This window comes from Cucurbita pepo, chromosome LG09 (assembly GCF_002806865.2).
Source record: "Cucurbita pepo subsp. pepo cultivar mu-cu-16 chromosome LG09, ASM280686v2, whole genome shotgun sequence".
NCBI classification, from domain to species: Eukaryota; Viridiplantae; Streptophyta; class Magnoliopsida; order Cucurbitales; family Cucurbitaceae; genus Cucurbita; species Cucurbita pepo.
This window is the reverse complement of record NC_036646.1, coordinates 9,149,696-9,406,510: the sequence shown is the minus strand read 5'-3', so window position 1 is coordinate 9,406,510 and position 256,815 is coordinate 9,149,696. Positions and strand designations below refer to the sequence as shown.

At 37.9% G+C, this 256,815-nt stretch overlaps 41 protein-coding genes, 2 long non-coding RNA genes and 1 pseudogene across 81 annotated transcripts; 18 read left to right on the top strand and 26 right to left on the bottom strand.

Annotated features, from left to right (window-relative positions):
* Positions 1–1,186: 1,186 nt before the first annotated feature.
* Positions 1,187–5,937, bottom strand: LOC111801487 (CDT1-like protein a, chloroplastic). Its single transcript, XM_023685497.1, has 7 exons — positions 5,827–5,937; positions 5,095–5,296; positions 4,715–4,834; positions 4,210–4,435; positions 2,763–3,534; positions 2,605–2,695; positions 1,187–1,420 (listed from the first exon to the last, which is right to left on the bottom strand). Exons 2-7 carry the CDS (start codon positions 5,271–5,273, stop codon positions 1,366–1,368), a joined length of 1,443 nt encoding a protein of 480 aa, XP_023541265.1. The 5' UTR covers positions 5,274–5,296; positions 5,827–5,937; the 3' UTR covers positions 1,187–1,365.
* Positions 5,938–13,398: 7,461 nt separating this feature from the next.
* LOC111802201 lies at positions 13,399–20,984 on the top strand. The gene is made up of 13 exons (XM_023686471.1): positions 13,399–13,646; positions 14,331–14,442; positions 15,005–15,276; positions 15,371–15,445; positions 15,530–15,588; positions 15,739–15,874; positions 16,534–16,630; positions 16,944–17,010; positions 17,354–17,452; positions 18,408–18,497; positions 19,168–19,322; positions 20,415–20,516; positions 20,629–20,984. Exons 3-13 carry the CDS (start codon positions 15,024–15,026, stop codon positions 20,777–20,779), a joined length of 1,284 nt encoding a protein of 427 aa, XP_023542239.1. The 5' UTR covers positions 13,399–13,646; positions 14,331–14,442; positions 15,005–15,023; the 3' UTR covers positions 20,780–20,984.
* Positions 20,609–25,476, bottom strand: LOC111802202 (coiled-coil domain-containing protein 12-like). 5 transcript variants are annotated; one of them, XR_002816231.1, is made up of 7 exons: positions 25,308–25,476; positions 24,673–24,851; positions 23,123–23,249; positions 22,902–23,016; positions 22,020–22,156; positions 21,699–21,787; positions 20,609–20,696 (listed from the first exon to the last, which is right to left on the bottom strand). XR_002816231.1 is itself a non-coding variant. In XM_023686474.1 (5 exons), exons 2-5 carry the CDS (start codon positions 24,828–24,830, stop codon positions 22,092–22,094), a joined length of 465 nt encoding a protein of 154 aa, XP_023542242.1. In that variant the 5' UTR covers positions 24,831–24,833; positions 25,308–25,467; the 3' UTR covers positions 21,833–22,091. The 5 variants fall into 5 exon arrangements, 4 of the variants coding, with proteins under 4 accessions (XP_023542242.1, XP_023542241.1, XP_023542243.1 ...); XM_023686474.1 differs by lacking the exons at positions 20,609–20,696; positions 21,699–21,787 and having other exon boundaries at positions 21,833–22,156; positions 24,673–24,833; positions 25,308–25,467; XM_023686473.1 differs by lacking the exons at positions 20,609–20,696; positions 21,699–21,787; positions 25,308–25,476 and adding an exon at positions 25,113–25,138 and having other exon boundaries at positions 21,833–22,156.
* Positions 25,477–26,844: 1,368 nt separating this feature from the next.
* LOC111801466 (sm-like protein LSM8) lies at positions 26,845–30,895 on the bottom strand. 4 transcript variants are annotated; one of them, XM_023685474.1, is made up of 7 exons: positions 30,680–30,895; positions 30,331–30,455; positions 30,001–30,094; positions 28,433–28,473; positions 28,279–28,353; positions 27,634–27,686; positions 26,845–27,132 (listed from the first exon to the last, which is right to left on the bottom strand). In XM_023685474.1, the coding sequence occupies exons 3-7, from the start codon at positions 30,035–30,037 to the stop codon at positions 27,042–27,044; spliced, it is 297 nt and encodes a 98-aa protein (XP_023541242.1). In that variant the 5' UTR covers positions 30,038–30,094; positions 30,331–30,455; positions 30,680–30,895; the 3' UTR covers positions 26,845–27,041. The 4 variants fall into 4 exon arrangements, with proteins under 4 accessions (XP_023541242.1, XP_023541244.1, XP_023541245.1 ...); XM_023685476.1 differs by having other exon boundaries at positions 30,331–30,462; positions 30,680–30,886; XM_023685477.1 differs by having other exon boundaries at positions 30,331–30,435; positions 30,680–30,886.
* A 1,474-nt stretch (positions 30,896–32,369) lies between these two features.
* Positions 32,370–37,104, bottom strand: LOC111802387 (serine/threonine-protein kinase RIO1-like). 2 transcript variants are annotated; one of them, XM_023686731.1, is made up of 13 exons: positions 36,845–37,095; positions 36,399–36,724; positions 36,184–36,312; positions 35,994–36,086; positions 35,826–35,905; positions 35,467–35,580; positions 35,149–35,222; positions 34,053–34,129; positions 33,659–33,742; positions 33,489–33,581; positions 33,287–33,394; positions 33,141–33,212; positions 32,370–32,981 (listed from the first exon to the last, which is right to left on the bottom strand). In XM_023686731.1, the coding sequence occupies exons 1-13, from the start codon at positions 36,876–36,878 to the stop codon at positions 32,538–32,540; spliced, it is 1,728 nt and encodes a 575-aa protein (XP_023542499.1). In that variant the 5' UTR covers positions 36,879–37,095; the 3' UTR covers positions 32,370–32,537. The 2 variants fall into 2 exon arrangements, with proteins under 2 accessions (XP_023542499.1, XP_023542500.1); XM_023686732.1 differs by having other exon boundaries at positions 32,373–32,981; positions 36,955–37,104.
* Positions 37,105–38,277: 1,173 nt separating this feature from the next.
* Positions 38,278–39,637, top strand: LOC111802386 (probable aquaporin TIP3-2). The gene is made up of 3 exons (XM_023686730.1): positions 38,278–38,535; positions 38,782–39,107; positions 39,197–39,637. The coding sequence occupies exons 1-3, from the start codon at positions 38,403–38,405 to the stop codon at positions 39,584–39,586; spliced, it is 849 nt and encodes a 282-aa protein (XP_023542498.1). The 5' UTR covers positions 38,278–38,402; the 3' UTR covers positions 39,587–39,637.
* On the bottom strand, positions 38,533–44,389 carry LOC111802384. Of its 2 annotated transcripts, XM_023686729.1 has the most exons (7): positions 43,891–44,389; positions 42,921–43,040; positions 42,773–42,826; positions 42,037–42,200; positions 41,023–41,202; positions 40,837–40,932; positions 38,533–38,593 (listed from the first exon to the last, which is right to left on the bottom strand). In XM_023686729.1, exons 1-7 carry the CDS (start codon positions 44,293–44,295, stop codon positions 38,578–38,580), a joined length of 1,035 nt encoding a protein of 344 aa, XP_023542497.1. In that variant the 5' UTR covers positions 44,296–44,389; the 3' UTR covers positions 38,533–38,577. The 2 variants fall into 2 exon arrangements, with proteins under 2 accessions (XP_023542497.1, XP_023542496.1); XM_023686728.1 differs by lacking the exon at positions 38,533–38,593 and having other exon boundaries at positions 39,651–40,932.
* A 934-nt stretch (positions 44,390–45,323) lies between these two features.
* LOC111802383 lies at positions 45,324–51,060 on the bottom strand. Its single transcript, XM_023686727.1, has 7 exons — positions 50,342–51,060; positions 49,256–49,485; positions 48,195–48,900; positions 47,488–47,818; positions 47,317–47,411; positions 46,926–47,120; positions 45,324–46,000 (listed from the first exon to the last, which is right to left on the bottom strand). The coding sequence occupies exons 1-7, from the start codon at positions 50,543–50,545 to the stop codon at positions 45,461–45,463; spliced, it is 2,301 nt and encodes a 766-aa protein (XP_023542495.1). The 5' UTR covers positions 50,546–51,060; the 3' UTR covers positions 45,324–45,460.
* A 1,386-nt stretch (positions 51,061–52,446) lies between these two features.
* LOC111802382 lies at positions 52,447–57,330 on the bottom strand. Its single transcript, XM_023686726.1, has 7 exons — positions 57,020–57,330; positions 56,669–56,895; positions 54,071–54,288; positions 53,612–53,852; positions 53,324–53,409; positions 53,147–53,238; positions 52,447–53,074 (listed from the first exon to the last, which is right to left on the bottom strand). Exons 2-7 carry the CDS (start codon positions 56,774–56,776, stop codon positions 52,785–52,787), a joined length of 1,035 nt encoding a protein of 344 aa, XP_023542494.1. The 5' UTR covers positions 56,777–56,895; positions 57,020–57,330; the 3' UTR covers positions 52,447–52,784.
* A 6,027-nt stretch (positions 57,331–63,357) lies between these two features.
* LOC111802178 (protein DETOXIFICATION 35-like) lies at positions 63,358–67,469 on the bottom strand. The gene is made up of 7 exons (XM_023686444.1): positions 67,196–67,469; positions 65,641–66,266; positions 65,500–65,556; positions 65,190–65,428; positions 63,812–63,930; positions 63,633–63,719; positions 63,358–63,561 (listed from the first exon to the last, which is right to left on the bottom strand). The coding sequence occupies exons 1-7, from the start codon at positions 67,451–67,453 to the stop codon at positions 63,487–63,489; spliced, it is 1,461 nt and encodes a 486-aa protein (XP_023542212.1). The 5' UTR covers positions 67,454–67,469; the 3' UTR covers positions 63,358–63,486.
* A 1,286-nt stretch (positions 67,470–68,755) lies between these two features.
* LOC111802346 (zerumbone synthase-like) lies at positions 68,756–69,835 on the top strand. The gene is made up of 3 exons (XM_023686677.1): positions 68,756–68,838; positions 68,914–69,294; positions 69,362–69,835. The coding sequence occupies exons 1-3, from the start codon at positions 68,801–68,803 to the stop codon at positions 69,789–69,791; spliced, it is 849 nt and encodes a 282-aa protein (XP_023542445.1). The 5' UTR covers positions 68,756–68,800; the 3' UTR covers positions 69,792–69,835.
* Positions 69,836–73,868: 4,033 nt separating this feature from the next.
* LOC111802347 (cytochrome P450 87A3-like) lies at positions 73,869–77,186 on the top strand. Its single transcript, XM_023686678.1, has 9 exons — positions 73,869–74,082; positions 74,840–75,167; positions 75,364–75,516; positions 75,622–75,870; positions 76,005–76,094; positions 76,296–76,374; positions 76,577–76,683; positions 76,769–76,896; positions 76,985–77,186. Exons 1-9 carry the CDS (start codon positions 73,883–73,885, stop codon positions 77,073–77,075), a joined length of 1,425 nt encoding a protein of 474 aa, XP_023542446.1. The 5' UTR covers positions 73,869–73,882; the 3' UTR covers positions 77,076–77,186.
* Positions 77,187–78,223: 1,037 nt separating this feature from the next.
* Positions 78,224–80,425, bottom strand: LOC111802651 (BAHD acyltransferase At5g47980-like). The gene is made up of 2 exons (XM_023687084.1): positions 80,015–80,425; positions 78,224–79,203 (listed from the first exon to the last, which is right to left on the bottom strand). The coding sequence occupies exons 1-2, from the start codon at positions 80,423–80,425 to the stop codon at positions 78,304–78,306; spliced, it is 1,311 nt and encodes a 436-aa protein (XP_023542852.1). The 3' UTR covers positions 78,224–78,303.
* A 1,084-nt stretch (positions 80,426–81,509) lies between these two features.
* On the top strand, positions 81,510–84,804 carry LOC111801509. 2 transcript variants are annotated; one of them, XM_023685523.1, is made up of 6 exons: positions 81,510–81,713; positions 81,838–81,939; positions 82,080–82,308; positions 83,095–83,186; positions 83,354–83,461; positions 84,550–84,804. In XM_023685523.1, exons 1-6 carry the CDS (start codon positions 81,618–81,620, stop codon positions 84,709–84,711), a joined length of 789 nt encoding a protein of 262 aa, XP_023541291.1. In that variant the 5' UTR covers positions 81,510–81,617; the 3' UTR covers positions 84,712–84,804. The 2 variants fall into 2 exon arrangements, with proteins under 2 accessions (XP_023541291.1, XP_023541292.1); XM_023685524.1 differs by lacking the exon at positions 83,354–83,461.
* Positions 84,805–85,532: 728 nt separating this feature from the next.
* LOC111802616 lies at positions 85,533–86,694 on the top strand. The gene is made up of 2 exons (XM_023687047.1): positions 85,533–85,732; positions 86,016–86,694. Exons 1-2 carry the CDS (start codon positions 85,565–85,567, stop codon positions 86,526–86,528), a joined length of 681 nt encoding a protein of 226 aa, XP_023542815.1. The 5' UTR covers positions 85,533–85,564; the 3' UTR covers positions 86,529–86,694.
* A 912-nt stretch (positions 86,695–87,606) lies between these two features.
* LOC111802166 (glucuronoxylan 4-O-methyltransferase 1-like) lies at positions 87,607–88,701 on the bottom strand. The gene has a single exon (XM_023686430.1). The coding sequence runs from the start codon at positions 88,672–88,674 to the stop codon at positions 87,811–87,813; it is 864 nt and encodes a 287-aa protein (XP_023542198.1). The 5' UTR covers positions 88,675–88,701; the 3' UTR covers positions 87,607–87,810.
* Positions 88,702–93,844: 5,143 nt separating this feature from the next.
* On the top strand, positions 93,845–94,504 carry LOC111802650 (transcription factor PRE3-like). Its single transcript, XM_023687083.1, has 2 exons — positions 93,845–94,128; positions 94,208–94,504. Exons 1-2 carry the CDS (start codon positions 94,006–94,008, stop codon positions 94,355–94,357), a joined length of 273 nt encoding a protein of 90 aa, XP_023542851.1. The 5' UTR covers positions 93,845–94,005; the 3' UTR covers positions 94,358–94,504.
* Positions 94,505–96,845: 2,341 nt separating this feature from the next.
* LOC111801601 (probable serine/threonine-protein kinase PBL3) lies at positions 96,846–100,685 on the top strand. The gene is made up of 6 exons (XM_023685640.1): positions 96,846–97,088; positions 98,093–98,427; positions 98,512–98,647; positions 98,722–98,858; positions 99,040–99,163; positions 99,726–100,685. Exons 1-6 carry the CDS (start codon positions 97,025–97,027, stop codon positions 100,145–100,147), a joined length of 1,218 nt encoding a protein of 405 aa, XP_023541408.1. The 5' UTR covers positions 96,846–97,024; the 3' UTR covers positions 100,148–100,685.
* Positions 100,686–100,788: 103 nt separating this feature from the next.
* LOC111801600 (protein IQ-DOMAIN 31-like) lies at positions 100,789–104,907 on the bottom strand. Of its 7 annotated transcripts, none has more exons than XM_023685633.1 (8): positions 104,781–104,907; positions 104,560–104,605; positions 103,875–103,976; positions 103,101–103,397; positions 102,724–102,927; positions 102,547–102,627; positions 101,345–102,437; positions 100,789–101,151 (listed from the first exon to the last, which is right to left on the bottom strand). In XM_023685633.1, the coding sequence occupies exons 3-8, from the start codon at positions 103,956–103,958 to the stop codon at positions 101,120–101,122; spliced, it is 1,791 nt and encodes a 596-aa protein (XP_023541401.1). In that variant the 5' UTR covers positions 103,959–103,976; positions 104,560–104,605; positions 104,781–104,907; the 3' UTR covers positions 100,789–101,119. The 7 variants fall into 7 exon arrangements, with proteins under 7 accessions (XP_023541401.1, XP_023541400.1, XP_023541407.1 ...); XM_023685632.1 differs by having other exon boundaries at positions 104,564–104,605; XM_023685639.1 differs by having other exon boundaries at positions 102,547–102,621; positions 104,564–104,605.
* Positions 104,908–108,472: 3,565 nt separating this feature from the next.
* On the top strand, positions 108,473–115,196 carry LOC111801581. The gene is made up of 13 exons (XM_023685609.1): positions 108,473–109,909; positions 110,018–110,192; positions 110,523–110,635; positions 110,767–110,865; positions 111,109–111,178; positions 111,672–111,727; positions 112,862–112,912; positions 113,373–113,477; positions 113,796–113,840; positions 113,935–114,040; positions 114,220–114,416; positions 114,662–114,748; positions 114,818–115,196. Exons 1-13 carry the CDS (start codon positions 108,584–108,586, stop codon positions 114,989–114,991), a joined length of 2,604 nt encoding a protein of 867 aa, XP_023541377.1. The 5' UTR covers positions 108,473–108,583; the 3' UTR covers positions 114,992–115,196.
* An 895-nt stretch (positions 115,197–116,091) lies between these two features.
* Positions 116,092–119,979, bottom strand: LOC111802171 (pectate lyase-like). Its single transcript, XM_023686436.1, has 4 exons — positions 119,771–119,979; positions 117,952–118,603; positions 117,630–117,872; positions 116,092–116,407 (listed from the first exon to the last, which is right to left on the bottom strand). Exons 1-4 carry the CDS (start codon positions 119,977–119,979, stop codon positions 116,189–116,191), a joined length of 1,323 nt encoding a protein of 440 aa, XP_023542204.1. The 3' UTR covers positions 116,092–116,188.
* Positions 119,980–121,427: 1,448 nt separating this feature from the next.
* LOC111801611 (protein QUIRKY-like) lies at positions 121,428–126,867 on the top strand. Of its 3 annotated transcripts, none has more exons than XM_023685657.1 (3): positions 121,428–125,092; positions 125,188–125,388; positions 126,349–126,867. In XM_023685657.1, exon 1 carries the CDS (start codon positions 121,506–121,508, stop codon positions 124,692–124,694), a length of 3,189 nt encoding a protein of 1,062 aa, XP_023541425.1. In that variant the 5' UTR covers positions 121,428–121,505; the 3' UTR covers positions 124,695–125,092; positions 125,188–125,388; positions 126,349–126,867. The 3 variants fall into 3 exon arrangements, with proteins under 3 accessions (XP_023541425.1, XP_023541424.1, XP_023541423.1); XM_023685656.1 differs by having other exon boundaries at positions 125,181–125,388; XM_023685655.1 differs by having other exon boundaries at positions 121,428–125,388; positions 126,349–126,864.
* A 1,939-nt stretch (positions 126,868–128,806) lies between these two features.
* LOC111801963 (homeobox-leucine zipper protein HAT5-like) lies at positions 128,807–131,418 on the top strand. Its single transcript, XM_023686213.1, has 3 exons — positions 128,807–129,129; positions 130,403–130,797; positions 130,867–131,418. The coding sequence occupies exons 1-3, from the start codon at positions 128,961–128,963 to the stop codon at positions 131,176–131,178; spliced, it is 876 nt and encodes a 291-aa protein (XP_023541981.1). The 5' UTR covers positions 128,807–128,960; the 3' UTR covers positions 131,179–131,418.
* A 1,097-nt stretch (positions 131,419–132,515) lies between these two features.
* Positions 132,516–134,926, bottom strand: LOC111801962. The gene is made up of 5 exons (XM_023686212.1): positions 134,254–134,926; positions 134,027–134,160; positions 133,796–133,943; positions 133,603–133,709; positions 132,516–132,777 (listed from the first exon to the last, which is right to left on the bottom strand). Exons 1-5 carry the CDS (start codon positions 134,561–134,563, stop codon positions 132,736–132,738), a joined length of 741 nt encoding a protein of 246 aa, XP_023541980.1. The 5' UTR covers positions 134,564–134,926; the 3' UTR covers positions 132,516–132,735.
* A 938-nt stretch (positions 134,927–135,864) lies between these two features.
* Positions 135,865–141,953, bottom strand: LOC111801460 (LRR receptor-like serine/threonine-protein kinase FEI 2). Its single transcript, XM_023685466.1, has 13 exons — positions 141,618–141,953; positions 140,705–140,840; positions 140,538–140,609; positions 140,343–140,414; positions 139,614–139,685; positions 139,406–139,477; positions 139,242–139,313; positions 138,334–138,440; positions 138,075–138,248; positions 137,666–137,998; positions 137,291–137,545; positions 137,050–137,183; positions 135,865–136,262 (listed from the first exon to the last, which is right to left on the bottom strand). Exons 1-13 carry the CDS (start codon positions 141,763–141,765, stop codon positions 136,038–136,040), a joined length of 1,872 nt encoding a protein of 623 aa, XP_023541234.1. The 5' UTR covers positions 141,766–141,953; the 3' UTR covers positions 135,865–136,037.
* Positions 141,954–143,022: 1,069 nt separating this feature from the next.
* LOC111801635 (ATPase 11, plasma membrane-type) lies at positions 143,023–151,367 on the bottom strand. The gene is made up of 21 exons (XM_023685692.1): positions 151,314–151,367; positions 151,111–151,230; positions 150,934–151,032; positions 150,717–150,854; positions 150,502–150,636; positions 150,243–150,422; positions 149,108–149,314; positions 148,898–149,017; positions 148,677–148,796; positions 148,468–148,590; positions 148,282–148,386; positions 146,913–147,057; positions 146,667–146,831; positions 146,352–146,590; positions 146,241–146,273; positions 146,064–146,145; positions 145,817–145,977; positions 144,744–144,929; positions 144,492–144,674; positions 144,225–144,403; positions 143,023–143,481 (listed from the first exon to the last, which is right to left on the bottom strand). The coding sequence occupies exons 1-21, from the start codon at positions 151,365–151,367 to the stop codon at positions 143,385–143,387; spliced, it is 2,871 nt and encodes a 956-aa protein (XP_023541460.1). The 3' UTR covers positions 143,023–143,384.
* A 7,462-nt stretch (positions 151,368–158,829) lies between these two features.
* On the bottom strand, positions 158,830–162,163 carry LOC111802691 (dnaJ homolog subfamily B member 4-like). 3 transcript variants are annotated; one of them, XM_023687150.1, is made up of 3 exons: positions 161,383–162,163; positions 159,819–160,036; positions 158,830–159,761 (listed from the first exon to the last, which is right to left on the bottom strand). In XM_023687150.1, exons 1-3 carry the CDS (start codon positions 161,973–161,975, stop codon positions 159,592–159,594), a joined length of 981 nt encoding a protein of 326 aa, XP_023542918.1. In that variant the 5' UTR covers positions 161,976–162,163; the 3' UTR covers positions 158,830–159,591. The 3 variants fall into 3 exon arrangements, with proteins under 3 accessions (XP_023542918.1, XP_023542919.1, XP_023542917.1); XM_023687151.1 differs by having other exon boundaries at positions 158,830–159,719; XM_023687149.1 differs by having other exon boundaries at positions 158,830–160,036.
* A 1,095-nt stretch (positions 162,164–163,258) lies between these two features.
* LOC111802405 (calcium-dependent protein kinase 10-like) lies at positions 163,259–169,080 on the bottom strand. Of its 3 annotated transcripts, none has more exons than XM_023686755.1 (8): positions 168,242–168,899; positions 167,962–168,105; positions 167,693–167,845; positions 165,880–165,995; positions 165,518–165,685; positions 164,757–164,987; positions 163,666–163,944; positions 163,259–163,563 (listed from the first exon to the last, which is right to left on the bottom strand). In XM_023686755.1, exons 1-7 carry the CDS (start codon positions 168,897–168,899, stop codon positions 163,771–163,773), a joined length of 1,644 nt encoding a protein of 547 aa, XP_023542523.1. In that variant the 3' UTR covers positions 163,259–163,563; positions 163,666–163,770. The 3 variants fall into 3 exon arrangements, with proteins under 3 accessions (XP_023542523.1, XP_023542522.1, XP_023542524.1); XM_023686754.1 differs by having other exon boundaries at positions 163,259–163,560; XM_023686756.1 differs by having other exon boundaries at positions 163,277–163,944; positions 168,242–169,080.
* A 3,136-nt stretch (positions 169,081–172,216) lies between these two features.
* On the top strand, positions 172,217–178,082 carry LOC111801681 (WW domain-binding protein 11-like). The gene is made up of 9 exons (XM_023685780.1): positions 172,217–172,506; positions 174,218–174,311; positions 174,440–174,525; positions 175,086–175,135; positions 175,241–175,310; positions 175,407–175,488; positions 175,576–175,985; positions 176,219–176,740; positions 177,465–178,082. Exons 1-9 carry the CDS (start codon positions 172,426–172,428, stop codon positions 177,681–177,683), a joined length of 1,614 nt encoding a protein of 537 aa, XP_023541548.1. The 5' UTR covers positions 172,217–172,425; the 3' UTR covers positions 177,684–178,082.
* Positions 178,042–188,041, bottom strand: LOC111801682 (AAA-ATPase At3g28580-like). Of its 3 annotated transcripts, XM_023685782.1 has the most exons (3): positions 186,327–188,041; positions 178,639–178,725; positions 178,042–178,125 (listed from the first exon to the last, which is right to left on the bottom strand). In XM_023685782.1, exon 1 carries the CDS (start codon positions 187,986–187,988, stop codon positions 186,393–186,395), a length of 1,596 nt encoding a protein of 531 aa, XP_023541550.1. In that variant the 5' UTR covers positions 187,989–188,041; the 3' UTR covers positions 178,042–178,125; positions 178,639–178,725; positions 186,327–186,392. The 3 variants fall into 3 exon arrangements, with proteins under 3 accessions (XP_023541550.1, XP_023541551.1, XP_023541549.1); XM_023685783.1 differs by lacking the exon at positions 178,639–178,725 and having other exon boundaries at positions 178,052–178,125; XM_023685781.1 differs by lacking the exon at positions 178,042–178,125 and having other exon boundaries at positions 178,201–178,725.
* LOC111801680 (HIPL1 protein-like) lies at positions 179,202–185,162 on the top strand. Its single transcript, XM_023685778.1, has 7 exons — positions 179,202–179,844; positions 179,917–180,074; positions 181,516–182,310; positions 182,400–182,616; positions 183,882–184,060; positions 184,148–184,389; positions 184,482–185,162. The coding sequence occupies exons 1-7, from the start codon at positions 179,754–179,756 to the stop codon at positions 184,873–184,875; spliced, it is 2,076 nt and encodes a 691-aa protein (XP_023541546.1). The 5' UTR covers positions 179,202–179,753; the 3' UTR covers positions 184,876–185,162.
* A 1,239-nt stretch (positions 188,042–189,280) lies between the features above and the next one.
* LOC111802253 (hydroxyproline O-galactosyltransferase GALT6-like) lies at positions 189,281–193,642 on the bottom strand. Its single transcript, XM_023686553.1, has 7 exons — positions 192,296–193,642; positions 191,455–191,687; positions 191,091–191,381; positions 190,867–190,995; positions 190,611–190,784; positions 189,794–189,901; positions 189,281–189,705 (listed from the first exon to the last, which is right to left on the bottom strand). Exons 1-7 carry the CDS (start codon positions 193,143–193,145, stop codon positions 189,496–189,498), a joined length of 1,995 nt encoding a protein of 664 aa, XP_023542321.1. The 5' UTR covers positions 193,146–193,642; the 3' UTR covers positions 189,281–189,495.
* A 3,000-nt stretch (positions 193,643–196,642) lies between these two features.
* Positions 196,643–212,188, top strand: LOC111801755. 4 transcript variants are annotated; one of them, XR_002816182.1, is made up of 4 exons: positions 196,643–197,318; positions 197,405–197,574; positions 203,329–203,386; positions 204,813–204,899. XR_002816182.1 is itself a non-coding variant. In XM_023685898.1 (3 exons), exons 1-2 carry the CDS (start codon positions 196,860–196,862, stop codon positions 197,558–197,560), a joined length of 615 nt encoding a protein of 204 aa, XP_023541666.1. In that variant the 5' UTR covers positions 196,643–196,859; the 3' UTR covers positions 197,561–197,574; positions 212,165–212,188. The 4 variants fall into 4 exon arrangements, 3 of the variants coding, with proteins under 3 accessions (XP_023541666.1, XP_023541665.1, XP_023541664.1); XM_023685898.1 differs by lacking the exons at positions 203,329–203,386; positions 204,813–204,899 and adding an exon at positions 212,165–212,188; XM_023685897.1 differs by lacking the exon at positions 203,329–203,386.
* LOC111801753 (probable myosin-binding protein 5) lies at positions 199,980–203,097 on the bottom strand. Of its 3 annotated transcripts, none has more exons than XR_002816181.1 (4): positions 201,950–203,097; positions 200,757–201,647; positions 200,363–200,685; positions 199,980–200,284 (listed from the first exon to the last, which is right to left on the bottom strand). XR_002816181.1 is itself a non-coding variant. In XM_023685894.1 (4 exons), exons 1-3 carry the CDS (start codon positions 202,683–202,685, stop codon positions 200,561–200,563), a joined length of 1,752 nt encoding a protein of 583 aa, XP_023541662.1. In that variant the 5' UTR covers positions 202,686–203,097; the 3' UTR covers positions 199,980–200,464; positions 200,542–200,560. The 3 variants fall into 3 exon arrangements, 2 of the variants coding, with proteins under 2 accessions (XP_023541662.1, XP_023541661.1); XM_023685894.1 differs by having other exon boundaries at positions 199,980–200,464; positions 200,542–200,685; XM_023685893.1 differs by having other exon boundaries at positions 199,980–200,685.
* On the bottom strand, positions 203,900–207,436 carry LOC111801754 (polynucleotide 5'-hydroxyl-kinase NOL9). Its single transcript, XM_023685895.1, has 10 exons — positions 207,236–207,436; positions 206,580–206,802; positions 206,346–206,443; positions 206,186–206,219; positions 205,741–205,910; positions 205,428–205,614; positions 205,094–205,274; positions 204,827–204,926; positions 204,485–204,612; positions 203,900–204,193 (listed from the first exon to the last, which is right to left on the bottom strand). Exons 2-10 carry the CDS (start codon positions 206,762–206,764, stop codon positions 204,140–204,142), a joined length of 1,137 nt encoding a protein of 378 aa, XP_023541663.1. The 5' UTR covers positions 206,765–206,802; positions 207,236–207,436; the 3' UTR covers positions 203,900–204,139.
* Positions 208,941–210,135, top strand: LOC111801757. Its single transcript, XM_023685899.1, has 2 exons — positions 208,941–209,212; positions 209,501–210,135. Exon 2 carries the CDS (start codon positions 209,503–209,505, stop codon positions 209,986–209,988), a length of 486 nt encoding a protein of 161 aa, XP_023541667.1. The 5' UTR covers positions 208,941–209,212; positions 209,501–209,502; the 3' UTR covers positions 209,989–210,135.
* LOC111801758 lies at positions 210,325–212,153 on the bottom strand. 2 transcript variants are annotated; one of them, XR_002816184.1, is made up of 3 exons: positions 211,698–212,153; positions 211,437–211,520; positions 210,325–211,363 (listed from the first exon to the last, which is right to left on the bottom strand). It is a non-coding gene; the product is annotated as an uncharacterized LOC111801758 (long non-coding RNA). The 2 variants fall into 2 exon arrangements; XR_002816183.1 differs by having other exon boundaries at positions 210,325–211,520.
* A 396-nt stretch (positions 212,189–212,584) lies between the features above and the next one.
* LOC111801752 (transcription factor MYB1R1-like) lies at positions 212,585–214,503 on the bottom strand. Its single transcript, XM_023685892.1, has 3 exons — positions 214,141–214,503; positions 213,616–213,824; positions 212,585–213,240 (listed from the first exon to the last, which is right to left on the bottom strand). Exons 1-3 carry the CDS (start codon positions 214,415–214,417, stop codon positions 212,839–212,841), a joined length of 888 nt encoding a protein of 295 aa, XP_023541660.1. The 5' UTR covers positions 214,418–214,503; the 3' UTR covers positions 212,585–212,838.
* A 3,803-nt stretch (positions 214,504–218,306) lies between these two features.
* LOC111801751 lies at positions 218,307–223,772 on the bottom strand (annotated as a pseudogene).
* Positions 223,773–225,508: 1,736 nt separating this feature from the next.
* LOC111801750 lies at positions 225,509–229,330 on the top strand. Of its 2 annotated transcripts, none has more exons than XM_023685889.1 (4): positions 225,509–225,646; positions 225,889–226,065; positions 226,552–227,850; positions 228,970–229,330. In XM_023685889.1, exons 1-4 carry the CDS (start codon positions 225,632–225,634, stop codon positions 229,000–229,002), a joined length of 1,524 nt encoding a protein of 507 aa, XP_023541657.1. In that variant the 5' UTR covers positions 225,509–225,631; the 3' UTR covers positions 229,003–229,330. The 2 variants fall into 2 exon arrangements, with proteins under 2 accessions (XP_023541657.1, XP_023541658.1); XM_023685890.1 differs by lacking the exon at positions 225,509–225,646 and adding an exon at positions 225,695–225,792.
* A 1,051-nt stretch (positions 229,331–230,381) lies between these two features.
* LOC111801748 (anaphase-promoting complex subunit 8-like) lies at positions 230,382–234,819 on the bottom strand. 4 transcript variants are annotated; one of them, XR_002816179.1, is made up of 5 exons: positions 234,603–234,819; positions 233,961–234,267; positions 231,938–233,188; positions 231,615–231,846; positions 230,382–230,525 (listed from the first exon to the last, which is right to left on the bottom strand). XR_002816179.1 is itself a non-coding variant. In XM_023685887.1 (4 exons), the coding sequence occupies exons 1-4, from the start codon at positions 234,791–234,793 to the stop codon at positions 231,757–231,759; spliced, it is 1,839 nt and encodes a 612-aa protein (XP_023541655.1). In that variant the 5' UTR covers positions 234,794–234,819; the 3' UTR covers positions 231,377–231,756. The 4 variants fall into 4 exon arrangements, 2 of the variants coding, with proteins under 2 accessions (XP_023541655.1, XP_023541656.1); XR_002816180.1 differs by lacking the exon at positions 230,382–230,525 and adding an exon at positions 231,185–231,203; XM_023685887.1 differs by lacking the exon at positions 230,382–230,525 and having other exon boundaries at positions 231,377–231,846.
* A 2,561-nt stretch (positions 234,820–237,380) lies between these two features.
* On the top strand, positions 237,381–240,873 carry LOC111801747 (E2F transcription factor-like E2FE). 4 transcript variants are annotated; one of them, XR_002816177.1, is made up of 12 exons: positions 237,381–237,638; positions 237,723–237,790; positions 237,885–237,937; positions 238,079–238,156; positions 238,245–238,298; positions 238,397–238,496; positions 238,740–238,816; positions 238,910–238,982; positions 239,066–239,127; positions 239,240–239,639; positions 240,406–240,489; positions 240,569–240,873. XR_002816177.1 is itself a non-coding variant. In XM_023685885.1 (11 exons), the coding sequence occupies exons 1-11, from the start codon at positions 237,538–237,540 to the stop codon at positions 240,008–240,010; spliced, it is 1,152 nt and encodes a 383-aa protein (XP_023541653.1). In that variant the 5' UTR covers positions 237,382–237,537; the 3' UTR covers positions 240,011–240,325. The 4 variants fall into 4 exon arrangements, 2 of the variants coding, with proteins under 2 accessions (XP_023541653.1, XP_023541654.1); XR_002816178.1 differs by having other exon boundaries at positions 240,399–240,489; XM_023685885.1 differs by lacking the exons at positions 240,406–240,489; positions 240,569–240,873 and adding an exon at positions 239,925–240,325 and having other exon boundaries at positions 237,382–237,638.
* Positions 240,874–242,276: 1,403 nt separating this feature from the next.
* On the top strand, positions 242,277–249,133 carry LOC111801566 (protein JINGUBANG-like). The gene is made up of 3 exons (XM_023685593.1): positions 242,277–242,395; positions 242,547–242,695; positions 247,522–249,133. The coding sequence occupies exon 3, from the start codon at positions 247,902–247,904 to the stop codon at positions 249,039–249,041; it is 1,140 nt and encodes a 379-aa protein (XP_023541361.1). The 5' UTR covers positions 242,277–242,395; positions 242,547–242,695; positions 247,522–247,901; the 3' UTR covers positions 249,042–249,133.
* Positions 249,134–250,266: 1,133 nt separating this feature from the next.
* Positions 250,267–255,170, bottom strand: LOC111801568. Of its 2 annotated transcripts, none has more exons than XR_002816157.1 (4): positions 254,953–255,170; positions 252,500–254,265; positions 251,655–251,715; positions 250,267–251,542 (listed from the first exon to the last, which is right to left on the bottom strand). It is a non-coding gene; the product is annotated as an uncharacterized LOC111801568 (long non-coding RNA). The 2 variants fall into 2 exon arrangements; XR_002816158.1 differs by having other exon boundaries at positions 251,659–251,715.
* Positions 255,171–256,815: the final 1,645 nt, after the last annotated feature.

The following is a 256,815-nucleotide window of genomic DNA, read 5'->3' as shown; positions in this document are numbered from 1 at the left end:
AGTATGCTTGTACGGACCCGAAAGATGGTCAACTATGCTTGAGCGGAGCGAAGCCAGAAGAAACTCAAGTGTAGATCCGCAACGGTAGTGACATGTAAATCGTTTGTCTGACTTAGGTATAGGGGCAAACCATTTAGTTATGCTTGAGCGGGGCGAAGCCAGAAGAAACTCAGGTATTGACATGTAAATCGTCCTGTCTGATCGTCCTGTCTGACTTAGGTATAGGGGCAGAAGACTAATCAAACCATCTAGTTATGCTTGAGCCGCTCAACCAGAAAAAATTCAAGTGGAGACCCACAACGATATTGACATGTAAATCGTTTGTTTCACTTGGGTTGCTTGAGCGGGGCGAAGCCAGAAAAAAGTTAGATGGAGACCCACAACGATATTGACATGTAAATCGTTTGTTTGACTTGGGTATAGCGACAAAAGAGTAATCAAACCATCTAGTTATGCTTGAGCGGGGCGAAGCCAGAAGAAATTCAGGTGGAGACCCACACAACGATATTGACATGTAAATCGTTTGTTTGACTTGGGCATAGGGACAAAAGACAACCATCTAGTTCTGCTTAAAAAATATAAATATATCAAAATTAATACTCAAAATATTCTTGAGCCTATCATGTTCTAAGACCGACACGTTAGATTCTTGGGTAGATATAAGTTTTAAATAGTTAGTCAAACTTTTTGCCCTCTCGTGTGGTCGTAACATGACCAGCCTAATCCCACCGCTAATAGATTAAGGAGAAAGTTTACAAGATCACAGTTTTAAAACGCATCTATTAAGGAGAGGGTTACACACCCAGGAATGCTTCGTTTCCCTCTTCAACTGATGTAGGACATCACAATCCACCTTCCTTGGGGCCAACATCTTGCTGGCATACCGTCCAGTGTCGGTTCTGACATCATTTATAATAGCCCAAACTTACTCCTAGCAGTATTTTCCACTTTAGCTCGTTACATATCACCATCACCTTACCATTTTAAAACAAGTCTACAAGGGAGAGGTTTCCACATCTTGAAGAATGTTTAGTTTCTCTCTTTAATCGATGTAAAATCTCACCATTCACAACCCAAGCCACATAAGAGTTGTCTCACATGTGTTGGGTTGGGTCGTCTAACTTGGGTTAAGTAGTCCGAGAAGTTTGGATCATCAGGTCATTCGAACACCCCTTCAACGGTCCCAAAAACGGAATTAAAAATAACTCTTCCATTATGGGGCTGTTTTGATTTGAATGTATTTTCTAAGGTAAGATGTGTAGAACATAGGTGCCTTTAATAACATCTAAAGAACAATGGCTGAAAATAGCATCACAGACAAAACATAACAACACAATGTGGTGACCCTTTTTTGTTGGGAGCTTCTCAAACTGGAGCAGTCTTTGCCACCACTGATTCTAAGTCTTCTTTGGCGCTAATGCTGCAGAGAGTGACACTGTTATTAGAAGCTACACAAATGCATTCATAATTGGTTCGATTACGAAATCGAAAAAAATAGTTCGTGGGGTTCGGTTCGAGTAAAGCTATACATCTTTTGTCGATTCGGCTGCCCTCGGGTTGGTTCAATGTAGGTTTGGAAACCGGTTTTTTACTTTCCGAAAGCACAGCTGCCCTCGGGTTGGTTCAATAGGTTTGGATACCGGTTTTTTATTTCCTGAAAACTCGGCTGCCCTCATGTTGGTCCAATGTAGGTTTGGAAACCGGTTTTATTTCCCAAAAACTCGGTTGCCCTCGGGTTGGTTCAATGTAGGATTGGAAACTGGTTTTTTACTTTCCGAAAGCACGGCTGCCCTCGGGTTGGTTCAATGTAGGTTTGGAAACCGGTTTTTTACTTCCCAAAAGCACGGCTGACCTCGGGTTGGTCCAATGTAGGATTGGAAACCGGTTTTATTTCCCAAAAATTCGACTGCCCTCGGGTTGGTTCAATGTAGGATTGGAAACTGGTTTTTTACTTTCCGAAAGCACGGCTGCCCTCGGGTTGGTTCAATGTAGGTTTGGAAACCGGTTTTTTACTTCCCAAAAGCACGGCTGACCTCGGGTTGGTCCAATGTAGGATTGGAAACCGGTTTTATTTCCCAAAAACTCGGCTGCCCTCGGGTTGGTTCAATGTAGGATTGGAAACCGGTTTTTTACTTTCCGAAAGCACGGCTGCCCTCGGGTTGGTTCACAATGTAGGTTTGGAAACCGGTTTTTTACTTCCCAAAAGCACGGCTGACCTCGGGTTGGTCCAATGTAGGATTGGAAACCGGTTTTATTTCCCAAAAACTCGGCTGCCCTCGGGCTGGTTCAATGTAGGATTGGAAACTGGTTTTTTACTTTCCGAAAGTACGACTGCCCTCGGGTTGGTTCAATGTAGGTTTGGAAACTGGTTTTTCACTTTCCGAAAGCACGGCTGCCCTCGGGTTGGTTCAATGTAGGTTTCGACTCAAAAAACCGATCCGATCCACTTACACTCCTCTTAGTACCCATGTACAGCAAAATAGAAACCTATATGAAGCATTTTTCCTATATATGCACAAATCCTAATCAAGCAAATCTTGTATCAAAGAAGACCATTTAGGAATCATATATATATAGGTCACAAAAGTTATTTGAATGATTCACCTGAAAGTAACATCGCCACTCGGTGTCAATTTCTTGGAGATCCAACTCGGGACCGACTTTTCGAGCTGCTCAATCCGCTCTTCCACCTCTCCTACAAGAAAACACGTAAAAGTCGAGCAAAAGTTCAAACCAAATTCACGTACAAAAACCATACATACTTCGCTCTGTAATATCAAGACTATTCATTATAATCTTGTGCACCAGCTCCTCCTTGGTAATCGAAGCGCAATTTACAGACTTGAAAACGTTGTAGATAACACGAACAAGTTCGGGCAAGCAAGACGATTCTTCACAAGTTACACGTCCACTCGAAGAATCCTTTCGGTAAGGCTCGTGATGGAAATCTCTCTTTTCCGGGATATCATAGCATTGCAAATCATCTACACTGAAACTCAATGGACCATTATCACCTTCCATGCCAGAAAAGTTGAGAAACCTTTTTGCAGGTTTACATAAACTTCCTACACTTGCAGTTTTCCTCATTTTCACATCAGAACTCGGTAGCATCGATCTTTTCGGTGTCGACTGTACCGGGGTTTGTGTCATTATATTGCTAGAAGCAGACGTTGCAGGCTTGACGACAGGACTCTCAGAAGAATTAGCAGTGGCTCGAGACGAGATTGACTGCACGGGAAGATCTTCGAGCAAATTATCGTTATTATCTTCCTCCTCTTTCACACAAGCTGGAGCAGATGGCAGACCAACAACAGAAGATGTAATAGGTTCTGATAGCTCTGTTTTAGGAACAGCTTTCTTAGAGAAATGTCTCTTGAAGGTTGACTGTGGATAAAGGTCTTCAAAGGACAACTCGGTTTGTACGGATATTGGCTCAGATTTTTCTGAAGAATTATCGGTCGATTGCTCGAGAGAGAACGTAATGTTTCTCCGGTTGAAGGGCTCCGGTAGCGCCGCCTCTGGAACTTCACTTTTCTGGTTGCCAAACCAAATGAGAAAAATAGTTAAATTACGAGAGGCTTACTAGTAAAACGGTCACAAATGTAACAAAATAATGATTCCCATCTCCGCAAAATTCTCCAAAACGGAGATTCTCCGTAGAGAATTAACGAGGATCGGGATCCCACAAGGAATTTTTCAAAAGAAAAAACATTTCGAAGAATTTTTTAATGGATAATTTCCATATTCCAATCTAATATTTAAGGAGAAAAAATATAATATAAATATATAATATACGTTATTTTTATACCTTAGATATAAAAAATGAGCGGGGTAGGGATTTGGTGGGGATCGAGGTTGGGAGCAGGGTCAGAGAATATAATTCCCACCTCATTTAGCTAATAGAGATAAATCTCTCTCCACTCTCCCTCATTTCTCGAACGGGGTCAGGGCTCCGGGAGTTAAATAGGCATCTCTATGCAGCCCATTCCTAGAATGACTCATAGTTCATCCGTGCTGCTTCTCGAGAGGTTTTTCCGACCCCAAAGCGAAGAGGCAAAGGTTTAGGCTATGAAATTTTCATGACCATGGAAGACATATCTAAACCGTCTAATCTCTAGGTCGCTAGAAAAACGTCTCTAAACTCGAACAATTTATTTGAGTGTTGAATGCTGCTACACAGACAACAATTTATTATAATGTAGAAAGTACCTCTGGATGCATGACAAAGAATTTTGCTACCCTTGAAGCGAAAACTTTGTGTAATGCCAGAAAATCGGAATGCTCGGAGTGACCTTTTACGGTATCTAATCGAAGACTGATTATCATTTCCGACTTCATGCATGACGTTTTCTTGTCATGAATCGTCACTTTATCAATAGTCACAACTTCTGGAATGATATACACTATTTGTGCTAGATGTCTGTGTAAAAACTTTCTGCAAAAGAAAGTAAACGAATCAACTTAGATCAACCAAGAACGAACAAAACTAATCAAATTGAACCAATTCGGTCCATTTCCTCGATCGATCCGATTTTGATTTGCATCGTAATCTAGTAAAAGTTTTTACACATTTTCGAGTTATTTTGTTTCACCTACCCAATGAAACTATTAGTTCAGACACAACATTAATAAATTGATCGTCGTTGATCGGTTAAATGCGACGAGATAGCAGTAAAAAAGCTCAGTAGATTCATTAGCGAACGCTACGATATACCTTTTACTCATAACCGACACCTGACCGGATACATTGTGAAATGTAGATGGCTTCTTACGCATTCCAAGCAGCCTTAGTGAGGAAATCAAGCAAGTAAAGAACTCTACAATGCTTTGATATCTGCATAGAATCAAATCGAGTTTAAGTCAAATTTATAGCAACAAAATGATCGTTTTAAATCTTCTATATCGTTTAGAATCATTCAAGTTTGACATGATCGATCATACTATAATAGTTTTTAATATAAAATTTTAAGAACTATAACAAAACATTCAAAAGTTTAGGAAGAAAAACGAAGTAGGCCTAACAAAGCTCGGGAATCGAAACAAGATCTAAACATCGAATGTTTTAGGTGTTGCATCTAGTAAAAGTATACGCACTTTTCTTGATGTTTGATCCCTCCTTCCTTCGACTTTCCTTTCGAGTACTCGTCTCCCTTCTCCGGTGTCATACATACGACGTTACCAGAAACTCCTTCCTTATGTGGCGGAAATGGAACACGTTTAGCTTCAATGGCTGAAACATCATGGCTACCATCTTCACATGTTTTTTCACCCATTCTTCAACCGATCGAATCGAAAACTGGCATAGCCGAAACCGATAAAAGATCAGAATTCTCTCCGAGAATCAATCAAAGCTATCGAATACAGACACGGATTCGAGAATTAACGAAAATCCTAAAAGGAAAACTAAAATTATAAAGGATTAATCGAGGAATTCACCAAGATTAATATGAATTTACCCCAACTTATCCTAATCCTAACACATAACTAAAATCACTTCAGGACCATCAGACATTTAATCAAATAAGTCTTCAGCACAAGGGAGAATCTATCAGAAATTAAACTAACAGTTCGATAGCAATGAAGAAATGAGTAAATTAATAGAGTAATTTCTTTCCACAATTACCCGTTACGTGGCCTGAAATGGAGAATCTTCCAGAAATTACAGCAGATGGTCGTGAAGAACATTAGTGAAAACAAAAAAAATTACTACAGAATTTAACCCTTCCATACGACAGTTGGTCTACAGCCAAAAACCTTACTGGGCATAACTGACGGTAAAATCAAGAATTAAAGGGGTAAAAAATTGAAGAAAAAGGGGAGAAATACCTTGAGCTAACAATGGCGGATCAATGCTTGTAGCAGTAGTAAGAGGAACTGGTAAGGAAAGGGGGCGGAGGAGCTGATTACTGGAACGGAGGGAAAATCCTCCAATTGAAATTTGCCTTCGGTTCGACTGCCGCGGCCCTCTATTTATATATAATTTCTTCTTTCCTTGCTTTTGACCGTTGGAGGCCCAAAAGAAAACCTTCTTCGGAAAAATGGGATATCTGGGCCAGGCCCATTTACACTTTTGATGTGAATTATTGTTAGCATTTCCCTTGTCCGTACTACTTTTGAGTTGGTTGTTCAACGTTGGGAGAAGGCCCATATAGGAACCGTTCCCAGTACGTCCCCCGACCGTACGTCCCCCGACCGACACGCAGTGACCCCCTCTCACCGCAGAAGCAGCTCGAGCAGTCCACCAACATCTAACAAGGTTCAAGTCTGGGACTCATGTCCATCCCTTAGAGCCAATCCTTTTTCCGATGTTACAGATCTATTTTACCGACTTTCCTTGCCTACGTTGTTCCATTGACAAGAGGCTATTCACCTTAGAGACCTGATACAGTTATGAGTACGACCAGACGTGGGAGGCACTCAGTCCTCCAAATTTTCAAGGGTAGTCAAAGATGCATCTGACACCATGCAACTAGCCATTTCCAACCTGACACTAATCATTGTTTTTTTATTATTATTATTTTAAGGAAATTATGGTTTTTTTTTTTTTTTATATTTATGGTATTTTTTAAACATGACACTAACAATTATGTCCGTGAAAAAAAAATATTTTTAAAAATTAATGATATTTTAAAGTTTTTAAAAAAAAATTAAGGGTATTAGTATATATATATATATATATATATATATTTTTAGTTTAAATATAATTTTAAAATTTCAAGAATATATTACCTCCAAATTAATGCAATGACATTTTTAAAAAAGGTATAAATTAATATTTTTATTAATTCAAACTACATTTTATTTTACAACTTTTTCCACCGCCCATGGACGCTCGAATTTCAACGCTTAGGAGGTGCGTTCGATTAGTCGTTTGAATTTCGACTGCGTGTCATGATTCTACGCTGCCACGTGGACATTGTAAAAGGTTTGGACGGTGTCGTTTTGGTGCAGCTTTTGTTTTCGGAGGTCCGACGACGTGGACGGCTTAGAGACAGAAGAAAGTGTTTTGGGATTTTACGGACTTTTATGTTCAGTCAATTTCAGTCTTTCATCTGTCCATTGAAAGTAAAGTAACATACGACAATTGAAAAGCTTTTGAGTTTTTTTTTTTTTTTTTTTTTTTTTTTTTTTTTTTTTTTTTTNTTTTTTTTTTTTTTTTTTTTTTTTTTTTTTTAATAATATTTTTCTTTTTAAGTTTATATGTATTTATATAATAAATAGGAGTGTTCATATGACCCGATAACCCGACCAATTCAAACTACCTAACTCACAAACTAAAAAGGATGATTAGGTTAGATTTTTTTTTCCGACACTTGTGTTGAATTTCTGAAGAATAAAAAATTCGGCTTGATTTTAATTTGAAATTTTTTAGATGGGTCAACCCGATCCACTCGAAAATAGAATTAGAACCCACGTCAACTTGTTCTTAGTTTTAGTTTAAATATTAATATAAATATTAATTTAATCTTAAAATTTAAATTATGTTAGGATAAAAATTATATATAATACAGAGACCCAATGAATATAAAAGGATTAGTTAATTAATTGTTTTATTGTAATTAAATAAACACAAATTTTAATTGTTTTTTATTTATTTATTTATTTTTTAGAAAATGGGTTTGTTTTATTATCAATTTTTTTATCACCATATTTCTTCTTTTATGAAGAAAATATTTTAATATTCATTCAAATTTCCAATAATAAAAAATAAAATTTGAAAGCATATTTAAAGAACAGATAACGCCAAGCTAAAAATAAAGTATATTAATATGCTAAATAATGAAATTATATAAAGTACGTTCAATTATTACATTTATATTTTATTACTAATATAAATAATGAAATTATATTACTAATATATATATATTAGATAAAGAAATCCTCGTATCGTACAAATGCAATTTAATTAATATTTATTATTATTATTATTTTGCGTTCACTTATTTTAATTAATTTATTTCAACACTATGGTTTTGTTGTCTTTCAATGTAACCAATGGTTTGGAACATTCTTTCGCCAGCTTTTTCCACATATAAAATGCATTATTTATTTATTTATTTTAATTAATCTTTAAGGCTACTGGACCAAAATTCTAGAACATTCTCATTGGTCCGTGTTTAATATCAAACAAAAAAGGACACTTCCGATGTTTTGTCCTTTAGTTATTTTATTAAAGTAAATAAATGGTTTTGGTCTTTATTTATTTATTTATTTATTATTATTATTAATCCGTGTTTATATTTAGATTCTATCAATTTTAGTCTTCTTTTTATTCCCTTTTTTAACAAAAAGCAAAGTTTCTAATAAATAGTTTTAAGATTTATGCTTTTAATTGGTAATTTTTAATATAATAAATACGAATATTAAAATTTGAACTTTAGAGAATAAACTTATTTAAGTTACTTTTTATTTATTATTTAGTTTTAATTTTACCGTACAAAATTGTCTAAAAATGATTATTCATTTTAAATTAAATTAATAAAAATACACTAAAACTTTGCATTTTATTGAAAAATATTTTTAAAAAAATTCAAAATTTTTAATAATATCCTTAAAACATTAAAAAAAATTAAAAATATCTTTAAAATTAAAAAAATTCAAGAAATATCCTTTTTTTTTTTTTAATATTTCAAAAATACTTTTGAATTTTAAAAAGTTTAACCCTACCCTCTAAACTTGTTTGAAAAAGTAAAGGAAAAAGAAATATTGTTAATATTATATTTCAAAAATACTCGTGAACTTTAAAAAATAATATTAAAAGTTTAGAGATAATTTATGAAATGTAGATTGACGATTTTCGTTCATATATCATTAATATAATTTTATTATTATTATTATTATTTTTATAAAAGCGAGTATTAATAACACTTTTAAAACTTCATAAATATTTTTTTAAAACACCATCAATACGGTTTTTTTTTCATTTAAATTTCATTTAAATTTATGAGTATATTTTAAACTAAAGAATAATAGTATTTTTGGGATTTTTTTAGTTTAAAAATATTATTAATTTTTTTTAAATTTTAGAGATATTTTTTTAAATAAAATATAAAACTATTTACTTTTTAAACAAAAAAGATTTATTATATAATTTAAAATAAAATGAAGTATTATGTAGTTCTTTTTATACGGAGTAAATATCATAACATGATTTTCTATCTTTTTCGTTTTACGTAAATAAATTTATAAAATAAAATACCAATAAATAAACGATAAACAAAAATTAAAAATCAATTGCTAAATGGGTTTGGTGGGATACGCACCAAAGGTATAGTGCGATTACGTTGCATTCCAGTGCTAGCAGCCTCTCCCACTTGAATTATATTCAATACCTTTTTTCTTTTTATTTATTTATTTAATTATTATTATTTTGCATATTAACAATTAATCAATTTTCAAAACATTCTAATCAATAGTATCTCAATGCTAAACATTTTTTTTTTAATTTTTATAATTACAACAAATACGAATTATAATAAGATATTGATAGACGATTTTTCTCTATATACGGACAAATATATATATATTTTTAAATTTTTTTTTAAATAAAAATAAAATATTGTAAAATTTTATCGGAAAATATATTTTGAAGTCGAAGGCTATTAATATATATTTTTTTCTATAATTTCCTTTCAAAATGAAGGTAAGAGTATTTTTTAGATTTTTTTATTTTTTTAATTTAAGAGTATTATTCAAAATTTAAAAAATTTAGGAATATATATATATATATATATATATATATATATATATATATATATATATATATATATATATATATATATATNTTCGTGAGGGGCCTGTCGTGCTCCAGACGTGCCTCCATACAGGGGCCCACGTTTAATAAAAATAGGGTTAAAAATACTTTTTTGGTTGCTTCTTTTATTTTAAATTTTTTTAAAAATATATCATTTTTAGGACTTATTTCTGTTTTATTAAACACTCCAATCTCTAAATTTAGTTAGGATATTTTCTATAAGTTTATTTGAAATATTCTTTAACTTTTACATAAATAATTATTCTCCATCAATTTTTCCATAAATATTTTGAAATTTAAAATATTATTATTATTATTTATTCAATTTTGATAGGACTAATTTTAAAGTTAATAATTAAATTTAATACGAGTATACGTGAATTGAGGTGAATTTTTTTTTTTTTAACCAATGTAATTTTCTTTTGTTAATTGAATCGGTGATCCAAACAACTAAACTTAACCCAATATTCAGTTTATATATATATATATATATTAATAATTTAGCCAAATATTTTTCACTTTCACTTCAATTAAAATTTTATTTTACTTAATATTTTTTCAGTTCAACACTAAATTGAATTAAATGAACAAATTGACGATCAAATTTCAAAGAGTAAGATATAAAACTGTAATTAAAGTCATTAATTATTGATTTAATTTAATTAAATCTTTAATTAAAATTGATTACACAATTAGATTAAAAGGAAATTTTAAATAATTAAATTTGATATCGTTGGACCCTTTATGAATCCAAAAAGTCATTGCTACACCCACGTCGGCTCTTGTTTTACAAACGTGTGCGCGTAACGAGAAAAATAAATAAATAAATAAATAAAATAATAATAATATTATAATATTATAATATAATAAAATACATAAAATAAATAAAAATAACATCAAAGGAGGGAAGAACAAAGAGCATGTGAATATAATTTTATATTTTAATATTGGAGTCAAGATTTATGAATAAAATATAATGACTCAGGTCAATCATTGTTTGTAAGATAAAATGCAAAATTTTATTAAAATTATAAATTTTTTTTCTAATAAATGCATATTTCATGTCATAAATTCACTGTTAATAAAGATATTATAAAATAATAATCATGCAAAATTTGCAACATAAAACATGTTCATAAATAAATTAATAATAATGTATATTTATCTAAATTTTTCTACTCATTAGGATGACGGATCATATGACACGTACACGATTGACTTTGGATGCTTCATCCTTTGACTTGCCATGTTGATGATTAGTTGACACTAACGACAACGATCTTTATTTAAAATTTGTTGTTTTTAGATCACTAACAAATACACCCTCGATCATATGTGAGATTTGAATCGATGAACTAGAGATGTTTGTTAAACTCGTAAGGCTAGTGTCTTGCAGGGATCCGCCTCGTACGAAACGAGAAATCTCCGTTTAGATGAAGAACGAAGGAGGGAGTCAGGAGAAATTTCTTACAGTTAGATAAATGAGGCCGAGACTCGGACATCGATTATATTCCCTATTCTCGTTCATTAAACTCGTAGGGTTGGTGTCTTGTAGGGATCCGCTTCGTACAAGACGAGAAATCTCTGTTTAAATAAAGAAATGAGGAAGGAGTGGGGAGTGATTTCTTCCCATTAGATAAATGAGACTGAGACTGGGAAAATGAATTATATTCCCGTTCTCGTTCATTAAACTCGTAGGGCCAATGTCTTGTAGAGATTTGCCCCTTACAAGACGAGAAATCTGCGGTTAGATGAAGAATGAGGGGGGAGTGAGGAGAGATTTCTTATAGTTAGATAAATGAGGCCGAGGCTGGGGACATCGATTATATTTCCCGTTCTCGTTCATTAAACTCATAGGGTCGGTGTCTTGTAGGGATTTTCTTAGTACGAGACGAGAAATCTCCGTTTAGATAAAGAAATGAGGAANAATAAAATACATAAAATAAATAAAAATAACATCAAAGGAGGGAAGAACAAAGAGCATGTGAATATAATTTTATATTTTAATATTGGAGTCAAGATTTATGAATAAAATATAATGACTCAGGTCAATCATTGTTTGTAAGATAAAATGCAAAATTTTATTAAAATTATAAATTTTTTTTCTAATAAATGCATATTTCATGTCATAAATTCACTGTTAATAAAGATATTATAAAATAATAATCATGCAAAATTTGCAACATAAAACATGTTCATAAATAAATTAATAATAATGTATATTTATCTAAATTTTTCTACTCATTAGGATGACGGATCATATGACACGTACACGATTGACTTTGGATGCTTCATCCTTTGACTTGCCATGTTGATGATTAGTTGACACTAACGACAACGATCTTTATTTAAAATTTGTTGTTTTTAGATCACTAACAAATACACCCTCGATCATATGTGAGATTTGAATCGATGAACTAGAGATGTTTGTTAAACTCGTAAGGCTAGTGTCTTGCAGGGATCCGCCTCGTACGAAACGAGAAATCTCCGTTTAGATGAAGAACGAAGGAGGGAGTCAGGAGAAATTTCTTACAGTTAGATAAATGAGGCCGAGACTCGGACATCGATTATATTCCCTATTCTCGTTCATTAAACTCGTAGGGTTGGTGTCTTGTAGGGATCCGCTTCGTACAAGACGAGAAATCTCTGTTTAAATAAAGAAATGAGGAAGGAGTGGGGAGTGATTTCTTCCCATTAGATAAATGAGACTGAGACTGGGAAAATGAATTATATTCCCGTTCTCGTTCATTAAACTCGTAGGGCCAATGTCTTGTAGAGATTTGCCCCTTACAAGACGAGAAATCTGCGGTTAGATGAAGAATGAGGGGGGAGTGAGGAGAGATTTCTTATAGTTAGATAAATGAGGCCGAGGCTGGGGACATCGATTATATTTCCCGTTCTCGTTCATTAAACTCATAGGGTCGGTGTCTTGTAGGGATTTTCTTAGTACGAGACGAGAAATCTCCGTTTAGATAAAGAAATGAGGAAGGAGTGGGGAGAGATTTCTTCCAGTTAGATAAATGTGACTGAGGCTGAGGAAATGGATTATATTTCCTGTTCCAGTTCATTAAACCTGTAGGCCCGGTGTCTTGTAGGGATCTGCTTCGTACGAGACGAGAAATCTCCGTTTAGATAAAGAAATGAGGAAAGAGTAGGGAGAGATTTCTTTCGGCTAGATAAATGAGACTGAGACTGCGGACATGAATTATATTCCCCGTTCTCGTTCGTTAAACCCGTAGGCCAGTGTCTTGTAGAGATCCGCCCTGTACAAGAACGAGAAATCTGTGGATGAAGAAAGAGGAGGGAGTGAGGAGCGGTTTCTTCTAGTTAGGTAAATGAGACCGAGGCTAGGGACATGGATTATATTCCTCATTCTCGTCTCCGTCCCGACCTAATTCTCTGCCTGATAGACATCTCTACGAGAAATAATTAATCGAAGCATAATTAAAATATTTAATAAATTAAAGTGATTAACCTAATATGGATTAAATAGTTAATATTTATTATAAACTCAGCTATGAGTAGAAAGGATTGAAGAGGAACAAGAACGGTGGAGGCGAGAGAGAGTTGGGCGCCATATAAATAGACGCTATAATTATTTAAGGGAAGCTGGCTTGTCTTGTAGTTGAACAACTATTTAAGGCGTAGTTTTAAAATGCTTCAAATTCAGTCTTCAAGGGACCCGAAATACAGCGAAGTACAAAGAAGCAAAAGCAATCTTTCTCTCTCCATTTCTTTCTTCGATTGCCTTTGTGAACAGTAATTGCTTGAGGTTGAAACTTTTGGAGGTTTGTTCTGCTGAAGAATGCTTGGATTCTTAGGGTTTCACTTTCTCTGTTTTGAAGATTGACTTCATTTGAATTGAGAATTGCCGGAGCTTCGGTGTTTAATGGTGAGATTTTTTTTATCTGTTTGCATATTTTCATTTCCTTGCGCGTGATTTTCATTTGTGATGTTTTTGGAAGCTGCTTCGAGAACTGTGTGAAACGGAGGCGAGTTCTTCGATTTTGGATACTGGATGTTTTCTTGGAATTCAAAGCTTCATCTCTTCTCATTTTAATGTATTCTGCATAGATTTTTGGCGGAACTTTTGCTTCATTCTTTTTGAAAATTTTGTCTGCGGTTCCTTTCTAATTTGAGTTCGAGTTCGAGTTCGTGCTTTGCATTTCCATGTTTTGATGAATTTGTTCATATCTGAACCTCTCGATACTTGATTTTCGGCAGTTTTCTGGTTTTTCTTCTTTCACGCTCTCTGTTCTATTTCCGTCTCTCCTACTTTCTCGTCTGTTTCTTCTTTTCACTTTTAATTCTCTATTACGGTATGTCTCATCAATACAATAAACGTCTCGATAGCGAATGGACGAAGATTATACGTATACGTGTTTGCTTAACTTTGATTTCTTCAGCTGTTGCTTGAGCTTGCCTGAGTTTCCTTTGATCGCAGTTTTTTTAGAAGATTTTGCTCCTACTCTTTGAAGTTTCTTTGATTTTGTTACTTTCTCTGTAGGTTTCCAAATTTTGTGAAACTAATATTCTGTGATTTTCACATTTTCGTTTATAAACTATGTATTTGCAGAATCGGTGCAAGAGGAGGAATCCGCCTTTCTGACCAAATCAATTGTGCCATTGCCGGATCCGCGTCTTGATTATATATTCTTCTCGTTGTTAAAGAAACAAACGACAAAAATGTAGGTATCAGAAAAAAAGCTGCAAAAGGCAACTGTTGCGTCTCATGCTTTTCATGTGACTCTTGTATTCGTTTTGATTTAAGCTCTTAAATATTTCTTCATTTTAAATCCTTTGAACCGATTTTGTTAAGAATCTGCCAGAAGTTTGACTAATTGAGCACGGATTTATATTTTAAGGAGTTCTTGCAATAAATAATTTGATTTTCAGTCAAAAAGTAAAGACGAATGAGGACGAAGAACTATTGTTAGTATTAGAAAGGAAAGGACTCGCACTAAAATTTGTGGACAGTTTTAAGAGTGGCTTGTATTACTCGTGAATAACCTACTACTTGTGCTTTGTTAGTTGGCATTTATTAATTTAATTTCTGGCTTTCTTGCTGCCAACTGGCAACCACTCTTGTGAAATTTAGTTCTTTGCTTCACCGATTTCTCATCACCAGCTCATTTGTCTCGTTTGATCTATACCTGGACTAATTTGATGAATTGGTTACTTATTCCATATGAATGTATAAAATGCGTAAAAGTTCAGACTAATGAATAATCTTTGATATTGTGTGGGCAGAAATTTCATATCTGGAGATATGGGATGCCTAGTATCAAAGCCGGCAGATTCTGGTGGAAACAGGCGGAGGCCGGGAAACATTGGGGAACTTTCTGTCTATGTTCCTGGTCTGCGCATTCCTAAACCAGTAGATTTCTCTCTAACACTTGGTGATCATCTATCCAAAAATCTGGTTGAACGTTTATCAGCTCTGAGAACTCGTATAGTTGTAATGGCTGGCCAGGAAGGTCCAACAATTACTAGAACGCGGAGAAAAACTGCTACTCAACATGGTTAGTAATAAAAATAATTTATCCTCTTTACAACTGTGTATTTTCTCTTCTTTTATTTTCCTTTTGATTCACCAGATGGTACTGTTATCTTTAGGTGGTTCAACATTAGCTGATCTTCAGCAGGCTCTTGAAGATTATTTGCCCGTTCTTTTGGGATTAGTTAAAGATGGTAAGCCAAATTTTAGTTGATTATGACTGATGTATATGTCTCATACGACAATGCCTAAGAATAGTGTTTGTGTGCTCCATATAGGAAACCAGCTTCAACACAAAGTACAATTTGCATGGATTAATCAGGAGGATGATTTGGAGGTTGTCGTAACAGAGGAATTACTTGATAAATTTTGTTGCCTTCTCGTTAAAATAATTTCGTCTTTGAAATTTATATAGTTTCCTAAGGATTTCTGAAAAACAAGCCTAGAGGAGATTCTACTATTCTAATAATACTTAATGTTTTTGCAGGAAACTGCCATGTCCAACGCTTGGTATGAGGTGCTATCAGTTTTGCACTTGATGGCAATGCTATCTTTGTCGCAGGCCAACCTATTACTTCTTCCTAGAACATCTCCTGATGGTTATCAGCCAAAAGTATCAGAAGGTAATTTTCTGCAGAATGTTGTGAGATTGTATGATATGCTTAGGCCTATAGTTTTCTTTTTCTTAAAAAAAATTTCTATGACCTTTAATGCACAATGCATATATCAAATGGCCTGTACATTCAAGCATTGATAACTAATGCATAATGCATATTTTTTAATTTACCAAGATTTTGTTTTGATTAACCTATATCATGCTATATTGCAGACAAGAAGTACTTTTATAACTAATGCATAATCATATGGCATATTAGTTGCATTCATTTCCTATAAATCTCTCACATACATGCAAGGATTTCTTACTAGAAAGTTAATTCAGACGACCATGGAATAATAATGTTGTGTGATTTTATTTTCTTAAATGAAAGAATTTTTCGTTTTCAGTAAAAGATGTAATTCGAGCTGAAAAGATGTAGAAAGGAACCGTGTAGTTCACTATCTCTCATGCCTGCCAATGAGTGGTCTAAGTCTGCATTTAGTTGTATGTGAATTGATGTATGGTCACTACTGTCAAAATGTGGGAATATTTCTGTGTATTAGGACATGGAATTTCTATTTAATGCAGACTGCTATTTCCAAGATAACAGGCTTTCTTCCTACTTCATTTAACCTTACACTTTTAATTCCTTATTACTAAAAGGCAGTTTTTGTTCGCCCGCAGAGAGTAGGCGAGCTTCAATCGACATATTTGTAAAGGCTGCAGGATATTTGGATTGTGCGGTTAGACATGTGCTTCCTCAGTTGCCTGCTGAATTCAGGTCTGTAGATTAATAGTTTTTGATAATCTTAACATTGTTACCGTCCCTATTTATCTTTGATTTGATACACAAACATATCTTATTAATAAGCATATCGCGCAAGATTTAGTTGGTTAAGTATCCTCTAAACCGAAAAAGAAGCAGCTATTTCCTAACTGAGAGCCACCTTCACTAGCAAAATAACTCCATCTTCAACTCTATTCTCAAAAGAACCTCTTGTTTCTTTCCAACTGAGAACCGATTGACCTTCAGTTTTCTTAGATGTTTGCATCTCCAGTTTTATTCTTGCAATTGATCACGTCTGCTACTGTAGGAGAAATCTACCGGTGGACCTTGCTGAAGGAGTTCTTCGAGGACTTTGCCTGCATGCACTTGGACAGGTACTATGTTTAGAATGTCGTAACAATGGGCTGCCACATGATTAGATGAATGTCGTAACAATGGGCTGCCACATGATTAGATGCACTTTTCCTTTTTTTTTTTTTTTTTTTTTTTTTTTTTTTTTTNTGAACCTTTTATCAAAATATATCCATTGTTCACTAAGAGAACTAGCTCGATCAACTTTGTTTCAATCTTTACCAAACAATTTAGTGTTCAAGAACCAAGCTGGATCGTGCTCAGTTTTTTCATCTATGTATAATATTAACTTATAAGTTATGCACTTTCCATTACTTCAACCTTTTCATCTGCTCATTACATTCCATTCCATGAACTCGGCCATAGGGAGTTGATATTCAGCTAGGAATGGCTATTGATAGCACCAAAGCAACTCTTGCTGTGAAGCGAAGGCTTGCATGTGAGATGGTAAAATATTGGCAGCAAGTAAGTTTGTTCTTTAATTTATTACACTATTTGGTTATAGATTACTATACAAATAACTATGGAACGTTGATTTCTATTGACCGAGTTAAATGTCATTGATCTGTGTTTCATCTTTTTAACTATAACGATCAAATGATGATTACTGTAGCTGCATATATTCTGGTACAAATCCCAGCATTGGTAATTTTCTGATTCAACAATGACACATTAAACATTAAATCCTATCACATTCATAGAGTTCATTTTAGTTTGTACATTGCGTCTTACTATGTACATGTAACATAGAGATTTGCATTGAAACATTGAAACAAACAATGATAGAAAATTGAAATGATAGGATTTGTATTCAATAGTTTTCGGATACTTCGTGTCCACATAGTATTCCATTTCCAAGCATCTTAATTCCATGTAAACATTGAAACAAACAACCCCATAGGAACTTCACACATGCCACAGCCAAGTATGTTCGGATTTCGGTCGCCTACCATGGAAAGTAGTGTGTGTCTATCATTGATAGGGTCTGTTAATTTTCTTCCCTATAACTAAATGACTAGCTCCTTCATGCTACTATAACACCGACGTGAGCTACCAAGCGTTCTATCGGTCAGAAATGAAGAAAATACACAGGACTAGGCTCGATTTCTATCCTACATAAAATAGAAGCAGATTCTAGAATGCTGAAACCTTTTGACCTATCAGATCATTTGCAAATGCGTTCATTGGATCAGATCCAATAAGCTGCCCCAGTTCCAAGTAGTTAAATTTTACTAGAATTAATTTCCCAATTCATGTGGAAGCCATCTGGATGTTAATTACTCAACTAGGTTTGTTCATGTATTGACCAATTTTATTTTCCTAAAATACTGATTCAGAATCGGTTGTGATGTGTTTGAAACTTTGTTCTCTATCTATTTGTTCAAATAGCAGCAGCTCATATACTCTGATTGTTTTACAGGCCCAAGATAACATCATGAACCAACCCTTGTCAAATGGTTGGGGAGAGAAGCACCGCCTCTTTGTTAAATGGAAATACATCGAAGCAAAGGTATGCTTTGATATTTATATCCCAACTACACTTCGTTTTTTCTTTTTTAATATTAAAACATAAACAACATTGATTAATTAAAAATATAAAGATTACTTGTAGCTAAATATGACATTCCAAAAGTTATTGAGATATAAAAGTCCACTTATAACAAAGTATACCTGGGAGTATCAATTAATTAAATATTTCTGTTGAATCTTTTGCCCATTTCTTGCTCTCTGCTGATTAAGAAACCTGGGACCGCATTTTACTTGAAAATTTGATCTTGGTTCAAGCCCACCGCTAACCGATATTGTTCTTTCTTTAGTTTTCCTTTTTGAGCTTTCCGTCAATGTTTTTAAAACACGTTTGCTAGGGAGAGGGGAATGAAGCATTCTTTATAAGGGTTTTCAACCGATGTGGGATCTCACAATCCACCCCCTTCGGGGCGAGCGTCCTTGCTGGCATTCGTTCTCCTCTCTAATCGATGTGGGATCTCACAAGATATTTGCATCTTTGGTGCTTATCTCGATTTCCAAGTCTACAACTTTGTTATGTCATCTATAACTATAATTGATACCGTTAATTTAGGACAGTCGGCTAAGTTAGTACCGTCAGTTTTCATAACCTAGCAAACAGCTATCCAGAACTAAGTTACTAGTTATCTTTGGTTTTCTTCAATCATAAACAGGCTGTAGCATATTATTATCATGGATTGATACTTGACGAGGGAAACACAGAGAAAGCCCATGGGATGGCGGTAGCCGCATTGCAAGCGGCCGATGAATTCTTTAAAGAAAGTAAAAAGGCATGTGACGCATTTAACTCCGCTTCTCCATTATCAAGGTACTTCGGTTCTGTTTTTTCGCTGTTCTCTGTTAGCACTTTCGTGACATGATTCTAACTTTTCTATCATTTTTAAAGTTCATATTGTTTTGAAAAGTCAAAAGAATTTCCAACCAATGTCATTTATAAGGTTTGCGTTAATATATTTACACTCGTTTTATTTTGATTTTCATACCATCAAATCTTTTGTTTAAATTTGGCTTAAAAACTTTATCTTTCCGTTGAAATTTTTTATTTATGCTGTACAAAAATTTTAATCCTACTTAAAATTTTAAATCAGATTTGATATCATGGCAAATACACTTTCGATCTTTGAAATTTGAGATTAATTTTTATTTGGTCTCTAAATATTTAATATTTAAAATTTGGTCTCTAAATATTTAAAATAAATTTGATATTAGTTTCTATTTGGTCTCTAAATATTTAAAATTATTGCCTTTGGTTCTGGAGAGTTGAATTTAGTTTCATTTGATCCTAAGTATTAAATTTAGGAGTTAGTTTTGATTTGGCCCTTGAGATTTCTATCTAAAGTGACATGTTTGGTTTTTGTTTTCAAAGTTTCAAATTGATTTCTAATTAGTCAAATTGATTTTTAATTATCCTTGAAGATTGAAATTACTTTCTAATTAAATCCCAAGTATAAAAAATAAAATATATGTAGGTCAGTTAATGCCAACTTTACCATGGACCTTATGGACCTTTTAGAAACCAATTATGGACCTTTTAGAAACCACTTTTGAATTTGAGGGAACAATTAGAAATTAAATTCAAATTTTGGGTACCAACATAAATAGAACCCAAATTTAGACCTTTTAGAAACCAATTTTGAATTTGAGGGAGTAAATAGAAATTAAATTCAAATTTTGACCCAACATGTCACTTTTAAAACCTCAAGAATCAAATAGAAACCAAATTTAAATCTAATGGACCAAAAATGTTAGTTTTAAGAAGACAATGTTTTACCCAACCAATTTTTATCCAATGCAATGCATAATTTTGTAGCACTCAAAAATCATTTACTTATTTTGCACATGAGAGAGCCTAAATGTAATAATGAAAATTGTTGTTATAACGATTGCATTTCCCATGCAGAAATCCGCCACTTTTTGGAACCATGAAGTATCTATCAGAAAAGATTCCAAAAGATGCTTCAAGTAAAGTGCGGATAAACCGCGACTTGTACTCTTTCCAAAAGTAAGTTTCTGTTGAACAGAAAAACTTCATTTTACCTCTTTTTTAGTTAAGACAAACCAAGCCAATCATTTTGCATTGTAAATTAACCAATTAACCAATTAACCAATTACAGAATCGTTGAAACTGCACCAACGTTGCCCGATTTTGCCCTTGCCCTGAAGCCAGATGAATTCCAGCTTCCTGCAGTGGATCCCTCATTCCATGAGGAGAATATAAACAGAGGACAAATTGCCTCTAAACAATTAAAGGGAGATCAAAGATAAGTTATTGTGCACATAATTACTACGTTTATACAGGACTGAACCGACGTGATGCTCAAAACGGTGTGTAATTCCAAGGGAAGGCTCGTCATTCTTCAATTGTGTGTATCCATAAGTCCTGTCTTTTACTTCCCCTTTTCCATTTTTTACTTAATAAATTCATGTTTTGTGTCTAATAAATTTTTAATATATTTAAAAAATTTAAACATTTTCTGGTCTATTACACATAAGAGCCTAAATTTTGAATAAGATCAAGAAAAGCTAAAAAAAACTTGATACAAAACCCAATAGGACCTAAAATTGAAAGTTTTAAATGGCCAAGCAAACACCTTTTAAAATTAGAAACTCAAATCTCAAAATTCAACAAGTAATATGATCAAATAGATAAACATAAAAGTTTAGGACTAAACTAATAATTTAATCTTTGTTTTCTCTATATAAAAAAACCATAAAACATATTTGATAATGTTTTCTTTAGAAGCAATATATATATAAAGAAATTTTTAGTTGGAGAGGGAGAAAAAGTAAGAAATTTTATTAACAAAGAATAGTCAGAAAGTTTATAAAGAAGGAACACAAATTAACTAGCAAGAGTAGAAAAGTTTGATAAAAGTTCTAAATAGAAGAAAATTCTGTGAAGAAAATTTTTGAAGTGAGAAAAAGAGAAAAGTGAGGGGAAAAAGAAAAAGAAAAAAAAAAAAAAAACAAATTTTAGAAGGAAATATGTTAAGGAGGAAAACAGAGAATGTGTCCAGAAGAAAGTAATATTTTGATAGCATAAACCTAATTTTTTAACTCATCCTTTGGAAAGAAGGAAAAAATAAAATAAAACGTGCGTCCGATTTCAAAAACATGTTTCAAAATTAAAAATAAAACTGAAAATAGACAAACTTCATCAAACAGTCAATTATCATATAAGCACCTTGTATTTCCATCTGAAGTCATCTGGAAATTGGTTGCTGCCCCAACACAACGTATGCAACGAACCGTGAAACGTTTGCAAATGTCTGACTGAAATCATATGCGAAGTTAATGTGCAAAAAACAGCATATAATGTTGATAAATAATAAGTGAAACACAAAGTTATAACTTAAAAGGCAGTGTAGATAAGTTACAGATCAGTATCCAGTATGAGATACACCAAGGGGCGTAAATTAGTCAAATGGACACCACATAAGCAAACAATAGATAAACTAAAGATTTGCAGCCAAGAATGATAAAAAAAGGTCACAGAAAAACTGACCCTATGAGCCAAATAACGCCCAGTTTTCTTCAATGATATACTTTTCATAGCATATCGGACTTGTGTGGCATACTATCCCTCTGTATCATTTTGGTCATCATCTCCTTCAGCTGACTGCTTTTGCTTTTCCTGTTCCTCTACAAGACATTGAACAAGAAGAAAGTTCATAAAGCCAAGCAAGCACGGAGCTCAAACATTCTGTAACTTCAGAGTTCCACATAACTTTCTACCATTTTTATGATTCATTATGATAATTAGTCTTGTAATAAGGGTATCCTGCATCGATTTGAATATAATCAAGTGTATAAGACATGTCCATTAAAGATTTAGTTTCAAATCCTTTACCTTATATTTGTGATATAATGTTCTTTTGAAAATAATTAAATAGATAAGCTACCGGCCAACTAAAAGATGTCACAATCTTTGCTACAGCTTTCAATATCTTCATGAGTTAATCAGTATATATAATGTTCAAGATTAGAGGGTTATGGTTTAAACTGGCCCCATTCTACTCCAAGCACCACCACTTCCCTCGATACCTAGAAACCCCCCAACTTCAGGCCAAAACTGAGATTGAAGACTCTTAAATCATAAGACCCACAACTGATGACCAAATACAAAAAAGAAAATTACAAGAAGCGTCTGCAGATCAAATACTCTAAATTAACCTTACTGAATTAAAATAACTCCAACAATATATTTTATTTCATGCCAGAATTCTTTAATCTATATGCTAATTGACTGTAGATATCAGACAAACAAACAAATAAATTTCAATTTGTTAAGTCCAGTTACACTACCAAATGAAGCAAGTAAAAGAACGAGAATAGAAAAGTGACTTATCAAGTTCGTATAGACCTCAAATCCAATATATCTACTCACCCATAAGCTTATATAATGCTTTCTGAGTACGTCTTTCAAGCTTATCAAGCTTCTTCTGCACATCCCTTCTGAGGTCCCAGTTTGGTTTTTTTGGAGCAATATTCACAAATGGGTCCTGTAATTTAGCCGATGGAATTTAGTTAACAGATTAATATCCGAAAATAGTCCAGTTTTAAACACACACACACACACACACATATAAGTCAAACTGACAAAATTACCTCTTTTAATTGTGGAGGTTCAGTAGCAACAGGGTCCTCAAACTTAGGCAATACAGGCGGGGCAAGCTTACCCTCCTGGAGCTCCTTATCATGAGGAACATAGTTCCGGAATTTCATACCAAGATTACTGAGAAAGGATAATGTAATAGTGAATCAAGAAAAAAAAAAAAAACATCAATTTTTTAAATGAGTTGGCAATGACATCAAACTAAACAGATATTCAATGTACAAAAGAATGCCATTTATATAGTAACACATTTTCCCCTTGCAAGGGACAAATCATATTGAAGGTAACCACCAAATGTATCCTAAAAGATAAACTAAGCTTAGGTATGCCGTATGTCGCCATCATTCACATCACATTATCATCATCCTAAACTCTACAAGCACAAATGTTATGAAGAACTGGACACAAAACAAAAAAAAAAAAAAAAAAAAAAAAAAAAAAAAAAAAAAAAAAAAAAANCTCATTGATGGGCGGATACTTTTATGAACATGCTTCACATGCATCATGTTAACATGAACTTTGCAGCTTAGTTTCTAAAAGGACCTATTGTGGCAGTTTATGACTCTAGTCTGCAAACATAAAAACAAAACTTACTAAAGAAAGGAAGAAATCTTTGTCTTCACTGCCATAATAATGCAAATACTACTACTAAGGCTGTCAATTGTAATAAGTCCCAAATCAAGTTCTAGAGAGCTTGGCACACTGATCACACAGCATGCAAGTTGTCTGTGTAACATGTCCCAGGCCAGATTATAGAGGAACTTGGCTCACTATGCCAGCATGTAAATTCAGCATGGACTCCCACCATAAAATAAACGAAAAAAAAAAAAAAAAGAGATAGTCAAACTATGGACACAGATAAAAGGGGCGGCTAAAGAAAGAGGAAGAGAAAGGGAGTGATAGAGGTTAAAATAGGAGGTAAAAAGGTCAGGCAATAAGCATAAAGATTAATGAGGGTGGTTAAAGGCAGAGGAAGAAGGACATCGCCATTCCTATGAGGAGACAGAGATTCAGAGTGGGTAAGTATGATGAGATCTACTATTTTCTCCTCTTCATCTACTCCACAGTGTTATTTTCTATGGAATATTTGTTTTGTGGAGTCTCAGTCTCAAGGAGCTATGAGTAATAGAACTTTTTCTGTAGACTGATGTAGCCTAAATGGATTATTGTGCATGAACTTTCTCAATTCCATTCACGTTTCTGTATTCTTGAAGATTTTTATCTATAGATCGTAAAGGAGTAGAAACATAGTTTAGGAATCTATAATTTGAAGAGGATATCATAGATTGGATCTTTCAAAGCACAACAAAGGAGGATAGAGAGGATATTACAGTCAGAGAAATCAAATTGAAGCTACCTGTACTATACAAACCTGCTTACAAGTAAAGTGATCCACGAATAGAAGAAAAACATTTCAAAATTTCAGCAATATAATCATTACTAGTATTCGACTTACTCGAGAAATTGAAACAAAAAATTTCTAGAAAAAATAACTTCTAGTACAGCAGTTTATCTTTGGTGGAAGAAAACGATATACACTCACGTTTCTTCGGTATCTGCGGCAGCGCCATTCTCTTTATCCTCTCCTCCAGAAGTTTTCTCATCTGGAGCGTTTAACAATTCCTGAGCAGCTCTTAGAGCTCTCAATCTCTCTTGACGTGCTGCAGCAACTTGTTCGACGGAGTCTTCTTCAGTAGCCATTGCCTATTGTACGTAAAATATCTGATAAGAAAAGAACTAAAAATCACTCTAGATTGTTCTCGATAAAGAAAGTATGACTAAGAAATCGCAAAATGGAAATTGAAGAAAGACTAAGGTATTACAAGTCATTTGCAAAGTCATATTTCATCTATTTAACCTTCGAGATAGCCATAGCTTACGAAAAATCGTCACAAGGAAGCGAAAGAAAGAGTAGACAGCGGCAGGAGCACCACAAAGAAGGCGGAAAAGCAAGAGAAACAATTATACTCGCAAGATACTTGCAGAAAAACTCGAGAGGAATAACAGCTACAAGTCATTTGCAAAGTCAACACTCAATATTTCATCTAATTAACCTTCGAGATAGCCATAGATGACGAAAATTCATCACAAGGAAGCGAAGGAAGAGTAGACAGCGGCAGGAGCAACACAAAGAAGGCGGAAAAGCGAGAGAAACAATTATACTCGCAAGATACTTACAGAAAAACTCGAGAGGAATAACAGCTTTCTTCACAAAATTGCACTCGCAAGAGCTGCTTCAGAAGCTTCAAGCAATGGCAGACGAGAGAAAACGTAGAGTTTCTGGCGCAAAAGCCCTGGCAGTAGAGAGGAAACGGAGAGTTTCTGGCGCAAAAGCCCTCTGATACTGATCTGGCTTACTTGACATCAGCTATATATACCCGCCCCGGATCCATGAGGCCCACATTACAATCGGATCCGCTTATGAAAATTTATTAAGCTAAATTGTATAAAATTAATGATCAAATTTGCATTTTTATTATTATTATTTATTATTTTTATTTTTACCATTATTCTTTTAAAAGCTTTAATAACTTTTTTTTTTTCCAAACTCGTTTAATTTTTTCGTCCTTTGGTCGAAAGATTTCTATTTTAATGGTAATTTAGAAAAGATATTTTTAAACAATTGATAAATTTTTAAATAATTTAGCCATTGAAGTACATATTTAAATTTTATTTATAATTATCGAAGGAAATAATTGGCACTCAAACAAATAATTTATTTTCTTTGTATCGAATATAATTATTTTTATACATCTATTGTATACTAAATTGATAATTTGGTGTTTTATTAGAGAAAATAATAATAATAATTATATATCTAATAGATATGTAATGGCCAAAACTCACCGCTAGCAGATATTGTCCACTTTGACCTGTTACATATCGTCATCTACCCCACGATTTTCACTATTTCTGTCATCTACCTCACGATTTTCACTATTTCTGTCATCTACCTCACGATTTTCACTATTTCTGTTACATATCATCATCTACCTCACGATTTTTACTATTTCCACCCCATGTAGGATCTCATAATCCACCTCCTTGAGGACTCAACAGGATCTCATAATCCACCTCCTTGAGGACTCAACATGCTCGCTGGCACAGTATCCACCTCCTAAAGGACCCAACATGCTCGCTGGCACAATATCCACCTCCTTGAGGACCCAACATGCTCGCTGACACAGTATCCACCTCTTTGAGGACCCAACATGCTCGCTGACACAGTATCCACCTCTTTGAGGACCCAACATGCTCGCTAACACAGTATCCACCTCATTGAGGACCCAACATGGTCGCTGGTACAGTATCCCCCTCCCTTGAGGCCCAACATACTCAGTGACACACTATCCACCTCCCTTGAGGCCCAACATACTCAGTGACACACTATCCACCTCCCTTCAGGGCCCAACATGTTTGCTGGCACAATATCCACCTCCATTTAGAGCTTCCATTTAGAGCCCAAGGAGAGCTTCCATTTAGAGCCCAACATCCTCACTGGCAAACTACCCAATATTTGACTCTAATACCATTTGTAAAAGTCCAAGCTCACTGCCAGCAAATATTATCTATTTTGACTCGTTACATATCTACTAGGAAGAAGTTTTCTTCGTTCCCCTCTCCACCTGATGTAAAATCTCATACTAGACAGGCCGTACAAAATAACTCATTTTTATTTTTTTTAAAATATATATTCATGAGAGTTCAAGTGAGATGGTATGCAATTTGTCTATTCTCATAGGACAACATTAAATTCTCTTAGCAAATAAAATATCCGAAATATTTCAATTTCAAATATGTAAATATATTCATAACGAATATAATGCCCGCCATCGAAACAAAGCTGTAAAATGTGATGAAAGGTTAAAGCTAAAAACCGTTTGACAGCTTTTTCTTCTTGATGGTCCACAATTAATGAATCACAGGCTTTAGAGGATGGGCTCTCAACTTCGACAAGTCCAAATTTGAATCAAGTTCTTCATCTAGCTCCCCAACAATGCTTCTGCAGAAAATTAAGAGCAATATGAGTTTCAATACGATGAAGTTTCTAATGTAAAAACAAGGAATGAATGAATGAATAGCTCTCTACCATAATCACTATTCATGTTATAGAAGGAAGAAGAACAGTTCTAATGGTTAACCATTGATAAAATATTCAAATGAAAGTAAGAAAAACAAACAAGATTTTAAATATAGTTAGTTGAACATGTTTTCAAAGCACTCTTTGTTTCAGGAACTGATATCACATTTTGTTCGTTGCGCGCGTGCACAAAATCTTTTTTAGAGTTCAAACTTCTACCCTCTTGGTCGAAGATATACATAGTTCAGATCATTCGTTATGCGTGCGTGCATACTTTTGTTTAGACTTTAATAACATGTGAGGTAGACGTTCTTAACTTCTAACCTCTTGGTTGAAAGTATATACTTTAACCAATTGAGCTACGTTCAGATGTTCAGGTTAGCGTGTGTAGAGAGAGTAAACGAAAATGAGACGGTAACTTACATATTATCGCCTCTGATTATATATAGACCCAAAACAAGTTGCTGAACTCCTTCCTGCAGAACAAGAGAAGAATCAAGTTATAAAAACGGAATGCAAAGGAAAAATGCTCTACCATAAATCCCTTGAAATCCATCAAGTCGGAACTTGTGAGATTCGAAATTCAAGCAACCCGAAGGCCAAATCACATAAAAAGTTATCTGTTCACAAATTTAAATTAAAATCCATATGAAAATGCTAGTAGTTGTTTATTTGAACTATGGAACTGATAAACGAAAACAGAAATATAGTAGGTACGAAGACAAATAAGTGATGTAAAAATCTAAAAATCAAACTTCAGATGATTGGTATCTTCTTGTGCATTTTCCGAAACCCATATTCCGAACAAAAATTTAAACCGAGAATCATCCTAATATTAATCAAAAAATTGATATAAGCAAACAACTATGATGGGCCCTGAGATCAATTGGGGTAATAATAATTTCACAAAACAAAGGCCTATATGGTGAATAATTGAAAATGAATATGAAACAAAAATGAAAACTATATTTTTTATATTGTCCACTGCATAGAATAGAGACCAACAGTCGATGAAAGAGAAATAGAACGTAGAAAATTCCATCTAAGTTACATGGACACCATACAAACCTTGGTCGAGTAAACACGTTCATGAGATTCATCGAGGATAATATTTGTAGCCTGGTCAAATCCTTTCAACACTCCCTGAATAAAGTATCGTTAATATAGACACAAATTGGGTGGATGAAATACCAGTCAACTGGAAGATAGTTCATGAACATACCACTATATTGCGGCCATCATTAGTGATAACTGATATTGTTTCTAAAAAAATTAAAAGGTAAAGTCAGTCAACTGAAATTGAATTCAACATGAACTTCAAATACATTAGTTTCTCAGAACCACCCCATTTACATCTAAAATCGTACTATACCAAAATGTATGATATTCTAAATTTCCTTGTTTTTTTAATATATATCTACGAGTGTTTTGGCTAGCTAGCGCACTTCTCAAGTGCTCTCACAGGACGTCTAATCCTACTACATTTGGCTATCTAGATAACTTGTAGGATATTAAATTCTAGGTAGGTGGTCATCATGCTTGAACTCACCCCGTCAAAGCCTTTAGTTTTTACATGGACGTGTGTGTTAGATTGAACACGACTCTCCACAATGGTATGATATTTAGTTTTTACATGGACGTGTGTGTTAGATTGAACACGACTCTCCACAATGGTATGGTATTGTCCACTTTAAGCATAATCTCTCATGGCTTTGCTTTGGGCTTCCCCAAAAGGCCTCATACCAATGGAGAGAGTATTCTTTGATTATAAACCCATGATCATTCTCTAAATTAGCCGATGTGGGACTAGTGGGATTTTCATCATCCAACACATCCCCTCGAACAAAGTACGCCTCCCCTTAATCGAAGCTCGACTCCTTTTTCTTTTGGAGTCTTAGTCATTTTTTACTATGCCTTCGAGGAGGCTCGACTCCTTTTCTTTTTGGAGTCCTTTGTTCGACGTTTGAGGATTCTATTGGCATGACTATGTTTAGGGCATGGCTCTGATACCATGTTAGACGAACACGACTCTCCACAATGGTATGATATTGTCCACTTTGAGCATAAGCTCTCATGGCTTTGCTTTGGGCTTCCCCAAAAGGCCTCATACCAATGGAGAGAGTATTCTTTGATTATAAACCCATGATCATTCTCTAAATTAGCCGATGTGGGACTAGTGGGATTTTCATCATCCAACACATCCCCTCGAACAAAGTACGCCTCCCCTTAATCGAAGCTCGACTCCTTTTTCTTTTGGAGTCTTAGTCATTTTTTACTATGCCTTCGAGGAGGCTCGACTCCTTTTCTTTTTGGAGTCCTTTGTTCGACGTTTGAGGATTCTATTGGCATGACTATGTTTAGGGCATGGCTCTGATACCATGTTAGACGAACACGACTCTCCACAATGGTATGATATTGTCCACTTTGAGCATAAGCTCTCATGGCTTTGCTTTGGGCTTCCCCAAAAGGCCTCATACCAATGGAGAGAGTATTCTTTGATTATAAACCCATGATCATTTCCTAAATTAGCCGATGTGGGACTAGTGAGATTTTCATCATTCAACAGGTTTCATTTAATCAAACAGAAAATAGTACAACAAGGTGCTTTTGAATCACCCAGAACAGTTCATAACAGGCTCAAAAGAAGACATTCTATTCAATTTGTTTGCATTGCCTCAAAAGATCAATACTATCCTCAAGAGAAAAATAATTATCTCATTTTCATACTGTATGAACTACATATACGTATAAAAATAAACAGTTTGAGGGATTATTAATGAGATAACTTACGATCAACCAGTGATTCAAGTCCAGGTCCACTTGCCATTTTGAAGACCCTTACAATGAGCTACGAGTTATTCTCTATTATCCGATCAGCTAGATCCTATCCAAAACAACAAGGAAAATGAAAAACCATTACATTTCAGGCACAAATTAGGCATCACACTTATAATGCGCTACTTCAAGCTTAAATTCCACGCAAGTAGTCGAAGTTGCAGGATTGAAAGAGATGTATGGCGTAAAATATGAGGGGAAAAATGGCGGCACGGAGTAGGAAGAGAAGAAGAACGAAGAGAGAAGAATTGCAAAGAAAAAGTGAAGAATTAGGAATTTCCTTACCAGAAATCAACTAGCTTCAATCTTCCCTAATTTCACGCCAACGACTGCAAGTGAAATCTGCGTCTCCCTCCGAAATGTACAAATATATATCTGGTTGAGGTTGTTCTGTCAATCAAAAACAACTCCTACAAGCTAGGGATTCAAAAAGAGAATTGGATAATGCCATTGATTACTTCCACTCATGGCAGTTCGTGAAGTCCAAATTTACAGCAACGTTTTTTTTTTTTTTTTTTTTTTTTTTTTTTTTTTTTTTNAAAATAAAAATAAATCCTCATTTGTTTCATTACACGAGTCCTAATTTGAGTTTTTCAAGTGAGAAAAAAGACATAGATGGAGATTAGGAGAGTACCAGTAACAACTAGAAGATCAATACAACTCGCTAGGAGAGAGACTGCGACAGCACGAGCGGAAGAAAAATGACGACGGCGACGGCACTGAACGGGTGAGAGGCGGCGGAGGCGGTGACACTAAGCTGCTGAAATGGAGGAGGGGCCGGCGTGAAGAAGAAGAGGATGCAGCAGAGGACGAAAGGGTTTTAGGTCTCCCATTCTTTTATTTATTTCATAGTATTTATTTATTTATTTTTATTTACGCTTTTCTAATTTGTATTATTTAAACAAAATATTTTTAAATTTTTTGTTTTTATCTTTTATTACAGACATACTAAAATATAAAATTTAACGCGAAAAGGATATTTAATATATTATTTATAATTCTTTTAATTTTTATGTGTTGTCCTTCAAGTCATTTTTTATGAAATAAATCTTTATGGATTTTTTTTTTTTTGGAATAAATTTCATAATTAATGAGTAAAAATGAAACATTTCATAGTTAAATCCTTAATTTAATTTCATAAAATTTGATTAATGTGGCAAAAAAAGTAGATTAATTATAAATAATAATATTTAAAGATACTTGAAAAAATTAAATTAAATTAAATTAATTGAAAGGAATAATATTTAAGGAGCTTTTCATGTTGAAAGATCCAAAATAATTAAAAATAATAATTTCCCATTTTTCAATTTGAATTGACCATGGCCTTGCTTTAAGCCCGCACATTACCATCCTTAACATATCGAGATATTTGAAACCTACCTATCACCTACACTTTCTTTTTCTTTGAGATGAAAATTAGATCGAGATACTCCTTTTTGTTATTATTTATTTTTAAAGCCAAAACCAAAAGATATGGACAATATCTACTAGCAATGAGTTTAAATTGTTACAAATAGTATCAGAGTCAAACAAACATCAGATGTGTTACAAATAGTATCAGAGTGAGACAGACACCAGACACCAGACGATGTGTTTCAAATTGTATCAGAGTCAGACAGACACCAGACACCAGACGATGTGTTTCAAATTGTATCAGAGTCAGACAGACACCAGACGATGTGTTTCAAATAGTATCAGAGTCAGACAGACACCAGTCAATGTGTTTCTGTGTTTCAAATAGTATCAGAGTCAGACAGACACCAGACAATGTGTTTCAAATGATATCCGAGTCAGACAGACACCAGACGATGTGTTACAAATAGCATCAGAATCAGACAGACACTAGACAATGTGTTACAAATAGCATCAGAATCAGACAGACACTAGACAATGTGTTTCAAATAGTATCAGAGTCAGGCAGACACCAGACGATGTGTTTCAAATAGTATCAGAGTCAGATAAACACCAGACGATGTGTTACAAATAGTATCAGAGTCAAACAGACATCAAACGATGTGTACAAATAGTATCAAAGTCAGACAGGCACTAGACGATGTGTTTCAAATAGTATCAGAGTCAGACAGACACCAGACGATGTGTCAGGGAGGACGCTAGACCCCCAAAGGAGGTGACTCATGAAATCCAACGTCGGTTGAAGAGAGGGGAACGAATCCCTATTTCAAAATCTTGAGAAAAAATCCTTAAAAAGGAAGTCTGGAAAGGACAATAACTATCGACGCCGGACTTACCTAAATCATTAAAGCATAAATTTTACCATTCCCAAAAAGAAGAAAAAAAATTAAATTTTAAAACAATCACAAATGCACAAATTAGCCAATTGGAAGATAGATTCTTCTAAATTAGCTCCATTTTCATTTGCACTATTGTAAAATGAAGGTTTAAGATAAATAAACAATAAACTACATATCATATCATTGAATGTAAATCAAAATTCGAACAAAACCAAAGTAATTGTAAGGATCCAGTCAACCTTACTTGTGGGACTTAGCCAACTTCTTCTTCCTCTTCTTTACAGCCTTTGGAACCTTGTTTTTGCGGGACTCTCTCTTCTCTTCCTTCACCTTCTTTTTGTTCTCTTTTCTGGCAGCTTTCCTCTCAGCTGGTGTTTGAGTCGTCGTCTCAGTTGAAGAATTTGGTCCGTCTTCTTCTTCCGACTCATCCGAGCTCTCTTCATCTGCCTCTGACATTGATTCGGTTTCCTTCTCGCAAGAATTTGACAAACCGGTTAAATTTTCGGACTGTTCAATCGGGTCTGCGTCGTGTTCTAGCTCTGATGCAGGTTGAACTCTTGGAAGAGCCTGTTTTAACCCTGTAATGGTCTTGTAGTACATATCTTCAGTGTTCTGACCACTTGTTAAACGTATTACATCCTCCTCCGCATGTTTGACACTATCCAACGTCTTCGGAATATACGACTGGAATCGAGGCGAAAAAGATTAAAAATTATATTACAGTAAGTCAAGAACTGTAATCAAACTGCTCATCGACCAACAGATCGCAAGGACTCGGCCTTCAATTCTATCGTAAAATGAACCCCTATAAAACCATGGTTGATAACTACAAGTACAAATTACCTGCACAAATACAGAATCTGCAATCTCATCCTCCACTGATATATCACCTCTTGCCGAGATTTTTTCTTGCAGCTGCAATTTACAAGACATGGTAAATGACAGAACTTTTCTAAAATTAATCATAATAGTAACAATTAAAATCGAACCTCCTCTAGATAACTATCAATCGTCTCATCAGTGAGGCATGGATCGACTATAAAATCGAACAGTTCTCGTATTGTCATTACAGCAACACCATGTTTTTTGAAGAAATCCTGTTTGTCAGTACACCAAGTATCCTCTCAAAGTCACTCCATCAAAAGTTCAAAACATAGGAAGAAATTAAGGAAAAAACCGACGAAGACTTACAGAAACGTGAAGACAATCTTCACGAAGGAAATCGAGGGCATGAGGGTGGTCGAGATCAACAGATTGAGAAACATCTATAATATAAAGGTGACCCTGTGATGCAAGAAAGACACTGGCATTAGTTTTCCCATAATGCCATTGTCGAACCAACAACTATCGCAATTGCTAACCTCAAAATAAAGTATGTTATATTCACTAAGATCTCCATGCACTAGCTTGCATTTCTGGTAGAGGGTCCGCATTGTAATAATAACCTGAAAAATGCAAAGAAAAAGTACCAAATCGAAACGATGTAAGCAATTTTTTTTTTCCTTGACCGTCTTAATCAGCCTCTTGTTGCTGAAAAAGTTGATTAACTACTGATTTTCCTTTTTAACATTGATTATGTACATAGTATCACTATTTTATTTATCACTAAACAGTCAAAGCTCCAGCACTATCAGTCTCTATGATTAGCTTCTGGGTTCTTAAAAAATTATGGTTGAAGCAGGGAAATGGAGGTGCAGCAATAATTAAGCTATTTGCGGCTTGACTCGGTGACAACGTTCATAGATACAAACATACCTCCAAATAACTTTCACGTAACCTGTTCAACGACAAGGCAGCGTCCTTGAGACGAGGTGCAGCCCAACCTGTCTTACCTACAAAAAAGGAAAAAGAAAATCAATGGCGTCCTTTATTCAAGATGTGGCTCAAAAATAGATGTCAGTTATACAGCTCGTTGCTAGATGAATTAGTCGTTGCAAAATTAGACTCATTTAGACATGTTGGTCATGCTTTTTCTTCTAGAAACAAGTGCCAGTGATAAACTCATAATCAAACAAGAAAACCTCCCAGGCTACCCATCCAAGCTACTACTGTCTCTGTAGCTAGAATCAGCAAAAGAACATCAGCCTAATACGAAATAAGGTGTCTCAATCGTGCCACAAAGATTATGTTATACATATTTGGATTTAGGGAGGTTTCATTGAATTTTTCAATTATAGAGTATTCTTTTTAAAGTTTTAAGTTAAAATTAGTCAATGGTAATTATGGTATTGATGGCTATGAGAGTTACAACCTTTTAATTGACCACGGGTTACTTTAAGGTTTATTTTCAAGGCCTATAAATAGTCATTCATGTTGTTACTTTAGTATGAAGATTTTGGATAAAAAAAATGAAGTTGCATATTATGCTTCTTAAGCCATGAGTTTGTTTCTGTGTTTAGATTTGCATGCTAGAGTCATTCAAATAATCTGGATCAAATTATCTTGTGGAGTGATTCGAATCACTAGTTTAGAAACAAGTTATCTTTACTTTTGATCTTCATCATCAAGGTAATCCATTCCTAAACTTTCCCTTGGGTTGTTTCCTTATCGTTTTTGGTGTTCTTTGGATGTGGTGAAGATTGGGACAAATTTGAATTGGCATATGGCTAATGGCAAATGGCAAATGGCAAATGGTAAATGGCAGGTGAAAGAATTGGNGAGCCACTTGTTCTTCTTTTTCTCAATTTTCAATTTGATGGTAGAGGATGGTTTCTAATAATGTTGGTATTAGTTGTTGGTTCATGCCTCTCTCAATGCAAATCATTTTGTTTTTCTTGCATAAAACCTTTAGCAATTAAATATCAATTATTGATTATTATGGAACATAATTTTTGGGGAAGGGAATACATACCGATGAATTCCATGACCAAAACATGCAATCTCAAGAGGAGAGGAGTCGGGCATCTAATTCCTGCAGCTTTTAACCTGAAAATTCAAAGTAATAAATACTATGATAAAAAAAGATTGTAAAAGAAAATACATAAATAACACAAATACAATTAAAATTCAAAAACTCATACGATAATTTTATCTTAAACTGTTGGTCACCATGGGTTGTAGGTCAGATAATCTAAGCGTAAGTTGACACCGAACAAACCCGATCCATTCTGTACTAAATGTTATAGATAATGGAGGTTTCTTATGAACTACAAATAGTTGGTGTAGTTACCTCATCAAGTTCCTCATTTCCTTCTCGGCCCATGTCTTAACCATTTTCCTGGGATTATGCCTGCAATATCCGTGTCGGAAACGGTAGTCACCTTGGACATAGCGATCCCTATCCCTGAAATTGACGAGCATAATAAACTAAGCTCAGGACATCAATGCAAACGATCAACGAGTTCCAAAATGACAATGTGTACAATTAAAGTGGAAAGAAGATCACAAAATAAATTACGAAAATCATTCTCGTGCACAATTGAAACTATCAAAGAAACATTATCATCATTGCTGAACCTAATTAGTAAACTCTTTGAATATAGCCAAAACAATGATCTGCAAATCAAAATAAAGAGAGTCACAACATACTTAAACACCAAAACTGAAGTTTTGTAGATTTTGACAGCGAATTCTTGACCATCGGATTTTGTTGCATGATAAACATTAGCCTGTTGATTATACACAACAAGAAAAATGAATATTTACTACTGAGAATAGCCTATGCTTCATTTGCAAAATAAATTATATGATGCTTACTTCTTTACCAGTAGAAATGCAGCCATTAATGTCATGAAAAACGCCTCGATTGAGCATCTTGAATAAAACCATCCGAGTTCTAGGATCTATTGCCTGCAGCAGTCATGCATTTGATGATATAAATACTAATTGTGCACAAGGGGATTGGATTGTTTCAGGACAAAACCAAGACAATATTATCACCACCGACCTGTTCGACAGTTGCACGATCAGCTTTCTCTGTAGTTTTCGTTTTTCCTATCGCCATTTCCTTGACACTGTCACGAATGGCAGTGGTAACAGAGTTTGACATTCCTACATTAAACCTCCCTTCCCATTCCTACATTAACGAACAATTAAGATGTAATTTGAGCAAGGGATGACACAAGCAACAATAGAAAATCAGAAGAATTAAGTATAATATACCCCAAGAGGTGAAGCTCGAATATGATTGGTAAACTTCTGGTTTCGATTTGAGAGAGGTTGAAGAGTTGAGGAATTATGACGAGAATAAAGCCCACCATGAGCATTAGGACGCCTAGCATTGAGTGAAAAAGCCCCATCTGCCTCACGATCTTCCTTAGCATCCAACCAGTCCAATGCTTCTCCAATCTCAGAGTCTGATGACCACGAAAGGTCCTCCTCTTCATCATCTTCTTCCACTGGCTCCTCATTATTCCTTGTTGAAGGTTCGATTTCCTCTAGCTTCTCTTCCACTGCAGACATATCTGCTGCTCCCACCAGAGTTGATTCTGTATCATTGACAAGAACATTCAGAAACTTTTAATTTCGCAAACAATAGAAAAAGAACAAAAATAAGGACTCGGCTCAAGGTTATTATAAGGAAAAGTTTCGTATCTGGAGCTAACTACCGATTCTCGAGTTGGTGTCTACCATGTATTCCATTAACAAACCTTTTACAAGGTCTAATTTGAGTTTTTCAAGGAAGAAGGAAAAACATGGATGGAGATAGGGAGAATACCGGTAACTGAGTAAGTAACCGATTCAATATGGAGAGTACGGTGACGAAGGACGACGGCGGCGGTGGCGGCAACGACTCAGAGATGCTTAAAGAGGAGCCGGGAAAGACGAAGGGGAGCACAGCGAGGGAGATGGAAGGGGTTTAGGGTAGGGGTGTACATTCAACCCGGAAACCCGACAACCCGGACCAACCCAACCCGAACTATAAGGGTTGGGTTGGGTCATTTTCTAAATTTAAAATAATATATTGAAAAATAAAAATATTCCTGTATTAATAGGTTTGCCAGAGTGGTTATTCGGCCTGTCAAAGAATCCTCATGCCCGAGTTCGACTCCAGTCAAGTGCATATTTTCTTTTATTATTTTGTTTAGTTCCTCCTTTTATATATATATTTTAAAAATAACTTAATATACGGTGGCATGAAAAGACGAAGGACGACGGCGTCGGCGGCGGCAAAGACTCTGAGATGCTAACTGGAGGAGGAGCCGGCGGGAAAGACGAAGGGGTTTAGGGTTTCTTGTTTCTGTTTTCTTTTATTTCCTTTTTTATTTTGTTATTCCATACTAAATTAATAAAATTATTCTAAACTTTATACTTTCTAAAAAAAAAAAATATCAATTAACTTTTAAATATTTTGATAATCCTTCCACTTTTTAAAAAAAATAAATATAAAATATATAATTAAGTATGAAAATTGTTATTATTTATTTCAAAAATATTTTAAAGCTTTTAATTTTTTTTAAATTTCATTAGTACCCTTTTTTTTAATTTTTTTTTTGTACCACCGTCCAACCAACCGAACCATGTACACTCGTAATAAAAGTACCAATCCAACCCCAACCGAACCATGTACACTTGCAATAAAAGTATCAATCCAACCCCAACCGAACCATGTACACTCGCAATAAAAGTACCAATCCAACCAATTCAAAATATCCTATAAAAATTCAGCTTACTCATTCAACCAACCCAAACTTTTAGGTTAGGTAAAAAAAAATCTTTCAACTCAATCCACCCCTCTGATAAAAGGTATCAACTTACATCTTACGTGTTAAATATAACCCGGGGCGAAGGGGTATGGCTTGGACGGAAAGGAGATGGGCCTCAGCGATATCAAAACAAGGTCTGTCAGTATCTTCGTCCAAAACAGAACACCTCCAAAAACTCTCAAACAAATCCAAAGCTATGGAGACAAGACACTGCTTGGCGTCGAAATTGAAGAGCTTACACATATCATAACGTGTCGCCCCAAAGCCACGTCATCTCAACACGTGTCCCACCCTCTTTCTCAAACCCCATTTTCCCCATTTTAAATCCCTCGGTCCTCCACTTCTCAGCCACCGTTAAAAGCATCGAATTTCAAACGCTTCTGGTTGGATTCTCTGAGCAAAAGGAAGAGTTGGTGGTTCGTTTTGAGCTGTTTTTGCCATCGCCGCCGCCGCTGCCGCCATGCCGCCGAGACGATATGCCGTTGGACGGGCCGATGAGGCCACCCACCCTGACTCCGTTAGAGCCACCTTGGCTGAGTTCCTTTCCACTTTCATCTTCGTCTTTGCCGGAGAAGGCTCCGTCCTCGCTCTCGGTACGATCACCTTTTAAATTCTAAGTACATGCATGCATGCTTTCATGACCCATTGGATCTGTTAAGAATCACAACCCTCTACAATGTTATAATATTATCCACTTTGATCCTAAGCTCTCGTGGCTTTGTTTTGGTCTCATATCAATGAAGACAATATTCCTGATTTATAAACCCATAATCATTTTCTAAATTCACTCTCAACCATCCTCAACAGATGGATCATTAGATCTTGGTTTTGGTTTGCAGATAAAATTTTCAAGCCAGCAGACTATGGAAGCTACGGTCGTGGTGGTTATGGTTACAGTCATGACCACGGTTACGGTAGAAGGGGAGGCGACACGGGCCGTGGGGCGTCGGATTTAGTAGTAATAGCAATAGCGCATGCATTTGCGCTGTTCTCGGCCGTAGCGGCGAGTATCAACGTCTCCGGTGGGCATGTGAATCCTGCTGTTACATTTGGTGTACTTCTTGGAGGAAGGATATCTCTTATCCGTGCATTCTTCTATTGGGTAGCTCAGATTTTGGGCGCCATTGTGGCTTCCCTGATCTTGAGACTCGCAACGGGTGGCATGGTAAAAACACAGGCACATGCACACATTTTTTTACCATAATGTGAATTTTAGCTATAATTTACTGTTTTACTTTTGTGGGTAAATGGCAGAGGCCAATGGGGTTCTTCGTTTCATCGGGCATATCAGAACTGCACGGATTTGTACTAGAGATATTGCTTACATTTGCTTTGGTGTACGTAGTCTACGCAACAGCAATAGACCCGAAGAGGGGAAGTTTGGAAACAATAGCACCACTGGCAATCGGGTTAATAGTCGGGGCGAATATTCTAGTGGGTGGGGTATTTGATGGGGCCTGTATGAACCCGGCCCGGGCCTTTGGGCCGTCGTTAGTGGGCTGGAGATGGGACAACCATTGGATCTACTGGATTGGGCCATTGCTGGGAGGTGGGCTTGCTGCACTTGTCTATGAGTATTTGGTGATTCCAGTTGAACCTCCTGTACATACCCACCACCAGCCTTTAGCTCCGGAAGATTACTAAGTTTTTTATTATTATTTTTTTTTATTTTGTAGGGTTTTTTTTTTTTTTTTTTTTTTTNAGACTGGAAGCCTTTGTTGGCTGAGGGCTGTTTGGTCTTTTTATGTTCAGGAATGTAATAAAAGTACTCCAGCTTACATCTTTTTCATTTTAAATGTTAGGAATTTGTTAAGCTCTTAAGGTAGTTAGGAATTTGTTAAGCTCTAATGGCTTCTGGTTCCATAGAGATAAATTCCTCACTTATAAACTTGAGTTTAGACTCCCTCGCAACAATCCTCCCTCGAGGCCTATGGAGCCCTCGAACGAGCCTTGAACGCTTTTCCTTAAGCTTGACTCTTTCTCTAAGTTTGACTCTTTCTCTGGAGTCTTCGAACAAAGTACATCCTTTGTTCGACACTTTTGACTACCCTTTTGAGGCTCACCGTCTTTGTTCAACACTTGAGAATTCTATCGACATGACTAAATTAAGGGTATTACACTTTTGACTACATTTTCGAGGCTCGAGGATTCTATCGACATGGCTAAATTAAGAGTATTAGACACTTTTGACTACACTTTCGAGGCTCACAGTATTGGCTAAATTAAAGGTATTAGACACTTTTGACTACACTAAAGGTATTAGACACTTTTGACTACACTGGTTGTTCAACCCTTGAGGATTCTATCGACGTGGTTAAGAATTCTATCGACATGACTAAATTAAGGGTATGGTTTTAGGATCTCTACAAGGTATAATATTGTCTATTTTGAGCATAAGTTCGAGATGGGCTCACAGTCTTTGTTCAACACTTAAGATTCTATCGACATGGTTAAGGATTCTATCTACATGGCTAAATTAAGGGTATGGTTTTAATACTATGTTAGGAACTACGGATCTCCACAAAGTATAATATTGTCATAATATTGTTTATAATATTGTCTATTTTGAGCATAAGCTCGAGAGGATCAATCCCTTATTTATAAACTTATGATCAATCTCTTACCTATAAACTATAAACTTATGATCATACGATCCCCTACATCATAAGCTTTCCACCCACCCATCAATCATCAAAGTGTATTATTGCTTTCCACCCACCCATCAATCATCAAAGTGATAAATTAATAATACACTGTTGTTTCATTTTCTTCTGTTGTTTCATTTTCTTCTATAGAATTTGGAAACCCAAGGAGCAAGTTGAGTGTTATTGGGTGATCTTGCATTAGCAGCATAATAATCGGACCAGTAACAAGGGGTGAGTTTATGAGCGAACCTGCCGTTGCAATAAATGCAAAAAGGAAGCCAATCTTCACCACCATTCATCCTCCTCTTGCGTTCTCTGGGATAAGCCAATGGTGCCTGGACGTATCTGTGTATTTTCCATGAAAAAATTGTACAAACATCTCAGCAATCTATGATAAACAACAGAGAACTCATTGCTTCATTATCATTACATTACCTGATGCCATCAAGCGTATGATCCCAGCAAAAATGGGTATGGCCAAACACATGACATGCTGAAATTGCTTCTTTACTCCTCCCGTGTATAGATCTTATACGATGCTCGAGATAATCCGAGCCAATGATTTTAGGGAGCTTAGGATAGAATAGCATCCTCTTTTCTGGACATAGCTCTAACCTATGAACACAAGCAGGCATATCAGTTTATTATCATAGCAAAAATTGCATCCTCTTTTCTGGTCATAGCTCTAGCATATGAACACAAGCAGGTATTTCAGACTACAAATCATAGAAAAAGTAGCAAATAAAAAGATGCTTGACTTCATCCAAGGGATCGGTAGTCATGCTTTCCCGTGATTAAGAAGTGATACTGTAACAGCTCAAGCTCACCGTTAGTAGATATTATCCTCTTTGGACTTTTCTTTTCGGACTTCTCTTCAAGGTTTTAAAGCGTGTCTATTAGGGAGAGGTTTCCACACCCTTATAAAGAATGTTTCATTCCCCTCTTCAATCGATGTAGGATCTCACAATCTCCTCCCTTCGAGACCTAGCGTCCCCGCTGCCACACCGCCCTATGTCCTCCCCTTGGGGATCAACATTCTCACTGACACACCCGGTATCCACCCTCCTTTGGTGCTTAGTATCCTCGCTGGCACACCGTTCAATGTCTGGTTCTGATACCATTTGTAACAGCCTAAGCCCACCGCTAGCAGATATTGTCCTCTTTGAGTTTTCCCTTTCGGGCTTCTCCTCAAGGTTTTTAAAGAGCGTCTACTAGGGAGAGGTTTCCACATTCTTATAAAGAATGTTCCGCTCCCCTATCAAACATTTTTAAGACCCTTTTATCCCTGGAAGATAGTCTTCTCTTGGATTATCAAACTTTCTCCAAATACTTTAAGTGTGGCCATGAACATAATGTAAAGAGTGGGATCTTCCAATTTCCCTGATCTCTAATGGAAGTGCCAGATACCAAAATTTAGAAAAGAATGTGTGGGTGCTCCTTGAAACTGACCTTGGAACAAAGTGAGAAAATGTAATTATTTGACCGCAGGTCCTTTGGATCTCCTCGATCATTAAATGATTCCTTTCATTCATTGCATCAAAGAACAATGCTAGTGAAGTACCTTCATTTGAAAGATCTGCTGGCCATTTGCATGCATGGAAGTCTTTACATACCTGTAAAAGAATGAAGATAACAAAATATAGAACCAGAAAACAGCCCCCTAAACAAATATCGAGCTACTTGAATAGGTAACAAAGCCCTAAATATCAGTACACAGGCAAGAGAGAGAATGCACAAACGGTACATACGGTAAGAACAAACTGTCTAATTGGCTATTATCGAATCAAAAGTGCTGAAATCTCTCCTTGATTTGTCAGTCACTTTACTGACTAAAGAGTAATCCTTCAAACATCAAAAACATAAGAATCATAACATCGCTAGTAAATATTGTTCTCTTTAGATTTTTCCTCTTAAACTTCCTTCAAGATTTTTAAAACACGTCTGCTAAGAAGAGGTTTCCATGTTCTTATAAGGAATGTTTTGTAGGATTTCACGATAATATGTCGGAATGATGGCTTCAAAAACCGAAAGAATTTGAAAAACGGATCGAAAGGATTTAGAAATAGAAAGAAGGATTAATAATAATCCAGAGTCTTCCTCTAGCACATTTAAATTACCATACATGAATTATTCAATCAATAAAATTATCGTCAGACTCTTACTAGGGGAAAAGAAAGTGAATCACCATCTCCAGGGATGGAACGCGGATTCCTTCTATGTCCATTTCTGTGTCAAAGCTCTGAAAGTAATGAAAATCAAAGAACAGACAAGAACAAGCATCAATACCTCTAGAACTGAAAGGCACAAAAAGCAAGTAATACTCAATCACTCACCTCGTGATACCAAGAGAACAATGGAACAATTCCTAATCCATTCAAGATCGCCGGATTGGTATCAACTCCAAGACTACTACACGCGTCATAAAGATTGCTCATCTTCTCAAGAGAATCAAGCTGAAAAGAAGAAGACATAAGAATATAATTCTCCTAAAACTCACGATGTGTGTGGATGTTAGTATGTTAGTGTTAGAAACCACGACTCTCCACGGTAGTATGATATTGTTTACTTTGAGCATAAGGTCTCATTGGGTTTTGCAATGGGCTTCCCCGAAAGGCCTCATACCAATGGAGATAGTCTCCACGGTAGTATGATATTGTTCACTTTGAGCATAAGCTCTTATGGTTTTGCAATGGGCTTCTCTGAAAGGCCTCCTACCAATAGAGATAGTCTCCATGGTAGTATGATATTGTTCACTTTGAGCATAAGCTCTCGTGGTTTTGCAATGGGCTTCCCCGAAAGACCTCATACCAATGGAGATAGTCTCCACGGTAGTATGATATTGTTCACTTTGAGCATAAGCTCTCATGGTTTTGCAATGGGCTTCTCTAAAAGGCCTCATACCAATGGAGATAGTATTCCTGCTTATAATCCTATGATAATTAGTCAATGTGGGACTCACTCCCAACCATCCTCAACAATCCTCCCTTCGAACAAAGTACACCATAGAGCCTCCCCTGAGGTCTATATAGCCTTTCAACGGCCTCTCCTTAATCGAGGCTCGACTCCTTTCTCTGGAGCCCTCGAACAACACCATTTGTTCGACACCTGAGTTACTTTTGACTACACCTTCGAGGCTAGCAATTTCTTTGTTCGACATGGCTAAATTAGGTATGGCTCTAATATCATGTTAGGAATTACGGATCTATAATCGAACAAACTAGTAAAGGTACAAACCAGTAAAGGTACAAACCAAGAAATTAACAGAGACTTTGGAACAAGGAAACCTAACCTCCGACAACTTACATAATTGTCTCCCTCTCGACGGCACCACAAATCGTGATTCCCAGGCACAAAGAAGACGCGCTCAAATTTATCCTTCAACAGAGCCATTGTTGAAACAAAATTACTGTAGGTCTCCGCCACATCTCCGGCAACAAGAAGAACATCGTCTCTATATTTGACCGAAGACAAGCAGTTAATCCAATTCATATTTTCCTCGTAATCCGTGTGCAGATCGGACAGCACAAAGACTCGCAGGCCATCCTCTTCTCCGAATGCAGGCGACAGTATCTGAGGCCTTGCAACGCCAAAACTTTTCAACCTCGCGCCTCTGTGATTTTTACATACCGCTGCGTGGATCAAAGGACGATTGAAATGGCCAAGTTTTGGGGTAAAGTGCAAGCAACAAGGGATGAACGCCGCCACCATGTGCAGTGTGGCAATCGGCCGTCCTCCGGCCGCCTTAGTCGAATTTGCAGCGTCGGAAATTCTTGCCTCTTAGCGGAGTTGTCAATGGTGCGAAAACAAATGCTCGTTAAAAATATGGATAAAATGTCGCGCCTAAAATTAAATAAAGCTTCAAGAGAAGAAAAATAAAAAATACATTAAAATTTTATTTTCAAGGAAGTTTTAACAATAAAAATGTTATTTATTTATTTATTTCAAAGAGTTATCCAAAATATGAAATAAGTATTTAAGAAAATGTTAAATTACAAGCTTCCTCCTTTTATCCATTCATATATTTTCAAAAAAGTTCTTTATAAGTAGTTCATAAATCGTTTCGTGGCTGTGATTACAATCTACCGTCTCTCGACTTTTAAAATGGTTAGTGCTTATATCTCTCTAAGAATATCATGTTAAGTTATCTCAAACGAGATGAAAAATCCTCGTTTAAACCGAAAATAGAAAGGGAACGGAGAGAGATTTCTCCCTGTTAGCTGAACAGACCTCTACGTTTAAATTGAGAATGGAAAGAGACCGGAGAGAGATTTCTCCCTATTAGACCTCAAACAAAATGGAAAATCTCCGTTTAAACCGAAAATGAAAAGGAACTGAAGAGAGTTTTCTCCCTGTTAGCTAAACTAGACCTCTCCATTTTAAATCGGGAATAGAAAGAGTGGAGAGAGATTTCTCCCTCTTAGCTAAACTTGACCACCAAGGACGAGACTATATTCCCTGCCTCCGACCTTGGCAAATTCCCGCTCTAATCACTTTTATATATAAACATATATGTATAATAAAAACTAAAGGCACAAAAATAACTTTATATATATATGCACATATATATATATATAATTCCCACAAATTGTCGTGATGAATCCCCGTCTCCGAATGAGGGATGAAATAGGAAGCAGGGTCGTGGACGCAAAACAGAGACAGGAAGGTGTCCCTGTCCTCGTCCCCGTCCCCACCTAATGGACATCTCTACTTCCCGACTTTTGGTGTATACTTCAGAATTAGTTCGAACAATGTTCTTTTACAAGTATTACATAAAAAAATCTTTGTTGTGTAAGCTTCTTTTGTGTTGTTCATGAGTGAATAATAAGGTGTAATGTATGTATGTATCTATACAGAAAAGGGTTGAAAACAAAACTTATGGTCCTCGCATCTTCTCAACAATGTTCTTGCTCTTTTCTTCTATTTTCTCCCCCATCTTCTTCCCTATTTCACGCATTCTTGCTCTTCTTCCTATTCTCCTTGGCTTTGGCTCATCTTCTTCGCCCTCTTTTCTTTCCTGCCCCGAAAAGCTTACAGATCTCGAGGGCGATTCGTTCTCTTGGACGTACTCTCTATCTCGCTCTTTCTCATCGTATTCTAACAAAGGGATTTTCGTTTCGTTTCTGTACAGTGCCTTACTTGATGATGTCTTTGATGCTTGTGGCAAGTCGGAGTGTGGCTGAGACGATTCGATGTTCTTCGGTTTTCTTTGCTCGGTTCCGTGTTGATCGGTGGCGGTGGTTTTATTGGCTTCAGCTCTGTTTTTGGGTTCAACTGGATGGGATCTTTGATTTTCATGGTTAAGCCACATGAATGGTGCAGCATCCCGTGGAACCCAGTCGTCCTTTTCTGCCGTCATGAATGGGAAGTATATACTTTCATAGTTGGGGAGCACTAAAGTATCCCTGATCATTGCCTGCATAATTATAATTGATAACAATGGCAGTAATCAGCAGGAGTTTATGTAATAAAACGGTTTTAAAACATGTCTGCTTAGGAGAGGTTTCTACACGCTTATAAAGAATGTTTCGTTACTCTCTCTCTCCAACCGATGTGGGATCTCACAATCCACCCCCTTGGGAGCCCAACGCCCTCGCTGGCACACCAGCCGATGTCTGGCTTTGATATCATTTGTAACAGCCCAAGGCCACCGCTAGCAGATATTGTCCACTTTAGCTCGTTACGTATTGTTGTCAGCCTTATGGTTTTAAAATGTGTCTGCTAAAGAGAGGTTTCTACGCCTTTATAAGGAATGCTTCGTTCCCCTCTCCTACCGATGTGGAATCTCACAATCCACCTCCCTTGGGGGCAGAACGTCTTCGCTGACACACCGCTCTGGTGTCTGGTTTTAATACCATTTGTAACAGTCCGAGGCCACCGCTAGCAGATATTGTCCGCTTTAGCCCGTTACGTATCGTCATCAGCCTCACGATTTTTAAATGTGTTTGCTAGGGAGAGGGTTCTACACCCTTATAAGAAATGTTTCGTTCCCTCTTCAATCGATGTGGGATCTCACAATCCACCCTCTTTGGGGGCCCAATGTCCTCGCTGGCACACCGCTCTGGTGTCTGGCTCTAATACCATTTGTAACAGCCCAAGGCAACTGCTAGCTGATATATCCGTTTTAGCCCATTACGTATCACCATCAGCCTCACGGTTTTAAAACGTGTCTGCTAGGGAAAAGTTTCTACACCTTTATAAGAATCATTCGTTCCCCTCTCCAAGCGATAGTGAGATCTCACACTCAACACCAAAAGTTAACACGTTACCATATCCACCCCATAGTTCTTGTGCTACACTAATGCGTAAGGATCTCAAGTATGGGAAACAGATCTCCATACCTTAAGCCGATTGATCAAGAACTGAGAAACGTGCGTACTCGTTATCTTATGGTCCCCGAACGATGATTCCAAGCGCAACTCCAAATTAGGCATGGATGTAAAACCATACCATAGCTGATCAGAAGGAGGTGGCTTTATATGTAACCGAAGCGTCCCTCGAAGAGCTACAATCTTTACTACCACGGAAATAGGCACCTATAAATTCAAAAACAAAATGAGAAAAATACGATACCCTTAGGGGCGTTTTCCTCTAAGGCTTCTCTTGTTTATCGGTTACGCGTTATTCTTTTAGATTCGAGCCTCATTTTTTTACGTCTTTGTATGAAAGCTCGGTTTCTTACAAAAACGATACCCTTTTACTTAATTCTCAAAATGCAGAGATTTTACAAACCTGAGAAACCTGTTTAGCGATCGAATTCATAAGAGATTTCCACCTAGATCCGCTCGAGGATGAGGCCGTGGGATTCTTACCGTTCACTGACCTACCTGCACAACCGAACATCGTATGAAACTTTGAACTACTCGAATAAAAATAGATATTTTCTAATGATTAGTCAGTCACCTTCCTCATGCTGTTCTGTTCCTTCAGAAGTACTGAACTGCTTTCCAAGATAATCTTCTAGAATTAAAGAGACTTCCCCGACATCACTCGAATCGGGTTTCGAGTCTACTGCGTTTTTTTGAAGATCTAATTCATGAACTTCAATTCTCGTCTCGATATCTAAGCAAAAACCCCCGGAGTATTCGAAGTCAACCTCCAGTGCCCATACCTCATTCAGTTCAAAGGGAAGAACCCTGATAGCATTAATATTGGGCGGGAGGCTTCCCGGACGAACTTTGGTGCAAATAACTTCGCCAATGTAGCTCGGAGTCCTCATCTTAGACAACAACCTCTGCCATGACAAACAAAAGTAAACCAAAGAGTTTATTTATTATTTGGGCAAAGCCAAGGGAATTTCAATAGCTCCCTCATTAAACCAACCGAACGCAAAAAGATACCCTTTTCTTTCCTCGCAAACGGCCTAAAAACGTACAAAACATCTAACTAACCGAAGCGAATAGGTCTCATTTCTCACGCATTGTATCACTCGGTCCCCCAACCGTCCTTGTTCTCTTAAGATTGAATTCCAAATATTCATCGAACAGTAAAAGAAATTAATGAGAGGAGCATTATAAAAGTAATCGACGCAAAACATCGAGATGCTTCTAACAGTACTTCAACTGATTCAACACGTCAAAAAACAAAGCTCTCTTGGGGAAGAAACGAACCTGAACTCGATCATGTAAGGATTTCATTACCCTTTCATTGCTTGTGGCATCAAAAAAAAATCGTGACATGAACAAATTCCAACAAAGCGTTCCATCATCGGTCCAAAGCCTGTCATCGGGATCGGGATCAGAGACAACAGAGGCCTGACCTTGGCTTCCTGAATTTGTTAAGGTTGATGGTGATGCCATAACTTCCTCAGATAAACTTTTAGCACTCGCCACCTTCGGAATTCCTTTTCCTAACCCAGCCGATGATGAAATAAAATCCGGACTCGGATGAAACCTCTCACTAAACTTTTTCTCTTCACGCAAAGACGACGAAGAACAAGAAGAACAAGAAGAAGAATTTACTTTGTAGTCTATACCAGCCTTCGACGTCTTCTTCGTCAGCTTTTTGAAAAATAGGCGAACCTTCGAAGACGAAGCGTTAGGCTTGATGTCCTTATCTATTGCTTCAACATAGTACCCTGCAGAGGGCTTCATAAATGAAGGATACCCAGTATTTAATGAAGAGATATAACTATGGAACTCTTTCTGCAATTTAGCAAACCCGCGCAGTCTTTCTTTGTCGACACACGACGCTAAACGCAGGGCTTTACACCATGCTTCCTTCTCCCAGGAAGTCTCAAGAAAAATGAAAATTGTTTTACTTTCATTATAAATCACAGAGGTTCTATTTTCCAATTTTAAAGGGAACCTTTTCACCCTGAAATTCCAATAATCACATCAAAACAGATGATTTCTTCAATTCAGCATCTCAAAAAAAAAAAGCAATTAGTAACAACAAAACAGAAATGTCTTTAACCCAACAAAAAATTTGACCAAGAACATCATCACGTGCTAGAGACTTCACCGCTGTTATCAAAACACGAAGCTTATTCTCGAGTGTCCTAATCGAGCAATAAAACCTTGCATTTTCTCTACTCTAAATTTCCCAAATGTGTTCGTGAATATCGTGTGCTTTGTGTGGATTTATGGACATATTACAAGCACTCAACCGAATCAACTTTTTATATCGATTTCATAAGTATTGAAAACAAGTGAAATAAGAAGAAAATTACCATTTTCGTGAAGGAAGGGCCGACGCCGAAACAGCTTCAATGGTGCAGCCTTTTAATCGAATTGTTTTCTCCTTACCATCCGGTTCCAATATCGTTAACGAATGGTCCTTGATTCTTGCATACTTTTTGCTAGGAGTTACCTCCCAGAAATCCTTCCTTTTCTTTTGTTCTTTAGTCGCTTTCTCTTTGAAATCTTCGACGACGCTCGATTCTAGTATCCAAACAGAACCCTAAGGAATGAATATCACATTTATATTACCAGCCTACTTGATCATATATTTTCCTCTTAAGAATTAGCTAAATCACTGCCACGGATGATATAGTTTCCTCTTAAGAATTAGCTAAAATTGAAGCATTATGGCTATAACTTGGAAGCAATCTTCTCATATCAAAGTTATTCCCATATGTATATTTCAGAGAGCCCAAAACAGAATCTATGCAAGTAAAATAAGCACCAAAATCCAGAATTATAGTAAAATCAATCACCAAAACGAACATCAACAATCCTCCCCTCGAACAAAGTACACTATAGAGCTTTCCTTGAGGTCTATGGAACTCGACTCCTTCTCTGGAGTCCTCGAACAAAATACATCATTTATTCAACATTTAAGGATTCTATTAACATAGCTAAGTTAAGAGCATAACTCTGATACCCCCTTAATCCACTTAATTGAGGCTCGACTCCTTTTCTAAAGTCATTGAACAAAGTACACTTGTTCGACATTTGAGGATTCTATTGACATGACTCTGATATCATGTGAGGAATAACGACTCTCCACAATAGTATGATATTGTCCACTTTGGGCATAAACTCTCGTGGCTTTGAGCCCTTAGAAGGTCTCATACCAATGGAGATGTATTCCTTACTCATATAAGCACCAAAACAGAATCTATGCAAGTAAAATAAGCACCAAAATCCAGAATTATAGTAAAATCAATCACCAAAACGAACATTAATCAGTGGCGAAACTATGGAATTTCAATGAAATTTCCACAGGTATGAATTCTGGAGCGAAACAAGAACACAGAAAACCTGAATTTAGAACAACAAACGCTCATTTCCAAGATTAGGGCACCATAAAATACCTGTTTGTGGGAAAGATAATCGAGGGATTGATGGAGATCTGGCTTGGATTGCGCTAACTTGGCATTAACTTTAGCCAAATCCTTCTGAGACCTCTTGCTCAACTTGTTCAAAATGACGAACGCTCCATAAGCCTCCGCTGCAACGGTTGCCACAACCCCAAACACAAATCCAAACGCGAACGTCAGAATCAAGAGCGCCGCCATTTGAATTTGTTCGCAAATTACCAACTCTGAACCATCGAATTACACGAAATCGACACGAAGAACACAGAAGAATCGGTATCGGAATCGGAATCAGGCACTGGATCCGGTTGCGTGGAGCTTAATCCCCAATATATGGAAGTATAAGTAATCGAAACCAACAGATACGGAGTCTTGTAACGCATGAATCCCTTCTTTTTGTTTCATTACTATCCACAAACACACGAACTCAACAATTTTCCTGCAGTTTCATAGACGGTTTAAATGAAGAATTGATCCCAGCGAAGCAATGGCGACGGTTGCGATGGGTGCCTCTACGGCTCTCATTCTCAAAATCAATGAGAAATTTTGGGTTTACAATTTCCTTCCCAATTAAGGTATTTGTTCATCATTTTCTCAAGAACATTTCTGAGAATTTCTTAATCCAATTCTCAAATTCATTGGAGTTTTTGCAAATTCGAGGTGGCTTTTTGAAGAAATTGGTTCGAATTATTAGAAATTGTGTAATTATGGAATTACCTATTAAACGATTCACAGAAGTTTCTTAAATTACATGAACATGATTTATGGAATTATTAATTTACTATTTAAAGCCCAAACATATTTTTCTTACGGTTTTCATTTTGATTCTCATGGATAACTCAAATAAGATAAAATGATAAAATAAATAATAAATGAGTTTTATTATGATAATTAAAAAATGTTTAAAAAGCGGATAGTTATTATCTATATTAACAAACTATTCTTCCATCTCGAGAGTGTTTGTGTGTCGGGTTTGGATGTTTAGACTCAACCAATTTATCTACTCTGTAAATTTTTCAACTCACACCGTTCAACCACAAATTTTATGGATTGAGTTGGTTCGGGCCGTTTGGATGGTCTATTCAAATTTAAACTTAATTTGAATATATATTTTGAATAACATAATCGAGAAATTAAATAAAAATAAAAATAAATGTCGTTTATATAATTTTATTGCGAGTAAAAATATATATTTTTAAATTAATAATAAATTTAAATGAATTCCGTTCAACCCGATCCAGTTTCTTGAAAATTAACGAACCACTCAACCCATAATTTTTTTTTTTTTTTTGAATCTGTCCCACTGAAATAAGTTTATAATCCAACTCGAACCATACAGGTTCGGTTGATTGGATTTTTCTAGTCATCCAATATCTTGAACACCTCTACTTCCTTCTCGGAACTCCAAAGTTAAATATATTTACAATTTTTCGGTAAGTTTCTTAAAATCACGTGAGTAAGAACAAAACATACTAGAAGAATCTGCATTAGTTTGTGGTGATCGTCATCAACCATAGAAACAATTTAAAACAAGTCAAGTAGGTAATTCGATCCTATCGTAAGGGAGGTAGAAAAATCTCGTATCGAGACTATTAGGGCTCTGAATCCAGCTTTTAATTCTACCTCGAAAAATACATTTTTTTTCAAAAAGAACTAGAAATAGTTACACCCCTTAGTCCGGTGCTCATGTCACACGACTATCCTAATGGGCCCCCGGAACATCGGTTGTTTCGACCGATGTTCCGCTCCATGCAACCGCTTTTCCCAAACCAAACAAACTAGGGGAGCTGCGAGACATTACCCAACCCAACAAACCAGGCTGATACCATTGGTTTGGATGCGCTTTCTCAGTTATTGAATATTGTCTTTGAAGAGATTTTTTTGCCTCAATCCGCCCGGATTCCATCTTCCACTCCGATATATGGCAAACATACCCGGGAGGGCAAACTCTCCGTGTGGGGACATCCCTAGGCCAGAAGCGCTTTTCTTTCTTTTTCGTCACACTAGCAAACAAAATCGATCATATTTCGTATATCAGAAAAAGGAACGATCTAAGTACGTGTTTTGAGTCTATTAAAAGCTACGAGCCGAGAAGCTTCTCGAGAGCGTGTAACGTACAATAATAGAAACTTGCATTACAAAACAACTTCCAATCAGGCATGTTGTAAAAAGCAGCAGCCTCTAAATGTCAGGGAAGTCCACGACACAGCACAACAAAAGGTCCAAAGGAAAGCAGCAGCCTTGAACTTAAATACAAAACTCATCCTCAAAGCACAACAATTGTTTGTTCATCATTTTTTTTTCTGAGTTAAAAACTACAAAAGGATTGTTGTTCTTAATCAATCAAACTCAGTTTTCTAGCTAAACTGTCAAGTGAAGTGCTGTGGGAAGAGGCAAGGCATAGTATTCTCATGTTGGTTGCACAAAAGAAGCTCATTATCTACAAGGTTGAGTGAAGGGAAAAGAAGTTGAAGTCGTGGTGATGAACGTTGAGCTGTTTCAACCACGAATCGGCGGTATGATAGAGATCGACCATCCGTTCGTAATCCGATGTCTCTGGCTGCAGCCAGAGATCTCCCTGCATTCTGTAAGTGGCTAACCCAAATGGGAAAAGGCAAGAAGAAGAAGAAGAAGAAGAAGAAAAACCGCTCGTTTTGTCGTCGGTTTGGCCTGCGGTTGCGATATTCGAACAAGTACATCCATCTTGCCCTTCATGATCCATGGAGCAATCTGGAATTCATCAAACATTGGACAAAGAATTCTAACATATTCGGAAACGAGTATAGACAGACAATTACGCACCTTGGAAAGACGAAGACAATGTATGATACGTTAGAAAGCATGTCGAGAAGTCCTTGTCGTTTATTTGACTCGGGATATGATAAATAGGATACCTGATTCAAGCCGAACGCAGCAAACAAAATCAATAACCCGAAAGCTTGTGTCGATCGATAGATAGAGGAAGGCGGTGTTGTTTACCAAGAAACAGCCATCCAACTTGCTGGAGAAAGATCCACGCTCCTAAGTGTATTTAGAGCTGGATATGTTTGAGTTAGTTCCGTTATCTGAAATGAAAATTTTCGAACATAAGTAAAGAAAATGTTCATAATATCAACCACTATAGAACAGTTAAATTTGAAGTTCAATAGGTTTTGTTTTTCTTGTTCTTAACGACATCGAGTTTCCAACCTCGACGAGAAATGCTCGTCGGAACGTCGAGGTTGAGGATATACTTTTCTTTTATGCAAGCTCAAAAAATAGGCATACCTTGTCCAAAAGAGGCACTCTCCAATAAGGAGAAGACATCTCCATATATTGTAAAGAGAGGTAACCAAGTTTTTCCCTTAACGACCACGATCCGTCCTGGTCGAAGCTCGAATCTTCAGAAACCGCATCCCATGTCCTGCTAGAGTTGTTGCTCAAGGATCTTGACAGGTTATCACTCCAGCTATCGTCACTCCACGAATCACTTTCGCATTCTGCCATGTCGCTATCATATCTTCGGTTTCTATAAAGAGAAATCGAACAAAAATAGATTACATACTATAACAGCCAAGCCCACCACTAGCAGATATGTTCCGTTCAAGTTTTTTAAAACACGTCTATTAGGGAGAGGTTTCAACACCCTTATAAAAAATGTTCCGTTCTCCTCCCCAACCAACGTGACATCTCATAATACAGTGCAATACAACAGGAGCATATCAAACATTCCCTTTTTAAGTATACCTGGGAGGGGCAACAGGCTTGCTTGTGTAGATCTGAATTGCAGACAGATAAGGCACATAGAACTGCATGGCAGTCTCGGAACCGTTCAACTGTATCGGGATACCGGCGCCATATGCACTCCATTCGTTATAGCAATCCCATAGCTCGCCGAGCGTGAAGTACTGAACCGTATCTTTATCAGGTTGTTGCCAATGACTATTGAGATCATGAAGGCAGCTCTATATGAAAAAGAAAAGATGATAGTAAGTTTAGAGAAAGTAAGACAGAAACACTTACAAGCAAGTTCTACCCTACTGGCTGCACAAAAGATCTTCCATGAATTGCATACAACAAAATGAGGCTTAGACAGCACAGCAACCAATGGCTTCAAATTCCCACCCTCTTGATCACTCTTTCGAAACACACGACCTCCTACTCGACCTCCTACTCGACCTCTTACTCTAATGCGATAATAAATCATCGCTAAACCCGAAAAGCTTGAGTGAAGTTTTAAATCTCAAGCAAGTTAATAATAAAGTCTAACATTAACGTTTCAGTTAAAACGAAAAACACTAATATATGGACTAAAAATGATGTAATTACAACATTATTTAGCATAAGCGTGTTCATAGGTTGGGTCAAGTTGTTGAAGATTATTGGGAGTGAGTCCCACGTTGGTTAATTCAGTGGAAGATCATGGGTTTATAAGTGAGGAATACTAATCTCCATTGACATGAGGCCTTTTGGGGTAGCCCAACACAAAGCCACGAGCGCTTATGCTCAAAGTGGACAATATCATACCATTGTGGAGAGTCGTGATTCCTAACATGGTATTAGAACCATGCTCTAAACTTAGCCATGTCAATAGCATCCTCAAATATCGAACAAAGAATTGTGAGCCTCGAAGGTGTAGTCAAAAGTGACTAAAGTGTCAAACAAAGGGTGTACTTTGTTTGAGGGCTCCAGAGAAAGGAGTCGAGCCTCGATTAAGGGGAGGCTATTCGAGAGCTCCATAAGCCTCAGGGAGGATTGATGGGAGTGAGTCCCACATTAGTTAATTTAGTAGAAGACCATGGGTTATACTAACTAATCTCCATTGGTATGAGGCCTTTCGGGGTAGCCCAAAACAAAGCTACGAGAGCTTATAATACCCAAAGTGGACAATATCATACTATTGAAGTGGACAATATCATACTATTGTGGAGAGTCGTGATTCCTAACCCAAGTTAGGTAGGAACATCCTTTTATACCTAATTCAATTGTTCGATTATAAATTTTTTAAACTCAAACAAACAATCCTTACTATTAACAATCCAACCGAATGATTATTAATTTAAAATTTTTCGAGTTGGTGCCCAACCCATTCTTTTAACACCTCTAATTTAGCACTTCATGACGAAAAATGATGCCCCACAAGTTCTATCTTTTTGTGATGAATATCAATCAAATTTAATTTACAAAATATTTTTATTTATGGAAGGGAAAAAGTAGAGGAATATTTCTTTAAAAGCCAATCAATATGACACGTGGGCCCGTCTCTTTAAGCACGTTGCTTAATGGCCACCCTTGTAGGGTCGGCCTAAATATAATTTAAAAAAAATAATAATTTATTTTGTTTTCTAACCAAATGACAAAAATAGCTAATTTAAAAAATATTATGATAATGAGTTTATAATTACTACACCAGAAACATAATTCAATAAAAATAATTATATATTGATTAAAAATAATTATCATAAATTCACTAAATTATTAAAAAAAAAAAAAAAAACCCTACTTTATTTAAAAAAATACCCAAAAACTTTCAAAAGTTTCAATAATATCCTTAAACTTTCAAAAAAAAAAAAAAAAAATTACCGTTAATTTCGGACGGAAACCGTTTATACTTTATTTTAAAAATACGAATTTTCAAAAGTTTCATTAATACCATTTTTTTTATTAAAAAAATTTTAAAAAAATACGTTCAAACTTTAAAAGAAAAAAAATAAAAAATACCTATTATGAGATGCTAATAGATTCCGTTGATAATGTTGAAGCTACTTTTAAAATTTAAAATTTTTAAAATTCAAGAGTATTATTGAAAATTTTTAAGGTTTAAAAATTTTTTAAATTATTTTTTTTAGCAAAAATATTTTTATTAATTTGGCATTATTATAAATTAGTAGAAGAGGAGATTGGTGTATATATATGGTATATTCGGAGAATATTATAGCTATCTTAGTCTTAATGGGCCCAGAAGGACAACGACTCGGCCCATTACATAATTTACACAAAAAGACAAAAAGGAGAAAAGGTGACTCAGCGAGTTGAGGAAATTAGAAATCTATCCGCCACGTTTAGTATTATTCCCGCGGATTCACTCCGACTCTTTTTTTTTTTTTTTTTTTTTTTTTTTTTTNCAGAAAAAATATAATAAATATAATAAATGTAGTAAATATCTTTATCTATAAAAATGGCAAGAAAATTAATAATTATAACGGTGAATATGGAAAATAAATTATAATGGTGGCGGAAAATGGGAGAATTTTAAATTCTGTAATTAAAATTAAGGTATAATATAACAATAAATTAACAAAATAAACGGAAAAATAAAAAGATTAAGGGTTTTTTGCTTTTTACCTGAGGAAGAGTTCGCCAAGGAACGGAAGGAGTAACGCATTGAAGAAACCGCTCCAAATTCGAGGAACTTTTACGATTGGCGAAACTAAACGACGCCGTTTGAGTCATCGATTCACTCTGAATCTCGCTTCCGATCGGAATTCCGGCTAGGGCTTTTTTTTTCGAAGAATGTGAATTTCCGGTGGTTAAATACACGGAAGAACGAAGAACTTGATCGGCTAATCCGGCTGATGAAAACAGGAAAAGCGGATTCAGCGGCGGAGTAGAGGAATTGATTACAGAGAATGAGAAGTGGAAGTAAAAGGAAAAAGAAGAAATCAGAGAGAGAAGAAGAAGAAGAAGTAAACGTACTGTTCAGATTTTAATCAGCAATGAATGAATCCTTCGGCGATTTCTCCCGCAGCAGACTCGGAAATGATGGAGGAAGAGGAAGAGGAAGCCATTAATGGCGACAGAGAAGGACGGAGTGAAGCAAGAAGGCGGATCCGGAGATGAAGAAGACGAGGGATTGAGGATAGGAGAAGAGATTTTGACTGAGAAATTGGCATCTCAGAGGCACAGATTCATAGCATTATTTTAATCGATTTATTGGGAATTAATTGAAGTAATTGGGCGAAGGACACTGATTTTTGGCTCTCCAATAAATAAATTGCCCGGAGATAAAGACGAGAGAAATTAAATTAAATTAAAATTAAATAAAAAAAGGATATTCTTAAATGAAAATTATATATATATATATATATTTTTTTTTTAATTTAATAAACAAAAAAAAAGGATTTATATGGGGAATAATAAATTAAAATGTTTTTATTTTCGCCGCGTGTAGAGGGGACGCTGCGGCATGGTAATGGAACGCACTGCTGAGAATGCTACGGAGGGGTTAACCAAGCTACACGTTTGCTATCAAAGAGTTCTGTTCATAGGCCACCTTGACACCTCAATTTGTCCTTTATTTTCTTTTCATTTTCTTTTTTTCGCTTCCCTCACTTTTTGATTTATTATCCGGAAACGAAACATTTCTTATAAAAATATAAAAATTTATTCATAATAAATATATTTTACAAGTACGAGGTTAACGAAAATACGTAACGGATCAATGCGAATAATATTTGCTAGTCGTGGACTTAAACGGTTACAAATGGTATTAGAAAGTCAAGACTATGCGGTGTACTAGCGAATACGCTGACATCTAAGAGGTGGATTGTGAGATCCATATTGGTTGGAGAGGGGAACGAAAATTTTGTTGTAAAAGTGTGGAAATTTTCACTGTTAAAACGTTTTAAAATTATAAATTGCGCATGAGTGATGATACAGGTAAAAGCGTACAGTATCTTTTTTAATCCGTAAACTTTTTAATAATTGACTTTTATTAAATTTTAATTATTAATATAACTAGATCCGGCTCTATTTTCTTTATAAAAATTAAATAATTTGAGATCTAAATAAAATTATCTTGAAATAACTGAAATATATATTTATATGCCATATTATTTGCTCATTAATTAGAATAACGGTACTAACTGAAATATATTTTGTATCTAAAAATTGCTATAATATACATTTTCTATATTTAAAAAAAAAAATATATATATATACAATAATAGATCATTTCCAGATTCATAAAAGTCTCAATTATATTTTTTCTTAAATAATTTATCACTGATTGATTATTAAATTATTGTCTTTTTTAAAATATATATATATTCAGGTTCTAACACCGATGTCTAGGACTTGATGTTGATAGTCTCGACGCCCTTTTGTAATATAATCATGTTACCTACTTGTCGTTTCTGAAAGTGAAAACTACTTGATGACCTCGATATTCTACTGCAATGTGACCATGTTACCTACTTTTAAGAGCGAAGACTATTCCCACCCACCAATACATGTCATTTCAGCTTGTTTTGTCCAGCAAATTCTCAAACGGTAACCCAGCATAAAATTACTTTAAAATAAATACGTTTAATGTTGGAGTTTTTATGACAGTGTTATCGAAAAACATGTTTTGTCGTTACTCACATGTTCCACAGACACAACGTAAGATTGCTTCAAAGGAATTTTTATAATTGAGTAACCGAAAAGAAAAATATATATTATTGGTATAAGTAATAATTTTAAATATTTTAAATAATTTCGAACATTATTTATTCTCCAAGCACGCCGCATGTCAAATATATTTTAATATAACAAAATTTTAAAATATAAATGATTAATTTGAGAATTTGTTATAAAATGGAAACTAAAATATATTAAAACGTGATACGAGGGTAGAATTTAATATTTTGATTTTATCCAAAATCTCGAGGCTATAAAAAAAATAAAAAAATAAAAAAGTAAATTAGAAATTTCGAATTTGTTTGGTTCACAAAAATTATATATTATTAAAATAAAAAAGAATCTTTGATTATTCAACACGTTTGCAACGAAAGACTGACATCTTTCTTGTCTTCTTATGCTCATTCTTATTTTATCTCTTCAATTTAAATATTTATTTTTATTTTATACTTTCCTTTAAAAAAATATTTTTTTTGTCCCAATATTTTGACTGAAATAATAATTTATTTGTAACCAATTTAATATTCAAAATTTATCCTATCACAATATAATTTTTATTAAAATAAAATTTTAGAATTCTAGTAGATATAAATTTTATTTTTATATTTATTAAATTAATTAATTTCTAAAATTATATATAAAATTGATATCTTATATATTAAAAATTTATTAAATACAAAGTTTATGACTTTTAAATTTTAGAGACTAAATAAATTTAAATTTGAAAAAACCACAAATTAAATTTATAATTAATTTTTGTATAAAATTATATATTTTTGTAAATGTGAGTGGATACCACCGTATTTCCACGTGTGAAATTAGTTGGATTTAAAAAATTTCCTAATTATTTTTTATTATTTATTCTCCAATAACCATTAATTTTTTAAAAACTATTTATAATGTAATTTTTAAAAAATAACTCAACTGTTATAAAATCTTAATTAAATGAAAATAAATAAATAAATAAATATATATATATATATTTTAAAAAAATTATAAAGTAACGGGATAAGAGCATAGAAAATAGCATACGTACTTTAGAGGACGAAGCATTTATTCAAAAAATAAAAAATAAAAAGTACGGTTGAGAAAATACACGATCGAATGTATTTTTTATTTCTTTTTGAGATGCGTATCTTAAATAAAAATAAACATTTCGTTTTAATCTTTTTAGTAAACGCGTTTGACAGACTGTATATACATATATATACATATATATATATATATATATATATATATATATATATATATATAATATGTTTCAAACTTACGATTTAGTTTTTAAATTACAATTTAGTTTTTAATTTTTCTAATTTTTAAAAATTTAGAAAGGACATAAATTTAAAATTTTAAAGTTCTTTAACCACAACATTAAAGTTTATATCGAATAATTTTAAAATTTTTTGAGAGACTTAACTTGTACAAATTATAAGTTTATTCAATATCTGCATTCTTTTATGGTGTCCTATATTTCAGGATGTCATTGATCCTTGTTTCTCCCACAGACATACTTATTGAGAATCGACCCATGAATCAACTATACATCGGGACATCCCAACCATCCATCTAAATACTATTGAGCCATGAACTTTCGCACGTCCATGCTCAGTCATTTACAAATATCGTACAGGGGAGCGTTCCATACACTTTCGATTTAAAGGTATAAGTATAATGTTGGTACACTCGTGTCATCTAACACTATCCTTAAAAGCCCATTTTGAACACAGACGTGCAAAACTCTAATTTTGCAACAAATAAATAAATATATAAATACATAAATATTTTTTTATAACTAAATTATATATATTACAAAAACGCATTAAAATAGCGAATAATGCCAATTTTAGTCTCTCTTTAGCTAATATAGTAACGAAAAATTGAGTGGGTGTGTATTTTTAAAATTATTTCCTGAAATAAATAATTTGGCTTTAATTACATTTAAGATTTATTATTGTTATTTATTTTTAATTATTTCCCGTTAAATAAATAAATAAATAAATAAATAAAGGAGAAAATAAGGAAAATTGATTTAATTAGAATTTACGTAGAGAAGGGAGTTTTCAAAATTAGTAATTTATGGATGGAATTAAAGAATTTAAATTAAAAAACCCATTAATTTATTACGAATTTGATGCCAAATATTTTGTCTACATTTTATTTAGCCTAAGGTCTGACCGAGAAAGATATGTCTCTACTCTCATCTTTATGTCCATCATATTCCAAGACCGAATGTTATTTTTTTTTAAATTAAAAGTCGATTTTACCCTTGTACTTATCTATTTAATCGGTATTAATTTTGAATTTAATTTATTAATATGTAAATTTAAAACTTTTATACATATATATATATTTTAATAATTTTATTCATCCATAAAATATGTTTTTATTAATAACTAAAATATTACAAAGTTTGAATATTAAACATTTACGAGTCATAATACATCGCTATAGTTGGTTACAAACGTTAAATGTTTTAATATTTTAAGAGTACGGTAAGGTTGGCTCGTAACCCTATTTTTGATTGGTGGGTTGATCCCGCCAAAATCTCGGTTTTCAAATTGAAATGAATATAATATTTATATATATGTTTTGTTAAAAAAAAAATCAACAACATATATGAATATTTTCTAATTTTAAAAAGATAAAAGATAAAAATTTATATGTAAAAGTAAAAAGTAGAATAGTTTTATCTAATTGAGATTTAGATTCGCCTAATTTATTATTCTTATCATATTTAAAAGTTTAATTAACAAGTTTAGCGGTAAAAAAAGTATTAAAAATAATTGAGTTTCCGTAAAAAAAATATTATTATTATTATTATTATTATTGAAAAACATTAAAAAAAAAAAAAAAAAAAAACCCCAACTTCATAAAGTATGTCGGCCCAACCCATCCCGATTTTCTCCTAGGCCCATTTTCGTTATTTTTTTTAATTTTTATTATTATTATTTTTCATTTTAAATAATCACACGTTTTTTTTTTCTTCAAAATATTAAGAATAGCTTCTAAGAAAATATTTGTTTTGGATATTAACGTTATTTTTATTAAACAAAATAAAAAAAAAGGAGTTGAACATAAATCTTCCCTCGGTAGTCAAACATCGAGCATCGGTTAGGTTCTTTTTGTCAATTTTCTAATCTTTACTTAGCTTTTCGTTCAATAAATCGGTCGTTGGTTGATCTGATCAAATCCTGGACATGCAAGAAACGGGTCCCTTTCAACCCAGCAACTCGTGGAGTTGAACATAAAACCCTTCGTAGTCAAGCATCAGTTACATTCTTTTTGTCAATTTTCTAACCCTTGCTTAACTTCTCGTTTGATAAACAGGTCGTTAGTTGATCTGATCGAATTCTGGACATGCAAGAAACGGGTCCCTTTCAACCCAGCAACTCGTGGAGTTGAACATAAACCCTTCGTAGACAAGCATCGGTTACGTTCTTTTATCAATTTTTTAACCCTTGCTTAACTTCTCGGTCGTTGGTTGATCTGATCGAATCCTAGACATGTAAGAAATGGGTCCCTTTCAACCTAGCAACTCGTGGAGTTGAACATAAACCCTTCGTAGACAAGCATCGGTTACGTTCTTTTATCAATTTTCTAATCCTTCCTTAACTTCTCGTTCAATAAACTGATCGTTGGTTGTTTTGATCAAATTCTGGACGTGCAAGAAACAGACCCCTTTCAACCAAGCAACTCGTAAAGTTGAACACAAACCCTTCGTAGTCAAACATCAATTAGTTTCTTTTATCAATTTTCTCGCTCGTGCTTAACTTCTCGTTCAATAAATCGATAGTTAGTTGACCAATAAATCGAATCCTCGACATGCAAGAAACGGATCACTATAGAAAAACGCTACATTCTTTATTGAAAAACGGTGGGCTTAGTAGCAAGTACCAACGCCGCAGAACCAATAAAAATTGCATTTTCCTTTGTTTTCTTTAACCAATAAAAATATATTATTATTTCATATCTATAATAATACAATAAAATAAAGCCACCAATCAATAAAAGTGATTTTATCTGTCAATGATGTCATTAAAAATTATATAATAAATTAATATATACCGTTTAAATATATGGAAACATCATAAATTTTGTAAATATCACAAATTCATAAATTTATTTCATTAAATGAATATTTGAATCATTGTAAAAAAAAAATTCTATTATTATTATTTGTTTCAATTCTTATCCCCATAAAATTATATATATATACATATATATATATATATATATAATTATTCATTTCGAAAAATATTTTTAGTGAATAATTTTCATTTTTTAATATAATTTTTATTAAATTTAATAATACTTGAGAAGTCAAAATATACCAACATAATTTCAAATTTTCAATATTACAGTACGAGAAGGAAAACGTTTACGGGATTACAGTATTTTAGTTCTTTAAATACAGTATTTTCACTCTTGAACTGAAACGAACTTCCAGATCATTGATCACTATTTTGATTCGATTGGAGATTCCACACCGGTTCGAGAGAACGCTGAAACATTCCTCATAAGCATATGAAAACTTCTCCCTAATAGATACGTTGTGAGACTGACAACAATACGTAACAAGTTAAAACAGACAGTATAGCTCAATGACGAGTTAACCTAATTTGGACGAGTTAACCTAATTCTCAAATTAAAGTCAAAATGATGAAATTTCTCAAACACTTAGCTCAAAGTCAAAAGTCAAAATGAAATTAAGAAGGAAAGACATAGAAGATAATGAAAGAAAGTGATGAACAGCTGATCCTCTTCTAGCTTTCAGCTCTATTATCTCTTTGGATGTCTTGTCCGGTCCATTTCTGCATCCTTCCAGAAGTTTCTTCAACCTGCAACCATTATACTCAACATGTTAGCCATTGATATGCTTTGACTCATGAACTCATATGCTTTTGCTTACTTCTTTGTTCCAGTTGGTTTTGTATAGGACGAGTAGCAGCAGCAACGTTTGCATCGCGATCCCGGCGATCATTCCGCCCCACAGCCCCTATTTGAAACGAATCGAGGAAGTTCGAGGTTCAAAGATGTCAACGAAACATAACATGATAACACGATAACACGATACGAGTTTTGAGATACCTTGACTCCGAATTTCGCTACGTAACCTAAGACAATCCCAAGAGGGAGACCAAAAATGTAATAGCAGGCTAAGTTTATGTAAGCCACCAATGCTTGCCATCCTGCTCCTATGGCCACACCTGAAAACAAGGGAAGCCACACAATTTCAAAGGGTCGTTCAAAAGAATGCCACCGGTAAAAGATGTTGTTCCCTTTGGCCCGTTACGTATAACTGTTAGTCTCACGATTTTAAAACGCGTCTAATAGAAAGTGGTTTTCACTCATAATTCACCCCCTTTGGAGGCCCAACGTCCTTGCTGGCACACTGCCTGGTGCCTGACACTGATACCATTTGTAACAGCCCAAGCTCATCGCTAATAGATATTGGCCGCTTTGGCCGTTATGTATCACCGTCAGCCTCATGGGTTTAAAACGCGTCGATTAGGGAGAGGTTTCTACACCCTTATAAGAAATGTTTCGTTTCCCTCTCCAACTAACGTGGGATCTCACAATCCACCCCCCTTGAGGGTGCAATGTTCCTTCTAACACACCGCCTTAGTGCCTGGCTATGATACCATTTGTAACAGTTCAAACCCACCATTAACAGATATTGTCCGCTTTGGCCCGTTACGCATCACCGTCAGCCTCAAGGTTTTTAAAATGCGTTTACTAGAGAGAGGTTTCCACACCCTTATAAGAAATGCTTCGTTACCCTCTCCAACCGACGTGGGATCTCACAGTTCATCCCTCTTGGGGGTCCAATGTCCTTGTTGGAACACTGCCCGATGCTTGACTCTGATACCATTTGTGACAACTGAAGCCTACCGCTAACAGATATTCTCCGCTTTGGCCCGTTACGTATCACCATTAGCCTCGTGGTTTTAAAATGTGTCTATTCGGAGAGGTTTCAACATTCTTATAATAAATGCTTCGTTCCCCTCTCTAACTAATGTGGGATCTCACAATCTACCCTTCTTGGGGGTCTGACGTCCTAGCTGGCACACCACCCAGTGTTTGGCTCTGATACCATTTGTAACAGCTCAAGCCTACTGTTAACAGAGATTGTCCGCTTTGGCTCGTTATGTATTACCGTCAGCCTCAAGTTTTTAAAACGTGTCTACTAGGGAGAGATTTCTACGCTTTTATAAGAAATGCTTCGTTCTCCTCTTCAACTGATGTGGGATCTTACAATCCACCTCCCTTGGAGGCCCAACATTCTTGCTAGCACACCATCAAGTATCTGGCTCTAATACCATTTGTAACCGGCCAATCCCACTTGGTCTGTTACGTATCACGTTTTAAAACGCGTCTATTAGGAAGAAATTTCCACATGCTTATAAAAAATTCTTCGTTTTCCCTTTTCAACCAACGTAGAATTTCACGAGATTTGTAAGTTCACCTGATATGACTGGTTGGACACTATTGAGAACCATGGTTATACCAAGAAGATAAGCCAATTTAGCAACATATTTCTGCACAGCAACACTACTTGTGAAGATGACAGCAAAATGATCCTTGACAAAGAATATCAAGACCATAAAGAGGAGGCCAAGAACGAGAGACTCCGCTATCGTCACGTAAACGGAGTACATCGCTGCACGAGGCCGTCCCTTTCCAAGCTCATTGGAGACTCTAACACTATAAACCAACAGCACAAAAACATCAACACAAAGTGAATCTAAACCTTAAAAACTGCAAAATTTCATTACCTCATAGCAACATTAACTCCAATGAAAATGATATTTTCCCATCCATTCAAGTTCATACTGAAAAAAAACCACAAAAGAAGCTTCAAATCACCAAGAACACAGCCACAGATAGATGATATCAAAGAACTAAACCATACATACCAAATGGATAGCGAATCAACAGAAATGACAGCATTTGGAAGGTGACCAGCAAGAACAACAATGCTACTCATGTACCAAATCTCCAAGCAAAACATGATAGCAGATGAAAATGAGAGCTGAACAAAGCCCCACAAATCCTTGAAAGCCAACCAAGAGAAGCCCCTCCAAGCATCACTGCACCAACCAAACACATAAATGACTTGAGCAATGGCAATGCCCCAACCAGAGATGTTCAAGGCCATGCCAGCGCCGGTGGTGCCCCAACCGAGCTGGAAAATGAAGAGCCACAGCATCAAGACATGGACCATAAGGGCACCAAATCCAATCCAAGCCAAGGCCCACACTTTGCTTTGTGCTTGCAGGAACTTTTGGGTTGGGAAAGCCACCACAAAGGAGAAGAGCTGTGGGAGTATGAGCACTGAGAAGCTTCCAGCCAGCTCTGCTACATCGTCTTGTTGCCCCAAAAGCTTCAAAATGGGAGTAGCAAACACATAGACTGGTGTGATTAGCAGTGCACATATCAACATTATCACCCATGATCTCTGCATATATACTCCCAGCATGTGGATTTGTCCTGCCCCAAATGCTTGGCCGCATAGTGTTTCTGTTGCACTTCCCATTCCAAACTGTTCAACAATAATGAAACTTTTTATTCTTTTTATAGAGAGGGAGATGTTAGGAATAACGACTCTCTACAATGGTATGATATTGTCCACTTTGAGCATAAGCACTCGTGGCTTCGTGGCTTTGAGCCCCTAAAAGACCTCATACCAATAAACATGTATTCCTTACTTATAAACCTATGATCATTTCCTAAATTAGCCAATGTGGGACTCACTCTTAATAATCCTCCCCTCGTACACTACAGAGCCTTCCTTGAGGCCTCCCCTTAATCGAGGCTCGACTCCTTCTCTGGAGCCCTCGAACAAAGAACACCCTTTGTTCGACATTTGAGGATTCTATTGACATGGCTAAGTTAAGGGTATGACTCTGATAACATATTAGAAATAATCATCTCCCCTATGATATTATTCACTTTGAGTCCCCAAAAGGCCTCATACCAATGAATATGTATTCCTAAATTAGTCAACATGGACTCCCTCTCAATAATCCTCCTTTCCAATAAAGTACACTACAGAGCCTTCCCTGAAGTCTATGGAACCCTCAAATAGCCTCCCCTTAATCGAGGCTTGACTTCTTCTCTGGAGTCCTCGAACAAAGTATTGAGTATTCTATTGACATGGCTAAGTTAAGGGCATGACTTTGATATCCCCTTAATCGAGGCTCGACTCCTTCTCTGGAGTCTTCGAACAAAGTACACCATTTGTTCTTTGAGGATTCTATTGACATAGCTAAGTTAAGGGCACGACCCTGATATCATGTTAGGAATAAAGACTCTCCACAAGGATACGACATTGTCCATTTTGAGCATAAGCTCTCGTGACCTTGCTTTGAGTTTCCCCAAAAAGCCTCGTACCAATAGACATGTATTCGTGAAAGACCGTGAAACCGAAAGCAAAAGTGGCAATAACAGAGAGATAGAGAGAGTGCATACCATGAAACCGAAAGCGAAAGTGGCAATAACAGAGATGGCAATGGAAATTCCAGAGAGCTCAAGCTCCCCGAGCTGACCCACAAAAATATTAGTGACAGAGTTGGTTCCATATTGACAAACGATCTGGAAAATCACCGGACCGGAGATCAGCCAAGTCTTCACCGTCTCACTCCACACGATCTTCTTGAACTCCTTAAATGTCCTCGCCGGAGCATAGTCTCCGCCGCTTCCGTCGCCGAGAAGTGGCGCTGCATCCATCTCCGGCAAAACAGGGGCCAGATATCTTTTGTAAGCAAACCATACGCCGATAACCGAGGAATATATAAACTATAGATTTCGGGTGAAATGGGTTACTTTTTGAAGTGGAAAGTTACGATTTTAGGCCCATACTCTTGTCCACGAAAGTGGTACATAATTGTATTTGTATAACCACGTGATCCACGACCATTTCTCAAAACTATCATTAAAACATTATTCTATTACAAATTTGAATGTAATATTAAATGAAAGATAGATGGGAGGGCTATCTAGGACGACGTAACAATGACACTTTTTGAATGATCCCACGTCGGTTGGATTGGGGAACGAAACATTTCTTATAAGGATGTGAAAACATTTTTCTAATATACGTGTTTGATGATATGTAACGGACTAAAGCGAATAATATTTGCTAACGGTGGGCTTGGGGTGTTATAAATGGTATCAGAGCCAGACACTGGGCGGTGTGCCAGCGAGGACATTGGGCTCTCAAGAGGGTGGATTGTGACATCCCACATTGGTTGGAAAAAGGAATTAAACAATTGATATAAGGGTGTGGAAACATTTCCGTGACATACGTGTTTTAAAAATGTAAGACGGACAATGATACGTAATGGGCTAAAGAGAACAATATCTATTAATGGTGAGCTTGAGCTGTTACAAATGGTATTAGAGCCAGATACCGAGCGATGTGTCAATGAGGATGTTGGACCCCCGAGGGGCAGTGGATTGTGAGATCCCACATCAGTTGGAGGGAGAAACGAAACATTCTTTATAAGGGTGTGGAAACCTCTCTTTAACCGACGCGTTTTAAAATCGTGAGACTGACGACAATATGTAACAGGCTAAAGATAATAATATATACTAACAGTGAGTTTGAACTGTTTCAGATGGTATTAGAGCCAGATACCGGGCGGTGTGCCAATGAGGACGTTGGGCCCCCAAGGGGCGATGGATTGTGAGATCCCACATCAGTTGGAGAGAGAAATTTTAAAACTGTGAGATTGACGACGATACTTAATAGGCTAAAGAGAACAATATCTACTAACGGTGAGCTTAAGCTGTTACAAATGGTATCAGAGCCAGATACCGGGCGGTGTGCCAATGAGGACGTTGGGCCCCCAAGGGGCGGTGGATTGTGAGATCCCACATCAGTTGGAAAGAGAAACTAAACATTCTTTGTAAGGTGTGGAAACCTTTGTCTAATAGACGCGTTTTAAATAATATGTATATAATTAATTAAATAATAATAAAATTATCCATAATTAAACGAAATTTGGAACTGATGTCATCTATAAAAAGAGGCAAATATAAGCCTGCAGAAACCATCTCCAAAAGGTACACAAAATGAGCTCCAATGGCGTTTCTGCAACCATCTCCAAAAGGTACACAAAATTCCCATTAAAATTAAGCTAATATCAACTCATCTCTAATGGAATCATCTCTGTTTTTTGTTGCAGATTGGCCGGAAAAGTCGCTCTGATCACCGGCGGAGCGAGCGGGATCGGCGCGTCGACGGTGAGGCTTTTCGTGAAGAATGGAGCCAAAGTGGTGATCGCTGACGTTCAAGACGACCTCGCCGCTGCCCTCTGCAAGGAGCTCGATGATGCCACTGACCACGACGTTTCCTATTTCCATTGTGATGTCACTAATGAATCCGACATCTCGAACGCTGTCGACTTTGCTGTTGATAAGTACGGAAAGCTCGACATCATGTTCAACAATGCTGGCATCCGTGGCGATGTTACTGCCACGACGATGAACACCGACATGAATGACTTCAAGAAAGTCTTCGATGTCAATGTGTTCGGTACTTTCATGGGAGCCAAACACGCTGCTAGGTACTAAACTTATCACATAAGTTAATGAGTTATGATAAATTTAATCATTTATTTTTATCGACACTAGGGTCATGGTTCCTGCAAAGTCAGGGTGTATCCTGTTCACGTCGAGCATGGCGTCGGTGATTTGTAGTGGAAACACACCGGCATATTCCGCATCAAAACATGCCATTGTGGGATTGATGAAGACACTCGCGGTGGAACTCGGGCCTCATGGGATCAGAGTGAATGCAATGTCGCCGTTCGCGGCAGTGACGCCAATGTTGCTACCGTCGATGGACGTCGAGCAGAAGAAGGCAATGGAAACCCTAATTTACATGTCGGGAAACTTGAAAGGAGCAATGATGGATGTTGAAGATATAGCTAAAGCAGCTCTATACTTAGCTAGTGACGAGTCGAAATATGTTAGCGGACTAAATATGGTGATTGACGGTGGGTTTAGTCTTACTAACCCGAGTTTTGAATTAAGTGTTAAAGCTTATGCACAATCATCGTGATTAATCCTCGTTTAAGAGATTCAATAAATTTATGATTTTCTGTTTGAATTATGTTAAGAGTTTGATTAGATAATATTTGTTTGAGATTCGAATTACTCAAGATCGATCATGTCAAACTTGAATGATTCTAAAAATGTAACTTAAAAAAAAAAAAAATGCTACCGGGACTAAAAGAAAACACAAATGCTCTTTTTACTGCATTTCTTAAGTCTGGTTTACAAAAATAACCTAGTCACTTTATATAGTCTCAAAATGATAACCCTCCACTGTTCCCACACATTTTAAGAATTGTAATTTCTTATTTTAAGACAATAATTAATTTAAAAAAAAAAACACTGTGAAAAAATAAATGAAACTGGATTCTTTTCTAACATCTCGTGATAATTTGAACGATTTTTCATATATTCATTAAAGTTTATAGTATATGATTGATACCTCGGTTCGTATAAACTACGTTTAGAGATGTCCACGGGACGGGGGCGGGAAGTCAGTCCCCCTCCCTGCCCCTATTTCAATTCTCATCCCGTAAAATTCTTCAGTTATTTTTTCGAGATTAGAACAGCGATTCACCACAGGAAAATCGTCGGAATTGAGTTTCCCATACCGTTAAAATTATATTTTATAGATTGAATTACACAATTAAAAATGAAAATTAGCCAAAATATTAATATTATCAAATATTATTAGGTATTTTTTTAATATTAAGAAAGTGCATTTTAGGAAATTCAATTAAAAACATTTATTAATACCATTTCTAAGTCATCTCTTATTATTATTTATTTAATATAAAAAACATAATTTAATTTATTAAGTAAACCATACATTAAATATTAGTATATAATTAAATATGATTAATTATAACATGAAAATAATAATTTGTAAATGTTTTAATTTTACTATATGGTCTAACGGAAGGCCTTCCACGTGAATCCCGACATGGGGACAAGTTTTATTTTTATTTTATTTTCAATTTATATTATTGTCGTTTTGTTTAAATATTCACAATTATTTTTTTTTTAATTTTCTGGTTGGTTTTGTCGGTACGAGAATAATTTTATTCTTAAAATTATTATTTTATTTGTATTTTAATTGTCGTGAATCACGTTGATGGTATGGATAATGTTATTATATTATAAACTAAAAATATGTGTGAGATTTAAGTTTTATTAATAATTAAAATATTTTGATCCTACTTAATAATTAAATTATACTGTTTCTTTTATAAATAATTTTAAAAAATAACTCGACAATCCAATCCAACCTATCAACTTGAATTTTGAACTCTATTCTGTCTGTTCGAGTCATCCATCCAACTAACTTGAATTTCGAGTTAGTTCAAAATATTTCTTCAACCCTATTCGTGTACACTCGTAAAGAAAGACGTTTTTTTTTTAATATAGATTATAATTTGGAGGACGAGAGAGAGAAAAAAGCACGTGACGACAAGAATTTTGTTAATTTTTGTGTAAGTAAAAATTTAATAACGAAAATATATATTTTAAAATTTTGTAATTACCAAATGAGATTTAAAATTTAAAAGCCATTATTATTTCCAAATCGGTATGTTTTATTTATTTATTCTCCTGAAATTAGAAAAATCACGACCGTTAGATCCATCTCTTCAGGGTATTTAACATTTGTCGTGTAGTCTTGAAACACGTGAATCACGTTATAATCTGCAAAACGACAAATAAATTAATAAATTAATAAATTAATAAAAATATTCTTAAAATTTCAATAATACTCTTTAACAATTGCCTTAATATTTTATTTAATAAAATATCCAATTTTTAATATTGCTTTTAAAATACTTTTAAAACTTTAATTTTTATTTTATTAATATACTTAAATTTTAAACTTTTTTTTTTATTAATACTAATCCGTCTTGTTAAAAATATATTCATAAAATTTTAAAAATAGAATTAACATTCTTATTTTATAAATAATTTTTTTTACTATTTCTATCGGTCGTTATAATTTATTTTCAAACTTTTTAATATTATTTTTTAAAATTTATAAGTATTTTAAAATGTGATAACAATAAATGTATTTTTGAAATAAAAAAAAAAAATTAAAAAGTACTTTTGAAGTTTTTTTAATTTTTTTTTTTAATTTTAATACTACGTTTTTTAAAATTAAAAAATTTAAAAGTATTTTTGAAATAAAATATTAATCATTTTCATCGTATAAAATAAAGATAAGGGTATTAATTTTTTTTTCTAAAGTTTAAGATATTATTAATTTTTTTTTTAAAAATTTAAAAATATTTTTGAGAAAAATTTCAAAGTTTAAAGATATTATTAACGTTTTGCTCGTTAGAAGGTATTCTAGCTAATAGGTTTAAACTGTTAGCTATATTTATGCTTATCACAATTTTCGAACACGCATATAAGACTCGTTCTCAGTCAAATACGGTCGTTTACTAAACTTTCTAGCGGCCTGTCATAACATACAATTTGACGGGTATGAATACTTATTGTTACTAACTTAGCATACAACGTGTTCGTCAGAAATCGAACATTTTCAACCTTTAGAGTCATACGACTTATATTTCCATTATGAATTTGTAGCATCTTAACAATCTTATGCATGCTTCATAGATATATAAATTAAAACATGTCATTCACACTCATTTATTATATAAAGCTTCTGATCACATAATTAACGTGCTTTACGTATATTAAACAAGTTAAAAGCTCGTTTAAGAGCTCTAATACGCTACTTACTTGGATCACTAACTCCTTCCTTCTCATAATTTACTCTCAATCGGGTAGTTTATCACAATTTCTCCTACTAATCTTAACAGAACAGGTCAAAAGAAGTCGAACGGGACGAATCAGAGTTTGGTCCTAGGTCACGTGTGCCCTCATGCACCCATAGGCCTTGTCCCACATGCCTAAACACTTAGCCAGTCGCACCTCACTCGCAGCCACATGCGTGTGCGTCTCATGAGCCTATCATCTTCAACCTCACGCTCCTTGTGATTTTCCAAATCTTTTTCTGAAATTCCCTTTATGTCCTTTGCGTGTTAACTTAAGCTACAACCCGAATTTCATCAGGATTTCTCGTACAACATTATTTAAATTGATATGTATTAAAGTTTCTTTATTTTATAAGTCGTTTTGCTAGAAATGTTCACCTGAATTGAGAATCTGGCCAACTCGAACTACCCAATCCAAACTATAAAGGTTAAAAAATTGAAAATTTTAGGTTGATTCACGAGTTGACATTTTTGTGGTCGGGTCAACTTAACCATCCAAAAAATAGACTTACAACCCAATTCAACCCCACCCTATTCTTAAAATTATTATAAAAATTAAGAATATTTTTTGTTTACAACGGACATTGGTAATGCACGGTAACTTGTAAATATTTGATATTTGAAATTTATAAAATTTTAGTTATTAACCTAAAAAAACAACTCGACATGGATTTTGAATTCTATTCAGGTTATCGTGTCACAAACCCAACCAACCCGAGCTTTTGAGCTAGTTCAAAAGACTCCGGAACCCAACTCGTGTACTCCGATAATAACCCAAAAATAATAATAATAAACAAAAAGAATATTAAAAATAATACCAAAGAAGAATAATTTTAGTCACCAACGCATACATTTGGTAATAAAATATTACCATATTTCTCATTAAAATAATATTACAACGTTGGCTGCATGCCCAACATCTACCATCGTGAATCACGTTTTATTACGCCACACCATTTATTTTTATGAAAAATTAATTAATTAATTACTCGAAAAATTCAATTAATTCAATTTAGTCGAGTCGAGCTCACGAGTTCTATAATAACCTAAACCTGCCTGTCAATAGATATTGTCCGCTTTAATCCGTCATTTATAACCGTCGATCTCACAGTTCTAAAACACATCCGATAAAAAGAGGTTTTTACGCGTTTATAAGTTATAAATAAATAAAATAATATTTTATTATATACATTGTTTTTTTTTAACATCTTCAACACCATCTATATAAACTGTCACCCTTTCTCCTTCCTTACTCAGCTGCAGAACATCTGATCTCCTTTGGGTTCGGCGCGGTCGATCAGGGTCGTCGGAAAATTAGAAAGAAGATATAATGTGGGCGATCGTGGTCGGGTTGGCGACGTTGGCAGTTGCTTATTACATCCATTGGATCAACAAATGGAAGGATTCTAAATTCAACGGCGTTCTGCCGCCGGGCACCATGGGGTTGCCCCTCGTCGGAGAGACGCTTCAGTTGGCTCGACCCAGTGACTCTCTTGATGTTCACCCTTTCATCAAGAAGAAAGTTAAAAGGTATTTTTTGTTTTCGTGTTACGATAATTATAAATATAATAAATATAGATGTTTATGGGTCGGGATAAGAAACTCTTTCTCGTTCTTATCTAATATATATATATGAAATTCTTCATTTATTTTTTTGGGATCGGAATGAATTTATAGGAATTTTTCTGAGGGAAAAAACATGCCCTAGAAAGGTATAAAAACCTCTATCTAGCAGAAGCGTTTTAAAACTTTGAGAGGAAGCCCGTAAAGGTGTGAAAACCTCCCTCGTAGACACGTTTTAAAATTTTCTTAGCGGGGAAGCATAGAAATGTGTGAAAAATTCTCTCTAGCAGACACGTTTTAAAATCTTGAGGGGAAGTCCGGGAGGAAAAGCCAAAAAAGAATAATACCCCAAGTGTCGGGAAAGCCCAAAAAGAACAATATCTCGAATGTGGAAACCTCCTCTAAGTATATGCATTTTAAAACCTTGAAGGAAAACCCAGATAGAAAAACTCGAGGCAAGAGCTAGGATTTAGGTGGGGACCACGACGGAGAATATAATCTCGATTATATGTATGTATGTATGTATCTATATATATATACATAAAAGTTTTATATAGTCGGGATTGGAGATGGAGACGGAGACGGAGAGTATACTTTTCGTTCCCTCCTCCATTCTCCACCTGATTTGAGACGGGTTCCTATAAAGATCTAGACTCGGGTTAGACGAACGTTCGATAAATTTGAAAATTAAAAATCGAAAATTTTATGAGTTTTTTTTTTGAAGATATGGACCAATCTTCAAGACATGTTTGGCGGGAAGGCCGGTGGTGGTTTCAACTGACGCAGAGTTCAACAATTACATAATGCTTCAAGAAGGAAGAGCTGTAGAAATGTGGTATTTGGACACACTCTCCAAATTCTTCGGACTTGACACTGAATGGCTCAAAGCTCTTGGCTTCATCCACAAGTACATTAGAAGCATCACTCTCAACCACTTCGGTGCCGAGTCGCTCCGCGAGCGTTTCCTACCTCGGATCGAAGAATCCGCTAAGGAAACCCTTCGTTATTGGGCCACCCAACCCTCCGTCGAAGTCAAGGACTCCGCCGCCGTGGTACGTCGTACCTACCTAGCTTCAGTCACTATTCTCCCTTGATGCTACATATCGACTAATTTAGGGAATGATGATGAGTTTATAATCAAAGAATACTATCTCCATTGGTACGAGACCTTTTGGGGGAAGCCCAAATCAAAACCACGAAAGCTTATTCTCAAAATGGACAATAACCGTTCTTCGACTTATTTTGTAGATGGTTTTCCGAACTTCAATGGTTAAGATGGTGAGTGAAGATTCAAGTAAATTACTAACTGGGGGTCTCACAAAGAAGTTCACAGGACTCCTTGGAGGCTTTCTCACCTTGCCTATTAATGTTCCTGGCACCACCTACAACAAATGCATGAAGGTGATCATTACCTAATCAAATATCCGTTCTTCGTTCTTCGTTCGTCGTTCATCGTTCTTCGTAGTAAACCTTAAGCTAACGAGTTAACGTTTCGATAACTTTTAGGACATGAAGGAAATCCAAAAGAAGCTAAGAGAAATTCTAGAGGGCAGATTGGCTTCAGGAGGAGGAAGTGATGAGGATTTCTTGGGGCAAGCCATTAAAGATAAGGGATCACAACAGTTCATTTCAGATGATTTCATCATCCAATTATTGTTTTCTATAAGCTTTGCTAGCTTTGAGTCAATCTCCACCACTCTTACTTTGGTTCTCAACTACCTCGCCGATCATCCCGACGTTGTCAAAGAGTTAGAAGTAAGAATCGAAACGACGCTAAAATTATTTGTTAAGACTGACACAATGTGGGTTTTCGTTTAAATGGAATAATCACGTTGTAAACGTCGGATTAAAGCGTTTTTCTAACGATATTTTTGTTTGTTGTGATAAAGGCCGAGCATGAAGCCATTAGAAACGCTAGAGCTGACCCAGATGGGCCAATTACTTGGGAAGAATACAAATCCATGACTTTCACTCTTCATGTATGATTCGATTCTCTTATACTCTGATATTACACATTGGTTGGAGAGGAGAACGAAATATCCCTTATAAGGGTGTGGAAACCTTTCCCTAGCCGACACGTTTTAAAGCCTTGAGGGGAAGCCCAAAAAGGACAATATTTGATAGCTGTAAAGTTTTGTGTTCATTTCTTCTTATAATTGTTTATTTCTTTTGGTGTTTAGGTCATCTTTGAAACACTTAGGTTAGGGAGTGTAACACCGGCCTTGTTGAGGAAAACAACCAAAGAACTTCAAATAAACGGTAAATCTTCTCGTTATTGTTCTTGTTTATGTTATTACCCGAATCCCACGAAAAAAAATGAGGAATTTTACGAAATGGGGATTGAAATAAGCGACAGGGACAGGGATAGAAAAGACTTTCCCGTCCCATCCTTCTCCAGTGGACATCTCTTCATATTATATCAATATTAATAGTTTCACTGATTCACGTTGGATGAATGCAGGATACACAATCCCGGAAGGATGGACAGTAATGCTCGTTACGGCTTCTCGTCACAGGGACCCAGCTGTTTACAAGGATCCCCATACCTTCAACCCATGGCGTTGGAAGGTATACCGACAACGACGACAACTCAAAAGATGGTTTCTTTCATACATCTAACAGTTAATAATCTCGAGTTCGGGTTACATTGTAGGAGTTGGACTCGATTACGATTCAAAAGAACTTCATGCCATTTGGGGGAGGTTTAAGGCATTGTGCTGGTGCTGAGTACTCTAAAGTCTACTTGTGCACATTCCTCCATATCCTCTTCACTAAGTATAGGTACATAGTTTATAAATTAAGCTTTGATTAGTGCATAAGAGAGATTAATTAATCACACTAATCTAATTTTTAATATTAATTTTGATAGATGGACCAAGCTTAAGGGAGGAAAGGTTGCAAGAGCTCATATATTGAGCTTTGAAGATGGGCTACATGTCAAGTTCACTCCCAAGGAATGATTGAATATAATGGAAGGCTTAAACAAAAAATGCCATCGTTTATCGTCGTATTGCTAGTTGTACTACGTTTATCGTCCACGTTTCAATAAAGCTACGTCTTTTTTTTGTCAATTTTCTTGTATTAAAATAATTAAGATCAGCTAAACTACCGTACAGAACCAATTTGAACATAGCTCATTGGAGAAGGTGGTAAGACGAGGGTTAATCACTTGTCTATACAATTGTTGAATGAAAAAAGAAACTATAATTTAACTGATTAAGACGTTCTAGATCAATAGAATTTGTTAATACGAACTTAGGTCACTTTATTCGGTGAATAAAGATGTGTGTGCTACTACTAATCGATGCAGCAAAATTAGGTGGTGCTATCATGGGAGGGGAAGGGTATTGTAATGTAGTCGGAGAGACTGTGTGAGATCTCACATTAGTTCGAGAGTGAAACAAAATATTCTTTATAAGGGTGTGGAAACCTCTCCCTACTATACGCGTTTTAAAACCATGAGGGCTGAAACAGACAATATCTAATAACCGTGAAGTTATTATGAAAGTTTTAGTGTGGTTTTTATAAAGCTTTATTAATCTCGTGAACGTTTATCGTAAAAATTGATACATAGAGTTATAAGTTATTGTAACATCCGAGTAAACGAAAGGTACATGAATGAACCGAAACCACATCCGAATGAGAACAATCCTAAGAATAAGCTGACTAAAAAAGACTTACAAGAATTAGGGTAAGGAATTATCAGCCAGAAAATAGCTCCAAGTTTGGTCTGACATGAAGAGATCATAAAGCCATCAAAATGGGTCGAACCCTCACCACAGAGAAAATTCAATCTTCAATAAGCTACTTTACCACATACATGAATGTCGGGACCATCAACTGTCGAATTCAAACTCCAAATCCTGGGTATGGGATGTTACTGTTATTCTGAGGGCACCGACCAGTGATCATAAAACATATATATATATATATTACCGAGAAAAAAAGATCTCATAAAATTTATAGAATATTTCACGAAAAATTGAAATACATATTATTGATGCATAATTTTGATCATCATACAACTTCACAAGAGACAATTATATTGAACCGAACCAAACTAGGTCAACACAACGATGTTCGGGTTTGCTTCACAAGTAACAATTATATTGAACCGAACCAGTCTAGATCAACACAACGACGCTCGAGCTTGCTTCATAAGTGAGAATTATATTGAACCGAACAAGTTTAGGTCAACATAACGACGCTCGGGTTGACGGAAGCAAAATCAAGCAACTCCTCATCAAGCTCAAAAGAACCCATTTCATCTTCTTTCAAAGTAACCCAAGCCTCGATTCCTTCCCCATCTCTAGCATCCGTAAGCACCACAAAATTCAAGAACATGATGCTCCCAATACTGACCCAAACCGGTTTTCCCCACCCGAAATCCATCTCGTATAACCCGAACCGGGTCCAACTACTACTAATATAAAACGCCACGTCATCTCTCATAAACAGAGCTCCCAATTCTTGAAGCTTTTCAATTATCTTCAAAAACGCATCTTTCCCTTCGTATGTATTAATCCCATTTTTATTAAACTCTGTAATTCCATCTCTCAGAAGCTCCACCAGCTCCGGCAGGGTTTTCTCCGCCGGCGGGATTCTCTCCGACACGAAGTTCCCGAGGAGGTTTCCGATGGAATATTCCGGCGGCGGTGGGGTTAGTCTTTTGCGTAAATTTACCGTTTGGGACATGACGGATAGAGTTGGAGGATTTGACGACGTCGTTTTGGTGGCGGCTTTCATTGCGCATTTCCAAATGAGCGCCGTTATGGCTTCCACCCGAGTTGGGTTCGGTATGAGCTTACTCGCGGCGGCGGCTTTTAGAGCGGCGATTTTGGAGCCGTTGAAGACTAGTCTTCGGCTTGCTAATTTGTCCTTGGCTCCTAAGTCGGTCGGAGGGACACTGATTGGGATTCCTTCCGGCGGTGGAACCAGAGATGCTTGTAGAAACTCGGCCTCCGCCGTGTCGGAGCCGAGCGCCGCTAGGTACCAGGTTTTTAAGATGACGCTGATGGAGTATGCGTCGACTAGCTTGTGTGAGAAGCTTACACCTATTGCCATTCCGCCACATTCAAATAATGTCACCTACAGATACGCTTTCAAACCGTGAGGCTGATAATAATACGTAATAGGCCAAAGCAGATACTATCTGCTTGTAGTGAGCTTATGCTGTTACAAATGATATATGAGTGATACATCGAATGGTTTTAAAATCGTTAGAAGTGTGAGAATTACAAGAGTGTGAAAATTTCTCCCTAGCACATGGTTTTAATACCACGAGGTTGATAAGAACGATATCTAACAGGCCAAAGCGGATAGTATTTGCTAGCTGTGAGCTTGTGCTGTTACAAATAGTATAAGAGCGAAACACCAAATGGTGTGTCAGCAAGGAGGCTGAGCCCCGAAGGGAGGTGGACACCAAATGGTGTGCCAGCGAGGACGTTGGACCCTGACTGAGGGTGGATTGAGAGGTCCCACATCGATTGGAGACGAGAATGAGTGTCAACGAGGATGTTGGCCCTCAAAGGAGTAGATTGTGAGATCCCACATCAGTTGAAGAGGAAAACAAAACATGAATCTTCACCCCGGGATTGGCTTTAGGCCTTTCTTGTGCAGCTTAGGTGGAGGGCGAAGAAGGCCCCCTTCCGGGGAGGCCAAAGCCATTCGTGAGATACGACTCTGGAGGAGCTAGAATTCTAACCTTACATCATGACCTACAGGCCAAGGGATAGTCTCACGTAGACAGTTTTTATGGGGGTAAGCCTCCCAAAAGGTAACGGAGGCGTGCAAAGGTTTACTCGGGCCAAACAGAGATTGACCCATGTAAAACGTTTTGAAACCGTGACCTTAACTTGCTAAAGCAAACAATATGTGTTAGCAGTGAGCTTGAAAATACCTGAACTAAAAACATACGTCCGCCATCAGCCGCCTCAGGGGCTTCAGTCTTAATCGGAAGAAAACAAGCAAGCAGCTCCGGCGTCGGTTCCTTAAGAAAATCGGCGAGAACAGAGTTGGCTCGAGCTTCAACATACTCAGCGCCGTCGTCGTTACATTGGATGTAGCTATTCTCTCTAGCCCGACCGGCGAGTGGGTAAAACCGGGTCAAAGTCTCCGCCAGTGACTTCTTAAGACGGCGAGATCTCTCCTCGAAAGGCGGCGCTCCGCCGTGGTTGGCGAAGAAGAGAATGAGGGGGACGTAGCCGGCGGTGGCGAGCCGGTCGAGCAGAGAGAGGTTGAAACGGCGTAGCTCCGGAGGGGTGGGAGAAGAAGGTTTGATGATCTGTGTGGAGAGAATTTGGAGTTCCATTGTCGGGATTTTGAAGCTCTGTCTGTGAAAATGGAGCTGAATGGACGGAATATATATAGTGGTGGACGGCCATGGTGATGATGAAGTCTGTAACTATTTTAACGGATGAGATTTCGTTTGGCGTGAATCATGTGAACTCTAATTTTTGCTTACAAATTTATATATAATTATTACGTTTTTTTCGATAACCCAAACAAATAATTTTTTTTGAAATATATAATATTGAATTATAAATTTTAATTAAATATTTAAAAATAAATAAATAAATATTTTACTGTCTCAACCTAACCCAATTTAACTCACAAATACATTTTCTTTTCAATTTAGTCTTCATTTGTTTAAAAAAAAAAAAAATTAATTTTATTTACAAGGTATTTTTTTATTTATATATAGAAGACAAATAAAAATTAATAAAAAAATATTAAAAAAATTAATCTAAATATAACTCAACAAATTATATATATATATATATATATGTATATATATGTATATATATATATGTAATTGGTTGAATTATATTTAGATTAATTTTTTTTAATATACATACATATATATATATATATATATATATATATATATATATATATATATATATATATATATATATATANTATATATATATATATATAATTGGTTGAACTATATTTAGATTTTTTTTTTAATATTTTTTTTATTAATTTTTATTTGTCTTCTATATTTTTCATATATAGACAAAAAAAAAAAAATTAAATACTATTTTCTTAAAAATTTAATTAATTTTTTTAGGTAATATTGACCAATTTTAATGATATATTTAAAAATAAATAAATAAATTTTTTATAAACTAATATTTTACTTTTTTATAAATATAAAAATTTGAAGGAAAAAATTTAGGGTAATAAAGGTTGCTTTTAAGTTAAAAAGAATTATGATCCGAATGATTGAATTGGGTTTAAAAGATATTTCGACCCGACCCGGCCCATGGGAAGAAATTTCCACACATGCAAAAGCCTAGTGGGCCCATCCATAACGGGCCCAAATTCATTTTGAAAAGCCCAATTTGATAGCAGCTCCGTTTGGTTCGTTGTCCGCCGTCGATGCATAATTCGCGGCCGGAATTAAAATGTTGAAGGTCACCGCTTCCACATGAAGAGAGGACCGTTCATTAGTTGAGGGCAAATTTCTGTATCGTAGCGGAAAAGAAGCAGTGAAAATGGAGGAGAAGGATCCAGATTCCGTCACTCAAACGCATCGTTCTTCGATTAAGACTCATCCTCGTTACAACAATCATCAGTCATGGAAGGAGAAGGTGAATTTTCTCTTTTCTTGATGCCAATTGTTTTGTGTTTCTTGCGGGATATATGATCAATTAGAAGAAGAAGAATAATGTATTCGTTAATTTTATTCGAAATTGATAATTTTACTGTGATTAGCTGAGGGAGAACTGTTGCAAGAGGGTCAGAGAAGGAAGAAACCGCTTGCTCTGGAAGATGAGGTCGCCCGGTTATCTCCATTCTCTCGATGATCGGCAGCAGGTTAGGTTTTGTAAATATTTTTGTAATATTTACGATTTCAACAATTAGTTGTTGGATGTTGTGGAGAAGGACATTGATGTTATATGTTGCTCTTTGTTATGTAATTTGCATGTGTTTTTCTGGATTTTGGTTGGTTGTAGGATTTCATCAGATCTTCTTTTCAAGATATATTTTCTGATGAGCTGAAAAAGATTAAAGACGAAGCTGAGAATGAATGTTATAAGAATTTAACCTCTGCTCCCGAGTCTGATGATGTTCTTTGGGAATATGAGGGGCTTCATGATGCTTATGGAGGTGAAGGTGAAGAAATTTTGTTGGAAATGCAAAGGATTTTTTATGAGGATTTGAATGTTGATCTGAAACAAAAAGGTGATTTTTCTAACACCATTCTATATGTTGATGTTCATTGGCTTCATTGACTGTATCTGTAGCTACCGAAGCTCTCCGCTAGTTGATATTGCCTTTTTTAGATTTTTCCTTGCTTCCCCTCAAAGTTTTAAAACGCATCGGCTAGGGAGAAGTTTCCACATCCTTATAAAATATGTTTCGTTCCCCTCTCCAATCGACGTGGGATCTCACAATCCACTTCCTTCAGGGTCTAGTGTCCTCGCTAGCACTCGTTCCCCTCTCTAATTGATGTGGAACCCCCCAATCCATCCTCTTCGAGGCTCAACCTCCTCGCTGGCACATAACCCGGTGTCTAACTCTGATACTATTTGTAACAGCCCAAGCTCACCGCTAGCAGATATTGTCCTCTTTGGGCTTTCCCTTCCAGACTTCCCCTCAATGTTTTAAAACGCGTCTACTATAGAGAGGTTTCCACACCCTTATAAAGAATGTTTCATTCCTACAACCGATGTGGGATCTCACAGTATCAAAGCAGCAGTAAGCAGGCTTTGTCTTCCGGGGAATAAATGATTTGTAATGTTTTGAGGAAACTTTGTTCGGGTTGTCATTAATTGAGATTGATTTTTGTTTGTTAAGTTCATGCAACAAATAGTCAATGTGAAGTACTAATTGAACTAGTGCTATTGTTGTCATCTGTTCTTTTAGCAGGCTCTGTTATAATAGAGCCATGGTTATTGATCTTCTCTGGTAGTATTTAAGCTGTTAAAATCACTATTTTGAGTAGGATGTTTACTCAGCTCCTTGCAGAATCTGAAGGCCCTATTGTAACATGGGAAGACGAAGAAGACGAGTTCTTAGCCCGTGCAGTTTACGAACATATGCAACTTAACAGTGAGAAGGTTGGTTTTTATCTTGATTCTTGAGGGCTGTAATTAACTTGAAATTTTGGATGCCTTTAGGCATTCTTATTAACTAGATCTTACATTTACATTGCTAAAGCGTGGTTTATTCTTAAAACAATCCCAAATTTACATTTCCCTTTTATCTATTTTGAATGTCTTGTTAGGTTCTTGAGAAGTTATGGTGTCCTATTTGTAAACAAGGAGATCTGCAAGAGAACAAACACTTCATACATTGCACTCACTGTGGAGTTCAGCTTAACAAAGGCAATGAGGTTTTCCACTAATTTGATCTTAAGAGCTTATAGTCCACCATCCTCATCTTAATCCCATGTCCATATTAAGATATTTGATGGTTACTATGGTTAGAAACTACAGATCTTCACAATGGTATGATATCGCCCACGTTAAGCATAAGCTCTCATGAATTTGCTTTTGGTTTCCCCAAAATGCCTCATAACATTGGAGATGTATTCATTACTTATAAACCCATGATCATCCCCCTTAATTAGCCTACATGGGACTCCCTCTCAACAATCCATAACAATCCTCTCCTCGAACAAAGTACACTATAGAGCCTCCCTTGAGGTTTATGTAGCCCTCGACCAGTCTTTCCTTAATCGAAATTCGACTATTTTCTCTAGAGCCTTTGAACAAAGTACACCATTTGTTCGATACTTGAGTCACTTTTGACTACATCTTTGAGGCTAGCAACTTTGTTCAACCCTTGAGGATTCTATTGACATGACTAAGCTAAGGGCATGGTTTTGATACCATGTTAGAAATCACAAACCTCTACAATGGTATGACATTGTCCACTTTGAGCATAAGCTCTCATAGATTAGCTTTTGGTTCCCCTAAAAGACCTCGTTCTAGTGGAGACGTATTCATTACTTATAAACCAATGATCATCCCCTTAATTAGCCAATGTGGGACTCCCTCCCAACCATCCTCAACAACTACTACCATATAATATTTATTGTTTTAGAATTCAGCGACACAGTAGTACAATCTATAGAACAAATCCTGTTCAAGCAACGTCGTGACATTATTAGATAATACGTTGGCTGAGTATTTATATTTAGAAATTGTGGTTGCTATCTTTTTATAACTTGTCAGATCATTGCCTGTGACTTTGATATATGATCTCATGATGGGGCTTAATAAATCTGATTATCTTGAGCTGCTGTGGCCCCATTGGCCATGCCTGGAATTGAATAACTTGTCGAATAACAGGGTGATGTTTAGAAAGAAAAAGTAAAATTGATGTGAAAATTTCGACATGATTCGAATGCTTGATCGAAACGAAACAACCGTTGTTTATCTCTACAGTCTTTTAATTACTAGTTCTATGGCCTTTCAGGTTACTCTGGACCTCCTCCGTTCCCGGTTGGCCGATGTGCATGCTGAACATCTCGATCGAGGTTGCAGGTTGAAACCTATGTTTTGTATTGAGAGTAGATTTAACATAACTGCATTATATATCTCTTGTAAAGGCTGCAACACATTTGAGGTTGTCATATAGCATTGTTAAGAAACAGAGCCCTTCAGGTTCAGTTGTGTGATTAAAATTGGTTTTATTAGTTATGACAGAATGATGACCAACATTTTTTATGGGTAACATAGCATGTGTGAAGAATCAGGTGTCTCTAACGCCTGCCATCGTACCAGAACTAACAGTCTGTTGCTCGGGGCTGATTTGTTCGGTAGGTTGTACAACTATGTTCTCGAGTTCTAAAGAATCGGGTTTCCTAGGTTTTATGATTAAAATTACTTTTACTAGAAATGATAGAAGGATAAGTTATCCTAAGATTTTTTAGTCTCGGAACAGTCAATGAAGCATAAATTGATTTTCTCTCCATCTTTCATAGAAATTGTAACAATTCATGTCTAGTATTCCGTTTAGGATTTGTAATCCAGATTTGACACATGATAGTTTCAACATTCCTCTTGCATTCATCGCTTCTAAGAGTGAAAACTATCCTCACAAACCAACACGAACTCTTCTAGCATATTTTGTGCTTACTCATATGCATCTTAGAAAAATTTTCAAGATGTCTTCCAACATAGAATTGCTACTTAACTTTGGATTTCAAGCATGATCGGTCAATGGTTTGTTTTTCTTGCAATGCAAGTGCTCCATGACCTAGGTTTTGGACCTGACTGGCCCTAGACTTAATCGAGCTACTTCTACTCGAACTTCCTTCGTTACAAACCTATTTAAGGTGGTTTTATGGTAAATTTAAGAGAAAGTCAACTGAATATTAATGGTACTTGGCTTAGTTTTTCTAGACTAAAAGACTAATCAAAGGCTAAAGATGCATTATCCTCTTCAAATATCTAAGCCCAATCAACCAAAACCTCCAAATAAACTAACAATGGAGTGGAAGAATTATTATTTGGATGTTATATTGATTCCTCTTGGTCTTCTCTTAACCTTCACTTATCATGCTTGGTTATGGTACAAGGTTAAGACTCAGCCACTCGCCACCGTCATCGGAGTTAATGCCGCCGTCCGCCGCCCGTGGATCGCCGCCATGCTCGCGGTATTTTCCTTTTTTACCATCTCTAAGTCATATCACCATCATCTTTTCGGTCGTCGTCTAGTTGAACTCTTATTATTATATCCCATATAATTTTTGTATTCTTTTAGGATGGAGAATCGTAGATTTATCTATCTATATATATATAAAAATTGATCTCGATTTATGGGTTGGAACTTTTATGCTCGGGTCACCCGACCAACCCAAAAATACGATTCACAACCCACCCAATTCTACTATACTTTTAAGATTATTACGAATATTAAGAATGGTTGATATTCTCCAGGACATAGACAAGAAGAACATCATCGCAATTCAAACATTTAGAAACATGATCATGGGTTCAAGCCTCATGGCGACCACCTCAATCCTCCTCTGCGCGGGGCTCGCCGCCGTCCTCAGCAGCTCATACAGCATCAAAAAGCCACTAACCGACACCGTCTACGGCGCGCACGGGGAGTTCACATTGGTTCTAAAGTTCGTAACAATCCTAACCATCTTCATCTTCTCCTTCTTCTGCCATTCCTTGTCCATCAAGTTCATGAACCAAGCCAGCCTTCTGATCAGCGCCCCATTGCAGCCCTTGTCCGTGCTAACAGAGCACCATTTGGTGGACCTTTTGGACAAAGGCTGTGTTTTGAACACCGTTGGGAATAGACTCTTTTATTTGGCTCTGCCTTTGTTGCTTTGGACTTGTGGGCCGTTGCTTGTCTTCTTGAGCTCTGCAGTGATGGTTCCTGTCCTTTATAATCTTGACTTTGTTTCTAGAAAACCAAGTGATGGGAAAGACGGATCGTGATGTCGTTTAAATTCGTGTTGTCTCGATCACGGGACTTTAATAAGTAAGGACTACATCTTTATTACCACGAGAGGTAAAATAATGTAAACTTTACGAACTAAATTCAACAATATCGTTGAAGAATTTGAATAGATTATGGTTGTGGGTCGACATGACATGACTCGGAGATTAAAGTATTGCTACCTTTTCTAGTAGTGGTTCACTTTTTAAATTTTAAGTTCGGGAGATGAAGATTTAAACATATAATAGCTCAAGCCCACTGTTAGCAGATATTGTTAGCTTTTGCCCGTTTCGAATCATTGTCATCTTCATGATTTTAAAATGCGTCTACTAGCGAGAGGTTTCCACACCCCCTTTAACCAACGTGAAATCTCACAATCCACCCCCTTGGAAACCAGCGTACATGTTGGCTCTAATACCATTTGTAACCGTCCAAACCCACTTCTAGTAGATAGTGTCCGCTTTGGTCTATTATGTATTGTCGTAAGCCTCACGATTTTAAAATGCGTCTACTAGGGAAATGTTTCTACACCTCTCCAACCAAGGTGAGATCTCACAATCCACCCCCTTAGAGGCCAGTGATCGCACTAACACACTACCCCATGTCGGGCTCTCTAATACCATTTGTAATCGTCCAAGCCCACTTCTAGCATATATTGTCCGTTTTGGCCTACTACGTGTCAACCATCAGCCTCACGATTTTAAAATGTATTTACTAGATAGAGGTGTTCACGTCCTTATAAAAAAGGTCTCGTTCTCCTCTCCAATTTTATTTTATTATTATTATTATTATTATTATTTATTTATTTTTTACTTTTTTAGACAAAGATAAATTAATGGTTAAAAAGAATGTAATGAACTATAAACGTAGTTTTCTTTATTGCAATATTAATTACATTTTTAAATAAGGGTTTATTGCTATGATAGGTAGGGATTAAAGAAAAATTTAGATATTTTTAATTTTATTTTTTCTCATTAAAAAGTGATTTAGAAATGAAATATATTTACTAGAATTAGGGCAATGTTTATTTTTCTAAAAAAATATATTTCATTAAAAATTATTAAAACTCGTCATTTAACTTGAATCTCTTCCGAACGTTCATGATATATAAAATGACCAAAATGCCCTCACACCACTCCTTTGACTCTATTTCTTCTTTTTTTTGTTAGAACACAATCGTTACACATCTCATAAGAATCGCTCGTGACCTGACCCACATAACATTCTCGAGATTAAAATGGGCAAAACGCTCATAACCTGACTCACATAATATTCTCGAGATTAAAATGGACAGAAGGGTTTATCTAATTCATTTCTATGAGAAGGAATTCTAAAATGCCTCAATCTTCCTTCTTGTTTCACCATATAACCTTCGCACAAAAACTCCATTGAAAACTTATCTTCCACTTCCCTATTCACATCATGCACAAATACATCTGTAATTCCCCCTTCTTCCCTATTCCTCGCCATCATCCCCGCCGTATAGATCGCCGTCATCCTCCCCGGCGCATCGTCATAGTACCCAGTCGGTGCATCCACCATAATCAAATCCCACTTCACGTCATACACTTCTTCCGGGAGACCCTTTTGTGCTAGTTGACACACTGAGTATTTCGGGTCACCAACCACCCTACACTCCAATCCTTTTCCGACATCCATCAAACTATCAGCCTGTTGAACCTTGCTATCATAGCAAGCATGTCGAGATTCCAACATTGGAAAACGACGATGTATTTGTTGAATCCATGATTCGTCTTCTTCGAGGAATAACGTCCGGCCACCATGGTTTAACGTAGCCCACATGAGGCTATCGTGACCGAGACCAAAGACGAGGAAGTTGCACGGTGACCGAACGGCGAGGACCGAGGCTGCCACCATGATTTCTTTTAGGGTTTGTTGTGGGGTTATGGAGGAGGTGGCGTAATGGATTAGGGCATGGGATAAAGAGCGAGGGATTTTGTTGCAAAGGGTGCAATTTTTTGGAGCTTGTGATGAAAAAGATTGAAACTTTTGAGATGGGTTTTGTGTGGATGAATCAAAAATGGTAGATTTCATGAGGAAAATGAAGAACAATGAAAGAAATAGAGCTAAAATTAGGGTTTTGAGGTTGAAAAATTGGTGCATTGGATGTGTTTTAGGCCTCATTTTGAGTGAAGTAAAGGGGTTTGTGAATCAATAGAGTTTTATTTAGTGATTGGCATAGCTTAGAGTGGAAGAATGGGTGGAAATAGGTGAGATTTTGGTAGGGGATTGTGACAAGAAATCAGCTAATATTTTGAATGAAGCAACAATGGGTAATGTTGTTCATGGTTTGGTGTGGAGTTCCATCAAAACTTTGTTCTTTTTCGTTGTTTTGGTGAATTATATGGATAAATCGAGGTTCGTTGGAAGTATAAATCTTTCGAATATCGGTAATTTATAGGTTTGGTTGGTCTTATAAGTTATATTTACCTAGAAATCACGTTTTCGAGGCGTCAAGGGTCCAAATTAAGCTTATCTTTCTAACCCGAAATGGTAAATGGCTAGGAGGGGAAAAGTTCTTTTTTTTTTTTTAGGGTTTCTCGAGAATAGGTTCAGTGGAGACAAGGTAGGGTGTGTAGCTTAGAGGATTAGAGAATGTAGCTTTAAACGTCGGTGTCGAGGTTTGATTCTCTTCTTACCCACAATTGTCCATGTGATGTCCACATTGGTTGGGGAGGAGAACGAAACACTGTTTATAAGGGTGTGGAAACCTGTCCCTAGGAGACGCATTTTAAAAACCTTGAGGGGAAACCCAAAAGGGAAAAGTTCAAAGAGAACAATATCGGCTAGTGGTAGGCTTGGGCTGTTACAGTTCAAAAAGAAGACTTTTTCTTTCGGGGATACAAAAATCATGATCGAAACAGTGGACCCAAAACTAGGGAAGGACTAATGTGTGTTGATATGACTCTTCTAGAGTTTTCTTTGTTTGTTTTCGAATTAAGCTAAAAATGGAACGGATTGAGCTAAACTAAGATCACGAGAGCCAAGGGCACGAGCCTCTATGGTCGGCCTCGAGCCTCTCTTCTTCTTCGTTTTGTGACTTGTTCTTTCTATGCTAGTCCGATTTTATCTTACGTTGGAGTTTCCTTATCATTTTTATTTTATTTTATAAAATTAAGTCATATTAATAGTGGCGTTGGTCGTAGCTGTCGTGTTTACATGTTAACCTAGTATACACCTTATCATCATAATTGGACGGAACAAAACTTACGCCTTTATGGTTCGAGTCCTTCCTCTCCCTAAACTATTTTGAACATTATCCAATTGTACTTCTCTAATAATTGCTCGTCGTAGACGAGTAGTGCCTTACCAACTTCCTCACTTTATAGGATATCCTTCATTGATATCGTTTTCGTTTGTTTTCTTACTCAACTTGTCAGCTTAGTCATTAATTATTTTCTCGTTGCTTCGTTACCAAGCTGTGAGATCCTCTCGTCTTAATAATATATTATCTTCCCGAAAAAAAAATTAAAATATAAATAAAAACTTAAAATTTTTAAAAATAGTAAGAAAAAAAAATATTTTTTTTTAGTATAATAAATAAAAAAAATAAAAAAAAATAAAAATAATATACTTCAATTATTATTAAATTATATTTATTTTGGTAAAAATAAAAATAATATTTAGTAGCACATAATTTTTAAATTATTATTATTATTATTATTATTATTTAAGCTTTTCCCACGTGATTTTGAGTCAAAACATTTTCATAAATAATTTCTTCACGTTCCAAAGGATTAAATAATAAATAAAATAAATCCCAAATCAGTACTAATTTTTCATCTTAATTAATTAAAAAATGACAGTCTTTTTCTAAAATTAATTTAAAATTCATTTTTTTAATTAAAAAATTAAAAATTAAAAAAAGGGGTTTCTGGCTGTTAATGATTCATGTGCACGCTGCCTTTTCCATCCTTTTGTTTCCCTTTTTATTTTCTAATTACTTAATTTTATTCCGTATCATAATAAAATAATATTTATGTTTCAGATATTTTAAATAAAATATTAAGAGATTCCAACCAATTACCTTTAAATAAATTATAATATCTTAATTCCAGTATTACAAACCTTATTAATTTGTTTATTTATATTTTTTTTAGTAAAAATAAAAAAGCAAAATTAATTTTAAAAAATCATAATTTAATGGTTAAAAGAATTGAAGTTACTATCTATACTGCTTTCATTTTTGGATAACTCAATATTATATGATGTGATGTCCCATATTGGTTGGGGATTGGTTGGGAGGAGAACAAAATACCATTTATAAGGGGTGGAAACCTACTCCTAGCAGACGAGTTACATATGAACTTCAAAGTTAAGCAAGCCCGAAAAAATTTCTAATGAGTATGTGAGTGATGACAAAACATGTTAAAATGATTCGGGTTTGTTTGTGGGTATAGTTTTATAAGACCCACGTCGGTTAGAGAAGGAAACGAAACATTACTTATAAGGGTGTGGAAACCTCTCCCTAGTAGACGGGTCGGGTTTGTTTGTCGGTATAGTCTTATAAGACCCCACATCAGTTGGAGAGGGAAACGACTCGGGTTTGTTTGTGGGTATAGTCTTATAAGACCTCACATCAGTTGGAGAGGGAAACGACTCAGGTTTGTTTGTGGGTATAGTCTTATAAGACCCCACATCAGTTGGAGAGGGAAACGAAGCATTACTTATAAGGGCATGGAAACCTCTCTCTAGTAGACGCGTTTTAAAACTAGTATGTGAATGAAGACAAAACATGTTAAAATGACTCGGGTTTGTTTGTGGGTATAGTCTTATAAGACCCCAGATCAGGCAAAACATGTTAAAATGACTCGGGTTTGTTTGTGGGTTTAGTCTTATAAGACCCCACATCAGTTGAAGAGGGAAATGAAGCGTTACTTATAAGGGTGTGGAAACCTCTTCCTAGTGGACGCGTTTTAAAACTAGTATAGGAATGAAGACAAAACATGTTAAAATGACTCGGGTTTGTTTGTCGGTATAGTCTTATAAGACTCCACATCAATTGGAGAGGGAAACTAAACATTACTTATAAGGGAGTGAAAATCTCTCTCTAGTAGACTCGTTTTAAAACTAACGATACGTAACAGACCAAAGCGAACAATATCTACTAGCAGTGAGCTTGGACGGTTACAAATCTTCACTTTTATAAACGAACTGAAATAGGTAAATGGTCATGACGTATAAGATACAGAAGAATGTCGAGACCATCAAATACCAAACTCGACTTTTACCTTATCTTTTGCAGCGAATAAAATAATAGCATAACTACTACTTTGACTATTTTCAATAATGGAGTCTCGTGTTTTCCTATTCAATCATGTGGAAATTATTAATTATTACCAAAAAAAAAAAAAAAAAAAAAAAAATTCGATGATTATTTATGTGAACGTGACGTTACATTAAAAAAAAAATTATAGCTAAACGTCTATAGTGACAAAAGTATAGGTTCCTTCACCAGCTGGAAACAGGTAAAGTTGAAGCAGATACATCGACGTAAACACACACGATGTCGTGTTAGTAATGAGAACCTCAAGTAAATTCACGATCAAGCTTTTTGATTGGTTTGCTCAACTCGTAAAGGCAAACAAAAAAAAATCCGCTCAACTAGTATACTACACTCGTTATTCTGTCTGATATCATTAATACGCTCTTAGTCCAATCAACACAATTTTTGATACACCGAAATATATTATTATCAATTAAAATAAAATCTATAACATGAAATATTATATTAATTAAAAAAATTATTTTTTAATAAAATAATAAACATAAAAATATTATTTTTAATTGGATCATATAATATAAAAATAATTTCCTCAAATACATGTCGTCTTTTAATTATTAATAATTAAAAGGCAAAAATTGTTGTAAACAAACATTTAAAAATATTTAAAGTTAAAAAAAATAAAATTATTTATATTGGGATTGGGAAATGATGACGTGGAGCATAAGCACGTGACAATGAAGAATAATATTTCTCCAAATGCAAACCCAAAATCAGATCTCTCTGCCACGAGATTTCATTGTCATCTTAAATCTCCTTTTTTTTTCTTAATTATTTTTTTAATTACTTTTTTAATTTTAATTTTTTAATTTTTTTAATTTTAATTTAGCTGCAAATGTCCTGTCTTCCGTAGTCAACTTGCTCTCAACTTCCAAAATTTGTATATATATTATAATCATAATTTAAATAATAAATAATTTTTTTATTTTTATTTTTTAAAAAGTTTTGATTGGAATTTAGGATCCAACGGTGGGGATTTTTCTTGGAAAATAAAAATAAAAATAAAAATAAATAATTAAATGTGGGGAAAAAGTCGGTGCATGTAATGTATGGAGATGTTTGGCGTGACACGTTGTAAATCTCGCGAACATGGAAGCACTTATCAACTTTGACTAGTCAACCCATTTATTTATCCCTCGGGTTCCGATTCCTCCACGTAGGCCCATTTCCTTTTTTTTTAATTATTATTTTATTATATATAATGCTTTTTTTTATTATTTTTTTAGAATTTTATGTTAATATCAAAATTAGTATATACCGATATTTATTCCGTAAATTTTAAAATTATCGAGGATTAGGTAGCAAACCCTAAGTAGGATCGTAATGTCTCTTCTGGCCATAAGTGACATAGCCATTGACCACGTCATAGGCATTGAAGTAAAGCTTAGCCAGTAAACCCTATAACCCGTTTGAAGTCTGTTGGTAAACCCTATAACCCGTTTGGAGTCTGTTGGTAAACCCTATAACCCGTTTTGAAGTCTGTTGGTAAACCCCATAACCCGTTTGAAGTCTGTTGATGTCTGTTGGTAAACCCCATAACCCGTTTGAAGTCTGTTGATAAACCCTATAACCCGTTTGAAGTCTGTTGGTAAACTTTATAACCCGTTTGAAGTCTATTGGTAAACCCTATAACCCGTTTGAAGTCTGTTGGTATAGATTACTTTAGGATGGTTAGACCCTGATTTCTCCTATCATTAGCTTGGACCAGGTTCGTTTTAGTATACGAAAAAAACCCTCGAACTAAGTTAAGAACAGAAAAGGGAAGTCATGACAGCCACGAGACTGATTGCGACGTATATCAACTAAAAAGTTAGACGTTCGAATCGAGAGCTGATCGCACCAACGGAAAAAGATGCCTATTAAGGGTTATTTTATAATTGAAGGTACACATGGTTGTCATCAAAGTCCTCAGAGAGTCCACTAAGACCCACTTGTGGTTTGTATGCAAAGACAACAAAAATGGAGCATTCCCAAAACCCTATTTAAATAGAGCTCTTAGCCCACAGCTTTCTCCCATGCATTTCTTCTTTAGATCCCTTCCTTCTCTTTGTTCCTTTCCCATTTTTAACTCCTTTTTATAGCTTAAACAAACATTAGAAACAAACCCTTTACCTCTTTCCTCACTCACTCTTGTAAAGCTAGCTCCTTTTTTCGACATTATCTATAACAACATGTCGGGTAGATCTCGTTCGAGGCAATCGAGTGCAATAAGAATCAGCGACGAACAGATCACTGACCTCGTTCATAAGCTGCAACAGCTCTTGCCCGAGATTCGTAATCGCCATTCTGATAAGGTATGCACGAGCGTTAGTATGGTATTAGAAAGAGATTCGAGATAGACCCATTATGACTTTTTTTCTTCTTCTTTTGTAGGTTTCCGCTGCAAAGGTATTGCAAGAGACATGCAATTACATTCGAAGTTTACATAGAGAAGTAGACGATCTGAGTGAGAGACTGTCGGAGTTGTTAGCGACATCTGACACAGCTCAAGCAGCCATTATAAGAAGCTTGCTCACACAGTGAGATGTTTAATAACTATGATATGATATGATGTTGCTATAAGTAATTAAATGTTCGTCGGTTTAGGGTTTTTGGGTTTTGTAAAAGTTTCTCGTTAAAGGGTTTCAATAAGAAAAAAGAAAAAAAAACTCGGGTTTTTTGTTACGTTAAGCTAATCTAACAATACCGATGAGTTACAGTAAGTACAATCTTCTATCAATATTTCAGTACTTTCGTGACTTGTATCTTGACAATTTGCAATCTCTCTGTATTGAATCACTAATCTAATTAATTTAACTAGAAGAACACGACCCGAAAGAATCTATAACAGTTCAAGCTCACTACTAATAGATATTGTCTGTTTTGACCCGTTACGTATCGCCGTCCACCTCACGATTTTAAAACACGTCTATTAAGAAGAAGTTTCTACCTTCTTTTTAACTAGCGTGAGATCTTGATCGGGCACGGGAAGGAAATGGCACGTTGTTGTTGTGTGTGGCTATGAATTGGAAGGAAAGTATGGGGAAAAGGATAAGAAGATATATATATATATATATATATATATATATATAGATGTGGGCGATGCCCTAAAGAAAAGCAATGAATATGAAAACAAATTGGAAGTGTAGCTGCTGCTTCTTCTGAAAGCACGCGTGAAGAGCATTCAACCACACCAATAAATAAATAAATAAATAAATCTCAATATTTAATGCATCGATTTTAACACATTTAAAATTTATTATTTATTTGAAACAAATTATTTAAATTATTCAAAAAATTTAATTAATACGACTAACTTTAAATTGATATAATTATTAATTATGGTTTATATGAATATATTTCTCGACATTTAGGAATAATTATAATAAATAAATAAATATATATATATATATACCAGAGTTATTCTTTGATTAAATGATCACTATGAGTCAGACTTAATAGAATTTGATAAATCCTTTTTTCTGTGGTTAAGGTGAATAACTGAACCAAAAATTCTCTTTCTTTATCATCAATCCAATCACTGTTCCTATTTTTTATTTTTCTTATAAGTGAATATATCTCTTTACTTGTATGACTTAGATGTCTCGTATTTCTCGAAAAAGCGATTCGATTGATGGGATTGAGATTGATATTCCAATCTTTCTTCTTCGAACGTATTGATTTGACCTGATAAGCAGGACCGCCACCCCATAGCATGTTGCCACCAGAATCAGAACTCCATATATAAATAACGGAGGTCTATGCTATACCTAGTTCCTCGTGCTAATAAGGTAACCGAACTTAATTTTTATTGATCTTATCATATCTATCTGTAAATTATTAGATATCGATGTGATAAGGGGTAGATAAGGATAATAAAGAGAACGTAAATAATTTAATAATTTTTCTCTGATGAAAAAGATTGGGTAGCAATGTAGACTGGACCCTTGGATCAATTTTTTTTTTTTTTCCTAAGTTGTATAATTGAAAAATATCAATAATTATAATTACTTATTTTTTTATATAATTTTTTATTTTGATTTAAAAAAATAATTGATATTTTTAACGTCTTTTTTGTTACATGGTTATGTTGTCTGCTTGTCTTGACATGTTTCTGAGAGTGTGGATTATCCCGTGCGTACCATGTTTTTGCAAGAGGGGAGACCATCATCACAGACCAATATGGTCGGTAAAACATGTTTTGTTCTCACTCACATGTTTTTTTTAAGGAAATTCTTAAGAGATCGTCTTAGTGCTCGTAAGCTTATCTTAGCTGATCGTTCTTATTAACCAAAATTCAATTTCACTTACGATATTTCATTCTTCCAGAAAATCGCACCTATTTAAAGAGCCAACATAACCTAACTATCATAAAATTAGTCATAACGCTAAATTAGTAAATATATCATTTCTGTTTTTCATGACCTTATTGATCTGACCAGGAAAAAAAATGGATAATGCTATCAAATTATATATTATTTCTCAAATTTTCATTTTTTTTACATTATAATCTCAACAATTTTATCACGTTTCATAAATAAAAATAAAAACTTGATATTTGTATTAAAAATGTCTATTTAACTCGACAGAATAAAAATGATTAAAAAAATTTAATTTTTACTAATTCCCAGCAAAAATAAATGAAAAATTTTGGACGAGGACAGAAAAAGCTTCTACGTCTCGGTCCGAGACAAATCATTTTTAACTAAAATTTTAAGTTGAAAAAAAAAAGTATTTTCCTAAAAATGTCATTTTACATTTTCCTAAATTTCTCTTTTTTTTTTTTAATTTTTATTAATAACAATATGGTATAATTAATGTAATATAATAAAAGTTGGGGGCATTTTAGTAAAAGTGTATTTAACGGAGTTGCTTGTCGCCGGCGCAGTGTATTCCGGTACTTACACGTCAGCAATTGATCATTTTTTGACATTGACATTCTCATCCCTCTCCCTTTCCGTTCTTCCGGCGTCACTATATCTATTTTTTTTTAATTCTAAATCGAAATGAAATTAATCCCAAATTTATTTTNTGTTGCATTGGTTCAGATTTGATGTTAACCTCCATAACTGGGCGAGAAGAATCGCCCGATGCTCGAAGAGGAGCGAGAGAAGCGTCACTAGAACGATTCGAACTCTGCAATATTTTCAGAGTTCTTCGTACTTGTTCTTGTTGTTGCCTTCTTCTTGCTTTCGTTCTCGTTTTTTTCCAATGGGTAATTGCCTCCAAGCTCGCGCTAAGGTCAATATCTCTCTCAAATCGCTCCCTAATTCTGGTAATTTCTTTGCCCTAATTCCCTTTTTGTTGTTGATTCCATGGATTCTTCTCGTTTTTCGTCATTTTTTTAGTAGATGATCTTTGTTTTGTGTTCTGGAAATGGTAGCTTTCCGTGATTTCTTTGTTTAGGGTTTTTCATGGATGAGTGGATTGTAGCGCTTTTTTGGTTTTTCTTGTGATTTCTCTGCCATTGTTTTCCCCTTTATGCGATGTTTTTTGTAGCTTGGATTCAATTCCCATGTCGTAGTTTTAGCTTTGTAAGTTGTTAGCAAGGACACTGAGCCCCGTAGGGGTGGACACTGAGCGGTGTGCCAGCAAAGACGCTAGGTCTCGAAAGAGCATGGACTGTGAGATCCTATATTGATTGGAGAGAGAATTAAGTGCCAGAGGACATTGGATCTTGAAGGGGGTAGATTGTGAGATCACACATCGGTGGAGTTAAAAACCTTGAGGGAAAACTCGAAAGGGAAAGCCTGGTAGGATTGGACTATTAACTAACCTGTCTCGTGAAGAGATAGATGAAACAACTGGCGGGTCAGGATTTTATTTATTTATACGTTTGCTTTCGAATGAACTGCAGCTGGTTTGAAGATCATAATGTGTTTCCTAGGAGACCGTCTGGTTTGAAGATCATAATGTGTTTCCTAGGAGGCAGATAGACGGTGGCGGCAACAACCCAGGCCCACTGCTAGCATATGTTGTCCTCTTTAAGTTTGCTCTTTCGGACTATTCAGTAAGAGTTTGCTACGCTTCTCGGTTTATCTAGTGCATACTAAACCGAAGCTAAGTTATAGTAGGCTATGGAACATTGGAGAAATTTTCGCTTGGGGTTAATGCACGGGAGTTCGAGAGACAACGAGCACAAGATACGATATGTTGGAAACACTCGAACCGAGTGGGATCGGACTGTGCGAAGGAGGCTGTGTTCTTGTTAATGAACTTTAGCTCAAACATTGATCTTTGAGCTTCATATTAAGTCATTGTGATTGTTATCCCTTGCAGAAACACCAAATAATCAAGATAGGAAAGGTCATTCAACTGCTGCTTTGAGAGCTCCAGCACTTGGTGGGAATACTCCATCCAGAGGTCTTCAACCTAAAAGATCTGAAGGTGAAATATTGTTGTCTCCAAATCTGAAAGCCTTCACATACAGTGAGCTTAAGAATGCCACGAAAAGCTTCCGCCCCGACACTCTCATTGGAGAAGGAGGGTTCGGTCATGTTTACAAAGGATGGCTCGATGAACAAACGCTCGAATCAGTGAAGCCTGGAACTGGAATGGTTGTTGCTATCAAGAAGCTTAACTCTGAAGGCTATCAAGGCCACAAGGAATGGCTGGTAGTTTTCTCGTTCTTTTTATACGACCCGTTGATCTTTCGGGCTTATAGTTGGCTTTATAAATCAGGTTGCTATTGATTGCAGTCAGAAGTAACTCACCTCAGTCAGCTTCATCATCCAAATCTCGTTAAACTAATCGGATTCTGCCTCGATGGGGAGAGCCGACTTCTCGTCTATGAGTACATGTCCAAAGGCAGCCTCGAAAATCATCTATTCAGAAGTAAGTCGAAACGTTTTGGCTAACTGCAACCATTAACCTTTGTTCTTAACTATCTCTGTCATACAATAATGCAGTGGGTGCACGACCACTTTCTTGGGCAATAAGGATCAAAGTTGCCATCGGAGCTGCTCGAGGGCTTTCCTTTCTGCACAACTCCGCAGAGCCAGTTATCTATCGCGATTTCAAGGCTTCGAACATCCTCTTAGATTCTGTATGTCAATTCGAGTAAATGAAATGTTTGTTCTCCAAGCCTGCCAAGTAGCGTAATAGGAAGTAGAGCGAAGATTCGAACACTTCCTCCTCGTTCTCGTTCTAATCTATACAAGCTGTTGTGAATTTATAACTAAAGTTTAGCTGTCTGATCTGTAAGTATGAAATTATTATGCACACAGGAATTCAATGCAAAGCTTTCGGACTTTGGTTTGGCGAAAGCAGGCCCAACTGGTGATCGGAGTCATGTGTCCACTCGGGTCATTGGTACTCAAGGCTATGCTGCTCCAGAATACATTGCCACCGGTTTGTTTTCTGCCCCATTTTAAGAATCACCGGTTTATTGGGATGCCTTTTGAATTTGTATCCTTTGAGCATTGTTGGTTGGAGATGGGAACGACGCATTTCTTATAAAGGTGTGAAAACTTCTACCGAGTAGATGCGTTTTAAAATCGTAAGGCTAACGGCGATGCGTAATAGGCCAAAACGGACAATATTTGCTAGCAGTGAGCTTGGGCTATTATGAATGGTATCATAACTAAACACCAGACGGTGTGCCAGCGAGGACGTTGGGCCTCCAAGGGGGTAGATTGTGAGATCCTATATTGGTTGGAGAGGGTAACGAAGCATTCCTTATAAAGGTGTGGAAACCTCTCCCTAGTAGACACGTTTTAAAACCGTGAGGCTGATGAGCGAACAATATCTGTTAGTGATGAGCTTGCGTTGTTACAGCATTAGTCTCTTTTCGTTTACTGAATGGAAAGTTAAAGTTTTGTTGTAACTACGGGTTTCTAAATGTTTGATCTCAAACTACAGTGCCCCCAAGCCTAGGCAAAACATGTTCATATCACCTCTCTTTGCAATGCAGGTATGCTAACAGCCAAGTGTGATGTGTATAGCTTTGGGGTCGTGCTACTAGAGCTCCTCTCGGGAAGACGTGTTGTAGATAAAACTAAAGTCGGCGTCGAACAGCATCTTGTGGATTGGGCAAGACCTTATCTAGCCGATAAGCGCAAGTTATTTCGGATAATGGACACCAGGTTGGAGGGGAAATACCCACAAAAAGCTGCTTACATGACTACAATCCTTGCGTTGCAGTGCATTCGGGAGGCAAAATTCCGACCACTGATGTCGGAAGTTTTATATGCTCTGGAACAGCTCCTCCTGGTTAAGCCCACCGATAACCAAAGAGCAAGCAGTCCAGGACCGAAGTCCCCAGTAACACATAATTTACCTTCACCTGTAAATTCCACAACACAGAAAGGGAGCTCTCCATTACCATCCATATGAAACCCCAAAGGACATGTTGCAGAGATATTACCTTTACAAAGTAAGGATGGAAATAATGAGTAGCATCAGCCATTTAAGAGCGTTGCTTTAGTTGGCCGTTTATCCCGAGGGATTTGCATTGGGAGTTAGAGTCGTGATAAGGAAGAGGACATAAATGAATCAAATACGAAAGGACATGACAAGGATTTCAAGCTAAGATGTCACGATTTACGTCAACATTCCTTCTCGAACCCAATAATGGTCTATGCCGCACCATTCCCATGGTGGTCGAGCTCATGCTCATTTTGGGAAATCATCGGGTTGAGAGTCGACAAAACTGATGGGGTTATGAGTGATTTGTGTTATTTGTCTGTATGAGATATCACTTAGCTCCAAGTTTAATGCAGTTCGTATACCTTGTTTACATGTTCACCATCAAGAATGTACTCGGAAATGGCTCGAATTCAGCAACCTTTGCCTGTTGCATCGGTTTCAGATGCCGAGCAATTCATTTCCTTTTTCAGGAACAAAATATTGAACAAACATCTCAGTTTCTACATTTCTACTTTAAAGACAAACATCAAAGACAGTATCTGAATCAGAATAAGCGAAACCCAAGGAAGAATAGCAGCAATTTTGATTCTAGAAAAAGGATGCTCAAGTATAAACTAACAGGCTCCATAAACTTGGATGAATTCACACACAAATATCCATGAGAGCAGCAGCATAAGTAAGGTGTCATTGAACAAGATAATCACACAATCAGATACACAGTATAAACAATCTGTATTAGAACAGAGGTACCTTAAATAATGTGTAATGGAAGCACAAAAAACTTAGAGATGAAAAAGAACAGAAAACAATGAAGAAAAAAACATAAAACCTATGATGTACATGCACTCAAACAACCAAGATGAAAGGATAATCAGATAAGACCATACTGGCCTCAGCAGCCCCACTTGAAGATGGTCCCAGTCACTGAAAAGCCAATGTTTACCTTCTCCAGTCTGCTTGGATTACCTTTCCTGCAATAAATTTCAAAAGATATGGTGTTTCAGCAGGATGCAGAGACAAATAAACTCGGATTCTAAACGATATTCAAATGGATGCTGTGGATTAGTAAGAAGAATATAATCGTATTCCTGTTGGAACGGGATTCCGCATCGATATCAATGCTAAAGCTTTCATATGTAGCTTGTAAGATGATGAGTATTTTACCATTTCCATCTCTGGATCCCATGTGTGCCTTGTCATTTTTGTTTCCGCCTTTACCGCCTGCTTGAACAAGTCTTTGTGTTCGTGGAGACGGTGAGCTGAGTTTAGCATTGGTGGATGACGGTAAAGAATGTCGTCGATTGTTGTTATTTCTTTCACTCTCCTGTTCGAATCTTGGAGATCCTTGTGCTCTTAGTTTTGCCTTTGCAGATTCAGTTGCTACCATGTAGCTAGGTATGGTTGGACTGTGTTGCAACCCGTTCTCCACTCGTTCTTGCTTGGCTGGAGTAGAGCCTTTCCTACCAGATTTCGGGTTCTCGTTGTTCGCGTTATCTTCCTTATGGTTTGATTCCCCATTTGTTAATGATTGGTTGATAGTATCTTTAGGGTAGCTCTCTGTCAAAGGCTTAGTCTCCACAGCAGCCTCATTACCAGCAATGCTCTTATCTTTATCACTGCCCTCAATCAAAGGCTGTGATTCTGCAACTGGCTCACCATTAGTTACATTAAGTACCTCCTTTATCGGTATCGGCTCAGGAGTTGTTTCCAAATCAGGCTGGACGGGTATCGTTGAGATAGCCTCTTTTTTCATTTTCTCAGAAGAATTATTAGTACCTCTGGCCAAAATGTCACGGCCTAGACCATTAGAAACCTTATCCGAACTTTCCTTCGGCTTCTCCGCATCTGCTTCAATTGGGGTAGGATTCTCGAGAATGGGGTTATGGACCTTTCTTAGACTGCGCTTGACCTTTTCAAGCTCCATCTGAGGATTCTCCTGAGCCTGCTCTGCAGCTGAGTGACTTGAAGCTTTCCTAAATGTACGTTTAGGTTTCTCGACTTCTGCAGATGATTGGATAGTACTGTCATTGTTTACAGTGGGAACTCTCCTCGTGCGTTTTGACCTCACGGTATGTCCCTCTCCCGTTTGACCAGTGCTCAGCCTTCTTTGAGATTTAAACTCTGCAGCCTTTTTTACTGGGGGAATCGGTTTCCAGAATCGAGAATTTGACCAGCGCTCTAACCATTTCAAGGCTGAATTTTCATCTTCATTATCAAAATAGATTTGCAGAGGTTTGGCTGTTGTAGATGAAGCAAGCTACAAGAACGAATATATGAATGACAAAATTCATTGCTACTCGATGCAGATTTAACAGATGGAACATTAGTAGAATCATGTCCGGAGAACGACGTGATGATAAACTTACCTTGATAGTGAAAGCATTTGCTGAAAGCTTCGCCATACGTGTCGAGAGACTTACTCCAGCACGGGCCACTAATAGCTGCTCCTGATGTTGAAAAGATATTTTAAACAAAATGTAATCCCATAGAACTGTAAACAAAATGTATGTAGATAACAATAGCAGTGTGATTTTCTGCAGTACCTGTGGCTGCACTAATCTATATTTGTTTTGCGCTTCGAGACCGACATCAGAAAGCCTCACTCTCCTTCCCCGAGCAATAGCCTGAAACTTAACAATTCCAAGCATACAACATAGAGTAGCAACAGCTTGTCTCCTCACTAAGTGACCACGAATAAGCGCCTGCAACCTAATAATACCTTTGAGGGCCCGGAATGCTCGGCGAGCCTTCAATCAAAATTTGTGTCAGTAAAATATCTCAAGACAACACAGCATATTACGCAAGACAACGTGCAAGTATTATTTCATCAAGTCCAATAATCAAAATTTTGAAGACGACGGGTGTCCAACGTAAAAAACGGCATATACTTCAACCACGTTACAACGAGTACCATACTTACCAAATAACCCCTAAAAGCAGCTTGAGCCTTAGTTGCAGCCTCCTCTTTACGGATTCTCTCAGGATCAGATGGAGCATCTTGGCACGTAGAACCTTGAATTTCTGCATCTTGATTTCCTGTAATTGATATCGATCTTTCACACGACGCATTAGCTGCCTCATTGTGGGTAATTTTCGACACCACTTCGTTCGTCTCAATGGTATTTGGGGTTGGTTCCGAAGCTGCAGTATGCGTAATAACAGAAGTAGCCTCTGAAGCCTTGACAGAAACCAATACTTCCTTCTCGTTTCCACTTTTCTACACAGTATCAAAAGAGAGACGTATTAAACAATTGGTATTTCAGTTCAACCCAGTTTCCCAACGACACCATCAATATTGACAGTATGGAGGTTCAATCTGCAGCCATGAAACCGAACGTCATCGCTTCAAGTCAGCATGTGGGCAAACAAACATGACTTAACTTCTACTGTTCCAATGATCGTGAACGTCTGTGGCTCGTATTAGATATTTGCATAATGATTAAGAAGTTCAAAATATTTTACAACTGAGATGTATCATGACAACAAATATAATTGGAAGTCAAATTAGAACGAGCGCACTGCAGAAATAAACGAAGATACATCGGCATTGGATCATCGAAAAAAAGACGAACCAGATGGATCTATAGCTCGAGTGAATCATACGGAACCTTAAAACGAAAATTGGCAGCTAGATAAGACGCCTATGTTACACTCGGAAACATTCATACAACAACGGAACCGAAACCTCCATTACCTCTCTGTTCTTAGAAAGATTAGATTTGGAAGACTTCTTCCCAAACAAGATAGTTTTAATCCATTTCCCCGGCGACTTCCCCATTGCTGAAACGGTCAAGCTCTGCAAACATAAAATCTTACTGAACAATATAGCAATATCGAATTCTCGACAGTAAATACGAAACATCAAACACTTCAGATCGCTTATTCAACTTCAATAACTCACTCAAACTTCACAACATCACCACAATAAACATAATTTAGTACATAAACTAACATTTTCCCTTCCATGAGCTACCAAATCAAAAGCAGCACAAGTTCTTCAATCCTCTCACACTCATACTCAGTGCTGTCATTCACTTCACCGACCCAGAAAGAAACACCACAAGCAACAGATCAAATCATCCAAATCCAAACACTCAGAGGGTCCAAATGCTCAAAGACCAATCACAGAACAACATGAATCTCCACAAATCACAATCAGAAATGAGCATATCAAACAAACCCCAATTCATATAGATCACGACCAACGAAGAACAGCAACCCCAAAAGCAACATATTAAGAAACCCCACGAAGAAAACAAACTAAGCCCATGAATTAAACAAACCCCACCGACAAAATCACCACAAAACACCGAAATAAACACAACCCAAAAGACAAAACGAAGTTCAAGAACACCCACATCATCAGATCTGAAACTTACCCACCTCAATCAATGTGCCCACTTCAAAACCCCTAATCTACCATTCCTGAACAGAAAACAAAGCCTCAGAGAAACAACATGAACTTACCCAGCAAACCAAGCAGCTGGAAATACAGAGAGAGATCTACACAGTAGCCAAGAAAGTAAAAAAGGAAAAACAAAACAGAAGAACAGAGCAAGAAATGAAAGGAAGCGCGAGAGAATGAGAGAACAGAGCTTACAAACTGCGAAAAAAATGTGAAATTCAAAGCTCCATCGATTTTAATTTTTCATTTTGTTTTTCCCCTTTTTCTCGAGCAAGTCTGGATGGATTAGCTTCTTTACTCTGCTCTGCCAATTTGCGAATTCAAAATAAATAAATAAATAAATAAAAGAATAAATTTACCTCTCTGGAAAATCCACTGAAAAAAGAAAAATAATAAATCCACTAAAGTGCGGTGAAGTCCAGAGTAATCCGCTGAAGGGTTTCTTCCACGCCGTTGGATTAGAATACTTCGGGAGTTGTTTCAATCGGACGGTGGAGATAAATCGAAGAACAGTTGGATTAATTAAAGAAGGGGGGTTGTGAGTGGCCCCCATGGGCAGTTACTTCGGAACCAAGTGTTTGTTTGAGGGGGTTCTTTATTCGGAAGCATGGGTGGAATTACGGTTTTAGCCCTGGTAGTGGTAGTTTGAAGCTGACGCGCGGGAGAAGCGCTTGGAATTAGGAGAGTAGGTGAGAGTCACAGACACGACGCGCGGGAGAATGGCGAGAGGATGTCGTGTTGTGCACGTGGAAGTTGGAATGGCTTGCATGCGGGTCACCCTGGAAGGAACTCGCACGGTCACTCGAGCAATGCTCAATTTTCCCCTTTTTCATGAGTTTTAATTATTTTTAATTAATTTGTAATTAGAGTGGGGATCACATTCATCTAGAAAAAAGTATCTCTTTTTTTATTATATAAATATTATTTAATATTCTTTTAAGATTAAATATATTTGGATTTAATTTTAATACCATAAATTTCTAAATATTTATTATTTCAAAAATTACAATATTACCCTTAACGTTGAAATAGAAAAATTACAATATTACCCTTAAAGTTTTGAAGAGTTGTTGATGATGATGCACGTTCGTCGGTTGTTCGACTAAACAATGTTGTGTGTTTGTTGAATGAATATTGAGCCTAACATTTTTAAAATAGGTCTGCACCGGTTAGATTGGGTTGAATTTTTTTTTATTTTTTTTTATTTTTTTTTTTTTGTACCAACCTAAAATTTTGGACGGATTAGGTTGGTGACCCGAAAAACTCGTTAGAATTCACACATTAATTCAACTCGTTATCCTATTTTCGGATTGGGTTGTTGAGTTGTTCTTTGTTTTTATTGTTTAAAATAGTTATACTTGTTCACGATACATGTTACATTAATAACTAAAATCTCGTCAAGTTCAAATATTCTTAATCTTTGAAAAAATATGGTGGGGTCGGTTAGATTGTAATCTTATTTTTGGGTTACACTCGGCTGATCGATATGCAGCTGACTTCACAGGACATATGACCGGGCAGAACAACTTTTCTTAAGACCAAAATGTGACCCTCGCTCTTCTGTGGGGTGGGTTTGGTTCGGTCTGCGCCAACTTTCATTTAGTTAATAAGCCTATGGATATCGAGGCTCCACAAGCCGTACTTTCTAATACTGTTTTTGAACCAGTTGTTTGAACTCTTTATGTTATGCAACTGAAATAAGTTCTTACAAACGGATAGAACCGTTTGAAATTGCATTAGAGACCATTTGTGAAATTTAACCAAATCTCAAGGGCAAAATTGGAAATGTCTAAATTTAAACTCTAATTTTACCATTCATTTAATTTGGGAAAATAAAAAATAAATTAAATAAATAAAACGTGGATCGTCAGTTTGTGTGGGCCTCTATCTTATCGTCCACTGCTTTTGGCCCAAAATCCACAAGGCCCACTGTACGGGCCCAGAGTTTCAGCGCGTGTTACTCACGTGCTTTATTTATTTAAGAAAACATTAATTTCAAAATGAAAAAACAAATATAATTGGAAAAAAAAGACAAAGAAATTAAGTTGAGCTGTCGAAATGCAACGCCGACACTTGGAAAAACGACAAACAAGTAAAATTTTATTTTATGAATTAAATAAATAAGAAAATTAAAAGCTTTGTTGAAATATCATTGTCCTAAGTCTAAACTATATGGTAAATTCATATATATTATTTATATGAGACAAGACAGCCAAACCTCTTGGAGATCCCAACAATCCAAAACATTACTTTTGTGTTATTTCCTTGTTTGTTCTTTTAAAATGTCGGTTAAATTAATAAAAATATTCATAAATTTTGTATTTGTCTCAAAAATTGTGAGATCTCAGGTGAGTTGAAGAAGGGAACAAAACATTTCTTATAAAAGTGTGGAAACTCATCCATAATAGACACGTTTCAAAATCGTGAGGCTGACGATGATACGTAATGGGTCAAAGCGGATAATATCTGTTCGCGATGGGCTTGGACGATTACAAATGGTATCAAAGCCAGACACTGGGCGGTGTGTCAGTAAGAACGTTGGGCCCTCAAAGGGGTGGATTGTGAGATCCCAAATCGAGGAACGAAACATTCCTTAGAAATGTGTGAAAATCTCTAACGCCCAAGGGGGTGATTGTGAAATCCCAGATCAGGGAACGAAACATTCCTTAGAAATGTGTGAAAATCTCGAACGCTAGGCTCCCAAGGGGGGTGGATTGTGAGATCCTAGATCAGGGAACGAAACATTCATTAGAAATGTGTGAAAATCTCCCCCTAATAGACTCATTTAAAAACTGTGAGAACGACGATGATACGTAACGATATGGGATGTCACAATCCACCCCCTTAGGACCTAGTGTTCTGGCTAACACACCGCCTCGTGTCTAATAAGATAAACACATGAATAATAATATTAGTCGATTTGTTAGACACCGCCTCTAACAAACTCGAGATAGACATTTTTTAGACCTAACTCAATTATTCCGATTGTAAATTCTTTCAACACAAATAACCTATATTAAATAATGAACCCGACCCAATCCAACTATAAATTTTTTTAGTCAGATTAGTTTAAATTGTTTGAATAATTAATTAAGATTGAATCGAAAATTACCTTTCAAATAGTTAAAATTTATTTTTAAAAGTCTTGGGAATAAATAATTATAAAATTAATCAAAATAAATATATCATTCAAATCTTACGACTATAATAATACCAAATAAACCGACATAAAATAAATTTAAAATATATGAAAAACTTCATAACCATTAAAGAATAAATGACGTCGACTTTAATTGAGTTTACAAGCAAGAACAACGTGAGCTCCACGAAATCATTGACATATCCCCCTACCCAAGGTTATATACTGTGAGCTGTTGTTATTTATCTCTTGTTTGCTTATATAACGTCTCTTTAAAAAATCTCTCTTTCGAAAATCTCTATCTGACCTCGTTTTCTAAAACCTTCTCTTAAAATCGAGGCTAGAGGCTCGAGCATACGTGGCTTGGCAGTAGGTGACGCAAGAACGAATTGACTTAGCTCACTTGTTGTTCGGAAGTGAGTACTACACAATCGCAAGTCTGCTGCCTTCAAAAGTGCGATTGTGACAAGTGGTATCAGAGCATTACATTCCTGAGATAATTTATGAAATTATTTTAGTCGAATTGTGGTGATTGGAAAAGGTACTAAAATCGAGAGGCGTAACATTAAAATATCATATATTATAACTAATTAATATTAAATATTTAAATTTTACGAGATTTTAATTATTATTATAACGTTAGTAAAATATTTTTAAATAGTTAAAAAATATAGGAAATTAATTTGGGTTTAGAAAATAATATAAATGATTTATTTTTTCATCCCTATATTTTATGTTAATAATTCAATAGAGCGCTTATTTTGTTATTCTAAAATGTTGGTCCCTGGCTTCTTCATCTTCTTCAGTTGAGTCAAGAACCATAAAGAATGAGATTCTAAAACCCTAATTTTGTTTCAGAATGGATCAACATCTTCACTATCAGCAACAATGGAATTCTAGGCCAATTCAAGGAACTGTCTGCCCGATTTGCGCAATGCCTCACTTTCCCTTTTGTCCTCCCCATCCATCCTTCAACCAAAACCCTAGATATCCCTTCGGACCCGATCCCCCTTTTCAAAGACCTGGATTCGACCCTCATCGTTCACCCATGGGGATGCCGCGCCCGTCTATGGGGAATCTCGATGATGGTTTTGCAGATCAGAGGCCGTGGATTAGAAATTCTGCTAATTCATATGGGCATCTGCCGTTTCAGCCTCACAGAGAAGAAAGCTTTTTGCCGCCACCGTATGATTATGGCGGAAATGAGTTTGTTAACGATGCTGAGAGAAGCTACAAGAGGCCGAGGGTTGATGATGTAGGCTTGGATGGTGGTGTTCATGAGGTTAATCAGAATCAGAAGAGCGGTAGGAGTTCATTTGAGGATGAACGTAGGTTGAAGTTGATTCGGGATCATGGGGTTGTATCGAGTGGACCGTCTTACGAGAATTCAGTGGGATCTGGAGATCCGGAAGAGGTCGGCACCACGAGGAACTTGGAAATCAATCACTTCCAGGATTCGGGTAATGGCGATAATGATGGAAGAAGTCAAAATTTTCACGATGAAGGGAATTTGGCTCCTGCAAAACAATTCCAGAATGGTAGGGAAGGTTATTGGTCCGATTTAAAACATGCTCCGGCAGCGCCTGGTAACAGAATTGACCCATGGCGGCCTTCCCAAAACGAAGAATTGTCCCATTCTCGATATGATCAGGGTGGAGGCCATTGGCATGCTCAGCATATGCCACGCCCTGTTCCTCCTGAAGCCTCCGAAGATAGCTATCTTTCTCATAGAAATGAATTGCATTATTCTGACAACCCACAAGCGTTTTCCTGGATGGATGATAGAAATAACAGCAAAATGAACATTCTTGATCGTGATTATCGGCCACCCCCTCGCTCTGAGATGAACCCCACTCATATGAGACCGTTTTCATCTCACGGAAATGCTCATCACGGTACTCGAAACTTTAATTATGGCGCTGGATACGCTCCTCGACATTCTGGGGGTGTAAGGTTTTTCGAAAATGGAAGCTCAATTGAAGATTCTCGCTTCTTTGACGAGCAACCCCCTCTTCCTACTTCTCCACCGCCGCCTATGCCTTGGGAAGCAAAACCTTCATCCCTGTTTCCTGTTCCTGTTAGTGTCTCTCCAATAACATCCTCACAATATTCTTCAGTTCCTGAACACCGCTCCTTACACCACCTTAAACCAATGTTTCATGTTTCATCTAGTCCTATGACGGAGGTTCGAAGAGTTTGATATGTATTTTTATCATGGATTAAATTTTTGGTACATTTGTTACTTTTAGGGAGATGGCGCATGAAACTCTTTGTTCAATTTGTTTATCTGTAGGATTCTCTGGGAGTGCACCCGTATTCTAAGAAGTTTGCTGCAGACGGTAAACCTTATGGAGTAAATCAATTGCCTTTGCCGAAACCTAAAGTTATTGATGCTTCGCATTTATTCAAGCGACCTCATCGGTCTACTCGTCCCGATCATATTGTGGTCATCCTCCGAGGGCTTCCAGGTATCATTTTCTCGTTTGCACCTGATTATATAGAATTGAACAGAAAGCCAGGCATCTTACCTAAGTTGTGAAGAATAGAAAAAAATGGTCGTTGTATTTTCTTACACTTGTTGCTTCATGTTATCATTTGCTTCTGTTGCTTGAATACCCAAAACATTCATTCAAACTATTTTCCTTGGGAGGAACTTGATTGTGACGAGATGACTTATCTAAATTGAATTGTGCACTTCATGAGTCATTATATCTTTTGCTGATAATGATAAGAAAAGGTCTCTATGAACGTGAACGTGAGAACTGAAAATGGACCCTAAGAATTGCTATTGTTTTCAGGCAGTGGAAAAAGCTATTTGGCAAAGATGTTGCGTGATGTTGAAATTGAAAATGGTGGTGATGCTCCTCGTATACATTCTATGGATGATTACTTCATGACAGAAGTGGAAAAGGTAGGCTTCATTATTACCCTCCTTTAGTCTGTTACAGTGGTTATTATAAGGTTTGGTTTTAGACTTTCGGTTCTTTTTATCGATTTATATTATTATTTAACTTCACATGTACTATCTTCTTTTTCTGACAGGTTGAGGAAGGTGATACCAATTCATCAAATTCAGTTAAAGGCAAGAAGCCAATTGTGAAGAAGGTCATGGAATATTGTTACGAACCCGAAATGGAGGAGGTATATAAATACGCAACAGATCATATAGGGTGTGTCATTTTATAAAAATGGTCTTGTATGTTGTATACCGATATTTGCCTTTTTTTCCTAAGAAAAAAAAAAAAAATAGTATCTTATGGGGCATATGAAATGTATGATTTTTTATATTCATGAATAAAATGATGTTCAAGAGCTGCATAGCATTTTTTTAGATTTTTTCACATCTTTCTGAGACAGTATCTGGTAATGGTATATTTTTGTTAGGCTTATCGGTCGAGCATGTTGAAAGCATTCAGGAAGACCCTCGAGGAGGGGGTATTCACCTTTGTAATTGGTATGAACTCTGTTTCTACGAGAATCTCAGAATAGTTGTATAAAGTCCTAAATTTTCCCCGTCATTCTAACTTTCTTTCAGAACTATTTTTAAGCAAATTTTCAATGTTGAGGTTTTTCAAAGTGAAGCCTGTGGCCCTATGTTGTGAATTTTGTACTTAATGTGCTGACTTGACTTCTTTTATGAATTTCTGTTTCAAAATTGTTGGTGCATATAGTTTAGTATTCACCTTATCATTTCCCATGCCTTTGGTAGCATAAAGAGGTGGCATGGTTAGTAATAGTCTATAACTTAGGCATCTAAAAAGGTTAAAAAATGTCAACAACTCTCCCAGTCTCGATGGCTTGTTAAGACATGCTAGTTAAGTGATCTAAGTTTGATTTAGATTAAGCGGTGATGCAGTGCCAATGCCACTGCATTCCTTTGCACTAACTATAATGCAGTTTGTTCGGCAATTGATCCTTTTGTTGGTGGTATGTGTGCCTCGTCTTAGTGGATGACCGCAATCTGCGGGTAGCTGATTTTGCTCAGTTTTGGGCAATTGCAAAGGTATATTCTCAATTCTTTCTTTCTTACAACCCTAGCCGTCGTGTACTGAAGTGGTGACTTAAATGTGGGTGGCAGCATCATTTGTTTAAGTTTTGAGTTTTCCAATGGGTTTGTTCATGGTGACTTTAGTATGTAGTTTGGAATAGGTAGTGATCAGGTTGACAGCATAAAAAGGCAGATCATTTCTTCAGAACTGATGTTGATGTAGGCTGTACATTATTTCATCCACATTTGAGTCTTGGTCATGCCGTTGAGACAACTTGAAGTTGTTGGATTATTTTTGCTGCACATGAATTCACGCACCAGCCAATTCCTATGTGGATTTTTCTTTGGATTCTCAGCCCTAGGGCTTATGACCTTCATTTGAATTTTTGATGTCCATATGGTTAACAACAGTTTATGTGCTTATGTTGTTTCCTTTTGTCAGTGTTATTATGGATGCTCACATTTGATTTCATGCATCTTATTGGTTTACTTTGTCATTTTGTAATCATTCTCCATTTTTAACTGGATCCATTGAGGGAGCTTTTATGAAAATCCCATGGTTCATTTTCCAAAAAAGTTGTGATTTTATATTTTATTTTTCTTTGTGTTTTTACATAATTATTTCAATATACTTGGGATGCTTGTTGTTCTTGGCCTGCAGTGTTAATGGTAATTTCATGCTTCCTGTTGATAAACACAAATCTTGTCAATTGGTGTCATACTCAATGCCACAGCATTGCCTTTTATTCATTAGCAAGTCTTTAATTTCGGGGTTTGTTTTGGTAGTTTTCATATAGCGTCATGTTAGTCTGTTCATAAAAGTCGCAGGAGATCAAAGGAAGATCATAAAAACCTTTCTCTACGCTACTTTGCTGCTTCATACAAGGAGACTTGGCTATTTTCTGATAATAATTTGTGAATTATGCTTCTTTTTATTTATTCCAAGGAAAATCAACTATCACAATTATGATGATCTAATAACTAATTATCTGAGGTTCAATGAATATAGTTTTTATAGAGCAGATGTGTTACTTTTTACATAACCCATCATGAAAACTTAGTTATATATAGCAAACAGTCGAGAGAAGTAATCCGAGGCTTTGCTGTCTACTATTTTGTTTTCTTATATTTCTTTCTTTCTCTTGCTAGAGTTCGGGCTATGAAGTTTACATTTTGGAAGCTACGTATAGGGACCCGACAGTAAGTCTTTTTCTCCTATCTGTTGTTTCTTTACTGGTGTTCGTCACTGAGTTTCCTCCCTTCTATCCCCCTGGATTGAAGCTTTAGTTCAGTGGAGAGAGAGAGAGCGTACGAAGTAGTATTAGTGAACCATGGTCCGACAGAAGTGTGCTGATGTACAAAAACTATTACAATTAGTATAACAGCCTTTTTTAGATACATACAATGATTTTACCAAAATTGTATATCCTTTCCATTTTCTGTTCTGCATTATGTGCAGTTAGTCTCTAATGGGTGCCTCTGTTATTTAATAATCGATAAAACTCAATGTCGAAATGATTTAATTGACAGTCTCCCATCCTGGTAAAAATTAAAATTATATTTTTGTGACTCCCTTTTTTTTTCTACTGGAATTGAGGCCTTATCAATTGAAAACCATCGAAAATATTCCTTGTGATTTTTTCTTCTATGGGGAATGTAGGGCTGTGCAGCGAGGAATGTGCATGGATTTAATCTCGATGATATACAAAAGATGGCAAGACAATGGGAAGAAGCGCCGGCTTTGTACTTACAATTGGACATCAAGGTTCGTTGAAATCAAGCATGAGGTTTTGTTCATCTGTTTTAAAGTTCTTTTTTAATTCAATAATATTTCGAGATAGTTTGAATGATGGGGTTGCTAAGATTATGTCGAACTGTGATCGACGTATTTAGTGCATCAACTAATTATTGGCATGAATAATTTGTAAGAAAACAGGAAAACTTCAAATTTCATTCTGATGAGAATACATAAACTTTGGGGAAGGAAAGAAATTGCCAATTTGATTCTTTGATAGATAGAGGTGATAAAAGACAACTTTTTACCTGTAATGAACGTTTTTCTTTCAATGGTGATGACTTGCAGTCCTTGTGTCATGGGGATGACCTTAAAGAAAGTGGAATTAAGGAGGTAATGTTTTGTTTTGTTTGTTTGGGCAATGAAATTTTGAACTAATCTTATATATTATCTTGTATGATTTATCCATGTCATGTATGTCTGCCAGGTGGACATGGATATGGAAGATGAAGATGATGATACTCCATCTAGTTTTCAAGAAACGAAGTCGATAAAGACAGCATTACATCCACAAAGAGACGATGCTTCTGAAGGTATAGTCGGCATGAATGAAAAAAAACGTTCATATATGCATTTATCAGGAGTTGATATATTATGTTATTTTGAATCCTTTTCAATTAATGGTAGGCTAACAACACATCAGTACAGGTCTGACTCACAAGTAGCGTAGCCCGATTCAATTTTTGGTTTCTCACATCACATTTTACTGCAGATGACGGGAAGAGATGGGACGAAGAATCGGACCATCGGAGAGAGGAAGTAAAAGAGTTGGGTAGGAGTAAATGGTCAAATGATTTAGATGATGATGATACTGAAAGAACAGATGGCGCGAATGGTCATGCAAATGCTCTTTCTGGCTTGATTCAAGCATATGCCAAGGAAGGAAAGTCCGTGCGCTGGATCGACCAGGTTTGTGTTGAGTTTCATCTTATTCACCAATAGTGTCAATCGAATGGTCTCTCGATTTCATTTTCTCTGTGCTGTTTGGTATCTTTGCCTAAACAAATCTGGTTCGATCTGGAAAATTCTTGAACGTAGAGCACGTAACTGCCCTGAATGTATTTGTCAATGCCATATTTCCTTTCCATAATGTTCAGCAACTTCCTGTTTGTAAGTTTTTGGCTATTCTTTTAATCGAAACGCTCCTTTTCCAGGCTGGTTATACCGGTTTCTCGATCGGTGCTGCAAAAAAGGCAAACAGATTATCTTTAGTGATTGGTCCTGGTGCTGGATATAACCTGGTTAGTCATTAACTTAGTATGAGCTATGTTGTAAAATTGTTCGTATTCTCATTTGGTACATAATTGCAGAAGTCCAACCCATTGCCAGAAGAATACCAATACCGTGGCTCAAACCAAAACAGCAATGAGTCGAAGAAACACAGCAGATTCGAGGAGCGACTGCGTGCTGAAAGTGAGTCGTTTAAAGTCGTTTTCGATAAAAGGCGACAAAGGATAGGAGGACTAGATTGGGAAGAGGAGTAGGGATTGTTAGAAGAAGCATAAAATTTGCATATGAGATATATTCATTTTTTGACATCTTCTTGTCACCTTGAAACACGGTGGGTGTGTGGCTCAGTGTGTAGGGGTCAGAAAGGCAACGTTTTCCTGCTCCTGATGACCATTTTGGTGGTCAGATTTGTGTAATGAATAACAAAGTAAGTTCCTAAGTTTAGTATTTTCGATCTTACTGCCTCGGCTGTACAGTTTATTTGTTTGTTCTTAATATGAAATTGATATTCAGAAAACTTGAACTCGAGATATACTTGAACGACGAACAGTTTCTTTAAATTTGACTGACCGAGAGTGAAGGATCGACCCATTAACTTTTTAAATAATAATTAGTTTGTGATTGACTTTTTATCTTGCCTCGTAAGTTTACATATTGTTTTAAGGTCTCGTTTTGTAACAGCTCAAGTTCACCGCTAATTGGTATTGTCTTCTTTGGGCTTTTCCTTGTGAGTTTCTCCCCTAGATTTTAAAACACGTCTACTAGGGAGGTTTTCACATTGTTGTAAGAAATGCTTTGTTCCTCTCTCCAACTAATGTGAGATCTCACAATTCACCAACATCTCGCTAACACATGCTAACACATCACTTGGTATTTAGCTCTTATACTATTGTGAGATCTCACATTGGTTGGAGAAAGGAATGAAACATTCATGGTGTGGAAACCTCTCTCTATTTGACACGTTTTAAAACTGTTAAACTGACGACGATACGTAGCAAACCAAAACGGACATGTGAAATCTCACAATCCACCCTTTAGGGAGTCCAATATCTTCGCTCGCGCACTGTCCAGTGTCTGACTCTGATACCATTGTGAGATTCCACATTAGTTGGAGAGGGCAACGAAGCATTCCTAGTGTGAAACCTCTCCATAGTAGACACGTTTTAAAATCGTGAGACTGACGACGATACATAACGGACCAAAACAAACAATATATACTAGTGAAGAGCATGAGCTATTACACCCGCAGAAACATGAAGATTTTGAGTGCCAAAACATGAAGAAATAGCCAATAATAGTGAAGTACATACTGATTCACAAAACTTGATAAAGGCAACAACAGCTATTAGGTGGCATACATAGTTCAATCTACATATTTAGTGCTTAAACCTCTGTTCCATTACAGGGTTGGGTTGAAGTTTAGACATCAAAACTCTCCCAAAAAACTTGAGTTAACAGGGTTTGTTCCTTATGCATTTTAGAGGCCCTGCGAACCGTGTAAGCCTTGTCACGAATGTTCCTGGCTTTGCATGGATCACATCTTTCTTGGAGTATTTTCTTATGGGGTTCCCAGATTGTACAAAGAAAGCTCCATTCATCAGCAGATCTCCTTCTGATCTCCAATTCCATGTTTTCCATTCGCTTTCTGTTGCATATACCCTTTTCGTCACCTGCTTCGTTCCAAACAAGCGGGTCAACACTTTGTTGGTGTCCCGGGTACGTAAGTAAGGGACCCTATCTCAATGAGACCACCAAAGTCACGAGATTTAAGCCTGAGCCTACTGCTAGTAGATATTGTCCGCTTTGGCTCGTTACATATTGTCGTCAGCCTCGCGATTTTGAAACGCGTCTACTACCCTTATAAAGAATGCTTCATTTCCCTCTCCAACTAATGTGGGATGTCACAATCCACTCCCTTTGGGGTCCAATGTCCTCGCTAGCACACCGCCCAGTGTCTGGCTCTAATACCGTTTGTAACAATCCAAACCCATTGGCCCGTTATGTATCGCTGTCAGTCTCGTGGTTTTAAAACGCGTCTACTAGGGAGAGTTTTCACACCCTTATAAGGAATACTTCATTCCCCTCTCCAACCAATGTGGGATCTCACAATCCATCCCCCTCCGAGGCCCAACATCCTCGCTGACACACTACTCGGTGTCTGGCTCTAATACCATTTGTAACAGTTCGAACCCACCACTAACAGATACGGTCCGTTTTGGCCTGTTATGTATCGCGTTTTAAAACTGTGAGGCTAACGGCGATACATACCAAGCTAAAGCCGACACTATATGTTAACGGTGGGCTTGAACTGTTACATGTTGCTTTGATACCATTTGTAACAATCAAAACCCACCGCTAGCAGATATTGTCCACTTTGGCCCGTTACATATCACGTTTTAAAACCGTGAGGCTGATAACGATACATATCAAACTAAACCAGACTATATCTACTAGTGGTGGACTTAAACGGTTACATGTGGCTCTAATATCATTTGTAACAGTCCAAATCCACCGCTAACAGATATTGTCCACTTTGACCCATTACGTATCACGTTTTAAGACCGTGAGACTGATGACAATACATATAAAACTAAAGTAGACAATATCTGCTAATGGTGGGCTTGAACTGTTACACGTAGCTCTAATACCATTTGTAATAGTTCAAACTCACCGCTAATAGATATTGTCCACTTTAGCCCATACGTATCACGCTTAAACTATGAGGCTGACGACAATACACATCAAACTAAAGCGGACAATATCTGCTAACAGTAGGCTTAAACACGAAAGCTCATATTCAAAGTGAATAATATCATACCATTGTAGAGGTCGCTCGTCATCAACCTATCAACCTACCTATGTGGATGATAATCAAGTGAAACTTGTTGTTACCTCTTTGCAATTTGGGTCCGGTGGGGCAATGAAACGGTTCCCCTGGCTGATAATGGTGGGGTTGCGGCTGCCACCGATGGCATACATAAGCCAATGAGTGTAGTCATTATTGACCACATGGACGAACCCCCATCGGCATCTAGGCATCCTCTGCACCAACCCTTTACCAAAGTGATTAAATGCAAGCGTTACCTGCATAATCTGGTCATCCGAGTGGCTATCACTTGCCCCTAATAATATCACCTTCATGAACAACAACACCTCATATCAGTACAATCATCAGCAAATTTCATCGCGTTCGAGAAGGCGAGCTTAGAATTACATCGTTATGGTGAGCGAAATGGCAGTTCGAAATGGTAATAGCAGTCGACGCCATGACTGCATCGATTAGTCCGTCTTGACAATTAGACATGGAAACATGATCTATCCAAACATTCGAAGCTCCAAACATGGAGATCCCGTCACCATCGCTCCGTGTTCGAATCCCGTAATGGGTCACCGAGTCTCGAATAAGACCTCCATTGCCAGCTTTGATGTCATGAATATGCAAATTATGGATGATTATGTTCTTCACAAATTGCAAAGTAATTTGACCACCATTAGCTATATGGACATTGGCACCACGTCCATCTAATGTCTTGTTATCAGTCATTATAAGCTCTTCAGCTAGCCTGATCACCATGTCATGTGCAAATGTAATCCAAAGTGGTCTGTCTTGGATCACGGCATAGCGGAGAGTTCCGGGTTTAGGATGAAGCATGTCGTTATCGCTCGAATCTTGAACGACGTAAAATCTTCCATTTTTGCCTCCTGTTGTTCCTCGGCCGAACCCGAGCGCACAATCAGCTAGCTTCTTACGGTTTTTAGACCAGTTTTTGTCACATCTCCAGCATCTATCAATTGGATTTGTAGCTAAACATGGACCATTGTATTTCCTCAAATGTCTCCTTGTGTTATTTGCATCATCTAAGTCTCTGTCCACGATAAAGATACGGATTTCGTTAACATACAAGTTCAAGAACTAAATGGTTATTTTCACGAACACGAAGTGTAACGGTAAAATAAAAAAAATGTTCAGGGAAGTCACTAGTGACTCGCGAGAACTCCGGCGAGCGTTGGAATTCTCGCACCTGCCAATCCTTAGATCCATTTGCAAGGAAGAAAATAGAGAGGAAATCGATAGAGAGAGAACCCGAGACGTTTTCTGGTGGTGTTTTCAATGATGATGTTATGTTTATGTTGAAATTATGATTTGAAAGATGATGTTTTAAGAGTTAACTTCGCATAAGAGCTTCGGTTAAGATGACGGTAAAGATTTTAGGTAACAGAAATCTAGGGTCGTTATAGTTGATATCAAAGTTAGACACTAGGTGATATGCCAGCGAGGAGGCTAAACCCTGAATGGAGGTGGACACGAGGCAGTGTGCCAACAAGGACATTAGGTCTCCAAGGGGGTGAATTGTAGGGTCGTTATAGTTGATATCAAAGTTAGACACTAGGCGATGTGCCAGCGAGGAGGCTGAACCTTGAATAGAAGTGGACACGAGGCAGTGTGCCAACAAGGACGCTAGGCCCCAAAGGGGGTGAATTGAGGGATCTCACATTGATTGGAGAAGGGAACGAGTGCCGGTGAGGACACTAGGTCCGGAAGGGGGGTAGATTTGTGAGATCCCACATCAATTGGGAAGGAGAACGAAACATCCTTTATAAGGGTATAGAAACCTCTCCCCAGTAGACACGTTTTAAAATCCCCTCAAGGGAAAGCCCAAAAAAGACAATATCAGGCTTGGGCCGTTACACGAAGAACAACCTCTCCCTAGCATACGCGTTTTAAAATCCTCTCAAGGGAAAGCTCAAAAAAGACAATATCTGCTAGCAGTGGGCTTGGTCCATTACACGAAGAACACTATTAGATGAAGACGACTCTTCACAATGCTATGATATTGTCTACGTTGAGCATAAGCTAGGATGACTTTGCTTTTGGGCTTCCCCAAAAGACCTCATACCAATAGAGATAGTATTCATCGATCATAAACCCCATGATCATTCTCTAAATTAGCTGATGTGGAACTTTCATCCAACAAACACGAAGAACACGAAGAACACGAAGAACACGAAGAACAGGAAGAACAGGAAATTACCCGTTAACATGCTCATTGAAATTCTCAGTGACCTCTTCAGGATGGGGTTGGTAGGCTTCTAAGGCAGCCTTCTTGGCTTCTTGAGCTCTTTGCTGCCATACTTCATCAAAATCTGCAATACCAGCCTCAAGGGATGGAATAATGATAGCAAAAGCAAATATCAGCAGCAGCAGCTTAGCCCCAACAATGTTGCTATCTAGCTCTCTCATAACTCTTTACTTTGTCAAGCTTTTTGTTAATTCTCAATAACCCATTTGAATTTGGAGCTAAAATGTTTGGATTCATTATATAAGACAATGAGAAATGGAGAGCAAAAAATGGGGAGCCATCCCCCTGAATGGTCAACTTTTCATTTGCTTTCTTTATCCATTTTCAAGGATTTGTGCAAATATGTGGATCATATGATCTTGGGTTGTTTGAAATTACACTTAAATTAAGATAGATTTACGGCGTAGTCGAGTGGGACGGGTCCGTTTGAGAAGGAGTGACGATCGAGGAGATGTAAACTTAGTGTCACGACCTCGAGGCTTGAGTCTCGGATTGTGACTTGAAAGATGAAAGCGAAAAACTCGATATAATTTAATTTGGAGCACTTTTCATTAGTGTGAGATCTCACGTTGGTTGAAGAAGGGAACGAAAGATTGCTTATAAGAGTGTGAAAACCTCTCCCTAGTCGACGCGTTTTAAAGAAAGTCTGAAAGGGAAAGCCTAAAGAGGACAATATCTGCCAGTGGTGGGCTTGGACTGTTACAATAGGAGTGCACGAGTGTTATCTGGATGTTTCGAGAAGTTTCGTTTTCATTTTAGTCTTTTACCATACTAAGTGGAGATTATACCACGATTAAAGTTTGACCCAAAATGTGTATGTAGCCATGTGTACGGAACCTTATAACCTAAACTCGGGTGCAAAAACCCTATTCGGGACATGCAAACCCTATTTGCGAAGACCTAAACTCGGCAAACCTTACAACCCTAAAGGGGAAGCCAAAGACCAAAAGGGAAAGTCTAAAGAGGACAGTATCTGCTAGCGGTGGGCTTGAGCTGTTACAGTAGGAGTACCATGACTGACTTTTTTCGTTTCTCAAATGAGTGCCATCAGGATGTTCAAAAAAAAAATTCTCTCGTTTTGGTCTTTTACCATACTCGATAGAGATTATACTAAGATTAAAGTCGGGCCGAAAATATGTTTGTAGCCATGTTTACAAGACCTTACAACCTAAACTCGGGCGCAAAAACCCTATTCGGGACAGAAGCAAACCCTATTCACGAAAACCCTAAACTTGGGCACGAAAACCTAAACTTGACGAGACCTTACAACCTAAACTTAATTGTTTAATTAATTAAATTGTTGGTTTGATTAATGAAATCAAAGGTATTTTTCTTCAAATTTTTATTTTATTTTTTAGCTAATTCTTTAATTAAAATATATATTAACAATAATCCATTGATAATATAAAATCTTAATTAAAAAAAAAAAAATATTTAGGATGAAAATTAAAACTAAGCTCGAAAAATTAAATTAAAATTTTAAAATCACAAAATTAAATACAAATTAATTTAATTAAAACATATTAAAATAGTAATTAAATATTTTTATATATTATTTCTTAAAAGATAAAACAAAAAGAATTTAGAAAAAGAAAATAAAGGAAAAAGCAATGGGCACTATTTATTTTTTCCGCTATCAGCGCCTTTTCGTTTCCCCTCTATTTCTGTTTCATACCAAAATGAAGCCATGACGACGCCGGATCGGCCACCGCCGCCCAAGGCGGTCAGAAAGCTCATCGTCGAAATCGCCGACGCTCGGAACCTTCTTCCCAAAGATGGACAAGGAACCTCCAGTCCTTACGTCGTCGTCGCTTTTGGTGGCCAGAGGAAGCGGTCTGCAACTAAGATCCACGAGCTTAACCCTATCTGGAACGAGACGCTGGAATTCATCGTCTCCGATCCTGATGATATGAACTATGAGGAGCTCGAGATCGAGATTTTCAACGACAAGAGGTACGGGAATGGCTTTAGCCGGAAGGATAACTTCTTGGGGAGGGTGAAGCTGTACGGAAGCCAGTTTACGATGAGAGGAGAAGAGGGTTTGGTTTACTATCAATTGGAGAAGAAGAGCGTCTTCGGCTGGATTAGAGGCGAAATTGGCATTAGGATTTGTTACTTCGATGAGTTGGTTGAAGAAGATCCGTCGCCGCCTCTGCCGCAGGACGAGCAACCGCCTCTTCAGACTGTGACTGAGAAGCCGATAACTCCGGAACCTGTGATCGATGAATCGAGGACGTTCGAGGTTCCGCCGCTGGGGGAGGTCGGTCGCGACGATTCGAACTTGCCGCCGGTGGTTGTCATCGAGGAGTTTCCGCGGCAGGAGATGCCGGTACATACTGAGCCTCCACCGGCGAGGGTACTTGCTCCACCACCGGCGGAGGTATTTGCTCCACCACCGGCCAGGGTACTTGCTCCACCACCGGCCAGGGTACTTGCTCCACCACCGGCGGAGTTACATGCTCCACCACCGGCGGAGTTACATGTTCCTCCACCGGCGGAGTTACATGTTCCTCCACCCGCGGAGGGACAATTTGCTCCTGAAATGAGAAAGATGCAGAATAACAGAGCAGGATTTGGGGAAGGGGCTAGAGTTCTGAGAAGGCCAAATGGAGATTACGCTCCAAGAGTGATTAATAAGAAATTCATGGCCGAGACTGAGAGGATTCATCCATACGATCTTGTGGAGCCGATGCATTATCTCTTCATCCGCATTGAGAAAGCCAGAAATGTTGCCCCGAACGAGAGCCCCTACTTCAAGATTCGCACATCAGGCCATTTCAAGAAATCGAATCCAGCTAGTCATCGGCCTGGTGAACCGACTGATTCACCAGAGTGGAACCAGGTCTTTGCCCTCCGCCATAACAAATCTGATACGGCGAATAGGACATTGGAGATTTCAGTCTGGGATACGCCATCGGAGCAGTTCCTCGGCGGCGTTTGCTTCGATCTATCCGATGTACCTGTGCGAGATCCGCCCGATAGTCCTTTGGCCCCTCAATGGTACCGCCTCGAAGGCGGAGCCGGAGATCAACAACCCTCTAAAATTTCCGGCGACATTCAGCTTTCTGTTTGGATCGGAACTCAAGCCGACAACGCATTTCCAGAGGCTTGGTGCTCCGATGCTCCACACGTGGCTCATACGCGCTCGAAGGTATATCAATCTCCTAAGCTATGGTATTTGAGAGTTACAGTGATAGAAGCGCAGGACCTTCACATCGCTCCAAATCTGCCTCCATTAACGGCACCAGAGATACGAGTCAAAGCACAGTTAAGTTTTCAGTCGGCTCGGACCAAGCGAGGGTCCATGAACAGCCACGGCGCTTCATTTCTCTGGAACGAGGACCTCGTCTTCGTCGCCGGCGAGCCTTTCGAAGATTCCCTGATCTTACTTGTTGAAGACCGGACAAGCAAGGAGGTCGTACTCCTCGGCCACGTCATGATTCCGGTTGATAAAATTGAACAACGGTTTGACGAGCGATACGTGGCAGCAAAGTGGTTCTCATTAGGAGGCGGCAACGGCGGCAGAATCTATCTCCGACTCTGCTTAGAAGGCGGATATCACGTGCTGGACGAGGCTGCGCACGTATGTAGTGACTTCCGGCCGACGGCAAAGCAGTTGTGGAAGCCAGCCATTGGAATTTTGGAGCTCGGGATTCTCGGAGCTCGAGGGTTGCTTCCGATGAAGACTAAAGATCCGGGAAAGGGGTCCACCGACGCTTACTGCGTCGCGAAGTACGGGAAAAAATGGGTCCGAACCAGAACGATGACTGACAGCTCTGATCCATGTTGGAACGAACAGTACACGTGGCAAGTCTACGACCCCTGCACCGTCCTCACCATCGGCGTCTTCGACAATTGGCGAATGTACTCCAACGCGGCGGAGGACAAGCCCGATAACTATATCGGAAAAGTACGAATTCGTGTATCAACACTCGAGAGCAACAAAATCTATACAAACACGTACCCCTTGATGATCTTACAGAGAGCAGGGTTGAAGAAAATGGGAGAGATCGAGCTAGCTGTCCGGTTCGCTTGTCCAGCATTGTTGCCAGAGACGTGTGCGGTTTACGGCCAGCCATTACTTCCAAGAATGCACTATCTCCGCCCAATTGGGGTGGCTCAACAAGAGGCGTTACGCATAGCTGCCACGAAGATGGTGGCGACTTGGTTAGGCCGGTCGGAGCCACCGTTGGGCTCGGAGGTGGTTAGGTACATGTTGGATGCGGACTCACACACGTGGAGTATGAGAAAAAGCAAGGCGAATTGGTTTAGAATTGTAGATGTTTTGGCATGGGCAATTGGATTGGTCAAGTGGTTGGATGATATCCGGAGATGGAGGAACCCCATCACCACAATTCTTGTTCATACACTGTATTTAGTTCTTGTTTGGTACCCAGATTTGGTTGCCCCAACTGGGTTTCTGTATGTGTTCTTAATAGGAGTTTGGTACTATCGGTTCAGACCAAAGATACCTGCTGGAATGGACACACGACTGTCGCAAGCCGATGCGGTGGATCCAGATGAACTAGATGAGGAATTTGACACAATTCCGAGCTCAAAACCACCAGATGTAATCCGAGTTAGGTATGACCGACTAAGGATACTAGCTGCTAGAGTCCAAACAGTATTGGGAAATCTTGCAACTCAAGGGGAAAGGGTGCAAGCATTGGTCAGCTGGAGGGACCCTCGAGCTACAAAGTTGTTCATTGGGGTATGTTTCACTATCACATTGATCCTCTACGTTGTGCCACCGAAAATGGTGGCGGTGGCGCTTGGATTCTACTACTTGCGCCACCCCATGTTCCGGGACCCTACGCCGTCGGCTAGTTTGAACTTTTTCCGGCGATTACCGAGCCTATCAGATAGGTTAATGTAGAGTAGAGTAGTTGTTTAATTGTATTGAAAGTGCATTTTTTCCAACCTTTTTGTGGGGCTTTCCATAATTACACCCCAAATTGATGATGGGGGTTGAGCTGGCTACTTCGGTGGCGGGTGGGGATGGGAGTTGGCGATTGAAAAGGCAAAAAACAAAGAAGAAAAAAGTTCAACTGGTTTAGTTGAACAAGATATCCTGAAAACATCATGGTAAAGTGTGAAAGGGAGCAGAGAAAAAGTAACGAGCTGTAATCATATTGTTTTGTTCTTGGAGTTGGATTTCGATTGACTAACTATTTCAGATTTTTGAGAGAGAAAAATGGAGGGAAAATAGAGTATCTCATGGTGAACAGGGTCGATAGCTTGGGTCTTGAAAAGTTGGAACATCACAAGTTATTGGTAGCCATACATTTTTCATTGTTGAACTTGTAGTTCTTTTGAGTATTGATTGTTTTTGTTACACTTGACATTGGAAAATGTCTTCAAGAAATCAGGACCATCAGAAATAAGTTGAGACAAAGAAATTACCAAGTCGTGTGCCGGGATTCTCGGCAACCCACATCAATTTCTGGCCATTGGGTTGCCATATTTATGGAGATGAGTTGCAGAGCCAATAATTGCAGAACAAATCATCCAGTTTGCCTTCAATTTTGTCATAAAAGAGTAACTGCTGATCTACCTCTCTGCAATTTCAGGTTTTCTTTCTCTCCACCATTATTTTAATACTTGATTTGAATGGGTCCATTTTCATATTGGATCTGATTTATTATTATTTTTTTTCACGAATTAAATTGTTCGGTTAGGAATCATGAATCTCTACAATAGTATGATATTGTCCACTTTGAGCATAAGCTCTCATGGCTTTACTTTGGATTTCCCCAAAAAAATCTTGTACTAAAGTACACACTCCCCTTAATCGAGACTTGACTGCTCTGGAATCCTCGTACACCCTTTGTTCGACACTTGTAGTCATTTTTTACTACACTTTTTTTACTACACTTTCGAGGCTCACAACTTTTTTGTTCGATATTACTCAACAAGAAGCTTTTGGAGTCCTCGAACAACCTCCCCTTAATTGAGACTCGACTCTTCTCTAGAGTACCCTTTGTTCGATACAAGAGTCACTTTTGACTACACTCTCGACTCTTCTCTAGAGTACCCTTTGTTCGATACCAGAGTCATTTTTGACTACACTCTCGACTCTTCTCTAGAGTATCCTTTGTTCGATACCAGAGTCACTTTTGACTACACTCTCCACTCTTCTCTAGAGTACCCTTTGTTCGATACAAGGGCTCCCAACTTATTTGTCCTACATCTGACTGAGGAGGATTGTTGGGAGGAAGTTTCCCTAATTTAGGAATGATCATTGGTTAATAGATCTCCATTTGTATGAGGCCTTTTAGGTACCCATGAAGATCTGCTTCCTTACTTATGAATCCATGATCATTCCCTATATTAGAGAATATGGGACTCCCTCCCAACAATCCTCGAACACTTTTTTGTCAAGAACACTCGGTGAATTATACTGTCAATCTTTCATTATTCACGTTGAACAAAATAGTCATCATGAGAACTGAGGGTCATTTTTCTTTTCTTGTATATACCCAACAAGGGAGAAATCTTGAATAACACATTATAATTGTTGGAGTGTCCAGATTAAACATAATGGGAGGAAACTCAGAAGAGAAGCACGAGGATAAGGTTGAGAAGAAGGAGAAGAAACACGAGGAAGAAGGAGATGAAAAAAGGAAGGAAAAGAAGGGAAAAGATAAGGAAGGAAAAGATGGTGAAAAGAAAGAGAAGAAGCCAAAGGATCCTGCGGATAAGAAAGACCCAACTAAGCTCAGACAGAAACTGGAGAAGCTTGAAGTTAAGATGCAGGCTTTGGCGGTTAAGAAAGAAGAGATCTTGAAATTGCTCCATGAAGCTGAACAGAATGCTGCTGCTGCTCCTCCGCCTTGAATCCTTCTACGAGTACCTCTCTTTCACCTTCTCTTTTATTGAAAGCATATATGAATAAAAAGCTTTGAACTAGATCCTCCCATTTGAAGAGATCTGTTTAGCATAACTGTTAGTCTATAACTATGAATGAATGCTGGTAACAATTTCAATCTTTTATAGATATATGTTTATTATTTTCATTTGTTCTCAAATATATTGGTTCATGTTCATGATGTTTTGTTATGTTTAGTTATATTGGACACTTTGAAATTTGAATTCAAAGACTCTGATTATTTGTTGGGGATATGATGGGTGGAGATTTAGATTTAGATGCACATGAAAATTGAGATAGACTAATCGAGAGAGGTTTCAACACCCTTAGAAGGAATATTTTGTTCTCGTCTCCAGTCATATTTGACTCTAATACCATTTGTAATAGCTCAAGTCCCTCCCTCGTTACCATATTCCTCAGCTGTCCCACCTTCCAATCTCCTCCGATCCAACCACGTGCCCAATTCCAGATTTCACCAATTATCTAACCATGGTCATCCAATTCCATCCTCTAGTTTCAATTCCCTCACCATCATTGCCAGACGGTGTGTGATCGAATAAACTTGGATTTTGCACAAGTGATATTTGATTGGCGAAGACAAACAAGCTTGGACTTGTCTCTACACTAGCCCAAGTCATTCGGCTCAATCTTGTCTCTTGGGGGCTAGGTCTCTCACTTCCAACAGTATCTTGGTTTTCGATTTAACATTATCCATGTGTCTTGACGTCATCCCACGTCAGGGGTGTTATCAGCCATTCTTACCTCACTCATTCATGCCATCCATTCTTACCTCACTCATTCATGCCATCGAAAATGGACCCACTTGTCGTTTATAATCTTGAAACATCTCAAATATACATAAAAGGATGCAATGAACCCAAGTTGTCCGTTGTCCAATTGTGGCAGAATTTTAAATTCAAATTATTTTATTGCATGGATGTGGTCCTTCTCAGTTTTAAATTTTTTTTATTTTTTTTTTATTTTTACAATTTTGGATGCTTGTAATTAAAGTTTTTATTTATTGCAAATTTGATATAACTTTTAAAACGTGTTTTTTTTTTATGACTTAAACAGTGAAAATGACTCTAAAATTTGTCATGATGCTTTTTTTATCCAATCAAAATTGGTTTTGAAAATTCTATAAATTATAAGAATAAACACGAATTAAAATCATTTTCAATTTTCATTTATATTTATTTCATAAAAATTTCCATAATTTCACCATATAAATATAATGTAGTAATTTAAAATAACTCATATTAATTGAACCAGCACCAAAAATATAACCATCACAAGATTTTAAATTTTTTATTTTGTAATTTAGCATTTTGTTGATTATGATTGATGAAGTTTACACTTAAGAAAATGATCAAAGAAAATTGAGGTTCGTGGGGTTAGGGTAAATTCAATAAAAACGTCTAGGGTCTATGACAATATCTTCAGGTCTATGTGATCTCGGTCCTAGCTCTAAAAGGAATCAACAAAACCCTAATTGAAAGATATATAAACACGGAGAATGGAAGTTCAACTAAGTTTATAGCTCTTCATAATTCCTAAAATTCTCGAGACACTAATTCCTCTCAACTAACTTAAGCATTAAAGCTTACGTAAGGGCAAATATGTAATTTTACGTGGAACGTGCGCCATGTGTTGATACTAGAAGGCCCCATCAAGCCAATATGGAGAGATAGAAGGGATTGGTGGACCCATAAGCACATGATGGAAGCTACTTATTGGATAGGGTTCCTGGTTTTCTACCTCACATTTCCCTCGTTTGCCTTGTTGTCATCTCCATCTTCTCCCTCTCTCTCACCTTATTACCCCCATTTCCCATTTTACCCTTCTCCAACCAATCCCGATAATTTACTCGAAAATAAAGGGATTATAAACGTGTGAGATAACTTTCACTTTTAGAAGTAGATAACATGGTCTCGTAGGAGATGCAAGAGAATGTCAGAGCTAGTATACGAGCAAAACCTCCCTAGTGAGATGTAGATTGAGAACAAGCCAAGGCAAAAATGGTAGACATGTGACGCTCGAGTAAATTAGGTAACCCAACAAGGGTATTGTGGTAATTACAGTTTTATGAGAAGCTTTTTGCTGCTATCGTTATAAGCCCACCAAAATTCTTCCTCCTCCGAAGGGAGGGACGAGAAAAGCCATCTCTTAATCCTTCTTCTTCTGAGTGATGGGTGTGAGCTGCCGTTGTTCCGAAATCATAATCACCAGCTTCTTTCGCCATAGACCCACCGGATAATCTTATCCGTTTTGTCGATGGCGGTTCGGAGGGTCTACGGCGGCGGCGACGACGGTGGTAGTATAAGTGGTGTTTCTTCCAACCATACTGTTTTTCTTCAGAATCGTAAAGGGTCCTCTGTTTCTGAGCCTCTTAATGCTCTGTTCGTTTCTGGGTCGTCTTCTTCGACTTCCCCCTCTATGCTTGGTACTTCATTCTTCTTGATTTCTTCAGTTCTTTCTGTTCTTGGATGATTCTTTGTAGAAATTATGGTTTTGGTTACCCTTTGCGTTTATGTGTTGATTGTGAGTGAATTTTCAATGCTGGATCATTGATCTCTGATTTTGAAGTTGAATTTGGTTGCCTTTTGATGAGTTTGGTATCTGATTTTGTTTGTTTTCTGCTTGTTGGATGAATCTGATGTTCTAGCAGTTCAATTTTGAAGATGAATGTATGAGATTGATTGATTTCATTTGAGATATATCATTTGGGAGTAAAACTTTCCTAATGGTTTCGAGAAGACATATGCTAAGGGTGGGTTTGAGCTGTTACAAATGGTATTAGAGCTAGACAACGGACAATGTTCCAATGAGGAGGCTGAGCCTCGAAGCGGGTGGACATGAGGCGGTGTGCCAACAAGGACGCTGGGCCACAAAAGGGAGTGGATTGGAGGGTCCCACATCGAATTGGAGAAGGGAACGAGTGCTAGCGAGGACGTTGGACTCTTCAGGGGGTGGATTGTGAAATCCCACATCGATTGGAGAGGGGAACAAAATATTCTTTATAAGGGTGTGGAAATCTCTCCCTATGAAACGCGTACGCTGGGCCCTGAAGGAGGGTGGACTGTGAGATCCCATATCGGTTGGAGAGGGGAACAAAGCATTCTTTATAAGGGTGTGGAAATCTCTCCCTATCAAACGTGTACGCTGGGCCCTGAAGGAGGGTGGATTGTGAGATCCCACATCGGTTGGAGAGGGGAACGAAGCATTCTTTATAAGAGTGTGGAAATCTCTCCCTATCAGAGGCGTACGCTGGGCCCTGGAGGAGGGTGGATTGTGAGATCTCACATCGGTTGGAGAGGGGAACGAAACATTCTTTATAAGGGTGTGGAAATTTCTCCCTATCAGATGTGTACGCTGGGTTCTGGAGGAGGGTGAATTGTGAGAACCCACGTCGGTTGGAGAGGGGAACAAAACATTAGTGTGGAAATCTCTCTCTATCATACGCGTACGCTGGGCCCTGAAGGAGGGTGGATTGTGAGATCTCACATCGGTTGGAGAGGGGAATGAAGCATTATTTATAAGGGTGTGGAAATCTCTCCCTACCAGGCACGTTTTAAAAACCATGACGGAAAACTCAAAAGGGAAAGCCCAAAAAAGACAATATCTACTAACGATGAACTTGAGCTGTTATCAATAGTCCGTTGCGATTATATCCATGCCCAACTTGATCTTTTCATGAAAGATTTTTCTGGTTATAGGTTCAAAATCCACGATAAGTTTCAAAGATATCCATGGACGAAACGGATCAACTAGACCGTTCTTTTACTCATTCGATACCGAAGATAACGGAAACGAAGACTTAGATGATTACTTCCATCACCCTGAAAAGAAGAGGCGTTTAACTTCCGATCAAGTCCGATTCCTCGAGAAAAGTTTCGAGATCGATAACAAGCTCGAACTAGAAAGGAAAGTTCAATTAGCAAAGGATCTTGAGCTGAAGCCTCGTCAAGTTGCTATATGGTTTCAGAATCGTCGAGCTCGGTGGAAAACAAAGCAGCTCGAGAAGAACTACGAGGCTCTTCAATCCAGCTATGGAAGCCTCAAGGTTGAGTATGAGAAGCTACTCAAGGAGAAGGATTCACTAAAAGCTAAGGTAACATGTTCTTAAAATTCAGCTCCATTGCTGACTAAACTCTAAGAAACAATACATTGTATGTTACAGATTCTTGTCCTAACAGACAAGCTGCTACTCAAAGCAAAAGAAAAGGGTAGCTCTGTGGTGTCTGAAGTAGACAAATCAAGTGACATATTTAATACAGATAGCCCACTCGTAGAGCCTCGAGATTCTTCGTATATTTTCGATCCCGATCAGTCCGACTTATCACAAGACGAAGACGATAACATGGGAAAGAATCTATTGCCTACTTACGTCTTCCCGAAGCTTGAAGATGTCGATTGCTCGGACCCGCCTGCAAGTGCTTGTAGTTTTGTGTTCCCCATTGATGAAGACAGTGCTCTTTGGTCCTGGTCTTAGTGAGCCTTTTTCTGTGTTGTGCCTTTCCTGTACAGCCTTAAAGCCTGTTTTTCTGGTGTTTCCAAGCAATGGTAGCCCACGTCCACGCCGACATGTCAACCCGAACCGGGTTTAGTTTCTGTCGATTTGAAACCGTTCTGTTTATGTTCTTGGGTTTTGGTTGAGGGAGGTTTTAATTTGTGAAATAGTCCTTGTTTCCTTTGAATGTGATTAAATAATATCTTCTCTAAGTTTGGTTAAGGATGCTTTTCATTCCTTCTAGGATACTTTTGAAGAGATTAAGGTTGTTGTACGATCCGATGTGGGATATTACAATCCACCTCTTTAGGGGCCCAACTGCCTAGTGTCTAGCTTTGATACTATTTGCGTCTTCGTTGGCACAACGTTCAGTGTCTAGTTCTAATACTATTTGCGTCTTCATTAGCACACCGCTCGGTGTCTAGCTCTGATACTATTTGCGTCTTCGTTAGCACACCGCTCGCTGTCTAGCTCTGATACTATTTGTAACAATCCAAGTTCATTGCTAACAGATATTGTCCATTTGGCCCGTTGGTGTCCATCTTACCGTTTTAGAAAATAATTAATAAAAATAATAAAGAAGGGGGTACGTGGTGGGGATTATTTATTGGGTGTAGGAAAGGTTAGGGAGAGGTTTGAGTTACCTTATCCATTGACTGTAGAAAGAGTAAAATGCGAACGAATAAGAGAGCGACACGTGTAAGATAATACCGGAGATAGCCGGTTTAGATCGACCGACCATAAAAGCCCGGAACTGAGGGGCTTCCATAGATTAGAGTCACGTGTGCATAATCTTGTCAGATTAATGGCTGCAAAAATGAGGTTTTATTAAAACGACAGGACCGTCACCATCAATGTGGGGACAGTCACTGTACAATGGTAAAAATAAAAAAATAAAAAAATAAAAAGAAAATCCCAAAACCTCGACTTGGAATCTCCATTGTGATCGGGTCCACTGACGTGGACATGCTTGACCACCTGGCAACTGAACCGTGACTAGATCAGTCAAAAACACGGCCCAGGTCCTGCCACTTAATATAACGAAGCGGGAATTTGGACCGAAGGAAAATATAATCTCCATCACTAACCTTGTTTTCTATCCCCTCTTTCAATTTTTACACCCGCATCACCCTACCAGAGATTGTGTTTGAATTGAAAGTCTGTGCTTATCCTCAAACATATATGAAATGGTATAAAGATGGACCGAGCAACTTGTGAATGTACCAATAATTAACATCATTACGGTCGGGCTATTGAACACAAAACCAAAAGTGAATTACGAGTCATACCCTTTTGTGAATCGAGCAAGCTCCCTGATGTGGTCGATAAACCTCTCATTTTGATTCAGTGCTATTTGAACCGAACGGAAAAGTTTTCGAGAACATTATCAAGAGAAAAACACTTTATTTTCAAAAATTAAATGAGATAAACTTCAACTCGAAAATCACAGAGTTATTTAAATCAGACCATAAGAGTGTTCATGGAATCAAAGCCACAAAAAATGAGCTTTAATTTGGGAGACCTTCTCAGTAATGGCTGTTAAAATTTGATCTTCTCCTTCAACAACACCACTAACTCTTGCTGCAACCAACAAAAAACATACCCACTTCACAAAACGTACAAGGACGGAGACATTTCTGATACTAAGTTCAATAAAACATTAATTTAATCAAATAACTGTCTTTTGATGTAACGGGTCCAAGCGGACAATTGTTGTTAGTAGTGAGGTTAGACTTTTACAAATGGTATCAAAGCTAGATACTGGACGATGTGCTGGTGAATTGTGAAATCTCATATTTGTGGGAGAGGGGAATGAAGTATTCTTATAAAGGTGTGGTTCTCTCTAGTAGACGCATTTTTAAAACCGTGAGACTGACGACGATATGTAACCGGCCAAAGCAGACAATATCTGCTAGCGGTGAGCTTGGGTTGTTACAAATGGTATCAAAGCCAAATAACAGGTAGTGTGCCAGCGAGGATCCTAGTCCCCAAGGGAGGTGAATTGTGAGATCCCACATTTGTTGGATGGGAGAATGAAGTGTTCCTTACAAGGGTGTGGGTTTCCCTAGTAGACGTGTTTTAAAACCACGAGAGTGACGACGACACGTAACGGGCCAAAGCGGACAATATCTACTAGTGGTGAGCTTGAGCTGTTACAAATAGTATTAGAGTCAAATACCAGGTGGTGAGTATGCTGGCCCCCAAGGGGTGGATGGTAAGATCCCACGTTTGTTGGAGAGAGGAATGAAATATTTTTAGAAGTGTATGGTTCTTTCTAGTAGACTCGTTTTATAACTGTGTTTTATAACTGTGAGACTAACGTAACGGACCAAAAAATCAAACAGAGGATTATGCATCTAGCGGCGACACGTAACGGGGAGGGAGAGAGAGAGAGAGAGAACTTACTATCAAGCAGAGGATTATGCATCCAGCGGCGCCAGGAAACAGAGCATACCAGAAATTCAGATGATGCAGCTTAGCCCCATCGATGAACAGAATCGGCAAACTCGCAGCTGTTCATAATACAATCAAATCAAACCCAATACATATAAACAAACAAACAATGGATTCTCAAAGCTTGAGGTGCCATGATTTCAACCTGGTGGGTGCGTTGAACCCGTATAGATCATGAACGCCATGGATGCAGCAAGAGCAGAGCTTCGAGCCAACCATCCAGGCCCCAACAAAGTTAACGCCAAAACCCCAATTGCTGCACAACCAATCTGGGCCACAAAGATATTGTACTTCTGCATCACAAAACAAACAAACCCAATTCAGCAAAAGACTATAGTAACCAAAGCAACAGGCAAATTCGAGACAGGGTGAGTACTCGAGCGGCAGGGGCGGCGGGCGTCGCGAACAGGACGGCACAGACGGCGCCTAATGGTGCAATTGTCATAGAAAGCCCCTTCGGCGCTAGAATTTGATCCATCTTCCCCAGTATTGCCATCGCTGCAAATGCCCCTGTTTCATCGAATTTCAGTTTCACGGCATGGGTTTGATGAAGAAATTCTCACAGATTATGATTCAGAAGGGTTTTTTTGTTCATCAACTAACCTGCAGAAGGCCAAAGGATGTCACTGAGAGGAGGAGAAACAAAGCCTTTGTCTGGTTTCGACCCATCTGAAATCGGTACACCCCCAACGCTGGACACCACCACAACATTCCGGCGACTAATTCCGCCGCCACTTCGTCTTCTCAGCAGCCCAACGGACCCATTTGCTGAAATCCCTCGTTTTCCATTCAATAAATGGTAATTCGGCAGCAAAGAAATGAACGAACTGGGTTGAAACTGCTGCTGACAGTCGTAATCCCGGCGGCTACGGCGGCAGAAATGGTGGTGAATCGGCTTCAATTCCAGACTCATACTGGATTTTACCCTCGACCCACCTCCAAGCTACTGTTGCTCTAGCTCAACCAAACGTTATCTTGGATGTTTGGCCGACAAAAGACGCAAAAAGTGTCGGCGATATAGAAATGGAAAAGAAACAGAATATAATCAGAGTAATAATGGCATGCAATGTAAATTCAGACGTGAATCTGACAAAGGGGATTTGGGAAAGTTCTGAAGAACACAGAGGCCTGTAAAGAAAAAACTCGAAGCTGTGTTACAGATTGGCCTTTGAAGAGGTCAGAAAGCCATTAGCAGAAAGAGACAACTCCAGTTCTGTGTCGTTGCCACTTCTAAAACATTAAAAACCAAACAGCCGCTCCCTTTCTATCGTGCTTGTCCTTATAGCACAACAACTCACACATTCATATGAACATAAAAAAAACAAGAAATAAAAAGTTCATCTTCAATCAAGGAAGTCCCGTATAAATATAACTCTTTACTATATATAACTTTACCCCACTTTTTACTATAGATAGCTGTTTTATCCGATATAACTCTTTATACCTCTACCATTTACTAAAGATAGTTTTGTATATAACCGTTCACTCCACTGTAAATAAGTTCATAACCTAACAAAATAATCATTAGCATCCAATCATAACCTAACAAAATAATCATTAGCATCCAATCAGTGTAAAGGAATTACATTACATAGAATTCAACCGAGGGGGGCAGGAGTCTGATACAGATTCTCTTGCAGATGGGTTTGTCAGCCCCTGTTACAGATTTGACTTTAAAAAAACAGTCAACAGCCAAGAACAGAAGGATACAGCAGAAAGTCAGTGGCAGTAGGTGGCTTTATACCTTACTTTTGACATTTGGAGTTAAACTCAGAAACCCTTTTGCCACACTTTAAGTAAATGTGAGATACTACATCGATCGGAGATAAAAATGAAACATTGTTTATAAAAGTGTATAAACTTCTCCCTAAAAAACGCATTTTAAAAACCTTGAAGAAAAGCTTCAAGAGGACTATATTTGCTAGCGGTCGACTTGAGTTATTACCAATGGTATCAGAGCTAGACACCGAACGATGTGTCAACGAGGAAGTGAGTCCTGAAGGGAGTAGACATGAGGCGTTGTGCTAGCATGGATGCTAGGCCCCAAAGGGAGGTGGATTGGGGAGTCCTACATTGATTAGAGAAGGAAATGAGTGCCAACGAGGACACTAGGCCTCGAATTGGAAACCTCTCCCTAGCGACGCATTTTAAAAACCTTAAAAAAAAACCGAAGAAAGACAATATAGCAGTATTACAGTAAGAAATCAATCAATATCATACACAATTTTCTTTCTACAAGACCAAACATTATATATAACTTACCAGTCAAGTCAAGACAGAGCTAGGCTAACCATCAAACTCCATGATCTGCATATTTCATTGAGAGAGATGAAATATTCAAGGACTGCACTGATCTGGAGTTATATAAGCATTTCTGTTACAGAGTTTCAAGAATAATCAGAATGAGACTCATAGAAATCACTAGGACATGGTGACATGACTTCTTGCTCTAGAAACTGCAAAACTTGACTCATCGATGGCCGATTGTCTGGGTCAGCATCCGTGCATTTGGCTGCTATTTCAAGGATTGCTTCGACTGTATCGGCATCGACGTCCTTGCACCTTTTATCGACTATCTCATCCATTTTGTTTTCTCCCAATAATGTGTGCATCTGTAATGAATCATCATGTTCTAACAGTGAATATGTGTGTCTGTGCATACATTAGCAGTCTAGAACATTGAAAAAGCTAATTTTCTCAAACAAAAAGTGAGCTCAAAGTTCATTTGCTTCTATCCTTGACGGTACCATCGTAGAAAGTTTTTAGAACCATAAAGAGTATTGTTTTGTAAGGGTGTGGAAACCTCTCTTTAGCAGATGCGTTTTTAAAAACCTTGAGATCAAACTCAAAAGAGAAACCCCAAAGAGAACAATATATGCTAGTGGTGGACTTGGGTCGTTATAAATGGTATTAGAGCCGACATTGGAAGATGTGCCTACGAGGAGGTTGAATCCCGAAGGGGGTGGACACGAGGCGGTGTGCCAACAAGGACGCTGGACCCTAAAGGGAGGTGGATTTGAGGGTCCCACATCGATTGGAGAAGGGAATGAGTGCCAGCAAGGGCGCTGGGTCTTGAAGGGGGTGGATTGTGAGATCTCACATCGGTTGGGTAGGAGAACGAACACCCTTCAGAAGGGTGTGGAAACATATCCGTAGCAGACACATTTTAAAAACCGAGGGGAAGCCCAAGAGGGAAGGCCCAAAAAAGACAATATCTGCTAGCGGTGGACTTGGGTCATTACATTTGCTGTCTAGAACATTGAAAAAACTAATTTTCTCGAACGAAATTGAGCTCAAATTTCATTTGCTTCTATCGATCCTCGACGGAACCATCGTAGAAAGTTTATAGAACCATAAAGAGTAATGTTTTGGGCAGAAAGATGCGTTTTTAGAGCTTACCCAACCAACAACATTCAAGCCTCTCTTTACAAATGATGGATCAGTTGGTCTCTTCCCAGTCACCAGCTCGAGTAACAAGACTCCAAAGCTATAAACATCTGATTTTTCGGTCGCCCTCCCACTTTGTAGATACTCTACATAGACATAGCAAAGTCAGCCATCTAAGAGTAAGGAAATACTTCAAATCATTCTCGAACGATCGTATCGAAAAGAACATAAACAACGTATAACTAATGGGCACCTGGAGCCAAATAACCAAATGTTCCAGCAACAACAGTTGTGACATGAGAATCCTCATCAACCAAAAGCTTGGCTAGTCCAAAGTCAGATACATGAGGCTCCAAGTTCTCGTCAAGAAGAATGTTGCTCGATTTAATGTCACGATGCACGATCTTTGGACTACAATCATGATGCAAGTATGCAATCCCCCTAGCAGAGCCCAATGCTACCTTCAAACGAGCTCGCCAATCCAAAGGTCGTCTTTCTGATTCCTGTTCTGCATGAGATAAGAAAAAGGAAACGATAATGCTCTATACGTTATATTGAAAACGCTCGGCACTAAACGAGTGGAACGACTCGAAAAAGGATGGAAGATGGACCCCTGTTAATGTCATACCATGCAGAAAATCATCTAAGCTGCCCATTGCAAGGAAGTCATAGATAAGAAGCTTTGAAGTTGGAAGACTACAATAACCCCTCAAATTGACCAAGTTTATATGTTTGATGCAACCCAGAATCTCCAACTCTCTCTCAAACACTTGGTCAGAATCTTTTCTGCTTCCATCAATCTTTTTAACAGCAAATGTCCCACAATCGTTCATGACCATTCGGTACACGATCCCGAATCCTCCTGAACCAACAACGTCTTCTTCCTCTAGTGACTCCAGCTTTTCGATGATCTCGCATGACGGGTACGGTAGGTCGCCGTGAAAAGTAATAAGTTTTGTGTCTGTTGTACATTGAGGTTTAGCATCAGTTGCACAATACTAAAGAAAAACATATCTGCAACGAAAACCGAGGATTACTTGGTTCGTGAACCACTTGTTTTTTGACTTCTGTGTATCGTTTCGCAGCTCGTTCCTTCTTTGATAGCCAACGGATCCACAAGAATGGAACGAGTACTACAAATGCAACTCCCATGGTGGACACTGCACCAATTAATACTCCTTTGATGTAGTGTGAAGGCCTTTTCACAGGCACTACAGAAAATCAAGGAAGAACTATTAAGTTTTACAAGGAGAAAAAAGTGATTCAAGTTGAAATGTCGTTGTTCATCAAGCTAACCAGAAGCTTCATCACTTTCAGCATGGGGCAACACTGCCGGGAATCCCAACGAGGTTTGGCAGGCCTTGTTAACTTGATGACCACAGAGATCTAGATTGCCAACAAACCTGCAGTTACACACTTAACTATGAATACAACAATCTCAGATGACAAGACGTTGAATATTAGAAATCACGAATCTCTACAATGGTATGATATTGTCCACTTTGAGCATAAGCTCTCATGACTTTGCTTTAGATTTCCCCAAAAGGCCTCGTACTAGTGGAGATGTATTCCTTACTTATAAACTCATGATCATTCCCTTAATTAGCCAATGTGGACTCCCTCCCAACGATCCAAAGCAATCCTCCCCTTGAACAAAGTACACCGTAGAACCTCCCCTGAGGCCTATGGAGCCCTCGAACAGCCTCCCCTTAATTGAGACTCGACTCCTTTCTCTAGAGCCCTCAAACAAAGTACGCTCTTTGTTCGATACTTGAGTCACTTTTGGCTACACTTTTGAGGGTCCCAACTTGTTTGTTCAACATTTGAGGACTCTATTGACATGACTAACTTAAGGGCATGACTCTAATACCATGTTAGGAATCATAAATCTCCACAATAGTATGATATTGTCCACTTCGAGCATAAGCTCTCATGGCTTTGCTTTAGATTTCCCCGAAAGGCCTCGTACCAGTGAAGATGTATTCCTTACTTATAAACCCATGATCATTCCCTTAAGTAGCCAACGTAGTACTCCCTCCCACCTCAACACTGAATCCCATAATACAATGCCAACGAACTTTACACAATATTCAAGTTTTAACCCTTTATGAGGGATTTCCAGATGTATATCACAATTTCAAAGATGATTCAACAACTTGGTATGAATGTAAATTTTGGAGAATACATGTGACTGGATCACTCACGAATTGCTTCCAAATGTGCTTAGAACTCCAAAATCAGGTATCTCCCCAGAGAAAAAGTTTGTGGACAAATTCCTGCAAATGAAATGGAAACATTAATATAACCACAAGTAAAAGTAAAAGTGTTAAGTGAACTCTTGTTGTGCCATAGCTACTATTCAACTTACAGATGGCGTAGAAGCGAGAGACGACCAATGGATGATGGAATAGCACCCTTTAACGAATTGCCTGATAAATCCCTACATTTGAACCTCAATATTGAGAAGATAATAATGAAATAAAAAGAGAAGTTCCTGATCTTACTAATTTAGTGGAGATGAACAGTACCAAAAGAAGATCCAAGTAACATTTTTTCAAACATTCAGGAAAACTTACAGTATTGTAAGAGCAGAAAGGCTCCCAATATCTGATGGTATGCCACCTTGAAGATAATTAGACCTCAAATACCTATAAAAATGGTCAAAAGATAAATTCGGATGAATGTTTAGGTAACAACCCAAGCCCATTGCTAACATATATTGTCTGCTTTGGCTTGTTACGTATCGTCGTTAGCTTCACGATTTTAAAACGCGTTTGCTAGGTTGAGGTTTCTACACCCTTATAAGGAATGTTTCGTTCCCCTCTCCAACCGATGTGGGATCTCACAATCCACCCCCCTTGAGGGCCCAACGTCCTTGATAGCACACCGTCCGACGTCTGGCTATGATACCATTTGTAACAGCCTAAGCCCACCACTAACAGATATGGTCTGTTTTGGCCCGTTACGTATCGCCGTCAGTCTCACGATTCTAAAACGCATCTACTAGGGAGAGGTTTCCACCCCCTTATAAGAAATGTTTTGTTCCCCTCTCCAACAGATGTGGGATCTTCACAATCCACCCCCTTGGGAGCCCAATGAGGAGGCTGACACACTGCCCGATATCTGGCTCTAATACCGTTTGTAACCGTCTAAGCCCACCGCTAATAGATATTGTCCGCTTTGGCTCGTTACATAACGCTGCCAACCTCATGATTTTAAAACACGTCTACTGGGGAGAGATTTCCACACCCTTATAAGGAATGCTTCGTTCCCTGAAACTAGTCGTAGGAACACTCTATACTTACAGAGCTCTTAGCTGAATACATTTAGTGATTTCATTAGGAATATATCCATGTAAGCCATTTTGGTGAAGTGCCCTGTTTAACATTCAAAAGTGAAGAAGGAGAAGTAAGATGAAATAAGCTCTAAACTTCAGCATATTGCCAATCATATTACTTTGAGGAGGGAAAATATGAGGAAGAAATGGCCGCAGGACTTACAGTCTCTGTAATCTACTGAGTTTTCCAATGCTAGGAGAAATAATCCCTCCTAGTTGCATGTAAGGTAAGTTACTGAAACATCCAAAACCAAACATCAAAACATCAATTAGGAGACGAAAGAACACAACCCTGAAATAAAATGAAGGCAAATATGGAAAGTGACATACATTGAGCTGACCCGTTGGTCCTCAAGGTGACAAGATATACCAGTCCATTTGCAGGGCGACTCATCAGAAGCTTCCCAATCACCAAGGAGGTTTTTGCTATCATTAAAAGCGCTTCTAATTTCCAACAACGCTAGGCCTATGCCATGGAGGATTTGAAAATGAAAACAATGAGAATGAACTGTTGACGATTGTTGGGAGGGAGTCCCACGTTCGCTCATTTAGGGAACGATCATGGATAAGTAAGGAATATATCTTGATTAGTATGAGGCCTTTTGGGAGCCCAAACAAAGCCATGAGAGCTTATGCTCAAAGTGGACAATATCATACCATGGTGGAGAATCGTGATTCCTAACATGGTATCAGAGTCATGCCCTTTACTTAGTCATGCCAATAGAATTATCAAGTGTCGAACAAAGAAGTTGTGAGCCTTGAAAATGTAGTCAAAAGTGACTCAAGTGTCGGACAAAGGGTGTACTATGTTCAAGGACTCCAAAGAAAGGAGTCAAACCTCGATTAAGGGGAGGTTGTTCAAGGGCTCCATAGGCCTTAGGTGAGGCTCTATAGCATACTTTGTTCGAGGGAACGATAGTTGGGAGAGAGTCCCACATGGCTAATCCCCTGGAATGATCAAGCAAAGCCATGAAAGCTTATGCTCAAAGTGGACAATATCATACCATTGCGAAAAGTCGTGATTCCTAACCGAACATGGAGAAGGCGATGAAAACTAATATAATCATTCAAACGAAACAAAAAAACATGCCACAACAAAGCGTCAAGATACAGCTAGTGCTACTCATTCTATTCGATTGGTTCAAAATCATCAACACAACATCATTTTCCAGCATACCCACATTAGAAAAAGAAGAACAAGTTAAAGAAATCAAGCAGAGGAAGCCCCAAAACGGGGATTTACCATCTGGGGTAAGAGCGAGAGTGCAAGAACCGAAAAGGGTCCATAGCAAAATGGATGAGAAAGCCAAAACGAACATGCCCATTTGAATTTCCTTGCACATTGAGGAGGCCGCAGCTGAGTTAGACAAGAATGAAGAGGAGGGTTTCATTGTGATGATAAAAAGGGTAAAGGTTGGAGTAGGAAGGAAGCTTGGGGAAGTGGTAAACGGGGAAATGGGAGGAGGAAGACGCCATTATTAAACTGAATAATCATTCGAACAGGTGAGAGAGAGAGAGAGAGATAGGAGAAAGAGAGAGAAATTACTTTCCTGCAATTGATGAGCAGAGTGGCAGGCTTTTTTCAAAGTGGGCATTGAGAGTTGTGCAAATGAAACGCAACGAGAAATTCAAAAGTTAATTTTGAGAGGCTTTTCCCTCGATCATGACCTCGCTCCAAACAGGGGACACGCGTTTCATGGATATTGCTTACATTTTGTGCGTGCAGTGGAAACATCCACAGGATATCCTTGCCTTTTCTAGTTTTTTTTTTTTTTTCTTTCTTTTTTTAATTTTATCGTCTCAAACAAATCTTTATTTTTTTAATAATAAATATATTAAAAATTTTAAAATATTGTTACAGTTAGGTTGTTATGAGAACGGTTAGTATTTTATTTAACAAATACTCGGACAAATTAATATTAATATCTTTTATATTTGTAAAAAAAATTAAAAAAATATTTTACAATCAATATACGGACAGACGAAAAATTTAAATGTGTTTTTAATATTTTTTAAAAAAATTTAAATATATTTTAGAACAATTTTAAAAGTTCAAGAGTATTTTTTAAACAAACGATAATATTTCAATTTGACGTTTAATATTTTTGAAATTGATGGACTAAACAAAAATTATTCTAAGGGACAAAACAATAATTTCTCATTTTTTTATACGTTATTTTATTATTATTATTTAGAAAGAGCTTAAAGCTCGTTTATAAAAATCATAATTATAACTTTTTATATTTTTCCATTAAGTTATAGAGCATGCTGCTTATTTATAGCTTACTCAATGATTATACATACTATTAGATAGTTATATAATAAATTGAACCATAAGCAGTGGAGAAAGAAGGTACATGATGTAAATAGTAGAATCGTGTCAAGTTTTGACGCCTCACAATCACACTTGTTTAGTACTCACAAAACGATTGTGTGACACTGACTTTCACTCTTGAGTAAGTCAACGAACTCAAGCTTGGATCGTCGGTGGCACGAATAGTCTATTTTGTGGTATCTACCTCCGTCGTGGAAAACGATGCTAGAAAACGGGGTTAAGGAAAGTTTTGGAAAATATTGTTGAGACAACATCGATAGTATATAATCGAGATAGGAAGATTTAGCAACCAGTCGTATCCTCCACTAGTACATTACGAGACAAATAGCCTTTGTAGGCATAGATATCAAAAAGTGGCGAGTTATACAACGAAACAAGGTAAATGGTTCGGAACAAGCATACAGTCATGGACAATATGCTCCGAAAAAGCATAACTATGATACCGTGCATAAACAGATATTAAGTCCAGCAATAGAAAAAAGACCGATACGACACAGAAAACGTCAAAAATGACAAAGTCGTCTAACATGCTAATAAACAAAAAGCCAAGAACAGAAGTAAAATGCTGTTTCATCCTTCTTTACGTTGCAGATAGCATATGCCAATTGCTCATCTTAATACCAGCAGTCAGCATACAGCTACAAAACAGAGTATTTTACAGTGTTGGACATCCCGTCACACGGTGTATGATTGTTGAATCGTTTCGATATCGAGACCCTTCAATCGAACGACTGATTCGACGTGACCTTTTAGTGTATGGAGTTCCCTCAATCTGCAAAAATTCATGAAATGAAACTGAACTGGCAGCTGCAGATGATAACTTAAACTAGCTCATAGTTTCAGACGATGATGTTCGAGTTTCCAAGAAAACAATAAAAGTAACGAACGATTGAGGATTGTTGGGAGAGAAAAGTGGACAATATCATAACATTATGGAGGTTCGTGATTCCTAACAGGGTATCAAAGTCATGCTAGAATCCTCAAATGTCGAACAAAGAAGTTGTGAACTTTGAAAGTGTAGTAAAAAATGACTCAAGTGTCGGACAAATAGTGTACTTTGTTTGAGAGCTATAGAGAAGGAGTCGAGCCTCGATTAAGGAGAGGCTGCTCGAGGACTCCATAGGTCTCCGGGGAGGCTCTATGGTGCACTTTGGTCGAGGGGAGGATTTTTTAGGATAGTTGGGGGAGGAATCCTACCTTGGCTAATTAAGGGGTTGATCATGAATCTATAAGTAAGGAGTCCAGCCTCAATTAAGGAGAGGCTGTTCGAGGGCTCCATAGACCTCAGGGAGACTCTATGGTGCACTTTGTTCGAGGGGATGATTTTTTAGGATTGTTGGGGAGGAGTCCCTCATCAGGGTTTATAAGTAAGGAATACATCTCGTCTTTGGTATTCCTCGGGGAAACCAAAAGTAAAGCCACGAGAGCTTATGCTCAAAGTGGGCGATATCATACCATAGTGAAGGTTCGTAATTCCTAACACAAACTACCAACACACGAGCATTTGCAACATACCTAGCAATTTCCGCTCTTCTTTTGGCTTCTTCAGCCATATGATTGAGTTCAGTGAAGTGAGTTCGCTCAGTGAACATCTTCGTATCAGGCGGTTGCAAACCGTGCAACGTTCTTTGAGCGTGAGCCCATTGTAGCTCACGTTGTTCCTTACCGAAATCCTTTTGTCTCGTGAAAGCAACCTATAAACAATACAAACAAATAAACCAAATGATACATAACACACAAACATTCATAAGTTACTACAAGAAACAATGCAAATTTTAGTACCCTTTGCTCAAGCATGAGGTCCCAAGCCTTTCCACTCAAAGCATATCTAATAGCAAACTTTATAGGATCAAGAGGAACATAAAAGATAATGTTATAGAGCCAAATGACACCAGCCCAACCCCAACCAATGCCTTCAATGGCAGCAAAGCTCCAATTAGCATAGACAGCAATAAGAGTAGCAACCTGTTCATCAACACATCTAAACTTAGTGTGTTCTTACAAGTGAAACATTTCGAACAAATCTCTCCTTACCAGCTGAGCAATTATAAACGCCACGACAAGAAACAGCCCAGGACGCTCGACGTAGGACCAACTCCGTGATCGTGTAACGAAAATGAGTGCCTGACTGATAGTGCTCACTTGCAGATATATAGCTGAGGCTAGCTTCCTGAAGTCATCATGAGCTGTTTTTTCAAGGGTTGGTACACCAAAGACCCGCTGAAAGTTTCAAAAAATGCATAGAATCAGCATAAATTTGAAGAAGTTTAGTTCATAATGTAACGGCCAGACCCATTGCTAACAGATATTGTCTTCTTTAGGCTTTTCCTCGAGGTTTTTAAAACGCGTCTGCTAGGGAGAGGTTTCCACACCTTATAAAGGGTGTTTCGTTCTCCTCCCCAACCGATGTGGGATCTCATAATCCACCCCCTTCAGGGCCTAGCGTCCTCGCTGGCATTCGTTCCTTTCTCCAATCGATGTGGGACCCCCACTAAATCCACCCCCCTTCGGGGCCCAGCGTCCTTACTTGCACACCGCCTCGTGTCTACCCCTCTTCGGGGAACAGCCTCCTCGCTGGCATATCGCCCAGTGTCTGGCTCTGATACCATTTGGCCCAAACCCACCACTAGCAGATATTGTCCTCTTTGGTCTTTCCCTCAAGGTTTTTAAAATGCGTCTGCTTGGGAGAGGTTTCCACATCTTATAAAAGGGTGTTTCGTTCTCCTCCCTTACTGATGTGGGATCTCATAATCCACCCTCTTCAAGGCCTAGTGTCCTCGCTGACACTCGTTCCTTTCTCCAATCGATGTGGGACCCCCACCAAATCCACCCCCCCTTCGGGGCCCAACGTCCTTACTGGCACACCGCCTCGTATCTACCCCTCTTTGGGAAACAGTCTCCTCGTTGACACATCGCCCAATGTCTGACTCTAATACCATTTGTAACAGCCCAAACCCACTGCTAACAGATATTGTCCTCTTTAGGCTTTCTCTTTCAGGCTCGTCTGCTAGGGAGAGATTTCCACACCCTATAAAGGGTGTTTCGTTCTCCTCCCCAATCGACGTGAGATCTTACATATAATCTTCAAAAGATTAAGATATCTTTACCGGGAAAAAGTTGGTTTTATACGACACCCAGAAAAATATGACCGTCATCATCGCCAAGTAGCTGCCGAGTACCACGCCAGTAGTGAAAATTTCAGCCAGCTTCCAACTATCTGGTAGAGGAGATGGCTTAACCCTGTCCTTTGATATTGTCATGATTGTGCCTACACATTGGTTATGCTGATGAATCTCCATAAACAGTCAAAAAAGTGACATAAATTAGCTACAGCTCGAGGAACTTCGAACGAACCATCGTTAAGGATAGCTATGATAAGCACCATAAACGGTGGGAAATCGAATTTCCAAATGAGGGCCAGCAACATGAAACCAAGCTGCAACGAACAAAATCAAACGTAATACGTCGTTCAGTGCATGACAGGCAAGAACAAACATTGCAGATGTTCGAATATGCGTCCTAAGAGCTTACCACGATACGTATTGTGATGGAAACTGCATAAATCTGGCATGGACAAAGATCAAACATGAGTCAGAATCAGAACAAATAAGATCTCGTACCTAAACACAAAGAACACATTACCGTGTAATTCTTCATCCTTTGAAATATAGCTCGACTGGTTAAAACAGCGCTGATGATAACACTGAGACCAGGTTCAGTAAGAACAATATCGGAAGCACTTCGAGCAGCATCGGTTGCATCAGCTACAGCTATACCGATGTCTGCTTTTTTAAGTGCAGGAGCATCGTTCACTCCGTCGCCAGTCATCCCACATATATGTTTCATAGCTTGCAAGCGTTTTACGATCTCGTATTTGTGCTCTGAATCAACAAGATATCATGGTGATGCATATGGAAGGACAAACCAAGAATTTGAAGGCAATTAGTGAAGAAATACCAGGGAATACACCAGCAAAACCATCTGCTTTTTCGATAAGATCGTCGACAGGTAAAGCAGCAATGGACTCGTCTTTTTCTTGTCCTAGTAGAGCTGACGATGGATACATGTTCGTTCCCATCCCCAGCCGACGCCCCGTTTCCTTGCCTATAGCTAGTTGATCTCCTAATGAACGAAACGAGGTAAAGGAACCAACAAGTTAGACAAACCCAATGAGACTAATAGAAAGAAAATGTGGGAATGTACCTGTAATCATTTTCACATTTACGCCTAGATTTAAAGCTCTCCTTATTGTCTCTGCACTATCATGCCTTGGTGGGTCAAACAAAGGCAAGAGGCCCATGAATTGCCAAGGACCTCCAGCACTCTCTTTCCTTCCTTCAGGAACTTCCTGATATGAAACAAACAGAGGACATAACCAACGATGAGTTAACCGCTAGGCTAAAGGATGCATAGTGGTCCGCTTTGGCTCGTTACGTATCGCTAGCAAATATAGTCCGCTTTGGCTCGTTACGTATCGCTGTCAGCCTCACAGTTTAAAAACACATCTCCGGGGGAGAGGTTTCTATGCTCTTATAAGGAATGTTTTGTTCCCCTCTCCAACCAATGTGGGATCTCACAATCCACCTCCCTTGGTGGAGGCCAGCGTCCTTGCTGGCACACCGCCCGATGTTTGGCTCTGATACCATTTGTAACAGCGTAAGCCCACCGCTAGCAGATATTATCCGCTTTGGCCTGTTACGTATCGCCGTCAGCCTCACAGTTTTAAAACATATTTGCTAGGGAGAGGTTTCCAAACCCTTATAAGGAATGTTTTGTTCCCCTCTCCAACCGATGTGGATTGACGTATTTGTTAGGGAGAGGTTTCCAAACCCTTATACGAAATGTTTCGTTCCCCTCCCCAACCGATGTGGGATCTCACAATCCACCCCCCCTTGGAGGCCAATGTCCCCGTTGGCACACCGCTCGGTGTCTGGCTCTGATACCATTTGTAACAGCCCAAGCCAACCGCTAGCAGATATTATCCGCTTTCGCCTGTTACGTATCGCCGTCAGCCTCACGGTTTAAAACGTGTCTGTTAAGGAAAGGTTTCCACCCTTATAAGGAATGTTTCGTTCCTCTCTCCAATATGTGGGATATCACAATCCACCCCCCTTGGAGGCTAACATCCTCGTTGGCACACCGCTCGGTGTCTGGTTCTGATACCATTTGTAACAACCCAAACCCACCGCTAACATATATTGTCCGCTTTGGTCTGTTACGTATCGCTGTCAACCTCACAGTTTTAAAACATGTCTGCTAGGGAGAGGTTTCCACACCATTATAAGGAACGCTTCATTCCCCACTCCAACCGACGTGGGATCTCATAATCCACCCCCCTTAGGGACCAGCGTCCTCGCTGGCACACCGCCAAGTGTCTAGCTCTAATACCATTTGTAACAGCCCAAGCCCACCACTAACATGTCCACTTTGGCCCATTACATATCGCCATCAGCTTCACGATTTTAAAACGCATCTACTAGCGAAAGGTTTCCACACCCTTATACAGAACGCTTCGTTCCCCTCTCCAACCGATGTAGGATCTCACAAAATCTAACAGTAGTCATTCACTAACCTGATATGCTACAGCAAGTGAACGCAGTCCTCGTTCAGCAAATTTATCGATCACTGCATGAACTTTCCTCTCAATCTCCGACTTGTTGTATGCAAGATTCAGAATCTAGAACCGATTGACACAAACCAATAGTTAGTAATCTAGAGACAATATTTGCACAAGAACACAACAGAGCAGCCATTTCACCTGTTCTGGAGCACCTTTACTGACTCTATGCATCTTACCCTCATGATCAACATAAGTCAATGCTGTTCGCTTATCAGTAGGATTGAAAGGAAGGAAATGAACTTCCTGAATGCCAGCTCGTGCCTTTGGAAGCAAGGAAGATGCTATGAACACTTAAGCATTTCAATAGCCATTTTGAATGAGTACTCATTGGGATATTGATAACTTACCTCCTTTGGATCAGCTAGCATCCCAACAATAGCAGTATCTATAGCATCTTGATTTTCAGTTCTTGATGCTCTAGCAGCCATTAGAACCACAGTGTCTGCATCAATCCCTTTAGTGAAAACCTATAGTTATATTTAGACATAAAGTTAAAAAACAAACGATAAAAACGCTCCTCGGAGGAAGAGATGTCCAATTAACAAGCAAGAAGCAACTCCGGGCTAACCTCGACGAGGTTTTTGTCAACTGTTAGCTTGTTCAATGTCAGTGTTCCTGTCTTGTCACTGCAAAGGACATCCATGCCTGCCATTTCTTCAATGGCGGTCATCCTCTTGGTGATGGCGCCCTGAAATCGATATCAAATGATTCCGTTGCTATTACACAATTCATATTCTGTACTATGTTCAACTGGAAGGCTTTAAAGAACTAAGCCAACCTGTTGGGATAACCTATGAGAACCTATAGCCATTGTTACTGAGAGAACTGTAGGCATGGCTATGGGAATGCCCCCAATGAGTAGCACGAGGAGGTTGTCGATCCCGGGACGATACTCACGGTCCTGAATTGGGTACATGACGATGATCTCGATTACCATTCCCAAAGCAATGGAACATATGCAGAAGTTCCCTATGGAAGTCAAGACCTACAAAGAGAGCAACAGTAATGGAAATAAGACAGTTGAGAAAAGAAAATACATGAACTGAAGACCGAGTAATACAACGTTTAACAGCCCAAGCTCACTACTAGTAGACATTGTCCTCTTTAGGCTTTTCCTTTTGGACTTCCCCTCAAGGTTTTTACAACGCGTCTTCTAGAGAGAGGTTTCGACAACCTTATAAATGGTGTTTCGTTCTCCTCCTCAACCGATGTGGGATCTCACAATCCACCCCCTTTTGGGAACCCAGCGTTCTCGCTGGCACTCATTCCCTTCTCTAATCGATGTGGGACCCCCCCCCTCCTCCCCAATTCCACCCCCTTTGGAAGTCCTTTCTGGCACACCGCCTGCTCAGTCTCCTCACTAGCACATTGCCCAATGTCTGGCTCTGATACCATTTGTAACAATCCAAGTCCACCGCTAGCAGATATTGTCTCCTTTGGGCTTTCCCTTCTGGACTTCCCCTCAAGGTTTTAAAATGCGTTTGCTAGAGAGAGGTTTCCACACCCTTATAAATAGTATTTTGTTCTCCTCCCCCAACCAATGTGGGATCTCACAATCCACCCCCCTTCGGGACCCAGCGTCCTCGCTGACACTCATTCCCTTCTCCAATCGATGTGGGACCCCCCTATTCCACCCCCTTCGTGAGGCCTTGCTAGTACACCGTCTCGTGTCCACCCCCTTTCGAGGCTCAGCCTCCTCGCTGACACATCGCCCAGTGTCTGGCTCTGATACCATTTGTAACAGTCCAAGTCCACCACTAGCAGATATTGTCCTATTTGAGCTTTCCCTTCTAGGCTTCCCCTCAAGGTTTTAAAACGTGTTTGCTAGGGAGAGATTTTCACACCCTTATAAATGATGTTTCGCTCTCCTCCCCAACCGACGTGGAATCTCACACAACGACTCGTCTTCTTACCTTTTGGAAGTGTCCCACTTGGTTCGTGGTGTCAACAAGATGAGCAGCTTTACCAAAAAAGGTGTGCACACCAGTAGCAATGACCACAGCTTCAATCTCTCCTTGCTTACAAGTAGAACCAGAGTAAACACCATCACCAGGACCTTTCGTTACAGGGAGAGATTCACCTGTAAGAGCAGACTACAAAGCCCAAAGCCAAACTTAGTACATAGATAACACGGTTCGTTACAATCTCCCGGTATCACGGTTGGTTACCAACCTGGTCGATTTTTAATGGATCCCCATCAAGAAGACGAGCATCAGCTGGAATAATGTCCCCAAGTTTAACACTGATTACATCACCAGGAACTAAAATCGAAGCATCTTGCTCGCTCCACCGTCCATCTCGAAGAACCTTCCACAGAATTCAACTAAATATCACCACAAAAACAAAGATGAACTGAGCCAACAAGGTATAGTATCCATCTCTGATACCTTGGCTTTAGGAGCAAGACGAGCCATGAGCGCAGCTGCAGCGTTTCCAGCATTGTTTTCCTCGATAAAACTGATCGTCGAGTTGATGATAAGCAAGGTAATGATACCAACAAAATCTTGCCAGTCAGGGGGCTTTCCCTACAAACAAGAAAACAGCCCTCAGAACAATGAAACATCAAAGAAACATAAACAAAAAACCATGTAGCTAAGCATTTACTCCTCCATTTGCAAGTGCAATAGCCATAATAGCAGCAGCTTCCATAACCCATGATAGAGGATTCCACATGAACCCCAAGAACTTCAACACTTTGCTCTCCTAAAACCATACAAAACCAACAAATTCAAAGCAAATTACCCCAAAAAACACAGTGTTTTGAACAGATTGAAGCATTACCTTCTTTTCCTCAAGCTTGTTGTGCCCAAAAATCTTCAAACGTTCCTCAGCAGCCTCACTTGTAAGACCCTCTTTGCTACATCTCAGGTTTTCAAAAACCTCATCAATGGGAATGTTTTCCTGTAATCAAGAGAATGAGATGAAGGCAAGTTAAACAAACAGCTAAACCATCAAAAAGGCTTCAAAATATTCAGATCTGTTACCAAATCCACAGCTTCCTTCAACACAGCCTCCAACACTTCCGGCTTGTCCCCCATGTCTTACTCTTACTCCTTACCCTTCTATGTCACAAGAACACCAAGAACAGCAACAAGAACAAGCTCAAATGAACAAAAAACGTACACCCAGATGCTAAAATTTGATTTGGATTAGTGAAAAGCTGTTAGAATCGAAAATGAGGGCGACCCACCAACGTGAAGCTCCCAAGAAGCAGAGGAAATGAACAGAGATGAGTGTTTTGGTTGTGAGGCAGTGGGAGAGTCAGCTAGAGACCGACCCTTTCATTGTCTCTGCACCAAAAAGAGAACAAAAAAAGAAAAAACCCAAAAGGTTCATTTACTACTCAATAATACACAATTTGCTTTAAAGGGACGGCTTTTGGCGAACCCCATTTACCATGAACTTGGTTCAAGTTCAATGAATTCAAGAATTGGAAGAGATTTTGAACATTGAACTTGAACTTGTACGAGCTACAACAAAAAATGAACGGCGAATATGTGTAATCACCTAAGAGGAAGCAGCTTCCTTCAAGAGTTGGTTGAGGAAGAACAGGACATCCTTGGTACTCTCAGCTCACTGACATGTTTGTTTTGTTTTGTTTTGTTTCCATTTCAACAATCCTTGGACAACTTTCATTCTTAATTTTAGTATAATCTTAGTTTAATTTCTCTGTCTAAAAACATGTTTTAATGGTTAAATTATTAGTGATATTTTCCATAATTCCGTCGCGGTTGATTATGTTCGATAAACTAATAGTTTTGAATTCGATATACGTCTATACTTAAAAGAAATGTGAGTAAATGTGAGTAAAGATGTTCGAGTGGAGACGGAGAAACCTTCTTATTGGCCCGAATTTTTTTTTTCCATTTTTATATATAATTTTTTTGTTTAAAAAATACTTCTTTACTAATAATTCTTGTTTTTCAATTATTTTTATTAAAAAAGAAGGTAAAACCTCGGGTATCTCATAATTATAAATATAATTTCTAAAAACTCAAATCTCAATAATTTTTCGTCCTTAAAAATTATATATGTATTTATTTACTAAGTAAATAAAATAATAAAGAAATATAAACATACATATAAGTGAGGCGGGACAAAGATATAGTTGGGACAGGGACAGGGACTATATTTTTTATTCTCAGCCTCATTTAACGGAGAAAAATCTCTCAACTTCCTTCCCATTCATCGTTTAAATGGAGACTTTCAACTACGTTCGAGAACGAGTTAAATAGATATCTCTAAATATGAGAGTAATTTATATATATATATATATACATATACAAATATTATTTAATTATTTTATTTGATGAACTTTTTTAAAGCAAACCGAACTTCCGTTAACTAACCTAAAATATGACCAAAATATCATATATTCAAATATTTCACGTCACATTAAATTAAAAATTATATATTTATTGCCGTATTAATTGGCTATGGTAAGGCAACATGTAAGTCTATTTCAATTTTGTATTATAAATATCAGCTGAAATATCTCATTAATAAGTTTGGTGTCATAATTTTCTTTTAGAATTAATTTAGTCCACCATTCATATACATATATTTTGTTTGGACGTTGAAAAATCTCAGGATTCAATCATAATGGGGTCGAGAATTGATCACATGATCGTAACTATTACTAAGTCCACAGCTTTTGGCGTGACAGTAAAAAAATTTAATTTACTATATACACTTTTGAAGGGTCGTAGACAAAGACGTCCATTTAACCCATGACCCGCTCCTAGGTGAATCTCCGTTTAAATTAGAAACTAGAGAAGGGTGGAGAGCGATTTTACCCTATTAGCTAAACAGGGCTGAAGACCGAGATTATATTCCCGACCTTATCTTTACTTTATCTCGCTCTAACGGCTAGAAAGGAGTGGTGATATCAATTTGAGGGATGGGCATATCTTAAAATATTTGTCACCAATTGCATTTATATTATCATTTATGTCTTGTGGACCACATAATTTGACATTCTTATCAATCCTTTTAGATTTTTTTTTTTTTAGATTTTTTTTTAAAAAAAATATTGCATTACAATTTGCATATAAATACAAAAAGAAATTAAATTAAATTAAGAATTTTGTTAGTTTTATTTGATAGCGATTTTATGGCTCACGAGCGTTTGTTATCTTCTATCTATCTATAGTTGGTTCAAATAGGATTTCGGAGGAACGTTAATGTTGGCATTTTGAGTTCTTAAAATTTACTTAACAATGATGGGTGTGGGTCATTAGTCAGCTTTGACCCTAACCAACGGGAGTTGGTCGGTCTCAGCCAATAGGTATTGACCGACTCTGAGTTGATTCTCGACATCTATGTTTCTTTTTTAACCATTTTTATATACCGTATTATTTAAGCAAAACGTTTCTTTTCTATGAAGGACGTTAGCTGACGTTGTTAAAATTCTGGCAAGGCAAGGTAATACTCTTGACCTTCACGTGACAACAATGAGAAAATTTGTTTAACAGGAGAAAGAACGTGACTTTTGCACATCTGTGTGATACTTGCCACACGGGATTCAATACTTAAATTAGCCTCCCTACCCGATAGTTATATGCAGTAAGCTGTTGTTGTTGCCTTTTTGCTTACATTCTCATACTTAAATCTTGTTTTCAAAACTCTCTTGCAAAATCTCTTTGCCCCCGTTTTCTAAAATCTTCTTCTTGAACCGGGGCTAGAGGCTCGAGTATACGTCGCTTGGCCATAGGCGACACAATAACAAATAAGCTTAACTCACTTGTTGCTGGAAAGTGAATGTCGCACAATCGCAAGTCCGCTGCCATCAAAGTGCGATTGTGATTAGTGCTTTCAGAGGAAATTAGTACAAGTATTGGACTTGGTTGGACTTACCGTCCCCCAATGAAAGTATAGTAATGATATAACATTTCAATTAGGGTTTTATCGATTACGTTTTGGATCAGGACAAAAGAGGACCGTAGGCTAGACCAATATTACGAGAACCAGGGCTCGTCGGGTGTGTCTCGTACGACACTGTAGTTAGAAAAATGTTAAAATTTAGTTCCTATGGTTCGATAAAAAATTTCGAATAATGACAACCAAAAAATGCCAAAAAGTAGGCTAAGGTTTGTTTCTTCCACCAATCCCACATGTACAACACCCTATCACTTGTATGCCCACCATCTTTTATCATCCTTTCTTCTCTTATCATCTCATACTAAACAATCACCTCTTAATTATAAGCCATTTTTTATGTGGCCTCTTATTTTCGTATTCTTTTTTTATAAGATCATGATCCCGACATATTTGACGTTTTTTTTTTTAAATTTATAAACATGACTAGACACAAATGTGAAAGTTTAAGGTCTCGTTCTCGTCAACGTAAATTCAATTTTATGTATTATGAGATCCTACATTGGCTGGAGAGGAGAACGAAACATTCCTTAAAAGGGTGTGAAACCTCTGCCTAGTAGACGCGTTTTAAAAAACTTGAGTGAAACCTTAAAAAGGACAATATCTGCTAGCGGTGAGGGAAATCTCAAAAAGAACAATATTTGCTTGCAGTGGACTTAGGTTGTTACAAATAGTATAAGAGCCCGCACTCTTGAGGGAAACCTCAAAAATGACAATATCTGCTAGTGGTGGACTTGGACTGTTACAAATAGTAGCACTCTTGAGGGAAACCTCAAAACGGACAATATCTGCTAGCGGTGAGGGAAACCTAAAAAAAGGACAGTTTCTGCTAGCAGTGGACTTCGACTGTTACAAATAGTATAAGAGCCAGCACTCTTGAGGGAAACCTCAAAACAGGCAATATCTGCTAACGGTGGACATGGGAAAACCTCAAAAAGAACAATATTTGCTAACGGTGAACTTAGGAAAACCTCAAAAAAGGAAAATATCTGCTAACGGTGGACTTAGGCTATTACAAATAGTAAGAGCCGAGCACTCTTGGGGGAAATCTCAAAAAGAACAATATCTGCTAGCGGTGGATTTAGAAAAACCTTAAAAAGGACAATATTTGTTAATGGTGGACTTAGGCTGTTACAAATAGCATAAGAGACAGCACTCTTGAGGCAAACCTCGAAAAGGACAATATCGGCTAGCGGTGAGAGAAACCTCAAAAATGACAATATCTGCGAGAAGTGGACTTAGACTGTTACAAATAGTATAAAAGCCCACAAAGAAGTGAATGGTAAAATCTCACATTAGTTGAGACCCCACATGTATAATATAACAGTTAATTATTTAAAGTTTCGAGACAAAAGTTAAAATCTAACTAAAGTTCGTAACATCTACGTCGATGTTCTAGACCACATATCGTAACACTATAATTTAGGGATTTTACTTTAGACCTTGTCGCTCATATTTTATAAACAAATATGCATTTTTCACCGTCTCATATCATAAATATATGAAGAAAATGATGAACACACAAAACAAAACAAAAGCAAATTAAACAAGAACAAAAGAAAATGAAAACAGTTCAAAAACTGTGGATGAAAATGTTGTTATCTCATTATTGAGAGATGTCTTTCAAGGGCTGTAGGGGGAAGGGGGCAGCTCACATGTGCTGTTTTCATAGCAATGTCTCTGTTTTTTTCCTCTCAAATGCCCTGCACTCTGCCAACACCCTAACCCCTTCCATTTATGAAACAATATCAAACCCATGAGCGAGTGAGATAGAGATGGGTCCTCCAAAGAACTGCTTATTTCAAGGTGCTGAATTTAATGCTCAGTTCTTTTTGGCAGAAGCAGCTACACATGTGTGTAAGGCTCTTGTCATTGCAACTGCCCATGGTAAAACGGGTAAAACTAGAGACTATCTAGGAAGATTTTTGTAACCGCTACTGCACACACTGTTAGCATATATTGTCCTCTTTAGACTTTTCCTTTCGAGCTTCTCTTCAAAGCTTTTAAAACGCGACTACTAGGAAGAGGTTTCCACACCCATGTAAAAAATGTTTCGTTTCCTCTCCAACTAATGTGGGATCTCACAATCCACCCCCTCTTCGGAGGCCCAGTATCCTCACTGGTACTCGTTTTCCTCTCCAATCGATGTGGGATCTCGTAATCCACCCCCCTTCGGAATCCAGCGTCCTCGCTAGCACACCATCCAGTGTCTAGCTCTTATACCATTTGTTACCGCCTAAGCCCACTGCTAACAGACATTGTCCTCTTTGAGCTTTTCCTTTCGAACTTCCACTCAAGGTTGTTAAAACGCATCTGGTAGGAAAATGTTTCCACACCCTTATAAGAAATGATTCATTCCCCTCTCCAACCGATATGGGACCTCCCAGTTTTATTAAATTATAGAGGCTATTAATGAAGTTCTATCACATTCTAACATATTTTTCTACTCATCGTGCACACACTTTCACCAGTATAGAAGAAGGAAGGTTCAAACATTTGATCTTTTGTTCGATGATAGAACCAGCTATCTATCCTATGTTCTAGGCCATAACAGCAACCTTTGAAGAATAACTTAGGGCTGGTGAAGTAGAGTAATATATCAGTGAATGACTTGCTAAGTTGTGAGTGGAAAGCGTAGGTGGTGGTTTCAAATGCTAATTCTGACTTCTGATCACTGGTTCTGATATGGGAAAGCACTGATTGGGGTAGCAGCAAAGATGGGAGAGCACATGAGTTGTTCAGATGGATATGCCAAATCTCAATGAAGAAGAAGCATGACAGTTTTTTTTTTTGTAAAAGGAGACATATTATTAACTGTGTGAAGTGGTGCAGGTGTTCTTACAATAGCTGAAACTCTCACAGAAAAGCAACCAAACTCAGACTAGATTCTGTTTTTGGAGATGCTTTTGACCCACTCGTTTACGAGTCAACATGTCATTATGTGCATAAAACATAAACCAGACACTAACATGAGTTATGTAAAGGCACGAATTATCATTTCAAATGTTAGTAGTTCGATCATCATCCCTATAATTTAAATAAGAGATTCAAGAAGAAAGGTTTACCTCCCCTCCAATAAGGTCGGTTGATGAACTCCAACCCGTTATATTGTGTAGCTTGTTTCCTGATCCTCGTGGTTTTAATGTAGAAACTATACCCCAACTCGTACATTTATAGTTTACGACGTATCAAAAGATGGCAATGTTTTAAGACACTAATATGAGCTGTATAAAAGTACGGATCACCATTTCAAATGTTAGTAGTTCAATCATCATCCCTATAATGTAAGTAAGAGAATCAAGAAAAAAGATTCGGCTCCCCTCAAACAAGTTCATCGATGAACTCCAACCTGTTCTATCGTGTGGCTTGTTTTTTTGATCCTCATGGTTCTAATGTAGAAACTATACCCCAGCTCGTATATTTATAGTTTACGACATATCGAAAGCTGGCGATGTGTTAAGATTCCACCTCTCATTCTGATATAACATTTCAGAATAAGGGGTATTATACGTGGGACGTGGTCCTCCAATTGGGGGCCATTGTGAACTTGGGGACCAAAACATGCCATTCATGGATGTTTTTTGATCCTCCAAAACAACAAAGAAACTTATGGCCCTGACCTGACATAACAGTGTTAATTATAGTACCAATTCAATACTCCCCACAAAAGTAATGACCTTTTTCTTTCATACTTCTTCCATCACATAAGCCTGCCTCTAAATTACAAAACATTATACAAAATCAAAGATTTGCAGCAGAAAATAGAATTGGACCATAAGAAAATGATAAGAGAAAATGAAAACGAGAAACATCGGTATAACATTATACCACCATATCAGTAGCCAACCTCGACATACTAACCTAGTTTAAAGCATATACCCTCGATCAAGAGTTCATTTGAACAATAATTTAGATGAATCAAACAATAATGGAAGATATTAAATCATCATAACCAAAAAGTTGAGCTTAAATTCTTCATTGTTTTGGTAGTTAGTTCAGAAGTGAAAGGAGTTGTGGTCATCAAGTGTAACGACCCAGATTCACCGCTAGTAGATATTATCCTTTTTGGGCTTTCCCTTTCGAGCTTCCTCTCAAGGCTTTAAAACACGTCTACCAGGGAAAGGTTTCCCCACCCTTATAAATGGTGGTTTGTTCTCCTCCCCAACCAATGTGGGACATCACAATCCACTCCTCTTCGGGGCCTAGTGTCCTCGCTGGCACTCTTTCCTTCCTCCAATCGATGTGGGACCGCCCCCAAATCCACCCCCCATTTGGGCCCAACGTCCTTACTGGCACACCGCCTCGTGTCTATCCCCCTTCGGGAAACAGCGAGAAGGCTGGCACATCGTCCGGTGTCTGACTCTGATACCATTTGTAACGACCCAGATCCACCGCTAGTAGATATTGTCCTCTTTGGGCTTTCCCTCTCGAGCTTCCCATCAAGGCTTTAAAACGCGTCTACCAAGGGAAGGTTTCCACACCCTTATAAACGGTGGTTTCTTCTCCTCAACCAACGTGGGACATCACATCAAGCTCAGCTTGTCCTATTCTCATCATGGAGTTAGTAACCTAATTCATTAGAGAGAGAGAGGGCAGAATACTGGCAGAGACCTAATGATAATGACAAAGTGGAAATAATGATGGGATCATCATAATCATTCAGTATCAAGTATATAAACCATCCAATTGGATATAATTTACATTCCCCAAATCTAAAAACTCAAGGACAACTCCTGATGAAATAAATTTTAACAATCAAATCTCAATTTCATCTTATTGAACCTTAACATTGAATAAGTGGTGAAATCAACCTCTTTGAACCAAGACACAGAGCAATCAAACAATAAAACATCTAAATCAAGCTACAAAACACACAAATCCCACAAAAATACAGACTCAACCATGAACAGAACACCCAAACAATGCCCAGATCCAATATCAGAATAGCCAAATCCAAAAGAAAGAGGAAGAAGAAAGCCTATGATAACCAGAAAATCAACCCTCACAGAGACAGCATATGGCATTAATTTCACCACTTATTCACGCTTAGAGTTCAATTGAATGAGATTGAGAGTTTGAGGTTAAAAACAAATTTCCCCCAGATAAATTAACAGAGGGAAAGTGAAACACTACTCTGTCAAAAATCATAGCAGTCGACATGCCCCATAAATAGTATATACTGATCTAATGCTTCCTCTATGCCTGCCATTTACCAAAAATTTCATTCGCAAACAAATGAACACCGCCCACCCCCACACAAAAAAAAGACCCAAAGGAAAAGCTTACCAACATTTCACATTCTTCAAGATCATGCAGAGTATATTTACAGGGAATAATATGCTATCTATGTGTTTGAATGGCCAACCCTTTTACCCGAGTGTTATGCTACGAAACTACACCGAGAACTCTTATCAGATCAGACTTTTGTTCTGTTGTAAGCCTTGATGGGTACTTGACATCAAACTTGATTCTCAAATTTCCCTTCTTCCCAAGTTCCTTAGAGATTGGCATTCCTTCATTTGCCAGAACCATCTCATCACCAGGTTTGACAATATCTGTTATATGGATCATAAGATTCCTTCCATCCAGAGAAGTAAGTTCAAGAGTTTTACCTGTGAGTGATTCCAGCAACGTTAATTCATGGTTCACTAGTAGATCATTCCCATCCCTCCGGTATATAGCATGTGGTTTCTCATCCACTACGAATATAAGATCTGCAGGAATGATGCCTGGCTCCTGATTTCCCTTCTGAGGAAAAGTAATCTTTGTCCCCTTCTTCCACCCGGGTTTTATATCAATTGTCAATATCTCTTCAACTGTCCTGGACTTTCTGCAGAAGAGATTTGATCAACATCAGATCAGATATAAACCTCAAGGCAAATTCTTTCACAACAGGATAAAATATATCACACTTAAGCCTGACAAACATTGCTACAAAACCATTTAACTACATTAGTTGGATCTGAAGGCAAAAGGATGACATTTCTAAACTTAGCAGTCACAGAAGTGAGAAGTCAATTGATAGCCATCCCGAAGCATGCACGTGAGACAATTGCAACGCCACCAAGGCAGAAAGAATACACGATTGTTCAAGAACTTGTATCTATACTCTAGACTCGTTACCATGCCTGCATACGCCTTAGACTGAATATAGACACAGTAAAATAAATGGTTCATGCATTTGAAGAACTCATAACCGTTCAATATGTTAAAACTAGACAATTTATCTTCATAAGAACAGCTGATATCTTTTATACCCAAAATTGGCCTAGTTATTGAATCCACGAGTGTGGTAAGTTCAAAGTAACTATGGAAAACAGTGTAGGAGATGCGGAAACCAGTCATCTATGATATGTTATCTGATAATAACAAGGATTTAAACTTCGAACCTTGTAGAAAATGCACCTAACAGTAAAATGGTTGACTCTCACCCAATGTTTTCAATGGCCAAAGGCAGCTTCAAAGGATCATTCTTAATAGTATTGGTTTATGCTTAAAAAAATTGCCTTTAGCATACTTTTAATCCTTCTAGAAGGAGTAGACAATAAATTAATTTAACTCTTCTTATACCATTATACAAGGCCGAAGGACTCAAAACCTCCCTGCCTTTATGTGTCCATAAGGAGGCAGAAGCTTCTTCCACAATAGGCTATGATCCCAAGGAATAACTTCAAGGCTAAAAATTTGTCTTGCCCCAAAGAGAGGTATAAGCAAAAATAACTTGTTAAAAACTTTTGTTAACATATATAAGGCTCGAGAATTATTCGATGAATGTATAGAAACCCAATGTACAAGGTCAGTCAGCCTACCGAGAAGTCAACTACGATCAAATCACGTAATTCTAACAGAACGAAAAGGGGGCTAAAGGACAATCAGTAGTAGAAATTCTTACTGCCAGCATGAACAATTGACAGGTGACTCCATCTCAATAGACATACAAATTCTTAATCCTTCTTTGAGATAGAATTCCATTGAAAAAGCAAAGGGGTCACCGTCAAAACACAGGCTCTAATCCAAAGAATTCAGTAACCACATACAATCCACAAGAGAGGGTATGCAATGAAGAACAATCCAAATACCAAACTAAACATGCACACTTGATTTTGTTCTATAAGAATCATAAACAACACAACACTCAGTTGAAATTTGAAAGAGGCAAATCAAAAAGGCACATACCCAGAGGCATCATACACATTCCTCGAAATCCTCATCTTCTTCTTAGCGCCTTTGTAGAGCTCCTCCAAGCTACAAGGCAACGTATTCTCAACAGCAGCAGCCTTCCTCCCACGAGCACCACTTCCATTCTCCGTCCCATTCTGAAACCTAAAAAACGCATCCCTAGCCCCTCTGCCCTTCCCTCCCCCCTCGCTATTACTCCCTCCACCGCTCTCCGATCCAAAAAATTCGGCGTAAATATCATCCGCATTCCTAGGTTTAAACTTAAATGTCGAAGTATTAGGATGCTGGCGTTGAAAATGCTGGTAAACCGGAGTATACGTGGAGGAGGACGTCGCTTGAGGTGTAGGCGGTGGAATCTTACCGGACTTGAGGGTTTCTTCGCCGTAAAGGTCGTAGATCTGACGCTTCTGAGGATCGCTAAGAACATCATAAGCCTCTGAAATTTGCTTGAACTTGGCCTCAGCTTCTTGTTTGTTTGCTGGGTTCTTGTCTGGATGCCAAAACAACGCTAATCTCTTGTAAGCTCTCTTCAAATCTTCATCGCTAGCGCTTCGACTCACTTTCAGAATGTTATAGTAATCCTTCCCCATAGCTCTGTTTCTCTGTAAAGAAGAACAAAAATTCGTCCCTCTTTCTCTCTTCTTCTTCTTCGTCTTCGTTCTCTCTCTCTCTCTCTCTCTCTCTCTCTCTCTCTCTCTCTCTCTCTGCGGGTTTTGTGTTTCTCGCCGGAAATTGGGAAGAAGCAAAAGTGGCCGTCGGATGAGTAACACACACAGAATCCAGCTCCGAATCTGACGGTTATTTGGAAAGAATTAATGTAAGAAAAGAATATTGTGTCGTGGGACCCACGACAAGGTGAATTCGGGTTATTACCCGTTAAGATGGCGCGAAAACCCGACCCGGTTTAGGTTGCTTTTACTTTAATATTAAATTAATAAAAATATTCTTGAAAGATCTCTTAAACTTTCAATAAGAAGTTTGGTTTGAAATAGGATTTTTAAAACAAAATATTAAATATATTTTTTAATTTCTTTTCAATTTTTTTTTTTTTTTTTTTTTTTTTTTTTTTTTTTNTTTTTTTTTTTTTTTTTTTTTTTTTTTTTTTTTTTTGTAGATTCCCGACACAAAATTAAAATTTCAAAATTTTATTAAATTTTTTAAAATACAATATTCTATAAACATTTTTTTTAAGCCGAACTACTAATTATAAGATCAGATATACATGGATGTTTAATTTATGCATTAAATTTATAATCATAACAAAATAAGATTTACTCGTATGACTTAGATATCTCGTATTTTCTAAAATTTTAGTATGATACTTACGAGATCATGAAATTAGCATTTCAATAATATTTTCTTCTTCAAACGTATTGATTTGACTCGATAAGCAGGACCATTATCCCATAGCTTACCACCCGAAATTTAAAGTTTTGAGATGTATTAGACACTCTAAAAAATTACGATACTAAATAGATAATAACGTAAAAATTTATGGACGGATGGCAAAAATGAGACGAAATCTAATGATATACACATTAGAAAATTTTCAAATTTCCATCATGGTTCGAGATCTAATGAAATTGAACAAAAAGCACTGATTATTTGGGTCAGGAAAATTTATGGCTGAGAGTAAGGAGTGAGTAAAATCCACAAGTTTCAGTCGGTGGATAGCCCTATTGAAAGTGATAGAAATAACAAAACTTTGAATACAAACCATCATTAATGGGTTGATTTTACTCCACCTTAAGACACATTAACCTTGCAAATGTCGATCCAAATGTCGAGGATCGTTAGGAGAAAGCCCTACATCAATTTATAAGTAAGGAATATACCTCCATTGATACGAGGTCTTTTAAAAAAATTCAAAGTAAATCCACAAGAACTTATGATTTTCAAATGTCGAACAAAGTGTGTACGTTGTTCGATGACTCAAAGGACAATATCATATCATTGTAGAGATTCGTGATTTCTAACACGAAATATGAAATATGAGATGCATGAATCTAAGGCTGTCATCTAAAATCATTAAATTTGGAGTGTTTCCAATCTGTACAAACAGAAATCATTAAATTTTTTGCCCAAATCAGATCCCAACAAGCACTTCTACCATCTTCTTCTTCTACTTCATCTTCTTCTTCGTCTTTTTTTCTCTTTGGTGTTTATGTTTTTACCCTTCTTTCAAAGTTACGAAGGTTCAGTAAATCATCACAGGTAAATAATGTAAGAAAAATATACAGGTAAAAGGGATTTCAGGGGTAAAATGTCTATTTACTGTACCTCCATGAGATCCAGGAGAAGATTTGCTCCAATGGTGGAAGAAGCTCATCCTGGTACATATAAATCCTTGCCGTTTGATAACTAAGATCAGAAAATGAATTTACTTCACACCACAACAGCTTTTCCTGTGATCCCATCATGAAGTTGCAACGATCCGTCTTTCATTAGGTTCAGACTCAAACTCTTGAACCTTTCTCTTGAGTACTGCCTTGATGCCTTTCGCCAATCTGTTCCAGTTTTCATCATAGCTACGAACTCGTCGTAACTTATTCGTCCGTCCTGAAAATTAGTAAAGACTGATCATACACGTTGTTGGCAATAGCTCGATGAACAGGACTCTCGACTCTCCACAATAGTTTGTTTTGGGCTTCTCCAAAATGCCTCACAACAATGGAGAGAGTATTCTTTGATTATAAACCCATAAACATTCCCTAAATTAGCCGATGTGGGACTTTCATCATCCAACACTCCCATCCCCTCTTGAACTTTTCGACGAACAAGTTGTGCAGTAGTTGCAATAATTTTAATAGCTATTCTTTATTTCTAGCCCAAATTCACTACTAGCCGATATTGTCGGCTTTGACCCGTTATGTATTGCCGCACGCATCTATTAGGGAGAAGTTTCCACACTCTTATAAGGAATGTTTCGTTCTCCCCTCCAACCGATGTGGGATCTCACAATCCACCTCTTAGGGGTTCAATGTCCTCGCTGGCCCATCACTCAATATCTGGCTCTGATACCATTTGTAACTGTTTGTTTTTGCCCGTTACTTATCGTCGTCAGCCTCACAATTCTTAAATGCGTCTACTAGGGAGAGGTTTTCACACTAAGGAATGTTTCGTTCCCCTCTCCAACCGATGTGGGATCTCACAATCCACCCCCTTTGTACACATATGAGCTACTCTCATGAGACAACTATCTAACCGTTGGGATATTAAATTAGGTTGTTATTGGTCTTATTGGTGATGGTGATTTAATTTTGTCTCCAAATTGATATACCTAAAGTAGAACAAATACAAATTCTGTTTTTCTTTTGGTTTATGGGAGAATCGAGTCGAGAGATAGAAAATGAGTGGACTAGAAGTCTCACCTTATCTGTGTCAACCTCGCGCATGATCTCATTCAGCACATCACTATCCGTTTCACTTGCTTCATCCGCTAAGGCTTTCCGTAGCTCATCTAATTCAATGAACCCACTTTCATTTTTATCAAAAAACATAAATGCTCTGCGAAAATGCTCGTCATTTTCCATCCTCTGCAAGTGTATTGTAACTGCTACAAACTCTCCATAATCCAGTACACCATTACCATCAACATCAGCCTGTCAAGAACAGACGATCGGTCAACATAATTCACAATATGTAATATCTGTTAGATGAACACGACTCTCCACAATGGTATGTATATTGTCCACTTTATGCATAAGTTCTCATGGCTTTGCTTTGACTTCTCCAAAAGGTCTCATACCAATGGAGAGAGTACTCTTTGATTATAAACCCATGATCATTCCCTAAATTAGCCGAGGTGGGACTTTCACCATCCAACAATATCAACATAATTCTAACTTAATTCAAGCAGAAGAAAAGTTTGCATCTCTAGTTATCAGTCAGCATTTCACATCAAATGTTCGAAGAAAAAAATGGTTGAAATGAATTCCTATTCCAACAGTACATTAGGAAAGAACATGGGGAAGAACATTGCGATTTGGAAACACAAGATCAGGAAAAGTAATAATTGGAAAGCTCACGAATCATTCAAGTAAAAAGAGTAAGCATAGATTAAGCATACTCAGGGATAAACTTGAAACCATAAAACAAATTCCAGACTGCATTTTAGAACATAGAAATTTACCACTTCCATGAGCATTTTCATCTCGGGCTCACCCAATTGTGAGCCGACCTTTTTTAGCCCTGCCTTCAGTTCCTCAAAAGATACCTTCCCATCATTGTCGGTGTCCATCAAAGAAAACATATCTCTGATCACTTCAACTTCTTCAACAGATAAGTGCTCTGCTATCACCTAAACATTTTAGAAATTCAAGTATCTCCTAGTTAATATGAATTCCATTACTGTGATACCATTCAGTAATTTTTTGTAATAGTTCACCAACGACCCTTAATGTACGTGTATGATGTCTTAACGAGTTGATACTCAAGATGGCAATACCATTCAGTAAAATTCAAAGGACAATAATAGATCACTTTAAGGCTTACCCTTAGGGCTTTCTTTTTGAACCTATTCATAACAGAGAACTGCTTGAGCCTCATCCTTACAATATCCCCTAGTGGAACATTTGGAGCTTTCTTTGCATTTTGTAACCAAGGATGATCTGCAATTACGATGAGAAAGCAGTAAGAAGATAAAAATGGAATCCATGCTGCGGAAAAGATGGTGCTAAGTGACATTGTTTTGCTAAATGGCATGCTGTTATGGTTGGATAATTCAGCCAGGAACCGAACTTCCAACTTAGGGAAAATGATTATATATCTGTATTGAACATGATAATAAAGCAAGATTGGAGTACGGCAATCACAATCATGAAGGAAATCTTTATTGCCATGAAAAATACATAGAAACAGATTCTCTAATCTCCAAATAATAGAGATGTCTGACATGACATCAAAGGAAGCCAAATATATCATGTTAAAAAGAATACAGACTAGACAGGTGCCAGACTGATTCAAAGCTTGACCAATGAATCGATATTGCTTTCTAGTTTTTGCTCGTAAATTTCATTGGGGCACACGCACAATAAACCAACTTTCTATGTCTGCTGAATAAATCAAACAGTACCCAGAATTGACCAAGTCAGCCCTTAACAGCTCCCACCAATAACTAGTTGAAACAAGAGGCATTTCAGAAATAAAAAACTAACCCAAGAAAGGAACTTATCATTGAAAAGAGAAGCAGCAGTAAACTAGCAAATGCATTAGTTTGGCCAATAGAGTAAAGGAAAAATTCTAATACTTCGAAATTTCATATTTACATCACGTGATAGAGAACAATTATTAAAATGAAACAATGATATTTATTGGTATAAGAGAGATAATTTATCATGTTGTCTATATGTTGTTCCATGTCACTCGATGTACCAACAATATCTTCACTATGCCTATAACAACCTAAGCTCACCGCTAGCAGATATTGTCTGCTTTGGCCCTCGTCGTCAGCCTCACGATTTTAAAACACTTCTGTTAGGGAGAGGTTTCCACACCCTTGTAAAGAATGCTTTGTTCCCCTCTCCAACTGATTGGGATCTTACAAATGCCCTTTTCTAATAATTTGACTATGATGGTAAAATTGCAAAACTTAGCTGCTTCAAGTACTAATGGTACTGAAATCTAACTTGTAGTTGAAACCAATGATAAAAACCATGAGAAAAAGTAACCATAGGATTCACTCTACAGGAACCCACCCATGGGCATTTCGTACTTCAACCGATAGCTTCAATGCCCATGCAAATCAGTATGATATGCTTAAAAAACGACCTGAATGATAACTATGAGAGATGCAGTGAAATAGAACACAGTAAACAACGAATCATTTTTTGTTGGAAAAATGGTGAAAAATCATATATTTCACCATTTCATCTAGGGATCTAACTGATTGCAGCTACACTCAATCATAAGATGTAACCGTTCAAGTCCACCACTAGCCGATATTGTTTTATTTGGACTAAGGGATCTAGCTTATTGCAGCTAGACTGAAATGTAACAGCCAAAGCCCACCGCTAGCAGATACTTCGAGTTTTCCCCTCAAGATTTTAAAACACGTTTGATAGGGAGAGATTTCCACACCCTTACAAGGAATGTTTTATTCCACTCTCCAACTGACGAGGGATCTAACATAAGAACTGAACCAAAGATCTCTACATACGTCTCGTTTCAAATTATAAACATCCCCATATGAGAAAAATACACTAAACCCAGATTCAAGATTCAGAGGGAAAGAGATAGCAATAGTTGCAACTTCATAGCCATAACTCAACTAGCAAAATGTCTGAATAAAAAGAGCCGAGCTACTTACCAAGCACCTGCTGAGCAGTTAAGCGCTTTTTAGGATCTGGCTCCAACATCTGCTGGACAAGGCTTTTAGCACTCTCTGAAATATGTGGCCATGGCTCCCTCTTAAAATCAAGTACGCCCCTCAAAATTGCCAGAGCTACTCCTTGTTCAGTCTCTAAGAACAGATTCCCAAAATAGCAACCATCAAAAAACTTAACCAATTAACTGATCTTGTAATCAAATTAACTTAGATTTGGACAGGACTAAAAATAGCAAAGAACACCATGTTACCAGCCCAGAATGGAGGAACCCCGCACAACAAAATATACAATATCACACCAGCACTCCAAAGATCAACCTCTGGTCCATAGTTTCTTTTCAGTACTTCTGGCGCCATGTAGTATGGACTTCCCACTATCTCCGTAAACTTCTCCCCTAAATTCCCGTAACAATAAAAGCATTTAAGATTCAGCAACAAAATCAATGAAGAACCCCACGAAATTAATAGCCATAGATTCAGAGGAACTTAAGAGAAAATTGAAGTACCAAAATCAGAGGCCAACGAATTTACCAGGCTTGAAGAACACAGAGAGACCGAAATCAATCGCTTTAAGCGGTGAATGTTCCTTCTTGTTTGCATACAAAAAGTTCTCAGGCTTCAAGTCTCTGTGCATAACACCATTAGCGTGGCACATCCTTACCACTTCAGCGATTGTTCTCGCAACGTTTGCTGCAGCGCGCTCGGTGTAGTGTCCTTTAGCTACAATCCGATCGAAAAGCTCACCTCCGGCACAAAGCTCCATAACTAGATGAACGTTCTTGCTGTCCTCGTAGGTCGCTTTAAGCTTCACTATATTCGGATGCTCAGGCAAATTCGACATTATAGCAACCTCTCGTCTCACATCCTCTATATCCACCGCAGTCCTCAGCTTCCTCTTTGAAATCGATTTACAAGCCAAAGACTCCTTCGTCTCTTTATCGGTACACAGGTACGTGATCCCGAACTCTCCACGGCCAAGTTCAAGCCCCAGTATATACTTATCGCTGATTCGCGTCCGGTGACTGAGCGGCATCACATCTTTCAAAACCCTAAGCGGAGCCGGCGACCTAGCAACAGAATCCCGAGAGTATGGATTTGATGATTTCCGGTCTTCATCATTCTTCTTCCGATTCACCGACGAGTCGTCCTCTGTAGTCTCCGGCCTCACACACGCGTTACAATTTCCCATACTCCAACAAGAATCACAAGAACAAGTTCCTCGTCCTCGATCCCCGTTGAAAATTCGAGTCCCCTGCGGTCGTCGCCGTGGATACAGTCACCGCCGGCGAGTCAGGTAGTTATCGGCGAGGAGATAAATGTAGGAGAGAAAGAAAACGCGGGGTCGGTTGAGAAATAAATAAAGTATTTTGAAAAAAAAAAAGAAAAATCATGGTAATGATTTCTAATTATTAGAATATTCGTTGAAAAGGGCAAATTGGGAAGACGACGAATTATTATTTGGAGTAATTAATTAATTAATTAATTTAAATATTAGTTTTACTATTTCATATATATTTTTCTTCTTTTTTATTACGCGCTTTGATATTAATTTTTACAAATTTTGGGATTTTTTAAAATTAAATTAAACTTTTTCCCTCTCTCTCCTCCTCGCATAATTTTCTTATTCTCCCGGCTCTATGGCAGCGGGTCAATGATTGTGCAGCATTTGTTCTAACCTAACGAACAAGTCAACCGTGAGAAATTTGATCCTCACGGACAACATCAGCCTATGCTCGAGCCTCAAGTCACGTTTGCGAAAAATGTTTTAGAAAACATGAGCAAGAAAATACGTTCGAAAACAATTTGAAAAAAAAAAAAAAAAAACAATGTTACAAGCTAAAAGTGATTAGGCGGCAGCAGCAACAACGACTTTGATAGCATATAAACCGGGTAAGAAGAAGTGACAACTAATCATATCTGTTTATAGTACATTTTGGACATTTTAGCCCGACATGATTTGATATTGACACAATAATAATAGTAAAAAAAGGGGTTTGGAACTGGCATGCAGCCATGGACAACACATCTTAGATTAACATGATCGGGATATCCGTCATGCGGCCACAGGCAACATGCTCATGATCGTGACACTCTGCTCGTTCGTCTACGTACGAGTCTTGTAAGTAATGATAAAAAAAACTATATTTCCTTGTCGACACTAATACTTCAAATTCGATTGTTCGTCTTTTTATATAACGAGCTCTCGTGACAAAAGAAAAGTTATTTTTTTCTTGTTAAAAAAAAATTATCGGGGTCGATAATAATATTTGTCTTGTTTATTGTAAATAAAAAATTAATCATTTATTAATGTAGTTAGCAAAAGGAAACAACATAATTAATAATTAATTAATATTTATGACTTTTAATTAATAAATTAATTAATTATTTGAGCAATTGGTATTTTAATACTAGTTTGAATTACTTTATATTAAAATTTTATTATTCTCTCTGTTGGGGGTAAATCTCAGCCGTCCATCTTGCAAAATATTGTTGGTGAGATTGATGAAAGGTCAAGATTTACCGAGTAATTGTTGAAGTGGTTCACCAGCCAAGGGCTTTAAGGACATTGACCAATTCGATTTTTCCTAGTCCAAAAAAACATCTAAATTATTTTAAATTAATAATTATATTAATTAATAAAACTCCAATGTGTAGGTTGGTCCATTATATATTAATTAATTAATTAATTAAACTATTTTTATCTTAATTATATATAAGATAATTATTTGAAAATAAAAAATTATTTAATTTTATTTATAAAAATTTAATTAATTAATTTTTAAAAAATAAAATTATTATCAAACAGGTCACGATAGAAACAGTCTAAACTATCGAGCATATTAAGACAGGAGACCGAGAAGACTTTTATATTGGTCAATGGAACGAGAAAAAGATAATGAAGCTTCGTAATTTCTTGATCGTTAAGCCAATTTAGTTGAAATTTTTGTATGATTGCAAACTCAAAGTCAACAAATATAGCGAAGAATTTCTTTTTTTTTCAACCTCTTTAAAATAATGTTTTTTTTTTAATTTTTTATGCTATAATTTATATTTTAAAAAAATATAAATATTTATTATTATTATTATTATTTTGTTATAAAACTACTTTATTGTAAAAAAATAACATTTTTTTATATAATTTTTTAAATTAAAATTTGAGCTATATTTATATTAGTTTTTTAAAAAATAAAAAATATATTTGCATCTTGTTTTTATTTTATTTGTTTAAATTATTATTTTAAAAGATTAAGTGTGATGGAGAGATTTGAATATCTGATGTTTTAGTCCGTAATATATATGTCTTAACATTAAGTCGGTCAAGCTTATTTTTTAAAAAATAAAATAAAATAATTATTTTATTTAAAATATAGTGTTTTTAATAAATAAAAAATATATATATTAAATTTTGTTTATAAGGAAGACTGTGGTTGGAAGGAAAAAAAAAAAAAAAAAAAAAAAAAAAAAAAAAAAANCAGATGTAGAATCTCATAATCCTCCCCTGGACCTTGCTATCGCAGATGTGGGATCCCATAGTCCACTCCCTTGAGAACCTAGCATCCTTACTGCCACAACGCCCGAAGTTTGGCTTTGATGTTATTTATAACAGCCCAAGTCCACCGTTAGTAGAGATTGTTAGCTTTATAGCATGTTACGTATGGCATCTCACAGTCCACTCTCTTAAGAACCTAGCATCCTTACTGCCACAACGCCCGATGTTTGGCTTTCATACTATTTGTAACGGCCCAAGTCCACCATTAACAGAGATTGTTAGCTTTAGCATGTTACGTATCACCATCAGCCTCACTGTTTTAAACCACATCTGTTAGGGAGAAGCTTCCACATCCTTATAAGAAATGTTTTGTTCCTCCAACCGATGTGAGATTTCACAATCCACCCCTATTGGGTGCCCAACATCCTCGTTGACACACTGCCCCACATCTAGCTTTAACACCATTTGTAATAATCCAAGTCCACCGCTAGCAGATATTGTTCGTTTTACGTGTTATGTATCGTCATCTGCCTCATGATTTTAAAACGTGTCTATCAGGAAGATGCTCCCACAACCTTATAATAAATGTTTTGTTCCCTTCTCTAACCGATGTGTAGATTAAATTGGCCATTGTTGAGCCCAGAAAATCTAGAGGCCCAATAAGAGAAATGGCCCAGAAGGAAACCCATATAATGGGCTAATGGGCTATAGATAACTATACTATATATACATATATATATATATATATATATATATATATATATATTAATATTAATATTAGATTAAAAAAAAAGGTACTAGAATATAATATTTATTTAAATTCTTGAGTTTTTTTTTTAAATAATAATTTAATTTCGTGTAAATTCTTGATTTTTTTAATCTAATTAGTAAAATTAAGGCTTTTTTTTAATGCTAAAAATTGGATTTTCTCCATTCTTTATCCACACATATTAGAACGACATGTCGCGGACTTACATCTGAAGACGATGCGTCGTTCATGTCTAATAAGACGCATTTCGGGGTTCAGAGGAAAAAGAGAGCGAGCTTCCATTGTCGCCCTGTCTCAGCCTCTCTCTCTCTCTCTCTCTGCCGCCCAAATTTCCGGTTTCCGCCTCGAGATTTTTCGTCTCCGAAGAAGAAGAACGGTAGCTGCAACAATTTTAAGAAGAAGAAGAAGAAGAAGAATTGAAGGGATAAAGTTTGCGAGAGAAAGAGGAAGGGGAAGATGAAGACGACCAAAGGAGGTAAGGTGATGAACCCTACGGATGCTTATCGAAAGGAGCTTCGCAAGAAGGAATTGAAACGGGTAAATTGCTTCTCAGACCATTAATTTTGGAAGTTTTCGCTCCTCAGTGAACTCCTTAGTTCCACCAATTCATCTCATTGCTGCCTTCTTCCTTCAATCCTTGTTTGTGTTCATCTTTTTGTGTTGGTGCTGTGATTTCTGTTTATCGCCTTCTCTTTTTGCTAGCAATTGAAATTGATTGGATACAGTAGCTCGGTTGGATGTATTTAGGGATTTGCCAATCCATTTCTGAAGGATTGTGCCTGCATTTAGATTGAGGGTTTTAGATAAGTGAGATATCACAAGATTCTTCTGTTATTGTCCCAAAACTGTTGCATTTTGGAAGATTGGGACTGAATAGAGAATCTTCTTGTGTTGCAGAAAGTTTACTTTTAATGTAGCGAAACTGGATCAAAGTTGCTATCTCTGATGTTCTTACTCCATTTACATTTCCTTTGAGAAGGGATATTTCATTATTGATAATGAAATTGAGAAGTTTATTGGGGTTTTCTTGTGGTAAGGAGTATGTAAAGAAGGAGATTGCCTTCTCATTCATTGGAACATTGTCGGTATGTTCTTGGAGTTGCAGGGCCTAGATATTGTCACTGATTGATGGTTGACAACTAGAAATCAATTTTGAAGTAGTTTTTAACGGTCCAAGCCCATCCCACTCCACTAGTAGATATTGTCCGCTTTGCCCCGTTACGTATATGTTAGGGAGAGGTTTCTACACTCTTATAAAGAATGTTTCGTTCACCTCTCCAACCGATGTGGGATCTCACAATCCACCCCTTCGGGGCCCAGCATCCTCGTTGACACTCGTTCCCCTCTCCAATCGATGTGGGATCTCACAATCCATCCCCCTTCGGGGCTCAACGTCCTCTCTGGCACACCACTCGGTACCTAGCTCTAATACCATTTGTAACAACACAAGCCCACCTCTAGTAAATATTGTCCACTTTGACCCGTTACATATTGCAGTCAGCCTCACAGTTTTAAAACTTGTATGCTAGGGAGAGGTTTCCACACTCTTAGAAAGAAATGTTTCGTACCCCTCTCCAACCGATGTGGGATCTCACAATCCACCTCGTTTCGAGGCCTAGTGTTCTCGCTGACACTCGTTCTCCTCTCCAATCGATGTGGGATCTCACAATCCACCCCCCTTCGGGGCTCAGCGTCCTCTCTGGCACACCGCTCGGTACCTAACTCTAATACCATTTGTAACAACCCAAGCCCACCGCTAGTAAATATTGTCTACTTTGACCCGTTACATATCGCAGTCAGCCTCCCAGTTTTAAAACGTGTATGCTAGGGAGAGGTTTCCACACTCTTAGAAAGAATGTTTCGTTTCCTTCTCCAACTGATTTGGGATCTCACAATCCACCCTCTTCTAGACCTAGCATCCTCCAATGTGGGATCTCACATAGTTCCTCTTGGACTTATTTAACTTGGTATTAGACTCATATGGTAGTAAGTAATAGTAAGATCAGGTTTTGGAAAGATTCTTGGTATCATGACATTAAATTTAAGCTTTGTGCATTTATGGAATTTAAAACTTTGGAGGTTGAAGTTATTGGTGCATAAGAGCAAAAACTAAATCTTTTTATGAACCATGTAAATCCCCTTACAGTTTGCTTTTTTTTTTTGTTATTAGTGTTTTTGTGATGTGATTGTCCATGATTGGATTCAAATAAATAACCTCTAATAACAATTGTTAATGCATGCGTACCAGAATAAGAAAGAGAGGAAAAAGGTAAGGGAGGTGGGAATTTTGAAGAAAGATCCTGATACAATCAAGGAGCAAATTCAAAAGTTGGAAATAATGAGTAAGTTGCAATTTTTATGAACTCTATTAACTTTCTTCAGGTTTCTTTGTTGATTTGAGAGGCCTATTTTCTTATCTTGGTTCCTCGTGATCAACGTCAAGATGTTTATCTCTTTGGTTTTTATGCAGAGGCCGATGGTGCACTCGATAAAGCTAGAAAGCACAAGAAAAGGCAGTTGGAAGATACTCTTAATCTTGTATTAAAGAAGAGGAAGGTAATTTTGCATCTAATAACTTCTCGAGAGATTTTATCCATAAAAGTTATTTTGTGTAACAGCCCAAGCCTACCGCTAGCAGATATTGTTCTCTTTGGGCTTTCCCTTTCGAGATTCCCCTCAAGGTTTTTAAAACGTGTCTGCTAGAGAGAGGTTTCCACACTCTTATAAAGAATGCTTCGTTCCCCTCTCCAATCGATGTGGGATCTCACAATCCACCCCCTTTCAGGGCTCAGCGTCCTCACTAACACTCGTTCCTCTCTCCAATCGATGTGGGATCTCACATTTTGTTACTAAGATTTAAGACATAACTGTTATGGAGAGTGAGAACTGATCCCCTGTAATGATATGATTATTTATCGAAACACACACATTCATGTTAACTTTACGTAAGTTTTTTTCTGTTCCACCTATGGTCTTGTACTTGCGCTCTATGGGTATGTTACAACCACTATGCAAGCTAAGCATCCAATATATTCAACTTCGTGGTTTTCCTTTAGTTTGCACATTGACAGCAAGCTTTGATCCCAACAATCATCTTGCTATTCTCTCTTGGACAGGAATATGAAGAGAAGATGAAGGAAAAGGGTGAGGTCCCAGTTATGTTCAGGTATGAAAGGCTATCTTACACTTAAACTGCTTTTGCTCTTCATGCTGTTAAATCCGAAAAATACTATGGTTTATATTCAAGCACTGTTTTTTTTGTCTTGGTCAGTCATTTGGGACCTCCAAGAAGACGAACAGCTGAAGAGGAAGAAGAGAGAGCGAAACATCCGAATCCTGAAGTGAGCAAACTCTAATTGATTATCTGGACATTTATATCATTCCTTGCGTTGCGTTGCGTTCCTGGATTTCAATTTGATACTTTTCTGCCATTTCAGGACTCTGTTTACTACCACCCCACACTAAATCCCACTGGAGCTCCACCACCTGGGAAGCCTCCAATGTTTAAATCATCAATCGGTAAGTTAACTTCCACTTCGATCTTGCAGGAAAGCAGAAATTTACGGGGCGTTGATGTTTCACTGAATTTTTTGTCTGAATACATAGGACCAAGAGCTCCTCTGTCTGATGCTTCTACAAGTGGTGTTGCATCATCCTCAAACATGGAGCCAGAGGATGTTCCCTTGGCTGTACCTCCACCTCCCCCACCCCCTCCTTTGCCAGAATCTGCTAACATGGGCTCTGCTGATGGTTCAGCTCCACCTGATTCTTTACCTCTACCTCCTCCTCCTCCGTTGCCACCTAAGCCTGTAACATCAAACATAGGTTTACAATCGTTGCCTCCACCACCTCCTGGACCTCCACCAAGGGAACAAGTTTCTGGTCGCCCTCCCTTTATGCTGCCTCCATCTTTGCAGCAGTCGACTATGATGCACCCTCCTGGATCCAGCGAAGGTGAAAAGGATAGAAGTCGGCCTGCATTTTTGGACGATTCAACCTCCAAGGGGCCAGCACAGGTAATCTCTTTGTTTAACTTCTTCACATGGAATGGAACTGAAAGTGGCTGAGGTTCACTCACTACACCATGTGAGATAAGTTAACTAGCCTGGGTCCTGGTTCTTTACTTGACCTGTCTGTGCGTAGAAAAAAAGCTATATGCATGTTGTATATCTTTAGTTACATAAGCTGTAAGTACTTATCTATAATAACTGTTTGCAAGCTAACATTCTTATTGGTCTCCTTCATTTAGGTGCCGACTACTCTCCCGCCACCTCCTCCCCCACCTGGGATGCCACTAAAGTCTGCAAACGATCATTCTGAAGGCGTATCAGGTGATGAGGAGACAAATAATTCTTCAGTGGCTAAAGACGTTTCTAAACTGGTTCCTCCTCCTCCACCTCCAAGACCTCCTCCAGTACCTGGGCCTTCATTGATACCAACCTTGCATCCCGATGTATTACCCCCTGGAATTTCTCGATTTCCCCCACCTCCACCTCCGCCAGATATGCGGTCAACATTATCTCAACCTGGACTCCCGCTCCCGCCCGGAATGATGGTCCCGTTAATGGCAAGGCCTCCATTTGGGCCTCCCCTTGGACCTCCACCCATGATGAGACCACCTCTTCCTCCTGGCCCTCCTCCCACTTTTCATGAGGATGACCATAACCTACATATGCCACCTGTCCCTCAAAAGCCCTCGTATGTTAAATCTGCTGCGTCGACTGTTGTTAAGCGTCCACTAGCTCAGCATACTCCAGAACTTACAGCAATGGTAAGATGTCTTAATATGCTTGTCTGGTGCAATTTGACTCTAAAAATGTGCTGTCATTGATACTAGGAATGCTAGGGTACACCATTGCCATCGCTTAGTTCCACAAACTTTCCCTTCATTAGCGAGTTTAATATAAAATATTCCAAGCTGGCAGCTGTTGTATATGGCTGCTGGCAAGCTCTCAGGGAATGGATACTATTTGCTAAAGATGACAAGGAAATATATTACAAGAAGATAACTATAACTTATAATTAGCCACCTACTTAAACTAAACTGATTAGATTTATAATTTGGTTGTCTGCTTTCGTAGCTTGAATCTTTGATTTCAACCCAACTCAAGTAAAATTTCTTTAATAACTTCATTATTAGCGAAGAGCATTTAGAAGAAGGTACATGTTTTGAAATGTATCACAAAAAGGGAGTGAATTGGGGGCTGGTCAAGGGCAATTCATGCTTTCACGCCCGAAAAAGGAATTTTCGGGCAGTTCCGCCCTCGACAAGTGTTCAAGCTACCTGAATATGGAGGTAAGGATAAATTTATGATGTTGTTACTATACATGAAATTTATACGTTGAGATGTGTTTGTCTAAGCAGTTCTACCTAAACCAACATGTAGCTTTGGTCCATAGCATTTGGGAATTAGAAAGCTTCACTATACAATTTATCTTAATCTGCTCTAACCTCAGGAGTATCTTGCAAACTTAATACCATGTCACTTATTCAGGTTCCGGCATCAGTGAGAGTAAGAAGAGAGATCGCAGCACCGAAAGCGAAACCGAAGCCTTCTCCATCAACTGCAGCAGCACCATCCATTCCCACAGCTTCTATTGTAGGGAAACCGGAGTTGGTCAGCTCCTCATCAGCCCCTAAGAAACAGAGTATTGACGACTCATATATGGCATTTTTGGAGGACATGAAAGCCCTCGGCGCTCTTGATGGATGAGACGTTGAATCAGTTTATATTGGAAGAAAGGAGGAGAAACAAATGGCTTGTACGAACTTACTTGAATCGGTTCACTCTAAAGATGGTCGAACTGTCCTCGAGCTCTAAAGAAACCGAACTGGGGGCAGATTTGGGGATCATCATTGCCTCTGTCTCTTCAAGGTTTGCTTTGCCGCATCATATGAGGGTAACATATACCTGCATTAGTGGTACTGCTGCATTTCTTGATAGGGGCATTAACTTAGGCCTTGTATTGTGTCATGTAGACAGTCTTATACTTTGGAAAAATTGGAAATTGTTCATCAGATTCTATTTCGAATAGATGCCAACCTAATCTTACCCTTACTTTCTGGGGCTTGCTACTGATCGTTGTCAAGGAAGCTTAGCCTCGTTATTTCATTGAAGCAATTGAAGCAGCTCTGGATTTCTCTCTTAAATCTATCTGTTAAGATAAACAATTCAGTTCAGATAAAAATTAGAGAATTTATTTTCCAGATTTGATACATGTGAGTGAATTCTTTTCGAATCAATATTTTTTTTTCGGATTCTTTTCTTCGATCACTCAAAGAAAAATGAAAAACTCACACGTTCCACACAAGTCGACAGTCGAGGTGTTGAACTAACGTGCAAGGAGCATACTTGGTGTGGTGTTTTTGTCATCAACATGTTTTTACTCTCGAGTCTATGACTAGACCAGGTGGACCCAAGTCTTATATCACTTTTTATGTCCAACATGTTTAACACGTACGTCAGTGTTTAGATCGAGGGGTGTCAAGCTAATAGACTTTACAACATGTTCATTAATGTGACTTGGCTAGATAATCCTACCCCTAATATAATTGGCTAGAATTAACTTACCCTTTCAACTTGCCTACAGCATGAACGAATCATCATTAGCTCATCATCACGATCTTACTTGGACTTTCACCAAAAGAAAAAAGTAAAGACCACTAACCTTAGTGATGAATAAAAAATTGTTGGGTCACCTCTCAAACCTTCCAAATGGCATAGAATATATAAATTTTGGATTCTTTTGTTTAACCTGAAACAAGTGCATGTGGACAAATTATGAATAACAATCACAATAATTCTACTAAAACGTGCTGTATAAATGAGAAACACAAACTAGAATTGGTGTTAGCGAAACCAATGAAGAAAACGATCCTAGAGGGATTATGACCGCTTAGACCAAGGAAGTTTGAGGTAATAACACGCTGTGATACCCTTAGATGTTATGGGTCATACACGCGCTGCACTGATGTATTCAACGAGTCTATAGCTTTGGCCGACAGGCCCGAGTAATCTTTAAAATTTCATCCTGATGAGAATAGATCATTGCAATTGTTGGTCTTCAACAAGAAATTCTTAATAAGTGCGAGTCATCAGCTCGCGTTGACTACGTCCCTGTCCTTTGTACACATCGTGGGTCGCTCATGCTCCTACCCATTTTGATTTCAACTTTTCCCTTTCGCCACTTCCAACCCATCATTACAATTCTTGTTTTCCCATTAATAAATCCAAGTGGGTTCCTCTAAAATTTGAAACTTTTGTCCTTTCGGTTCACTTTTTGGTGGAGTTAGGTTCGGAAACCATTGATTGGAGCTATGGCGACGAATTCCATTCAACGGGTAGCCTTATCCGACTTGAATTTCTTTCTCAGAACCAGTGGGTTTCTCAACAACCGTATTCAATCCGACAGCAAATGCAAGTAAAGTCAACGAAACAGGTTTTCAATATCCATTAATAAAAGAAGCTCTGATATATTTGACCTATAATATTCATATGATTCGAAGGAAACATGTCGAGATCTTGAAGGGGATCCAAAGACACAGACAGTGGGTTTTCAAAATGGGACTAAACAAAGTCTAAGGGTATGAGATTTTGAAGTCAGTCATGGCCACCATGTTGTCTTTTCTTTTAGCTTGAAATGCTGACTGACAGCCCTTTTAGACTATTTACAATCTCTCTACCGTATGCCCTGGTTTTCCTGAGCTTATCCCAAGGGATGGACTGAAGAACATCTCTTTCCTCTCTCTCTCTAGCTCTCTCTGTTCTTCATCTATTTGGGCTATGGGGCGTTTCATTGGGTTCATCCTCTTCCTCTGTGGGCATCTGCTGCTTGTTCATCCTACAGTTTCACTTCCCTTGTGCTCTGATTCAAGTAGGTTCTTGTTCTTCTCTTTTACTTGGTTTAATGTTTACTTATTCTACTGAAAACCCTTTTTCTCTGTAGCGGCGCCCTCTACTTTGAACTCTACATTGGAGTTTTGTCCTTATAAGGGGAGTGTTTGCTGCAACTCTACACAAGATGGCAATATACAGAGACAATTTCAAGGGATGAACATTTCTGATCCTGCTTGTTCTTCCCTTGTTAAATCCATTGTCTGTGCGGTAAGCCTTGTTGATCCCTAAAGCAATATATATTAATGCTTAGTGTGTAGCCTGTTTGCCTTATGCTTTTGTGGAGGTTCTGTAGGAACTATGTCATGATGTGATAGTAACTAGATGATTTCTAAAGAGAAGTTGGTTTCTGCTATCTTTTACTGTGTCCTTGCTGGCACACCGCCCAGTGACTGGCTCTGATACCACTTGTAACAACCCAAACCCACCGCTAGTAGATATTGTCCACTTTGACTCGTTACGTATCATTGTCAGCCTCACTGTTTTAAAACGTGTCTGCTAGGGAGAGGCTTTCACATCTTTATAAGGAATGCTTCGTTTCCTTATCCAACCGATGTGGGATCTCATAGTCCACCTCCCTTAGGGAACCAACGTCCTCGATGGCACACCTCCTAGTGACTGGCTTTGATACCATTTGTAACAACTCAAGCCCACCGGTAGTAGATATTGTCCGCTTTGGCTCGTTACGTATCACCGTTAGCCTCACTGTTTTAAAACGTGTCTCTAGAGAGAGGCTTTCACATCCTTATAAGGAATACTTCGTTCCCTTATCCAACCGGTGTAGGATCTCACAATCCACCCTTCTTGGGGACTCAGCGTCCTTGCTAGGATATCGCCCGGTGACTGGCTCTGATACTATTTGTAACAGTCCAAGCCCACCACTAGTAGATATTGTCCGCTTTGGTTCGTTACGTATCGCCGTCAGCCTCACGATTTTAAAATGCATCTAATTAGGGAGAGGTTTCCACACCCTTATAAAGAATGCTTTGTTCCCTTATCCAACCGATGTGGGATCTCACAATCCACCCTCCTTGGGGAACCAGCGTCCTCGCTAGCACACCGCCTAGTGACTGGCTCTGATACCATTTGTAACAGCTCAAGCCCACCACTAGTAGATATTGTCCACTTTGGCTCGTTACATAACGCCGTTAGCCTCACGGTTTTAAAACGCGTCTACTAGGAAGATGTTTCCACACTCTTATATGGAATGCTTCATTCTCCTCTTCAATCGATATGGGATCTCACAATCCACCCCTCTTGGGGACCCAGTGTCCTCGCTGGCACATCACTTGGGACCGGCTCTAATACCATTTGTAATAGCTCAAGTGCACTACTAGTAGATATTGTCTGTTTTGGCTCGTTACGTGTCGCCGTTAGCCTCATTGTTTTAAAACGCATCTGTTAGAGAGAGGTTTCCCCAGCCTTATAAGGAATGCTTCGTTCCCCTCTCCAACCGACGTAGGATCACACATTCTAGTATTTCTACGTTTGTTTACAGTAAGGATTCACCTTAGCGTAATAACCTGATATGGACATTAGTTTATATGATAGACTGATTGGACTTGTTTGATGATCATCTTGGATACTTATTACTTGTGGTATCTGTATCTCTAACCTTAATCCAAATTTGTCTTCCTTATCATATCTACAGAGGTGTGATCCATTTTCTGGAGATCTATATATAGTCAATTCCACGCCTAGATCAGTTCCTCTTCTTTGCAACTCAACTTCAGAAAATTCACCACAATCCAACCAAGCAGCCACTGACTTCTGCTCTACAGTATGGGATACATGCCAAAATATCACCATTGTCAACTCCCCCTTTGCCCCTTCTTTACAGGGTCGAGCAGGAGTACCGACTAACTCGAGTACTAGCAAGCTCTCGGATCTCTGGCTGTCGAAAACCGACTTTTGCAATGCATTTGGAGGAGCATCCACTGAAGAATCAGTCTGCTTTGTTGGTGAACCTGTTTCCCTTAACAATACCAAACTTCCTAGCCCTCCACATGGCCTATGTCTTGAGAAAATTGGAAATGGATCTTACCTGAACATGGTGGCTCATCCTGATGGATCTAATCGTGCATTCTTCTCTAACCAAGCAGGCAAGGTTTGGTTAGCAACTATTCCCAAGATGGGGTCAGGAGGAGTGTTGGGGCTCGACGAATCGAAACCGTTCGTAGATTTAACCGATGTAGTTAACTTAGATACTCAATTTGGCATGATGGGGCTTGCATTTCATCCAAATTTTGCACAAAATGGAAGGTTTTTTGCTTCTTTCAATTGTGACAAAGTTAAGTGGCCAGGGTGTTCTGGAAGATGTTCTTGTAATTCTGACGTTAATTGTGATCCTTCTAAACTACCATCTGATAGCGGATCCCAACCGTGTCAGCATCAAAGTGTTGTTGCAGAGTACACTGTAAATGGCAGTGCATCCCAGCCTTCATTGGTATAAATCTCTAAACACTTAGCTTATTTTTGAATGCTTTCTGGGTTTAAGCTTGTGGGATCAAATGGAATATCAATTCTTATTTTCAGGCAACAACTGCAAAACCAACAGAAGTGAGAAGAATAATCACAATTGGTCTTCCTTTTACCTCTCGTCATGCAGGACAGATACTCTTTGGGGAAGATGGGTACCTTTACTTCATGATGGGCGATGGCGGCGGTCAAGGTGGTGATCCTTACAACTTTTCCCAGAACAAGAAGTCGTTGCTTGGAAAGATTATGAGGCTTGATATCAATAACATTCCAAGTAAGTCATAATATATCATTGTGGAGGTCCGTGATTCATAACATGGTATCAGAGTCATGCCTTTTAATTTAGTCATGTAGTGTCGAACAAAGGAATTGCTAGCCAAAGGGTGTCCTTTGTTTGAAGTCTCCAAAGAAAAGAGTCGAGCCTCGATTAAGGGGAGACTCTTTGAGGGCTACATAGGCCTCAGGGGTGGCTCTATAGTGTACTTTATTCGAGGGGAGGATTGTTGAGGGTTGTTGGGAGAGTGTCTCACATTGGCTAATTAAGGGGATGGTCATGAGTTTATAAGTATGAAATACATCTTCATTGGTACGAGGTCTTTTTGGAGAATCCTAAAGCAAATCCATAAGAGCTTATGCTCAAAGTGGACAATATCATACTATTGTGGAGGTCCGTGATTCTTAACATGGTATCAGAGCCATGTCCTTTAACTTAGCCATGTCAATAGAATTCTCAAGTGTCGAACAAAGAAATTGCTAACCTCGAAGTGGAGTGAAAAGTGACTTAAGTGTCGAACAAAGGGTGTACTTCGTTCAAGGGCTCCAAAGAAAGGAGTTGAGCCTCGATTAAAGGGAGACTGTTTGAGAGCTACATAGGCCTCAGGGGTGGCTCTATAGTGTACTTTATTCGAGGGGAGGATTGTTAAGGGTTGTTGGGAGAGTGTCTCACATTGGCTAACTAAGGGGATGGTCATGAGTTTATAAGTATGAAATACATCTCCATTGGTACGAGGTCTTTTTGGAGAATCCTAAAGCAAATCCATGAGAGCTTATACTCAAAGTGGACAATATCATACTATTGTGGAGGTCCGTGATTCTTAACATGGTATCAGAGTCATGCCCTTTAACTTAGCCATGTCAATAGAATCCTCAAGTGTCGAACAAAGAAATTGCTAGCCTCGAAGTAAGTGTCGAACAAAGGGTGTACTTTGTTCGAGGCTTCCAAAGAAAGGAGTCGAGCCTCGAGTAAGGGGAGGCTGGTCGAGGGCTACATAGGCCTTAGAGAGGCTCTATGGTGTACTTTGTTCGAGGGGAGGATTGTTGAATATTGTTGGGAGGGAGTTCCACATTGGCTAATTAATGGGATGATCATGGGTTTACAAGTAAGGAATACATCTCTATTGGTACGAGGCCTTTTGAGGAAACCAAAAGCAAAGCCACGGGAGCTTATACTCAAAGTGGACAATATCATATCATTGACGGTTCTCCGATACATTCAAACACGTGATTCCCCTCACACTGTTCTCATTTTTGTATGTACAGGTTCAGAAGACATTAATAAACTTGATCTATGGGGAAACTATTCTATTCCTAAAGACAACCCATTTGTAGAAGATCAAGGTGCACTGCCAGAGATATGGGCTTACGGATTGAGAAATCCCTGGCGCTGCAGTTTCGATTCAGAAAGACCTTCCTACTTCATGTGTGCAGATGTTGGGCAGGTTTGAACATCCCACTTACATTAGAATGTTCATAATGCTACTCATTTTGAACAACACTTCAAATAATTGCTATACCTGTTCTTACAGGATCGATTCGAAGAGGTGAACATCATCTCAAAGGGTGGAAACTATGGCTGGAGTGTTTATGAGGGTCCTCTTTTGTTTGTTCCAAATTCATCCCCTAAAGAATCCACACCTATAGATGCCATAAATCCAATCTTTCCTGTGATGGGCTACAACCATTCTTCCATAAACAAGAACACAGGTTCGGCATCGATAACAGGGGGTTATTTCTATCGGTCTAACACCGATCCGTGTTTGTACGGAAGGTATGTATGTTTATATGCATTCATAGTCTCTGAAATGACATTGTTCAGGACAATGCAAGTATTCATAGGCTCAATGTGTTCTTATTGAGCAGGTACTTGTATGCAGATTTGTATGCTTCTGCTATTTGGACAGGAACTGAAACCCCAAAGAACAGTGGGAACTTTACCACAAATGATATTCCTTTCAGTTGTGCTCCTGATTCTCCCATACCTTGTAGTTCAACTCCAGGAAGCCCTCTTCCAGCTTTGGGCTATGTCTTTTCATTTGGTGAGGACAATGACAAGGACATTTACATTCTAACCAGCAGCGGAGTCTACAGGTTTGTCCCGCCAAGTCGTTGTAAATACACTTGCTCGTTGGAAAACGTAACAACAACAGTTGGAAGCTCAAGTCCAACGCCGTCGCCTCCGTCTCAAGCAAGTCGGTCAACGAACTCATGGAGCTGCCTGGTGCTCCTACTGCTGCTGCTTTTCACTTGTGGCTGACTACATGGTTGATATGGAAGGGCACTGGTATGTACTAATGGGAAGAAATCTGCTCTTTTTCTTCTTCTTTCTTTGGTTTCTTCCACTGATTTGAGTTTATCATAACTTAGTTGTTGTGTGAGATAGTTTTCTGGTTGAGATTTTGGGACAGGATTTGTTTTTGGTGAAGCTGTTAATTGTTGTTGTGGAACCTATAGAATGTATAATGTATAAGGCATCCATATCATAAGAGAATCACCCTCAAGATTTGCTCCAATAAGAAGTACTTTGTGCATTGTTATGGTTTACAACTTGTTTTTAGTCCATAGAGGTTTAAAATTTTCAATATTACCATATCTTTGCCACTTCTTTGTTCTCCCATATCATATATAAGTTGGGATCTACGCGTAAGAATGAACGGTGTGAAGCATAGTTGTAAGATCCCACATCGGTGAGAGAGGGGAACAAAACATTTCTTATCTGAGTGTGGTATCCTTTCCCTGGTGAACTCATTTTAAAATCTTGAGAGGAAGTCTAAAGAGGACAATGACTGCTAGTTGCGGTGGCTTGGGCAAGGATGTGAAAGCCTCTCGGAAGCCTAAAGAGAACAATATCTGCTGGCAGTGATGACTTGGGCGAGGATGTGGAAACCTCTCGGAAGCCCATAGAGTACAATATTTGCTAGCTACGGTGGCTTGGCTTGGGCGAGAATGTGGAAACCTCTTGGAAGTCTAAAGATGAGAATATCTGCTAGCTGCGGTGGCTTGGGCGAGAATGTGGAGATCTCTTGGAAGTCTAAAGATGAGAATATCTGCTAGCTGCGGTGGCTTGGGCGAGAATGTGGAAACCTCTCGGAAGCCCAATGAGGACAATATTTGCTAGCTACGATGGCTTGGGCGAGAATGTGGAAACCTCTTGGAAGTTCAAAGATGAGAATATTTGCTAGCTGCGGTGGCTTGGGTGAGGATGTGGAAAGCTCCCGGAAGCCCAAAGATTACAATTGATGAAGTTTTTGGAAGAAAATGAAACTACTTTTTTCCAAGGCTATTATGAACGGTTTGACAAGCAAGTACAAGGTGGTTAAATAAAGTTCGATGAAACTTTATTAGACACTATGATAGTTAAATATGAGATACTCATTCAAATCTAATTGAGACAATGCCAATGGGTTGGTTTGATCCATTGTTCAAATAAAGTTCTGTCATTTTTGTACGATGCTCGAAGTTCTCTCCACGTCAATTTCAGGTCAATCAGTTCATGTTACTAAACCTTCTAAATTGATAATCTTAGATTAACGTATACTAACATGTCGGTATTGAGCAAGGCACGTTGACAATCATGTATATAATCTCACAAGCAAGTGACTAAATGCATCTCGAAGCTATATTTCTTAACATATTTATATCATAAGACACTAAATCCCAAACTTAACCAAATAAACATATAGATAGATTGAAGAAGAAAGATCTAACCATTTTCCTTCTTCATTGCTCATCACCATTTTCTTGCCTTGCTCCGCAAGCCAAAATCCTGACCAATCAGTCCACACTTTCAAGAACAGCTATTGATTTTGGAGACTCTTCTGATTTTTCTGCCCGTTTCTCTTCCTTTGTTGACTCAATCTCCGCCGCGCGCTTCAGCTCTTCCAGGCTACGAATCAACCTACGAAGCGAATTCTCAGCGACTTCTTGCCGGGATTTCGGCATGAGATTCTCTGCAACATCCGCCGGCGTGATTTTTGCTCCTTTGATAAGGTCTTGAATCTCCTCAAAAAGCTCATGTGTTTCGATGTTCAAGTAGTTCTTAGACAGTACTTTGAAGGCTTCAAAGGTGCAGTAAGAGAGCTCGATGTGTTTGTCCATTCGTCCACTTCGAATCAACGCTGGATCGAGCTTCTCCACGTGATTTGTGGTGAAAACGATCAGCCTCTCTCCGCCGCACGCCGACCAAATTCCGTCGATGAAATTCAGCAAGCCAGACAGAGTCACTCTGCTTTTCACTTCTTCTTCTTCTTTCTTCAAATGTTCCTTAATTAGCTTCTCTTTCTCTTTCACTTTCTCCTCGTCTTTCGAGCTTCCTTCCTTCTTGATTTTCCTCTGCCCTGTGAGTTCCAGTGAACAATCGATGTCTTCGATAACGATTATCGATTTACTCGTCGTTTCAATTAGAAGCTTCCGAAGCTCTGTATTGTCCTTCACCGCCGTTAATTCCAAATCGTAAACGTCGTAGTTGAGCAAATTTGCCATGGCGGCTATCATCGTCGATTTCCCCGTCCCTGGCGGGCCGTACAGAAGGTAGCCTCGTTTCCAAGCTTTGCCGATTCGAGCGTAATAATCTTTGCTTTCCCTAAATGTGAGTAAATCTTCTACAATCTCTTGCTTCTTCTCTGGATCCATGGCGATTGTATCAAAGTTAGCAGGATGCTCGAAGTACACTTCGCTCCACATCGTCGTTTGCCGGTGAATCGTCCATCGATTTCCAGTTCCATTAGTGTACAGCTTCCTCTGCCTTCGATTCACTTTGATTTCTCTCCCTTCCTTCAGTACATGCTTCAAATACGATTCAGTTACAAGGCTTCGATGCTTCTTGTGAAATTTAAGTTGATAGTATCTCCGATCGGGCTCTGGATACAGAGAGGTAGATTTCTTTGCCGATCCAGTGATTTTGCTCAAAGTCCACCAGAATTCGGCGTTTTCATATTCATCGGTAATTTTTTCGTACTCGTCTATATTCAGTGAGAAATTGTTCTTGTTATCCCCGACCTCGGCTTTGAGTCTTTTCGCATCATCTGAAAGTTTAGTGCTCAGATAAGATTCAACCGCTGCGAAGGCTTTGCTTCGATTGAGGCGTTCCCCAAGGAATTCGTAGATTGCGATTCGAACGTACGGATTAGGATAGATGTAATCGATGAACTTGTTTAAATATCTATGGAGATATTGGCGGAGGTTGTGAGGACAGTACTGGCGGATGATCGTCCACGTGAACATGATCGTCGCGAGTGTAGAGCTTGTGGATGCCAAAAGCTCCGCTATCGTCGGCGGCCTCCTTCTGACTATCGCTCTGCTGTCGCGGCCGTCAGAGTCGTCGGAATTTGAGGTTCCATTCTTCTTCGACCTTGTAGAAGTGATATCCATGGAGTTACAGTATGTAAGCAGAGGAACGAGAAGGAAGAAGAAGACGACGAGTTGGAAATTTTGGACAGTGTGAACGAAAACATTACGCGCCACAATTTTATAGACAAATTAGCGACGTCATTACCTAATGCGTGACACGTGTCAGTCTCCGATTAGTGGAACTGCTTTTTGTTGACTCGTCGAAGTCTTTTATCAAATGTATATATATATATACATACCACACTATTTATTATTTTATTTTTATTTTATTTTTATTGACCCGGTTCGATTTGGGTTGACTCAAAATTTTCCTCTTTGAACTAGCTCGGTTTGGTTTCAGAAAAAATAACTCAATCCAACTCAATATTCAATGTAACCTAACCTAGTTCATAAGGGTTAGATTGGTCGGATTTTTGGACTCGGTGACACTCTTAAAAATTGTCACATTAGATATTGTCCACTATGTTTCGTTATGTATCGTCATCAGTCTCACGATTTTAAAACGTGACTATAGGGTGAGATTTTCACACTCTCATAAGATTATAAGGAATGTTTTGTTTCCCTTTCCGACCGATGTGAGATCTCACAATCCACCTTGAGCCCAGCACGCCTATTGTTTATCTCTAATACCTCTTGTAACAACTCAAGCTCACTAATAGTAGATATTGTCTGCTATGACCTGTTACATACCACCGTCAACCTTATGACTTTAAAACGCGTCTACAAGTAAGAGGTTTACACACTCTTATAAAGAATGTTTTGTTTTAATTCACGGGGAATCACATACATTGTATCTATGTAACGAGTTTTATATTTTTTAAGAAAAAATTAAAAACCGAAAATAAACTTTTGAAATTTATATTTTTAGCCCTTAAAATATTAAATATTAAAAGTAGATAACGACAAAAAGAAAAACATAAAAAGTATTGTCCATGAATTTAATTTTCAACCAAAGAGTGCTGCGAAATTGTCCTTTCCTCTTATTTATTTATTTATTATTATTTATTAATTTTTTTTTTCAAAAATTTAAGGATATTTTTAAAATAAAATCTAAAGTTTAAGAATACTTTTATTAATTTCAACTGTATTTTTATTAATTTAAGTATTTTTATTAATTTAGTCTTAAGATCTGCTCGGAAATAATGAATTTGATATTTGGAATATTTATTTATTTATTATTTTATTTTATTGTTTTTATAAGATTTCTAACGGCATATTTTAATTTTTTTTAAAAAAATTAAGGGTATTTTTGAAATAAAATCTAAAACTTTTATTAATTTCGACCGTATTTTTATTAATTTAGTCGTAAGATCTCCTGGGAAATAATGAATTTGATATTTGGAATATTTTCTTCTCTACATGAACTAAAAAATTACCTAAAACCGAGGCTCGAGACAAAATACAAGGGCAGGATTCACGCCCGGGTGCAAGCAGCAGTCAAAAAAATGGTGTTGACTGCAGGTAACAACGAGGGCCGAACATCGGATCGGTTCGGTTCGGTGCGGTTCGATCGGTTTCGTGTTCGTGTTCATCTCATGTTGCAACACTCGGGTTTCACTCGTCTCTGTAATTTGTTCCAGAGGCAAATCATCTGTCTGGGAGATTGGTAATGAGCTGTGTGATAGTCTTCTATGCATCCAAACTGGCAATACTTGAAACTGTGCACATATTTCACTGCTTTTGAGCTGTTGAATTGCTCCACCCACATCCCCATACTCACATCTTCCATCTTAAATAACTGTTCAAACAAACAACACAATCTTTTGAATTCATGTTTTATGCAAAGAACTCGAGCTCGAGGTGCTGCTCGTAAAAATCAAACATACCCTTAATTTACGTCTCTCGAAGTTTGATATCACGAAACGAGCAATGTCGGAAGACACGATGTATCCTGGTCCATTTGCGTAAGGTGGATAATCTTCTTCTGGCCATTCCTGAAACATAAGATAACGAGTCTATGTTGCTTGATTTGTCTCGATAGATAAAAACGTGTCTTTGCAAGCATCTAGATGTGAGATCCTAGATCGGTTGGAGAGGAAAACGAAACATTTTTTTTTTTTTATAAGAGTGTGGAAAACTCTCCCTATAGAAACCTTGAGGGGAAACACGGGAAAGCCCCAAGAGGACAATATCTGCTTGTGGTGGGTTTGACCCGTTACAAATGGTATCAAAGCCAGATACCGAGTGGTGTGTCAGCGAGGACGCTGGCCCCAGAGGGGGTGTGGATTGTGAGATCCCACATTGGTTGGAGAGTGGAACAAAACATTTTTTATAAGGGCGTGAAAACCTCTCCCTAGCATACGCGTTTTAAAAACTTTGAGGGGAAGCCCGAGGAAACCCAAAGAGGACAATATCTGCTAGTGGTGGGTTTGACCTGTTACAAATGGTATCAGAGCCAGATACCGAGCGGTGTGCTAGCGAGGACGCTGGGCTCCAAAGAGGGGTGGATTGTGAGATCCCACGTCGGTTGGAGAGTAGAACGAAACATTCTTTATAAGGGTGTGAAAACCTCTCCCTAGCATACACGTTTTAAAACCTTGAAGGAGAGCCCGGAAAGGAAAGCCCAAAGAGGACAATATCTACTAGCAGTGGGATTAAGTTATTACACTAGATATGCAAGGTCAAGATATACACGAAACTTACCTCGTACGTGACAGCCCATTTTCCGTAGCGCAGGGGCTTGTGGTAGTAATTTATGTTGCCAATGTAAACGCTACCAGCTCGAGCTACACTCCTAACTTCATTCATAACCGAATCTACTTTTACAAACGTATCGTCGTCACATTTCATAATATATTTTGCAGACACAGCACGAACCTACGTAAACAATATCGAATTCACAGGATTAATCACGAGACGACTTCTCTTCGTATCAATATTTCAGCTAAAAAAAACTCACCCCATATTCACAGATGGCCACAGTTTTCAAAACCACAAGGTCATAGTTATCCATGTAAGGAACTATGACTATATCACCAAAAAACTCGGCTTCTTTCTTCAACTCGACGTTTACTTCTTTTCGTGCATGCTGCATAGATATGAACTCGGAACGGTTATAATCAATGTAACGATGCAGATTAACGTGAACTCGAACGAGAAAGAACTGTTCTTGTTGTTACTTACAAGTGCTACGAAGAATCGAGCTACAATCCTTGACGACTTTATAAGTTTATGCTGCATCCAAGACTTCCTTACAGCCATCCGCTCGGCGAAATGGTTGCCAGCAGAGAGAATGCCGATGAAAAGATCTACCTCGCCATCAGGAAGAAGCGGTGCTTGCCACCTTCTCGACTTCTCGAGGTGCTGCTGAGGCGCGAAACTAGGATGTGATCTTGGCAAAGAAGCAGCCAACACAGACTGAACGTCAATGTCTCCAATGGCGGATAGTCCAGTGGCGTCTTCAAGGGCAAATCCCTGTAAAACAACCATTAGGGAAGGAAGAAAAACGTTCGGTAAACGTATCGGTATCGATCATTTCTTTACTCACAGTTCGATAAGGGAACGAAATAACATGTTTCCCATCAACAGTGACATGGTAACCTTCAAAGCCTGCACTAAGCGTTAGAACAAAGAGCTTGTCTTCAGCAAAAGGAAAAGGCCAGTCTATATCCATTCTTTTTGTTCGACCAATGAGTCGGTTCAACCACCACGTCGCCTTCGACTGCTCTGAGTGCCCCTCGTCGTCTCTTATCCACTTTTCACATTTCACCTGGCCATCAACTGTAAAAATCTTAAGAATTACTCAAATTGGTAACAACTCAAGCTCACCGCTAACGGATATTTTCACACCCTTATAAAGAATGCTTCGTTCTCTCTCCTCCCCAACCGATGTGGGGTCTCACAATTGGACATGAGACGTTGTACCAACACAAACACTGGGCTCCGAAGGGAGTGGACTAGAGGGTCCCACATCGATTAGAGAACGAGTACCAGCAAGGACGTTGAACCCTGAAGGGAGGTGGATTGTGAGATCCCACATCGGTTGGAGAGGAGAACGAAGCATTCTTTATAAGAGTATGTAAACCTTCCCCCTAGCAAACACGTTTTAAAAGGGAAGCCCAAAGAGGACAATAGCTTGGGTCGTTACATATATCACGATTCAGAACGATATCCATAATGCTCTCAACAACCAAGCAGAATCAAACAATACATTGTTGTGATATACAGACTAAATGAAACAGAACACAATAACAGGAGCCTAATGATCAGAAAAACATCATCAAAAGACCAAACTCTAGCAAAATCAATGTTTTGTTCATATGAATTCAGCAAAATCCAATGCTATGGCAAGCTACAAACCTATAAAAAGATATCAATATTCACAATACCTGTCTCTTCATTGGCCTTCGACTTCCAGCCTTCGCATCGAACCGCCGAGCCCCATTGCATCCTGTAACAAGTATTCAGTTCAATCACAGGCCTCCCACTCCAATCCCCTTTCAATCTTGGATTGAAATGCAAAATCCTTGGAGGATCTTCACCCTCCACAGTGTTCAAGCCCTGCAACTCCAATATAAACTGTGAAACCATCACAGATTCTTCACCATTTCTCACCATAGTTATCTGAGGATCATATTCAGGATGAGCAACTCTCGGCTTACCCACAAGCGTTATGTGGGATCCCAACGTGAGCCCACAGGGCAGCAACATAACACCACCATGAGCTAAAAACTCACCCCCAGATAAAGAAATTGAATGTGGGCAAGAAGAGTTTGATTCTTTTTCAGCCTTCTTCTTCGCTATATGATGAATCTTTCCAGATTCAAGTTCATCCCAGAATTTCTTCCCCACCTCGGAAGCAATCTTTGCAGACCTGTAGAACTCAGAAACTGCATCTTCAAGCCCTGATTCGAACGCCTCCGTTTCCAAAACCAACCCAGAAATGATTTTATTGAACTGAGTTAGTCGACTTGGAGTCGGCTGTAATGAATTTCTAGATATATTCTCCAAAGGGCGAGATGGGGCTTCTCGTTCTTCCAAATCTTCCTCGCTCTCAAGCGGAGGAGGCCGAGATAAAGAATCTGGAGAAACTACGCCGGACCCAACTCGGAAAACAAGAGGAATCTCTAAAGAAACAAGAAGGAGATACAGAAATCCGATGAACAAAAGGATTTGAATCGATCTCTGTCTCGTTAACGAGACGATCATATCGACTTTTTCCGATTTGGGTCTCTTCATTTCTAGTTTGAAGGTAGGGATTTACAGAGATACCCCACCTTCAACTCCCGGAAAAGAAAGAACAACAACAATCTTCCTTAAAGAAGAACTTGAAATCGATTGGATTAATCGAAAACCCTCGATCGTTAACTGTTCTTCTTCGTTCTTTTAGGGGAAAAGAAACCCAGATGAACAGTTAACGCGATTCTAAACAGAAATTTCTTAAAATTTTGCGAAATCGAAAGAGACCCAACACTCAAAATGTTGTTAAAAATGAAATCAAAAATGAAAAAGGGTAAAGAACTCGGGTCCGATGAATATAAGCGCGTAAGAACGGTGTTGAAGTCGGTGAAGAAGATGGAGGAAAATGAATGGTTGAATAGAATAATGGGGTTTGATTTTTAAATGCGTGAAGAATAATGATGAAAACTTTTGAAAGATAAAGCAATGGCTTTCCAACGGAAACAGATGGAATCTTCTTCCAATGAGAATTTGAAAATGAGAGGAGGTGGACTTGGTCTCAGTCAGCTTTCTATATAGTGTTGTTTCCACCCAACGGCTCCTCCTCGTCGCTTTCCTTCACTCTTTTTCTTGTTTTTGTTGCCTTCTAAGCCCCTTTTTGCTTCTTTTTTGTGCCGTTTGGTGAACTTCTTTCCTTCAATCTATTCATTTTGTTTCAAAAAAGTTTCGATTTTTAGTTTAAATTCGCTTACCCAACTAAGTTCATGAGTGAAATATGAACCGATTTGAGCTTGTCGGGAGTCTAACCCGTGTTTGACTAAGAATACAATAAAATATAACTGGGTTTTGTTTCTTATGAGTTTAAAGATACGTGGAGTAAGAGAGTTCATCTGTTTGACGGTCACACTAGTAGAGCTTACCCAGCTGAGTTCAAAAATGAAATATGAACGGATTTGAGCTTGTCAGGTCTAATCCGTGTTTGATTAAGAATACGATAGAATATAACCGGGTTTTGTTTCTTTTGAGTTTAAAGATATGTGGAGTAAGAGAGTTCATCTGTTTGAGTGTCATACTAGTAGAGCTTACCCAATTGAGTTCAAGAGTGAAATATGAACGGATTTGAGCTTGTCGAGTCTAATCCATGTTTGACTAAGAATAAGACAAAATATAACTGGGTTTTGCTTTGAGTTTAAAGATACGTGGAGTAAGAGAATTCATCTGTTTGTCTAAGAGAGAGACATAAATGAACTGAGAGGAATAATAAGAGTGAGATACTAAATATAGAATGACTAAAAAATGCTTAAAACAATTGAAAGTTAATATCCATATCAATAAAGTGCATCTTCCTTTTCAAAAGTTTAATCATAAAAACTCTAAGTTAAGCATATTTTAGTTCGTGTGAGATAGTCTTTACTTTAAGAAGCTAGGACGTTGAGTCTCAAAAGGGGTAGACGGTAAGATCCCTCATCAATTAGAGAGAGAAACGAGTGTCAACGAGAACGCTGACCTCGAACTCGAAGTGAATTATGAGATCCCATATCAACTGGAGAGAGGAACGAGTGCCATCAAGGACACTAAGCCTCAAAAGGGAGTGGATTGTAAGATCCCACCTCGGTTAGAGATGAGAATGAAACATTCTTATAAGGGCATGGAAACCTCTCCCTAGCATAGGCGTTTTTAAAAACTTTGAGGAGAAATCCAATAGGGAAATTCAAATAAGACAATATCTGCTCGTGGTAGACTTGGGCTGTCACTATATATATATATATATAATTATAAATAAAAAAAACTCATGAAATGAATATGAAGAAAAAGTCCAAAAGAAAAAAGACAAAATAGAATATTGAGTAAAGTAATTAAACGTTATTATTATTGGAAAATCTTATGGGTTGGGCTAATCTAATAATATTTATTTATAATAATATAAATATATAAATATATAAATAAAGGAAGGTGAGTAGAAAAGGGTTGTTTGGAAACAGGGTTGGGGAAACCAATAATATGAGGTTTTGTTGGATGTGGTTGTCATTTGGCACGTCTTAGGACAAGAAAGACAGCCAACCAAACAAGAATATCAAATGATTATGTTTTTTTTTTTTTTTTTTTTTTTTTTTTTTTTTTTTTTNTAATAATAAAATGGGAATATTCTTCTCACCTTTCTTGCCGTCTCGCTATTCTCTATGCCCTTTTCTTGTTCTATTTTTATTTTTAAATGTAAATTATTTGTTAACTAAAAATAAATAGAATTAATTATTGAGGTTTCCATATTTTTCATAATTTATTGAGTCTGAAATTCATTTAAATATTTTAATGGAAAATATTTAAAATGTAGAAAATAAAATTTGTAGAATTTGGTTGTTTTTTTTTTTTTTTCTTTTTTAATTCAAAAAAATAAATAATAAAATTTTAGATTTTTTTTTTCATATTTTGCTATTTTTTAAATTTATAAATACTTTAAATACTATTTTTTTATGTCTTGGTTGTTCCGTTTGAAAATGTCCATTTTAGTGGCTTAAAACTATGTCCTCGATGTTTGTTGTCTTACACTATCGTGGGTTGATCTAATTTCGACACGGGTTGCGACCGTAGCCTGCACACGTCCTTCTTACGAGTCAACGAGAACTCGTGTGCTAACTCTCTAAACATTGTCAGAAAGAACGACTCTCTCGATGCGATCTTAGGTCAAGCAAGACCATTCGTTATGTTTAAAATAAGTGGAGGAAAAGAAACATCCAAGATTGTTGGTGCGAGATCCCACGTTCATTGGAGAGGAGAATGAAACATTTCTTATAAAGGCGTGAAAACCTCTTCCCGATAAACATGTTTTAAAATTGTGAGGCTGACGACGATATGTAATGACTAAAAGTGGACGATATCTACTAGCGGTGAACTTAAGTTGTTACACTTTGTATTTAATGAGTTGGTTCATATTGAAAAATGGTTGGGCTGATGACCCAAACAACTCCAATAGAGATTCACAACCCAACCCAACTTGATTACACGTTACCATGCATTACTAAAATTGATTATAAACGATAAAGATTATTTTTTTAAAAGCAGAGTACGGTCAGGTTGTAGCCCTACTTTCAAACACACATACACACACATACAAAAACTCGTCCACAGAACGAACCAAATTTTCGATTTTACAAAAATTCAACCCAACCCCAATCGAAAAAAAAAAAAAAAAAAAAAAAAAAAAAANACTTTTATGACGGATTGAATGGTTCAATTTGGTCTCGTATTATTGAACATAAATGTAACAAAAAGTCGAATTCGATGGGTCTATAAACTCGTGGCTTGATCTACTAACGGTGGTTCGATTTCTACTGAAAAAATTAAACGATCTACGAAAATTTTATGTCTCTCATCTATTTTTTGAGTGAGTCGGATCATCTATCAGCCGAACACAATTCAAATATTATATAAAAAATATTAAGAAAAGAACAGGGGAGGTGAAGCTTATCAGAAGGAATGGCATCAATGAATGGGAGCTGCTTAGGGACAAAATCTGGGATTGAAAACGTGATTAGAACCTGATTAGAACATGATTAGAGGAATTAATTAAGCTAAGCTATTCAAATTCAACAAAGCTGTGTTGAATTCGAGGCAAGGGTTAGGTGTGATCAGTCAAACGCATCACGCAGTGGTATGAACACAGCACACACAATTTCACTATTCATTTCCTCATCCAAAAATGGCTTCCCATCTCTCTAAACCCCAAACATTCCCACCCTTTTCGTTTTTCATCTCCATTTCTCTCACAGATCTCCCATGGCGAAACCCTCCAGCCATCTCCCCAGCTTAGCCCCTCCTGATCCTGATTCAGTGGCTAATCCCCCCACATGCCCGAAGCTTGAATCTGCCATGGCTGCCGCTGCGGCTCCTAAGAGTGCAAACCCATCTCCCCTTATGGCTGTTTCTTCTATGATCAAATCAAAACCCCACCTCCAGAAATTTGCTAATGAAGAGAAGGAATTGAAAGGGCTTCAAAAGGGGCATCGCCCTGACAGTATGAGACCAACAGTGTCCTTACTTCGAAAGGGTGGAAGAACAAAGTCCTTTGCAGCTTCCCAAGTTGAATTGGCTGATATCTTTGCAAAGAACGGCATGAAAGTGGTATCAGTTGACATGCCACCGGCTATGCAGATTCATGCAGTGGATTATGCAAGAAAAGCTCATGACAGTATGGAGAAATTCACTTCCAAGGCTCTTGCTCTGTCTCTCAAGAGGGTAATTAGCTTAAGGTTCATGTGCAATGTTCAAGTTCTTGAATGATCAGCCAATAACTTTTATGGGTTTGTTTGTAATTCTTTCAGGAGTTTGATGGGGCCTATGGCCCGGTCTGGCACTGCATCGTGGGGACAAGTTTTGGGTCCTTTGTGACTCATTCAGTTGGTGGGTTCTTGTATCTAGCAATGGACCAAAAGCTGTATGTTCTATTGTTCAAAACCTCTGTACAAAGAGCTGATTGAAGTAGATGGCCAAGGTAAAAGAGACTGTTCATCCTAATACTTGTACATTTGTTCTGATAAGAAACACAGTAGCCATACAGTATATTCCTCCTATAATATGTTTAGGGATGTCTTATGAGCTGTTGATAGAGCAATTTTCATAGCAATTATTGAGGTTTAGTGATGGAATAACCCTTTTCTTTACGGCTCAAATACCGTATTTGGAGTGTATACACGTTATCTGTGAGATTCTATGTAGGTTGGAGAGGGAAACGAAGTATTCCTTATAAGGGTGTGGAAACCTTTCCCTAGTAGATGTGTTTTAGAATTGTGAGACTGATAATGATATGTAACGGGCCAAAGTGGACAATGTCTACTAGTGGTGGCTTTGGGCTGATACAAATGGTATTGGAGTTGGATATTAGGTGGTGTTCCAGCGAGGACGCTGGGCCCTCAAGGGGGTGGATTGTTAGATCCTACATCGAATGAAGAGGGGAACGAAGTATTCCTTATATGGGTGTGGAAACTTCTCCCTAGTAGATGTGTTTTAAAATTGTGTGGCTGATGATGATATGTAACGGGCCAAAGTGGACAATGTCTACTAGTGGTGACTTTGGGCTGATACAAATGGTATTGGAGTTGGATATTAGGTGGTGTTCCAGCGAGGACGCTGGGCCCTCAAGGGGGTGGATTGTTAGATCCTACATCGAATGAAGAGGGGAACGAAGTATTCCTTATATGGGTGTGGAAACTTCTCCCTAGTAGATGTGTTTTAAAATTGTGTGGCTGATGATGATATGTAACGGGCCAAAGTGGACAATGTCTACTAGTGGTGACTTTGGGCTGATACAAATGGTATTGGAGTTGGATATTAGGTGGTGTTCCAGCGAGGACGCTGGGCCCTCAAGGGGGTGGATTGTTAGATCCTACATCGGATGGAGAGGGGAACGAAGTATTTCTTATATGGGTGTGGAAACTTCTCCCTAGTAGATGTGTTTTAAAATCGTGTGGCTGATGACCATATGTAACGAGCCAAAGTGGACAATATCTGCTAGCGGTGGGATTGGGCTGTTACAATGTTGTTGACGTTGCCATATTTCATATGTAACTTAGTTATCTCTGCCTCGCTACGGGTCACGTCCATGTACGACTTTGTGAGAAGGGCGGTGGACAGAAATGACCATGTTTCAGCTTAAACACTGGGTCAGCCAAGTCTTATGGCAGGCCCACAGCGTTGATGTCTGATATTGGATGCAAATTCTTACGTGTGGATACTTATTTATAGCTCCTTATTTTGAAATTGGACTATTGTTATTGAGTTTGGTAGGAGGATGGGACCCTTAGTGAATATTAGGCTTCATTTGTTCAAAATTTGGCCGTGGACAAAAGTGTAAGCATTGTTAGTTGAAATGTAACCGTCCAAGCCCATCGCTAACAGATATTGTCCACTTTGACTCGTTACGTATCATGGTCAGCCTCACAGTTTTATAACGTGTCTGCTAGAGAGAGGTCTCCGCACCCTCCTTATAAGGAATGCTTTATTCCCCCTCTTCAACCGATGTGGGATCTCACAATCCACCCCCTTTGAGGGCCCAACGTCCTCGCTGGCACACCACTCGGTGCCTGGCTCTGATACCATTTGTAACAGCCCAAGCCCACCACTAGCAGATATTGTCCGCATTGGCCCATTAGCCATCAACCTCACAGTTTTAAAACGTGTCTACTAGGGAGAGGTTTCCATACATTGTTCCCCTCTCAAACCAATGTGGAATCTCACCATCCACCCTCCTTGGGGGCCCAACGTCCTTGCTGGCACACCGCCCTGTGCCTGGCTCTGATACCATTTGTAACAACCCAAGCCCACCACTAGCAGATATTGTCCGCTTTGGCCCATTAGCCATCAACCTCACAGTTTTAAAACGTGTCTACTAGGGAGAGGTTTCCATACATTGTTCCCCTCTCAAACCAATGTGGAATCTCACCATCCACCCTCCTTGGGGGCCCAACGTCCTTGCTGGCACACCGCCCTGTGCCTGGCTCTGATACCATTTGTAACAACCCAAGCCCACCACTAGCAGATATTGTCCGCTTTGGCCCATTAGCCATCAACCTCACAGTTTTAAAACGTGTCTACTAGGGAGAGGTTTCCATACCCTTATAAAGAATGCTTCGTTCCCTTCTCCAACCGACGTGGGATCTCACAATCCACCCCCTTGGGGGCCCAGCTTCCTCACTCGCACACCACCTAGTACCTGGCTCTGATACCATTTGTAAAAAACTCAATCCCACCGCTAACAAATATTGTCCACTTCGGCCCGTTAGCCGTCAACCTCACGATTTTAAAACGCAACTACTAGGGAGATGTTACCACACCCTTATAAGAACGCTTCGTTCCCCTCTTCAACCAACGTGAGATCTCACATGCTAGAACAATGAATGACAACGAAAATGATATCTATCTGCATTAGAAATGATTGGCCTCTTCCCCTTTCCAGTTTCCATTTAGCAAATGGGATGAAACCAATCAAAACTCCTGGCATATTGCTGTCGTTTTGATGAACTCTAAAGAACATTTTAGGGGAGGGGATAATAACTTTAAAAAAAAAACTCTTGAATCATACAACTCTAACAGTTTTGTCTCTCTGTCTTAAGGTTCTATAGGCCTTCTTCCTTCCCTTCTTTGCTTTTAACACCATTTCCACTCTACACCCATCGCCGACAGCTGACTATCTTGTAGCTCTGCAGCTGCAAATCCAAAACCAAACATCATCGTACTTAGACTTTGTCTGTTGATTAAAGAACAAATGAAAGAATGTCTCTTACCAGTGTCGAATAAATTAGCCGCTATCGAGCTTCATGAAGTTCTTGATATCTATAGTCAGCTTGTCATGCACAACACTATTTACATCCTACAAAGAAAAGAAACTGCAAGGAAAGAAAACACCCACCTAAATTCAAACTCTCTTTAGCTGAAACCCATCTAGAATTATCGAGTACTTTACCGATATGTGGAGTTAAGAATCACTGTTCTTGTCGACAAGGTTTCGAAGTTTCCTGCTTGGAGAATTCGTCATCTACTTCGAATACTCGTACCGTGTCGTTAAGATCCGTGAGTTGTTGGCTTAGTTCATAACCTCTTCCTTTTCCTGCAAGATTAGAAATCGAAGTCAATCTTCGCTTAGAACGTTTCGTGTTCGTCTTTGATATAACACTATACCTGTTGCTTCATCTACTTGATTCACACTTCCAGAGCTTGATTCATCAGAGGATAAGATGTTCTTCTTTCCCTTCTTCAAGCGGCCTAAAAGATATGTTTTTTCTCCTCTAAAGCTTCTCAATGGTTCATTCTGGGAGAATGGCAAAGCTATGCCATGGCTGTTCATACTTTCTTCTTTGATATTATGATCTTCGGCTAGCTTCAACGCCTCGAAATGGTTAAAACTTTGCTTGTTATTCTCTTTCCCTGTGATGCTAAATGGTGTACTACATTCAGAAGATAGACATGATTGTGACTTGAATTCTTGGTAATCTTCATCAGATAGTTCATCTTCTCCAAGATATCCATATTTGGCTCTGTAAGCTTCAAGTTCATTCTCTAGGCCCTTGATTTCTTCCTCTCTTTTAGCAAGCAAATCATTAGAAGCTTGCAAGGCTTCTTGGTCATACTCTGCTTGTTCTTCCATCATTCTTTGATATTGTAAAGCTTCCATTTGAACAGCTGCTTTCTCAGCTTGTAAACGAGTAATCATCGCCATTGCATTGTTTGCTGCAATGGCTGAAGCGCTTCTTTCTTCGTCGAGTTCCATGTATAACTCCATGAGTGATTTTCGATCGATTGGAACCTGTCTGTTCAAGCAATTCAAGATCGAATCATTGTCTCCTGTCCCCAACATGTCTGTCTCACATGTCTCTGCTGTTAGCTCTGTTCTTTCTGGTTGTGTTTTTTTTGGGATCCTAATCGCCCACCTGGGACTGTCGTTTACAGAATCTGTTAATGGGATACCAAAGAATTTGTTTCCTCTGCCAAAATGTGGTGTCCTGGAACTTTCATGAACTTCCTCTGTTTCAGGTAGCAATGGCGTTTTATCTGCTTTGATATCTTCCTTAACTGCATTCAAATGAATTCGGATACTAAAATTATACGGTATACGTGAAGGATGATGTCGAAAAAGAAAGTCGAGTCGTGTCGGTTTTTATGGTATGTTCGTAGGTTGGGTTGAATTGGGTTAGGTTAAGAGATTTTGTGAACGTTGATTCAAAGAATCAAGATTTTAGTTCATAAATTTTCAAAACATTGGTTTTTCAGGTTAGTTCAGTTAATCGACCTAGACGTTTGGTGTCGTAGGTTGGTATGTTTTGACATACTCAAAGTTATTGGGGGTGGATTGAAATTCAATAAATAAAACTTACATGGATGAGCATCGAGATTCCTTCCATGTAACCCTTCATCGTCTTCTACAAATTCTGGTTCACTATCAGATAACAGTTTGAGTTCGGTGTAACGAATATGTGGTATTTCCAACCCAGTAGGCTTCTCCTCATTTTTTAAATTGGAAAACGCTGCACGTGGTGAAGGTGCAGGCGCTTGCGAAAACGTACTCCCGTTTTTTCCTTTAGAATTCGACGATTTCACCTTTAATGGCTCCCCACAACACGAACAACAACAAAAATCCCCGCTGCCCTTCCCCATTGGTAAGCTCACAACCTGTTGGTTATCATCCTCGACGAAACACTCGAGATCCTTATGCAAAATCCCGACAAGGGATTTGTAGGTATCGCAATCAGATTCCTTCCCGGTTGCAAAAGATAGAAGACAAACCTCGCACATCTTTCGAATGTCGGAGAGTTTCTTATGGTTGTGACAAAATGCAAGTGACGAAATATCCTTCTTGTGACCTTCACAAATGGCATTGTTGTAGTAGAAATTGTCTGCGTTTTTACCGAGGAAAACATGGTCGATTCTAGTACAAAACAAACACGGGACTCTCAATTCGAAGAACTTAGCGAATTCATTGGCTAAAAATGAAACAAACCCATCAAGGAAAAGCAAAGCTATGAGAACCCATTCGAGGACTGCGCAAACTATGAAATGTGGGAACTTTCCGAGTTCTTGTTCTACGTAACGGGTGAAGGAACGAGAAGCCATGCTCGAGCTGGAAGAAAATGGGTTCGGATTCCGAGTTTTTTTTTTCTTTTTTTCTTTTTTTTTATGGAGATGAAAAGATCATGATCTTGGTGGGATGGACCAGACCTAGATCATGACCTTTTTTTTTCCTTTTCTTCCTTGTTTGTTGGGGGATTTTTGTGTGTGTTTTTTGTTTAGGATTGTCCTCTGTGTCTGAGTGTTTCTGGGTTGTGTTCTTCCAAGAGAGAGAGAGAGAGAGAGAGAGAGGCGACAGGGCAAAGCAAGAGGTTATGAGCTAAGTTAGGGGAAGGAGAGCCTTATTGGGATTTATGTCCGGTTTTTTTGGAGGAACCTGAGGTTGTCTTTCTTGACCATTTACCGGAAATAACGGTCATTCCTGCACTTCCCAACTAATACCGGTTAATTACAATTTTGACCTGCATTGCCACGTGTACATCTTTAACTTTTATTTTTTAATTTTAATTTTGAGTTTGCGTTATAAGTTTTAAAAGTTGATTGATTTATTATATCTAAAATTAAATTTTATGTTTTTAGGTTCAAACTTTGAATTTATAATTTTTTTTAAAAAAATGTAAAATTGGTCTAGGTCTTATTTGAAAGTTACTATCTATACAAGATGCAGTGTACATTTTTTTGTATGCAGGGGTGAATTGTGAGATCCTACGTCGGTTGGAAAAGGGAGCAAAACATTCGTTACAGAGGTGTGTAAACCTCTCTCTATTAGAGGCTTTTTAAAACCTGAGTAAAAACCCCAAAAGGGATAGAGGACAATATTTCCCTATTAGACCTGAGGAAAAACCTAAAGAGGACAATATTTGCTAAAGAGGACAATATTTGAGCGGTGGACTTCAGCGGTTACAAATGGTACGAGAGCTAGACACTAGGTGGATGCCAACATGAACGTTGGGCTCCCAATGGGGGTGAATAGTGAAATCCCACATCGATTAGGGAAGTGAATGAAACATTTTAAGGGGTGTGAAACCTCTCCCTACGCGTTTTAAAATCTCGAGGGAAAGATCAGAAAGGAAAGTCCAAAAGAACAATTTTTACTAACGACGGTCTTCGCTCCTAAAACAGTTCAAATTTTTCTCAAGAAAATGTCCGAGTTAATAAGAATCAGATGGATATCTAATTCTTCTCAAATTTTATAACTATTCTATTGCTCACTTGCTTCCAACTAACTTGTAGTTTGTAAAATAAAATCAAAGTGGGAATAAACAAATAAATTTTCCTTTTAGAGATCTCTCATATAACAATTTCCACTCCACAACCAGTTTTTTCCTCCTTGAGAAAACAAATTTGATGCGTCTAAAGGAACAAAAATGGCAGATTACTGTCATACATTTCTTGACAAATATATTTACAGAGAATGAACTATATATCAAAGAACAAAAAGAACTAATGCATTGAAGCAAGAACAAAAAGAACTAATGCATTGAAGCTCTGTAAATGCACTAGCTCGTGGGCAGAATGTTTGCAGACATGTAAGGAGATATGCATCCCTTAACCTGGAACAAAATTGCACAGAAGAAGTTTAGAACAATGTCAATATGATAGTAGACCTGACAAATTATGTAATTCAACCAGACTCAATCCCTTTGGACTTATGTTCATCGAGCTACAACAATCTTATCAACTTCACTATGCGCTTAAAAATTTTAAAACAACAAAAAGTGTCCCAGTTGCTACAGAGTTATGTACTGGGAAACAGCTGAACGATTTTGGAAAAAGAAATTGGAAACAATAATGGAATATGAAAAGAAGATGGGTAATAATTCACACAAGGATTTATTTATTACCTGCAACAAACAAGAGGGGATTTGGATAAAACCCTGTAAAAGAAGGTCAACCTTTTCCAATGTGCCATGGGGGATGGGTGTGATAACATATAGCAGACCTTTAGATGTATCAATGCCCCTAACGATTCCTGTTCCGTAAGATATTAGTTAGAGCATCAAATTCAACTACGTACGGAGTTCTGGGAAATGAATTTAAGGCCCGAAACAAGCAGATAACTCAAACGTTGATTCAACACTCTGACCTCTTGATTGAGAGTGTATATTTTATGCAAGTTGAGCTATACTCATGTTGATAAATAACTCAAAAAATATTGGTGGTACAATGTAGTAGAAGTAACCTACCAAGGCCAACACACCATGACAGATTTTCAGAAGTTTTGGAGGATTCAGCTAAGCCGACGATTGTCGCATTCAGACTATAGAAGATCTGATCGCTTGGGACCTAAGTGATAAATGAAGACATGATCAATACTGGTACGTTGTGTGCATGCAGGGGTGGTGGTTCAGTACGAGAAAGGTGCAACATTTGAATTAGTGATAAACATTGCTGATGTTCAATGGAAGGGAGAAAGAAGAAAGAAAATTGGTGAAGTTTCTTTTTGTACCAACCTGACAGTGTAGGTGTCTAATCTTAATGCTTGATATTGGAACTTGATAAGGAGGGTGAGATGCCAGTGCATGTGCAAGCTCTTTAATTGTGGTAATACTGCAATCTTTAGGAAAGCACTGTCTAAAATACGCCATTATACGCAAATCTCGCATGAGACTTGCATCCTTTTGTACTAATATCCTAACACAATGAAGGAAGAGATGTGAGAATATTATACTTTCATGTTTGAAGTCATTGTCTGAAATAAAACGTGTCGATGAAACAAAGGTTTATGGGAAACCTTTAACCTGCATAAATATATGCTTTTGAAATTAAAGATAGTAAAGAGCTTACGATCTATTAAACGCATCTTGCCGAGCAGAACGTATTTCTATTAGATTGGTTGACCCAAAATCTTCCTCCTCTTCTAGCCAAAATTCACCAGCCGGAAGGTTCTTACTTTCAGCAGATATATTTATTTTGACTACATATGATGGAGCAATGTATTTTAACATATCTACCAATATCTCGTAACCGACACCTGGGGCATTCGCAAATCGAAGTTAAATAAACAGGGAGAACGTAATACGTAACTTGTCGAAGACTTTTCAAAGCAAGAAAAAAAATGTTGAGTAAGACATATATACAATTCAAAAGAGTAGGATACCTTTCACCCAGCCAGGTGTATTAATAATAAGAGGCAATTCAATCTTTGCAAGTTCTTGAGTCTTGTTAATCGAATGGTACTCTTTGCGGTAATAATCGTACAAGCGACTTGCATAACTTAAATAAGCTGTTGGATCTCTTTTTGAGGATACATCACCAAAGAAAAAACATCTAAAAGAAGAACAAGGGAAAAGAAACACAGTGAGAAAACAGAATTCTTCATTATTTACAAATAGGAAAGGGGCATAAGATATAGTAAAATCATCCTTGGTTAAAAAATTAGAATAGGTTTTGACTTCGACAATCCTCAACACAAATCATATAGTCGAGTTACAGATATTCAATAACAGAAAACAAAAAGCAACATTAAAAAAGATGGATTCAACAGATGCAGATAGCAAATTACAATATCTATATATATATAGAATGAATTCAACACAATTTACCTCTCTGGCGTCTTTAGGCATGGAGTCGACAAATCTAGTTTCAAAAAACAAGAAGAAAAAAAATGATTTTCAGTCAAGAGAGACTACAATTGGGGAAAAATTTATTAACGTTCGGTACACGAGAATCTATCGACACTGCAAAGGACCTTAACGAAATAACCTGGCGTTAGTTTGTCGACCACGGTGAGGGACAGAAAACCCGGTGGAGTAAACTCAGGCTGTCCAACATCTGAATCCAGGTAAACCACTTTTTTATACCTGCAAGCAGAAATAAAAGAAAACCATATTGAGTAAAGCATTATCAACTCAAGGAAACATAGAGGTATCCAAAAAAAACCCATTTCCACATTTGAATTTTGAAATCATCAATAATTAAAAGAAGAACAAAGATAACCTTTGAAGGAAAACATTGAGAAGGTGGCGTGAGAAAGTACTTTTGCCACAGTTTTTGGCACCGCAGATAAGAACAACAGGAGGCGGCGAAGTTGGAGAATCAAAAACTATGGACTCTGCAGCCTCGGACCATTCTTCAGGTATGAAAATATTGGGAGAGTTTTCAAGTTCTAAAAGAGAAGACATGAATGGGGTTTTATTGAGTCTCCCTGAATCTCTAGCAACTGTAAGCAAATTCATCAATTTAGTCCACACTCACCATTATGAATACATACAAAGAGATAAACTAAACACAATGACATTCACTTGACTACCTTTAACAGTTCAAGAAGTGATTGATTCGTATTTTAATGAAAAAAAAAATGTCTAGATTCATGTTCTTATTTCCATACATTCAAAGGATCACAAATATACAAATATACAAATATAAACAAGTTTGACGTTGTTCGGCCAATCAAGCTAGAAACTAAACAAGAATAAGATGACTAATTCATGTCCGAATCAGAACAGCCAAATACAAACCAAGATAGTTTTTATCTTCGTTGCTATTCGACTATTGATATTAAAAAAGATACAAAAAAATCAAACAACGCTTCCATTCTTTCATTAGACAAGTTCTAATTGTGTTTTTCAAGTGAGAAGAAAGCCATAGAGCACCTGTAACAACAGACAGGGAGTATAAAATCAGTGGAAAAACCCTAGGAGGGAGGAGGCAGCGGGAGCACGAACGGAAGAAAGACAATGGAGGCGGCAGCAGCGAACAAGAAAGAGAGGCGGCGTCGACGCTAAGCTGCTGAAACGGAGGAGGAGGAGACGGCGTGAAGAAGAAGAAGTGGCGTGGAGCAGTTAGGTTTTCCTTTTTTTTCTTAATTTTTTTTTTTTTTTAATTTTATTTTACACGGTGTGTTTATCTTTGTTTTTTCTTAAGAAAAAATGAGCTGATATTAAAAAATAGCAACAATAATGATAAAAATAATAATAGTAATAAAACGAGTGAGGTTCTCATATGACCCGATGACTCGAACAACTTAAACAATTCAACTAAAATTATATAAGAATCGAGAGATGTCGTGATACAACTGAGGAGAACGGTGCATCATCTATACACCAAGAAGAGTTGGCAAGATTTATTAAGATATGATATTTGGAGAATATATTTTAATAATTAGTTACGGAGTATATCTTATATATCAGTAATCATTTTTTTTTTTTTTTTTTTTTTTTTTTTTTTTTTTTTTTTTTTTTTTTTTTTTTTTTTNTTTTTTTTTTTTTTAGAATTGTTAGATATTTTATCATAAGATTTGATGAGCAGTTTATTTTATCTTTTAACAGATTTAGTTAGTTATATATTTTTTCGGTCTTTTAAGTATTAGTTGATAGTTTGTATCCTATTATTTAAACGATGGTAAACATTAATGAAGATCATACTTTCGATCCAAATTCCATTTCTATTTCTCATTCTTAACAAGATTGATAAACTAAGATGCAAATAACACAAGCATCGATATCTTCGGGAGTATCAATGAAGTTAACTCATGAGTCAATTCTCAATAAGAGTTTCGACGAGTTGTAAAGGTGGATGACATTCTAATGCTCGTAGATATCATAAAGCACCAATGATATTCGATAGCCCGTGGTTGACACGAAATTTGTCAATCATGTCCTAGTAAGCATTTTAAATATCTCGTAAGTCTTTGTTTGTTTAGTTTTGCTTTCGGTTAGCACTATAATGCTTTGAGAAGTGTTGGCAAGTTCAAATCACGTGGTAGGTTCTAAGTCGAGCATTTTAGGGTTGTTTTAATCTAACTAATTGAACACATCTCGGTGAAGCTTTAGATTAATGTAGCAACATGTGAACCGTGTTGTTGAGAATTAAAATGATGCAATATTGGACACAAGGAACCTCAACGGTTGAGCCATAGAACTTGTTCTATAGTAGAAGCAAGTCGGGTAGAGTTACAAATGACGTGAACCTTGGTTGAGGATGAAAAAAACCTCGTCTAATATCCAACAAAGCCACGAACAAGTGCAAAAAAGCACGTTGGAGCTTAAATTTTTCTTTAAGTTCGTCAGCACTACAGAGTTGGAAGAGCACGAAGCTTACACCAATAAGCTTATGGCTTTAGCTGAATCAAATATTCAACCATAAAATACTTTTATTAGTTCACTTTGGAGAGATTTGAACCTCTGATCTCTAAATCAAGACATGTTCATAAATTAGTTTGTAGATCCCACATTGGTTAGAGAGGGGAACAAAACATTCATTATAAGAGTGCAAAACCTCTTCCTAATAGACACGTTTTAAAATCAAGAGGCTAACGGAGATACATAATGGGCCAAAGCGGACAATATCTATTAGCGGTAGGCTTGAACTGTTACAAATGATATCTCATCAGTCGGCGCAAGACACTGGTCGAAGTAGGGCTAGACCCTTTTCATAATAGACACGTTTTAAGACTGTAAGACTAACGACGATACTTAACAGGCAAAAGTGAACATTATTGACCAACAGTGGCTTAAACCGTTACAAATGCATATAAAGCTAGAACCAAGAAGAAAGAGACCGAAAAAAAGAGGAAGAAGAAAGACCTGATTTGACATCGCGGCATCCATATCCATTATCATATTGCTAAGGTAACCATCAGTCTCCCATGGATTCTTCTTCTTTCTCATCCCTGCACTCATAGATTATGTAGAGTTCTTAGCAAGTGAGAAAGGGATCTATCCACTTGCAAAAGCCCTAAATTATTCTTTGAAAATTTGAACATGGAATCTCCCTTCTAACCAATCTATCCAAACTTAGAACTATGATTTCACTCATCTCTCACTCTCCTCAAAAGCAAAGAATCTCAAAAACATTGCTTATTATACTATAAATACAACACAACTTCATCTCTGTTTCTTCATTCCAATCAATTACAGCTATGATCGGTAAAGAAAGAAGATCGAGCGAATCGCTCTGCGAGAAATCCATGCTATTGGTAGCGAATTTAATCAAGCTTTCCAGCTCTATTTCTTTCGCCAAAACCGCCAATGAAGTAACTGCTGGATCTAGGGCGGCAGTGCGGCAATCGCGAGGAAATCCGGCGACGACGCCTCTGATTCCAGGAAGTAGACGGTTGCAGGAGCCGCAGAGCCGTGCGAAGCCGATCTACGTGACGAAGCCAGGCGGAGGAGGCTTCCAAATCGGCCATGGATCGCCTAGGTATTCGTCGCCGTCGTCGCCGTCGCCTTCTTCGTATTTGATTCGCGAAGAGAGCGATTTTATTGAGGCGAATGTGGATGGTTGGGCGTCTGAATACATAGAGAAAGTTCATAAGAACAGGAAGAATTTGGATGAATCGACGGCGAAGAAGCCATATCCAATCGCTGAAAGTCGCCTTCGTAGAGCCTCCTCTGCTCGGAACTAACCAGATTTTGGGGGGAAAATTATATATATATATAGACATATATATATATATTCTCTAAATTTTATCCCTGTGAATTAATGTCTAAGCGCTACTTCATTTGGTTTACTAAACAATAAATTCAAAGTAATTTTGATGAATTAAAAAATATGTAATCAACAAGTAGAAGATCGGATCATCGACCATCGACCATCAACATATAGTATTTCTCTCTCGTACTTCATTGCCACTTCTCGAAGCATCGGAAGGGAAGTCGGGAAATACCAACGCAGGGTTAATTTCGTTGACTACTCATTTTTTTGCCTCCTGTTCGTATCCTAACTCGAGAAGACGTTAATAGACTGTTTCAAACTCATTTGGTGTGATTCATAGGAAAAAAACGAAAAACGCTAAGTAATCCAATAGATTGACGAAAAAAAAAAACATATGATTGATACACAGTTGTCCTTGTCATTCTTTCTCTTGGCCTCCCCCAAACAAATACAGCTCCCCACCAATAAAAAAGGTGAGCGCCCCTCTCCTTATCGGTCGAGCTGCATCGCTCCTTCCCCTCGGCTCCTTATCGGTTGAGTTATATCGCTCCTTCCCCTCGGCTCCTTATCGGTTGAGTTATATCGCTCCTTCCCTCGGCTCCTTATCGGTTGAGTTATATCGCTCCTTCCCCTCGGCTCCTTACCGGTCGAGCTGCACTGCTCCTTCCCCTCGGCTCCTTATCGGTCGAGCTATACAGTTCCTTCCCCTCGGCTCCTTATTTGTCGAGCTGCACCGCTCCTTCCCCTCGGCTCCTTATCGACGAGCTGCACCGCTCCTTCCCCTCGACTCCTTATCAGTCGAGTTGCATTGCTCCTTCTCCTCAGGTCCTTATCAGTCGAGCTGCATTGCTCTTTCCCCTCAGCTCCTTATTGATCGAGATGCACTGCTCTTTTCCCTCGGCTCCTTATCGGTCGAGCTTTACCACTCCTTCCCCTTGGCTCCTTATCGGTCGAGCTGTACCACTCCTTCCCCTTGGCTCCTTATCGGTCGAGCTGTACCACTCCTTCCCCTTGGCTCCTTATCGGTCGAGCCAATAAAAAAGGTGACTGTCCCTCTCCTTATCGGTCGAGCTGCATCGCTCCTTCCCCTCGGCTCCTTATCGGTTGAGTTGTATCACTCCTTCCCCTCAGCTCCTTATCGGTTGAGCTGCATCGCTCCTTCCCCTCGTCTCCTTATCAATTGAGTTGTTGTATCGCTCCTTCCCCTTGGCTCCTTATCAGTCGAGCTGCACTGCTCTTTTCCCTCAGCTCCTTCTCGGTCGAGCTGCACCGCTCCTTCTCCTCGACTCCCTTATTGGTCGAGCTGCACCGCTCCTTCCCCACGGATACATCGCTTTAGCAAAAGACTAAGGAAATGGATCAGAATAATATTCATTTAAATGTAAAGATGGTTAAAATGGAAAGTGGAAAAAGAGATACCTAACTTTTGAGTGTTATCCAAGTATTGAGCAACCACATAAGAATGGCATCCCCTTTTGTTGAGAATCCATAGAACCTAAAAAGCTAGAAATTCAAGAAAACCACACTATTGGTATTACTTAATCAAAGCTATAAAAGTTCCCAAAGTAATGCGCATCAGAATTAGATCCCACTTTTTAATTATTCACATATTTTTGCATGTGCCTTCTACATATTTACATTGTATTAAATGGTAACTTTTTGCTATTTAATAACACTTACTTTGATCTAAAAAAAACAAAAAAAACTCGTATGGTCGGTTGGCTCGTGAGATTAGAAGTTGGCCCGATACCTATAGGATACATATACATGAAGAGTCAAAATAAAGTCTAAAAGATCAAATCAAACCAAGAACGAAACAAGATTATTTCCTCAGTACTAATACATTTCTTGATCAAAGACTATGTAGCGAGGAGAAGAAAACCAATATTGTGAGATCCCATGTTGGTTCGAGATGAGAACAAAACATTTCTTATAAGAGTGAAAAAACCTCTCCTTAGTAGACGCTTTTTAAAATCGTAAGGCGGATGAAGATACGCAACGGACCAAAGCCGACAATATCTACTAGCAGTGGACTTAGGTTGTTACAAATGGAATCAAAGCTATATACTAGGCGGTGTATCAACGAGAATGTTGGGCCAAGTTATTACAAAAGGTATCAAAGTTAGTGAGAACACAAGGCCCCCTAGGGGTGGATTGTGAGATCACACATTAGTTGGAGAGGGAACCGAACATAACATTCCTTACAAGGGTGTGAAAACCTCTCCCTAATAGACATGTTTTAAAATCGTGAGGTTGACGACAATACGTAACGGGTCAAAGCGGACAATATTTACAAATATGTTTACGAAAACCTAGAAATGAAACTTTGAGCAACATATGAGATAAAATCTGGCATTGGAAGAGAATGAGCTTCACATATAAGTAAAATGACAGTACAACCACCTTGACCCACAAAAGAGGATCAAATGCTATCCACAATCACAAGATGCACCAAACCTAATCTAATAAAAGATAGAGAAATATGAGGCATGAGGCATCTACATCACAATCTCCAGATCAAACTTGATATTTTCCCTAATTCAAAACACTCCAAGGCCACACAAAGATACTGAAAAAGCCAAGACGTTATCATTAAGCAGTAGAGAGCAGAGACAGCTTGTTAGGTTCAGTTATACAGACAAACACCAAATGAACAACAATCCAAACAAAGAAAACAACAAGCCACAGCAGTTCTATCTCTTCTCTTAGCTCCTTTTTTTGGGGGGTTGGGGAAAGGGATATACAACTACAACAAACAACTTTAGTTAGTGGCCTAATCACTTTGTCTCCAGATCATTATACCATACCATTCAAAGTGATTTTAAGAAACACTGATAATGTTATCCCCGCTGCTCATTCTTGAGATTCCTGGGAAATCAGGGTGTTTTGATGAAGAATTGGCAGAGTTTGAAGGCAAAGAAAGGTTAAGAGAAAGAGCTCCAGATTTTAATGCCGACTTCGAATTCGAGTTAATGTTGGGTGTGGTTGGATTGAGTGGCAAAATTTCAGCAGCAAGGTCAAGGTTTTCTTGCCTAAGTGTGAGATTTTCGATTGGATTTGGCACAGGTAAAACTGCAGGGCAAACAGATAGAGGAAAAGTTGGCATCGGATGATGATATCCATTTATGTTGCACGTTTCAGGCGGTGGAGGTGGCAATAAGGATTGCAATTTGGAGGAATTATCTTGAAGTTGAATTTGGTGTTCTTCAGCAGCCACCTTTACCTAATGAACCCAGATAAAGAATTATAAGTAAAGATCGATTTGGAATTGCACTTATTGAAGTATACTATCATTAGAATCCCAAAACTACTATTCATATCCCTTTGCTACTCGAAGTGGTGGTTTTCTTTGTTATTGTGGGTTAAAAAATGCAAGAACAAAGGAGCAAATTCCAAAAGGAGATTGGCCAAGAAATTTCACTATCTGTTTGTTGAAATCCTGATTCACCTACCCAAATGAATACACTATTTCAACTGAAAATCTCAGTTTGGAACCCTAAGGAATCAAACAACAGAGTGCAAAATACTTGAAAACCAATCCATGGATTCTTCTCACCATCTAAACAGAAGTCATAAATTTAGTAAAGATGAGAGTTACCGTATCCGTGGTGATATCAAAGAGGCTGGATCTACGGCGGCGACGATTTAGGTTGCTTCGGCGTAGAAAGTATTTTTGAGCGTGGCTAGCCACCTGAGTGGGGGTTCGAGTTTTAACGAAATTCCTTGAAATTCCTCTCCAATCCCCTTTCCCTACTTTCTGCAATCCCAGCAAGAAAAGTTTGTGCTCTTCCTCCGTCCATGGTACTCCTGGGAATCATCCACAAACAAACTTCCCAAAATTAGCTTCAAATACCGAATAAATTCAACTAATCTATACGATTCCAAAGTAAACCTAGCAAAAATTCTCAATCTATTAAGTGAGAACCTGCCAACTATCAAAACTTCCCAAAAAAATCAATCGAATGTTTGTTAGTGTTTTACAGGAACTACTCAGACGAATCGCAAATAGTATTTCAAAATCACTTGATTATCATCATCATCTTCATCGCACTATTGATACGATTATATTTAACCTGGCGAAAAAAGTAAAGAAACGACAAGAAAAACAGGGAACGAATCGAACCTCGCTTGCGTTCACGATTCCCACCAGAATTGGGAACGGCATCGTCCGCAGAAGCATAACCAGCAGCCGAATCTTCCTTCCTCTCAGCGGCGGAGATATTACCCTTACTATTACCGCCGTTATCATCATTGGAAACCGCAGGAGGATGCTGATACTGAGAGAGATTGTTCATACTGACGCTCTTCCTCATCGGGTCCACCACGACTCTAACTCCGAACAACATGATTTCCTTGGTATCGCCGCCGGAGACGGCGGAATCAGGAACGTCGGTCGTCATCGGCAACTTCGACGACGCAGTACAATTTTCAGAAAAGGAAAAAGAAACCCACCGAAATTAAACAACAATATCAAGACAAGTGGTGCATTGAATTATGCTTTATATATATATATATATGCGGCTGTGACAATCATGGGAGTGAGTGTCTATGTAACACGTGGCACTTTCTGGTTGGCTTTCATTTTTTGTGTATTTCCTATTATCTAATTATCACTCCTCCTTTGAAATATGAACAAGCTATGGATAATATTTATTTATTATTATTATTATTATTATTATTTTGCAAATAACGCTAATTTCCTTTTTTTTATTTTAATTGATTATTATTTTTTTTTTAAAGATAAATAATGCTTTTATTTATATTTTTTAAAAATCTAAAAAAATCGTATTTACCCGATATTAAAATTATTTAACGAATTTATTAGATTTAATTTTAAATTTGATGCCTAATAAAACCTAAACTGGGCATCTCATCAGCAGGATTGAATACCCTGATCGAATCATAGTTCAAGCCTCTCGTCCTGGACAAATAGGAGACGTGGGTCACCACAGGTCGCACGACAGAAGAACACCCAAGATAAAAACGCACAGCCCTCGATTTTAGTTTAAAATTTAAAGGGTATACCTGTAATTTAACATTACTATCGAATTCACTATTTTACGAGCAAAACGAGTCGGGTTAAAGTTATTTGGATGGAAAAAAGAAACCTAGGAATGTAAAAAGATTGGAAAATGAAGGAATTGAAAGAATGGGGCAATTGAGGGTATCAACATTCAACAATATATGGTTCAAATCTTTACACAAACCCCAAGGTGAGATGTGTGGGGACAAAGCATTAAAAAACTATATCACATCACATGTACAAACAAAATAATATTTGCACATTTGCCCTTTACTTTTACTTAAATTGCTATGTAACCCCTCGTGTCGATGAAAATTTCCGACCGTGGGGTTTGAATTGTTGCAAATTGAAAAGTATAGGGACTAACTTTAAAAAGATTTTGAAAAGGGTGTTCATATGATCGGATAATTCGACCTCGACTATCCAACTCAAACCATAAAAATTGGGTTATTTCTGAATTTTTGAAAAATCGAAAATTTGGCTCAGTTTGTTGGTTGACATTTTAGTTGTCGGGTCAACTCGACCAACTTGAAAATAAGGTTACAACTCAACCCAATCATAAAAATATTTAATGTTTGTAATTGATGTTAGTGATAGGTTGTGTTTGTAACTATTTGATATTTGAACTTTATGAAATTTTAGTTACTAATGTAATATGTATTATAGAATAAGTAGGTTCGGTTGGATAGTGTTGTGAACTCAATTCAGGTTGTTCGAGTCACCAATTGTGAGAACACACATCAGTTAGAAAGGGGAACGAAACATTCCTTATAAGGGTATGGAAACCTCTCCCTCTACGCGTTTTAAAACCTTAAAGAAAGCCCAAAAGAAAAACTCCAAAGAAGACAAAGCGGTGGGTTTGGGCTCTTACACCAACTCAACCAACTTGAAATTTTGGGTTAGTTCCAAAAACGCCATTTCCATCTTCAGCAGTGGGTCTGGGCTATTACACTAACCCAACCAACTCGAAATTTTGGATCGGTTCCAAAAACACCCTTCCCATCTTCAGCAGTGGGTCTGGGCTATTACACCAACCCAACTAACTCGAAATTTTGGGTTAGTTCCAAAAACGCCCTTTCCATCTTCAGTAGTGGGTTTGGGCTATTACACCAACCCAACCAACTCGAAATTCTGGGTTAATTCCAAAAACGCCATTTCCATCTTCAGCAGTGGATCTGGGCTATTACACCAACCCAACCAACTCGAAATTTTTGGTTAGTTCCAAAAACGCCCTTTCTATCTTCAATAGTGGGTCTGGGCTGTTACACCAACCCAACAAACTCGAAATTTTGGGTCGGTTCCAAAAATGCCCTTTCCATCTTCTCGGCCTCACTATAAAAAACGCCAATAAAAAAACATTTTTTTTGGTATGATTTAAATATGAACCGTTGAGTAAGCATATTCGTTTTTGGTGTATTCAAAAAGCAAATAAGAAAGAAAGAAGAAGAAGAAGAAGCTTTTTGTTACATTATGTTCTTTAATGTTGTTGGAATTGCTTTAGTAATCTAAAGCTTTTTAATGGTGGTGTGCTTCTTGGAGGATAAACCAAGATAAGGTCTTGTGGGGTTCATCTACCATATTCACCACTCCTTCCCTCCCTCTCTCTCTCCTACACCTATTATCCTAAATATTTGACCTCGATTCTACGACGACACGTGATGGAGGAGTGGAAAAGAGAAGAGAACGAGCCAATTACAACCGATTATCTTTTATCAAACCACAAACAAGATAGAAATGTATAAAAACTTCGCCCGTATTTGATTTATTTTAGTCTATATATTTTCGAAAACGCTTAAAATTAGTTTTTCGTCACTTCAGTAAATTTTAAAATTAGTATTTATTACTTGTAAAATAATAATAAATATTTATTTGAACCCCATAGAAACTTTAAAAATAAATAATAATAATAATAATTTTAACATTTTTTTAGGGTTTTTATTTAATTTGCTTATTTAAATTTCCGAGTTAAAAAAGGGTTTTATTTTTAAAAATTAATAATAATAATTGAAATTTTTTTTGTCTCATTTGAAAATTTATTTTAAAAAAAAAAAGACAAAATATGTCCTTTCATATCTATTTAATTTTCCCCTTTTCATATTTCTTTTTCTAATCCACTTATTATGTTTCTTAGTGTCTAAGAAAGTATACAAAAACAAATACAAAGGATATAGAATAATTTTAATCCAATGTTTAGTTCTAAACTTTAAGGTTTAGGTTTAATTTTACTATACACGAGATAAAAGGATAACCTCTCTGTACGTATCTATGAAGTTTTAATGTCTTCAAAAAATTATACAAAGAAGAATGTAAAATTTTAACTATGTATTTGACGGCTGTTCGATATCTATCTAATTAAATAAACAATAAACGAATTCACAAGAGAAATGACTAAAAATACCCGAGTTAGGATTTACTCTTTTAGTAAGCTTATAAGAATGCTAATAAAGCGTATAAAGAGAAATACTTGGAGGTAGAAAAGAAAAACCTTAACGAGCGCGAATAAATGGTAATGTGTGAAATTATTTATAATTAATGCTATTGCAAATTCAACGACTAAAATGTGCAGACTTAGGAAAAGAGTTTATGGATCAATAATCCATACATGATTACATTGTATTGAATTAAATATATGTGTAGTAGAATATGCAACATTAATTCATCTGTACTAAAATGTGCATATAGACCTAAGAAATTTTTAATGGGATCAATAATTGTAAATACAAATACAAATAAACAAATTGATAAAAGTGACGTCGTGGATAACTTCTATTGTGCACTTATAATTGTAATTAGATGTGTTAGATGAACACGACTCTCTACAATAGTATGATATTGTCTACTTTGAACATAAGCTCTTATGGCTTTGCTTTGGACTTCCCCGAAAAAACAGAGATATATTCCTTACTTATAAACCCATGATCATTCTCTAAATTAGTTGATGTAACACCTACCCTCGAACAAAGTACGCCTCCCCTTAATCGAGGCTCGACTCCTTTTCTTTTGGAGTTTTAGTCATTTTTTACGATGCCTTCGAGGAGCCTCCTTTTGGAGTCCTTTGTTCGACATTTGAGGATTCTATTGACATGACTAAATTTAGGGCATGACTCTTATACCATATTAGATGAACACAACTCTCCACCGTGTATGATATTGTCTACTTTGAGCATAAACTCTCATGACTTTGCTTTGGGCGGGTTCTATTGTCATAGCATATTTAAAAATATGAGTATTTTAGAATCTAAAGATCAATTTGTTGAGCAAAAAAATGAGTAATCTTAACTTATCTATGTAAAATGAACCAAATTCACCGATGAAAAATGTCAATTTGAGAGTATAATTACCTGTCACCATTTAATGAATCAATCAAAAACTCTTCATCTTCTCCAGCAACTCACACCATTTGAAACTCTCCCGTTAGTTTGATTTCCCTCTGCAACTTCAAAAAAATTATTGAAAGACAAAAAAAATTATATATTAATGGATCAACAAAAGTTTACTCAATTGGAGAAGGGAACAAAGTATTCTTTATAACGGCATAAAAACCTCTCTCTAGCAAACACATTTTAAAATCATGAGGCTGAAGACGATATATAACAGACTAAACAGACAATATCGGCTAGTAGTAGGCTTCGACTCTTAGATTAAAAAGTGTGGTTAATAATTTTTCATTCAAAAGTTTTTCATTTTCCTAGCAGTAGTCAAAATCATATCTTAAGGAGAAAAAAAAGATAGGAGAGAAAATGAATAAGGCATCTTCAGGAAATGTGTGTGTGGGCAAGCGTGAAAGAGGAACATCCCATCAAAGAGTACTTTTTTTAAGGATCTTTTCTACTTTCTTCTTTCTTCCATTTCATATCTTAAAAAAGAATATAAGAAACCACAGATGTGACCTTTCCAATCAATAAATCTCTCTACGGATACACGCCCAAGAGTTATGTAATATTCATGTAAAAAAAAGAATAGTTTTTCTTTCTAATATCGATAAATAAATAAATAAATACATAGAAACAAACGGGGCTAGCAGATATTGTTCTCTTTCTGTTTTCTATTTTTTATTTTCTCTTTTGGGTTTTCACATCTGCTAGAGAGAGGTTTTTAAACTCTTATAAATAATGTTTTGTCTTCCTTTCTAACCAATATAAGATCTTATAATCCACCCCCATTTGGAGCCAGCGTCTTTGCTGGCGCTCGTTCCTTTCTCTGATCGATGTGGGATCTCACATCGCATCTCCCTGATTAATTCAGAGAGATTTAAACCAATGGTCTAATGATTACCTATAAACGGTTTTTTCCAATAAAGAATATTCACATCGCATCTCCCTGATTAGTTCAGAGAGATTTAAACCGTTGGTCTAATGATTACCTATAAACGGCTTTTTTTCAATAAAGAATATTAATTCTACAGCTACAGAAGTACTAACCTCTTTCTTATGCATGCATCTTCTTCCCTTAATTCAACACTGAATTATCACGATCAATGTTGCAAGAAAACTCCGCCATCACCTGAATGGTGTGATGAAATCATTTGGTGAGTTCTTTCCAAACTCAAAAGAGCTGATATTGGCGCTGTGGATCACATCCTACCAATTAAAATGGGAGGGGATGGATTCCAAGACTTGAAAACTAGATGCTCAGCTCGGTAGGAACTACGGACTTCCACATTGGTATGATACTGTCCACTTTGAGCATAAGTTAGAGTGGTTTTACTTTTGGTTTCTCCAAAAGACCTCATACCAATCGAGATGTATTCCTTACTTATAAACTCATGATCAACCTCTTAATTAGCCGACGTGGGACTCCTCTCCCAACAATCCTCAACAAAGCCTTGTATTTCTGTAACGGTCTAGATCCACCGCTAGCAGACATTGTTCTTTTTGGACTTTCTCGTTCAAACCTCCCCTCAAGGCTTTTTAAAACACGTATACTAGGGGAGGTTTCCATACCCTTATAAAATGTGTTTTGTTCTCCTCCCCAACCAATGTGGGACATCACAATCCACCCCCCTTCGGGGCCAGCGTCCTCACTGGCACTCTTTCCTTTCTCCAATCGATGTGGGACCCCCGTCTAATCCACCCCCCTTTGGGGCCCGTCCTTACTAGGACACCGTCTCGTATCTACCCCTTTGGGGAACAGCCTCCTCGCTGGCACATAATCCAGTGTCTAGCTCTAATACCATTTGTAATGGCCCAAATCCACTTCTAGCAGATATTGTCCTCTTTGGACTTTCCCTTTCGGACTTCCTCTCAAGGTTTTTAAAACGTGTCCGCCATGGGAGGTTTCCATACCCTCATAAAGGGTGTTTTGTTCTTCTCCCAACCAATGTGGGACATCATAATTTCCTTCGGACGGTTGAGGTCTGAGCTCAGTTCCTGTCCTATAACTTGATTTAGAATCAACATCTTTGTACTTGTGATCTATACTAGATCTGGATATCTTTGCTTCTGGAAGATTTAGAGGGGAATGATTTAGAGTAATAATTTCACCAGACATACGAATTAGTATAAACTCAAGCACAGGTATCAGCCAGCCAGCATGGAAGAAAAGACGATTCCAATTTTACCTGTGCACATCCACAGACCACACGAGATTGTTTTTGCGGAAAATTTCAGGCAAAAGGCCTCGTTTTGTTGCTTCAGTGAGAACCCTTGCAGCACGCCCTTTCTGTCCAAGCCACCAAAGTGCTTCTAACAGTGTATTGTAAAATCTCATTCCCAATCCACACCCTTGAGCATTAAGTTTGTCAAAAACATATTCAACCATTATCGTAGTCTCCCTTGATCATCTGGCCAATGACTTGATGAACACTGGATACCCTGTTTGTAATCGTCTCATCAAGTAATTCACAGGCATCATCCCACCTGGAAAGAAGGGACTATGAGATGTAATGATAAAACCATATATTTCTTAAAATGGTCCAACTCTGATAGTTAATTAGTGATAATTGCTGGAGAAATCATCTAAGAAAAATGTCGACAATGAGGAAACAAATGATGTTCTTACAAGGTAAGAGTTAACAACCGATGACAACTGACAAACTCTTCCTATAACTCTAACTTGGTATAAAATGACCATTGACTTCATGGTCCATACAATGAGTTCCTTTTTTGCACATGGCAAGGTCATGATCATGTTGCATGATATAGGGATTTTAAGGAAGAAGAATTTTTTCGAGACAAAACAGACTATTCTGAGGACCTTACAACATTAACAGAAAAGGGAAAGTGAAGGATGTTTATCTAACTGTCGTCCATTAACAATTCCCCCTCAAAATCTCTAAAATGCTCCAACCATCTCTGTATCTATATCGGCCCAAGCCACCGCTAGTAGATATTGTCTTCTTTGACTTTCCCTTTCGGGCTTTTCCTCAAGGTTTTTAAAACGCGTAAGCTAGGGAGAGGTTTCCACACTCTTATAAAGAATGTTTTGTTCTCCTCCCCAACCGATGTGGGATCTCTCAATCTCATATAACTACACATTTTCTAAGTAACCAGCCTTCAAGGCGTGACAGATTTCTGTATAGAATAAAATTATGATAGACTGAATCATGAGCACAAAATTTGTTTAAGAGAAAGGTACCCTGAACAGTCTATATCAATTGGAAATAAAACTAAGAAAACATGAGTTAATAATGAACATAACTTTCATAGACAAATACCACACACACACACACATACACACAGTAATTATTACCGGTCATTCTTGGCATAAACTGCCAGCATCATGCAGTAGCATAATACACTAGGTAATATTCCTGAAGCTTTAATCTCATGAAACTGCTCCTTGCTCTCATCAACAAGACCTGCAAAGCAATAAACACCTAAAACTGCCTCAAGGGCCTTCTCAATGGGTTCACATCTCAGCTTTTCCATCTCAACAAAGGACTTTATAGCTTCTTCAAACTTACCACTTTGCCTATAACCTTCAACAATACCACTAAATGAATTCACATTCCTTGAATTGCCGGATTCTCTCATTCTCAACAAGATTGCTTCAAACTCCATGTACAGTCCACCTCTAGCAAATGAGTGAATTAGCGAATTGTAGGTATCAACAGTTGACTTATTTCCCACTTCGTTCATTGTGTTAAATGCAACAAGAGCTTCATCATACAATGCAGCACGTCCATAAGCTTCAAACAGTCCACTATACGCATTAGAACTTGGAACTATTCCTTTCTCATTCATGCGAAGTAAAATTTTCTTGGCATCCTCATGCAACCCTCCCTTTCCACAAGCAAATACTATGTTTCGATATTTGGGTCAATCTTTTCATCCAGAAAGTCATGAAACAAAGCTACAACCTCCTTGAAGTATCCACCCTCTCCAAATACTCGTATGAGAATGTTGTAAGTAGTTGCATCTGGCTCAGCACTACTCTCTTTCATTTCAAGGAAAAGCTCTCGAACATCATCATACCTCCCATGCTTCCCATATAGATTCAACAGAATGCTGTAAGTTGACGAATTTGGCACGCATCCTGCTGCTTGCATCTGCTTAAACACATCCATTGATCTCCTTAATCGACGCTGATTTTCATATGCCTCTATTCACACATTGTTGGATGATATGTCAGGCATATAACCTTCGGACTCCATTTCTTTTAGCAAAACATAGCAACTTTCTCGAGCTTACCCAGTTTTTCAAATGTTAGAACTATAAACTGTATGTTGTTATCTCCGGGACGATCCCTCCCTCTATCATAGTTTTGAAGACCATCACTGCCTCATCACCTAAACCGCGGGCAGCACATGCACTAAGCAAAGTATTTTAAGTAACCAGATCAGGTTGAACCCCTTCATGCCTCATCTCGGCAAACAGTCCCAACAGTCCCTCGCAATCTAAATCACCTCTAGCACATGCATTTATCACGGTATTGTAAGTCAATATATTAGGCGACACTCTCTCTCTCTCTCTTCATCCTTTCAAGAAGTGCGAGTGAGGTTTCGTACTGACCATTGCACCCGTAGGCATTTATCAAAGCGGTATAAGAAAACATGCTACGTATCACGCCCTGGCTCGCCATTTCATCGAATATCTCGCTACAGTTCTCTAGCAATCCTTTGCGCCCGAGAAAGCTGATCACGATGGCATAGATGTACTCGTTCGGCTTGCACCATATCTGACGCTGCGTGTATTAAAGAGGCGTAAAGAGCTTTGCCAATCGCCGCACGCCGCGAATTCCTTAAAATCCAAGCTGAAGTCATTGAGTGAGAGCCTATTCTTGAAGATATCAAGACAACGAGCTATGCTACCTCGTGGCGGTTTCAACATCATAGCTGTACTCGCCCGTCTAAAAAATTACCGACATATTCCCAAGAACAAGATCCTTCGGCTTCGCCCGGCACTTCCCCGCATCGGAGGACAATCTCCAGTCATCTGAAAAAAAATCTACGGCGAACATTGAAATTGTAAATATTCGAGAGAAATGGAAGTTGATGAGACTCTAAATACCGTTTCGGAAAAGTCGATGAACTTCAAAAGGGTTTCAGCACGGACAAATACGGCGAGAGCGCCATTAGAAACTAGTTCTCATTAGCGAATCGGAATTTCCCAATCGTAATTGTTTTCCTACAAGATGAAGAACAGTTAACGAACAACGAAGAACAGATTGAGATAACAACCAGTGAAAATTCCACATCCAGTTTCTCCGATTCGCTAATCGATTTCACAGTGGACTCGCAGCAGCGAAGAACAACGAGCGGGAGCGGGAAGCGGGAGCAGATGAGAGCTGAAATTTTCTTCGTCAAAGCCACGTGGAGATGATATGGATATAAACGTGACGTTTCGTGTTAAGAAGACCGGCGGTTTTTGATACGGGTACGGGTTAACCGGACTACCCGCTTTCCGACCCGGTTTCGTTGAGAAAATGGCGGGATCATTAAATATATATATATAATTTAAAAATTGGGATTCTTTTCTCTAATTAACTTTTCCATTATTGAGTTTTATTTTAATTACGATAATAACTTCCTAATTAATTATGAAGATTACTAAATTATTTCCATTTATTTATTAAATTTTTAATTCTAAATATTCATTTTAATTTTATTTAAAATAAATAAAAACTTAACAATCATTATTGTTATTTTTATTTTTATTTTAACCAATAGATATTTTTCGAGAATATAATAGTTCACCACTAGCAGATATTGTCTACTTTTGACCCATTATACATCGTCGTTAGTCTCACGATTTTAAAATGCATCTGTTAAATAGAGGTCTACACATTTCTTGTTTTGTTCCTCCCTCGTGGGATCTCACAATCCACTCTCCTTGGGAACACATCGTTTTCGTCAGTACACTGTTCGATGTCTTGCTCTGATATCATTTGTAACAGCTCATGCCTAATACTAGTAGATTGTAACGACCCAGATCCACCGTTAACCGATATTGTCCTATTTGGGCTTTCCCTTTCGGGCTTTCCCTCAAGGCTTTAAAACGCGTCTACTAGGGGAAGGTTTCCACGCCCTTATAAGTGGTGGTTTGTTCTCCTCCCCAACCAATGTGGGACATCACAATCCACCCCCCTTCGGGGGGCCCAACGTCCTCGCTAGCACTCTTTCTTTCCTCCAATCGATTTGGGACCACTCCCAAATCCACGCCCTTTGGGCCCCAACGTCCTTACTGACACACCGCTTCGTGTCTACCCCCTTTGGGAAACAGCGAAAAAGCTAGCACATCGTCCGGTGTTCGGCTCTGATACCATTTGTAACGACCCAGATCCACATTGTCCACTTTGTTCCATTTCGTATCGTTGTCAGCCTCACGATTAGGGAAACGTTTCCACACATTTATAAGGAATGTTTCGTTCCCCTCGGCAACTAACGTGGGATCTCACAGATCTTGGACGGGTATTGATCTTGGACATGAGACAGAACAAAAAACTTTATATCATACCGATTCAATACAAATTTTTAATCTAAAATCAACCCGAACTAAACTAACATCATCGACATTGCATCACACAAATTATTTTCTTCGAGAGATATAATTTAAGGTATATTGTTTCATTGGACGACATGTCGTTTTTTAAATAAATTAGGTGGCGGTCCACTTTCATCAATATTTGAGGTTAGGAACAGAGATTCCAAAACACCGAAAAAAATAATAATAATAAAATAACGGTTTGCTTTTTAACTACTTAAAAAATAAAAGAAAAAAACAGAAAAGGATTTGCTACTCTATTCGCTACACACAGTAAAACCAAAATCACCACCGTCCACGTGTCCATCCAACCACAGCATGTATTAAACGATTGCCATCTGTCACGCCCGATACGTCCACGTCAGCTGGCGCGAGCTGATACGTGCGAGGAGAGAGAAAAAAAAATCTAATGGCGGAATTAAAAAAAACCGGCGTTGTTGCGGTTGGCCACTGAAGTGGCAGGCGGTGTAATTACGGGAGGGTGGAGAGGGTAAAATAGTAATTAGGGTTGGACTTGAGTCATTCAGTTCGTAACAGACAGCTGAAGTAAAAGCGAGGGGGGGAAACAGAACAAACCTCCGCGCTTATTCTTTCTCTTTTCTTCATTCTTCACAACGGGGTCCAAATAAATCAGCAAAGAGCGGAGAAGGCTCTTGGATTCATCGGTAATGGAAGATTCTGAGGTATATTGTTCGAATCGCCACTATTTGTTAATCGACTGTAATTCTATTGAGATTGCCCTCGCTGCTTTAACGAACTTCCTTTGTTTGTTTGTTTTGGGATTTTTTATTCTGGATTTGTGGTTTTGGTGGGGAATGTGTGAGAGGAGGTGATTTTGATCTTATTGAAGTTTGTTTTACTGCCTTCGACTGGGATTTAGCGGTGTGTTTCGTCTGATTTTGTAATGGATTTTGTTTGTTTTCAGAAATTGACGGCCCTCAAGAAGGCTTACGCCGATATAATCCTCAATACGGCGAAGGAAGCGGCGGCGCGTATTATGGTTTCTGAGAGGAACGCTATTCGGTTCCAGCAGGAGCTCGCCGCGACTAAAGATGAGGCTTTCCGGATACTGCTTAGGCTTAAGCAAATGTTGGATTCTAAGGTTTGTTTGTTTGTTTCTTGTTTAGAATTTTGTGTGTTCTTCGGATCACGTTCTGATGTGGTTGGCTTGGTGGTTTTGATTTGTACCCTGTTGCTGTTAATGGATTTGGAAGAAAAATTTGTGATCTTTACGCTAGTTGGTAATCTTTAATGTTGGGTAACGGATTTCGTTCTTTCATAATTTGTAGCTAGTTTTTTACACAGCCATTCAATCAGTTCTCGCTATTTTCTGGCTGTTCGTTGCTTAAATCAACTATTTCCTTGTAATCAATTTAAGTCGGCAGTTGCAAAACAGCGCCAAACATTTTGAAATGAACTGTGGAAAAGAATAAGAATGAAGAGAGCTAGAAACACAGAATAATGCTTGAATGAAGTTATTAATAGTTGTATCTTTCTCAACATAACCAGAAAAAGAAACTGAAGTTTCTTTTTGTGCTTTTCTAATTTTTGTGAACAAGTGTGGAGCTGAAATATGCCATGTTTTCAGGTCAGCGAGGCAGAGACGGTGTCTTCAAATCAAAAGAAAAAGATCGAAGAACTTGAAGCCCAGCTTGAGGAAGCTGAGGACATAGTGAGGGAACTTAGAGCTCAGTTGCAGGAAGTTCAAGATGAATTGGAACATGTGAGGAACAAAAAAGTAGTGCCCCAAGATAAGCAAAACTTGGCCAGTAATGTTGCATCTCGGGAGGACTTGCCGAACTTGCATGAGAGGATTGTACCTTATAGCATAAATTCAACTTTAAATGGGACATGCATTGATAGCTGGCCTGAAAGTAAAAATGAATTGCAGATGGATAATGGTCAAGTTCACGGAGATTTTGCCTCCATGGTGATGAGAAGCAAAGAACCCAAGCTTTACAGAAATGGCTGTACTCAGAGAGTACGTGCATTTGAAAGAAAATTGATTGATCGAAAAGTGTGTCTGGCTGGACAAGCTGAAAATGTCAAGAATAAGGCGTTCAATACGGGTGAAGAAGAGGGTAAACTTATGTGTAAAACATTCATTGCCAAGGATGATTATATCGGTCGAGAAAGGAAGAATTTTAATGAGATCAAGGCATTGCCTGAGTTATTAAGCAAGGATAGTCAAGTTCCAATTATTAAATCCCTCCGCCGAAAAAGAAAACGAGCTACTAGGTACAACAAGAGGAAAGCTTTACCTGTTCTTGATGACATTACTAAGCAACGCAAGTCACCTGACCTTCACTGCCCAGAAAGTCTTTCAGTGGATAACGATGATTCAGAGGAATGTCTGTCGAAAAAAGAAATTGATGGTCAGAATGGTCTAATCTTGCTCTCAACCCCCGTACTCTCGGAAATAAATGAAATGCCAACACCTTCAGGATGTCCCGACGCCAGTGAGGGAGATGGAGCAGTAATAAATTATTGCCCTCCTAGGAACATGACGGACGATGATATAGCAGTTGTAGCTAAATCTGACTTCACTGGCCAGGAAAATTTATGTGGGGAGAATGTGGAGGCTTCTGCTTATAAAATAGACGTCGACCCAGTTAAGGAGTCATCAGTTAACTTGGATATGAAAAACTCCGATGTACTTGATGAGATTCCGAGTCAACAGTCAGATAATAAAGTTCTCAAGTATACATTCCAAAGAAAACGAAAGAAGGAATCTTTAAGCAGCCCTGATGGGAAATCATCAGTTGATGAAACCATATTAAAGAAAAGGATGAAGGATAAACAAAGTGCATCATCAGAATCAGACAAGTATAGCTTAATGACAGAATCATCTCGGGACAACCGTCGATTGGCACAGGTTGCTCGGCAGGTTAGTTTTATATCTACTTTGACGTGTTGGTATAATAGCCTTCTATTTCGTCTCTAAGCATCTGGAATTAGTTAATTGCACACTTTCTAGTACTGGGTAAGGGCATAATACTCCGTGGTACTGAATGAGAGATAGTTCGTTGTCTAGTCTCAACAGGCAATATAGCTAATGTTTGTGAACTTTATTTTGCTATACTGCTTGCATTTCTGGCCATTTCTCTGGATTACGCTTCTCCGATGCATCTGTTCTTACAAATTACTCATAGCCTAAACCACTGGGAGAAAATTCATATTTAGTATGTGGAGGAGATTTTAAGTTTGAGTATTTACAGGCATAGCTGGTAATCGTATACAGTATCTCATATAGCCTAGTAGAAATGTAATTGTTAGAAACACATATCGCGTGCGTGTTATCTCCTTTCATATCATAATTTATCTCTACCGTTCAAGTTGTTTCTTCATTGGTTATGGTTCCTGCATATGGTTGTCGTTTTTGTTGATTTGATATTAAATCCTTGATATGCAACGGTGATTTTCGGGTACCCTCCCCGCTAAACTCTTATAAAATTTACACTTCGAGAAACTGAGAACACAAAACATGGAGAAACCTCTCTTAAGTGTTTCCTGTATATTTGAATTCTCTTTGGTTGTCATCGTAAGCTGTAGAAACACATAAATAGATAGTTGATCGTTAACATCACTTGCCATGAGCAATTTCAACTATATATATATATATATATATATATATATATATATATACAACAACCATCCTGCCTTCTAGGCCATAGCCTTCAACTATGACTTGTTTATCGGAAAAATGCTGGCATTCTACTGCTAGGCCACAAGACTTGCTGCAACCAAGGAGCTGGCCTTCCCCTAAAACCCATTTTTGCTGCAATTTCCACCCTTTTTATATTAGCTTTAGCTACCATACTGGTATATTGTTTGGTTTGGTTTAGAATACACCTCGAAAACCTTGATGAAACTCATTGTTGTTTTGTTATTTGGGATCTTTGCATCCTTTTTATGCCATTTCAACATCTTTCATGTCATAAATGATAGGTGTCATATAAAAAACTGCATTGTTCACTCATGTAATCCTGGAATTATGTTTCTGCAGCTCATATCTTTGTCTGAGAAGAAGTGGCGGTGATAGAACTCTGTCTGCCCTGAAATTCATAATTGTTGCTTTGAGAAATAAAACCAACTGCAACAAAAAAAACCTGAATATGGGCTGTTTTGCAAGAAAATATTGGTTGCTAAGCAAGTGAAATGATTTCCAAGGAAGCTCCACAGGCCATGAGCAAGTACCATATGGACGATCGATATATATATATATATCGTCCGCTAACTTATGAATGTTTATGTAATCTTTATATCCTTCCTTTCGTTACTATATATATTAAAACCTTGAATCATGGCATTTTTCTTTCCCCTTGGGAAAGCTTAGTTAATTATATTCCAATTTTCATATGGTATTTATTTCTCTGTAGTGTTTTCGTTCCTTTGCAGCTGAGAAAGAACTGCCATTAAATGGTGTAAGAAAAAGAGAGATTCTAAATTCTAATGGTCCAAAATTCAACGTTCAAACTTGTTGTTGGTTACCTGAAAAGGAGCTGCCACTGAAGCTAAGAGCCAAAACTTGCAGCTTTCTCTCTGCCCTTTCTCCAATTCCTTTTGGATAAAATTTCCTTTTTTTAGGTGATTCCCCTACTGGTCCTTTTCTTGTTGTTTTGATTGTTCTTATATGCTTCTTGGAATATATGTTGATTGATGTTGAATATGCTCTGTGGGCATACAATTCCATCAAAATATTCATATTAGTTCGGTTAAGAATCAATGACATATATTATCCACTTTGAGCATAAGCTCTCGTGGCCTTGCTTTGGGCTTTCCCAAAAGGCCTCATTCCAATGGAGATAGTATTCTTTGATCATTCCTTAAATTAGCCGATGTGGAACTTTCATCATCCAAGTTCATAAGTTGATGAACAATTCTTCAATATTTTTTTGGGCAAAAAAAAAAAAAAAAAATTCAATGTTGAATCTTCCATTTGGAAAGGACCTGTCTTTGATTTTCCAAAGTTTTAGTAAAGTATCTCTAGTGGGGAACGACGAGTGAGCTTGTAAAGGAGGGGCGACAAGGTTGAAACAGCGATTTGGTCTCCGCTCTGCCTTTGTAGTCTTCCTTCCTCAGTTGTTTTGTCAAAGCTTCAAGCCCCTTCCAAGGCTTCCGAGTTCGAAAAGCAAGCACAGCTCGTGGCCATTCAGAACAAGCTTAGGAAGAACCAAGCTCATCAAAAGAGATGAGGGTGAAGTAGGAGCCAAGATTGGAGTCTTGATCGACCCCAGAAATTATGCCATCGATCGACAACTTCTTGATCGACCCAAGTTGAAATTAAGATGCTACAACACGAGTGAACTATACTCCTCGTACGTTTGCTTTCATTGTTAATCTGAGACAGTTTGAAAACAAGTGTTTGATGAAACAAACTGTATTGAACCCAAATTTGTTTTCATTGTGCTTGGATCTTCAGAACCTTGGGCGTGGAAAACGTTCTATTTTGGGGAACAGAAAAGTTTGAGAATTCAATTAAATTGATGGAGCTTTCTGTGTTCAAGTCATTCATACAGATGTTTATGCAGCAGTAGTATGGAGCATACTGTTTTCCTACACCTGGAATATTTTCCAACATAAGGTTAAACTGTTAGTTCATTGGCTCCAATTTCTGCAAAAAGAATATGCCCATTACGTGCAACGTTAAGATGCCGAGTTCAATGGACACGCCTATGAAAATGACGATGTTCATATTGACTCGAGAAAGAATTCATAATAATTGTGATGTCCCACATTAGTTGGGGAGGAGAACAAACCCCCATTTATAAGGGTGTGGACACCTTCCCCTAACAAACGCATTTTAAAACCTTTAAGGGAAGCCCGGAAGGGAAAACCCAAAGATGACAATATCTGTTAGTGGTGGATCTGAGACGTTACAAATGGTATCAGAGCTAGATACCGAACAATGTGCCAGCCTTCTCGCTGTTCCCCGAAGGGGGTAGACACGAGGCGGTGTGCCAATAAGGACGCTGGACCCCAAAGGGAGGTGGATTTAGGGGCGGTCCCACATCGATTGGAGGAAGGAAAGAGTGCCAGCGAGGATGCTGGGCCCCAAAGGGGGGTGTGGATTGTGATGTCCCACATTCGTTGGGGAGGAGAACAGACCACCATTTATAAAGGTGTGGAAACCTTTCTCTAGCAGACGCGTTTTAAAGCCTTGAGGGAAAGCCCAAAGAGGACAATATCTACTAGCGGTGGATCTGGGGCATTACAATAATCTTGTTCTTTTAACTAAATCTGTAATCCAATAGAGTTCAAAGGGTTAAATGTAATTACTCATCAGTTAGAACGGGAATTCGCTAGCTAAAGTACCTATTATCATCTAAAAGATTGATGGTTCGAGTCAGTATCTACGATGGTTTAACCAAAAAAAGCTCAAAAGTTACCCATTACACCATTCTTTCCCAATGTGCACAAATTGCCCTTCTTGTATTGCACAATAGAATGATCACAAAAAATGCAGTTCTAAATAATCAGTATAGTTTCTAACGCTACATGAATCAATCGACAATGATACAACAGAAAACAGATTCCACAAGGCATCAAAATGCTCTTTCTACTGAGCATTTCAGAATGAACAGCCAAGCCTAGGATGGGCTGAGCTGAGCTAACGAGTAAGACGAATACAATAGGATAAAAGCATCGAACCTCGACGTTGGAACTTCAACGAAATGCAGATCGCTAGGCCGAACACTTTGCAGTATATATTATTCCGTATGGACCGACCTGTATTTGTTTCTGAATGTTGGAATAAAGAGGTTAGAAAATCAGGCGTCGCAACCGAGATAACTTACGGAGGAAAGAGCTCGACATCCATGGATGGAAAGCTAGATTGTGCTAGCCTCATTCCTCTAAGTAAATCCTTAGCCGTTTCCTTCTCCTGCAACGAAAGACACAAAAGAAAACGTTGTTGAGTGAGACTCGAATTACGTGTCGTTGAACGAAGCATGCACAAAACCAGTAATACTCACCGGCCCGGTGTAATCCAAGAGCCGTGTACAATATACTTCGGCTTCATCGAACTTCTTTTGTGCTTTATAATATGTAGCAAGAAAAAGCAGAGCTTCAACCATATTTGGTCCTTCTCTCTCTTCAGCTTCCATTCTCTCTAAATCCTTCTTGTAGTAGAATGCAGCCTCTTCCGACTGCCCCAACTCAGAGTGTAGTTTAGCCAACTGGTGCAGAGCAATTGCTTCCCTATCATTACAATTTGCAGCCCTTCTGTAACACTTGATTGCCTCCTCGAGCATTCGGAGCTGTTCGCTTTCGTAACATTGAGCCATGGCAATCCAAACCCGAGAATCGTTTGGCTGCAAAAATACAGCCTTCTTGAAGTAATGGAGAGCATAAAAGGGCATACCCATCATTTCGTAAGCTTGTCCTAACCCATACCAAGCTCGATAATCACATGAATTTATATCTACAGCCCTTCGATACGCATCGATAGCAGCCGGGATGTTCTTCATCTCCACGAATTCATGTCCCATCAGAGTCCAAGCAGATAAATAATTCTTGTTCAATTTGAGTGCCCTTCGGAAATATACAACCGACTTCTCGTGCTGTCCTTTCAAACTATAGTAATTTCCAATAATGCAGCAAGATTCGGGTCTATACTTATCCGTCATGAAAACTCTATGAGCAAGGTAGCTCAAGGCAGAGAAGCATTCCTTTGCATAGAGCACGTTTGAATACATATCCATGTCTTCCACTCGATATGGATCGTTCCGAAGAAGTTCTTCGAATATTGCTTCGACTTGATCGAACTCCCTTAAACTATATTGAGCTTTTGCAATTTGAGCTTGAATGTAATTACTAAAACTAAATGTAGCTTGTAAGTTCTCATACTTAGCCAAGGATTCATTGTGCATTCTAAGTTCTTGGTAAGCACCGGCAAGAAAGAAGTCCTTCATCCAATGGTTATTGAGATTTAGGCTGTTCAATATGTCAATTGTGGTGCATAACGATTGCAGCTCCGACCATGCACTCCAGTTCCAAGGGTAGCTGTTCACCGACTCCACAAGAACGGTGCGCGAAAGATTTTCACTGCCTTTCTGTTTGAGTACGAGTCCGTATAAGTAGAGTTCAAATGGGTCAGCTGTGACGTTTTTTCGGAGGGTTGATAGTTCCCTTTCCAGTGAAACCAATTCTTGGTTTACAGCATCGCTCTTACCTAATGATCCCTCGAGTTCAACTACCTCTTCTTCTTTCCGCTTTTCACCAGCCTACACGAAGTAAGACACCGGTTGTCAGCTTGTGCAGGAGCTTTTAAGTTGAAGAAGAAGAGAAACCAAGAAATATATGTGCGAGTATATAGAACATGAAAACAAGAAACGTCAAAACATTCATCGAACGGTAAAAGAAAAGCCTTAGAACCCTTATATGCTATAACAGATAGCATTATCTACTTTAGCCCATTACGTATCGTCGTCAGCCTCACGATTTTAAACACGTCAAGCTAACGACGAAACGTAACAGGCCAAAGCGGATAATATCGTTAGCGGTGGGCTTAGGCTGTTACAAATGGTATTAGAGCCAGACACCAAGCGGTGTGCCAACGAGGACGTTATGCCCCCAAGGGGATTGGATTGTGAAATCCCACATCGGTTGGAGAGGAGAACGAAGCATTCCTTATAAGGGTGTGGAAACCTCTCCCTAACAGACGCGTTTTAAAACCGTGAGGCTGATGACATACATAACGAGCTAAAGCAGATAATATTTGTTCGCAGTGGGCTTGAACTGTTACACCGTGATAAAGCTCATGAATAGGCACTATAGTGATGCAAATAAGTTTTTGTTATTAGAATTACGTATAAGTTTTTGAGTAATACCAAAACGGGCTCTATTCATCAACGTAACAAAATTTAAACATATACTAGATATCATGGCAACTGAATATTTATGGACCGACGCAATCGAGTCAGATTACTTTACGACGATGCATAACAAGAACTTAAAATCAGGAACAAACATTACAAATGGTAAGGATTAACGAACCAGATAGAGAGCATACAGCCGCAAGAACACGGATTTCTTTCCATTTTGCTCCCGAAGAACATGAGCCGCCCTATTATACTCGCGACAATCAAAATACGACTTGGCCAGAAGGTAAAAATCACCATCCACAACCTCATCCTCCTCCATCACCGGAGTAGATACATAAGATAAGCCAGTAATTGGGGTTGAACAACCCTCATTCGTGTGAAATCGTCGACGAATACTAGAACTACCACGCTGAAACCTCGTGTTTGAAGGTGTGAACTTAGCTGGATCTTGCTCAATACCGACCAATTGCTCAGCTGCCCTGTGAAGATACAGACATGTCAAAACTTCAATGAAATCTTTAAGCTACATTACAATATACAGAGATTAATCGTTACAAGAGCTTGCCGATTGTTTCAAAAGTATAGGGCTAATCAAGAACATTCATCCATTCAACATCATCAATTCGTTATTACCCGCTGATTTCTCAGAAATCATGTGAAATTAACATCTAAACTCCAAGAAAATGGACTCCGAAGATCAAAATGATTCACATAAACCAGCATTTGAGAAGTTCAAACAAGATTGATAGCGAATAACAGATCAGAAGCACCAAAACAGATACACAGAGAAATTTTAGGGCTATGGGGATTGTACCATTTAGAAGCAGAGTAGAGACAACGATCACTGAGCTGCCGAATCGCAGTACGAAGCTCGTTTCTACAATTTTCTTTGGAACTCATTGAATCTCCGCTCCTATGGCGCCCTTCTAGCGCTCTTCCTTGTAACTCAAACTTCAAATTGTGAGCGTCGCTAACATGCGCCTTCTGTTCGTTTCGCCCCACCATATTCGGAGGCTCCGGCTCCTGCCCGCCCAAACTTTTAAAAAGAAACAAAATTAAACTTCAACATCGGCTCTTCCGTGATCATTTGTTCACATTCATGGGCCTAATGCATAAAGCCCACTTGTGGGTTCAAGCCCAAGCCTCACATGATATCGAAAGATTGAATTTTTCTGTTTGGGTTGAGAGAAAATACGAGGGAAAATTCAGGGGAAGTGGGAAAATAAGTTGTTTCAATCCCCTGTTCGTGTACAAGACGAACACGAAGGTTGTTTTTTCCTCTATCTGTACCCACCAAAACGCTTAAACGCAATCTAGCTCCGCCGTAGACACTGCCGCCGCAGCCGCCGCCGATTTTGCCAATCTTGTGGACACGGTTCACAATGCCCTATGGGCTCTTGTGGCTCGAATGCGGGCTCGTTGGATTGGACCCGGTTCGAAAACCTTGGCATTTATAGCTGAGAGGTTCGATCAAGGTTTTCTTTAGCACTTTTGATGGCAGCGGACTTGCAATTGTGCAGCACTCACTTTCCAACAACAAGTGAGCTAAGTCAATTCGTTCTTACGTGCCTACGGCAAGCGACGTATGCTCGAGCCTCTGGCCTCGATTTAAGAAGAAGATTTTAGAAAACGGGTGCAGAGAGATTTTCGAAATAGAAGTTTTGAAAGAAGTGTTATATATGCAAGAAAAAGAGCAACAACAACCGCTCACAGTATATAACTAATATAACTATTGACAAGGAGAAGTTGACAACTAATCATATCCTCATTTTGAGGCATTTCATGTCTGGCAGACCTACACGTGATTTTTTCGAAACGTCATACTTCCTAAAAATACAAAAGTAAAACACTTGAACATGGAAAGACATAAAGAGTTTGGCTTGTCGTCGGCATGCGGCCATGAACAACACACCTTGAACGAGCATGACCATGACACGTGACTGTCTTCAAGAGCTGCATTCGCTTAACTTCTGAATCTTCTACTTATATTCTTCTCCACGCTATAAGGGTGTAGTCGCCATGGCTCCTACAGGCATAGTCGATTGATTACTCTTCGGCTCCACCTTTTTAGCGTCCAAATCTTCCTTTGCAAGCCTACTCTGTACATGCAACCTCACCTTCTAATCCTAATCGTTCTCATCGAAAATATACGGAATCTCGAGAAGTCCATCCACCTACTGCAGAGATTTACCTTCTGAATTCGGGTGCCACACTGGCCTTTTCACCAACCAAGTCGTCGTACCCTCCTCACCAAAATTGACCCCTTCGTCAACTGTGGTGACTATTTCAGCTTCAACACTGTTTTCGTCTTTGCTTCGGGGGGGGGGGGNTCTTCATCCATTGGAACTTCACCACCTGCTATAACTCGAGATATTCGTGCTCATTTGCTCAATACCAAACCAGTCCAAAAAGGCGCATGCCCCACTTTGTCTTTCCCCCTCTCTTTATTTCTTCGTCTAAAATACACCCCAGAGTCCGCATTCTCAATTTCGACCCTCTTCTTCCTCTCTTGTTCTGATTGTCACCACGTCCACTCTTCCTTCTTTGTAGCCACCGTCGAGCCCTCCCGCTGTGTCTCTTGTCCTTTTCTCATAATAGAGTATCACTCTAATTCTGAAGCCTTTGCCTTGGGTCTCTATAACCCACAACCCATGGTTATTTCTCAATACCGTCCGCTGATGGTTTTCTTTCTCTAATTCTACCCTCTGTCGACCTCTCTTTGAATTTTCAGATCAAAACTTCGCATTTGTTTAAATTCGATGCTCAGTTTTCAGGGGTGTTAAAGATATTTAGCTTTCCATTACGGTTTATCATAAACAAATATCTTGTATTCATTTATTGTTCTCTCTATTTCCTTTGTAATTTATTTATATAACATCTTTTGTATATCTGAGTTATTCGAGTCACCAAGTCTTTCAAACGTCACTAATAGCTCATAACAAAGAATTTAATAAACGAACAAATGCACCAGCAAATATTTAAAATAACAGGTAGGATTCAAATGGGTCCCACTAGAAAGGTCCACGTGTCCAAATGAAAAAAAAAATCCGACGTAAACGATTATTTTGAGAAATAGACAGGTAGGATTCAAATAGGTCCCACTAGAAAGGTCCACGTGTTCGAAAATAAAAAAAATATAAAAAGAAAAATCCAACGTGGAAGCGATTATTTTGAGAAATCGGCAGGTAGGATTCAAATAGGTCCCACTAGAAAGGTCCACGTGTGTCTGAAAATAAAAAATATAAAAAGAAAAATCCGACGTGGTAGCGATTATTTTGAGAAATCGACAGGTAGGATTCAAATAGGTCCCACTAGAAAGGTCCACGTGGCTGAAAATAAAAAATATAAAAAGAAAAATCCGACGTGGTAGCGATTATTTTGGGGAATTGACAGGTAGGATATAAATGGGTCCCACTAAGAAGGTCCACGTGTCCAAAAGAAAAATCAGACGGAAGGCGGAGGCGCGTAAAATTTAATTCCCGCTTATTTAAAAAAAAAAAAAAGAAAATTTTTAAAATTACGAAAAACCCGCCCCCCACCCCGCCCAAAGTCCAAAAAGTCCTCTTTCTCCCTCCATCTTTCTCTCTCTCATCTCTCTTCTTAATCTCAACCGTCCATATTCACCCTCTCTCTCATCTCCCATTTCTCTCTTCCCTCCAATTCCCATCCCCACTTCCTGCACACTTTTCTTCACTTCTTTGTAGATCTGCGGCGGAGGCGGAGACGGTGACGGTGACACTGACGACTTCATGGCGGCTCTGCCATCCTCTTCTGCGTTACCGGATTCTTCGTCTTCCAGACACCACACTTACAGTAGGAAGCAGAAATCCCTCGGTCTTTTGTGCTCAAAGTATGGTTCTTTTGCCGATGGTGTAATTAATGCCTTTTTGTTTCGTGTTTTCCGGCTTTTGATTTGTTTTTTTCTGCTGTGCAGTTTTTTGAGCTTGTATAACCATGATGAAGTTCACTCGATTGGGCTTGATGATGCTGCATCGCGATTAGGTTTAATTCTAGTTCGAATTCGTTCTGTGAAGGGTTCAGTTCTTTGGTTTTGGCTGTTTTTTTTTCTGAAATTCGGGGGTTTTGGTTTGTGTAGGTGTGGAAAGGCGGCGGATCTATGATATTGTGAATGTCTTGGAGAGCGTCGGGGTAGGATTATTTATTCATTCACGTTTTTTCTCTTTTCTTTTTTTTTTTTTTTTTTTTTTTGGTTTCGCAAAGTTTGTTCTGTGTTTAGTCTAATTCCGTGTATGTGCTAACTTAGGCTTCTTCTTTCTCTTATTAATTTAGGTTCTCTCCAGAAAGGCGAAAAATCAGTACAGTTGGAATGGGTTTGGGGCAATTCCAAAGGCCTTGCAAGATCTTAAGGTGGGTGGAACCGGATTTTCTAGGGAAAATTGGAGATTAGTTGATTTCGTTTCTTCTGCTTCTTACTTCATTCTAAATTGTTTGATAGGAGGAAGGGTTGAAGGATAATTGCAGCGCATCTGATGGCACCGATTATGCAAAAGTAAGCTAATTAGTTATTCTATAAACCCCACGCCTTCATTTCCCTTGTTCTTCATTGTGTGTTTATGGGTTTCTCGTCTTACATTTGGTCACATTTAGGTCTCAGATGATGAAGATGACGATGAAAGACTTTCCAATCCAACCGGAAGCCAAAACTCAACTGCCACCATGCCCAAATCTTCATCATCTTTAAAAGCCGGTACGCACTTTCCTTGGTACTTCAATTGGGTTTGAATTTGCTTGGAAAGTTGCCCATTTTCTTATTTTCAGTTTGGTTATTCTTATTGCTTGAATTGATACTCTGTGTTTAGTCAATATGAGAATTGGTTAGCCATCAAGACATTTACTCTTTGGTGGTTCAAATCCCTATTCTCGTATTTGTTGTATGTAATAAAAAAGTTGGCTGCCCTCCACGATCTGGTTCCCTTATACTTTCTATTAGCTTATGCAGACAATAGGAGGGAAAAATCATTGGCGCTTCTGACTCAAAATTTTGTTAAGCTATTTATTTGCAGTCATGTGAGTGGAAACTTCCCCCACCCTATCTTTTACTTGTTTGTGATTGATCCTCTTCGAGTTCTGTTGATTGATTGAATAATTTTGACATTACAGGTGAATATGATTTCCCTTGATGAAGCTGCGAGGCTCTTATTAGGAGATGGCCACAATTCATCAATAATGAGAAGTAAGGAATCCTAAGCTTTGCTGTTAATTTCAACATGTGAACTGGGAAATGCTTGATGATAACTCATCTCTATACGTATGCAGCAAAAGTGAGGCGGCTATACGACATTGCAAATGTTCTGTCTTCTATGAATCTAATTGAGAAGGTACTGCATTTCTTCATGCTACAAGCAACCTTAAAGATGTCAGACATGGTGTTTGTTTGTTTTTTTGTTATCTTTTCGGCACAAGTTTGAATTTTTTTTGAATCGTATGCAGACGCATACAACTGACACGAGAAAGCCAGCGTTTAGGTGGTTGGGAGTAAGGGGTAAGGTCAAGAATGAGCCTATTGTTCTTCCAGAGTCGAAAAAAAGGGCATTTGGAACAGACGTAACGAATGTCAGTTATAAGAAAACTAAGACCGAAAATTCAGCCTATCCGAGTTTAAATCATTGCCTTAACATGCAAAAGCCAGTGCCATGCGAGAATTCATCACAAGATGACAGCCAGAACAGTCAGGATCAGGAATGTGAGCGAACTTCCAAGAGCTATCAATTTGGACCATTTGCTCCTGTAACAGTAGCTAAAGTTGGTGTCTTAGACAATAACAACGTGAAGCGAACTCACGATTGGGAAAGCCTTTCCTCGACATTCCGCCCTCAATATCACAACCAAGGTAAAGCACCTAATTAAACACAGTTGAACAAAGTGCTGCTTTATTTTGAAATGCCGTAGTTGATCTAAGTGACCAATTGGTTGAATGTCCAAACTCTGTTCACCTTTTCATTTTTACACAGCACATCTACTGGTTTACAATTTTCAATCATACTTCAGTACTCTTCTCATGCTTGATATTGTAACCTTTATTGGTCAACATTAGGCAACAAGTTCACAATTTTTACGATGATCTTCAAACTTGATATAAACTAATGCTGTGGTGTTTGTTCTTGGAATCGCTCAGCCTTAAAAGAACTTTTCTCCCATTACGTGGAAGCTTGGAAATCATGGTATTCTGAAGCAGTGAAGAAACCTATACAAATATCTTGATCCGCTTTGTTTCGGCCCGAAATAGTTAATAAGTTTAGCTCGATTAAGCGCAGTTTCTACTGCCATTAGTCAAGAAAATTAGACCTTTTCTTGGTTGCATTTTCTTAATGCACCATCCCAAGAAGGGTTCATCTTGGAAAGTGGAAAACATTTCCAATAGGTTCATGTTTGTTTGTATTATTCTGAAAACAAGCCTAACATAGTTATTTATTTATTTTCTCCATTCTTTAGTGTCTCATCATCTTCTTATTTTATTGTAGCTATCCCTTTCCCCGACAGTGTGTTCAATGAAATTGGCGACATCGCCTTCGTTGAAAATTGCTTTCCAGTTATAACCAAAATGATATGCGTTTTCGAATTTTCGTCTGGAAATCTTATGTTCTGTTAGGTTTCAGGATGCAATTCTTGTGAAAGTAAATGAATGCAAAGATAAATTCCAATCAGAGAAGTTGGCTTATCAAATTCTGGATGGTGTTCTGGTACTTGTTCTATATCTTCCACTTGCTTCATGCCATATGATTTCTTAAGCCCCTCATGATCTTTTTCCCTTTTATCCAGCTGAACTATCTCTGGAAAATTAAATTATGGGAGAAATCCAGGGAAAGTAGATGACAGTTGTGAATGGAATGGTTCAAAGGCAGCCAGTTTAGGTATTTCTGGTCATGGATTTGAATTTTTGATCTTTAAAGAAGGCTGTTGATGTTTTAAAGAAGGTTAACGATGTTTTGTTCGTTCGTTTGAATTGCGTTCAAATCAATTTAGATGGATTGAGTAAATCGTGGGATTGAAATTGATGCTAAACCTTGAACCTTATGCTCCGTACTTTTATACAGCATCTCAGATTTTGATGGTTCGACTAGCAAGATTATGCTCCAACTGGTTTAAAATGAACCTTAAGCTCCGTACTTTCGTATAGCGTCTAAGATTTTGATGGTTTGATTAGTAAGATTATGCTTGAATTGGTTTAAAATGTTCGGATTGAAACTAATGCTAAATTCTAAACCTTAAGTTTTGTACTTTTGTACAGCTCAAAGCTTCCAAGATTTTGATGGTTTGACTAGTAAGAGTATGCTCGAATTGGTTTAAACTGTTGGGATTGAAACTGATGCTAAACTGTGAACCTTAAGCTCTGTACTTTTGTATAGCGATTAAGATTTTGATGGTTTGACTAGCAAGATTATGCTCGAATTGGTTTAAAATGTTAGGATTGAAACTGATGCTAAACCGTGAACCTTAAGCTCCGTACTTTTGTGCAGCGTCTAAGATTTTGATGGTTACTAGCAGGATTATGCTCAAATTCGTTTAAAATGTTGGGATTGAAACCGATGGTAAACCTTGAACCTTAAGCTTCATACTTTCGTATAACGTTGATTTTGATGGTTTCACTAGTAAGATTATGCTCGAATTGGTTTAAAATGCTGAGATTGAAATTGATGCTAAACCTTTAACCTTAAGCTCTGTACTTTTGTATAACGTCCAAGATTTTAATGGTTTAACTAGTTGGATTATGCTCGTGTTGGGATTGCAATGCAACAAACAACTGATGCATCCAATTTTCTGTAAGGCTTCTCCTCTTTTGCTGCCATGGAAGAGGTCAAATGTAGCATCTTGACTTTGGAGATATATATATATATATATATATTTGTAAAAATGATTAATTTACCCATTTCTTTTTTAAAATCTTTCTTTATAATAACTTTTTCCTACTTTGTTACAAATATTTTGTAACAATTCAAGTCTACTACTAGCACCGTTTTGATTGGTTACATATCGCCGTCAGCTTCACGATTTTAAAATATGTCCACACTCTTATAGCTTCACGATTTTAAAATACGTCCACACTCTTATATCTACTAGCGGTGGTCTCAAGTTGTCACAAATGGTATCAGAGTCAAACATCGGGCAGTGTGCCAACAAGGACGTTAAGCCGTGAATGGGAGTGGATTGTGGTTGCATCGATTGGGGAGAGAAATGAGTAGGAATCGTTGAACTTCGAAGGGATGAATTGTGAGATCATACATGAATTGGAGAATGGAACGAAACATTGTTACGTGAAAACCACTCCCTTTAAAATACACATTTATCTTTTTTTTTTTTTTTTTTTTCAANTGAATTTTTTTTAGAAATATAGTAATAAATCAAACAAATTAAAGTTTAATTTCAAAGGAAAAAAAAAAAAAAAAAAAAAAAAAAAAAAAAAAAAAAAAAAAAANTAATTTTGAATTTTTGGTACGAAAAATGGCCGTCAAGGTAAAATTGGGGGCTATGGGTGAAATGGCGGAGATCAACATTTGTACATTTTCATCGCTCTTCGCCCCATGTGAAGGGTTTCATTATTGACTACAGATCGAGCAAAGCTTGAAGTAAATTTTCGCCGACTTCCATGTGAGTTTCTCTGTTGGTTGATACTTACAAACTCTACTAATCTCTCTTTCTTTTTACAACCAAACATGTCCTCTGCATTTAGAAAATTGAATAATCGCGAGAAAGAACAGATCGATTTCAATTTCTAAGTCCTTTCATGTTCAAATCGCAGCTTGAGAGGTGAAAAATTTGACAGGAAATCGAAGGATTTGATGTAAATTTTGATTAAAAGTTGCCTACTCCATTGCCACTGTCACGTATGGGACAACCATTCAGAATTTGGATAGGGATTCCAAGCTGTAACCAATTGCGCATTGTCTGGTAATCAAATCTGAACTAAAAACACCATTATTTTCTTATCGTAATCGAAACTAAAATCTGGTCATCTCATCATTTTGTTACTTTCAACCATTTCTGTAGAGCTTTGTTTATTCATGTTACTGAAAAATTAGGTTGAGGATCGGTTAATTTAGAGAATGATCCTGAATTTATAAGTAAGGAATACATCTTTATTGGTAAGAGGCTTTTTGGGGAAACCAAAAGCAAAGCCATGAGAGCTTATACTTAAAGTGAACAATATTATACCATTGTGGAGATTCGTGATTCCTAACATAGTATCAGAGCCATGCTCTTAACTTAGCCATGTCAATAGAATTCTCAAATGTTGAGTGACTCAAGTGTCGAACAAAGGGTGTACTTTGTTCAAGGACTCCTGAGGAGTCGAGCCTTGATTAAAGAGAGGTTGTTCAAGGATTCTATAGGTTTCGGGGAGGCTCTATAGTGTACTTTGCATCTCCATTGGTATGAGGCCTTTTGAGGAAACCAAAAGTAAAGCTATGAGAGCTTACGCTCAAAGTGGACAATATCATACCATTGTGGAGATTCGTGATTTCTAACACACCCATCTAGTTACGAGAATCCTGATGCGTGTACTTTTTGTCCCATATCAGGTTGGATAAATTTATCCAAAAACTTGTTAGCAGATTGGAAATTTAATGAAGAATTAGGGCTTTTCCAAATTGTGTCTTTAGTGTAAATAAGGTTGATATGGGAATTATGTAAGCTTTTTGTTGGTGGGTGGTGGCCAATATTGATGATCTGATCAGTTTGTTTTTTCTCACTGTCTTCCTAGTTCCCACTATAATTCTTCCTACTTCCCACTATAATTCACACACTATTTTTTTAGAGTCAAGTGGCAATCGCAACATGTTTTGTTTTGAACAGTGTGTGAATAGTTTTATCCCACCCATAAGTTCAAATTTAGTTTTAATGTTTCGAACTGTTTCGTTTGTTTGAAGAACTGTCTTCAAACTATTTCTTTGTTTTTCCTTTTAGAACAACGTTTTACAATCATAGTGATGTATGATTGATGAAGGTTAGTGTTTAGGTATCGATTCGAACTACGATTTTCAAATCTTTGATCTAGGATACCTTAGAGATGCAACTATAACCTCGCATTAATTAGAAGTGAAGAAGATCTCGAGTGTATAAGCAAGTTAAATATCTCTGATTCGTAGATGATGCTTCTTAGGTAGGGTTCAAAAGCAAAATTTATGAGTTCAAGTCGAAGAGGGGACTCGTTATCCGAAGACCATATTTAATCATATACTAAGTATGTCAATTTTCTAGGACGATTTTTTTGTCTTTTGCTCTGTACTTTCACATGAAAATGAAAGTTTAAATCGTGGATCTAAGTCTTTTTCCATGAAAGAGGATCTTGAACAATTGGTTTCTACACCATTTGAAAGTATCGAGGTTAACCTTTTGAAAATGTAACAGCCCAAGTTCACTTCTAGCAGATATTGTCCACTTTGATCCATTACGTATTGTCGTCAGCCTCACGTTTTTAAAACGCATCTATTAGAGAAAGGTTTCTACACTCTTATAAGGAATGCTTCGTTTTCCTCTCTAACTGATATGAGATCTCTAATACTACCGTTTCTATGGGTCTTAGCCTAATAATTTAATTAAGAATAGCTTATTTATGATTTTGTGTTTACTCATGGTTTCTTTTTTTCTTTTACAAATTACCTCTCTTTTAGGACCAGTCTCGTAGATTATTAAATTAATCTTAACCCAAAAAGCATAGAAAATTAAACTAAACCCTACCAGCTACAAAGTAAAAGCCTTGAAAAGAAGCATAATAAATGGTAGGCACTCAAGGAAGGGGATGAAATGAAGGGGAACCCTGCAAAATGAAAGAGTACTCTAAATAGAGGAGAGGAGCCAAACACTTGGGCAACAAATGAAGGGCTGAAAGGAAGCCATGGGAGATGTCCTTTAGCAGTCACATAGAGAGAGCAACGGTAACAACTCAAGTCCACCGCTAGCAGATATTGTCTTCTTTGGGTTTTTCTTTCTGGCTTCCCCTCAAGATTTTTAAAACGCGTCTGCTAGAGAAAGGTTTTCACACCCTTATAAAGAGTGTTTCATTCTCCTCTCCAACCGATTTGGGATCTCACACCAACGGTTGAAAAAGGATCCTCTTACAAAAACACGTAACAGAATTCCCATTCAGTGGAGCACTAAAGGAGCAGCTGAAAAAGGCTAAAATTCAATCTCTTGGAAAGTTACAAACTCGACCCATGTGCTCTGCTCTATTCCCATCCTCTTCTTCTCCATTATTAGTCTTCCTTCCTTCCTTTTTCTGTCAAAATATTACCTCTCTGTTTGAAAGTATGCAAACTTCTTACCATAGAGCTTTTTACTTTTACCCTCACCTTTTTGCCTAAGAGTACCAACTTTACCATGCCCTTTTGCCACATATTTGAGTTGGATGATGCTCATTGCTTCCTTCAATGGGCATAGAGAAAAGTCGTAAAGCTGAAGGTTCTCCACTTCAAAAAGGATATTTCGTTTTCCCTCACAAAGATTAAAAGTTGAATCTCGAATGACCATTTTACTGTGAACTTTTGTTTGTAAAACTGTCATTATTAGTGGATGAATCCCTCTTCATTTAAGCCAAGTTGAGTTTTTTTTCTGGAACAAATGTCTCTTAGTTCTTGAATTTGTCAATATTTTTGGACAAGAGTCAAGACATCTCTCATTTTCTATCTACTCCCTATGAATTGAATTTCTGATATCCTTTTACTCTTTAATCTTGTTTTCTCATCTTGTTCAAATGTATCTCATCAAGGAATCTTATCTACGAGATAGTTAGGTTATGGTCTGTGTTTATTTAAGTTCAAAGTTTTTGAACTTTCATAAGTACTTTCAAGATGTCTGGCGGTTGAAATTTTCATTTTTTAAATAAATTAATTGATTTATTAGATATAATTTCAATTTTTATGTCCATTCAAATTTTATACATGGTAGATGGATAAATTTAAAAAAATTGTAAGTTCAAAGACTAAATTGAGAGGACATCAAAATCAAAATTAATGTATTAAATTTATAATATTATTATATCTTAAAGGTTTGGGGAAACTATATTTTGAATTCACTTTTTTTTTTTTCTCTAGAAATATCTTTTCAAAATTTGTGAGAAACTCAACAAAAGAAACCATAAAGGTGGGTGAATGATGAACATTTTTATCCAAAATAAGCCTAATTCAGTTAAGGTTTCATCAGGTACATAGGAAAAATGGGTATTTTTTTTGGGGAAAACAAACCATTTTCCCCAAATAATATCAATGATTTGAAGAACACTTGCATTTTAGCCTTTTAAGGCTGCCAAATTATAAAGAAAAAAGCATATGCTATATATGGGCATTAATTCAATTATGTTCTATGGACTTTTTCTTTATTGTTCTAAATATTGATTTTTTTTAGTGGCTGCAGAAATGAAGAACCATCCCCTAATCCTACCTGAAAAAACCTATCCTTATTAAAATGAAGTTATCTAGATCCTTATTGCATTAAGCCATCTTTGGTAAACGGAAAGTTATAGTTCATATATACAAGGTCAAGGTCAAAGATGACCTTGATACTCTCCACAATGGTATGATATTGTCCACTTTGAGCATAAGCTCTCGTGACTTTGCTTTGTGCTTCCCAAAAAGGCCTTAAACCAAATGGAGATAGTATTCTTGGACTATAAACACGTGATCATTCCTTAAATTAGCTGATGTAGGACTTTCATCCACCAACACCTCCCCTCGAACAAAGTACGTCTCTCTCTAATCGACGCTCGACTCTTTTTCTTTTGTAGTCTTAGTCATTTTTTATTATGCCTTCAAGGAACTTCAAGTTCTTTTTCTTTTAGAATCTTTTGTTCGACATTTGAAAATTCTATTAGCCTAACTAAATTTAGGTTCATTCATCTAACATGGTATCATAGTCATTCATCTAACATCTAACACTAACACAATTCATCTAACATCTAACACTAACACAAGAGAACATAAGAAATAGAAACTTGATGGGAAATTAGTGAGCAAAGTTTTCGTAGTATTAATCATGATTAATTGAATTGCTAGTTTTAAGGAAATAGGGGTTGTCCGTTTTGTTGGAAGCTGATTTTTGGTTCACGGAGGAAAGGCCCCAGAAGCCGTCACTGTCAATTATTAATCCCAATAACTCCATTACTTCATCTCTCACCCAAAATGGATTGAACCATATCTTGGATTTCATGTTACTAAAGTTTTTATCCAGCGGCTGGCGTAAGAATCTGAAGTCTAGTGTTAGTAGATATTGTCTGTTTTGATATGTTAATGTATCATTGTGAGTCTCATAATTTTAAAACAACAATTTTAAAATATGTCTATTAGGGAGAGTTTCCATGCCCTTTCTAATCATGTTTCGTTCCTTTCTTCGATTGATGTAAGATCTTATAATTCACCTCTTTGAGGGCCAGCGTCTTCGCAGAGAATATTTCATTCTTCTCTCCAACCGAGTCTATTAGGGAGAGGTTTCCACACCCTTTCTAGTAATGGTTCATTCCCCTCTCCAACCAAGGTGGGATCTCACAATCCACCCCCTTGGAGTAAGGGCTCAACATTCTCATGAAGAATGCTTCGTTCCCCTATCCAACCGACATGTTATCTTACAACTCACTTCCTTGTGGGCCGGCGTTCTCGTTGGCACACCGCCCGATACCTGACTTTGATACCATTTATAATAGCTCGAGCGCACTGCTAGTAGATATTGTCCACTTTGACCTGTTATGTATCGTTGTTAGTCTCACGGTTTTAAAACACATCTATTAGGGAAGGTTATCCACACTCATGTTTAGCGTGGATCTCGCAAATCTAGACCGTCAATTGGTTTGGTAGAGAGATAATATCCAAATGTTATGATGTCGAATTTGAAGATGGTGAATCTGTAACAGTGGGAGAACAAGCTCTGTTGTTGCTTGTATGCATGGCGATAGAGATAGAGAGAGAAAGAGAGAAAAAATGGAGAGAAATAGGTCAATTTGAGGCTGTTTAGAACCATTCAGTACGTTTCATGTTCACCAAAACTATACAGAGAGAAACAAAGTGGGCCATTGCTTGTCTCTCCCACTTTTTGCCAACACAAAACTGAAAAATCATCTATAAAAAGTTGCCCCGACTCATCATCTTCCTCGAACACTCTGTTCTTCCAAATGGGAATCATGGAATTCCATCAAACTTTTCATAATTCCGACCAATTTTTTTCATCTTCTTCGTCTTCTTCTTCTTCTTCTTCTTCATGTCTTACCACTTTCAAGGGCCATTCTTCTTACATCTCTTCTCTAACTCTCGCCGGAAAATTCCTTTATTCCGGTTCCTCCGACAAGGAAATCCGATCATGGAGACGAAGCCCATCACAAGAATTTGAATCAAATCATGAAGAGTTTCAAAACAATATGGTTACAGCCGGACATGGCGCAGTGAAATCTCTAGTGGTTTCATCTGACAAACTCTACAGTGCCCATCAGGATCAAAAGATTCGCGTTTGGAGAATCTCAAACGAATTCGATCACAACCAAAAGTACACGCGCTTGGCCACGCTACCGACGCTCGGCGACCGGACGGCCAGGCTTTTGATGCCCAATAATCAGGTACAGATCCGGCGGCACAAGAAATGCACATGGGTTCATCATGTCGATACGGTTTCAGCTCTTGCTCTATCAAACGACGAGTCGCTTCTCTATTCCGTCTCTTGGGATCGGACTCTCAAAATCTGGCGGACTTCCGATTTCAAATGTTTGGAATCCGTCGCCGGAGCTCACGACGACGCCATAAACGCTGTGGCGATCGCCGGCGACGGCGACGTGTACACTGGATCAACGGACAAGAGGATCAAAGTGTGGAGGAAAAACCCAGATGGGAAAAGGCATTTTTTGGTCCAAACACTGGAGAAGCACAGCTCGGGGATTAATGCCTTGGCCCTCGCCGGAGATGGGTCGGCTTTATTTTCCGGCGCCTGCGACAGGTCGGTTCTGGTTTGGGAAAAGGAGGAAGAGGGTGGGTTAATGGAGTATGTGGGTATGTTGAGAGGCCATTCGAAGGCCATTTTGTGCTTGGCTGTGGTGTTAGATTTGGTCTGCAGTGGCTCTGCAGACAAGACGATCAGAATTTGGAGAAGGGCGGTCGCCGGAAATTATGTCTGCTTGAGGGTTTTGGAAGGGCATAACGGTCCGGTGAAGTGCTTGGCGGCGGGGGTTGATCGGTGCAACCAGAACGACAGGTCGTTTGTGGTTTATAGTGGTGGTTTGGACTGTGATATTAAGGCGTGGCAGATTTCTGTTCCTCTTGTTTAGATTCAAATTTTTGTGGAATTTTTGGGTTCTTCGAGGAATTTGCGTATATGTTTTATGAAAGAATTTAGTGCATTTTTAGTTTTCAAAGTGTATAATAGATTTTAAATTTTGTATTTAATAATTATTTGACCAAATCAAAATTTTAAATTTAGTATAGTAAATTATTAATTTTTTTAAAAAAACATTGATATGAAATTTTAAGGAAAAGAAAGTCTTTTTATTTATTTATTGTGGATTTTTTTTCTCTCTCCATTGTGTTTGATTAGATAGAATGAAATAAAGTTGGATAAATGTGATCACTCTTGAGAATTAATTATGCTTAAATTGTGGAATTATAGATGTTTTCAAGTGATTTGGTTAGGCCTGTGGACCTAATGTGCTAAAAATTAGACTAAAATGTTAGGTTTGACTTACGACAACAGGTAGTGACTTCTTAACGAGCGTAATTGATATAAAGACTAAAGGGACTTCAAATCTCTTTCGAGAATATTTGGTCACAATTTTAATCTATCCATTTTTTTTTTGTTAGTAATAACAATAACAAAAATAAATAAATAAATAAATAAAGATCGACCCGTAAATTTCAAATGCTTAGAGAACATTAAACTATATTGGAGTTGAATATATTTTATTTATGTCGGGTGCTTTTAATTTGAAAATAAAATTCAATAAATCCTCAAAGTCCTATTATATTTGTTTAGTCAAAGAAATGGAGCTGCAACCAAGAAACTAAAATGCTAATATTATTGTCCAAAATCGAATTAAAAGTCCAAAACAAAACACAATCAATTTCTTTACACCCATAAACCCGTGAATGTTTAACCACAAAAATCGCCTTAAATTAATAATGTGAAAAATAAATATATCATTTTAAATCAATCGTGTGAAAATGAAAAAATTATCATTTTAAATCAATCATGTGAAAAACCATTATTTAAAAACATATTTATAATTTAATTCCAAGTATACCCAAGTAAGAAAAAGTAAGAAAAAGTAAGAAAATGAACAAAAAAAAAAAAAAAAAAAAAATTATTCATGTTCTNGTTTTTTAATTTGTTTTTTAAAACTAAATCTGTAATCGCTCAAGCCTACCGCTAATAGATATTATCTGTTTTGATCCGTCATGTATTATTTTTAGCCTCACAGTTTTAAAACGTATATATTAAAGAGGAATTATCGGTAACTTACAAAATCTATAAACTCAATTCTTTTGGAATTAGGGGAAGCAAAGCTTCAACAAGTCGGCCGCCTCGAACAAAAACTTCTAATAACAAACAAGAAAAGAACCAGCCGAAAGCAGAATTATCCTTTATTCAATCACTTCATTTCCTCTCCTTCCTGTAAAGGAATATAATATCTTCGACGACGGATGTTTAGTGCTATGGTCTGATTCTTAGAAAGAGCCATACGAGGAGGGAGAGGCAAAAAATTCAAAAAGGTGAAGGAAGTAGTTGTTTAGGAGTAGTTCAGGAGTGAAGGAATAAGGAGTGTTTGGTTAAGTGAAGGAATAAGGAGTGTTTGGTTAATTTTTGTTTTAAAGAATTAAAGAAAGATTAAAATTAAAAAAACCAAAAAAACAATCCACCATCTTCCAGTTGCAATTACCTAGAAACAAACCCCTTTTAAAAAATTGCAATTATCTAAAAACAAAAGACTTTAAAAAAGTTGAAATTCAAAGTGAAATCAGATTCAATCAATGGGTCCCCAATCAATTGAAGTAAAAAGTTGAAATTCAAAGTGAAATCAGATTCAATCAATGGGTCCCTAATCAATTGAAGTAGTTAATGGGAGCATAACTGAAGATTAAAATGCTAAATACCCAACTAAATGCTATAATAATCATGATTAATATTCTATCAAATGAATGAATAAATGCAACTTGCTCAAGAAACACCGACCCATAATCCAATCAAACAGCCACCTAATTTGTAATATATATTCATCAAAAGACAATTGGATGCAATAAAAGTAAAAAATTAGTGCCAAAAGAAGAGAGAAAAAGCTAAAATGATCCCTTTTTTGCAATATCTTTTCAACACTTTACCTTTCTTGTGGGAGTGGGGGGATTCATAAATTGTTTTGCAAACAAGAATTAGTTGGATTGTGGGGGGCTCTATTGGTAAAAACAAATAATATAGGGTATGGACCATAATTAAACTACTAATGCTCACATTCATGCAAATAATTAAAAAATCTAATTCTTCTTAGAATTCTCAACATTTTCAGAGAGAATTTGTCAGTTAATGAAGCCAAATGTTCACATCAAACTAACTTTAAAATTTAGCAACACAGAATATGCAAGACTATGGGAAGGACTGATGCTGCATTTCATATATAATATGATTAATTATTGAAAGAGGAGCTGAGACATCAAATGCTACTTTCTAAAGGCAAACAAAGCAAGGAACATAAAATAAGGTAAATTAATAAGGGTTATTATTGTACCATGCAAACGTGGCCGCCAAATATCCCAATGGTCCACTGCTGAAATATCTTCTCACCTGAAACAATATGTTATGAACAACTAAAGCTCTCCGAAGACTTTGCCTATTGCTTAGCATATTACAAATTTACAGGTCGAGGGAGGTTAGGAAACGGTCATTTTTCACATACCAACCTAATTCCCTTTGCTTTTCCACCCTTTATTTGTTTTATGCAAAGTCGGTCACGAACTCTATAAAATCAACTAATTCATGATTACTAACATAACTCAAAGATTAAGGCGTTGAAAATTTAAATTGTCACATTCATATTCTTAAAACTAAGGAAAAAAAATGATAATTGTTTGACTAAGTAATGAAATGAGTACACATTAAATAACAAGTTTAGTCTTTTAACTCTAAGGATTGTGTATATTACGAACAAATTTGAAATTTTAAAAAATAAATAGAATTATTATATACACATTTGAATCCTAAAACTTTCATATATTTAAAAAAATTTAGAAGTTCAATCAATAAATTTGTAATTTACACTAACCTTGATTTAAGAACCTATATAAACCTATATCTAGAAGGGAAAAAACAACATTATCTTATCCTCATCATGAAAACTAAATTGTACACCTAAATTAACCCATGGAGGGAAAAGACAATTTATCTGCATTCATTTAATCATTCACCAAAAAGTGATCGCACAAAAGTCACAAAAAAACAATATAAGATAAATGGATGGACACGATTCTTCCAAACAAAACCCGTCTCCTAAAACTAAATGATATTTGCATACTGCTTGGAATAAACAAGATTATCTCCAACAGTAACTTCGTTACTTTTGACTAAGAGACGGTGTAAATTAATTTCAAACTTGGCCGTTTAGCTAAAACTCGTCATCGAATAAGACATGGAATCCAAATTTCTATTTATTAATCAGTTTCGTAACTCAAATCAAGTTATTCTAAATAGCGAAAGAAATCAAGTTGATTAGCAATTTAAAGTAACAGCCTATGCACTTTATACCTGGCGACACCTTTTCCTCCCGGCGAATCTTTCCAGGTTGGGTTCAGCAAGGTTTATTCCCCTGTCCTTGACATAAGAGCAGTGATTAGATGGCAATCAATTTACAGCTTAAAGCTAAGAGGAAAATCACAAAACGTCCATCTTTTAGGATAATCAGAAGTTCTTACCAATAAAATATTCCATAAAGCAACGCCCCCCATGCCTTAACAAGGATTATGGCAAGCAAATGGCAATTGGCAAATGATTGGACATACCACAATATTTTCTAATAATATATTTTAGATACTCTCTAAATGAATAAGACGGTTCATCGTCTTTCTGTCACCAATTTTTCAAAAACTCAGTTTATTTAATACTCCTAGGAAAAATAAGAGCTCATACTAAAAGGTAAGGCACATGATAACAACATAGCGCTAAATATATATATATATATATATGGTCACTAGTAGCAGTATAACTTAGCCACTTTCAATTTGAACAACAGTACTCATTTTTTAGAGGAAAGACAACAACGCGATAGATGAACTTTTAAATGCCTGAAGTATCAATTATGTTGACACTAAGCATAAATTAAATCAGTAAACAAATAGACAGGAAAAATAGCAAAAGGGAAAGATTTTCACCAATCCACGCACGCACATCAGAATATTTGAGTCACCTGCACTTTCCTTTACTCTGGCCTCCCCGCCCCTTTACGCAAGGCTCTTCGGCAATTTTCTTCAACCATTGCTACCCAGGTACTTATATTCAAAATCTAACTAAAGAAAATCTGATTCAACCACGAACACACTTACCATTGTCATGTCTATTTATGGTACTCCAAATGTAATGTAAGAAAATATTACGGAGTTTTGGTAGACACGCTAAAAGCTAAGTCATTTATATTTTCTTCCGTGGAATTCATTCATTTTTAACTAGAGAAATTGATGAACTTGATGGAGACATGTGGCGGGAGAGAAAAAGAAACAAACACTCGTGTCCTTAAGTGGATGTCGAAGAAATAAAATCAACGTCTAAATACCAAAGCGGAAGTTGATGAAGAATTTGTTAATACTAAGTTAGTATTAACAAATAAAATTATCAAATACTAAGAATTTGATATTGATAGAGAAACATAAGGTGATATTACTTCAAGTATCAAACTATAAATAAAATTATCCAGTATGGTAGTGGAGAAAATAACTGTAAATCAAAATATTGATAGAGAAAAAGTTTTTTCCACAAGATTACCATATTAAGATCCGCATGCAAATTAGACTAACAGCCCATATATAAGGATCAAAGCAAATCCAGTCAAACCAAACACTAGAACAAAGATTCCGACTGCAAACAAAAATCTAAGCCAAGAAACAAAATCAGTGGAATAAAAATTCACCGGAAGGCGTGTAAGTTCCAAATATTCAACGGTAAATCTTACTGATAGAGTAGACATCACGTTCATATAGATAAGGCAGCAGAAATTGCCAGCTTCAGAAAGTTGCTTGTAGTTTAAGTGCATACTGGAATATCTAAGTGGGAGTTTCTAGAAAACAACCTAGCAATAGGTTAAATGTAGGAGTTCCTTTTCAGGAAGTGACCTCTGTACTATGGTTTACTTTAGAACAACCTTCAAGGACACACAAATCTGTTCATTTTTAATTGTACACATGAGATTATGACATTGCAAGAAGATCAGTAGATATACAAGACAAACACACCTGGGAAAATTTCCGGTAAGGAGGCACCCATCATTTCAATTGCCTTTTCTGCATTTGTGAGACTTCTGCCTGTCCATACGAAAATTTCTAGAATAAATAAGTCATGCAGCCAAAAAAAAAAAGAATAAATAAAATAAGGTAAGATCAACAAGATTATTTAAAATTAAGATCCAAGAATACCAATTAAGCATGAACATTCTCATAATGAATTCCAAGTCTAAAAAAATCAGTTCAGAGAAATCTCCCAAATTAAAAACATGATTATTCATTGCATCATTATCACGGAGGGAAGTATACAAGAGATCTGACCTAAATCAAAAGATATCTATTTAAAACGGTAGGAAAATAACACAATTATCAACGATCCGCAATGATGAGATCTACTTAGTGTTTATATCATGTTAGGAAACACGACTCTCCACAATGGTATGATATTGTCAACTTTAAACATAAGCTCTCATGGCTTTGTTTTGGACTTCCCAAAAGGCCTCGTACCAACGGAGATATATTCCTTTACTTATAAATTCATGATCATTCCCTAAATTAGCCAATATGGGACTCACTCCCAACAATCCCCAACATATCATATATTACAATATTGAGTAGCATTTTTATGTGTACTTCAGATCGACAATCTTAACATAAACATCCTGATATGCGTAATATTCAGTACTACTCCAGTTATGGAAAATAAAACAAGAAACTGCAAATAATTGAAAGTGGAAATGAAATCAGCGTAAGAGAGAGATCAAGCACCTTGTTCCACCGGAGAAGAGCGTCGACGAACTGATCAAACTAGTTTTGTTTGGCGGGAACTTAGGCTTTTGAAATAGAGACATCTCGGCGTATTGCAGGTAATCGTTAGCCGCCTAACGCTGGTTCTGGTCGGAAATCGAACGCCATTCCCTTCAAAAGTGCCGCAAACTGTTCGATACAAGTCCCCATAGAGAACGCGCTCACCATCTTCCCGCGCTCTTCGGCCTCGCTTTAACAACCCGTTTTCCCTTCTGGTATCTTAACGACCTGTCGTCCGATCCGATACACTGTCGACTGGGCTTTTCTGTCTTGGCCCATTTACAGCCCAACTAGTTAATCAGGCCCAATATTCAATTCCGTACAAAAACTCTAGCCCAGGCCCATAACGCCACAAAACCCGACCCAACATTTTTATTCTTCAATTTTAAAAACCGATATAAATCTTCAAAAAATAAACTAATGATTTATGTTATAAATTCCATAGCGGAATTAGGTTTGTTATAATAAATTATTGTAACCGCGTAAACCATCTGTTATACATTGTCGTTAGCTTCAGTTTTAAAACGCGTTTACTAGGGAGAGGGTTCCACACCCTTATAAGAAATATTTCGTTTCCCTCTCTAACTGATGTGGGATCTCACAATCCACCCCTCTCGGGGGCCCAACGTCCTCACTGACACACTACTCGGTGTTTATCTTTGATACCAATTATAACAGCTCAAGTTCGCCCACCGCTAACAGATCTTGTCCGCTTTGACCTGTTACGTAACGCCATCAGTTTCACAGTTTTAAAACGCGTTTACTAGGGAGAGGGTTCCACACCCTTATAAGAAATGTTTCATTTCCCTCTCCAACTGACGTGGGATCTCACAATCCACCCACTCTCGGGAGCCCAGCGTCCTTACTGGCACACTACTCGGTGTTTATCTTTCATACCAATTACAACAGTCCAAGTCTGCCCCACCGCTAACAGATTGTCCGCTTTGACCCGTTACGTAACGTCATCAGTTTCATGGTTTTAAAACGCATCTATTAGAGAGAGACTTTAATGCTCTTATAACAAATATTTTGTTTCTCTCTCAAACTGATGTGAGATCTCACAATCCACCCCCTCTCTAGAGCCCAGCGTCCTCACTGACACACTACTCAGTGTTTATCTTTGATACCAATTATAACAGCCCAAACTCGCCCACCGCTAACACATATTGTCCGCTTTGACCTGTTACATAACGCCATCCGTTTCACAGTTTTAAAACGCATCTATTAGAGAGATGTTTTCACGCCTTTACAAGGAATGTTTCATTCCCATCTCTAACTGATATGAGATCTCACAATCCATCCCCTCATGAGGGCTCAGCATCCTCGCTGTCACACCACTCGATGTCTAGCACTGATACCATTTGTAACAACCCAAACCCGCCCACTACTAACAAATACTGTCTGTTTAAACCCATTACGTATGACCATGAATCTCACAGTTTTAAAACCCGTCTTCTAAAGAAAAGTTTCCACACCCTTATAAGAATATTTCATTCCGCTCTCAAATCGACATGAGATCTCACAGTAACCAAAACAACAACGGCATAATATTTTCTAGGAATCTCGTAATTAAAAATGGAATCATATATAGTGCCACAAAGGACAGAGCATAAACCCACACTTTCTTCTAAGTCATCATGACAACCCAGCTTTTGGAACCCACAAACTCAACATTATTATTATTATTATTATTATTATTTTAATTACATACATAAAATAAAAAATAAAATATATAAATATATTAACTCGTGGGCCCTCTCCACCTACGGACACCACCATTAAGGTGAGGAATAATAAAAAAATATGGGCCCAATAGGGCCCATA

Bases quoted from the DNA above. Each gene is read 5' to 3' on its own strand.
- LOC111802178 (XM_023686444.1), bottom strand. From the start codon at position 67,453: ATGGATGCAGCGCCACTTCTCGGCGACGGAAGCGGCGGAGACTATGCT. The intron at 66,267-67,195 runs GTATGCACTCTC...ATTGTTGAACAG, and splicing joins CTTTCGCTTTCGGTTTCATG to TTTGGAATGGGAAGTGCAAC. The intron at 63,931-65,189 runs GTGAACTTACAA...CCTTGTTTTCAG, and splicing joins TGTCCAACCAGTCATATCAG to GTGTGGCCATAGGAGCAGGA.
- LOC111802616 (XM_023687047.1), top strand. From the start codon at position 85,565: ATGGAGTGGAAGAATTATTATTTGGATGTTATATTGATTCCTCTTGGT. The intron at 85,733-86,015 runs GTATTTTCCTTT...GATATTCTCCAG, and splicing joins GGATCGCCGCCATGCTCGCG to GACATAGACAAGAAGAACAT.
- LOC111802166 (XM_023686430.1), bottom strand. From the start codon at position 88,674: ATGAGGCCTAAAACACATCCAATGCACCAATTTTTCAACCTCAAAACC.
- LOC111802382 (XM_023686726.1), bottom strand. From the start codon at position 56,776: ATGACTCAAACGGCGTCGTTTAGTTTCGCCAATCGTAAAAGTTCCTCG. The intron at 53,410-53,611 runs GTATGCCTATTT...TTTTCATTTCAG, and splicing joins GAGTGCCTCTTTTGGACAAG to ATAACGGAACTAACTCAAAC. The intron at 53,075-53,146 runs GTGCGTAATTGT...GATGAATTCCAG, and splicing joins ATTGTCTTCGTCTTTCCAAG to ATTGCTCCATGGATCATGAA.
- LOC111802171 (XM_023686436.1), bottom strand. From the start codon at position 119,979: ATGAGAGAGCTAGATAGCAACATTGTTGGGGCTAAGCTGCTGCTGCTG. The intron at 118,604-119,770 runs GTAATTTCCTGT...TATCGTGGACAG, and splicing joins TTCAATGAGCATGTTAACGG to AGACTTAGATGATGCAAATA. The intron at 117,873-117,951 runs GTAATTCTAAGC...TTGTTCATGAAG, and splicing joins ATTTCGCTCACCATAACGAT to GTGATATTATTAGGGGCAAG.
- LOC111802202 (XM_023686472.1), bottom strand. From the start codon at position 24,830: ATGGCTACTGAAGAAGACTCCGTCGAACAAGTTGCTGCAGCACGTCAA. The intron at 23,250-24,672 runs GTGAGTGTATAT...ATCCTTTCTCAG, and splicing joins GCCGCAGATACCGAAGAAAC to TAATCTTGGTATGAAATTCC. The intron at 23,017-23,122 runs GTAATTTTGTCA...GCTAAATTACAG, and splicing joins AACCTCCACAATTAAAAGAG to GACCCATTTGTGAATATTGC.
- LOC111801581 (XM_023685609.1), top strand. From the start codon at position 108,584: ATGGATCAACATCTTCACTATCAGCAACAATGGAATTCTAGGCCAATT. The intron at 111,728-112,861 runs GTATATTCTCAA...TTCTCTTGCTAG, and splicing joins AGTTTTGGGCAATTGCAAAG to AGTTCGGGCTATGAAGTTTA. The intron at 113,841-113,934 runs GTAATGTTTTGT...TATGTCTGCCAG, and splicing joins AAGAAAGTGGAATTAAGGAG to GTGGACATGGATATGGAAGA.
- LOC111801748 (XM_023685887.1), bottom strand. From the start codon at position 234,793: ATGGTGGGGCGAAACGAACAGAAGGCGCATGTTAGCGACGCTCACAAT. The intron at 233,189-233,960 runs GTTCGTTAATCC...TACTTCGTGTAG, and splicing joins GGCTGTATGCTCTCTATCTG to GCTGGTGAAAAGCGGAAAGA. The intron at 231,847-231,937 runs GTGAGTATTACT...CTTTCGTTGCAG, and splicing joins TCTTGGATTACACCGGGCCG to GAGAAGGAAACGGCTAAGGA.
- LOC111801600 (XM_023685633.1), bottom strand. From the start codon at position 103,958: ATGGGGAAGTCGCCGGGGAAATGGATTAAAACTATCTTGTTTGGGAAG. The intron at 103,398-103,874 runs GTAATGGAGGTT...GATACTGTGTAG, and splicing joins ATCTTTCTAAGAACAGAGAG to AAAAGTGGAAACGAGAAGGA. The intron at 101,152-101,344 runs GTAAAATACTCA...AATTTATTGCAG, and splicing joins GGGATCCAGAGATGGAAATG to GAAAGGTAATCCAAGCAGAC.
- LOC111801750 (XM_023685889.1), top strand. The intron at 226,066-226,551 runs GTTTGTTTGTTT...CCATGTTTTCAG, and splicing joins AGCAAATGTTGGATTCTAAG to GTCAGCGAGGCAGAGACGGT. The intron at 227,851-228,969 runs GTTAGTTTTATA...ATGTTTCTGCAG, and splicing joins TGGCACAGGTTGCTCGGCAG to CTCATATCTTTGTCTGAGAA.
- LOC111802651 (XM_023687084.1), bottom strand. From the start codon at position 80,425: ATGGAACTCCAAATTCTCTCCACACAGATCATCAAACCTTCTTCTCCC. The intron at 79,204-80,014 runs GTATTTTCAAGC...GCGTATCTGTAG, and splicing joins GACGTATGTTTTTAGTTCAG to GTGACATTATTTGAATGTGG.
- LOC111802691 (XM_023687149.1), bottom strand. From the start codon at position 161,975: ATGGGGAAGGATTACTATAACATTCTGAAAGTGAGTCGAAGCGCTAGC. The intron at 160,037-161,382 runs GTATGTGCCTTT...TCTCTTCTGCAG, and splicing joins AATGTGTATGATGCCTCTGG to AAAGTCCAGGACAGTTGAAG.
- LOC111801754 (XM_023685895.1), bottom strand. From the start codon at position 206,764: ATGTCTTCTCTTTTAGAACTTGAAAACTCTCCCAATATTTTCATACCT. The intron at 205,911-206,185 runs GTAAATTGTGTT...TTCTTCTTTTAG, and splicing joins TGCCTAAAGACGCCAGAGAG to ATGTTTTTTCTTTGGTGATG. The intron at 204,194-204,484 runs GTAATAAATAAA...ATTTTGTTCCAG, and splicing joins TCCCCTCTTGTTTGTTGCAG to GTTAAGGGATGCATATCTCC.
- LOC111801752 (XM_023685892.1), bottom strand. From the start codon at position 214,417: ATGACGACCGACGTTCCTGATTCCGCCGTCTCCGGCGGCGATACCAAG. The intron at 213,825-214,140 runs GTTCGATTCGTT...GATGATTCCCAG, and splicing joins GAATCGTGAACGCAAGCGAG to GAGTACCATGGACGGAGGAA. The intron at 213,241-213,615 runs GTAACTCTCATC...TGGGTTCATTAG, and splicing joins TTGATATCACCACGGATACG to GTAAAGGTGGCTGCTGAAGA.
- LOC111801963 (XM_023686213.1), top strand. From the start codon at position 128,961: ATGGCGGTTCGGAGGGTCTACGGCGGCGGCGACGACGGTGGTAGTATA. The intron at 129,130-130,402 runs GTACTTCATTCT...TTCTGGTTATAG, and splicing joins GACTTCCCCCTCTATGCTTG to GTTCAAAATCCACGATAAGT. The intron at 130,798-130,866 runs GTAACATGTTCT...TGTATGTTACAG, and splicing joins AGGATTCACTAAAAGCTAAG to ATTCTTGTCCTAACAGACAA.
- LOC111801460 (XM_023685466.1), bottom strand. From the start codon at position 141,765: ATGAAACCCTCCTCTTCATTCTTGTCTAACTCAGCTGCGGCCTCCTCA. The intron at 139,686-140,342 runs GTAAGTATAGAG...CCATTTTTATAG, and splicing joins TGTATTCAGCTAAGAGCTCT to GTATTTGAGGTCTAATTATC. The intron at 137,999-138,074 runs GTAATCCTCGGT...AATGTACAACAG, and splicing joins ACAAGTGGTTCACGAACCAA to ACACAAAACTTATTACTTTT.
- LOC111802201 (XM_023686471.1), top strand. From the start codon at position 15,024: ATGGGATGCCTAGTATCAAAGCCGGCAGATTCTGGTGGAAACAGGCGG. The intron at 17,011-17,353 runs GTACTATGTTTA...ACTCGGCCATAG, and splicing joins GCCTGCATGCACTTGGACAG to GGAGTTGATATTCAGCTAGG. The intron at 20,517-20,628 runs GTAAGTTTCTGT...AACCAATTACAG, and splicing joins GACTTGTACTCTTTCCAAAA to AATCGTTGAAACTGCACCAA.
- LOC111802383 (XM_023686727.1), bottom strand. From the start codon at position 50,545: ATGGCGGCGCTCTTGATTCTGACGTTCGCGTTTGGATTTGTGTTTGGG. The intron at 49,486-50,341 runs GTATTTTATGGT...TTCATTCCTTAG, and splicing joins ATTATCTTTCCCACAAACAG to GGTTCTGTTTGGATACTAGA. The intron at 47,121-47,316 runs GTTTGTAAAATC...TTGAATTTATAG, and splicing joins TCGCTAAACAGGTTTCTCAG to GTGCCTATTTCCGTGGTAGT.
- LOC111801601 (XM_023685640.1), top strand. From the start codon at position 97,025: ATGGGTAATTGCCTCCAAGCTCGCGCTAAGGTCAATATCTCTCTCAAA. The intron at 98,648-98,721 runs GTAAGTCGAAAC...ACAATAATGCAG, and splicing joins CGAAAATCATCTATTCAGAA to TGGGTGCACGACCACTTTCT. The intron at 99,164-99,725 runs GTTTGTTTTCTG...TTTGCAATGCAG, and splicing joins TCCAGAATACATTGCCACCG to GTATGCTAACAGCCAAGTGT.
- LOC111801757 (XM_023685899.1), top strand. From the start codon at position 209,503: ATGATCGGTAAAGAAAGAAGATCGAGCGAATCGCTCTGCGAGAAATCC.
- LOC111801747 (XM_023685885.1), top strand. From the start codon at position 237,538: ATGGCGGCTCTGCCATCCTCTTCTGCGTTACCGGATTCTTCGTCTTCC. The intron at 237,938-238,078 runs GTAGGATTATTT...TTATTAATTTAG, and splicing joins ATGTCTTGGAGAGCGTCGGG to GTTCTCTCCAGAAAGGCGAA. The intron at 239,128-239,239 runs GTACTGCATTTC...AATCGTATGCAG, and splicing joins CTATGAATCTAATTGAGAAG to ACGCATACAACTGACACGAG.
- LOC111801681 (XM_023685780.1), top strand. From the start codon at position 172,426: ATGAAGACGACCAAAGGAGGTAAGGTGATGAACCCTACGGATGCTTAT. The intron at 175,136-175,240 runs GTATGAAAGGCT...TGTCTTGGTCAG, and splicing joins GAGGTCCCAGTTATGTTCAG to TCATTTGGGACCTCCAAGAA. The intron at 175,311-175,406 runs GTGAGCAAACTC...CTGCCATTTCAG, and splicing joins CGAAACATCCGAATCCTGAA to GACTCTGTTTACTACCACCC.
- LOC111801487 (XM_023685497.1), bottom strand. From the start codon at position 5,273: ATGGGTGAAAAAACATGTGAAGATGGTAGCCATGATGTTTCAGCCATT. The intron at 2,696-2,762 runs GTATGTATGGTT...GTTTTCTTGTAG, and splicing joins TCTTGATATTACAGAGCGAA to GAGAGGTGGAAGAGCGGATT. The intron at 1,421-2,604 runs GTGAATCATTCA...CACTCTCTGCAG, and splicing joins AGTGGCGATGTTACTTTCAG to CATTAGCGCCAAAGAAGACT.
- LOC111801755 (XM_023685898.1), top strand. From the start codon at position 196,860: ATGGCGAAACCCTCCAGCCATCTCCCCAGCTTAGCCCCTCCTGATCCT. The intron at 197,319-197,404 runs GTAATTAGCTTA...TAATTCTTTCAG, and splicing joins TTGCTCTGTCTCTCAAGAGG to GAGTTTGATGGGGCCTATGG.
- LOC111802346 (XM_023686677.1), top strand. From the start codon at position 68,801: ATGAGCTCCAATGGCGTTTCTGCAACCATCTCCAAAAG. The intron at 68,839-68,913 runs GTACACAAAATT...TTTTTGTTGCAG, and splicing joins TCTGCAACCATCTCCAAAAG to ATTGGCCGGAAAAGTCGCTC. The intron at 69,295-69,361 runs GTACTAAACTTA...TATCGACACTAG, and splicing joins GGAGCCAAACACGCTGCTAG to GGTCATGGTTCCTGCAAAGT.
- LOC111802405 (XM_023686756.1), bottom strand. From the start codon at position 168,899: ATGGGAAATTGTAACGCGTGTGTGAGGCCGGAGACTACAGAGGACGAC. The intron at 165,996-167,692 runs GTAAGTAGCTCG...TCGTAATTGCAG, and splicing joins AACTGCTCAGCAGGTGCTTG to ATCATCCTTGGTTACAAAAT. The intron at 164,988-165,517 runs GTAAATTTCTAT...TGTTCTTGACAG, and splicing joins TGAAAATGCTCATGGAAGTG to GCTGATGTTGATGGTAATGG.
- LOC111802386 (XM_023686730.1), top strand. From the start codon at position 38,403: ATGCCGCCGAGACGATATGCCGTTGGACGGGCCGATGAGGCCACCCAC. The intron at 38,536-38,781 runs GTACGATCACCT...TTTGGTTTGCAG, and splicing joins AGGCTCCGTCCTCGCTCTCG to ATAAAATTTTCAAGCCAGCA. The intron at 39,108-39,196 runs GTAAAAACACAG...GGTAAATGGCAG, and splicing joins GACTCGCAACGGGTGGCATG to AGGCCAATGGGGTTCTTCGT.
- LOC111802253 (XM_023686553.1), bottom strand. From the start codon at position 193,145: ATGAAGAGACCCAAATCGGAAAAAGTCGATATGATCGTCTCGTTAACG. The intron at 191,688-192,295 runs GTATTGTGAATA...AGATTTTTACAG, and splicing joins GAAGGCCAATGAAGAGACAG to TTGATGGCCAGGTGAAATGT. The intron at 189,902-190,610 runs GTAAGTTTCGTG...CTTATGTTTCAG, and splicing joins AATGGGCTGTCACGTACGAG to GAATGGCCAGAAGAAGATTA.
- LOC111801753 (XM_023685893.1), bottom strand. From the start codon at position 202,685: ATGGCTTCTCGTTCCTTCACCCGTTACGTAGAACAAGAACTCGGAAAG. The intron at 201,648-201,949 runs GTAAGTTTTATT...ATTTGAATGCAG, and splicing joins GAATCTCGATGCTCATCCAT to TTAAGGAAGATATCAAAGCA. The intron at 200,686-200,756 runs GTATAGTGTTAT...CTAATCTTGCAG, and splicing joins TCAAGTAGATGAAGCAACAG to GAAAAGGAAGAGGTTATGAA.
- LOC111801635 (XM_023685692.1), bottom strand. From the start codon at position 151,367: ATGGGGGACAAGCCGGAAGTGTTGGAGGCTGTGTTGAAGGAAGCTGTG. The intron at 151,033-151,110 runs GTAATGCTTCAA...GTATGGTTTTAG, and splicing joins ACAAGCTTGAGGAAAAGAAG to GAGAGCAAAGTGTTGAAGTT. The intron at 148,387-148,467 runs GTGAAATGGCTG...AATCGGTTCTAG, and splicing joins GTAAAGGTGCTCCAGAACAG to ATTCTGAATCTTGCATACAA.
- LOC111801680 (XM_023685778.1), top strand. From the start codon at position 179,754: ATGGGGCGTTTCATTGGGTTCATCCTCTTCCTCTGTGGGCATCTGCTG. The intron at 182,311-182,399 runs GTATAAATCTCT...TCTTATTTTCAG, and splicing joins GTGCATCCCAGCCTTCATTG to GCAACAACTGCAAAACCAAC. The intron at 182,617-183,881 runs GTAAGTCATAAT...TTGTATGTACAG, and splicing joins TGATATCAATAACATTCCAA to GTTCAGAAGACATTAATAAA.
- LOC111801962 (XM_023686212.1), bottom strand. From the start codon at position 134,563: ATGAGTCTGGAATTGAAGCCGATTCACCACCATTTCTGCCGCCGTAGC. The intron at 133,710-133,795 runs GTTGAAATCATG...TATTATGAACAG, and splicing joins GGGTTCAACGCACCCACCAG to CTGCGAGTTTGCCGATTCTG. The intron at 132,778-133,602 runs GTAAGTTCTCTC...TGTTGGTTGCAG, and splicing joins GCATAATCCTCTGCTTGATA to CAAGAGTTAGTGGTGTTGTT.
- LOC111802347 (XM_023686678.1), top strand. From the start codon at position 73,883: ATGTGGGCGATCGTGGTCGGGTTGGCGACGTTGGCAGTTGCTTATTAC. The intron at 76,095-76,295 runs GTATGATTCGAT...TTTGGTGTTTAG, and splicing joins CCATGACTTTCACTCTTCAT to GTCATCTTTGAAACACTTAG. The intron at 76,375-76,576 runs GTAAATCTTCTC...GGATGAATGCAG, and splicing joins CAAAGAACTTCAAATAAACG to GATACACAATCCCGGAAGGA.
- LOC111802387 (XM_023686731.1), bottom strand. From the start codon at position 36,878: ATGGAATACATGGTAGACACCAACTCGAGAATCG. The intron at 36,313-36,398 runs GTATATTATACT...TCGTTAATGTAG, and splicing joins TTCGAGCTTCACCTCTTGGG to GAATGGGAAGGGAGGTTTAA. The intron at 33,395-33,488 runs GTAAGTCTTCGT...ACTGACAAACAG, and splicing joins AAGATTGTCTTCACGTTTCT to GATTTCTTCAAAAAACATGG.
- LOC111801682 (XM_023685782.1), bottom strand. From the start codon at position 187,988: ATGGATATCACTTCTACAAGGTCGAAGAAGAATGGAACCTCAAATTCC.
- LOC111801566 (XM_023685593.1), top strand. From the start codon at position 247,902: ATGGGAATCATGGAATTCCATCAAACTTTTCATAATTCCGACCAATTT.
- LOC111802384 (XM_023686728.1), bottom strand. From the start codon at position 44,295: ATGGTGGCGGCGTTCATCCCTTGTTGCTTGCACTTTACCCCAAAACTT. The intron at 43,041-43,890 runs GTAAGTTGTCGG...TCTTCTTTTCAG, and splicing joins GTCGAGAGGGAGACAATTAT to CTTGATTCTCTTGAGAAGAT. The intron at 41,203-42,036 runs GTCAGTTTCAAG...TTGTGTTCATAG, and splicing joins TTTTCTCACTTTGTTCCAAG to GTTAGAGCTATGTCCAGAAA.
- LOC111801466 (XM_023685474.1), bottom strand. From the start codon at position 30,037: ATGGCAAGTGGACCTGGACTTGAATCACTGGTTGATC. The intron at 28,354-28,432 runs GTATGTTCATGA...TACTTTATTCAG, and splicing joins ATGATGGCCGCAATATAGTG to GGAGTGTTGAAAGGATTTGA. The intron at 27,687-28,278 runs GTTTGTATGGTG...CTTGTTCTGCAG, and splicing joins AACGTGTTTACTCGACCAAG to GAAGGAGTTCAGCAACTTGT.
- LOC111801509 (XM_023685523.1), top strand. From the start codon at position 81,618: ATGGAGGAGAAGGATCCAGATTCCGTCACTCAAACGCATCGTTCTTCG. The intron at 81,940-82,079 runs GTTAGGTTTTGT...GGTTGGTTGTAG, and splicing joins CTCTCGATGATCGGCAGCAG to GATTTCATCAGATCTTCTTT. The intron at 83,462-84,549 runs GTTTTCCACTAA...ATGGCCTTTCAG, and splicing joins AGCTTAACAAAGGCAATGAG to GTTACTCTGGACCTCCTCCG.
- LOC111801611 (XM_023685657.1), top strand. From the start codon at position 121,506: ATGACGACGCCGGATCGGCCACCGCCGCCCAAGGCGGTCAGAAAGCTC.
- LOC111802650 (XM_023687083.1), top strand. From the start codon at position 94,006: ATGTCGGGTAGATCTCGTTCGAGGCAATCGAGTGCAATAAGAATCAGC. The intron at 94,129-94,207 runs GTATGCACGAGC...CTTCTTTTGTAG, and splicing joins GTAATCGCCATTCTGATAAG to GTTTCCGCTGCAAAGGTATT.